The sequence below is a fragment of the Falco cherrug genome, chromosome 7, assembly GCF_023634085.1.
Source record: "Falco cherrug isolate bFalChe1 chromosome 7, bFalChe1.pri, whole genome shotgun sequence".
In the NCBI taxonomy this organism is placed as follows: domain Eukaryota; kingdom Metazoa; phylum Chordata; class Aves; order Falconiformes; family Falconidae; genus Falco; species Falco cherrug.
This window is the reverse complement of record NC_073703.1, coordinates 5286284-5551948: the sequence shown is the minus strand read 5'-3', so window position 1 is coordinate 5551948 and position 265665 is coordinate 5286284. Positions and strand designations below refer to the sequence as shown.

The window sequence follows — 265665 nt, the reverse complement described above, 5'->3', positions numbered from 1 at the left end:
GTAATTATTTTAGAAATGTTGTCTTTGTATACTTTTGCATCATTTTTTGGGAAAAAAAAGTCAGTATAAGTGGCCGGGCATAATCATTTTAATACATGGGGATGAGAGATGTGTATGTTCTTATGTTGATTAGATAGCGTATGTAACATTTTGGTGGTGTAATTCTAAACAATTACATAGTTCATTATATGCTGATGAAATAATTGGAGACAGATATGTTTTGTGTAAAAGAAACTATTCTTGATAAGAATAAGGAAAATGCCAATATTGGTGCTTTTAAAAAACTGTAAATTTATATAATTTCTGGTTTCTCGTCAGTGTATCTTATTTCTTATCCCTTTCCTAGTATTATATCTTAATATCAGTTTAGTAGTTAGCCTTTGAAGAGAAGCTAAGAACAAGTTCCTTTCTTGGATTTATGTGCTGCTGCTCTGCATTCAGTATATGCACATGCAGTGTGAAAATACAGTGCAAGCTAAATAGGAAACTTGGTGGTTTGCTTTAGAGAAATAATTGCAAGCACAACAGAAGGACAGATATAGCCAGATGACCATATTCTGGAATAATTTTTTTATAATCATGTACTTAACTTGTTCCTACCCGCAGCAGAAGTGAATTTGAGGGGACTATTACTTTTGGAAGGGCTTGGATTACATATAATACACTTCTGTCTGTAATATATTATAAAGTCATACGAGGTAAACCTAGTTCCCTCGAAACAAAACTAGAGAGACAGGAGTCATTAGTTCAAATTTGACTGAACAATTGTTGCCTTCAATTAATCACTTCAAATAGTTCTTTTCCACGCATAAATAGTAAGGTATATATTATCCTAGCTTTTAGACGTGCATGACAAACTAATGTTTGAACAGCGCTCTTGGAATATTTAAATGCTTTTCAATTTTAAAATTATGTGTCTGTCTTCAAATAGCAGTTACATGCTAATTAAAAGTATTGATGAACAGATTGAAATCAGAATTTGCAAGCGGCTTTTACTTGAAATTTCTACTTTCAGGATTTGAATCACTTTAATCTTAGTTAACTATTTTCCTAGTGAACAAAGTGTATAGTCGTTTAAAAAATAAGAAGAAACAAAATCTGCTACTAAAAATTAGTAGAAAGTAATGCAGAAAGAAAATGTACTTTAGGTTTTGGTTTTAACAAATTATATTTTTGAGAATTGAATAGAAAAAACTTAAATGGATAAGTGAAGTAGTATTTCTTCACAATGGTATAAAAAGGCATCTGTGGTAAACTAACATATAATCACAGTTGCATTTTATTTATTACGCAAAATGAAGATGTGTGTAGGCGTGCAATTTTAACTATGATTTCGAAGGTAGAATATTAGTAGGACAATACTGATGAGTATGCAGAGCATGGAAACTGTAGGAAGAACAATCTCTGTCACCATTTCCATGTGAGCAATCAGGGAATCTAAAATTTGAGAAATGAGTAATACATAAGAAGTTTAATCTTCTGGAGTATGCTAATTGTGAACTTAGAGTTTCCATAGATAAAGGATGTTTTTGAACGTTTATGGCAAAAATTCTTCTGTTAAACGTTGACATTGGCATAAACAGCAAACAAAACAAAGAAAATTCTGTAGGTCTGCAAAAGCTGGAGCAAATCCATGATAGTTCCCTCTCCCCCCGCACCCCCCCCTTTTTTTTATTTTATTTTTTTGAAGATATGTCAGTGCTCGAAGGGCTGCAGAAACTTTGCTTATTATGAATTGGCTTCAGTTCATTAGCAGTATTCTACTGTTCCTTTGATTTTTCTTCCTTCCACCCCAAGGGAAGGGTAGAAAGTAAAATTGTCAAAGAGAAATCCTTGGGAAGCACTTCAGACTTTTTATGATTGTCTTGTAGCTCTTTGAAAAACTAAATGGGTTTTATTTTGTAGAATTTTACTCCATAGATAAGCCTCAAACGGTTCAGTAAACACAATTAATTCACTTAGAACATGTAACTCGGCAGTTGAGGCCAAGTAGGATAAAATTAGGATGACTGTTTTGACGTTTTTCTACCATGTGGAATTTATCTCATCCTTCTCATGAGGCTTTATAATACCTCATCTTTCTTAAAAGTTTCAGAAAACCATTGTGGTAGACTATTCTTCTAGTTCAGGAATTAATGAAAAGTCCTGAATTACACTGGAGAGGTCTTAAGTGAGATGGATTAGCTTGGCACTGTGGAAACTGCAGGGAAAGTCTGCTGTATTAAGTATTCTTGAGCAGCTGCTCTAAGTCGTGCTAGTATTAGCTTTGTTACCAGGAGTATGAAAGAGCAGAAATGTGGCTTAACACTATCTTAGGCTAGTACTTAGTCCATTTTTTTTTATAGTTCTATCTTATATAGCAGTCAAACATTTAGAGATTTTGTTATCTGCATGGTTGTTTTGATTTGTCTGGGTTTGTTTTCTGTTTGGAAGAGCTATTAGCACTTTCATTATTTTAAGGAGAATGCTGCCTTCCCTAGTCTTAATCTTAAATAGTGACTCTTGGAGTTTGTGGATTTCATTAACATCCAAAGTTGATCTGTTTAGGTACAGTGATTTTAGTTGGAGAGAGTAAATAAAGAAATTTTGGTTAGAGGCTTGTTGTACTTGAAAACTGTTGTATTTTCAGGGAGAAAATACCTTTTAGGACCTGCTAATTTAGTATTCCAGAGAAATTTTAAATCTGAAAGTTACATAATACGCTTTTATAAAACAGAAGACACATCATTACCTGTACCAAGGAGTTGGTGTGCGATAGAGCAAGTGTCCATGGCCTTCCGATACCAATTTTCCACCTGAGAAGGTTGACATATAGCAGTTCTATTAAACTGTAACATTCTGTCTCGTTCACAGCAGCTGCTTCTTTGTCCTTGAACATTTATCCACTACAATTGCTGCAAAACTATTTTATTCCATTAACACATGATTTTCTGAAAGTTTCTCTGTATCTTTGTGATTTTTATTGCAATATATGTCTAATAGTTAATTGTTTAATAGAATTTTTCAAAGCACGTAATATATTCCATATAATTTTCCAGTAAGGTAGCACATATGCGTAACTTTCTGCCTAGAAATCTGGCAAAGCACTGGCAACTTATGTTTCAAAATTTTTGATTGCATCTCTTAAGTCCAGTTAGAGTTCATGAAATGTTTTAGAAACAGTGATTGAGGCTGTTTCCACTTTCTCTGTCTCTTCTCGGCCTGTGCATTTAACACATCCCTAATTCACAGAACCAAAGTGTCATTTCATGTACTGTATTCCTGCAAGTTGTTTCATGGAATTCAATGTGATATTTGCTCATATATCAAAGAAAAAAATTAGCAAATGACGTCACCTGTCTTGGATTTGGGAATCCATTTGCACTGATAATCTTTTTATAATACTCAACGGATGCCTTTGGGTATCGTGGTTTGTTCTTGTTTTCAAAATCAATGTGATAAAATCCAAATCTTTCAGAGAAGCCTTTGTTCCATTCAAATTTATCCAGCAGTGACCAGGCAGTATAGCCTTTGATATTAACACCATCCTTTAGAGCTGTAAACAGAACACAGATTATTCTGTTAAACTTGTTGCCTGTGTTCGTCATCCTTAAAATATGGTTCTGTAGGTGTTTTCTTTTATACCAGAAAGAGATGGGAGTGGGGGGGAATGGCAAGTATAAAGTAATTTAGATTATTTGAAAACGTTATCTTTAGCTTAGAGGCACTAGAGCTCTGTAAGAACTGTAATAAGGTGCAATTTCTCCATTCTGATAGTGGAAACCAATGATCTATTACAGTATTAAATCTCATGTAGGTTACTCTATTTATTAGCATCAGTATGTTTGGCTAGATTGTCATTTTTGTGAAAACTTATCAGTCTAGTTTGCCATCTTATTTGATCTGTGAATATTTCTCTATGATGTCAAATACAAGAGCAAAAAATAATCAGAAGGTGAAAATGCTCAAAAAGCTTATGCACTGAAAAGATGTTTTTAAAATTACCTTTCAGTATTTCATTAATATATCCTTTCAGATACTCCATCCGCCATTCATCGCACAGTTGCGTATGCTGTGCCTTCTCAGAAACTCCATTCTCTGTCACATAAATGAGAGGGTTCCCATACTGTGTCTGCAAGCAAAGATATGTTTAGACAGTGTCATATAAACAAAGTCGTCTTATTTTGACAGAACATGAGATTCTTAGTAAAATGCATTAAAAGCCATTTACTAGGCTTACTTACAGTTACCTGTAGTAAGAAGAATGTGTAACTAGGAATTTAAGTTAGCTATGGTTTTTATTTTAAAATTACTGAATTCTGTAGTTTTCTGAAGTGAAATTAGGGTGGGGTTTTTTGGCAAAGAAACTTCCCAGTATGACAAGACATAAATATAGGTAAAGCTGTTGAAAATCTAAAATGCTCCTGCAGCTTCTGTCTGTAACCAGGCATTATTTTGTTTGCTTTCTTTTAAAGATTTACTCTGTAATCACCTTAATGAAATTGAGTAATCTTCTGAATCCCCAAGGCACAGAATATAACCATTTAGATCCTGTAGCTGGCCATTTTGGGTCCACCAGTTCAGCCAAATCACGGTCAGTGTGGTAACTGGACACTTGTAGAAAGGGAAAGCTCTTCTGTAGAACATAACGAGTTGTAAAATGACCTATTCCCAGGAAATCCGATGTGCCTTTAATATAGGTTTTCTCTTGCACTGAGAAAGTTGGTAATCTTGATGTCCCCAGGCCCTGCTGGGCACTCTTCCTACCTATCAAAATAATTATAGGAAACATACTTCTGAGGAGCACAGAAATTTGTTTTCTTTACCTCACCAGCAATAAATACGTTTTTCCTGAGCTTAGTGTTAGTGTAGAGGGGCTGTTTAGTTTGATTGCTTTTTTTAAGATTAAATAATCTTTCGTCCTTTTGGTTTGGAGAAGTTGGGTGCAATACATGGAGAAGACAGTGAATTAAAGTGTGTTTTTTTCCAAAGAGCATGGTAAATGTCAACAGAATGATTGGAAATATAACATGACAAGAACACAGGCGCTTTGCTGCTGGGTACATTGCCTGTCTTCTTCATTCTGTGAAACAAAGATAGTGGAGCCCTGTAGAAAGGCAAGCTTTACAGATGAGAAACTGCTGGTTCCTTGTCCTTAGGTGAAAAATCCAGAAAAATATTTACCAACTCTCTCCCTGGCTTGGTTAGGCCACTAAAAACTGTGACTGAAAAGTGAGGTAGTTGCTTGCTTTGAAGTGTGGAGCGCTGAAATTTGCAACATTTGGGCTCAGCAGCAGCCTTGCTTTTCAGTTCTAGTGTGTCCCCCGGACTGGTCAGGAGCTGTGGCTGGCCCATGGGCTGCTTAGCCTTGTCTGACCGATGTCCGCGTACCTGACTAAACGACACGTTGGTCAAGGGGTATTGTGATATGCTGTGTGTAATTTATTCAAGTTCTAGTCGGTTACTGGGGCTTACCTACATAATTCTTCATAACTTCTGGATAGTCTCCTCTGTAAATTGGATTTGCAAACCATCCCAAATGAAACTGTATGTATCTTTCAGCAGCGTCTCTATCTGTTTGGCTATGTGGATCAACAGGTTCACCCCAACCACTAGTTAGGGAAATTCCAACCATACCTTAAAACACAAAGTGATAATTCTGCAGTTTATGCATAATCTTTAAGCCCTTAATAGAAGCATAATCACAGAATGAATCCTTATTACCTTGCTGCTCACTACGCCATGTGTTATTGTAAGAGTGCCATACCTTTGCGTGAGTCTGTAAGTTAAAAGAAAAAATAATCATATGCACATTTTACTCTGTTATGCCATGGTCAGCATAGAAAGCTAGTGAAAATCAAGAGCAGTTTTTACCCTAAGGTGTTCCTGAAAATATCACGTAATTTCTTTTATGTATATTGTGAAAAACTTATTTCATATAAGATGTCAAAAAAGCATTTAAGCAAGATTCCCTTCCTAAATTCCAGGAGGTCTCCATGAAGATAACACACAGCATTCAGTATAGTGTCCTGTCCAATGTCTCCAGTCTTTGGGTGTCTTTGCCTAATTTATTCGGGCAAATGAAAGTTTATTTTTATGAGAGCTAGCTTTACTGAAGTCACATAGAAAATTCAAGTCCTTTCAGCAGGTCAGTATTTTACTCCTTGTTTCTAGAGTAACCCAGATATTTTCTTATTCAACCAGTTTGAAACATACTGTAAAAGACACTTAAGTTGTAAAGAAAAATCTTAAGTTGTTGCAACAGTGTCGCATCAACTACCTTGAATATGCATGGGGGGCTTAAAGTCAGGTGGTAATTTCGATGTGCTATTTGGAAATTGCATCATTGCAAAACTGTATTTCCATTTAAAGAATCAAAATAACTATCAGTCTGCTAAAAATTCTTAATTTACACATACTTTAAAGCACAATTTTAGTTTTACTTTAATTATATGGTGTGCTGCTTTGTATGCTCCACATCCACCGAGCTTCAGTCCTGGTGCATGTTCTCCTGTTTCATAACCCTTTTCAGCAACTGCCTACAAATACACAGAGTCGTTATTCTCAGAACAGCTGAGGTAGTGAATTTGCTGTCATCCTATGGGCTTAGGTCCTGTGCTCTTCTGCACAGTCTGTCTGCGTCTCAATCTCTCTATCCTCTCCAATCCCCTTTTTCCTTTCCCTCCCTTTGGTTTGCATCTACTGCCCCACTGCTTGGTTGATAATATGCTGTGGCTTGTTGTTGACTAGTTAGTGGGCTGACTTGCCAGTTTGCTGTTCCCTGCACAAAGGGCAAGTTATAACTGCGCCTCTGATTTCTGTGCCTCTCTCCTCTCCAGCTACTGATTTTTCAACATTTCACTGGAATTTCATTGATTAAAACTCCGTCCATGTGCAGAATCTGGCCACTGAGACTTTTTGGGCACAAAGACTAATGGAATAAGTCTCTCCCTTCCCCCTTCCCTTTCCAATTTTTAACTTGCTTTTCTGTAGTGTCACACAGTCCTGTTCCCAATGTTCTGTGAAAGTAATGGGAGCGATTGGAAGGAAAGCATTGATGACTTACCCAAGGATTACTAAAAGTAATCCAATGTTTCACACGATCGCCAAACTTCTCAAAACACAGATTTGCGTAATCATTAAAATAATTTACCATGCTTATATTTTGCCAGCCACCATACTTGTCTTGGAGAACCTTCATAAATAAGAATTTCAAGAATCAATAATGTTATTTAAAAAATAACATTTCTTATTAACAAAGACTGTTATTTATACTTCAGTAGCTCAGAAGATTTTTTTCAAAACTTCAATGTATATGAACTACAGTATATATAAAATGCAAATGAATAAAAAATAAGTGCATTTAAAAGCATACAGACATCTTTAAACATTTTTCTAAAGTACGCATAGTCCTTAAACTTAGAAATAAACTTCCTTTCCTATCAGAAGCATTTGTATTAGAGATTTCACTCATTTAAATGTTGTCCAACCTGTGGAAGATCCCAGTGGTAGAGGCTCACGATAGGGATAATATTGTTTTCCAGAAGACTATTAATTATATCATTGTAGAACTGTATTCCTTTTTCATTCAGTTGCTCTGCTGATGAAATGCATAGACAAGAAGTTACCTAGGTTTTTCAAATAACTGGAAGAACAGAAATCTGAAAATTTTAGCCAAGGAATTTTACATTACAGTGATGGTTGTGCTGTAATGGATGTGTGATAGTTAAACTTTGGTCTGCAGACAACGAGAAATCTATTTAACAGTAACATTGAACAGCTATGGTATACTCATGAGTAAAATTACTTGCCTACTAATACCGGTAAGAATATGGTGAACTTGTTATGCTTACTTTTGATGCCAGTGGGCATAATCCGAGGCCATGAAATAGAGAATAGGTAGTGATTAACTTTCAGCTCCTTCAGTAACTGAATATCATCCTGTGAAAAGAAAATCCAATTAACATATCTGAAGTCTGAGCAGAATAAGGATTCCATCAGTTATTTTTTGCATTTGTGTTGAGATGATGGCTTTTTCTACCTGTGTTCTTCCTTTTTCTTGTATGTTTCTTCTTGACTCCGAAGAAATCCTGTAATATTTGTGTTAACAACTATGGAAGCTGAACATTTTCACCATCAAATAGAGGACAGAAAAATGCGTTGAGGTGTTCTGCAACACAATTACGTCAGAATTTGTGATGTGTATGTTTTAAAAATTATACAAACCTTTAAATCTTGACCTCAAACATTTCAGCTTAGGCACAAAAACATGATTATGCAGGCTATCGTTTACTGTCTCATACTGGAGTTAGCACAAACAAAAATATTCAGTGCAAATACATGTTCTTTTTCGAAGTAATAGTATATCTTCAATATTAAATTAAATTAGAAATTGATGGTATGAGCCAATGCAAAGAGAATTATGATGATGAAAGCAAAGAGAGGAGTGTTATTATATAAAAAGGATCATGTAACCGAACACACACAAGCAAATTTTAGAAAGTATCTCAAAATACAAGCCCACAGTAGCAAGTAAATGTTGAAATGTTGTCATTTATGTCTGAATCCTCTCTGAAAAATAGCCCCTGTGATCATTGTGTCAATCTCTTTTGATGCAACAGCCCAGTGAACGTCAGAGTTCCAGCCTCTCTGTGGGTTTTTATTAAGCTGTTCTTTCAAGCTTCTACTTGTTTGAGAGAGATCAAATGAAATCTCCCATTTTAGGATAGCAAGGCATAATTAGTTTCTTTCTTCTTGGTTCTTGCTGAGACCTCTGGTTCTCCCTGGGATTTCATTATGTGCAAAACCCTCAGTGGAATATGACTTTTATCAAGTTAGTTGAAATTCCAATTATGTAATATTGGCTTATCACAGTCATTTGGATTCCTCTTGCTGTGTATCTCTTTCCTCCAGGACAGTAATTCTGAAATTGTTTTTTACAGTTTTAATCTTAGAAACATATTGCTAATAGAGCTTTATTGATTATTTATTTGTTATCCATTCAGAAAAATGGAAAACATTCAGACCGAATTTTAAAGCCCCTAATGGTCTTACTATTCTTAAATATACATAGAAACCCTTTCAAGCTGCTCGAACACACACACACACACACAAATGTTAATTTTATTCAAAGCTCAGATGTGTTCATTGTTGTTCTAACTAAGCATTTGAACTTCCCACAAAATTTAGAATATTTCTTTGGACACAATAATCTGGAAAAACTGAGACATATTTGGGAAGTACTGTGGTATTATTGATTCTATAGGATTATTAGGAAAAAAAATTTACTAAACTAATTGAAAATATCATCCCTTGGCTTCCTAACTTAAATGAGCCTATAGAGCAACTGAAGTATTTCACCTTTGCTGTTATTTCAAAATGGGAAATCAGTATCATGAAATCATGAAAACAAATGAATGTTTCTAGAGGGATAGTTCCTCTTTAACAATACCTTAACTTTGTAGTAGCTATCACATGCTGAATCTCCTGTTTCGTTTCTAAATGTTTTCCCTTTCTTGTGAGTAAAAGCATCCCAGATACTTGGTCCTTTCCCATCCTTGTCCCAAGCCCCTTCAGTCTGGTATGCAGAACTTCCAACACCCCATAAAAAACCTAAAAGTAAAAATAAGTGAGTTATGATTTAAAGTTTCCTGCATTCGTACTAAATTTTCATATGAGAAAGTAATTGATAACACCTTTACAGCTGCATAGCTTGGTGTGAAATGAGCATGATTGAATACCTGCTGAACAAGAGGCCAATGTTTTCTATGTCAGACTGTATCGGTGTGTATAAAGGGACTGTCTGAAAATGTGGTCTAGGCTAAAGGTATCCTTTTCTGAGGCACTGAAAAAAAAGTCTAATTCTTTCATGTATTAAACCTTGTTACTATAATTTTGCAGTGAGGAGGCATGGACAGTGTGGCAGAAGTGTCTCACTGTAAGAAAAAAATAAGGTTCTGACATAATTTCTGCTTGCTAGTTTTTCTGGGGTTTTTAACATTTAAAAGTTTAGCTGTTATGTAAAATATATGGAAAGATTCTGGATTACTTCCCTAGTATTATACAAAAGGACACGATTAATACATTTCATAAGCCACTTAACTTGAGCATGAAAACAAATCAGTGCCTGTATCTTTTTAGTTTTGATTTTGGTTGAATGAAATGTGTGAGTATAAACATATGTTGAAGAAAGGACAGGGTTTCATAAAGCAGTACTGGAGGGTGAATTAGATAGTACTAAACAGCTTGAAACAAACCCAATGTGATTATTTCACTCATGTTCATTCTTAAGTTAGCTGCATCTGCATAACAAAGGATATTTTTAGTTTATAGTTCTTCAGTAGTGGTAGATAATGTATGAAAAAGGAGAAAGTTCTCAGCTGTGATTTTTGTTAAACCATGCATCTTAATCACAGACAGGAAAGGGAGATCTGGATTTGAAGTATTAATCTATTAGCATTTATTCTTGAGATTACTGTTTTAAGTGACTATATGAAATGCAGGGTTATGTGAATCCCTGTATTTCCAGAGCCAGGTGCAGAAGGTGATATTAAGTGTGTATTCTGCAAGAGTCTGAATCTTTGTTTCTGTCATTTCAGTGAAAGAACAAGGAAAACCTTTTGGTAGCTTGCTTGTGCACACACACACATAGGTCTAGAGCATTAGAAAACCCGCCATCAAGTGTAGTTCAAAAGTACCAGCTGGAAAAGTGCCATAATAGAAAGAGCCTGGATTATTCTTTGTCCACTGGAAATCCTCAGCTGAATTCAGCTGTATTATCGGCACAAGCATACACCATATTCTCAAAATGTAAGTCTTCATCGCTGTTAATTTCATCACTGCAAACTGTTCTCTGTAAGTTCCCACCTGATAAAATAGAAGAGCATTGTCAAGTATTGCAGCTCTACAAAGTAGGCTTAGGGTGATCAAAAGGGAAAAGCTTACTTTTTACACTGAATAGGTACAATTTTCATTGAAGGCTAAAAGCAGTGCTTGCGCAAAGTGGAAGATGCAGGTAAGCTTCTGGCAGGGTGATGAAAATGGATGAAATGCATGCTTACAACTATTAGATGTGCTCCCTGCATATTTTCCATAATGTTACTTATCTTTACTATATTCTAAACGTCTCTTTGTTGGTAGCTGTTTTGTTCTGGATTTCAGACTGTCCCACCAGTGTCAATAACTACAACCCTGCAAACAGTGGTTGTGAGTGGGAGCAAGAAATAAAAGTGCATATGCTGCTAGCATTTTGTCACCTAAATGTGTAATGGAAACAAACCTTGTGGAAGTTGAAAAAGAAAATTAGTACTTGCAGTTGTTGCAGTTTTAATAATTGCAACTTTTGATGATATCCCTTTTATCCAGTTACAGCATCAATTTAAGATTTTAACTGCTGAATCAGGTTGAACTATTGGTGGGATGACCAATTGCAACCATTTAAAATAAAGTTTCAGAAGGGCTTTGTAGAACTGCACTATTTTCCCAAAGGATGTATTTTACATTCCTAGCCTCTGTTGGTGAATTTGAAGATGGGGTTAAGGGTGAGGAGAAGTAGAACAAATAACATTAAAAATAATCATATTTTGCACTGGAGCATTGTAAGAAAGAAAAAATAGATCCAAAGCTTTTAAAAGGAAACTGGGATTACAGGATTGCACACGTACTCTAAGCCAGTGAGACACAGCATTTCATAGTCTTAGGGATCCCAAGAGCAGGTAAATGAAGGTCTGAAAACACCGCATCTGTGCCTGCCTCTATGAAACCAGCCTTGCTGCAGTCTTTGTGCAACATGCAAGAAGGGAACTGCTTTGTACACAGCATCTCTTCTCATCAGCTCCTCTTGCACAGCCCTGGGGCAAATGACAGAATGAGGGTGGAAAAACCACCTTTGGAATGAGGTGACCCATGGGTGAGCCTGCTGTGTGCTTCTTCACCTTCTCTGTTAGGAGATGTCAGTAAAGGGAGAGATTGGCTAAACAGAACTAAGCAGCAATTTATTTCTGACTTGCTTTTTACCATGACTTTGTAGCATCTGTCTCCTGCACATAAAAAGTTAGGATCTGCGCCAAAGCTTGATGGGAATCTTTGCCCTGACTTCCCTGGACTGTAGGTCAAGCCTCTAGTGATCTGTGATACCAGATCCAACCAGCCTGTGTAATACCTGTGTGGCTTGCAGATTGATTCATGATCAAAATGAAAAAACAAGTTTGGCTAAAACAAAAAGGCAAAGGAATCACTTTTCAGAGCATGTAATAAATGTATGACCTCACAGACCTCTTGTTTTTCTGCGCTTGTTAAAGAGCTTTCCATATCTCCTAATTAACACAGGAACTGCACAGCTGGTTTGGGAAAATGTATCTACTTCAACATCAAAAGCCTTTAGCCTTGGATTAAAAGAATCTTTACCTCTTTATTTCTAATGTGAACATTTAGATTGCAAGGGGCGAGGGGGAAGAGAGCAGACTACAACCATTTAAAAGATCCACAGGGTCTAAATAAGTTTGTATTTTGAATATAGAAGGTTGCAAATACATGTGATTTTAATTTAGGCATTGCCAGTCATATCTAGCTCTTCAGCATAGTCAATAAATTAGTTTATTTTTAGAGTTGCCCTTTGTATTCTTGTTAGCAATAACTGACAGTCATATGAAAAGAAGCAAGGAGCACAGAAATTTTTTTTGCGAGGTATATCGTTGGTTTCTATAGCAGAGGCATTAACCCTATGGGCATAGGAGGACTATGCTTTTGCAGGGGTGTTGATATTTCTGTTCCAAAGTTCGAGCATAGCTTTAATAACATTTTAGGGTGTTTATTATCATTTTAGACATTTGTAACTATCTGATTTTTATTTTGGGTAACTCACTTGGAGCTAGGAATAACAGTTGAATCAAAATCAGTATTTTTTTTCTCTTTAGCTTGATAACTGTATTAGAAATAGTTTCAGTACTTCAAGAATTGCTCAAGCACAAGAAACAAGTTTTTAAGCAAACAATTTTATACCTGTATTGAAGAACAGTATTATTTTATGCACCATTCTCTGTGGAATATTCTATCAATTACTTTTCAAATTAATACATACTTTTTGGAACTCTTTATTGCTCCATTTTTCTGGCACATACCTTTACAAATACAGTAGAAGACACAGCTATTCAAATAGTGCAAAAAGGTTCATCAAGTTTAGGCTGTAAGGCTGGTACTGTAAAGCACTCTTTTGACTCTCTTGTTCTCTAGCAGCTGTGTTACCTTCTACCCTGGTTATAGATTTATTTTCATTTTCCCCAATTTCTGACTTACCTGGTGTTCTTTGCAATGGATGTGTCCCAAATGGGAGATTCCTCTGAACTGCCAGAAATTTACTAGGGCGTTCAGAATAAATTTACTTTCACAGAATAATTGCACAGAATTAATCCAACTGTCACAAAAACTAGGAGAAACATCTAGTTGAAAACAGCATTTTGTTCACTTACAGCCAAAACAAAAAAGAACAATCCTTTTGTATTCACAGCAAATGCTGCAGGAAAAGGTTTAGCTTAACCGTACGAATCTTTTAGCAATGAGGTATTTTCCTTTGTAAGCAAAATTAGCTTTGTGAAAGATCTATACGTTCATACATAATTGCACTTGCTCTTGATTTGGGTATTTGTAGACCTTTTTCTCTCAGTGCAGTTATCCGTATCCTAGATGGTATTTGGCAGGGAGATCTCTGGGAGATTTTGTGAGGCCAAGCGTTTTGTTATTACATGGCATAATTTTGAATCAGATATTTAGGATGCAGTCTTGAAAAATAACATGCTTTTTCTTTTCTCTTGTTTCTGGAAGAATTCCTTATGGTGATGTCTTTGTGGAAAAAATAACTCGCCCAGTCCTGGAGGTCAGCTGTTCAGCTTGAGCTACAGCTGCTCATTCTTTAGTTCTGCGAGTTACCATGCAGTCCCCCCTCATAGACAGTGTGCATTGAAAATACTATCAAATGAGCACACCCATTCTAGGGCTTGCTGGGCTGAAAACGTGGTTTCAGACATTGCAGCTCACCTGATGACGGACAAAAAGGCTTTCTCTGCCGAGAGGCGGGGGCAAGCCTCCCAAGGGCAGCAGTGAAGGTGGCTGCTCCTGTGTGGGAGGCCTGCAGTAGGAGAGAGGTGCTGCAGGGGGAGGCTGTGGACAACACCGATACAAAAAGATGTGTGAACCTTCCGCCTATCCACCCTAAGGAAGGGGGTCTGTAAGCAAAGGGAGTCTTGCAGGGAAGCAGGAGAAGCACTAGCTCTGTTGGCTCTAGGTAGTTGAGTCATTTTCTCCCCACTGCAGTGCATTCGTGTAGCTGCCTGACACTTGGGCATTCTGTGAGTGGCGTGACTCGTGACCGTAGAACCTGCTATCCTATGCCTTTGAAGCTATACTGTTTGTAAGCGAATTCCCATTTATTTATTTAGCTACTCATTTTTTTCTTTTTTTTTTTTTCCCCTCCCCTCCTTTTATAATTTGGGGGGTTTTTTTTGAGCAGTACTGGTGCCCTCTCGTGGTCAATTTCATGAAAAAGCATTAACATTAAAAAGGTTGCCTGGTAGTGTAAAATAAGTAACAACATATTACCTCTGATCTCGGAAGTGAAAAAGTGCTTTGAAACTACAGAGGGAATATCATCAGGGGCTCTTCGGTCATCCGTGCCGGTCTCTTGGTGTGCTTGCTTGACTTCCTGCTTATCAGAATGGACCATTTTCAAGCATGGAGGAGGTGATCCTTGAAAATCAACGAGCTCATGTGCCTTGTGATTGATGATGCACGTAACGGCAGTATTGTATACATAGGTCAGCCTACTACAGAGGAGTTTGGTGTTTAAGGCACGTTTTTAAGTACTTGCTATACATTTGGCATGCTTTATCTCCTGCAGAAGTGAGTGGGGCAGTGTATAGAGTCACTGCAGTACTGTATGATGCTAGAGTTGTGAGGGCTGAGGGTGCGTGCACATTAGTCAGTCCTTGTTAAATCACAATAGCACCCAAACAACATACCAAAACCAAAGGCTTTGGTGTGCCAAGAGAGAGACTATGACTATTCAGAGAGCTGACAGTGGAAGCAGACAAAGACAGATCACCCCTCTTTACAGAGGAGAAGCTGAGGCCTGGGTGGATTGGACAGAAATCACACAGGGAGTTTGTATCAAGCTAGGAACGAACTCGGATCTCTTGGCTCTCTGCCCAGTGCCATACATACAAGCTGGTCTGCTGCTTTAGGGACTAGCTCATGCATCACTAAAGTTATTTGGTGAATTGTACTGACTTCAGTGGTCAGAAGGAGCAAGCCCTTGGTGTGCATGAAAACACGATTCTTTCAGGCTACTTTTAACATGGGCTGCTAGAAGCATGATACTGTTCCACTCTAAGTTGTGCTTACATGCGTTTTCTTCTCTGAACACAATCTTTTCCGTGATGCTGTTTCCCGGTTTCCTGCATAAAAGCCCAAATTTACAAAAATTAAAAAAAAAAATATCACGAGATATTTACATTGCTACAGCTTGGTCATTTTTTCCTCCCGTTTCATCTTGGAAAAGTTTTATTAGCAGCAGTTTTTAAAATATGCCAGAAACACATCAAGGCTATAAAATCTTTTATTTTGTTTTATTGGTAAAAAGAATGTTAAAAAAATGTACTCAGTGGCGTCCATCCAAAATTGCCCAACGACTGCAGTAAAATAACCTGGAAAGTAGATTATGTAACTGGTTTACTACCGTGGGCTGTGAAATCGGGGGAAACTTGGGATTGACTCTCAGTTTATGGTTTATCTGCTGTTCATTTGTCTACAGCCTGGAGTGGATCTTCATCCATAAATGATGTAGATATTTACATATTGTCTTGCTGAGGAATACTATGTGAGCATACCACAAAAAGTTTGGCAGAAAACCCACTATCTTAAGTGAATTGATACTTATCCTCCCACTTCATTTTCCATCTGTGCTACACTTCTTGTTGCAAAACTTATCTCCAGATAGACAAGCAGAGATGGCGTCACCCCTAATAACAGATACCATAAAAATGGAATTTATTTGATTTTTTGCTTTTAGCTCTTATGTTTTGCCTAGGCTGATGAAAAAGTTGAAGCTGTCTTTCCTAATTCCCTGGCAGCTGTTCAGACAACTAGACCAAATCCTCCTCCTACAATTATAACCTATCCCCCCAGCTTCCTGATTCTTCATTCTTCCAAGTTGCACTCCCTTTCCAACCTTGAATAGGCCTTTTCTGTCTCAGAGAGAAAAATCCTTTCTTATTATACAGTGACCAGAACACGTAATTTTTCCAGTGTGTGGTCTACTGCAGCTACCCTGAGATATTGGAGATTTTTCAAAATCAAAACAAAACCCACTTACAATTGTTCTTGGAACAAGAACACTTGTATAACTGTACTTGTATTTTTCTGTGTTATAAAATTACTTTTGTTGCATTATGTTAGCTTTTTTTGGAAACCTTTTGTCTAACACTCAACTGTACTAATGGCCTGGACTTGTTTTCAGAGAAAAATAGAAAATTGGAAGTAACTAGAATGAGGGTGCCTTGCTTTGCAATCAGTCGTGTTGCTTTGACTTGAAGCAGTTGGGGGAACATAGTAGTTGATAGAGATGATGTTCAAAACTGTTTCTTATGAGCAAGTGAATTCTAAAGGCAGAAAGGAGTGTTTGGAAATGTGGGAAATGCATTTTATTGCCTATAAAAAGAGATTAAGGACACTGAAGGCTCATTCTGCTCTAAAAAGCCTGGTTTTGAACTTGCACATATACACCAGGGTTGCTCAGTAACTTTAGAATAAAGATTGCCAAGTGTTCCGTGTTTAGAGCCATTTTTATTTCTTACATAAAAGCTTTTAGCCAGACTAATCTGGTCATGTTTGTGCAGCTCTACCCAATAAACTTTGGTGGACCTGACCTTGTTTATGCCTTTTCCCCAGCTCCTTATGCCATCAGCTGGCCTGGTCAGTTGACAAGCCTGCCTTTCCTTGGACTACCAGGAGGCTCAACACCCCTACCAGGGCACCTGGGATACAATGCATTGACAACACTGGCTGGTGCCATTCACAGAATTTTACTGTGCAACTGGTTGGTTCCCAGTTTGACCATTCTGTGGGGGATACCCATCCTCTTGTATCCTGGGAAATCTGTGGGCAGTTTCTGAAGACAGTCTCCATCTTAAGAAACCCTCCAGAAGTCTGGAAGATCTTGTGTTTTAACTGTGATCCCTGAGATGAGATCAAGATAGGTAACTTTGGATCTTACACCATATATACTTAGCAGTTTCTACACTATTGTGAAAGTTAATGCTATCATATTTTATTCCCATTGAGCGCACTGAATAGCTGTTATCACAAACTACTGGTTTTACTGGGGTAATTTTTGGACAAACTAAAATATTTGAGAATCTGCCACCTCTGTTTTGCAAAGAAAGCCTGTAAAGATTGACAAGGATAAAGTTAAACTGCAGAATCTATCCTAGTTATACTAAAAGTTGAAATTTTAAAGGTGTCATTTTCAAGTAAGGTCTTAAATTGTGTATTCTTAATAATGATTCTTGGTGCATGTAGAGAGGTGCAGACACTTCCCCCTTTTGTGGAATGCTCTTCTCCCAAGTGTTTGAAACTATTGGATTTTGAATGCCCAAGCTGAGTGGATGGTTGAAAATCCCAACCATGATATATAATAAATTACAGATGTTATAGATACTCCTGGGTGCAATGAAGAAAGTCATGGAAGTTTGCTTCTAAAAATCAATTTTAATTTATCTTTTCCTGCTGACAGCTTCATGCTAAGAGTTGGCCTCCATTTGATGTGAACACTGAGAAGCTGCTGCAGGCTACCACTGATTGGAATTTACTTCTATTAGTCTAATTGCATGCTCTACCATCATCTGTTTGCAATCACAAAAAGGAAGCTTCTGAAGCTTGGGAATGAGAGAAAATGAAGTGTCTTGACAACTACAAAACACTGAATGCTTTTGGAGGTTTTCCCATCACTGTGAGTACAAACAAAAAGGCACAGCTATATTTTTTTTCCATGTCCATCTTTACACTGCATCTATAACATAAATACATACAACAACTAGGAATAGTGATAATTAATGAAGGACCCCAAGCACTGTAAATTGATAATGAGTAAGAGTTCATGAATCTTTATGGAGGAGGTTGAGTTAGTTCATGATTGAATTAGTTGAATTAGGTCATTACTAAAATCATACAATTGTTCTTTCTATGGGTATTCAACTTAGCTTATGAAACATTCAAATTCAGTGCTTCTGGCTGTCCAGTTTAACTACTGGTTTTAAAACACACTCCTTGGGTATTTTTTCTCTACGCTAGAAGCTCTGATATTAGTCCTTTTCTCATGCAGAGGGCAGACACAAACTGTAAGGAAGTGAACAGACAAAGCACCTTAATAACTAAAGACGCCAAGACTAGTTTTGCGTCAAGTCTAGAGGTTTAGGCTGCAGAGAAAGGTTGAGAGCCTTGCAGAGCATTTAGCTGAACTCCACCAAGAGGCAGCATTGTACAGCTCTGGAGGAGCCGTGGAGAGCCAGGCTGACCCTGGGCTTGCTTCACTAGTCCCTTCACCTGTGAAATGGTTGCAATGCTGATCACCCACTCTGCAGACCACATTGAAAAATGCTAGTGAGTAGTACTGTGCTGGGTACCCTGGAGTTGGAAATCTGTTATTTATGGGTGAACTACTAATACTAATTCAGTGGCAGGAATCTGTCTCTGCCTGGCCAGTAGATGTGGAGAAGAGCAGCGAAGAATGCAAAAGGTACCCTGCAGCTGTTAGTGGGACAGGAGTGTCAGGTCTGCGAGGGAAAGGAAGACTTTACTCACATGAGCACAGCCTGTGAGAGCTGCTTTCTAAACTACCAGGCTCTTTATTTTCTAGGTAAACTTTTAAACTTCATGGGGAAAGTGTGAAGATGAACTAAGATAATCTCAATTCTTGTACAGCTGGGGTGAACTCCTGTAGTGACAGTTGTTCGGTGGTGTGGCATGTATTAAGCTTGTAGCTTATTTATTAGAACAAAAAAACAGTAAAAAAAAAAAAAAAAGCAGTGGCTTTTACTTTTGCATTTTCAGGAATAAATTTCAGAGATGAGACCTTACTAGTACTTATTAGCAACTTCTACTCAAGCAGAATGCCAAGTGATGCCAACGGAGATTTAATGTATTTTTAAAGTGAAATATCTGCCCCAATGCTTTGCTGTATCATAGCCCCCTTATTGGGGACTGATCCAAAACTAAGCTGGCAGAAAGTCTAGCTAATTACGGCATGGTTTAGATGAGGTTCTGAGAGTATTTGTCACTTTGTGATGTAAGGGGTTAAAAATCCAGGAGCCTTTATTCAATTTTAGGCAGCAAAAAGGGAATAATGGAAATAATTCACTGAAACATTGCAATGAATCAGAGAATGTATTTATTAATGTTTAAAAAAACCAAACCAACAACCCTGAGCTGAGATTTAATCCAAACTCAGAAAAGCGTGAGGAACTTTATAAGATTTCCATCTTAAACTTGACCAGATGTTGGCAGTAAGGTGATAATAATTTGTACTTTGTATCGTATCTGTGGCAACTGTTACATCACCATTATCCTGAGGCACGTAGGTGAAGCAACACTGACTTGTTTCCCTGTGTGTTAGTGAGCCTGTATGCATTCCTTCCACAGGCATTTTTGCACTGAGAGCAATTCAGTAAGCTCAGCTGAGAGCATCAGATGGCTAGTGGGTAGTCTCTCAATCAGGCTGAGGAGGTGGGTGCTCCTAAGCCGGGTTAAATACTGATTTCAGGCTTGTGAGTTTCTATGGATTCTGAGCTTCAGTGCTAATTTCTGCAAAAATGGAAAAATCAGCGAGCTTTCAGTCCAGCACCCTGAGTATGTCCAATTTCAGAGAGGAAACATAATTCATTGTGTCTTGCTACTGAACTCATTCCTCCTAAAGTTGCCCCTCTCTAAAACAGAACTGAAAATACAGTCTTCCTCAGAGACCTAACTGCAAAATGCCTCATGATCCTCGTGCTAGAACAACAAAACAATTGCATCAATGTCTTTGAGGAAGGACTAATTTTTTTTCCCCTGCTGTGTTTATACAATACTTAATTAAGTGAAGTCCATGTCTGCAATGGAAGATTCTTGGTGCTTTTACAACTGATTTCTATTGAGCTGTAGGACTAATACTATTTAAAGAATATTGTTGGGTGGGAGGATGGATTTACAATCTAGACAGTAGCATCAACTTCTGTATGCATAAATTAGAGGCCTTGCCTTAAACTAGGAGGTGTTACAATGGGGTAACTTGCATTGTGAATTAAGCATGTCCTTGAAAATCCAGAGGAGAAGATAGGCTGGACAGTAGTAGTTTCAGTTAGGGATGATTTGTTTGGTTTTCTTAATCTTTTTAAACCTTAAAATACCTGTGAATTAAAGAAAAAAGCTATTCTAATTCTCAAGACTGTACAACCAATCCATGCAGGTTGTAGCAGCACCAGTGTTTCAGATAGCTGCATCCTAGAATAATAATGGTGGTATTTTTAAAGATGCTGCTAAGTGATACTTGAGATAATGTTTTTAACTTTCTTTTTAACTACATCAAGTCAAAAAAGAATCTTGGTTACAGTCAGTGCTGAAGTACTTGAATTTGAAATAATCCAAGCTGATTTAACACATTTTAAAAAAGAAGAGCTACATTCTTGACAAGAATCTTCCAGTTATGCCAAAAATACAAATTCCAAAATATATTTGTAATATTAATAATAACAATGCTAAAGCCTCCAGACATGCCAAATCTCCAGTCTTGCGGATATAAACTGTAATTATTGTGCATTTTTCTTTCAGCTGTCAGATCCTCTCCTCTGAAGAGAGTATCATTGAGGAACAGTTTTAAGACAAGCAGTATGGACCAGAAGAATATAAAGAAATCCCTGATGGCTGTTGGAACAGTAAGTAATTTTTAAATTTTTATTTAATATTTCTAATATAAGCATTTTTTTCTTACGACTGTAATGTAAAACAAGCAGTATGACATAGAGAATCAACTTGATTTCTCTGAGAAGTTGTGCAGGTAGCATTGCAGACTTGGCATAAATGTGAAAATTGTATTTCTCAAATGGGTTTCATACTGGTGGAAGAACTTGAGATAACTTTTTTTCTACAGAGACAACATATCAAAACAAGAGTTACTTGGTTTGTACCTGAGATCCAAATCAAATGCATGGATATAAATTGTCTTGTTTGTGAGCAGAATGATTATGTAGTCTGTGAATTAGAGTTTATTTAAAACTCTGGTGGTGGTTGATTAACGGCTGAAAAAGAACATTAGTACTGTTGTGTTCCAACAAAAATCCTACGAACATAAAGTTGCTTCAGTTTTTTTGCAATCAGATGTAACTACTTCTTTGGTTTTAGGTGTATATACGTAATCACAAGCATATTTATTTCAAAATAAGGGCATACAAACAGAGGCAGGGAGTATCTTTTTTTCTTTTAATTGGGAAATTTCAGTGGGAATCTTCCAAAATCAAGTCAGCTAGAAATAATTTCATTCTAGCTTTACTCTGTTACATTGCTTGGCTCCACACTAGGCCTTGCTTGTTGTTTGCCCAGTGGTCTTAGAAGGAGATGCTTTAAACCACAGAAAACAAGGTTTGCAAATGCTGTGGATGATCCTGAAAGGAAACAGATGGTTCCTTAAACACAGAACTCATGGCAGTGGGTTTTAGAGCTCTCTCTCAGAGAAACGGGGTTTTGTTACCACTGGTTTGCTAAAAACAAGAATATATTATACACTATATTACATTCAGATGATCTCATACTAATCAAAGCAATCTTGTGGGACCTCTGATTCTGATTAAGCATTTGGGCTGAAGGGACTATGCTACCAACCTACCTCATTGGCAGGGGTTTTGTCATGAGACATTTGTTATGTTTTTGAAGCAAATATTTCTGTGATAAGTGTTATATTAAAACCCACAAGGATATGAATAATCCTGTTTTCAGTGAAGATTTTAAACTGCATGCTATAAATAAAACCAAGGCCACACATTGACTCAAAAAGGTAAAAAAGAAATACTGAATAGCTCTGTTCATCCTGCCCACTAAATGGGGTGAGGCCATGGGGGAAAATATCTTTTAATTGTATCACACAGGAGAAGTGAATTAGGACTACACAAGGCGACCTTAATTCGGGTGCTTCCAGCTCTTGATTCCTTGGCTTTTCAACCTTAGCATAGGTGGGTGGAGAGATTGTTATTATTTTTGTTTTGTCATCATGCAGCTAAGTTCCACTTCAAAGTACTTGGTGTTTTAAAATTTATTCTGCTGGAGCATTCCATTTACTTATTCTCAAATGCTAGTTTTTAAACTGAGCTGGGATGACAAATTCTCCCTTAGAAGGATTACTTTACTCATTGTGAAGTGAGGCTTCTAGCTGCCATCTTCATTTCTTTCTGGTCATAATACTCCAGCCATCAGACAAAGATCAGCAAGTCTCCTAAAATGAATAGGCGACGCAGGGAAAACTGAATAGCCTCCAAAGCAATTGTATCGAAGTGACATCAGCGCTCAGATATTTTCATCTTGGCTATTGCAACAACATTCAGTCAATAACGGGCAGTAGAGCCAGTACACGCTGACTCTCTTTATGGCTCACCCACTGGGAACATGTCTCTGTAAGAGACCCGCAGAAAGTGGTAGGTCCAAAAACTGAACAACTTTGTTCCATATTGAAGGACTTGCCTTCAAAGTCCACGCAGCGCACTGTTGTCCTTCAGCCAGAGCTTGCTCAGTGAGCAAAGCCATGCTGAAATTCAGCCTTATGATCCTGTAAGTTCTCTGAGCGCTAAGTTCTCTGACTGCTGGGCATCAGCCTGGACATCAGCCTTTATGGGTCTAACATACCTTTTAAGTGTTGTATGGCCAGCTACCACGTGAAAATCGTGCCTGACATTGCCACTGACCCGTTCTGAAAAGCTGAAGAATATGTTCTGTCTGCTGTATTCAGTTTCTCAGCGTGGGATATTGTGATGATAATGCTGGTAACCACTTTAAAGGGCTGCCAGAGTTAGAGATTAAAAATTACCTTTAGCATCTTAGTATTTTAGCTCTTAAGTATTACTGGTAGTCCTCTAAGATCATTCATTCCTTTCACACCACCTTAAAGAATTCTGGCACTATAATCCCTACTTTACAAGTGGGAAGTAGATGCACTGGGCAGGATAAGAACTTGTTTTGTGCTTTCTTAGTGTAGCAGAGGTGGGATAGGAACAGGGGAATACATTGATGTTCTTGAGCTGGGATGGTTTAGCTCTCCTCTCCTGTATTATACCTTTTGGGGAGCAAGTAATTTTCCCAACCTCCCCCCACCTCCTCACTAATGTCTTTCCATGTAGAAATAATATTTGGAATCTGAGATTGTGCCTTCTGAAGTGGTTTCCATCTTGCTGTCCTCCTAAGAGAACTTTAACCTTTTTTGAATGATCATGTTCAGCTACATATAATTTCCAATCCATAAAAAAACAAGTCCCCTTGTATTTATACACACTGCAGCAAAATGTACCTTTAAGGAGAAAACATTGCTTCACTGTGACTATCTGAATTTATTGGCTATTAGAAGTCTTATAGTGTGTGGCTCACATTTTAGAACTCTGATTTCAAGCTTAATGTGGTCAGGAAATATAAAAATACATTTATTTATGTCATCTACTAAAAATCTCAACCTATGTTACTGCTAGTCTAACCAAATCTGTGTTTATGTTGGAGATGAATGATTGGTTTGTAGCTGCCTGTGTTTCTAGCCAGGCTGAATGGAATGATTCTGCAGCAGAACTATGTGTGTATTTTTTTTTTTAAACTTCTTTTTATTTACTGCATGTGGCAGCTATTTCCTTCCTCCCAGAACCCACTGCCCAGTTCTCAAGGGCAGTGCAGCTGTCTGACTCCTATCAAGCTGTGTACGTGGAGTGATGTGATTTATTGAATTGTTCAAGGTCATCAAAATTCAGGCAAATATTTCATTCCTACTGATACCTGTTCACTGTTGCAAGCTTGGATTTGATTTGCTTTTCCAAGTCTTTGGAGCCTGCACATCAGCTACTACTTTAACTGATATTTGCACAGGCGTTCCTTGTTATTAATCTTTAGGAAAATATCTTTGAATATAGTTTCTTCTCAGACATTTGATAACTAGATGTTCACGCAGGATGTGAGATCCCAGTCTATCCCTCTGGTAATAACTGGTTAGGAAGAAGTCAGAATAGCTGCCAAAGGAGAATAATTATCAGGCTTGAGACATTTTCTTAAACAACCATAGAATTATAGAATATCTCAAGTTGGAGGGGACCCATAAGGATCATCGAGTCGCACGAGCTTTTTAGGGTGTAATGTTCAGTGATCCTGAACAGCCACATGTCAGTGAAATGATCCTCTATAAGGTGTTTTCCACCTTGAAGACTATTTTTTGGGGGGTCTTTTTCTATTTAAAATATATTTTCTATACAAAAGACTATTATTTCTTGGGTCTTTTCCCAAAGAGGTGAATGAATCTGTATTATTTTCTATGTTCAGGACTGAATGGGCTGGAAGGAGTTCACTGCTTTTACACAACACAAAGCACAGGAAAGAGCTACTTTAAATCTGAGCAGACAGCGAGTCTGCCTACACCAACATGCCTCGTAGCTTTTTGTTTTCAAGCACTGTATGTATCTTTTTGGTGCTCTGTTCAGTTCAATTATTTAAATATATTATTATAATAATCACATGAATTTATTATTATATTTATATATTAATATATTTATTTATTAATATTAATATATTTATAATAAGTATATTGTTATAAATATATAAAATATATTAATTTCTATCCCAATGGTAGGCTTACAGCATTTTGTTACCTGCCTGAGATGTGCTGAGCCATATGAAACCAAGCTGACAGAAGCTGCTTCTGCCAAGAAGCAGGAAAGGTATCTCTATACCTGTTGTGTTCCACCAGCTTTCCTAAGCCATCCAGCAATTAATTATAAGGACTTTGACAAAATTCACTTAAAATGCATCCACCCCTTGTTTATGCCTCAGATTACTTTTTAGAGCACATTTTTCAGAGGTTGCAGGCAGCATACATATACTGGAGAGCACACCGACTCTGGTAGGCTCTCCAGGACAGGAGGGCAGTAACTGGACAATCTCCAGAGATCCCTTCTAACCTTTACCATTATGTAAGCTCCCAGTTTTACTGGTCATGCTTAGCAGATTTACATGTGAGGATAAGATGCTGTTTATCATCAGAGATCCATCCAAAGAAAAAAAGTTTTGGAAACAGACGAGCTTTGTATTTTCAGGTTCTGCTCTAAACTGAAAGATGAAAAATGATTCAGTGAATATAAATTAAGCTAGTAAAAGACAGTGGGAAAGGACTCAGAGGAGCTCTGGGAAGCTTCCTGGAAAGAAAAATAGGGGTTAGAGTCTTTTACCACCACAGGTATAATATCTAATATCAGATCAAACGTTAAAGGAAGAAAGAAAAGTCATCTTCTCTAAAACATTTACAAAACTGACTTGCAATCTTTTTTGAACTGCAGGTGCCTAAAGCTTCCCAGTGGAGAGAGCTACATCTCGGTAGCAAATTGTAACCTTCTGACAATAGGCTTTTCTGTCTCAGCCATGTTTCACAGATCCTGCAGCAGCAGCCCTAGGCTCCAGCTGATTCTGTGAACCACAGGCTGGGAAGGACCGTCTTGCATGGTAAAGACCACAAACTTTTTTGCAACAGGCATAAAGAACTCTTGTATCATTTTTCCAGTCAAGGGTCCCTTGACAAACATTTTGCAGGAGGACATTTCTCTGTTGATCTAAAGTGACATATTGGAGTAAACCGCGACAGATGGGCTGCAGCAGCTTCCCTTCTGTTACCTTCTTTCACTTGAGCTTAATTTTTGGTTTTGATACACTTGGACTGTTCCTGGGATGAAATAATACACACAGCAATCTCAGCTGACCTTTTATGTACTGTAAGAAACAGGTCTGACTCCCCTGAGCCATGAATGCAGAGGTTTTTTGATGTAATTTCCTGGAACAGGTACAGCTGAGATGCTTTCATCGCTGAGACCGGCTCTGCAACGGGCAAGCCCTCTTGGCATCAGCACACTTAACCTTTTTGTTCAGCAAATTTCCCATCCTGTGTAGGTGGACAATGAATACTAATATGATGCAAATGATTTCCTTTCAAATGTGAAGGCTCCTTGATTAAAAACACACTGCCCAGGAACTCTAGGTCTGTTCTATTCCCATGGAACAGAACACCCTTGTTGCCTTTGACTTTGGTGATTGCAGGATCAAGCTGTTAGTTTCAAATAAGGTTGCAGGTAAAATTCTTTTCCTCTAAAACTGAGGATGAATTACCAACTCAGTAAAGAAGGTGTAAACAATACAGAGCAAAAAATGCCAGGAAGATCTGGGGAAAAAAATCAGAGAAGGAAAAAAATAGTGTTAAATGTCTTGCTTGAGAGTCCAGAAGTTTGTCAGAAAATCAGAAGCCGAGGTTGGTGGAAGGTATCGTGGGACTTCTTTTGATATAAGCAGGAGGAGAGTTGATGAAAAGCTAAATTACTACTATGCCTGAGAGAATGCTGGAATTTCCATGATATCTTCGGTTTGATAGACTCTGAAATGCAGTCTGGATCATGCAGCTACCTTCCTCATTACTGAGGAAGTTATACCTTGGGATTTTTCACCCAGTGAGGAAATGATGTTTTAAGTATCTTTATTTGGGTTTCCGTCTCTCATTGACATTGCTTCTCCCTTCATATATAAAGACTCTTAAAACAACATTAATATGTGTTACAGAACTGAAAATAATATGGATGTACAGAGTTGGGTAGTTCCTTCATGAGGCTATTTTTAATTCATGTTAGCACTAGTTTAGTTAAAAAAAACATACATATACATATACATATGTATCTATCTATCTCTACCAGATATCAGAACTCTGCTCATACTGCGGTTTTGGTATACTGTTCTCCTACTTTGTTTTTATTGAAAGATACTCTAAAATTATGGGAGAGCATTTCTCATTCTACTATTTTCTAATTAAGATTTTCTCATGAGTGCCATGACCCAGCAAGCAACCCTAACGCTCTAGTGGGCCCATAAATGCGTGTAAAGCTACCAGCCCATGCAGTCCTGTAGGCAGAGTTGGGGTCTAGGTGATTTTAAAGGAGCTGCTTTGTTTGCTGTAGGAATTAATCTATCTCTGGGGAAGAACTTCCAGTTTTTTTAACAGTGTGTATCAAGGTTAGTAGCTAAGTCTTTTATATTCTCAGCTCCTCATGCCAGCCCCTAAATGCATATCATGAAAAAAACCCACTCAAAAAACCAAACCAAAACCAGTTTGGATAGGCCTTGTTTATGGGTGTGCTTGAAAGAAAACCAGCCAGCAATAATGCCCACCAAGCAACTCCACATAGAAAAACGTGACAGTACTGTAATACAAGGCTTTAACACCAACAGAAATGGAGAGACTGTTGTTCTGAATGGGCTGTCTCTGGAGTATCCACTTTATGAAAGTTCTTTGACTTCTATAAGGATTTCTGTATAGGTTAGCTATAAAGTAGCCTAGGTCTCCTGGGCTCTTTTGCCTTGTCTTGCCACAGAAATCTCATCTAACAGCACTGGTTTGGGAAAGGAGCCATAAAGGAAAAAAAGAACAGGCTCCTTTTGTAGCTAATAACTTCCTTTAATTGGTAATTAAGCTGCCTGCTACTTATAAATGTCAATAAAGGTCAAAATATTTAGAAGCAGAATCATTTTAGTGGCTTCCCATTTCTCATTGCATAAGCTGCCTGCTCAGACCACACACACGCACATTTGAAGATGGTTAAGATTTCAGAGACCTAGTCTTCCCACCAAATTCTTATATAAAGTGGCCCAGAAGGGGACAGAGCAGCTTTAGTCAATAGGAGGGAGGATGTGAACCGAGTCTACTGGGTGAGCATTCCTCACATTTTGGAATACCACCGCAGGCGCTGGGGCTGAATCAGACAAGGGGCTGGCCAGATGGTGCACTCATTTACTCTTTAATTCAGGGAAAGGGGGTTGCATCTGATCCATGTGCAAAATGACTCAAGAAAAAACTGCCTGGTAACAGATTAAATACCAATTGCAGCTTGAAAATGAGCATTAGTGTAAATCCTGTTGTTTCTATTGAGCAGAGAAAAATAGAGGTTTCTCTTGGTTTTGCTTGCAGTCCCTGAGTTAACATGTACGAATAATTTTCACTGCATGAATTTGTTGATTTTGTGAGCAGATTCTTCACACTGAAATTAATCAGTTAACAAGGGGGCAAGCGAGGGGACATTTGGCTTTGAAGAGTGCAGAGAATGTATTCCCAGAGGGATCTTTAATCTTTTTATGGTGTTTTGTTTTTTAAAGTGTGTGTGTGTGTCTTGCAGGGGCTTGGCATTTTGGAAATTAGAGCAATAGACACTAGACTTTTACATTACACTTTTAGAATATGGACTCCTTTTAATGCTTTCCCAAAACATGTTCAAGAAACTCAACAGTCTAATTCACCATTCCATGAGCTTGCTGTAGAGGATGGAGCGTGGTTTTGTGTGTGCAAGTACGAATACATGTATATGTGAAAAAAACCTTACATTGATGTGAGGCACATCTAATTCCTGCCTCTTGCTATGCTGCATCTAGGACCATAGCTCAGTGACCCCCCTCTCCATGACCTCTGGTTCTGGTTGACATGAGACCTGTGTTCAGACAAGCCCAATCAGCAAACATGTTCCTCAGCAGTTGTAAAGGTTAGTTTCCCTTTCACAACAGATGTCCCAGTGTGGTCCCTTGCCCTCTCCTGTGATTGTGTGCCAAATGTCTTGCATGTGTCATGATCATCACCAGAGGGGAAGTGACAGTGTGAGTGGTTTAGTGAATGAGTTGTTGTCGTAGTCCCTGTGAAGATGTCAGCTGATTAACAGATCTCTGACCTTAGAAGAAAGCAAGAGATTTGAAGTCCTCTTTTGTATTTCAGTCCTTAGTGGCCAAGGACTTCATAAGGATTTTCCTTTTGCCTGCCTCTGACTAGTGGGAGGGCCATGCAGTGGTGCTTTGTGAATCTGGAGGTGGAGAAGTGACCAGATAGCTTGTCAAGTAGAGCTGGGAATGGGAAAGGGATGATCCTCTGGTCTTTCCTTCCTGCCAGACTGAATTGTGGATATTGGTGAGGGTGCAACATGCACCCATCTCAAGTTTACTCTTGGTAGCATCAGACTGGATAGGTGGAAGACTGACCTGAAAATTTTCTGATGTCCTGCTGGCACATTCACCCTGTCTGGGAACTTCACATTTGATCCACCCGCCCCAGCTCGGCATAGCTATAATTAGAAGCAAACATTCCATGCAGTCTTGCGTGTAAATAATAATGCCAGCCAAGTTGGATCTCTTATGTTTTCTTGGGGCAGATATGCTTACTGGCTGTGCTGTGTGATGTGTGTTACTGGATAACTCATAAAACATCGCTGTTTTTGCATATATATGTGCTTATGCCATAAAAACATCAAACCAGGGAAACACGAGGCAGTCATGCTATATGTGAATCTTGCTTCCTTGTTTGCTCTCTGTGTCAGTTGCAGATGTTTTCTGAAAAGATTTTAAGGAAATGGCTTTGAAGGGCAACATTACATATCCAAGTGCTAGCTTTCAAAAGTCAAAAATGCTTTCCGAAGTCATGAGATTTTCTTAAAGACCGTAAGCTCAAAGTGGATAAGTATGCCTTCAAAATTTGTTGTTTGCCTTCTGTTTTTGAGCCATTAGACTGCTTTTAACGATTTTCTTCCAAACTTTAATTCTCTAATTGTGATGGTGAGAAGCTTCTTATTAAAAAACCTGAAGAAAGAGCACTCTGAAAATCAATGTCATGACTTCAGAAGCTACTCATTTGCTAGTAATAACATATAATTATCCCAGAAGAGCAATATAACCGTCGGACCATCATACCAGAAAAATAATACATGTTTTTATATTGAAGACACAAACATGAATTAAATAGTATTTTGAGACTTTTATTCAACTGATACTTCATGTGTCATTTATATAGCTTTTCTACAGCAGGTCTAGATCCCAAGATCTCATGATGCAGTGTAGAGAGTCCTCCAAAAACATTTTTTTTCTTGGAACATCCTTCCACCCCTTTCCAGAGGTACAGTTTACAGTGTGGTCCCACAGACTGTTGCAGCAGCAAAAATGAAGGGGTGCTGAGCTTCAGCAGTGGAGTTAATGGTGCTTCCATCACCCCCAAAAATGCCTCCTGTAACTCTGCTGACAGGACGCAGAGATCTCAGCTGGCTGTTCTTCAGTTTCAGTTCATATTGCTTCACCTTTCATAAATTCACTCATAATTCGGGTGGGGGTGGTATTGTGTATGCATCCATCTTGTTAATAGCCAAATATATACAAAAGAAGACAAACAGTCAAGGAATTTAAACTTTCATTTTCATCTTACAGTTTCTATAATACAATTAGGGTTTTGTACTGAGCTTTCTCATAAAACTCTTCCACAGTAACAACACAGCTCTGCACCGAGCAGCCAGTGAGTGCCAGGCCACCAGACGCTACCAGGCAGTATTTCTGTCTGCGCCTCCCTGTCTGCCCCAATCCATCCCAGTGTCCCACATCATCTCAGCTAATAGAATTTGCAGATTATTGGAGGAGGACTAGAGGAACGGGAGCGGTGACTTATTTCTTCGATCATGATCCTGTGTATCTTCATTGAGGCTGAAGGAAAAAGCAAAAAGAGGGAGAGGAAAGGAATGCAGGCAGGATCGAAAAACAAGGTTAAAAAAACCAAAGCAGAAAGAGGACAAAAGAAGGTAATTCCTAAGTGTAATTTCAGTACTGATAATTATTGCTTAAATATCTATATATTTTCCTGGGACATATGTAAGAGGCAGTGAATGAGTAGGGAGGAAGGTCTGTATAAAACTCCCATATCTACTGGATTTGTTTCTCCTATGTCTGGGCCTTCTAAGGTGGAAATCTGCCCTGTGTGCCCCACTGGCACAGAGTATCTAGCCCATCATCTCCTGGGCGCACGTTATACAACTGATCTGCATCAGACATCTGCACACAGGCTGCAGAGCTCATCTGTGAACGTCAGCGGTCGTTTGTGCAGAGTAATTGCTGTAACCAGGCCGTTGGGTATTTGGAAGCCCCTGGCAGTGGGCTTGAGCTTTCACATTCTGTCCAGTCAAAATCTGTAGCCACAAAGGAGGTAGCCTCTGTATTTTTCAAGACCTGTGGAAGCCGCACACATGCCAGAGTCATGTCAGGATTGCTGCGTAATGACATGCAGAGATCATAATGCCTGTTGTGGTGTTTGTCGCGGTGCGTTTAAAGTAGTTCTTTTTTCTACTTAGTGCATCTACTCAATGCCTGTGCATCTTCTACCTGTACCAGGACAGTGAAGGATGATAAAAACCAAGTTAGATGAAGGTGGGAATCTCCTTCAGGTCTCGTCAGTGCTACTTGGCATCATACCTGTTATCTGTCCTTCTCCATTAAAGCAGTTTAGATGGGGACACCCCCAAAAGAGCTGGGATGCTCCAGGCTGCCCAGGAACCCCAGCAGTGGTAGCATGAGTTAGCCTCTTAGTCTGCCTGAGTCCATCTCCCTGTCTTGCTGCAAGTTTTTGTTTAGCTTAGGCTGTGGCAGGCGGTGTGGAAACACTTGTGATCACTCATTAGGAATTCTTTCCACAGTTCCTTTCTCTTCTAATTCACATAAATAGTAAATCACTGCTGTCAATTATGTAACCCTGCACATCAGCAGTGCAGCTGAGCTCTCGCATAACACTGAGCAGTGACAGCTACAGTCAACCAACAAATGGTGCCGCAGATTTTCCTATATGGTTTCCCAGCACTTGAGTGTATGATTTAGATTCCTTTGCCTCTAAAGTACTCCACTGGGTGTCCTTTAATATTGCATTATATTACTCGTGATGCATAGTCGATTCCATTGCTTCCATTTACTTTAGCAATGATAAATGTCAGAAACTGTATGAGAAGTTTATAAATTTTAAGTGCTTTGTAGGCAACTGTTACCCAGAGAAATTTTCAAACTGTTTGTTACTGGTGAAGTGTAAGGCTTGTGGAAAAATTGCTTCCAGAAGCTTGGTTAATGAGTTTCAAAATAGGGTAAAATGCATGAATTCTTTATGACTGAGAAGTACTTTAGTATCAGGATTTTCTCTTCTGTAGTAGTCCTCAATTATGCACAGTGAATATTTAAAAAGGGTTACAAGAATTTAGTAAAAAAACCCTGAACCCAAGAAACTTGCAACTCGGCTTTTCTCACTGTAATAGTCTCACAATGAGGTGTAAAGTTCCTAAACACTTTCTGTTCAGCTGCAGGAGCTAGGAGTGCTGCACTGGTGGGGTTTGAGCATCCTGGCCCAGACGATGTACGCGTATGGAAAGTAACCGTTTAGGCAGTTGGAGTGAAACCATGCTTTGGTCAGGCTGGTGTTAATACAAGTCTGCATCACCCCAGTTACTTGTGTTCATAGTATCACAGTGTGGAGCGGGTTGGAGGCTGTTCGTTGTGGTCTGGCAGTGCTTTCCTCACCAGGAATGATTTGGCCAGCCTGTGTATTACTGGTCCCTCTGGCTATTTGTTGGCCACAGATTAGCCACACTGTAGGATGTAAATAGGTCTCCTGGCCTGCTGTCTCTTCTGCTGGAAGTGGTAAACAACAGCTAGTAAAGCAGGAGGACAAAGAAAATTGGGAAGGAGTTAAGGGAACTTTACTGGATACTATTGTCTCCGTTTCCCACAAACAGTGAGGTAAAGCATTCAGTGAGAGGAATACGAGATGTTGGCTTTACTACACAGAAGTGCTGAACCTTAGGGGATGGAATATTCTCTGCCTAGAGATGTTCATTCTTATTTAATCATCACAGGAGGGCCCACTCACGTCCTGCCTGCCTCAGAGAGCTCGCTGTCTATGACATTAGTCCTGAGGAAGCAGGGTTTGCCCGAGCCCACGCGGTGCCTGTTGGAGGGGTTCAACACCTACACTCAGGCATGTAATTTGGGCAGTTGTGCTCATCTATCAGTGTGGCTTAATTGCCTTTGGACCGAACTACTAGTGTAGGGTTAATGAATTTATCAGTTGCTCTGAAGTACCAGATGCAATTCTGGCTTGTCCGCAAAATGTGGAAGAGCAAAATGTGGAAGAGCTCCTGCACGTTGCTTTCTGAAGGTCCTGTAGCTGGATCTCTGTTGCAGAGGTAGCTCAGGCTGTCGATGCCCCTGCTGAGGTCGCCCAACTGGCATGGGAGCGCTCAGCACATCGCTGCAGCAGCGCAGGCTGATCAGATGAGCCCCTGCCGAGCTCTGCCAGCCACTTCTCCCGACCTGACCCTTCCTGCTCCCTGAACCAGGCGCTGAATTTCAGGCAACAGCCACCGCAAAGGACCCCCCGAGCTGCAGAAACGGGCAGTGTGAATTATCATGCAGCTGCTGCTACAGCAAAGATGATTTCTGGGAAGTCCGAAAGTTTCTCTCTGCAAACTCGTTTTAAGGGGATGGTGGGTGGCCCGGGGGAGCAGCGGGGGGCTCTCTCCGATCTGCCTTTGGTGGGGGCCCCGCGGTAGGTGAGGCTGTGGGTTGATGCCGTTATTCCCCGCGGTCACTGCACTGTGGATGAGCAGCCGCCCTGCCCCGGGGAGGTGGGGGGAAGGTGCCCGGGGGCAGGCGCCCTGGTGGGGGGGAGGGTGCCCTGGAGGGGAGGAAGGTGCCCTGCGGGGGAAGAAGGTGCCCTGGGGGAGAGGAAGGTGCCCGGGGGCAGGTGCCCTGGGGGGGAGGAAGGTGCCCTGCGGGGGAAGAAGGTGCCCTGGAGGAAAGTGCCCGGGGACAGGTGCCCTGGGGGGGAGGAAGGTGCCCGGGGGAAGGTACCCCGGGGCAGGGGAGTGAAGGTGCCCCGGGGGGGGGGGGGGGGAAGGCGCCTTGCGGGGAAGGAAAGTGCCTGGGGACAGGTGCTGGGGGGGTGGGGCGGGAGGGGAGGAAGGGAAGGTGCCCCGGGGGGCTAAGGTGCCCGGGGGCTATAATGTACCCGGGGGCAGGTGCCCCGGCAGCCGCTGTCGCTGCCAGGAGCAGGCAGCGGCCGCACGATGGCAGCGCGGGGCCGCCGGGGGAAGCGGCTGCAGCCCCGGCACAGCACCGCCGGGCAGGGTAATCTTTAGCCTTGTGTTCTGCTGCTGCAAGCAGTCACTGCAGCAGGTCAGGGTTATTTTAAATTAGACTTTGACATTTTACTTTCCTGTGTTTTGTGGTTTCTTGTTTCCCTTCCCCCACAGCCCAGCCGACGTGGGGGTCTTGGGGGAGGTGGAAGCTTCCAAGTGGTAAAATATGACCTAACAAGAATATAACAGTTCGCAGAGACTCATTTGCTGCAAGACAAATTCAGATTGCAGGCTGGTAGGAATCCACACAGGGGCTGTGTGAGGCTCGAAAGTAAATACGCAATGAGGCGACAGGCTGCATTTGTTCTGGCCTTCAAAGCTGTGTCTGTGAAAGCATGTGGATGATAGGCAGTGTGGAAGACCTTTGGAAGTCTATAGCAAAAATAATGCATAACTGCTAATATCAGGTCCATATGGCATCTGGTATAGCTGCACAGAAATATTTATCTAGACTTTTTATTCCTTGCAAGCTATGCTTAGATTATATACATTGTCCCTATTGTGCATTGTAGGGGATGGTCTCTTTCATATGCCAGCGTCTTATGGCTTTCATTTGTTCACAGACCTCCCACTAAGTGACTGCTGATTGAAAACCTTTTTACTTTCTTGCCAGGTTTAGCAAAAAGGGCTTGGTGTACTTAGTGCCTTTGATCTATCTAGGATGAACATTTTCATTGAAAGAGGTAGATGAGTCATTCTATATTTGACACGGAGCTATCTTGGAATACCTCTGGGTTTGCCTTTTCAAGCTCTTTTATATTTTTTTGCATGTGGCTATAAATATTTTGCTCTGTGAGAAGCATGAACCTCCTTTTTGGAAATGAAAGAGCCCTATTCCAAATAGGAAAAACACACTTAGCTAAGGTTTGTGCAGTGCATATTTAGTGGTAGAAGGTGCTGTGTTGGCCCTGCCTTGCTTTTCAATACAATATCCTGCAGTGTGAAATGAATGGCTGTATTTAGAGGTATCTGGAAGTGATGACTGATGTTTGGAGAAGTTACAAGGCTTTTCCTTTTCCACATGAACTCTCCAACCTGGCATTTCCACAGCAGTGAAATACTTCTGGGGCTGAGATCATCTGATTATTATTTCCTGTATCATGTGCTGAATTTATTATTTTGTTGAATATTACAGATATATTCTTAAGTTGCCTGAGTTTCGGATTTTTCGGCAAAGTTCACTGGCATAACAAGGATATCGGACTTGCAAAAATAACTGTTTCTCCTTGGGGATTAGTTCATTGTGATTAGTGAATGAAAGTCCCAAATGAAAGGAAAAAAAAAAAAAGAAGAAGAAGAGAGGGAGAGGGAGGTGTAAATTCAGTAAAAATGCTGTTCTGATATTCTGCCAGCACATTATATAGCCAGTTCCGGAAAAACTGAAATTTGTATTTTTGTACTGAAAACTATTAAAAGCCAGGAATTTGTACATTTTATTTGCTTCGGTGTCCCACTTTTTTTCTCTTCTCTTGTTTGGAAAAGTGAACACATTCGTGCTAATCTAGGATTATTTCTGGTCACAGCAGAATCACAGTGTTGTTTGTTACTGGGAATTGCACAGGCCAATAATAGGTTCATTGCCTCAGAAATACTTTCATGGAGATTATTTTTTTTTTCATACCTCTAAAAACCAAAACAGAACAGAGACTAAAATTTAGTAAAAGCTCTTCATATAAGCATCTGTGTTCCCTGTTGACATTAAAATGTGTGCGTTCTTTGCAAGACCAGTAAGTATAAAATAAAGATATTGGAAATAGTGAGAGTCTTCTCCTGTTTAAATGTCATTGTTTAAAACTGTATATAATACTCTACAAAACTGACTCAAAGCCACATAGGTCTCTTGAACTCTTGAGCTGCTTTGTGTGTTGCTCAGAGCAAGGCCTGTTCAGGGCTTTTCTTTAGCTTACAAATGAGGGGAAGACAAAGCAGTGTTTAAAAAAAATTGAAATCTTGGTATCTGGATTCTTGTGATTAGTCTGTTTGTAACACTGACCATATTTCTTCCTCGCTTGTTTTGGAATATTGCATGGCAGGCAGGTCTTCATTAAAGGATATTTTGTCCTTTGGCTTTTTCTACACGTGATTACACAGTAGCCATCCGTTCCCAACATCTGTGTTTATTAAAACCTTTCCAATAAATCTGTGCAGAAAGGAACTGTCCACATTTCCTCCAAGTTCTGCAAAAGATACTGTTTTTCTTTGTGATGAATCGGTTAAAGATTAACCAGCTGAGATATTTGGTCTTTAGCAAGATCTTCAACATTACTACTCATTGCCCCAAAAGTTCATTAAAAATGGAGACTGGGTGGACAGGCGGCGCCTCCAAGCCTCTCTAGGACACTGAGTCCCTTCTGACTGAAATCCCATTAAAGAGGGAAGAGTTAATACGGCCGATATTTGTGCTTTACACCTTCGCTCTGCTGCCTGGAGGTGGCAAAAGCCAGCAAAGGCTGCGCTAGACGTATTCCGACCAGGGGCATTTTCCAAGGAGTGACTTAGAGAATAAGCTCTTCTATCTGTTGTGTCACATACCCCGGTGCAGCACACTCGTGCCATGTTCAGGAGTGGTAGTGGCTGGTGTGTGTCCACACTCCACACCAGCTAAGAAGAAATGTACTGGCACCGACGATCAGCACTGTATGCTGTGCAGGATTGCATACTGCGTAAGGCGAGGCTGTTCTCAAGGAGATTTTTGGCTGTGTGATTCTGATCACGTAAGGTTGAATGCTTCTGACGGTGGTCTTGGAACCAAAGCCTCGCTGACTCTGTCGGTGTTTTGGAGGGACCTTGTGAGAAGTTCTTCAGCAGTATATGAACCAGAGACAGCAGCTATATGTGGCTATTTTCTTGGTTGGGCAACTTCTCTTAACTGTCATGCTGAGCATGTTTTTAAGCATAGTTTCACCAACTGGCAATCAAATCCTCGCAGGTAACACTGGTCTGGGCAGAATTGTCAGTATTATATAGGTACAACCTGAAAATGTTAAGAGCTGATGAGCTTTTATCAGGGGCTTCTGTAGGACAGATGTGTCTTGGAAACTTATGTGGATGACTTAAATTTTGCATAGCTCACCTTATTCTGGATGCCTGTAAGGTCCAGCAGTTATGAAGACAACCTGAATATAAGTATGTGGATTTTGAAATACTTCACAGTCAGTTTTTGATCGGTAAGATAACACTATCTTTAACTCTTGTGGTGCTTCTGTGGCATGTTTATTATAGACTGAATTCTCAACTTGATAGGTCATACAACCTCAGAACTATATGTCTTCTACACAAGATTTTCAGAAGCAGAGGCTGGTGCCCTCCAGACTTCTAAATTCACAACTTATCTACTGTTTTTTTCTTTCAATAGCTTCCAGTAACATTGGCAAGGGGGCCAGCATTAATTTATATTGGGATTGGGAGTGTTGAACAGGTGTGAAGACATGGGGTTTCAGAGGTGGCTTTTTTTTTGCTCTCTGCATCTGTGCTGAGGGTGGCTTGGCAAGATGCAAGGATGTGACTCTTGTGCCGAAGAACTGGGACTGCTTTTGGACATGATAGTTACTTGACCTGAAAAGTTACACAAAGGCTTATGAATTAGGAACTGGTCACCATACAATTAAGCTTAGTCAGATGACGTTACATCATAAACCACGATTCTTTGGGGCTGAAAGCACTGCACCTCCAGTTTTTCCAGCTCATGCTCGCCATGGGAGGAAAGAGGCAAAATATAAACTGCAGATTTAAACATGTTCATATGCGTTGTCCATATGTCCATTACATGGTATTGTGACAGCACCGGTCTGCCTCTCTGTAGCCTTAAAAGCTATTATCATTTGTATTCAGAAAAATAGCAGTGGCCACTGAAAAGTGACAATTTACTGCCAGGTGACACTTTGTGAGAACGGCATGCTGTACTGGTCCAAGCACTACAGTGGTGGCTGAGTTGGTAACTTATTCAACCAGTACAACCAAGACTCTAGTAAAGCTTCAATTCAGATGTTCAAAGAGCAGAGGGAGTGTGAGGGTTTTTGGTGAAATCGGTAGAGAATGGACTTTGATACATGACTCTGAGTGAAAGAATCTTCTTGGGGTTAAGGCACTGAACTATACCTCAAGAGATCAAGATTCACTTTGTGGTTCTTGGGTAAAGGATTTAGTCTCTCTGGCAGTCAAGTCACTTCCCCATCAATAAAACTGTAGTTATTTTGTTTCTAATACTGGGGAGAGCCAGTTTTCCTGAAAATAAGGAAAGGTCTTGCTCTTCTCCATGATGTGAAAATCAGACTGTCAAGGGCAGTATATCATAATCTTCAAGTGCCTAAAGCTCCCATTTTGCTGTAGTCCTGAGTTGAAAGTTTCCTGACCATTGGCAAACATTTTGTTCAGTTTCTCCTCCAAAGTCTAAAGAAGTCAGTGGAAAAAACGCTCAGGCCCTGTTTCAAGGGGGTAGATTAGAGATGTTATCTATCAACTGTCTTTAAGCTCCATTGCTGGGATTTTTATAACATTGTTTTTCCTTTCTTCTCATTTGTGTTTTGCGTACAAGTCCTGGTATTTTGGTTTAGCCCACAAGCAACATGAAGCTGCTTTGAATGCCTTAATTTTTCCTGCCTACTGCAAACCAGACTTTTCCCCAGCATCAATTATCCTGAAGGGAACTGCGTATGTAAAACCACACCAAAAAGTCTGAAGGCCATATAAATGTATTTGCATTTCTTATAAAAGACTGCGTTCTTCTGTGTGTGTTGTCTTTGGGTGAACTTGTTTTTCACAATTGCTGATGACTAAGTTGGGGCAGAGGTACTGTCCATTATACCATACTCTTCCTTATGGTGGTCACTCTGGCAAACAGTAGGAGATCTAGCGGTTGCCACTGAGGACAAAAGAGCTGTCTAGAGCTTGTGTAGAGCTTCTCATTTTTTATTCATGCCATGGGAACCCAATCTAGACATGAGGTTATGACAAACTATTTGCATACAGCCCTCTCTTCCAATGACCAGTGCACTAATGCTTGGTTTCCAGGGAAAACATTTTTCTAAGAACACACTTTGTTTAGAGTGATAAAAAGTGTTTGTCTGACGTGTCTGAGCAGATTTAGCTGGGAAGGCTGATGGGGATAATAGCTTCTGTCTCAGTAGCAGGGACAGCTGTGGAAGGCACTTCTTAATTGCCCCAGTTTATAGCCCAATTTTTTAACCTGAGCTGCCGCTGGTTTCAGTTTATTATTACACAAGGTTGTAAAATGGGATAGGTGCAACCCATCAGCTATCTCTGCCAGGGCCTGGCAGCAGAATGAGAGCTACCTCAAGTGATGATATCTGCAGCGATGAGTTAGCACTTTACAGGACAAACTTTCTCTTGTTTGCCAAAGCTCCCTCTGAAAGAGGTAACCGTGAGAGTGTGGCAGCACAAACGTTAGGGGCTGAGACACCAAATTGTATTTAGATCTCAGTGTTATGCAGCCTTTCCCTACTGTCAATTTTTATTTCTTATTCTTTGTTTCCTACTAAGCTACTGGCTGCAGGAAGCAGGGAGAATATAGTCAGGAAGAAGTTCAGTCCACACATGCTCTGATGTTTGCATTTTCTCCCCCAAAGCATTTGCTACTGGGAGTCACTGGAGACAGGATGCTGTTCTATATGGACTTCTGATCTGATGCAGGTTGACTGTTTTCCTGGTTTAAAATATTGTAATACTGGATTTTGGCCAGATCTCCTAGGGCCTATATGAAGATAACAGATCAAAATGTCTTCCCTGAGGAGCAAACAATTTAAGCATAAGACAAGAAAGACACAGGAACAGAGACAGTCTGGGGAGTATTGAGAACAAGTTTAAAATTTCCAGCTATAAATGAGAAAAGGTCTTTCATTTTTCATCCAGCTCTGGGGAGGACATCTGAAGAGTTTGGATTTCAGTTTCATGGTCTGGGAAGCCATGCTGGCAGGATTGTTGTTTATCTCTCCTGAGAAACAGCATGTTTCAAGTTGATCCTCTATCGAATAAAGGTTTTAAAAAAATATTTTGTTTGCTGCTTTCTCAGCTGTGCACAGCATTTGTCTTCATCCTTTGCTGGTATAATATTATAATAGTTTCTTGTAAGTGCTGAGCCTTTACTGCTGACAGCTGCTGAGAAATGATGCTGTCATGAATCATGCTTGCAAACACAGTTCTGTGATGTGACCAGTTCTCAGCCCCCATAATTAACAGCCAATTACTTCCTCTCAGAGAAGCCAAAACTCAAACAGATGAAAGAAATAGTGTTGTGGAAGCAGTGGGAGCAGATGTGTTGTATCAGTTCCTGTGTTCTTTACAAACATACACAATACTGCGGACCAAACTGAGCATTTGTTTACATCAATGTGCAGCTCAGAAGCGTGGAAGTTCCTAACACCAAGCCTGGGTTTGGCCATCTATGCTCAAAGTGTACGAGGAAAGTGAAAGGGAGGAGGGAGGAAAGGTTCATTACAACTTCAAGATGCTATGGTTGCAGTAATAGTAGGTCACCACTTTAGAGTTTTTTGGCTATTCCCTCAAGGTAACAGTCCGTATTTATTAATGGGTGTGTGTGCACATGCATAAGCACATGTATGAGAGAGCTGTGTGCTACAGATGCCAAAAACCCAAACCAGAATGTTTACAGTCCCTAGGCTGCAGCCCTGCCTGCTCTTTTGTTTAACCAGGAGACCCAAAGCTGAGCCTTTTCCATCTGGAGTTGGTGTGGCAGAAACCAGTGTGGTTTAGAAGACAGGGCTGGGGAATAGGAGCCAGGAACTCCTGACCAGAGCCTGCAGTTAGTAATTTACTGAATTTTTCTCCTCTTTCTAGATTATTTTTTAACATAATTTAATTTTTGTTGGTTCACACATATATACTATGCAGAAATCATTTCCTGGGAACAGATTAGAGTCCATCAGATGTTCTTAAAATTTTTGCTTCCTATTTCTTTCATCATTTGGTATGTGCAGTATGCAGTAAACTGCATGATGATCCTGTTTCCTGAACAGCTAACTGGGAATTTGTAAGTAGGAAAAGGTAAATCAGGATTTCAAAAGGACTCTTTGCTTTGGATGTTTCATTACCAGTCCTCCACAGTGCTTGGTTTTGTTGACATAACATTCAGTGTCAACATTATTTCATATCATGAGATGTATGCAGAAATAATGAGCATCTAAAAATAAATACAGGTTTCTGTTTTATTTGCTTTATCATAGGTGGTGTAAAGGTGGTGGTGGTGGTGCCACCAATCTCTTTTCCACAAATATGTGATAGAATTTTTATTAAAAAAGTATAATAATCCTCAAACCATAAGAATAAAAGTGGAGGTTTAATTCCACAAGCTGAGGTTTTAAAAGCATGCACATTTTGTGAAGTGTGCATTTCATGGTAAAAGTTGTCAGCAGAGATGCAAAGACATGCGAGTATTTGAGACTTCTGCTTCTCTCTATTGAACAAAATAATGACTTGAACGGAAACCTGCTGACCCGGGTCAAAAAGCATGGTGAATGCTGTTGAAGTAAATCTACATGTGCTATGAAATGAGCATTCTTAATCTTCTGCAATACTTTTTAGCTCTGGATCTCTTCAAAACTGCTACTGACTGTCTGGCTTTGGAGCAAACTACTTTTCTAACTCTGCTGCTTCTATAAAATGTGTTCAGAACATTTACAGGGAGACTGTAGGAGTTAGTATTTCTATAATTTTCTAAACATTTGAAAATGTAAAATATTTGCAGATGTAGTACCATATGTAACTACATAGCAAATTTTTATTCCTTGTTTACTAAATTTCTGAAGAGTAAGAGTCTCTTGGCTGGCTGCTTCTCAGCTGTGAGACTTTTAAAGATCTTTTTGGGGAATGAGTCATACAGACTGTGCTCCCAAGTCACAGCTTTACCACCTCCTGCCCTGTTTTGTTGTTGCTTTCAGATCAATATCGGTGCAAAGTGAGAGTCTGCTCCTGTCTTTATCCTGATCCCGTGATCAAGCTGGTTCTGTGATTCATGCTCTGGGATCAACAGCAGTTCACAATAGATCAAGGAACAGGCTCTCTTGTAATTTTGCACCAACGCTTTCCCCTGCAGTTGCAAAATACCTGTGTGTATCTGAAAGGCATGTGAAAGCATTGCCCACCTGCTGATGCTGTCAGTCTGACCAAAACTGAGTTTCATAATGTGTCATTTGTATTATTTTCCCCAATACTTTCCTAAGGCTGATTCATTCCCTCCTTCTCTCCCCATCACCCCTTCTTTACAGGATTCTAAAAGTTTTATGGAGTTTAACATGGCCTCTCACCCTTTGTAGTTGCATAACACTAATGAAATAACTAACAGATCATCAAAATTATCGAAGTGGATTTACGGAGCACATGGCATTAAAATTCAGTCTTTCTGTTCAGCAGAAATCCCAATGTCTAATGAAAAAAATTAGAATATTTTTCAAAGAGAGAAATGCTTTGGATGAATGTGAGAGCTTGAGAAAAAGGAAAAATTCACTTCTCTAGTTAATGTGCCAGTAAGGAGCATAATTGCCTCAACTTCCTATCTCTGTAGGGCTCTACAGAAACACACTGTCCAGCATATGCTCTTGGGGCACTTCCAAGTGCCATCCCAAACCACTGCCTTTCTGGTTAGTATTTCTGCTAGTGTGCTTCCTTCCAATTTATCTTCATCTTCTCTGCCACTGGCAGCCCAGAAGAGAAAATAGTTTGTGCTGCTGACAGTGACTGGGAGGTGACGTTGGGTGGCAGAGCTGTATCTCTGAGCATAGCTCTGACCTGGCACGGGGTGGTTGTGATAAAGATTGGCCATTTCTCACCATCCCCAGCGTGCCTGTTCAGGGGAAGAGAAGAGGTTATCAGCCGTTGGTGTTCCCATCAATCTCCCACCCTGTAAGGCTGCCTGGATATCTCACAGTCTCACAGGAGGACAAACCTGGAAGTGCATTTCTGATTTTGGAGGTGGCTTTGGTTTTGTGTTTCTATTGATTCCTGGTTTACATGAACAGCTTTGTCAGTCTTCAGTGAGAACTGGCTCTTTAAATTCCATTTCTGAGCATCTTGTACCTGCAAGAGTCCCAGTGATTGCTCTGGGGCCCCCACTTGCTGCACTGCTGTCAAAAGGGGCTTGTAAAGCAGAACTGCTGCTTTAAACCTTCTGCCTACCTGGTCTTTTTAAAACCATTGTAATCAGTCTATTTTAGGACAAGCTGTCCAATGACATCCTGGTCATTTTTTAAAAAGTTCAACAGGAAATTCTGAATGTGAGTCATGCCTTTGTCTTAGTGTTTTTCAAGGATTTTTTGAATTTATTAAAAAAAGAAAAAGCAGAAATCCTTGGATGTTGACAGAAACAACCACACAAAGTCCATGTATTGACAAGTTACTCAGCAAAGAAGGAACATCTTTAAGCTGCAGATATTTACTCAATGTAAAGCATAATTAACAAAAAACCACAACCCCCCAAAACCCCAGAGTGAGACTGAGAGAGACCTGGTGGCCCTGCTATTGTTTCTTCTACCTGAGAAAGCTGAGCGTTATTATTTGGTGGTAGAAAAGGTCTGCATTGTGGGACGCTACAAAAATCCCAGATGTTTGTGAATATCAGGTGCTTTAGAAACCACGTACATGGATTAATCCTGTGCTCCCATCTGGAGTTTATAGACTCCTGATGAATGTGTTAACGGTAGCTGCCAGCTCGCTGTGCTCCAGGAACAGAAGTAAACTGCTGTAGAGAGGTACAGAAAACGGAAGCACGTTAAGAGGAACTGGGATTCTGCAAAGACTAGAGCATTCAAGAAGATGCTCATTCTATGAGTTCACAGTTTTTTCACCTTTAAACTGAACATTGTCTTTATTACAGAAATGTGAAAGCTTTTAAGTGGTTACTGGTCAACAGCTGTTAATTCATGATCACAAGTCTTTTATATTAATGATTTAAGACAGGAAATCATTCTTAATCACACAAGAAATACCCATGGTCTTTAACAAAAAAACTTGTATCAAAATAATATTTAAAATTTATTGTAGTAAACGTTGTCATTTTTCTTGTCCTCTTCATGCATTTCATCAAGAAACAAAAGAAATTATGGACTGGGAATGGAGACAAAATCATACAACCTATAAGCAGGTTGTCCCGAAAGACCTGAAGTCCTTTCCCAGGACTTTTTGGGAAAGTCCTTGTTCTTGGGAGGGGCAGGATACATTTTCTGTGTGAGATTGGACTGCTGAATGTTCATCCTTGAATTATGGCCTTTTAGCTGCTGAAATAAATTTCAAAATAAAAATGAAGCTGGATTCAGAATGATGTTGAACAATGCAGAAGCACTGTTATCAACAACACCGGTTCTGAAAAATCAAATCAGACTCTCTGATGTTGCAGTAACATTTTAAAAATAGCAAAAACCTAAAAGGGAAAATAACCTTGGGTTTTGTCAGGTTTGATTTCTGGCACTGAAACATTGCATCCTAGCTGTGGTTTTAGGTGTTTCTTTGTAACTTTGAGAACCAGATTTTTCTTTTCTTCTTGATAAAGTAAATGTTGAGGTTCTCATGAAACTGAAGACAATGTGAAATACAGCAAGACTGTTGGCATAACTGTGAGTGCAGGGAACTGTACTGCAGCATGCTACCTGTTAACTCCCAGCTGCACTTGGTGTAGGGGGGGCTGATTCCTCTCCAGCCTCAGGCTCTTTGAAAGGCGTCTTTGAAGCAAGGGATAAAAGCACTATCTGGCCAGAGATGAACAAAGGGTTAACTTCTGCTTTCTCTCCCTCTTTGCCTGGGTTTGTGGAGGAGACTGAGAAGAAGAAAGGAAAGAGGTTGTGACTGCAGAGGCAAAACTGCAGTTACATGCACTTTGCTGTTGGGCTGGTTACGGGGGCATGTGGGCACTAACTGCAGGCTGCTCAGCGCTGCCGGGCATGGGTTAGAGGGGGAGGTGAGGCTTTGCAAGCCCTCCTGCAGGCTGCGGGGCCCTGCTTACGCTCTTTGGGAAAGGTAATGTGGTTAAGCCAGTGGTGCTCTGCCTGTTCTTCCTGCTCCTCTGGCAGCCCAGGAGACAGCAGCTCCTGGGGTGGCCATCCCAGGCAGCATCCCCCAGTGCTCTGGGAAAACCTGTGAGCACAGAGGGGTCACACAGCGAAAGGGCAGAGGGATGCGTGACGGGGGGACTGCTGCTCAGGGCTGCCCACTGAGAACTAAAGCACAGTCAGTGGGGATGACCGGTGGATTCACTTCACAAAATCACTCTTGTAATCTGAATGAAAATGCCGTTACAGATACACCTAGAGTTACCTTATGACGGATGCTACCCCTGAGGAAAGGTCTGGCTTCATCACTTTGCTGTTCTTATTTATAAAGCACTACCTGATAGCTGTTGATACGTAAGGTGGCAGTTCAGTAGCTGTTGGGGAGAAGGTAGCCCTTGGCCTTCTCTCTGAAAGAGAAGCCTCAGGTGCTGGGCCCTGAAGTGCGGGTGGAGGTGGCTGTGTCGGTGTGTCCATGGCCAAGGTGCCAGCAGATGGTGCTCAAGAACATGAAATGTTCTCCCGAGGTTTTGAGGGCTGTTGAGCTTTTGAGGTTTTGCACTCCAAATGGCTGCTATCGTACAGCACTGTCACTCAGCAGCTTTGTCATCCTCCCCTCCAAAGGAGTGCAGATGCAGACTTGGCTATTCTGGAAGCATTCTGCATTATTTTCTATCAAGGATTTAAGAAAAAAAAAAACATGTGCCTTGGGTAAAGGCCCAAGTCAGAGTGCTGAGAAGGCCAGCAGTCTATAACCAGTTCTTTAAGCAAAATATGAGAAACTGAATGTTCAGGGATCACTCTTCTCCTGGTTGCCACCGTAAGTGGCCGTACACATGCAGAGCAGCGAGGAATGCAGCAGAGCCTTTGCATTGTGCTACTGACACATTTCTTCCAAAACACACAGATTACATTTACTTTTGTATCATTCCTGCCACTTCCTTTATGTTGCAAATCACTCTGACGTGGGATGAGGGGGACTGTTCAGTGTAACAGTGGGAAAATATGTTTGATCAGGTCTTGTTGCAGTCGCTTTGCAAATGGGCGTGTTTTTTCTTTAAACCCCCACTGTATACTTGAAAAAGGTATCCTATGCCCCAAGTCAAGTGAATTAATGTTTTGTAAAAGGAGGGTGTAATCATTTATTAGCATTGTGCTGGACAAAGTTCTTTGTCTTTGGAGATTTGGCCAACTGCCCAGATTCAGGCAGCCTCTGACTTTTGCTTTAGTCTCTGAGATAAACTCTCAATGAAACAACGCTGGAGTTGCACCAGCTGACATGGATCCAGGGAGCAAACCCTGTCAGGAGGAACAGTTTGGAGCAATGCCAAGCCCAGCAGAGGTGGCAGAACTTTTTATAGATGTTTGGGGTATTTGTAGGATGAGGGGAAGAAGGGATCTGTTTGCAATGCAAGTCCAGGTTCTGCTCAGGTTTTACTTAATTGAAGCTGATTTCCTCATCCCTGTGACCAGATGTTATTAGAAGAAGGGTCAGTTTCTCTCATCTGTCATTTTTTTTTCTATGGAGTATTGAATTTACTACTGTCTAAATATCAAAACGTTCCTGGCTTGTTTTCAGCATTTGGTTGCGTATTCTGTTTCCTATGGACATGTATTCTATGGCTGACTTAGGCTTTGTTTGAAAAACACCGCCAACTTCAAGGGTAAACCCTTTCCAGAATGAATGCAGTTAATTTAGTATGAATGTCACTTTGAGCGTTTTCCCAACATAATCTCTTTAAAGGTTAATCATAAAGTGAAAGAATGTGCTCTGGATTCTGACACAATGCCTGACAAATATTTTCAGCAGGCCACCGCTAAAGAAACACAGGTGTGGTCTCCCTCTTAATGTCTCTGAAATAGTGTTGTATCTTTGGAGAAACAAAGATAAATTGAGAGCTTAACCCATTGGCTTCTTGGCATTTAAAAAAAAATTATTTAACTTCCACTTGTTCTGGTTTTGCTCATCCATAATTCCCTGGGGGAGATCGTGTTTCAGAGAGATGAAATACTCTTGATGTCTTTATGAAAAATGCAAACAATGTGTTATTTTTAATGATGCCTTAGACTTTCTGCGCTGTTGAATTCAGCAGGATGCTGGGAAGCCCAGTATTTACACAGTGAGCTTTAAACTGTTTTGGACTTGAAAACAAACAGTTTAAGGAGATTAAATAATCTTATTGAAATATGTCAGTGATTTCTGGGATTAATCCTGATTATTTTTTTTTTCTCCAGACAAATCTATGATTCAGTATTCTTGTTTAAAAGTAAGCTGAAGAAAAAGGAGTAGTTCTAGAATTGTTTGAGTTTTGCTTCAGCACCAAAGGAGATACATGTGTCTGCTTCTAGTAATTGGGGACATCTTGGTTTTTTCTTTTTTAAAGTGCTACCCTGTTTTTCTTAATATAACTTGTAATTTCCTTCTTTAGTCTTAGAACCTAGAATTAATGGATTTTTTTTGGTGTTGTTTTGTTTTGTTTCCTGAGATAGGATTGTATAGAGGGAAATGGGATGTTTTATGGAAACATGGGAAATCTTTCCAGCTCCTGTCCTGGTCATGAAAACAGCTTCTACTAAATTATGTAATGTTACTGTCTGCTTTAGTAGTCTCTCTTGTATTCACAGAGTAACTGCATTTCGGGAATTGATATTCTAGCGTGGCAAAGCTGCCAGGGTGAGAAGTCTGCCTAGCTCCGATAATGCTTCTTGCACAAGTCATTAAAGAGGCGAAAGAAAGCTCAGTGCAAGGTGTAAATAGGTCTCTTGCACAGCAGCTGGTTTACTTGTGCAAACAATTTTTGGTTTATCCTTTTAATTATCACTTTAGGATGTTCTCAACCCAGGCATGTCCCTACCCTTTCCCTGAACCCTCCATTCAGGAGAGGGAAGGAGGGACAGAAGGCAGCAAAAAGAGCTGCCTTCCCTCCTTCCTCTCACCAGAGTCCACTCCCTCTGATGAGCCAAATGGTGAATGGACTGTATGTGTGGCTCTGAGGGAGGAGGCTTGAGGGGGGGAATTGATACCTGCCCCCTGTTTTTTCCTCCAACAAAATTATTCTTTGTATTTCTGAAGCAAAATGCTAGATAAAACCACTCAGTATTTTGAACTGTGGTCCCTCTACTGCATTTCTGAAAGCAAGTGTATTGTAGACAATACTGTCTGCAGGTTAGGGTCTTCTAGCCCTTTGGTCAATCACTGTTCTATATGAGGTCTAATTTTCCTAAGCTCTTCGATTTTTATCTTTTCCATGTCTCTGTGAGGTGATCCTGTTACCCCATTTCATAGGTATGAAAGTAAGCCACAAAAACATGGAGACTTGCCCTGTGCCTCATAGAAAATCTGTGGCAGGGCAAGAAATGAAATTCAGGTTGCTAAAATCCTAGGTGACAGCACTGACCTCTAGCCCTCCTTCCCCTAATTGCATTGGGAGGTCTCTGGCTAACGGAACATGCACACAAAACCCAACAGGAATGCGGTTTTTAATGCCATCGTTCAGCCCACTGGCTTTCACCGAGGAATTCCTTCACTGAGACACGCGGTCTGGGCTTGACATGAAAATCTGATTAAAGTATTTGAAAAAATAGAACAAGACTTTCCAGTTTCCTCAAATATTTTTTCCATTTTCCAGTGTTTGAAACCTGGTCAAATTAGAATTTAGCCTTCTGGAAGTCTGAGGGGGGAGAAAACCCTCCTACTGATAGATATTCATTCAAGTCATGCGGTAAACTGGCCATTATGATATTTCATTTGTCAGCATGTACTACAATCACTTCTTCTGGATCCCTTGGGCAGGCTGCCTTTCAAATCAATATTAATTATGTACCACTAGACAGTAGCTAATCTGAAAGAAAGAACAGGTTTCATTTAACAGATGACTGATGGTTAGTTGCTTCCCCATGAGTGTAGGTTTTGGTTTGTGTTCTGGTTTTGGTGGTTTTTTGTTTTTCCTTTTGAGAAATCTCCGATCACAGTATCGGAGAACTGACTCTTGTTTTGCTTTGTCTAATAAAATAGAATAAAATAAAATAAAAAGTATCACCTTGTTTTCCATAAATCTAACATTGAATTCAGATTTACTGGCATCCTCATAATTGAAATTCTGTAAGATCCATCAGCACAGAAGTTCAGCTCCAGCACCTAATGCCTTCAGAAAGCTCACCCCTGGGTAACATTTTTATTCTTTCTGGCAACTGTCCAGTGAACAACAGAGGAACCTGGCGAAAGTGGCTTTGAAATGTGTGTTTATTGCATTGTCATCATGCCAAAACTAGCCGTTCATCTGAAATTTGTAAAAACTGCTCCTAATAATCATCTGAGTTTCTGGAGAGTGATCTGTAATAACCATGAGCTAGATGCTCTGCTGGGATGTCTGAGGCTGACAGGTAATTTCTGTTAGGGTTAGATGTGTGTCTGCTTGCTTTCTTCACTGGGAGTGTAAACCGAAAGGTATCTGTTCTATAGATGATGTAGTAGCAAGACTGTTGGTAACTGGTGAAATTGAGGATGTTGGATATGTATTTGTTACTGTAAGATTCATTTAGGTAGGAGTAAAAATCCAATTAATATAGCTGATAATGTGAAAATGCTCACTGAATGGGAAGAGAGAGCTGGGAGGTTTCTCAGAAGATCTCCTGCTCTGTTCCCTTGATCACATACACCAACATCGCTCTTGACCGTTGTTTGTCCAATCTGTTCTCAAACCTTTTGTCATCGCAGCTCACGGCCTCCCCAGCTGAACCACCTAAGGCTTTTACCAAGTGTCTGAAGGGCTCCAGGAGCTCTTTGGCAGCCGGCAGAGCTGTGATTTGCTAGCTGCAGACAAAAAGGTTCCCTTTTTCTGTAGGAACTGAAACATTCAGGTTTGGAAGGAAAATGTGCTGTATGGACTTGCAGTGTGCCATATCATTAACAGGCAGATTTATTTTTTTTTTAATAGTTTAGCCCGGAAACTGTAGAACCAAAAAGATGAGAATCCTATCTAGTGCATCTATCTGCAAACGGGTGCAAGAAAAATAATAGAGAGCAATCAGATATTTTGGCGTATGCTTCTGGTCAGTACCTCACATCCATCACATGGCTGGCCAGGGGTGCAGTGTCCTCGCAGCCTTGTCTCTGTGCAGCTGGAAGTGCCGGTATTTAGAATTTTTCTAACATCAGTTGTTCCTGGATTTGCAAAGAACAAAGTGTTACTTGATCTGGGCAGTGTGTCACTGATGCCGCACATTGCTGCATCTCTGGTTGCCACTTTAGCCCTGCCCTCTTACTTTTCCTGATGGCTGGAATGGATATGAATTTTGGTCCTCCTTTTGTAGATTACAATATCTATTAATCAACATTCTTGGGTCTTCCTTCATCGCCATAACTCACTTGAGCCCCTTAGCTAGAAGAAAACTCTTGTCAACTCTCCATGTAAACTGAGACATCGCTGCTGTGAATAGTGCTGGAATTTTGTTTATTAAGTAAAGACTCTTGGATTTCTAACTTTTGCTTTGGAATGGCAGCCGCGAAATACTACCCTCCCCTGCCTGTCCCTAGAGAAAGGAAGCCTGTAGTATAGCAGGCAGTGCAGGGTCAGGGGTCAATCTCATGATATAGGTGGCCCAACCACAGCTGCGTATGGAAGGCACGCTTTTAAAAGGAAGGAGTATCTTCATGGGGCTTAGCACAAAGGCCTCCATGCCAGGGAAGAAACATCTGCTGAAGGAATCATAAGGGAGAGACAATCCCTGTTGCTGTCCTCCTGTCATCACTGTACGATGTCCCTTTAGCCTTATTCCATAGTTGTAGCTTTGCATCTGTTAAGTTTGAATCCTAAAGAAAATCCATTAGAAAATTATGTCAGTATTAGGAGAAGGTATGGCAGAAACTCACTTTAATTTGGGGCATTCCATTTCAGGTAGAAAACTGTAAATACTTTGAAAATCCTAATGCTTAGGACTGCAGTATGAACGAAGTCTTAGAGCACTGTGGTTTGTGGTTTTTTCTTTGCTTGTTTTGCCATCTATGTCAATGGGAACAAGTGTTCTCACTGAGATAGTGGCTTTTTCATTATCTTATATATTTCTTTGAAAACTGAGGGGGGAAACAAAACAATGCAGCAAACAGTGTGAACACCATCAAGGAACGCTTATCTTTTAATTCTCAGTGCATTAGGAAATATCCCTGGGGAAGCTGTGGGAGGGAGACTTTAAAGTCTCCAGACATTTAGATTAGGGAATTTAAGAATTTAGGGAAGTCTGATATTAAAAAAAAATTTGGAATGGGCATCATGTGCTTGTCGTAAGTAGGCGTATCTAAATATGGTTTGCAAGTTACTCATTAGTATATGTAAAAAACCCTTTAAAATGAATCTTTTTTATAATTTTGTGGTCTACTTTCTCATATCTTATGGTCCTTAGTTGAAAAACATCCACAATTCAGAGCACAAGTGACTTCCTTTTATGAAAGGTCTGTTTTAAAAATAAAGTTTTGTGCTTCCACTTGTACAAGCACAGAAATACATACAATTGAAACATAAAAGCAATAAACAAACATTCACAGTTTGGACTTTTTTTTGTTGTTAAAAAAGTATAAAACAAACTAGGCAACACTCCAGGAAATGATTCTTAATGTTTTAAATATATTGTTTTAAATTTAGGTGATCCTTCACGTTATTAAGTGGGTGGGGGGAATAAGAAACATTGTTGTAGGTTACCTGTTTATAAACTTTGCTTACTGTTATTCCAGAAATAACTGAATGGCACAATTCACATAAGCACTATCAGAAAACAAATCATCTAAATCAAAGCTTACAAGCTGAAATTCTTGTTTACCATTTTAACTTAACCTCATTTACTGTGTTTCTATTCAGATAAAGATGTAAATAAGATACAAAAAAGAAATTGTTATGCGCCGGATGTGAACCGAGATGCATAGAACTTTTCCAATGCAATACTTTGTGTCCCAGTTTTGACCTTAGTTTGTGCAAATGACTGCCTGGATTTGCAGGCACAGTCACTTCAAAATCCCTGGTCGTGTTGCATACAATGTATGCTTGGTTCTTCACGGTGGTTGAATATCTGCACCATGCCTGAAGGTGAGCCACCTACACAGTGGATGGTTACTATAGAGTAGTCTCAGAACCGATGGCTTTGAGGTACCCGGCTCAGCCTTCTGGTGAATTGTGGATTTGGTTGGCTTGAGTTAATGAAGTTGGGTTGCCAATACTGCCTGTCCTCCTGAGTTGGAAGGCTTTCCTTGCCTTCTCCTGCCTGTTTATATCCATAACTTTTCCTGTTCTGAACACAACCTTTGTAGCCAGAACTGTCATTTTGTAAAGCACATTTTCAGTGCCTGGTTTATGACCAGAAGTACTTTGTATTGTAATAATGAGCCTCAAGCCTCACAGTCTTGAATATGTTTGAGTATCTGGGTCTGTGAGAACCCAAATAGTGAGACATTATACTCACTGAGGGTGTCAGTAACATGAAAGTACAAATTACTCTTGGGTTTCTACACAGCCTTCCACGCACCAAGGCACTTGATTTACACACTTACTCATAGGCCATGCATCTGCAGACTTTGCAGGATATTTGTATTCTTTACATGTTAAAGCTTCGGCTTTTTCCTTGAATTCGTCCATTAGAAAAGCACTTTACATTCCTCCGACATCTGCAGTCTAATATATATTATATATAAATCTGGATTTATTGGAAATGTCTTTACTTATTTTTCAACTTCTTTCAGAACGTTTATTGGAGAAGATACATTTGGCATGATAGGCTGTAATGCAGTACAACTGTGTTTTATCTAGCAGTTTTCAAGAGAGTAGATTCTCTAGAGAAGCGTAGTTGTCTCCAGTAAAGATTTACTGTCTGTTTGGTACAGCTCGATACAAGCCTGCAAACCCTCCGAGATGGAGGCACTGTGAAACTGTAATACACAAGGCCACAATTTTCTCCCTCTCTGGGAGAATTTTTAATCTGGGCCAGCACTTCAGTTTGGGGTTTGGCTCAGTGGTGGAAGCAGAGCTGCTCTCTAATTTCTGAGTGTTAGATGGTGACCCGGTTATTGGATGTTTACTCTGTGGACATGTTGCTTTAGTTTAATAGGAGGCTGTCAGTAAAAACAAGCAACAAGGAAACAATGTCTTAGGGTGAACCACCCAAATGCCTGATGCTTTTATGGGACAATGGTAGAACCAGTGGCTTGAAGGGGTCTGGCTCAACCTCAGACTTGACGTGAGCAGGAATTCAAAGAACAAAGGAAGTCTGTCTAGGTTATAAGGGACTCCCTTTCTCCAGAAATTTGGAACTGTTTGAGAGAGCTAGGTTAACACAGGTGTCAACATGACTGTTTTGAAGAAACCAATACTGCCTAGTCTACAATAAAAGTGTGGTAGGACACACAAGTAAAACAGACTGCTGTTTAGTTTGTTTGGGTTTTTTTTTTTCTCTTTAAAGAAAGCCTTTCTTATAACCTTGTTACACCTGATTGAAAACCAAAGGCTGTGTCTCAGAATGAAGGATTACTCTTCCTGTCACCATGTGAAAACGGGAAGAATTGTAGGTACCAAATTTGGGTGTACCTTTGGGGAAAATAAGGTTTACATGCAGAGCACAGGGCTTCAGAATATGCTGTGATGCTAGGAAATTCACATAATTTCCAAAGAAGAGATTCCAGGAAAGACTTCTGAAAGGGAATATGAATGGAATAATTATGCAGTTAGTACAAAAGTGGACTGAAATCAACCAAGCAGTGACTGAGCCCTGGTAGAAAGAAGAATGATTTTTTCCTAAACTCACACTTCACACTGTTACAAGCAACTTCCTGGCTCTCCCAATACTGACTCTGTAATTTGGATCTACTTTTAAACGCTTCAAAAGTCCCACTGACTTCAGTGGAATTCCTTCAGGTGTTTCTATAAGCATATGCTTAAATTTTCAGTTTGTGGCCAAAGGTACTCAGCCTTTGATTGTTCACTAAGTTATAACCTCTAAATTAATTTTCTTTTAGCTGTGTCAAAGCTTTGTTGTAGCAAAAGATTTTAACAGAATGGGTAGCTTTTTAATTTTAACAAATTGGGTGCTATCTGTAGAGTACGGTTTCTTGAGACTCTTGTGCTTCATCCTACAGCTTTATTACCCTCTTGTGGCATGATGTGTTGCCCACGTGACAGATCTTAATTGTGAGGTTTGTTGTACAAACCAGCTTCTTACCAATAAGTTATGTGTACCAGGTTCTTAAACCCTTAATTTAACACAGTAAAGAACTTATGCTCTGAAAAGAAGCAAGCAGATGAGGTGTCTAATATCTAATGAGATCTTAGTCAAGTAGCTCTTCCCAAAAATTATTAGCTGTTTTTTTTGTAGGCACGTGCCGCTGCAACCCTTTAACTTGTTCCAGAGAATGCAAATGAAATGAAATTCTTTATAGGCCACTGAATGTTGCTGGATTTTTTGTTTTACAAATTAATTCCTAACAGTTCCAAACTGCCTCCTCATACTGAGCCTGCAGGACTGAGATAGTCGATGCAGTCTGATGTGAGAGAAGAATTGCCTTGTTTGTGTCCAGTCCACCTCCAGGTATCTTTTTCCTTCATGGGTCACCACCATCTAAATGTGTGAGTTAAAAATAGGTGCTGCAGAGCCTGTTACAGCCAAGGAAGCCTTCTGCTATGAGTATATGGTATCTGAGTGGCATGGGAACGTGAAAGACATTGATGTATGGTTTTCCTAAAAGCTGCCCAATAGAGCTGAAAAGCTTGGTACAGCGCCCTTTGGCAACTCTTTAGGTGGGAGCATGATTTACCCCCTTGCAGTGATACTAAAGCTGTAACCTATATCTACAAATTAAAGTCAAGGATTTATGAACCTTGGAATATTTTACCCATGCCTCTGAACTGCCAAGTGTAACTATTCTGGGCTGTAACCCAAAACATAGTTTACTGAAATTCCACTGCTTTAATGATGACTTTTTTTTTCCTATAGAAAACAATATGAAACATTCTGCCATCCAAACATAATTACATTCTGCATCTGGAATTTGTTGATGTTTCCTTTTGCTGCTCATATACATTCAAGTCAATGAAATGGTTAGGGAATGCCATCGTATCCTAGATTTTGGTTACTGTCGGTTGTTACAGCTCTTGCATTACAAAAGAGAACTTTTGGATGGTGAATTCCGGTGGTCACTGTGTGGAACACTGTCTTGTCCTTTCTCTCAAGATTTGAAGAAGTAGGTCAGTCAGGCTGAAATATGTCTTGGGAATGAAGATGAAACCATTTGGGTGTATATCACTCAGGATGGTCCATGTCCTGCATGCATAGGCAGCGAGCTTCCTGCAGCTCTCAGTGAACAGGGATGCTGGAATCAGAATGGAAAAGGCACCTAGATCTGCACTCGGCAGAGGTAGGAGTGTGGATCTCTTACAAAATATTTGGTGATGCTGTGGATACTGAAAGCGCAGGAAGACGCTATAGCCCCTTGCCTTCCCAGTGCCTGAAGGAGAACCCTAGGCCTTCCCTGCTCCCCTTGCTGCCCAGTACGTAAATAGGCTTTGACCCAGGGCTGAGAAAAGAGCTTGTTCTGCATGAGAATTAGCGTTCAGTCATCAGAGGTGAGCTGCTGCTTGTTCTTTGTTTCCAGATTTGAACATATGGTAGTGTATATCATGAGTTCTTTCATCCCAGGATGATCTGTGGCAACTGGGGAGGGTTAAAAGGAGGCATAGCTGTCAGGGACAGAGGCACCAAAGCATTCAACACGTCAGGAGTTGTGTTGTGAAAAGCTCTCTCGAGGCAATGGCAGGCTTTCAGGTAACCACAAAATGAGCTCTGAAACCAGCCCTTAGACAAGGGCAGAGGTAATCCACAAATGTGGCGCTAGTGGAGTACACAGACAATCTAATTTTCTCTGGTTCCTTCTATGGTGGGTGGAGCAAGTGGATGTTTTCCAGATGTTTGGAGAGATGTATTTCTGAAATCGTTTTGTAGGAAAACAAACTACCACATGAAAGGATGCCAGTGCCAGGAAAGTGAAGGAGAATGGCATGCATTAACAGTGTTTAATCCTTCCTTTTTTCGTTCTTGCATTCTGAGAAGTGGAAGCTTGTGCTGATCAGGAAAGCTCTTCTGTACTAAACCTGTAGCTTTACATGTCATCTTCTAGTGAATTTTCATCAGGTGGATTTAAGTAGGTTGTGCACAAGCAGTCCTAATACAGCCTCCAGGCATCTTCACTGTTGGGGATGCCACAGAGACAGCTGAATTGGGAATATGTATGTGTTTTATTTCTTTTTTAAAGCTTGATCCCCAGAGCATCTCCAGCAGAAGTCTCCCATGATGAGAATGATATGAAGCAGTGTGGGAGATGGAAGGCCATTAGACAGCCAGAGTTACAACAAGTCTGATGACAGCATTTTTGAGCAGCAGTTGTATTTAGACAGAAGAAAAAACAAGGGAGCAAAAGTGATTTGATGCAGTTCTGTGGAAAGAGACATTTTTGCTGCTTGCATAAATTTCAGGAGATCTAAGCTTCTTCCAGCTCTGAAGGACTCTACAGCCCATCTAGCTGTGGTGGAAATTAGGCTGGCCTTTGGGTCAGATTATGTGTGGATCGTATGTGAAGGGCATTTGCTCTGGAACACATTAAACCAATGTGGTCATCAGCTGAAAATGAGCAGTTCCGTGAGAGTCAGAAACCCCAGGCTGTTTCCTGCCTTTTGCCTGGGTAATTCAGCGGTTTCGGGGGTTTCCGTGTGTGTGTGTCTTTCAGCATTTTACAATGAAGATCCCTTTCAGTCAGGGCTTTTCTGAAAGTAATTTGGCAAAGTTTAGCTATGTGCTTCTTGCCTGAGAGCTCAGGTTCTGAGCACACGTGCTTAGCTCTGTCTGTCATCAGCAACCACTTTAACCTAAGGTGAGGATACAGGCTCTGAAAACCCCCCCAAGCTATATTTGTTAAAGCAAGATGGTGAAAGGTGAGGGAGGCAGATTACAATGCGTGGAATGAAACCCAAAGGAATAAATGCACCTTCAACTTCTGCTGTGGTTTTACGAAACCTTGAGAGTCGACTTCATAATTACCTGCTCAGCAATATATGCTGATATGCTGCCCTTTACTTCCGGTCACTGGGAGCTTAACCAGAGCTACCTGTCCAGGAGCAATCTCTTCAAGGAAGTACAGCAAGACTCACAGAAGCAATTCCAGAAATTATTTTGGTAGGGCAGTGCAGCGATGTTAGTCACTAGTCTGTTATCCCGGTAAACCATCCCTATTCCAGCAGCCCCTGCACTGGGTGAGGGTTATCACACCTTCCTTCTCAACAGCTGCCATGCTTTGCCAGGTAACACCTTCCCTTTGATCCACTGGTATCGGGGCATCTGTAATCTCAACCCAGCTCAGTTCAGAGTAGGCTGGTAAGCTTGGAGTGCTTCTCAACCTCTGTTGCTGTGACCTGCATTTAGGGCACCGTTACATGCAGAGCTTTGTTTGTAAATCTGTCTGGTGAGGTCTGGAAGATGGGCAGAAGGCCTGATGAGGAGCCTTATAGACATGGTAACCTGTTCACCTGCATCAGCAACGTCCACAACAGAACAATCAGCCCCATGTAAACACATCCAACTCCCTTTGCAATCATATCTTGCTCTCTGAAAATACTCCTACATAATCATTTTAGTGATACTCTTGCAGTTCATGAGCATTAAACAGATGCCAGAACATTACCCTGGCTGGAAAGGAAGGGTGTTTGGGGGAACATGAAGCATAAATCCAGGGTAAGAACTGAGAAAGTCCAGTCCCTGCAGTCACAGGTCACTATGTCCTCTCATCTGCTCTGTGAGTTTATAAACAAGCATTTTAAAACACAGTAACATTTTTGTGTGGTTTGTGTTTCTCCCATCCTGTTGGAAGGCTGTGCCAGAATCTTTCTGCACCTTTTTCTAATTTCTAGCAGAAATTTATTAATGACTGGCTTATGTCCACTGCTTGTTGTGCAAATGTTTTCCTTCAGATTAGATGGCTTTTCTTCCTGCTGTTTGCCCTTCTGATTTATTTACAGAGAGCCTTGTGTACCTCCTCTCAGCCTCACTTCTGCTGCCTCTTAAAAGGTGCATCTTTGCAGTGCCTGGGAGAGCAGTGCAGAGACTTCTGAGCTACTGATTCCAGATGATGTGGAATGGCCTTTGTGTGGGCTTTGCAGCCAGGTTCAAAAAAGCTGTCCATGCTGTGATGCTTCGTAGCTTGGGTTTGTGTCCAGAAGGATTACAGGTGTGTTCCCATCTGTCCCAGACCCAGCCAGCTTAAGTGAGTAGAAGATGAAAATGTTGAAGCCATATCCTGAATCTCCTCCTACGATATTACCTCTCTGACTTGGCCAGGGTGTCTCAAAGCTTTGAAGCAAATGATCACCAACCCCCTGCTGCCTTTCTGAGACTGCAGGCTGTTTAGCGACATGAAACAGTCATATGTGATCATACCGAAATTGTTCATTCATCTCCTAGACTTCAGCAAACTAGCAACTACTTGGTGTGATGTAAAACATGGAAGTTATTAAAGTGAAATAACATATCTTTCCATTCTGAAATTTACTAACCATATGGGAAGTTTCCAGGAATAACTCATACATATCAATTTAGTGCTTGCCAGGAAGACCGTTTCAGAAATTTGTAGGCCAGTACAGTGGTTACCCTGTCCTGTATCACATGGAAAGATTTTCCTTGTGTCCTTTATAAGCACTTGACACTGAGAACAGTGTGCTCACAGCAACAATTACATGTTAATGTAGGTTAATAGAAGTTCATGTGTTTGAGTCTTGAAATGCTTAGCACTCCTTTTCTGTGTTGCTTGACAGCTTTATTACTGCAAATTCTAGGAGAAGCCAGTTCAATATGCTGAACACTATCAAAAGATTTTTCTTTATGGTCTTAAGAGGGCTTATCTGTAATTCCAGGCTGCACAGTCTTTGAAAACTATAATGTTACAGACAGTGATTTTTTTTTTTTCATTTTTTTTAACACATGTTTTATTTTTAAAAAAAAATCATTCTGAGACAGAATGGGGTCACTGTTAACTCTTTTTTTTCCCTCTACGCTCTTTTAGGGAAGCTGCAGCTTTGACACAGTCGCTTTGTTTTGTCAGTCTCCAGCAATTTCATTCAATTATTTCATTTGAACAATTGCCTCAAGAGTGCAAAGAATTGAAATATTTAATTGTGAAATTTCTAAAATGAAACTGCAATTTGTGTTAGCAATTTGTTTTGAATTTTTTAACACTTCAAAACCAAAATGAAACACTTCAGAAGGACTCAAACCAAAACCAGCATAATGAAGACTGCTTTTTTCCTTCAAGTTTTACTTTTTGATGAATTAAAAATATTACTTTTACCTGAACTGACTATGCCCTTCTAATCCACAACAACCAATTAGTAAGAAAAATCTGCTGGTCACCTAGCACTGCTCCTGGGCTGTGGGTCTGAGCCAGCCAGGGCAGATTTGTCTGCAGCATGACCTGGCCCACAGGCTTGTGATCACCTACAAGCCTTTATCCCAGCTCATGTAAACTTGCTGGGATGCACGTTTCCCTTTGAGCTGCAGATTCACTGAGGGCAACAGCCATGTGCTGAGCTCTAAATACAGTTGACAGATCCTCAGCTGACATAAATTGTCATAAGTCTGTTCAAGCCAGTGACATGTGATCCACATTAGCTGTCAGCTAGGTAAGAGCTAAAGGCATCACTGAGATGTCATTGCTCCCTTTGGGAGGGCTGAGGGAGAACTGGAGAAGTTTGACTGTCATTCCTTCTGCCAAGCGCAGTTCCTAGCTGGCCAGTACTGCATCAATCTGAAGATGGCTCAGTCACCTTTTATTGTTACTTTTGTAATTTGCTAGTTCTAACTGAGGATTTGCAGTAACGCTGCTATCATGAAACACTTCATTTTAATTTCTTATCCTCTTCCAGTCTGTCCATCCTGCTTCCATCGTGCTCCCCTCTGGAGCTGGAAATAAATGGGATGCATTTGCACTCCTTTGATAGGAAGGAGAACCCATGTCAGGGATGGGACTCTGCTCTGGAACATGCTGTCTGGCTGGCAGGAAAGGAGTGATCCCTGCCCAAAGGCCATCCCTTCCCTTAAACCATCCACTTAGGAAAGGTGTGAAGTGGACTGAACCCAGTGGGGCTTAAGCATATGCCCATATTTTACTCTGCCCTCTGAATAGCCACCAACTTAAGCATCTGCTCAGCTCACTTGTTAGGACATGGTAAGGTGACCACGCATCGAAGCACTCTGCAGGAACACACATTTCAATTGCCACTTTGAGAAAAAACTGTCTGCGGCATTGTCGACAATCAAAGGGATGCCTGATGCAGCATCAAGCTGCAAATTATGAGTCAGGCTGTGTGTGAGCAATAAAACACCCTTCCCTGGTGCACAGGAGTTGTCAAAAATTCCCAGTAGCAAAGAGGAGCTGCAGGAAAGTCTGGCATGCCAGACCCAGTCTTTGATCTGGCCTGAGCTATAACAAGGGCTAGACCTGCGTGTTATTTGTCTAATGCTTTTGCCTTCATCTGCAAGGCTTGAAACCTGTTTTTGAGAATGATGCTGTCATTACAAAATGTGAGCACATGTTGCAAAGGAGATTTTTGATCTCTGAATTTTTTTGAAAGCTTCTTCCTCTTTTTTCTTTGAAAAACTGAAGTGCTCAGCTTTTCACTTGAATTTCTCTTCTTTCCCATCCTTCTTTTTGTCCTCTTCAGTTTTACCCATCAATATCTAACAGATAAATTTAGTGCACAGTGATGCCTAACAGGCAGATCGGCAACTCCACACTACGTGTCCCCACCGCAGGGTCCTGCCGCTGCTGCTCAGCAGGTCTCAGGGGAGCTCACTGAATGAGTCACGTCAACAGGTTGTGCTGAAACATTTCTCCATCTCAGTGACTTTTTCACTCATAAGACAAGGCAACTGCTAGAGGGGATCAATCCACATTAGATGTTAACAACTCATTGTATGTACACAAGCTTTTTTAAAATGTAAGGTATATTTGCCCTTGCTGCAATATTAGGACTGCTCATCCCTGTTCTATGGCCACAGCTCGCTCTATGCTGAAGCACAGATATGTCACCAATTACCTGCAGCACTATTTGGCACTTGAACTGCATCATGAATCTCAGCATTGCTTTTTTATGCTTTTAAAGTTCTACTCAGATTTCATCCCTAGAAGAACAAAGACTGTATGTTATGTATAGCTGCAAAAATCTCTTAAGTAGAATAGGAAAACCATTCAATTGAATACTGATACAACTGGGATGTATAAAGAAGCTATAGTTGTAAATGTATTTATAGGTAACCATGTTTCTCTTAACAGGCACTGGAAATGTTTGGAGATTACTGTGGGCAACTTGATTCAGGGCTGTCTGGAAAAAGGTAACTTGGAAGCTCTGTGTTCTCACCATCTGAAAATTTAAAAAATCTCCAAGTATCCAAGCTGAGCACTTGGTAACTGAAACATTAGAAATCAAGTAGTTGCTGTAAAAATGTAGGGTTTGGTTTTACAAAATGGCTGTGCTGAGCTCAGAGTGGCTGCTCAAAAGCGTGAGATAAGCAGGAGAAATAAAAGGTTGCAAAACTGACTGTAAATTTTAATGCTTAATCTAGTTTCAAGGAATACTTTAGATTATTGTAATGTTAATGGGGGAAAATGCATTTCTGCTTTACATGTAGTACATATGGAGTCCAGCTCATAGGCAGGGAAGGAGGAACTGTTTGAGCCAGGAAATCTATAGAAACTTTTTTTTTATTTCTGTTCACACACAGTTAAAACTGTCTGTAAGGCAGTGGCTCCCGCTGGGAGATTCACGCTGTGGAGAGGGGGGCAGTGGGAGGAAGATGGTGGGGAGAACGTACTGTTCTTTCTACTAGTGCTTTGTTTCTGTAGTCCAAAAAAGTGCAACATGACCTTAAGTATATGAACGGGCAGTTTCTACATCTTTTGTAAATTACAGAACTGAGAGTATGAAATCCTTTGTGTATTCATCTCTTTTTTTAGATTTGGTGAACTAAGAAGCTCTTTGCAGAGAGGTGCTGAGTGCATTGTCCCCTCCCAAGTCCAGGGTCTGCATGTGTCTCAGCTATATTCCAAATCCATCATAGCCTTGGAATACATGTAAATCTTTTAAAAATAACTCTCTGAGCTTCTTATTTTCTTCCTCTTCCAAAAGCACAGGCATCAGTACTTACTGAGATCAGAGTTGTAGCCAAATAGGTATGGTCTATACCATGAGCAAGCTATGCTTTTGAGATATGATGTTCCCAGAAATGGTAGTAGACTTTTCAAAATTAAAAACCTCTGGTCATTTTCTTTTTATTTATGCTCCTCTGTTAACAAATGCCTTATTTGATTACTTTAAAATGTTATGTTTCTGGAACAAAAATAGAATACCAGCTTTTAATTCTGCCTTTTAATTCTGTGTGCCTTATTATTTCAGCTTATGAGAAGGCTGAGAGGGGTTATTTTTCTACAAAGACTGGATTGTTTTAAGATCATTGTAAAGCCAAATGTTTAAATACTGACCATTTTAACTTCTAGTGCTCTGCAGTAATTGGTAGAAAGCTTGAATCTTTTTCTACGACTTCTTGAAAAGTCCTTAGTTGCTGGAAAAGTTTTATGTCAAAATCGTGGCTAACTGTTGGAACAGTGTACAAGACCCTGGTGGAAACATCTTGCATTCTAGGATTTCTCTGACTTGGGGTGTTGCTTTTTAGCTAGACTGACTTTCCTGATAATTAAATGAAAATGAAAGCTATAGACAATTGACTTGCCATGAAGCCACACAGAAGTAGGATTCAGGATCTGGATATATTTTGGCTAACAGCTGTTTTACATGGCTAATACAAAGGATAGGAAGAAGGGGAATAGACGTCAAGCATTTGTACAGAATGGCCTGAAGAGTGCCTTAGATCTGAATATGTCTATGAATTTGGGGAAAAGGTAATTCTCCACCTGAAGTTCATGGCTGGCATTTTCTTTAAATACAGGAGGTTCTGCCCATGCTTTGCATGTGATCAATTGTCATGTTGTTGGTTAACTGGGACCCTAATCTGGCACCAAAATTTTCTCTTAACCAAAAAATTGCTCTGAGCTCTTCTATGGATCTGGAGTTGTCTAAAAGGAACTTTATCACAAGGGTCAGGTCTAACAGTTTTTTCCGTTTACCCATTTCTGAACTGTACTATGGAGTAAAATCAGATTCTCTGTGAAGTCTAGTTATTAGTATACGCTGCATTCTAGTTTTGCATGCTGCTTCCAGATCTTCAGCTTGTCCTGAAAATTAAGGAGCTGTTTTGTTTGTTTGTTTTTATTATTAAGTATTTTTATAGTTAATTGAAAAGCATGAAACAAGGAATGAATTGCAAGTATACATCAGAGGGGACAGGAGTGGTAATTTTTTCTGTGTGCTGAAAACAGTTAGAAACCTTTGAAAATTTTTGTCCAGAGCTTTTAATTGGTATTTAAATGTTTATCACTACTTTAGTGATAATTACTGTCTAAATTTGTCAGCTCATATGGTGTAGCTGCAGCTTCTTAGATCAGAAATACGTTCTGTTTTCTATCCAGCTGGTTTCCTGTAAAGTGCTGAATTATTCTAGCTTTTATGGGTCATTGTTAAAAATGGCAGGAAGGGTCATTGTTAAAAATGTTTTCAGAACTTTGATAACCATTTTATCAACTGATTCACATGTTTAATCAGTTAATAGGTTTTCCTTTTCAGTGCATGGGAATTTCTTTGTTTATCTTAACTGAGTAACTGTTTCTACAGTGGAAAGAACTGTAGTTGACTGATAATCTTTTCAAATATGTGGAGTTTGCTCTTGTGTTGCAATTTACATGGCCATATCTTGTACTCTTACTCGTAAGTCTGTATTTATAGGGAATAGTCCCTATTGCGAGGGTTTGCATGTGAATGAAACCCCCAGATGATCCAGTGTTCTGAGTGTGCAGAGCATGGAGCCATAGTTATTAGGCAGTTTATTATAAGGCTTTTAAAGGCATTTGGGTATTTTAGAAAGATGGACAGGTGATTTTGAGAATTCTACTGGGTGGTGAAGTGCCGCAGTTTCTCTAATACATGGTCAAGAGTTTCTTAACAGGATATTTTATCAGTAGAAATGGCAATGTGTCAAAAAGTACATGTTTAGCATGAAACATCTCCAAAGGCTGAAATCCCCTGCCTCTCTGGTGACCTGTTCTAGGGCTGCACCACGTTTCTTCTGTAAAAGTTTTTCATAATTTCTGATCTGAACCTGCCAAGATGCAGTTTTTGATATTGCCCCTCGTTACATCATCTGTCTCAGATGTTTAGCTTTCTTGTCAGTGTGATTTCCATTTAAGTAAGGGAATTCAGTGTAGGCTGCTTCCCTGCAGGCTACTGTTAGATAGCCTGTCACTAGATCTCCATCTTTTCATCAGACCAAACGGGCCAGGGCCGTGCTACAGATGAAGCCCAGTACGCACTTTGCCTTCCTTGCTGAAAGCACACTGTTGGCTCATACTCAACTTGAAGATAGGGTTGTTCTTTTTCTGCCATTCCCGTTGTAATAAGGCCAGTCTGCTTACTGTGTTTATAAACAAACTTCATGCCAAGCAGAACTGTAAACTTTATTTTGCTTTTTTTGAAATAAATTCAGTGATGTTTGCTTTCTATGTAAAGAGCGACTTGGCATGAAATAATACACAATAATAAAGTTGCAAAATTTGAGTTTACATAACATTTATCTGCCTTGAAATTGCAGATACTTACAGAGCGCTGCAACACTCAGTTGGGTTTGTAAAAGAACCATATTCGTGCAATCACAACAGCTTCTGCGAATTGGCATCGTGTTTCCACATGTGAGAAACAGTTAGCAGCTTGTTTTATGTGATCTGGTTTCTTTCTAGATATGTTCATTCTAGTTGCTGCATGAAGGAAATGTGTTTAGATGAATGCAACTTGTAAGTAAAAACCCAGGTTACACTGGAAACCCAGAGATGGGAGTTTCTTTGGTATGCCTTGGACTGGGAAAGGCACAGGCATGTTAGTAGAAGGTCAGCCCAGCTTGACGGACCTGATTTCACACATTGTGGCTCACGTCTCAACTATAAAGACATTTCTCACTTTCTCCTATGACTGGCACAGAGGTGAAATGGAGCACATTCTGTCTTCTTGAGAGAGCACTGGGGACTATTGATGGAGAGGCATGGTTCAAAAACGCAACTGGGCTTGGTTATGCACCATGAAAAAAGTGTACCTGGAGCCTGCCATTTCAGGTTTGTATTAAGCCAGGGCAGGAGTGTATTACTACCTGAAATGATCCACTGCTTTGCCAGCTGGTGTGACAGAGAATGAGCAGGGAGGGGGCTGCAGGGATTAATTTTTTCCTCTGGCCACCAAAAAAGCAGGAGGTGATGGGAGAGGAGCAATAGGATCTTATGGATGTAGGTGAGAAGAAAGCAGAAGATTGGGTTAAGCCACTTGTAAAACTTGTGTTGAGTCAGACACTTTCATATGGAGCATTAATTCAGTGTTTCACTTGATAAAGCAGAACTTTCTAACTTCTTGAGACTTGAGCAGGTGCTAGCCTTTGAGAAGCATTGCTCCATATTTGCCTGTGGGTATTGAAAAACAGTGATACCAGTCCTGCTCACAGTGTTGGAGTATTTCCCTGTTTTAAAAAATATCTTATCAACAAAGATGCTTGTTTTAAAAATACTGCTGTGAAATACAGTGAAGATGAAGGTAGTGGGGGTTTTTGTTGTCAATTTTCTGTTCTAGTCTACTAAAAAGGCCTCTTTGTTGGAGAGTCAGAAGAAAATAAGATCTTTCAGTTTGTTGCTGAAGCTTTCTGAAGTTTAAAACCAATTCATTAGGTACAACGTAGGTGTAGAGTGTAGGCAGTTATTAGGATTTCAACAGCAAATAATGCAGCCCATGAAACATTAGACTTATTTCCTTCTCATTTAAAACATTGTAATGCGTTTTACCCCAGCTAAATGTGCTCTTGAGCTTTTATGTCAAAGTGAATCATGATCTAATGCTCACCAGATTAAATCTAAACGTTGCAGTATTTCCTTTCTAATTCTGGCTCTTCCCACTATGATAATATTATTTATCTAGTCAGTTATGTGCAAGTGTGAATGAGAAGATGTAATTTTTATATGTATGCAAACACCCATAGAAGTGTTGCCGAAGGAAACGGCGCTCCAGTTGTGCTCTGCAGAGCTTGCCTTTAACTGCCACCCGTCTTTTTTAGATGCATAAAGAAAAAAGCTAAGTTGATAATTAGGTAAAAAGCATAATGAGATCCATGTCTATAAGGCCAGCGTGGCCCGAAAGACTTTCATTTGTGTGAATTTCTGGTACAAATGTTAAAGATCCCGGCTACTTAATTGGTTGCTAAGCTACACGGGGAGAACATTTGGGTTAATGACCGCTGGGCCCAAAGCCGCCTGCTCAGCCGAGCGGGCCCTGAGTGGAAGGGACAGGCCTGGCCGGGCTGTCAGGAGCCGGCTCACACTGGCGGCCACCTGCGCTGCGGGGTTATTAGAACATTTCATGTCAAAGTGTTTGTGGCGTTGGAGCAAACAGGCCCAATTAACAGGCCTGAAAGCCCCTCTCCAGCCAGCCATCACTAACACTCCAGATAAAATTTGACATCTTCCCCCTGCCTCCCCCTGCCCCAAACTCCAATTAATTTAAATGGTTTTACTGAGGGACCGTGGCACTGCTGAAAAGGCAGAGGACTTTGCTTGGGTAATCAGCTTAAATACCCGTCCGTTTCCTGCCCTTGCTGCTCCAAACTTCCCATTTGGGAGACATAAATACTGTTTTTATTTTAAAATAATTTTTATCTCCAATTTCCTCCAGTTTTTCTGATGTGCCTTGTACAAGACTCCATTTCAAAGAGCAGGATGGTAAAGCCTGTAAACTGGATGCAGACAGGAACCTTTAAGTTCAATGTTGATTGCCTTTATTTGAAGGAAGGGGTAATGAGGGGTTTCCCTTGGAAAAAGTACATCTTCTCTGACAGTCAGAAACTGGTGATAATTAGGAATAAATCTGCAGTTTCATTTATTTTTATACTTCTTGTCTAAATAATCATTTTGCATCTCCAGCTGCAGCAGCAGATCAATTTAATTTTTTTTAAGTTTAAAAAAAGGTAACAGCTTTTTGTGTACATTTTGTTAAGTATATTCATTTGAAGACATGCCAAGGTCTGTGCCATTTGTAAGATAAGCTCCAAAATACCAGTATTACAAGACCATGTATAGGTAGAAGTTGTTACAGAAGTATCTGTGAATTCAGTTGGAATACGTACCTCAGCTTCGGCTGGTATTGAATTCTTCACTGTCATTACTCGAGGGAATTGCTATCAAGTGGGAGAGTGCTTCATGGGGTCAGGGTCTTTAGTCAGGTGAAAGACTTGAGTGAATTTTAGGAGGGTGAGTAATCTGTGGAAACATTCCTATGCTTCAGATTATGCATGCACACAATTTTATTCCTGTATTCACCAAGAATTTCTTGTCCATCATACCCCCCTTCTTAAACTGGTGGGAAAATTCTGTTTTCTAGCAGGAGAGCTTGGGATCAAAGAAATATCCTACTCTTGAGAATGTTTGTTTCTTTTAGATGACCAGTATTTCTCTAACTTAACATTCTCTCTTTTTCTTAACAAGCAGTAGTGGTTGGCCTAGAAGACAAACTGCCTTCCAACCGCAATCCCTTACCATGGCTGATGCAGTGTGCTTGGTAAGCGGGTGCATGGTGACCTCCGGAGATAGCAGCCAGCAGCAAAACCACAGCTGGACCTGCAGTGATCCAGCACAACAAAAGTGAGTATATCATCCTCTTCCCAGCTGACACGCCGTTCTCAGAAATTCCCTCCCAACCATTTTAGGGGTCTGTATAAAACTGTAACATATTTTTATACTAAAGGCTGTAAGTGACACTATGCAGTAGTGAGAAAATTGTTCTTGGACACTGTGCAGATTTCTGGAGGCAGGTACATGTCACACACTAGAAGAGGTTCATCCTCTCCTTAGAGCTGAAGTTAGGAACTGTGTGGTTGGTTGGGGATTTGCATGCTTACATGTGAAGTTTGCAGATGTAAGTGTGCACCTGCACACAGTGTGTGTTTGGCAATCTGTGTTCAAGATCTAACTGAAATCTCCTAAGACGTATTCAGAAGCTACTCTGATATTAAGGAGAGGTGGCCTATAGGAAAACCAAGCTTTTTATCCCCATTGTAATGGATCAATCTTTGTTTCAAAAGGAAGGGGCTGGGTGGTCTTGCTATTAATCATACTACTTGATTGGAAATATTGGGTTCCACATCCAGAGTTTTCCTATGTGTTTTGGAATCACAGCGTCTGGACTCAGCTCAGCTCCTACAAGGGCACTAAAATAAATTGGCAGACATTTGCAAGACTATTGCATACAGCACTTCCAAAACTAAGCTTAGGCAGCTAAATGGCAGTCAAGCTTTCTTAAACATTAACATGTTAACAGTAGTGGTCCGAGCGTGATTTTCTCTGGGGGAGAAGATACTGTATTCTTCACCTCATGCCAGCAAAGCCAGTATTCACTTCCATCTACCCCAACCAGAAATGGATAATATCTTTTCCTGACCGGATTTAATGGTAGAGACATACTCTGTTCCCAAGTGTTTGATAATTGGAACAATTACTTTTTTTATATTTTATTGATGTCAGTTTACACATTTGCTAGCATTTCTTTTTTTAAATGTTATCCTACTGTGCTGCTATTTCTCCAGTGCTGTTTTTCTAGCGTTGTTTAATGATGAATCATGAACATTAACTTTATATATGTGTAATGCTTTATATATATACATGTATATTTATATAAAAATCTGGGTGGTGGCAGGGAGAGACTTATTCTGTCTGCTCCATCTTTTGTTTTGATCTAGTTGCTATAGAAATACTAAGATCAATTTTGACAGAATAAAATACTACAAATTACATTGTCGGATTACCTCATTACAGAGGGCTGGCACTTTGGATTGCAACATTACTGAAACGAAAAGCGTGAACGCTACAGGAATTTCTGCTCTCTGGAAAAATGTTATTTTTGGATTCTTCAGGAAGGCGTGCATATAAAACCACTGGTTCCCTGGTGAGTGACTGGTCCCTGAGACCGGCAGAACTTTCATCTTAATTTTTGGTTGTGGTAGGTGATGTCATATTTGGCCATACATGTACTATAAGCTGCAACTGGCATCTCACTGACAAAGACCCTCATGTTTTTTCTGTTAAACACTTAGGTAACTGAGTTCTTATAGCAAGACTGATGGAATGAGTCTTTTTTCGTCCTTTTTTGGTGTCATCTCCTACCTGTGTGCCTTTGTATTGATACTACTAACCTTGGTTTAGTGATTTTCCCTCCCTGATCAAGTAGAAGTACTGCACTATGCTTTATGGTCTCAAAACTGGCTAATGTTAGAAACAACTGCCCTTTAGTTCATTAGCAGTGAAGGGCGTGCTTTCAGAACGAGCAGCTTTGGGATGTCGTCTCCCTTGCAGTGAGAGGTCTCTGTGCTGCATGAAGATGGTCGTGAAACCTCAAGTTGCTGTGGGTTTCTTTTTCATGCTGATGTAGCTTACATACGTTTACATGTGGATACGGGCCTTGCTTGAAGAAGTTATGCAGTTTGAGTCAGGGAATTGTCTTGTGCTCTAACTACTGGTAGAACTTTATTGCTGTGTTAGTGAAAGACACGTTTAGTACTACATTTTATTTAGGAAACCATTTATACGTTGGTATTATTTGTATACAGGGAGACAGATCTGTGTGATTTGGCAAATGGTTTAGTCATTCTGTTTTTCTTCTAGTCAAGAATATTACTCTTGCTATATCTAATCTAGAGCTGTAAATTGCAGCGGAGGTACAAATCCAAAACAAACATTTTGAAGAATTTGAATGGAGTAGAGCCCCAATTTCCATTTCAGTACTCTCTCTGTTGTCCAATTTGTTAAACTCAAGTGGTCCCATGTGCGAGTAGCATGACTGCCAGAAGCGCTCTCCAGCCATCTGCTTTTTTGGTAACTCTTTGATTATTTCTTTGTCCGTTTTTCTATCCAAAATTAGAACTGGCAACTCGATTGGTTGATTAATACTGTATTTTTTGTAATTTAACATTTGCAGCTTATGGCTAGGAAATGGCAGCAAGGTAATAAAAAGCACAAGAAATAAACTCTCCTGCTGAAGTCCAACTGCACTATGGTGGAGCTTTTCTACCACGTTGTTTCAGCCTTTCAAGAGTAGCAAGAGAATTGAATAGGGAAAGTTTTACTGTTTGTAGGTAATGACAAACTGGAAGGAAGAGACATAGCAGCCTGCACTGACTTGACGAGCTGTCTTGGAAATGTGAAGAGCTGCCAGGCACTGATAGAAGCATTTGCGATAGACCCGAACTGAGAAGCTAGCACTGCATTTCAATCTGAACCAAACCATACAGTAGAGGAACAAAAGTTAATGAACCAGAAAGCTGGTTCAGAGCCCTGTAGGAGAGGTTCTGATCTGTGTCCTGCAAGTGAATGGGGCGTGTGTTCTGATGGCTTCAACTGAAGCTTAACTAGAGGTCCTGGGATTCTTCACCAAGAAGGGGTGAAGCCTTGTCCTGTAGTGGTATCTAGAGACAGGAGAGGGAGTCAGGGCTGAAGTGGATGCTGTGAGATGCTCTAGTACACCTAGGTGTACCAGCCTCTGACTGGCTATTCCTCCTGGTTCAGGTTATCAGAAGGAACCACTAGATCTTTTAGAGGCTGTGATTCATTTGGGCTGACTTGTAGAGTTTAATACATTGGTGGTGAAGGGAAAGCTGACTTTAAAGGAGGCAGCCTAGAGGACCCCTGCACTTCAGTGCATGTTGTGGGCAGAATCCTGGTATGTTTGTATGGCCTTAAGTTTTCAGCTTCAGTTCACAAGTGGCATCAGTTGACAGAAACTGAAAGGTTTTAGACACTTAAATGAAGAAATTCACCTGGACAAATGAATGCTGAAAGACAAGCAGAAGGTAAATGAGAACTCTAGATCATTGCCCTAGTATTTGCTGCATTTAACTACCTAATCCATGACATGGTGTTTCTGGATCTGAGCATGCTGGGTCTGTTCTGGATGGAAGCCAGAGAAGGTAGTAATGGATCTGCCCTGTAATGCAGACTTGGCCAGAGAGATTGCATGATAAATGAATAATAAGTTATTGTTTGGTGGTGGGTTTCTTCCCCCTTTTTAAATACATTGGTTCGGAATTTTGGTCTGATCAGCAGTGAAAGTGCAACAGGTTTGCAGGATAATGATTGAAGTCTCATGTGCCACATGCAGAGGTTTGGTATTTCCAGCAGCCACTTTGAACTGCAGTGCTGACAGGGGAGGAGAAAGAGAAGGGCTTGCTCTTTGGTGCAGGCTCACATTGTAAAATGTGCCATGTTCAGATATTACTGTGGGGGAGAACGTTGGTCTCCAAACACAACCTCAGTCCATGTGTTCATCCTTGTCATTTCTCTTACTGTGAAGACAAAGGGAAAGCGTTTCTTTCAGATCATAAAGGGCTCTGGAAACTTAACTGCCTTTGTGTTTCAAGAATTTCCCTGTGATTGTTTAGGAGACATTGGTTTTCATGGCAGTATCATGCAGAAAATCAGAAGTTCACAGAAGACTGGTGGTTTCAGGGATGCTGTGGAGGGTGGGCTGCTGTGACTTGGTATATCTGGCTGGTCTGCATCTCTTGACTTGCAGGCTGCTAATGGCTAGCAGTGCTCAGAGCTGTCAGAATGGAGAAAAGGCAGGCACTGTTTCCGAATATACAAATGTTCAACACATTAAAAATATTTTTGTTTTAAATTATACTGAAGGGGGGAGGGGGAGGGAAGAGGAAAAGGGAGTAATTTAGCAAGTGGAGATGTGGTGGGAGCCAGCCAGGCTAGGATTTGCTAATATCTGAACTAGGCTGTTGAAAAATGTTCTAAATCTGTCAGAAGGTCCTGAAGGCTTAACTCTGCCCAGTTTAAGTTAGTGGCGACAGGATTGGGCCCTCTATTACTTTTTTATGTGGTGTTATAAATTACTTTCCCATATTTCCAAAAACATTAATGAAGCTTTTCAAAGCACATTGTGAAATCATTGTATGTGTTACTGAAACTACTTATCCATATGCACAATACAAGGTTAATACAATATATGAGCTTTCTCCTTTTCTTTTGCTTTTGCAAACTAAAAATCTTTCCTCCTCTCCCCACTTTGATTTTTTCCAGGTAAAATGATGGCAGATGTACTCAGCTCAGTTTCATATAACATATTGCTTACTGGAAGAACAAATTTAGCTCTCTGCCTTTTTACTGTAAACTTAGTTTTGGTTTTTATGTATTTGTAATTTCCTTTAAACCATTTATAAACAGGTTAGAAATACCATTTCATGCCATCTGACTATTAATAATCAGAGCTTTTTATATGGGTTCTCTAGGAATCTGTCAAGCAGGAACACACTGTATGGTAAACAAACATCTCCAAACTCTTCCTGCTGCACAAATATTCATTGCATTGTTTTGTTATTCCTTAGAGCATTCTGCCTTTACTTGGGATGTTACAGTCAGGGGTTTAACTGCTAATTGTTATTTCCAGAATTTTATACCTTTAGGGTACAAAAAGAAGTAATTTTTGAAACAATTTTCATGTTGCATTAAAAAAAATAAAAATGCCATTGGAAAATTGTGAGAGTTGGGTTTTTGATGACAGAGCCAGGAGGCTGCTGACTGGTTTCCTGCTCATTTTAATGATTCACCATCACCGGACTTGATGACCTCCAGAGGTCCCTTTACACCTAAATAATTTTGTGATCCCACAAAACTGGAAGGTTCCCCTCGCTTTCTTCCTCATGTCCGACTGCACACCCCCACCACTTCCCTTGTGCTGTTCTGGCATTTGTACTCCTGTCTGAGCATATTCAACTCACTACACCTGCAGAAAACTAACCTTGGGGAAAAAAAAGAGGATTTCCTGTGTGGTTAGCAGGTCAAGTGTGCTCAGTGAAGGTCCTGTAAATGCTGAGACCAGCATAAAGGAGTGGGCAGGATGGTGTGATGGGGAGTGGTGTTGGAAAAGAGAAGGGAGAGAAGATTGTGGGACAGACCTTTTGACAGCATTGAGCTGTTGGACCATCTCAGCTGTGTTACTGTACTTACCTCCAAATGGGTTTGCTTATATCAGTGGTGGCTCACATCTCTTACTGTTCCCGCATAGGGATGTATGGACACAGAGACAGTCCTTTTCCAGGTCATGGTCTCCTCCCCAATTTCATTATTCAGTTCTAGCCTGATGTGAACATACCCATATATGACCTTGTTATCACAACAATAGAAAATGTGAACTTGTCTAGATTGGCTTGATCTGGCACAAGGAAGCAAGCAGCTATGCAAGGTGCTGTTCTGTGGTTTCTGTGGTTTCTGTGGTGAAGTTGGTTTAAGAAGTTTGTGGCTACTCATTCCCATCCTCGAGAACACTGCAATTTGCTGCTTGCTCGGGCTGCACCTTATCCCCTCCCTCTCATCAGTTCTGGTGCTGAAAAGACCCTGTGAACTGATTTACTTAGTCCTCCTAGTTAGTTTTTAGTCAGTGTAGTGAGTTGAATCAGTTCACTGCAGGGTCAGACAAGTACTGGAGCCAGCAGCACCGGAGGGATGGATGAGACCATGACTGAGGTGGCAACTGGCTGCTTGTTCAGCCTGTCTGGTTCAACTGCACCATCAGGTGTTTCACTGCCATTACTTGGAAACTGTTGTGTAGATAGATCACTAGATGCTCCCTGCTAAAAATAATTCCCTGCTCTCTTCTGAATACTTGTTTTAAACTGAGAGATTGGTAACTTTTGCAGTGCACTCTTTTACACCATTGCATGGTTGATAAATTGTAGTGAAAAGGCAGCCAAGGGCTGGTAATTTCTGGAAGTAGTGTGTTATAGGACTCTGCCACTGAAGTGATCCAGTCTGCCTCTGCATTTGCTGGTGATGGTACTGCTTCTTTCTGTATCTGTAAGAGTACAAGAGACTGTAAGAATACAAGGGAGGTTTTTTCTGAACCATTGCCTATAGACTTGACCATCCTCCAGTGGCTAAAAATGAAAAATTACCCACAGCATTAAGAAGATGAAAATTTGATGAATGCTAGTCCTGGCTGAAAACAGCCCCGTCATGTCCTTCTGTCTTTCCCGAGATGGACTGACTCTTATATTGTAAGGTGATGGAATAACCTAGAGAGATTTTTGCTGCATGGGTGGTAAGAAAGGGCAACTGGAGAAATAATGAAAAACACAGAGTTTTCTGTGTGGAGAGGCAGACCTTGGGAGGATTTGTGTGTACAAGTTACAGACTGTGAATTACTTTTCATTTTGGTGAGCAGTTGCTCACATGAGTATTCAATTAATTTCCAGTGGGATCTCATGGGGGTAGCCACTGACCACTAAAACTTAATGGCTTGCTATGTAGAGTGGACGCTTTCTGCTTTGAATTTGAATGTGGTAGTTTACTGGCAAAGTAGACTTCTCTTGTAAAGAAGAAATAGAGTTAACTTTTACAAATGTTCTACATAAATTCTGGTTTCTAATACTTTCTGCACGTATATAACAATTCAGAAACTAAACGTGAATCAAGAGACCCCTAACATCATTTTTGAGCTGTAATGTTGGTAATAGTGTATTTTCTGAACTCTAGCTTTGCCTGTTGAGAAGTAAGGTGGATTTCAGGCAGACAGCTGGCTGTTCCTTGTCTTAACACCTCGTGCTCTCTTTGCATTCTGATGTAAACCACTACCAGATCTCCACCTCAGGAAAGCTGCAGTTACTACTTGTGTATCAGTTGGTAAAAAGCACTTTGAGCTCCAGTAGGATGAGAGCTGTAGAAAGAAAGAAGCAAGAAATCATTGATAAACTTGTTTCTGTGAACAATGATAAACTTTGTTATTCACTTGCAAGATAAATAAATTGGGTTAAAGGTTTAAAATGTGCAGTTAATGGGTGACTGAGAGTAAGGGATGATCGTGGTATTTAAGACCTTAATGTTTTTATTATCTGTGTTTGCTTTGGGCCATAAGCAACAGATAACTTAAAGAAAGGGAGAAAAAAAATGAATTAATATCTTCATTTATACATAACTCTGGATATCTCCTTGGACAGAAAGATTGAAAGTTCCTGAATACTGTTGCAACATATGACTGCCTTGTGTCACAAAATAAATGAGATCACCAAGAAATGAAGGGTTTCAGCAGTGCAGCAACTGAACAATTAGAACATGCTTCTAATGCTTTCTTACCTCTACATGTAAAATTCAGGCACCCACTTTTCTACTCGGTTATGTGCTGATCACTGATAACCTTTTTCTGAACTGTTCTGGGTCTTCTGCTTTCACCTGTTAAAATAAATGACATTTATTAAAAGAACAGTAACAATAACACCAAAACCATATTGTTTTAGGGCATAAATCTACCACTTCAATTGCATGAGCCTGTCAGTGAATTTCTGACACCAAGTTATGTTATTTAATGAGTGCTATTAGGTAGTTCTGTCACTTAATAGGATTGAGGGTTTGAAATGCCATGTAATATCACTTCACTGGAGAAAAAATCAACAAACAGCCCTCACTAAAAACCTCACATCCCCTTTGATGTCGGTAAGACCTGCTGTCACTTCAGAAAGGAACCCGCCGGGCCTGTTTTCACAGGGCTACAGCTGCCATTTTAGGAGAGGCAACAGTTATTCTTGGCAATTTTACACTCAGGGGCAACCAAAAAAAAAAAATCTCTCACCATCTGACTGAGAGTGAAGAAACATAGAATAGTTATGGCAAAAGGCACTTTGCAGGCCATAAAATGTCATCTAGTTCAAGGAAATGGGAATATAGACTCTGCATATCAGAAAGATGCTAATGGCCATTATTGTCATGTGTTGTCATTTACACTGGGGTATCATCTAAAATCTTTGGATAAGTTCTGGGCTACTTTGTGTATCATACAATTAGTGAGAGCCAGTTTTTCTCCTGAAGAATTGTTGATGGTTGTGCAGTCATCTGTATCTCCAGGTGTTCATCTGGTTGCCCTTGACACGACCTGAGACTGCATCTTTATAGGAAGAAGTGTCAGTGTGTTGTGAAGGAAGTGGCAACAGCCTGCAGAAGGAAGGATGGAGATTGGTAGCAGAAATTCTGTTTCAGATCTTAGTTTGCAGGTTCATGGCACTGGGCAGCTTAAACCCACCAGGGTTTTATCTTTTGGTGTTTTCCTGTGTAAGGAAAAAGTCTCTTTTCTCCTGAGAAAATTTCCCACCTCACTGGGAGAGCAAACATCAACTACAAGTACTACTGAAAAGTGCAGAAAGAGGAAATAATGCTCCACTTATGGTCCGTAATGAACACTCTGAGACTGAGCGTGGTTGGTGACACTGTTCTGTTTTGATCCAGAAAGTCAAATTCTCACTTTAATGCTGGTGTCCAAAGGTAGCAAAGGAGCTAATTTCCCTCTGCAGTGGCTGAGCAACTGAAGTGGGGTTAAAACCAGAAAAGTTAGGTCCCTTTGGAAAATTCAGTAGAAAAATGTGTTATGCCTTTCCCATTAGTTTTGCTTCCTGTGAATGTTCTGGGCATAGACATGCTTGCTGTTGGTACCATCATGAGGAGTCCCATATGTCTTTAGATCTTTCCTTAACAGGAGCTGAGTTTGCTCCTGAACTGTTCAGAAGCCTTTTCTTTAAATTGCAGTTGCACTTTTTCTGATCAGAATATTTTGGCCGTATGAGATTCCTCTGGGACTCTGTCCTGTGTTGTCTGAGCACGTGTAGAAGACAAACTAGCAGACTGATCTCAGAAAAGGAGTGCTCAGCAGCCACACGTCTTTTGCTGGGCTGCATGTATTTACAGGCTGTGGACTGGTGGCTGGTGCAGAGGATGAATCTGTGTTCCTTAAACTTAATTTTCTATGGATACAGCACACAGGATGCAGTCAGTACTTTGTGGCACCTGTGTGCAATGGCAAATAAACTCCCAATCATTTAGAATAAGGGGAGCTATAACATTATATCCAAATCAGTTGTACTGGTTTGCTTCTCCTAAATCTACCAAAGTAGTGGGTAAAATGAAAAATTCTGGATAAATGCTGAAATATATGTAATAAAATACTAATTAAAGACATCAAAACCTTTTAAGAACATCGCTGTTGAGAGCTAGCTAGGTAGATTGCATGTGAGCATATTTTTAAGTGCTCTGCGTATGTACCTAAAGACAAGGTAAATTGCAGAAGTGAAATACAGCTCCCCTGAAGTCCCTGACAGAAGCCTCTCTCACTTCGGAGCGGTCAGGATTTCATCACAAATCCCATTGAGCCCATTTCAGGCTAGGTAGGCCGTATACAGTGGAAACAAAAAAGTCTTGTGCAGTGTATTCAGTTTTTAGAAAGAGATCTGGAAGCTTGGTGGTAGATGTTCTTCAGTGCTAAGGTGTACTTATGGGGTTAAGATAAGCTCAGATTTTTTCTGTGACAAATCAGATTTGCCATTACTTGAGCAAATGCTGATAGAGACCTAGGGAGAAGTTAAATCCTCTACATAACTTCATGAAATAATACCAATGACAATGCTGAACGAGTCAATTAGACTGCAGTATCCTCATTTCTTCCCACATGATTTCCAAATCCTGTGGCAGATTTTGGCAGTAAAACTGGATCTAGGGATGGAGGGTCTTCCTGAGACTGGACTTTTTGCATTTCATTTTAGGTGCTTCAGTTTTGCAGATCTTCAGGTGTGTTTTTTATTCAGATTGTTGTGTGGTTGTTAATTAGTATGTGTCTAATTCAGTGTTTCTAACTGGAATTTGTGACTTCAGAAGAAAGTGTGTTATGCAAAAAATTACTTTGGCTTTGTCAAGAATACTGAAAAGCTCCATTGCAGCTGAAGAGACTCAAGCCGTGTAAAAATTGTGCTGTGGGTCAAAATGATATATACATGTAGAGAAAGAAAGTGAAGTCCCAGAGTCTGAATCCTTAGTATAAAGAAGGTTTATTAAGTGCAGATCTTTTTTGGGACCTTGAAAGTAGGATCTAAATAGGAAGTGCCCAGCTAAGCTTAGTGAAGCCTTGCAGGAATAGATCATCTTTGGAATAATCCAGACATGACTTGGGCCAACTTTTTTTGTCTAGAAAGTTGCATAGGTCCCTGGTTTAAAACAGACCACTTTTTAAGGGATTTTCTGTGGAAAGATGTGCAATGTCTAATCTCAGTATGAAATTGTTGCTGTGTTTATGCATAAATGGCTCCACTAAAGGGATATCCAGATGAAACATTCACCCATTCCCTTTATTTCATTTATTTTTGCATTCATGGACCCTTGAATTCTTGAGGGCAAAGAGTTTCCCATTGGTTAGATGCTTAGACACAGAATAAGATGCAGAAATAAGAGTGGTGTTTGCATTTGTCTCAGAAAGCTGTTCAGCTGGACTGACAGTTAATACTTCACTGCATCACCTAACCGTGCTTACCCAAGAAATGCCAGCAGAAAAACTTCTGCTTCCTTAGACGGTGCCATTAATATTTTGACACTTGTTTTCATTCTTTCACAGGCAAAAGCGTTTGATGTGTTCAGTAAAACAATAATACTGCCATGCAAGACCTCATCCTGATGGGACCACCTTGATAAACCCACTCTTAATATGATTTCAGTTATGAAATACATTTTAATAAGGAGCTGAGATTTCAGTGTCCTCTGTTAAATGCCATCCTTGTATATCAGAGACTTTGAACGCTGTATCGGTGCCTGCACAGCGAGTGCACAGGGCTGCGTTTGAGGCGGTCTCACCTCCCGGGCAGGGATTGTCTGTGTGGGAAAGGCACGAGAGGGAGCCGTCCATCAGTGAGTGCCAGCGTCACTGAACCATGCCTGTGCCTGGTCTGAACACTGCCAAGGCTTCATTCCCTACCTTGTCCCGAAAACAATTTGTAAGATTTAAATGGGATTTTTAAAAGCGTGGCATGATCTGATGTAGCAGAGGGGACCAGTGAGAATTTGGGAGAAGTGAATATAGAGATACTCTATTTCTTAAGTGAATAAACAAAAGCTGTAGAACCAAGTGCTCCTGAACACTAATAATTATTTTCTTTTGAATCTCCAAATTTCCTATGTTAGGCCATTTTCCTTTTGAAGTCTTCTATTTCTTAAAAAGACATACTGCTTTGGACAAGCAGTAAAATGCCCAGAGTATAACCTATACTTCTGTTCCCTCTCTTCCACTGGTACCTCTATGAAAACTCAGTGATCACATATTGCACCGAGGAGAGCCTCAATACCTGGACAGAGTCTGGCTGGCGTTCAGGCTGCAGACCCGCTGATAGCCAGCACGTGGGTGGGCACGGGGGGAACATGCTCTGCTCAGGCAGATGCATTCAAAAGCCATTTTGAAGCTGCATGGGAGATACTTCACAGATACTGTGAAATAGGATAGTTTCGCAAGCAATGGAATAGATGTAGTTTGTGGTGGCGTGTCAAGAAGGCGTTCACAAAAGCATGTGAGGAAGCTGTTGTATGGTCACTTCATCCTGAAATCAAGTGTCTACTGTCAGCAAAAGGGAAATCCCATCCCACTCTTTTCTAGCCCCAGATGTTTGCTCCTGCTGCCTCCCTTACTCCAACATTAGTCTTCAGGGCAATGACCTGGATCAGGAAAATGATCCAGCTAAAAACTAGCCAGACTATTAAAAAACAAATAAATAAAAAATCACCAACTTGGACTTAGGCCAGGCTGAAGTGCCTCTGCAGCTTGCAGCTTGTAGGAGTAAAAGTCAGGACAGAACCATTAAAACGCGCCCATAAGGATCTAGGAGGGAGCCATGCTAAGAAATGGGTCATGTGAAGTTCAAAAGCTGACTTCTTTTCCCCAATAAACTACTCCCTGCATCAGTAACTTTGCCAAGACCAACCTCTGAGGTCTCTGTGTGCAGCCATTCACCGGTGCAGTTTCTTCTATGTGGGAGCTTCTCCCTGCTCCAGTGCATTAGCATTTTTTTCCATGGGCACAGGCTAGGAGAGACAGGTTTCTTCACATTCTACTGTATCTGCATGAGAACAGCCTTCAGGAAGAACGGCGAGACACCACAGACTTCATATGTAACAACTTCGGTGTGGGAACTGTGATCAACTGCTCTTTAAGGTTTTGGCTGGCATCCCAGTTTTCTGGTGTTTCAGTTCTGGGGATGTCCTTGCACAGAAGTTGGAGTTGATTTATAGCTTGTGTGTTGAGAAACAGCATTTGTGTAAATGTTTTTTCCCAGATAATGGGGAAATTTGGAGTCTTCTGGGACTTTCAGGTGGAAAGACTTTAGATATTTATTTATTTGTCCTTTTGAAGCAACAAGGCAATGCTCCCACTACTTGTATCCTAAGTAGGAAGCATTTATGTTTTGGAAGACTTTTGTTTTGTACAGTCTGTATAAAAGAAACAAAACAAAAAACCATAATTTGAACCTCCATCTCCTCACAAACATCCCTGACTGAGTGTATTAATGAAATGGTTTTGATTTTAAAAGACACATGACTGATATTTTTAGTTGTACTGTTAAGAGTGAGATTATGGCTACTAAAATGCAGTGCTGCTTCCAGATGCTGACGTGCAGTATTGACGACTGGTAGTGAGAGACCCCGAGCAGAGGAGAATTTTTTGTAAGACCAGAGCTGTTAGCGTGAGACTCCTGGGCCCATTCCAGTCAGCCTGCGTGATATTTCCTCTGGAGTTTCAATCGGATTAGATATTCATCTTCTCTTCCTGTTCCAAACTGTTGTTTAGTGTTGATGTGTCCTCTTAAACCGTTGCCAAGTTCCAGCACAGTGGTAGTGAAGCCAGTCCTACATCTATGCTGGGATTTTTAAACTTTTGGAGAAGTTTAACCCTTTGTCTCCATTGAAATCCAGGGGATGTATGCACCTAAATCTCTTAAACAGCTTTGAGAATTCCAGCACTGCCGTGACCAAAAGGCCAAGCTCAGGAGCTCGCAGCAGCTTGGAACCTGCTTCCAGCCTGTTCCCCTCTGCAAGGTGCAGAGTGAGTATTTATAATCTCTTTGGGAATGCCTGCGATAAGCAAATTTACTCCAATGTTTATGAGGTAGTTCCAAGTGAGATGCAAGAAACAAAAGTCTGCCTTCGCTGCTTTTGCTGCAGGGTGGATGAGGAGGGGGTCTCTCCAGGCCCTGCCTGCCCAGCTTAGAGTCATGCCTGGGGGTAGACTCACACCAACCTGAACCCATGCAGGAGCTGTCAGAGGTGTGGAAGCTAGCACGGTTTCTCTATCTGAAGAAACTAAATCTTGGTGATACCCGTAGTTAACTTTGCTAGGGAGGGTAACTGAGTCTGCCCTCAGTTCCCTGGTGGTCCCCGGCAGCCTGGACCTCTGCCTTCCAAAATGGGCTGTGCCCTGTAATTTTCTGCGTTGTTGGCCAGCCTTTACACCGGAATGGCTGCTCCAGCTCTTCTTTTGGCTCCCTTTTGAAGGGAGCATGACTGGAGCAAAATGACTGGCACACTGATGAGTGAGTGAAGAGCACTGTGGAGAAATTGTAATACTGTAGTATTTGAAGATAAAGTGAGCAAAAGAACATGAGGATGGCTGTCCTGGGTCGGACCAGAGGTCTGTCTAGTCCAGCAGTCTGTGTCTGAAAGGAACTAAAGACAGGCACAGACTCGCTGCTTTTGCAATGTACATAAATTCTCACTTCTCAGAGACAATCCTATGGCAAACATTCTGAATATTTAGCAAATTCTGGATATTGTTCAGATATTCTTGAGAAGGTCAATTATATCAGCAAGACTGCGCCTCTGCAAGCCAAGTATCCTTTATCCTAAATACACTAGGAAAAGATTAGGCATGTGACACAGCTCTGGTTATTCAAACGCTTCTTACTTGCAGTCTTTGTGAACTGTTCTTCTGACTGCCACAAGGTATTTCACCAAGACTTTGTACTAATTTCTGAGAAATTTAGAAAGTGCAAAGAGAGGCAAAAATCTAAACACTGTATTAACAAAAATTAGTATTAAATGTTCTAATGCATAAGTATTTAGCATATATGCTTTTGATAGGTCACCATATACCTGACTGGGTATGCAATGACTAACTAAAAGCTTAGAGCATATGGGCTGGGGGTTAATTTTTCCACTGGAAATATAAGTGGCAAAAATGTTTCATAAATGGCTATTGTTTTCTAAAATGACCAGATTTATTGTGGTGCTTTGTTTTTTTTTTTTAAAACCTTGGAGCTATAATATATACATATACCACCCTTGGTTATCCACATACATTTCATTTATTTGTGTTTGCCCGCTTAGTGCAAATTCATTACTTGCCAGCAAAGTCCTCTGTTGACACAAAAAGACACTAGGGAAATATATTTTTTTTTACAATAAAGTCCTGTGTTCATATAAAATGTTTCTCAATGGTAAAACAAAATAAAGAACTCAGAAACACTAGCGTGTGGAAGTTCATAGCTTCTTACACAGTACATGTGCCATAGCACAAAGGATCATGTAGCCACATAATGAGGAACCTAACACTCTGAAAAACTTTTAAAACTCACTGTCTGAGAGTGCAAGAAAGAATAACCCTAATAAGCTGTGAGATGTATTTACCTTTAGAACAATATGCTTTGTTCCTTGAAGTTCAAGCCTTTGATTCATTGAAAGGGCTCTGATGATTTCTAAGGCAGAGAGTTAGAGGAGTCAAAATGGAATTCAAACTTTAAACTTGGTAAAGGACCTGTATCTACAAAAGCATTTTGCAATAAAAAAAAACCAAATTGAAAATGCAAATAAACATCAAAACCCTCCCCCAAATCCTCAACCCTTTGCACAGAAGAGATGGCAGCTTTTGTTGTAGCATTATTGTGACATTTTAATTCCAAATACAACTGCAGCCTTCTGTCACTGGTGCTTGGGATATAGCAATGTGGATATATTCGGGGGGGGGGGGGGGGGGGGAATAATTGTGCTGATATACTTCTGGTGTCAGTGTGCAAAATGTGAGTTGTAGATGAAGCTGCTTTATTCCCTTTCTTCTGGTCCTCAGAAAGATTAGACTCTTGTGCTTGTTTCTGCATGGCTGTGTGAAGAAATGACCGTGGAAGAACATATGTGAGTGAGTTTTGCACAGAAATCACATCCAGGGTCATTTTCTTCTCTGGCAGGTCTGTGGTTTGGGGCCAGCTTTGAAGAAAGACACTTTTCTGCATGTGAGTGTAAGTCGCAAAGGGTAGCATTTTGTCAGGAGACAGCGGCATTTTTTCCACTGGAGTAAATGAAAGCATAAATTAAAGCAGCCTCAAGGTGCAGCTGTGTGCTAAGTAACACCTCAGAAAGGCTCAGTGATCATAAACTCATAGAAGACCTGCTTTTGGAAAGATCTCTCTAGGCCTCGAGGTGAACCATCTGCTCAGAGCTAACTTCCAAACTAGATGAAGTCGTGCAGAGTATTACTGACTTTTGAAAAGCCAAAGTTGAAGATTATTTTATAACCTCTCTGGTCACTGTTCCAGCGCTGAGCTACTGTCATTGTAAGAAACTTTTTCCTTATGTCCAGGCAGGATTTCTTGTGCTGTGCCTTCTTGCCTCCTGTCCTTTCACTGAGCACCCATGAGAACTGTCTGGTTCCATCACCTCTCTCAGCCTCTCAGGCAAGTGAAGAGTGCAGTACGGTGTCATCTCGTCCCTCTCTTCCTCAGGCTTCCTTCAGGCTGAAGCAACCCTCAGCTTTTCCTTGTCAGCCCCAACCATTTTAGTGGCTCTCTGCTAGACTTTTCCCAGTTTGTTGATGTACAAATATATCCGTATCGTATGCTGGATATTCTTATATCTGGTGATATCATATGCCATATTCTTTCTGCATATTGTCATCCTCTCAATGCCTGTGTGCTTGCTGTGATTTTGTTTCCCTTCTGCCACAGCCGTGCAGCTTCCGCTCAATGGCTGCTACAGATTGTCGAGCTGTGTTGTGAGATCTGTACTTGAGGGTGCTTTTGATTTGCAGATTGAAGTGCTCTGTTCATGTCACATGCGTGGGGTAAGTCAGAGAGCTCCTGGGTATGCAGAGAGCTCAGGGTGATTATGGTTTGTTTCGAGGCAGGGGAGTCCCTTAACCTTGGTGGGAGTTAAGTAAACACGCCAGGGTGAGAGCAGCCCTGTTGCAGGCAGAGCTGTACTGACTTGAGCATTCACTTTTGCAGGCTGTAAGACCTGAAAAAAAGCTGTTCAGAAGGAAGTCCTCTCCATCTGAGAGGATTTTTCTAGCTATTGGACTGTTGTCGCTTGTATATGAGCAGTGACTAGCCTGAAGATACAGCATTAATACAGCTGCTGCCTCAAAAGCTGCCTCTAATAACTCAGAAGAATTTTGAAATAGAAAAAAAAGACTGGTCTTTTCCTCCCTCCTCTTCTCCCTTGAGCCTGCGGCCAATAGCTTAAATGATTCTTCCTGTCCTTGAACATCCTTTTCCAGCTCTCCTCAAAGCCAGAATAAATGCCGTACTTTTAGCATCATTTGGGAAACGCAGCCCTAACAGAGAGTTGAGATTCTGGCCGCAAACAAACATCGTTCTAGTTGAAATCCTTTCTTTGAGTGTGAACCAGTAATTCCAACTCAGATGGGAATAGCAGAGTGCTGAGGAGGACATGAGGGGTATTTGATGACCGATGCCCAAGTTCATAGCCCCTTTCCCCTGACAGAGGCTCTGCCTGTAATGCAGTAAGCTGAGTTAGGAGGATCCACGTGTAATACAGTGCACGCACTGTTGTGGAGCAAAACGTGCTACTCACTGCTAAATTTACAGAAAAGCAAAGCACTGCATGCCAAAATTACATAAATTCTGCTGGTTTCCTATAGACTAAACCTCATATTCAGTAGGTGTGATTACCTCATGCTCACCTCTGCACCTGGGGAGTATACAAGGCCAACAAACAGACAGGCCGAGCCAGAAGAAAGCTTCCTGGTTCCTGAAATCACTTTGCTTATTCAGTGAAATAATGTATGCACAGTGCACAGGTTCAGGGTGGGGGCACACGTGATTTGGAGGTCTGTGTTTGTTTATTGTGCAGGTCAGCCTCTCTAGCACTGACTAATACAAGGTCTGCCTGCTGAAAGGGACCGAGGTGTGCTGCAGAGCGTGGCTCTGAGCGAAGGGGAGAGAGCCATAGCATATGTCCCAGCTTCTCCAGGACAAACACACACAGTGGAAACCTCCTGTTTGGCTATCATGACTCTGTTATACACTGCTGTGGTGGTGCACAAGCTCTGTGTCCTGCTGACATCTCCATCTGCACATGTCCTGTTCACAGGGGGAGATGAGATGGGAAGTTTTCTTCACTGAAGGGCAGCAGGTGCTAGTAGACAATAACTACCAAGTCAGGCAAACCTCACTAGTTACAAGAAATGCCCTTCTGGCCCAAACAGGGTTTTTCACAGTCATTTTTTATTTGTGTTAAAATTTGTTTTGCAAATGAAAGCTTGATGAATTTTCTTTTTAAATCACAATAACTTTTCAAGAAAAACAAGAACTCATTTACCCTCCATTAAATAAAACTTAGTGTCTTCCTCTGCTGTCCTGAGCATTTAAAGCAAAGACGTGACTACTCTTCATATGGAACAGAATGATCTGTAATAAGGACCACTATGTTTTCATTGTTATCTGCTCCATTTTTGCAAGACGTTTTGAGCTGAGTGATGTCAGAGGTAGTGGGAAATCAGGTCAGGATACAAGATTTGCTGTCTTTAGAGGAAGTGCTGCAGGACTGCCTCTGAAAAGCAGCAAAACACCCCAAGTGTATCCATAGGGCCCTAAAACCAGGTGGCATGTCTCCAGATCCTTGCAGCCTGTCCAGCCACTCTGGTGGTGACTGGGCAATGCACAGGCCCTTCACATTCATGACACCTGTTCTCTGATGCTCTGCGTGTTTGGAAGCTGGTTTCCCAAGGAAAAGTTGTTTTTCATGGTCTCATGTGTTTGTGTATCTGTCTCCCTCCTCTTAAATGCTGAGGCTGTTCCCCGAAGAGAATTTAACTCTCTCCAAGTTTTGTGATACAAACAAGCTGCACTGGTGAGGGAGATGCCATAAATGTTTTGGCTATGATGTGGTCTCACACCTTGCTAGACACCTGAGAACCCACATGTGAGTGAGGCGTTGTAATGTCTCGACCACAGGCTGTGTCATAAAACAAAATCCATCCAAGTTTTCTTAATTCCAGTGTTCGTGAACTACTGGTTTTACTTTCACCCGGCTACCTTCCCTGGTTATTGCTCCTAAACATTTTTGCCACACCTTCCTTCTCTATACTCTTTTCAATCCTTCCTGGAAATGTATCTAAGTCATTAATTAAATCACTTAATGGGAGCATCAAGATAGTTACAGGATATAACAAGTGATCCTATTACTGTGACCGTTGTCCTGCCTTCCCCGGTTCCCACCCACCTCTTTCATTTTTGCTCCTCTGGCCTGTTGTATCATGTCTCCATGGAAGATTACCATTTCAAGGCAAAGACTGTGCCATTGTTTTCTGAGAACCACCCAGGATAGCTAGGGGAGCTCAAGGAATAATAACTATTATTAATAGTGTGGTAGAAGTGGAATTTGGCTGTTGGATCCTTTTTGTGTGGAGGGCTTTTTTGCTGAGATACGTTGCTATGCTTCAGCATGTACTTGCCCTTGGAAAACACAGAGCATATAGACTTTTCCTCAGTTTTTAATGTTCCTGATACTGAAAATACTTTTGTGTCAATGTAGCTTGAAAATCTCATTTAAAATGAACTTCTGTCTCTGTGGCAAGTGTGTTTGTCCCTAACTGGATCTGTCACTAGGTTAACTCAAGCCAGTGTTTGGATGAGCAGCAACATTGGAAGTCCTGGCCCTAGAACTGCTACATGATGACCGTTCAGAACAAGGGGGTTCTCTTGCTCGTAAGCTGCTTGAGGAGAAGTGAGAGAGAGACTGAGTGAGGTGAGACATACAGGTACAGAGGTATGTGGGAATGTACCACTGTTCCTCGAGTCTTATCTACCCTGGCAAGCAAGAATATTTTTACATAATTGACTTAATTAGCCCAATCGAACTAGTGATTGCACAATAAACTGAATATACAAGCTTTCTTCTAGAAGAATGAATATGTTAACTTGGTTAACAGCTTTTCTTTAGTCACCTGCCAAACACTTGACTTGGTTTATATTGTGACTTGATAAAGAAATGACCTCATTAATACGATAATAACAAATAATTTCTATGTAAATCAGTGGACCTTCTACCTGGATCATTTTAGTGATTGCCCTCCAGCTCACTTTTTCTTTCAAAGAGCATCTTCACTTCAGTCATAATTATTCATTAATTTATTTCTGATTGTTTTGGATTTGATAAAGGAAACAAAAAAGGCCAGAACCCTTCAGAAGCTTCCAGGACCCAAACAAATAAATTATTTTATTGCCTTTTATCAGGTTCTTGTAATTTTGTTTAATGTTTACCAATTTATTGTTTTTTTCCCCTGAGTTTTTAAGGTTTGGAATACAAAGTATTCTTTTATCATTTTTACCATTTTGCAATACCCAAAATATTTTATGCTTTCTATAGAAAAGCAACATCTCACAGTTCAAGTCAACTCTTCATTACAATACGAGGTTTGCGGTATCATCTGAAGTCAAGATGAAATTTGACTTGAGTTAGTACATCTAGTGGGGAGAGTTTCCTATCAATGGGGACTGGAACTGTCTTTCGACCTCTTTTCCTGACTATGCCTTTAAGTCACTGTCTGGTTTAGCATTTGCCTGCAAAACAGGGATCCTTATTTTATCCTCACAAAGGAGTTAAGAAGCTTAATTAAGCTGTGCCTTTAAAGTACTTTCCTTAATACACTACAAAAGATTAGTGTGGTAATGTATATCACATGCATTACCTATAAGTAGCTTTATACCAAGAACATTAAGTGAATGTATACTTTGGAAAAGGCCTTTGTGTTCATCTCCACTCATGGCAGTGTTTTATGTCAATTCACTTCTTTGAGTCAGAAACTTAAATGTAGTAATTAAGATCTTTTTGTGCCTGAAAGCCAAAGCTCCACAATTAACAAGAATGTGCATGTGATAATTAAGCTTGTTCTATATCCTGTGTCTAGCAGCTGATAATAGGCACAATCTGAGCTGCCTGGTCATAGCTGATATTTCAGGGAAGGGCAGTGAGGAAGCTAAGATTATTTTAAAAAAAAAGATGATGTAACCATGCAGGAATGCAGTCATCTGAAAAGTACCTATGATAGATGAGGAAAAAATGCTTCAGTCTTCCATAACTAGGTCTCTCTAATGGTTCCCTATGATCAACATAACACATGTCAAAAACTGAGTTTACGTGGACCAAGACTTGGCAGGTTTTACTGCCAAAGCATCAGCCATCTAGTGATGTGAAGAGCTGGCAAGGTGCTCAAGCTAGCAAGGCAGCCCACACTTAGGTGATAATTTATGGCTACCTGTAATCTCCTCTAAATAGAAACCATTCATATTCTCACTAGGGAAGCTAGAAATGACCAGACAATGTGAGTTCAGCCAAACCAAGACTTCATATAACTTTACAAAAGACAAATGCTCTCTGGTACTGACATTAACAACGGTGCAGGCTCTTAGAAAGTGTTCACTTTTAGGTTTTATTTATTTTAGTATTGTTTGCTTGTGTAATTTCAGAAACTGGCAGTTTATAAGAGCTGAAATAGAGTTTTAACTCTTGGACTTTGATTCTGTTTGTTTAAAGCATAAAAAAGACTGGGGACCAGCCCAAGTCAGTGCTATGCTGTGCAGTGTTGTTTGTGCACTCCCAACAGGTGACTTGCTGATAATTCCAAATGTGCGCGATGCTGAAATCATTAGTCACTGATGCTATCTATCATGGTGCCGCAGAATTCGTGCAGACACTCTTCTTGCCCCACCCTGTGGTTTGGCATTGCTCTGCCCTTCCCTGGTGAGCTTCTGCCGCCGCTTTGGGAGGTAAGGTGGGTGTTGGCCGGGTAGGCATGGGCCACATCCACCAGGCTGGGGATGCTCTTCTCTCTCCTCAGCACACGGTCACAGCCGATTAGAGCTGGTGTGTGCAGGAGGCAGTGGATCTTGGGAAGATCGTGTGCTTTGGGAAAAAGTGTGGTAATCTTAAGCAAGAGGCAGTGGTTGATCTAAGTCCTTCTGATGCTGGGATGCGCCACCTTGCATGTATGAAGTCTTCCAGGAACAGGTCTGAAGCCTTCAGTGAGATCAGATAAGATCACCAGGAGACAAGCTGTTAGAAAGGAGTAAGGGAAATTTCTCCATTCACAGGTCCTGGTGTCCTCCTTCAAAGAATTAATATTCCCATAGCTGGTGGTGTAATAATTTGAATATTATGGCCTGCCTGTAGTCACACTGAAGTTAACAGATCTAGGTTGAGAATCTCAGTTTAAATCTACCTTTTCTTTGAACCTGATTTATTCATGTGCCAAGATCAAGGATTCCACTTGAAATTCGCTTAATTCTGTGGGCACTGATGTCTGATTTTGGTCCGAGCTGTTCTCTGCACTGCCTGTCAGTCTGTATGTGCTGTTTATCGTTGCACACATACATAGCTGTACATTATTTTTTATGAATGTTCTTCGTTACTCTCCTGAAGAGAGTGTAATACTGCAAGGGAACAGGGGCTCATTATATACAGTAATACAATACAGCCTTTAGGTATCACTGAAACTCAGATCATTAATTCCATTAAGTTTAAGCAGTGAGGAAAACTGTACTTGTTTCATAGTTCTTTGTGTTTTATTAACTTCTCTTATGTGGACCAGCAGGTTCAAGTCTTCTCTCTCTTTTTTTTTAAGTTTTCTTTTTTTGTAACTGTTAAGCAATTCCACCTGGAGATGTGAAAACTTCGCAGGCTATAAAGCTTACATCCTGCAAATCTCCCTATACAATATTAAAAACATCTAAAGGAAGGGAGGGACCGTTGAAATATTTTGAGTTATGTTTAGGAATGAACACAGGGATTGGATTTGTTCAATAAAATAGTCTTTGTGGTTTTAGGAATGGCCCAATGGATGAATCTCAATGCAATGGAAGTATGGAAAATACCTTTTACCAGATTGTGGGCTGAAACAACTTCTTTAACGCTGTTAGCAGAGTTAAAGCCATGTGAAAAAGATCTTAAAAGCAGAAGGGACAGTGGCAGCTACCACTGCCTTTTGTCAGTTGTGGAAGTCCTTCTCTCCCACTGGTGATCTTTGAAAAAGATGCTTTTCCTTGCAAAGGGGAAACATCTGTTTCTCATGTAAGTTAATACTTGATCTAAGATACACAGGAGAAACACCTTATCAAAAATAGGATAGAGGCAAAGACTGGAAGGATTGGTTTATGCATCCATAGTGGAAGCAAGGTGATACTTTCAAATCAAGCAGAAGAACATTGATCTTGGGTTGAAAAATAGCATATAAGAAGCATGGGATCATTTGTGTGTGCGTGTGTATATTTATGCTTATATAGCTATATCTATCTATCTATCTCTAATTAGTAACTGTTTCTAATAGGTTATGTTTTTGGAGATGCTAGCCTTTGCATTATTAGTCTCACCCTCATGTTTATTTAAGATGCTTGTGAGGATAGCCATGTTACATTGAATTTAGTACTTGTTTCTTGTTAACTTGTGGAAAAATGTCCTAATTACCTTCCAAACTCTTTTGTACTACACCTGCCATCATACCACCTGTATAGTGTGGTGCTCCTGTGGTTCTTTTTAAAGATAAAGATGGAATGCTAAAACTATCTGAAGCAAATCTACAGAATATCCTGATCTATATAGTAGGCTTATCTATCTGCTTGATAAGCAATGAAAACTGAAGTCTGATGTCATATGAGCATTGTCAGAGGAGTGAAAAAGAGCATGTGAGTGTGCAGTCATGTTATTGAAATATCACAGGTATTTGCTTAAATGCAGGCAGCAGTATGTGGAGTTTTGTAGTTCTTTGTGCCTTAAAGGCAAACCTTATAACTTGTTTTTCTTCATGTTGCCATAACACTTTGTATCTTAGCAATAAATATTGGGTAAATTTGGTGTTATCTCAAGAAATTTGTGCTCCAGAGATTTATTGTTCCACTCCCACAGTACCTTTAAACCCCACATCAGTAGTAGGACAGCAATTCCTGGCCTGTGTTAGGACCAATCTACCTCATTTCCTCTGCTTCAGCAAAGTGAGATTGAAGAGGTTAGAAAAATAACAAACATGAAAAACAGGGGGAAAGCTATTGCCAACCTCTGTATGAAACGCTCCCCAAGTCACCCTGCAGAACAAGCCCAAAGCGTTCTGCTCAGCAAAGGTGAGGGGAAATCATTCTTTCGTAGCGCTAAGCAGGACCCTGTTTAAATCCATGCTTGTCACTGTTGTCATGTCTCATCTGGGTGTCTTTAACATGAAATAAAATACTGCTGTGTTTAAGACCAAAAAGAAGTGGAAAATGCACTCATCTGTGTCCCTCACTTGTGCCAAAGAATTTTTCATTCCCACCTCAGCTCTAATTTGAAATGTGTTAAATAAAAATCTCCAGGAGAGTATCCAGAATAGATAGGCATGTTTAGGTCAGCGTACTACTTGGCATTGCCATGGACCTCATCTCTAATTACTAAAGAAATAGTGAGTTAGTGAGTTAAAATACACAGCAACTGTGACCTAAATAATTTCCATTCTGGATACTGGCCTGAAATAAAGAGGGCTTTTCATTAGCATGGCACAGATTTAGTGTCGTGGGACATAGAGTTTGTGCTTCGGAGGAAGTGCGGTCAATGGGCCATTAAGTTTTGAAACAGGAGGCAGGCATCTTCTAATCTCAGTGCTGTTGACAATAAATATTAGGGAATAGCTTAATATAGATTCACGATAGCCATGCCAAAGTCATTCAAGTAAACTCAGATTTGTAATACTATGAATGTGCATGCACTGCATTCACATAATGGAGGGATCGTTTGCAGGTCCCAAAGGAAATCTTGCCTTTCAGCCCTGGAAGATGAGAAACCGACTGGGAAATCTAACCCAGTGTATAGATTGAATGGCAATTACTTGTATTGTGGGGATTTGCTTTTCCCCTGTTGAAAATAAAATGTTAAAATTAGAAAACAGTTCCTGAATTTTGGCAGTTTCCCATTTAAAACAAGTAAACAAACAAACCTCCAAACCAAGATTTACACCTTCTGAAACCCTTCAAGGTATGCATGTAAGGGGAAGCCTTAATAGCTGGGGAAGGCAGCAAGGCAAGGGGATGGAGCACAGGGGTCCCTGGGAGCACGGCTTTCGGGGAGGGACAGGAGCAAGCTCAGTTTAATGTAGTAGGGTCTCTGACTCACACTGGAGTGCTTTAGATTGCCACTTTTCGGGCTGTCATTTTAAGTGGTTATAACTCCACAAGGCCGTATCTAAGCAGCTTGTCTGTGTGTGTCAGGGTCCTGCCTGTCTTTTCAGGTGTGCATCCTGGCTAAGGTAAGCCAAATGTAAAAGAACTGCTCATTTAAATGGATGTGTGTTTTCTGCAGCATTAGGATGCTCAAATTTGCAGAGGACATTTCGGTGTCCACATCCAAGGGTTAATCTTGGAAAGCCTTAGCCTTCGCAGCTGAAAACCCACTTCTATAAAAAAGTGGACAACAGTTGGCCTCACTGGGCTCCTGGAGCCAGACCATCCTATGAGCAGGTCCTATGGAAAGACAGCATACTGTCCACTAATTAGACTGTGTCCTAACATACACACCCAGAGAGATCAAACAGAGGTTGAGAAGGCAAAAGCAAGCTTATTTCTGTCTTTTCCTTGGTTTTGACTTTGCAGCCTTAATAAATACTTTTTTCTCCGTTTCTACGTGCATCTGCATCAGGCGGGTTCCTTCTTTTCCATGCTACCCAAGCGCTGGCTCCAGTGTTGGTGAGCTTGTGGGAGTGAGCTGCAGAGGCACTGCCTGCGCCCCAGGCTGGCGGGCAATGCCTGTCTGTGGGCCCCAGCTTTGGGCTGGAAGGACCGTACACATTTGCTGCTTTGACAAATGAGAGAAAGGAGTCACTGGAGATTTTAGCTATTAGAGGCCACTGTCTCTACAATGTAGATACATGTACCTTGCTATATAAATTTGGGCAGACTTATTTAGGAATAGGAAAAAGTGTGCCCCTGCCACAAAACCCTGCCTATCTCATCCCCAGGGAAATGTCAGTTCCTATAATGCAGCACAGAGGTGCAAAGCCTTCTTGGAGGAAATGCGACCATTTTGACATAAGGACAAAGCAGGTTTTTTTTCCCTGTACTCCTCTTCAGAGACAATTTGGGTTTAAATTACTGTAAACAATTCAACTAGAGGCAGACACTTTCTTGGAAGATCACAACCCAAATGTTGAAAATATTCAAATAATAATTAGTCAGAAATAGTATTTTACAAGTCAAGCAATGCTAGTAGTAGGTGTAGGCATAGCCCTGTCTATCGGTATTCTGAGCGGATTAAACAGTTCACTGAAACAATCAGAAGTGTGTTTAGTGGATGTACTTTGAAAAAGTTTGATCTAGTAGTTGTATGAAAATGCTGAATGGAGTTGAAATGGGCTCTTGTACTCTGTTGACTGAGAGTCTCATGACAGTATTTACCAAAAGAATAGGTAAGGAAAACCAAGCAGCAATGAGGGCTGGTAGCACTTGGAAGTGAGTGCTAAAATGTCTCTGACTTGAAGGAACTAAAAATGCTATTTTATGGGCTGTTCATCCAGCCTTCACCTTGTAGAAACCACAGCTTGTCTCAAAGGCTGGACCCTCACCGAACCTGTCCCTTGTAGCATGTGGCCTGGCCAGCAGTGCTGTGCCAGCTCCAGGGTGCCCTGCCATTCCCCCGGCTCCACTGCTCGTTACTCTGTAAGCAACACTGCAAGGGGAGCATAAAGCTTTATATACATACATATATGTGTGTATGTATATATATAGACACACACACATATGGATATGTGTGGATATATATATGGACATAAAAAGAAAAAAGAAAGCTACAGTCTGATCAATTTATGATTATTCCTACTGGTTATTTAACTCTCAAAGAATGCGAAACTGCCACTCTGTTAAATTAAAGTCTGGTTTTCTTCAGTCCTGCTTTTGCCCGGCAGCTGTCCCTCATGTAGGTAGGCCCCATGGGAGGAATGTGCTTGTTACATGTACGTCGGGGGGAAGCGGCCAGCCACGCTGCTTGAGTCTTTGGTTTTTATTTTAAACCCTCTTAAGTGGATGAAATTTTCTGACAAACTTAAGCCAAATGAGGAAGGAGAGTACTGTGTACAGGTTGAGCTTATCTGTGATCCAGCGGGCTTGCAGAAACTTGTGTATAGCTCAGGTAGGAGCTTGGGGTGCAGCTTGGACTGTGGGTCGGTGAGCACCCTCCAGCTGCTTTTTGCTTGAGAGCCTGAATGCCGTGAGTGCATCCAGCTGTTTGAGAAGCTTCTGGCTTACTGCTTGTAGTAGCAAATAATGGCAACAACTAGCTTTTATCTGGACCTGATTCATGCAGTGTGCTCAGAAATGTGTGACTTGGGGGAGGTTGGCACATCTGATTTGGAGGTATTTACTGCTTTAGTTCATTTGTAGCTGGGCTACTCTAGGCCTTGTATGGCAGAGTTGCTCTCTGCTTCCAGTGCAGCACAGGGATTCAAGGCCAATGTTTACCAGATGCTGGATGAACAAAAGTTACCATAAAAATGAAGTTCTGCAGTGTTGGAGGAATTATTTTATGGGGCCAGAGAAATACCATGGCTACCTCAGCATACCACAAGCAGAAGTTCTTGTTTCTAACTAATAAGTAAACCTGAAGACAGAGGGGGAAAGCGCCTACAACGCAGACAGGGTGCCACCTGTATTAGCAGCTTCTGGGGTTGAGTTTACTGAGAGGAGCTAGGAGATTGTAGCATCCCATCTACCTCCAAACTATTGAAGCATGTGCCCAGATAAAGTGACAGAAAAGCAGCTGTGGGAATGGTCCGCCTCTTTGGTGACTGTCCTTGCTCTCACAGTTGCAACCAGCCTGGCCTTTTCTAGTACCTTTGCTATACACTCTAGCTGCCGCCTTCATGCTGCAAAGTATGTCAAGGTTATTTTTTGTATATGTGAGCTTCTCAGATTGTGCCACACTGTTGAAAAATTCTGAAAATAGAGCTGTAAGACATTAGCTGTGCAGCTGTTCTAACAAAGTCTCCTGGACTTTGCCCATTTAAGAAAGTTTTTACTCAGGCAAACACTGATGCTAATGGGAACTAAAAAACTGAAGTCAGGGGAGTTTGTCTAAGTAAGGGCTAAGTTGGATGGAAAAGCCAGAATTTGCAAGCCAAAATTTTGCTTGGCTACAGCACCGTGTAATGGCATCATCTGGGGATGTGGTACCTGGAATCCTGTTCTAAGAGAAAAATACATAACATCGGCTCCCCCAGCCAGGCCTGCAGAATTACTTTGATAGTGGAAGGCACAACACAGCACATGGAGCATGGGAGAGCTGCTGCTCAGTTCCAACCTTGAGTTTTGGAAGTGGATTCACCTTAAAAATGTTTCCATGCTCAGGAGTCAATCACAAGATTTTGGTTTGGTACCGGCTGAAAAGATGAGGTAAATGTTTTTGAGGCAGCTCTTGAACTAGAAACCAAGACAAGGACAAAACTTGCACTTCAAAAGGGAAGGCTGATGATGTAAAGCTTCTCATGTGTACCCATTTTCAGTCTTGTGTCTGTGAGTGAAGATTGTTGGTGCTGAAGGCAGTGGGCTGTGGCAGGGTAGGAGCTGTACCCGGTCACTGGAGGGGTCTGGCAGACGAGGCTCTGTGCAGGCAGCCTTGATGGGGGAGCTGTAAAGCTGCACCCTCCTCACGTGCTAGTGGGAAACCTGACGCTACCCTTTGTGGGACAGCACAGGTTGTGTGATGCAGACCTGTCACCTGCATGGGCCATGGGCTAGAGGTGGGCTTGTGGTCAAGGAGGGACATCCGCTCCATGGCAGGTAGACAGCTGTAGTCTCTTTCCCCTTCCAGAAACTCAGGGACCACTTACATCTGCCTGGCAGGAGGGTGAGCTCTGCCTGGTGTCCTGGTTCCCAAATTTGGAGACAAGAATGTTGAGGGTGCCATGATGGGGAGCCATGAGAACAGCTGCAGACTCTTTTGCATCTTTCAGGGTGTCCATACCTGGCACGTGACCTGGGAAAAGATAAACTTGGAGAGCATCCTTGGCAGAACTGGCCAGGGAGAAAACTTACAGTGCCTGCGTGGGAGCTGCCTGGGAGCTGCCTGGGAGCTGCCTGCTGATCTTTCAGGTTTTGGAAAAACAAATTCACCTTCAAAATTTGAAAATTGAGAGTATGTTTCAACCCAGGGTGTTTCAATGCTTCTATGGAAAATAATGTTATGCTCACAGTATTGATATGTTTGGAGCTCTGTGCAAAGAGTTAAGTTATTGTATATTTTAGTTTTTTAATTGACTCCATATCTGCTGGCAGCAGAATAGACATTGATCTGTTTTTTTCCTTTGCTTTATTTAGGAAAATACAGCACATAGTGTTTACTCTGCCTCCATACAGCATTACTTTGTAGGGTGAAAGTGAGGGCGAGACCACAGTGAAGAATTCCCTCATTGTCAATTTTAAAGGCTTCATAATAAATGGTAGGCTTTTTTGGATGGGAATCAGAAATGCTTTCATGACAGTGTTTTGCTTAACTTTTTGTATTCAGATGGGATTTTAGAAACTCTTTTAAATTTGCTGGTTTGATCATTTAAACATCTCCTTCTGGGCGCCAACTACTTGATCAAATTACCGGAGTGACACTGTACCTGACATCTATTAAGAAAGGATTTGAAAAATCAGATTGGTGACCGTAAACTAAAATTTATCTTTAGTGGCAATGGCATCATTCCCCCTGGAGATAGCGTCCAGACTGCCTTTCAGTGGGAGAGGATGAAGAGCTGGACCCATAATTCCATATGGGGAGAAGCAGAACAGTCTCTACTGTAAAGTTTTGACTGAGAAAGGACTAGAGCATTAAGACCAACCTCAGAAGGAAACGAAAAGGAATGGATGCCCAGAGTTGATCTATTCCATATATACCAGCTGAAGTATCTACTGAAGCTGATTTGCACTGGGCCAGGACAAAAATGTTAGGAAGTGGCACTCGGCTCCTTGTGACTTTCCCTTTTGAATTCAATTTCTGTAATTGTGAAGCTGCGCTCCTCCAGGATCCTTAGCAAGAGCTTACTGGTTTCTGTAAAGGCATACTGTTTTGTGCTTCATATAGACTCCTAGCAGAACAGTATTATATTGATTATTTTTTTTTCCATATTCCCCTAGGCTTGAGAAAATATTGGTTTATTGGTCTCTTCACAACTACAGAGTTGCCAGCAGTCATGCAGTCCTTTTAAGGGTTACTCTTGGTTTCCTCTGAAAACTGTCCAGGACGTTTGTTTGTTTTTCATCTTGCTTTTTTTCATAGTGCTTTGTTCTTGGAGGTCTCTATGCCTATCGCAGCCTTCCCTGTGAACATTGTATTCAAACAACTTCTGCGATATTGCTCATAAAATGTGCTTTGGCGCAGGTCCGTCTCACTCCACACAGTACCGCTGCTCGGTACTTGCCCGCTGAAGAATGTCCTGAGGAGTGAAAAGCTTTGAGTAGAGGAGCCCCTTCGGAAGGCGTTTGTATTTTCCTCAACTTTAATAGCACAAAGCACGAGTGTGTGATCTTTGTGATTGATGAGCAGCTGAGGTGTTGATGCCTTTTTCTGTAAAGTCAGTACCAAGTTCAGGCATCTCCTAGAATGGCCACTTACTGTAATGCATATTTCTTTCACTTCTTTTTAAATGGCAAAACTTCCTTTGGAAAAAAAAAACTTGTTACCCTTAATGCTATGCAAACCACCCACAGAGCCTCTTGGTACAATCTGAGGATTGCTGGGGTCCATTTGTTTATTTTTACCAGGATCACTAACAGTTGCAGCACTATTTTGCATGTGCTGCTGAAAGATGTCCTGGAGATCTGTTTTACCATTTTAGCACCATAAAGTGCTTTCATTCTTTTAATCCTCTTGCACAATATCACATCAGTGGCAGGACGTGTCCTGGATAGGGGAATTTTTATTAGGCAGAAATGTACTCGGGAGGTTTAACGCACTCCCAGTGTTACTGGTCGAGTCACACTGTCATGCTCCCAGTTCTGTGCTGGACCGAGCTCATCACTCATTTATTGCATTTAATCATTAGCTTGGACTACACTTCTGTGAAGATCGTTTTTGCTGTTTCTCCATGTGCCTGGTGGTTTGGAAGTTCTGCTTCACTGTTGTGTTTTCAGTTTAAACTGTGGACCAGTGCAGGCAAATCTTGAGTTGTTAAAAAGCTTACTAGGAACTTCCCTGATCACAGTGTGTTTGTGTCAATCTGCTGATCATCGTCCTCCAAATTCCTGTGATTTTGTGGCAGAAGAATCCCATGGGGTTACCCAGCTACTTCAGAACCTAAAATATAGGTTAAATAATGCAAATGCTTAAGACTCCTTCCCCCCTCTTCCCCTTCCTCATGGCTATGGGTTTGGTGTTTGCTTTCCTTCTTAAGAAGTTTTGGGGAAGAAGGTGGTCAGCAGTAATGCAAATCACCAAAGTTTGTATTGTTTATGCTTCCTTTGCTATGAGATAGTATTCTTTGCTTTGTATCTTTTCCTCACCCCATGAGATATGTTTTTCTCTTCTCCGTGAGTGAGGCTCTTTTCCCTTCCCTGGCATAGAAATAATATACTCAAACATGCTTCAGTACAGGAAATCCTATATCCAGTGTGGGGAGGAAAGGCCTTAATCAGTAAAAATTCCATTGTGTTTATATCAATCCTGACCCTTGGTGTCATTTCGACAAAGCTTTTTAGTCTGGGCCCCAGGCACTGGTTGGTGCTGCTGGTTCACAGCTACGTCGCTGCAAGTCCACAAGGCCCTTATATGCCGGATTTCTGCTCTGTAAGTTATTCTTTATGGAGATTGCCTGGCCTTTCCATGGGAGGGGCTGAGATAAGAGGCAAGTACGCAGGGAGCTCCTCTTAATTGCAAGCTTTTCCCTTTTTTGGAGAATAGGTTAATCCCCCGGTATTTCCTGAGCATGAAAGCCTTTCATAAGAGAGAAGACGATTATTTAGGAGAATTTGTGATCTGTTTCACAATCCCTATCCCTGTTTTCTAGCTCATGCTACAAGCTGGCTGCATCATGATCTTACAGTGATGGTCTGGTCCAGAGGGAAAAAGCCTGGTGAGATACTGGTCCCGTCTAAGCTGTCAAAGGGATGACAAGGTTCTGCTGTGTGCCAAGAGCAGAGGTCCATAGTGTGGCCCTCAACATTTAAATCAGGAGGAAAATTTCCAACCTGCCTGGCCCATTAGTGAAAGCTTTAAATAGAGGATTGACTCTCTGTAGAAAGAGCCCTGCACAAATAAACATTCCAACAGCACCCTTCCTTCGGCTTTCAATGTGTTTTTTATCAGGCTTTGAATTAAACCACTGTCCAATTATTTGAAGGCATGATTTTCAGGAGTAATCCAAAATATAATTAATGGCAACTCAACGCATTCTCTGGGAATGGAAGGAGAGAGTCTTGCTGCTTTATCTTAAAGAGGCAGCTCTGTGTAACTCACTCATGGGTGTCCAAGCAGCACATGTGTAACAAGCTGCTGAGCAGAGCATCCTGGCTGAGCAGGTGGGCCAGCCTGGGCAGGGGTCCCGGCGTCCTGTGTCTGGTCCTTCTGGCTCAATGTGAGATGGGAAAGGTGACTGAGGGACATGACTGAGGTGCAGAATGAGTGCTGGCTGTACACTGTCTCCTAGCCTGATGCTGGGATTGAGGTTGAAGCAAATCCCTGTGGTGTCTGTGGGCAGTGAGCAGAGTCCTCTGCCTTATTTTCCCCTCCTTCCTCCCTCCAGCACTCTTTCTTCAGACCAGCAGCTCCCCAGGGCTCCTTTCTGGCTGCAGGAGAAGCAGGCTTAGCCTAACACAGCACGCTGCTCCTCACTGCGCTCCCTCCTTCCCTAGCTGCTGCCCATTCCTCTCCCCGACCCTGCTATGGCTTTGGCTGAAATGGTTTCTGCAAGCTCCTTACACTGCTGCTTTTCGCTAGAGAGAAGGCTGGGCTGGTCTCGTTGGGATTGTCTCATTGCTTACCCCAGGATCTGCCGGTAGCTTTTCTTCTGGGAGGCAGCCATGTCCCTTTCCTGAGCATTCAAGGCATTCCCACACATGGCATCTGAGGACACTCTCCTTGTTGAATGTTTTCATCTTGTAGGTAACAAATGAAAATAAGTCATCTCACCGGCACTTTTCTGAGTGTTTAATTAAGGCTGTGCATTTATGACAGGAAATGAGAGCCAATATTTGACCTCTGAAATGTTTATACAATTGATATATAGCTTTTTCTTACCTCATCTCATGTTTACATATAAGATACAGTGACAGTACATTCCCAACACGATGCAATGCTTTGTTATGTGATAGACATTTAAAAGAACAAACTATTTTTTTAATAGTTAGGGGTATCTGCTGTAATTCTTGGATTGGGAAATGGGCTGGCTGGAATCTTTTAGATGCAGATGGCAATAGTTCAGGTACTAGTATTATTGTTATTTTTTGCCAAATAACCAAATTAACATTGAGTAGTTTGGCTTGATGCTGAAAAATTCACTTTTGGAAGTGAATTAGATTTTTTTTTTCCTTCCAGGTCCTGGCACTAGTTGCAAGGGCCTCAACATTGGAAGGAATAGATTTGGATGGTCTTCAAAGAACACTGCTGTGGTTCTGCCGTTTTTAACTTTTTACCTTGCTGTTCTTTCTCCCCACCTCTTCCCTGGGGAATTGAAGGTAAATGATTGATACTCTGTCTCTTCTGCTCGCTTTCTTTTTTTCAATCTCTTTTTGGCTAGACTTCTCCAATGTAGAAATATTTACCAAAAGGAAAATCACAAGGGCGGGGGAATGGAGAGAAAAAAGGGAATTGAGAAATAAAATATAAACATTCAGCAGTCCAGGATGGTGACTTTGTTGGGGAAAGAGGCTGAATTGTTTGTAGAACCTAATGAGATTTAGGATTAGATTTCCTGTATCAGTGGGCAGCCGCTGGGGAAAAGTAAATTCACTGCACTTAATACACTTTTCAAGAGAGGCATTTATCTTATGTTGTTTGCATATGACTATACCTAAGGGATCCCGGCCTTGGTAGGTGCCCGCCCCCAAAGAAATTCCAAACTAAAACAGACAAAGAAGAAAAAAGACTGGTAAAGGACACAGGAGCATGGAGAAAGGTGGACACTTGCGCAAACCTGTCTGGCAAACAGAGCTGAGATGGCCATTCCTGTAGTGCCGTGAGCCCAGCACTTGCCACACTGCTTTTGCAAGGAAGGCAAAGAAAATGATGACCAGGCTACTGAAGTAGCATGATGCAAAGTACAGCTAAATGTGTTTGCTGGCAAGTGCTTGTAGGTGGGGTGAAATAATGGCGTGAAGTTTCTATCTGTTTTGTGCTAACCTTTCCATCAGTCTAAGAGCCAAATACTTTGTCTGGTTTACTGTTGTATGGGTCCAATTTTATGTGCCAAAGAGACTGAATGTAATGGGAATTTTTTGCAGTGCCTGGAAGGTGACTTTGCAGGTACGCAATTAGATTTTGCTGCTTTTTTTTTTTTTTTTTTTAAATTATTTGACAGGTGTCTATTTTTCAGCTCAGATAAAATATCCAGATTTATACCTGTTGTCCTAGATCTTACTTATAAGGACCAAAGCGTTTGTGTCCAGGAACTGACAGGACATCTCATCTAGTCCAGTTTTCACTTGAAGTTTCCTTGTACCACATCCTGACCCCAGGTAGATTCAATCCCCAGGAAAAAGTCTTTTCCTAGCCAAAAAACTTCAATGCTTACATTTGGTAGGAGCTTTGGGTGAAAATTTTTGCAGTTTCCTGTTTCTGTGGTTTGTATTGATCACTAGGTTCCAAGGCTCTTCTAGAAATTAATCCATGGGATAGAATTTGGGTCTGCAAGAGGAGGATATGTATCCCCACGCAGTGGGCATGGCATTAGTAATTCTTCGGAGACTGTAGGTCTGGGGAAAGACCGAAGGCTGTGACCCATAGTCTGGCCTTCTCCCCCTCTGAAATCCAGCCAAGATGCCTCTGTGTGATGCTGTGCTGGGACCCTGCTTTAGAGGAGCTCTCCAAGTATGTGTGTGGGCTGCATCCCCACAAACTTCCACCTAACCTCAGGCCAAGTTGAGTTTCTCAGGAGATTCCCTGCAAGGCTGAGCAAGGACAATACCCTACAGGATGAAGCTGCAAGTTTTAATTCTTCAAAACTAGGCTGAATTTTTTTCTATCCAGGCAGATGGCTTTGGAAGCTTACTGGAGGCAGCCTGACCTAGCAGGCTGAGCACTGCTGTGGAAACCAGGTAGCTGGGATTTCTGATTCCCTCACCGGCTCCCTGAAAGTTTGTAGACAGATCACGAATCACTCTGATTTGTTTTTTTGTAGTTGTACCAGTATATGTATTTTTTCCTTTTCTTCTTCTAAGCCACATATCACACCCTTGCGTCTTGGCGTCAGTGAAGGTTCTGTTTTTCACATCAGTGTATGAAAAAAATCTTGCCAGATCAACTCTGGCAGCTGTCAGCAGCCTAAGGTGCAGGCAGTTCTTCCTTTCAGGAGACCTGGCTCAATGAAATGTCATCTCTGACGTTAAGGTAGATACACAGAAGTTCAATATAAGGAGGGCAAACTTTTGAGACTGTGCTTATTCTTCATTGCCAGCTGAAGGTATGACTCTTGCTAAGTGCATAGTTGAAGAGTTTAGACCTCTGGCTGGAAAGGAGGATGGGACAGTGACTGATGTTTGATTCTTCGGGTGAAAGTTTCTTCCCCTCTGCCTGGGTCTTTTGGCCAGCCTCTATCAGAGGGAACTCCCGTGCTTTCACTTGAAAGAGTAAGTGGAGCCATGTCTCTTTTTGCCATATGCAACAATTGGAGTCAGTTGGTTTGGGAAAGGATCTACCTTGCACTGGCCAGCAGGCTAAGAAGGCATATATTCATCCTCCATCCCTGAGGTAAAAGGAGCTTTGACAGCAGGGAGGTGTATCTAAGGCATAGCTTCTTCCAGGCTGAAGGAGCGATACCCCACATTTAACACAGACCTTGCTAAAAACTTGCACATATTTTAATCCTCAGCAAAGTTGTACCAGGCCATTGGATTCCACTGTACTAAAAACGTCCTCAGTGTAGTGTCTTGTTTGTTTTTCTTAAGCTAACCTCTGTTTCCCTTTGTGATACAGATCCCTTTTCAAACAATCCTCCCCCCTCTCCCCAAATAAAATCTTGCTGAGACTTAATAACATTTTTTAATACATACGCATAAAACAAATTTCCTTCCCCAATCATTTGTGTGGTTTTTCAAATCATTAAGAGAGTTTCCTTGTTCTGTGATGTCAAGAGTCACCCAGATCAAAGCCTTTACTGATACTACAATTAAGCACTCTGCACCATTAAATTCACTTTCCACACTGTAATTTTTATAATAGGTCGGGAAGGAGCTTCATGGTTTGATTTCATTCCAGCCATGACGCCAGATTCTGATTTCTCATTAGCTCTTACACCATGGTTTGTGAAATACTGAAGTTAACAAGGAGTCTGAATTAATATTGAACTGGCATCTGTCCAGCTGAATTGTGTTCAGTGGACTTGCATGCATATGAAATGACAGGGAAATATGGTATGTTATAGTCAAGAGAAAGTAACAGCTTCAAGATAAGAACGAGGTAATCCCTCTTGCTCCCCCCAAAATACATTCCTGGGTAAACCAAGGTAGGGCTTAGCAGATTCAAGCAGCTGCTTCAGTTCTTCATCTTTGTGTTAGAAGTATAACATAGAGAAGCTCAACTTAAGGGAAGAGAAAGGCCAAAACGAAAATGGATCTTGCAGCAAAAGCAGAGAGGAAAAGGAAAGATGGACATCTTCACTGAGTGATAATGGGAGAGTTTCCCATTGCCTGCCTTCCCGGTATCTGGAGGGAGTGCTAAGCGCTCTCAAAATGGAAGGGTCACTGGACTGCCTTAGATACATTTAAAAAATAAAAGTAGTAGGTGTTTGCTTTTCTTTCTATGTGGGGAAGAATGAAAGGGCAAAAGCATACATGTGTGCATGCATGTGCTCACTGTTCCTTTTGCTGTTAATGGGAATTGCATGAATGCAAGCATCTGGATTCTGAGTTCATTGATGCTCTTGTGAACCTGTAAGGATGTGGAGTTTTGCTGACAATTGATACCAGCCTCGCTGAGAATCACTGTCCGGCCCTCCAAGAGGAGAATATATTGCTGGAGAGTTCATAATCTGGAATGTTAGCCTGCATGACTTTCTCTGCATAGCACAGTAACTAACACTGGGTGGGTGTTTCTTGAAAACTATTCAAGCAAATGTCAGAAAAACTGATCCAAAGAGAGCGTTTTCAGGCAAATATTTGGAGATACATAAGCTACACTTCTGCCTCAAGCCATAGAGAACGGAGCGCTGCAGTCCTGCCAGCGCTGAGGCACTCGGGTGGGAGTCATGCTGTGTAATTTCTAACAGATGACGTTTATTACCTGAGTTTCTGTGGAGAGTCAGATCTGGGAGGAAAAGGGGGAAATACTTGACCAAATTGGGAGCCAGTGATAAATTTATACAAACTTGTCCTAAACTTGCAGCACATGCCACCACCTAATCTAATACATTCTGCTGAGCCAGGGCAAGGACTTGGTTCTGCACCAACAAGACTTACTGTCTGAGCATTTTGGGTTGCAGCTGCAAACTTTGTGCTGACCTATGAATCCTGCATGTATGTTTTTTTAAAGAAGTGTTGTCTAATGTGTTTTTCCTGGAAGATCCCTCCATAAGCATCCCCATTCCAGATGCAATTTCAAACTACAGCCAGACAGCTTTGAGATCTGCTACTGAATTGGGGTCATGACAGATGATGGCTGTGACAGAGCATCACTCCAGTACATGTCATGTCTTTCCCCACCCCAGTTCTGACAGACCTGTCTCTGAGCAGCCAGGGTATAAAAAGGGCTGTGCTGAGATGAGGATGTAGCTGCAGTGACTAGAATTCATCACACTGGCAGCCTGCTAATGGGCACTTTGCATTATCACAAAGGGGACAAAACAGTCATCTACCAGTTTTGCAGATTTTTTGGACTAGGATGCAGACTCAGGAGCCTTTATAATGAAAACACAGTGACACCTCCCAGAAACTCAGACTTTGGGGAATCATCTACCCTGGTGGGCCAGGTCTGTTCTCTGCACGCCTGGTCCATGAAACAAGGATCTGGGGGTGGGGGCTTGGCTCAGAGCTGAGATTCATTTCCTCGGTGGTCAGAGCCAGGCCCCAGATCTATACAACATCTCCTTTGGCACTGGAAATCTGGTCCCTGCTTTGAAGGAGTTTGAAGCCACCTCTGCTGCTAGGAGCTTCAGGCGGTCCAGTTCATGATAGTGCAAATAAAATCAGGTCTCTTTTTACACATTCTGAGTTTATAAACCAAAAAAGGAGATAGAGCCATACGTTAGATGAATTACCTTCAGCAGACATAACATGGATAATAGTCTTAATTCAGTTTTGATGATACTCTTGAAGTCTTAATAATCCAAGCCTAATTTAGTGTGAGCAGCTACTGAGCACAAGATGCAGCTTGTTGGTGGATCCAAGTCATGCTGACCGGCTGCATCAGGCGTGTAGGATGCGGGTGTGAGTAACAGCTACTGCTGTGCCCCAGGAGCACTCAGCCTCCAGGTGCTGCGGTGGGGGAATGTGAGGCAGGGGGCAAGAGAACTTGTCTCATGCAGAATGCACAGGCCTGGACATGTGGCCACATTTACTGCTTTCTTTACAACCCTGTCTCTCTGCAAGTAAACCTCGTTGGAGAGGAGAGAAAATGTTGAATACCTATACAGTCTTGTGAACTCCACGGTAAACCTGCAGTACTGCTGAAACACATCACTTGGTGCAGCACTTTCTCAGGGGTTGCTCAGTCAGGGCTTCCTGCCTCCTCCCTTGTTTACCTTGTCCCTAAAGTGTGGGGCTCCTCCAAGCACGTGCTGGGGCTCTCCCCTGTTTCTGAGAAAGAGCAAGTCTTCAAAGCGAGAGCCCAGCAATAAATTTTCCCTCTAGTGTCCAAATTTCTGTTTGGCCAGAGGCCAGAAGCCAAGGTGTGGCATTGCTAGTTTTGGTCTTCAGCAGCAGCAGATTTTTCTCAAATGCTACTGAGAAATCTGGGCAGGTTAATTCCAAGATAATGTTCCTGGGAATGAAAGCAGAAGTGGTGGTTCCTTGAGCTGTCTAGGAAGAAGAGGTTTTTGCTGGCATACCTCTGTGTCAGACTTTGCTGCTGCTGTATGCTTTTTCTTGGGGCTCATTTGGCATCTGGCTTAAATTAGAGGCATCACACAGCAAATGGGGACCGGAGATGCAGTCGTCACAGGACAGAGCCTGTCACTGTACAGCCACCTCTGTACAGCCGTTAGTGATTGCTCTCGGTAGTGCAGCCGCCCCCCAGGATCAGTCCCCAGTTGCACTTCGGGAGGTGGGGGTGATGTTAGAGGGAACGTGTACCTGTTTCCCCTGCTGAGTTTCAGTTTAAAGACTGAGAGTTTTGGACTGGGGTGCTGTGCCTCAGGAATGAGCTCAAAAAGGTGAAGCAGGATGGTTCAGGCTGTTACATTTGTGGTACCTATGAGGAACTGTAATGCCTTGCAGGCTTGATAGCAACACACTAGCAGTTTCAAACAAAAATGTCTTTTTTTCCTATCCTTTAACAGAAATCCCCTGGAATCTGCAGAACTGCCTTCTATCTTTGCCCCCACCCCCTGCACATTCCTGCAAAAAGTAGGATGAAACTCCCTCTGTTTTAGGCAAAATATTTTGCAATTTTCCAATGACCTTGCCAATAAGAAAATTATTACCCATATATCATGGGAAATGCCTGCTTTCTCACAAGGCTGTAATGTTAAACTATCACCAGTAAAAGGCTGTGCTGGCTGCAAGTTTGGCAGGAACACGAAGATCTTCTGGTATGGTACATTACATGAACTATTGACTTGAGAATGCCAAAAACTTCACCCCATTTTAAATGAGCTCCATTTTTAAAAATAAATCAGCGATGAATTGAATGTGTTTATTCCAGAAAATAAGAGTATCAGCCCCTGTACTGAGTTTACATCATTACCATTTTTATAAGAGGAATCAATCTTAACGGTTGAATTGCTTAATCATCTCATCAAACAGTTTTGTTGAATTCTGCAGTCCAAGGGACGGTGCAGTGACCGTTTTGCAACTAAGTGTTAATATTGTCTTGACTAAAAGTGTCCCTTTCCCTGGCTAGTTAGTGGTATGTGCGTGCCAGGAGCTATTCATTATGGATGAAGAATGGTTTTGTGGTTAAAGTACTGGACTGTGTTGTGGGAGATCTGAGTTCAATCCCAGATTCTTCTTCAATTTCCCTGTGTGACTATGAGCAAGTCGTTTAATCTTTCAGTGCCTCAATTCTCTTCTGGTAAAATGGGAATAATCCTATTTCCTTTCTTCCACCCTTCACTTGTACGGTATGTGTTTTCACTGTTGCCTGTTCATCTGTAGGACATAGAAAACAGACCAGTAACGGGAGTGTTAAAACATTATAAAAACATGAATAATAATTTATTGTTTCACTTAATTTTTCATATTCCTATTTTAAATTGAGGAAGATAATGAAAGCTTGATGGCAGTGCTGTCTGTTTATATGCAATGACCTACTTGTCCCAGAAAGCAGTATGGCCAAGAAATTGAAACAAGATCTTGTGAAGTGCCATTGCAAATAAATCTGTTCAACTTCCCTTCTGTCAAGGCATCTCACGCTAGGGAAGGCCACTGGGAGTCATTAATTGTATAATGGATATACTTGATTCTTTAAAAGGGCTGTTTTCCCAAAGATTAAAGCGATTATGAGCAAAGTGGTTTGAAAAGAAAAAAACCCACCCTAAACCAAACAGTGTGAATGATAATTGGGAATGGTTTAAGAAAACTTCAGCAGATGCTATAAAAGTCACAGTTCTGCAGTTGTGGAAGAGGGCTTTGTCAGTGTGAACCAAACACACCCTTCCCCTCCTTCAGCCCAGCCTAAAAGGGAGATGAAAGCTAGCATATACATATGAAAATATGCACTTCTATATATATAAATGAAAATAAAATGAAAATAGGCAACTGATAATGATGCTGGAAATTATTGGTATTTATGAAATAAGGGTTGCAGATGAAGGAAAATAAGGAAAATCATTAAAGTTGTTAATGGGGGCGGTAGAATTGGTCACATCAACACAGAAAAGACAGGAGAATTTCCCTAATTAGCCATTTCTATATTAAGGGAAAACTTAACTGATATTTTTAGAAGTTACAGGAGTACTGAAATAGTTTATATTCCTACACCCAAGATGTTGAACAGCAACTGCTACAGCTCCAGCACTTAGATCCAGAAGCTCTGCAAGGTTAGCTGATGAGGTGCTTGAGCCAACATTGACAATTAAATAATCTTCAAGTATTGGGTGGGTCCCAGGCGCTCAGGAGGTAACACAAATGTTGGGTCAGCGTTTACAAAGGCTAAGTAGGATGAAATCAGCAGCAGCGCCCTGTTTAGCTGGCTATTAATTCAGTATAAAATCATGTGAACTTATAAATGACATCCTCAGTAAATGTTATAGGATAGGAGCAGAATTATTGTTGGATCAACAGGATTTTTAAGGAAGTGGATATTGTCAAAGAAATTTGATACTGGTTTTCAATAGTTTGTTGAAAGTAGGTTTTCCATAATGTGATTTGTGCAAGGTTTAGATTTTATATGAAGCTATTTGTTTATGAAATCTAAATTGTATAAAATGAAGATAGTAATTACTCAACATGATAAAAACTGGTTAACTGATATTTCTCAGACAGGTCCTTGAAAATGGAGAAACCTTATCAAGTACTAAAGGTTTCTGGGAGAATGTCTCAAAAAGCAGGTTTTTTAGTGCTGCTCTTCCCTCCCTGCTTCTATTCAGTATCTTGATTTTGTCATAATGAAAAACCGGTGGTAGCATCTGGTAGTGTTAACTGCAAAAATTAGTGGGTAATAAAATAATAATGAAAATCAAACAGTCCCACAAGATGATAAATTTTAATCTCAGGTGAGTTAAATAATATAGGTCACATGTAGTGGGCCTTTATTCAGGTAAAGGCCCAAGTGATTAACCAACCTTATTAATAATTACCATCTGCGCAGTTATTTTAGGGAGTTAATACAACTTGTGTGTGAATGCCAGTGGATATACGGAGATGAGGTTTTCACCACCAATGTCGTACAGATGCATGCTGAAATACTAGTTTCGTTTTTGATTAGTGATTACAAAAGAATCGACAAACTGATGTGAGTTCAGAAATGAGTTATGGAAAACCTGTCTCGGAGTGAGGAATCAAGAAGGTTGAGACTATTTAATTTCTCAGACAGATTGTGTGAAAAGGACCCAGTTTGGTGTATGTCAGGCACGTTGTTTACTAGGAAGAAGAGAAAATGATCTGGAGGCTTGAAATTGGGTATATTCAGCTAGCAGTATGGTGCCTTTTATTGTATTTTGTATTTCTTAATCCCTGAAGATAAGATAACCATTGAAACATCTTACATAGGTAGGTGGTTGATTCTCTGTTGTTCAAATGCACTGTTTAAAGTTCAACTTCTAGCTTGAAAGAAATTCTTGTGCAGTTACAGGGCTAGAGATTGTGGTCTTAATTTACCAATCGCTTGAGGAAATCCTAATTTTTGCATATGTGGGAGGTCACAGTAGATTATCACAATGATTCCTTTTACCTTAAAATCTTACCAGTCAGTGTGGTGGCCTGTATGCTGTGGCAAGAGATGTTGTAAGTATTTGTAGACACCAAAAGCTGTGCAAGAACAACAAAACCCCCCTGTGAACTTCCTCTGTGAACACTGCTCCCCAGCAACCTCCCCAGACTTAACCTGTGAAATTAATTTACCAGGAGTCTGCCCTTCCCCAAGTGCAAACGTCCTCCTGAAGCTCAGGTTGGATGTCACAGTCAAAACATGATGGGACTGGGATGAAGACGTATTTTCCTGATTTCACTAGGAAACTTCGGAGGTGACAGGATTAACACTGTGAGCTGATTATACAGTCTAATACATTTCCCTGCCCAGCCTGGTTAGGAAGGTTAAATCACAGTATCATCTCTGCCGTGGTGACCGTGCTGGGAGTGCTTCTTCCTTCCATGCCCAATGCCTGGATTTATAGTTTAGATAGTGTCTGAATAGGCAAGACTTTTAATTCCCATGCTGTGATGCAAGAAGTCACACCTGGGCTCCAGTGACAGCCTGCAGAGTGCAAACAAGGCTTCCTCCTCAAGCTTGCAGTCCTTTAGGTGTCAGCCCTGCATCACCCACATGCCACCCTTCCCACCCCTCTGGGACTGAAGCAGCCGTTGGGCGGGGTGTGTTATTTCTTACTTTTTCCCATTCTCTCCACATCTGAAAGCGGGTGGGGGTGTGTGGGTCATACCCTCAGATAAGTGGTGAAATGACAGGTCATGCAGCCCCCTGCCCAGTGAGTGCCTTCAGGGTTCAATGGCGTTGCTCTTCCCAGGGCTGAGTGGACGAGGCTGTCCTTCACTCATCAGCTGAGCAGCTGTTTCTCTCCTATTTGGGTGGCTCAACGCTGACTGCTATTTAGGTGCTTGTAAGTAGAGGGATTACTTTGCAACAGCTCTTCCAAGTGAAGAGTGACACAGGCAGGCAATTTTCAAGCAAAAGTATTTCAGGCTAGGAGCTTAACTTTTAACGACCAGTTCTTTGCCCCCATCCAGTCTCCAGAAACATCAAAGAGTAAGGGAATTGTAACTTGTGTGCTTGTACGGTCTCCTTGCAAGTGTAATTGGCATTTTGATGAAGGTACTGACACTTGAGAGATGCCATTAACCTATCTAAAATTGTAACTTGACAGACAGCACAGCTTCACAAGAAGTACCAGCTAAGCTTCAGTTAATACTAAAGCAGATCTAATTTTTGTCTGGAAAATGAATTAAAATCAAAATAACATCATCATCTCAGTTCAAGGAAAAAATTTAGCTTGGCAGCTCAGTAACAGACAGTCCCCTGTGCTTGCATGTGTTCACCTGCACATCAGTTCAATTTGACAGTTTGGTTTGCATAAGTAATTTCTTAAGTTAAATTCATCTTCATATCTTTTATTTAAGGATGTGGCTTCTGAATCCCCTATCTGTGAATGGCAGAGCCCGGGTTCCTGCCTTAAGTTCCTGCCATAAACAAGTGGATACTCCCTTTAGAAGTATAACAGCATGAAATGCATTTTCTTGAAAGCAAGATCCTGTCCCCTGATAGTGTAGGGATATAGAAATGACTCTTTACCTGAAGAACCTGTGCCTCTGTACATGATCTTGTTAGCTCTTTTTTGAAAGATGACACATAAGCTAGCTTTTGCAAAATGTTTTGAATGAGCAAATTCTTTCATCCTGTCTGAATGCCTTTAGAGGCACAGCAGCAACGCGAAGGAACTCATGTGATGGACCTGCAAAGCAAATCTGAGTGTATGTAAAGGAACTCATTACAGCAGCTTGGAGTGATTTAACAAGTCTTAAATTGTATTTATATGGTTACTTGAATCTGCCGTTATGTCTGCTGTATTGCAGAAAAGGATGATTCCATCCTCCCAGCCACTGCCTGCTGTTGCTATTCATCCCCGTTCCTCTCGTGCTGACATGACCGTTTTATCGGTTCAGTTATTTTTCAGCTGGATCGGTTCTCTGATCTGGATCACAACCCAGCCGCAGACCTGTAGTGCTGGCACAGGGCAGATAGCGAGGGCGAGCAGTTATGGAGGAGGACACATTGCCAGCAGTGACTTATGCCGGATTTAATGACCCTATAATTGCATCGTGGTGTTTTCTACAGCTTTTCTCCACCCCTCTGTAAAAGTTGGAAATGGGGTAGAAGACAGAAGTTAGAGAGCAAAAAGGTTGTCGACAGAAGTTAGAGAGCAAAAAGGTTGTCTACAGAATTTCGTCTGGGTACTATATTTACAAAACCCAGTGATAAATAACATTTGATGCATAGAGATAAGCACTAGCACGCTATGGCCAGGTTAGGGTTGGGGCAGCCCAAATCACGCAGAAAGAACTTTGCTCTCTTTTGTTCTTTTGCTCCTGCCTGTTGAATTTGAAAAAGCCATCACGGACATGAAATTTTTGTCTTGAGGACTTTTCATAACTTCCAAACCCTAGCTGCAGCCAGCCTTTCAGGGGTGCCAAACTACCTCTCTCAGCAGAGCTGCTGTTACCTGTCTGCTGCTGGCACCGGTTCCTAGTGTACCCTCTGTCATTTGAGGACTCCCAGAGTAGAGTGCCATCATATTTTACACCTTTACGCAGAATCCATCAAGAAAGGAAAATACTTTAAGGTATAAAGTGCACATCAGTTGATAATACATCAACCTCAGCTGGCTGCTTCTTTTTATCTTGTTTCCATATGCAGTGTCTGCATCTCAAAGCAAGCTGCTCCATGCTTGTGTGTGCAAAAGTTGTATGTTTGCATTTTGGTGGATTTCATTTATTCTTGTATCAATTACAGCTGGGTGTGAGTGTGTGCAAACGAATGCTCAGCACTTAGGCACATGCTTATTTTTTGTTAAATACAAACATGAGCTTCCTTAAAAGGAGATGGTTATTTTTCTGCAAAGTCAAGTGCTTGGATGTTCAGAAATGTCACAGTTAACCTACAGCTGACCCCTTGGCACATGTATTGTGTTATCTGTCTTTAATGACAGGTTGCTAGGGTTTTTTATTCCTTTGTTTTAACCCTTTTCTTCTGAAGTTGCTGAACCATTTGGTTAGGAAAAAAAAAATCAGTACACAGCATGGAAAGCTTCATTAGAAATGGTTCAAGTTTGGCAGGGTTACAGGCAATAGTAGAAAGGGTTTCTTTTTGGCAGACTTGAACAATCTTGATAAAAAGAAGGGTTGCAACCTGTGTGTGAGCTAATAGCTCCTACGCAATTGTTCATACCCAAATGAAAGCAAGGCTGAGACCACTATTTATTCAATAAACAGGATACATTTGATTAACCAGAGAAACAATTTGGCAGTACCATGATTTATGTAAAAAGTTATTGAAAGTACAACTAAATTTAAATTAAAAAGAATACATCATCACCACGTTTAATATTTTTCTGTAGCCTAGTTTTGAAAACCATTAGTAGTAATAAACTTTCCTCCCATAAAAGTTCTGCCATTTTAATTTCCAATTAGAACTTGCAAAAGATATATACATGGCAGTAAAAGTAAAGAAATTAAGTTTCAGACCATGCTGCAGCCTGACACAATGATGCCCCAATGCTCATAAATCAGTTTCTGTTTGTTGTGAACCTCTTAAATCCACACTGGTAAGAGGTGTAGAGGTATTTGTCTCCCATGAAAACATTCTCCCACACCCTTTGTAATTAAAAGTAATCTTAAATTTCATCTAGTTCCATGAGAAAGAGCTTTCATACAGTAATTTGAGTTGGACTCCAGAACGATGGAATGTGAGTTGAAAGCTTAATGAATTTACTCTATAAATCTTTTTCTCTGTTTTTCTTGTCAGTTATATCAAGGCATTACACATATTTTTCCTTACATTGCTAGCTGGGGAATTTTTTAAGAGAACCTCAGTGCATGTTTTTCTGTGGAACTGTGTCTGCTGAAGTTCATTTTATTAATACTGTAGCATGATTGCTGCTCTTTGGGATCAGAGTTGAATGCCATTCTTCTAATGAAACAAGACTGGGAAAGCTCTTCTTGGTTAAGTGATTTCATGAGTGTTGTTTTAGTTTATTGGCTCTGTAGCATGATAGCACAACAGAGCTTTGGTTATGCTTTCAGCAGGATTATTTATGCAGTGGGATTTACTGAACACAGGCCTTGAGCACTGCTCTTCCAGCTTCTAGAAAAAGCTTAAGAATGGAAACCTGCTAAGAAGGAATTGGTGTATATTCTTACTTTTTGAGGTGCCGCTGCTCCTGGAAATTGTGATCTGAACCCCGTTGTGCTAATAGGTAAGAAAAGGTCTTCTGTTCAGGACAAAATGCACACTGAGCTACAAGCAGGGCTTCTTTAGCGCTCAGACTTGCCACGTGCGTTTCTTTAAGGTCTTCATTATTGCTATTTCAAGTTGCCATCATGCGTGTTTCCTTCCAGGTGCACTGAAATTAGTATTAAAATGAATAAAGGAACAACAGGAATGATGACAGAATGGAGTGGGGAAGGGGAGCAGTGGGGTGAGGACAAGGAGAAGGTGGGAAAGATTGCCAAAGGAGTTTGGCAATTAGGACTTTAGAGTGACCTCACCATTCTCCCACGCAGAACAATTTTCTGAAGCTAGACAGACTTATAAGGATTATGGGAAAGTTTATTTTGCGCTACTACTGCATTTAGTTATATATATATATATAAACAAAACTGAGGTTTCCTTAAACATTTTTACAAACCGTAATTCAGCAGTGTCCAGAAAGATTAAAAAAATCAGGAGGAATTTGCGTAAATAAGATAAAATGTTAAAAAAAGGGGAGATTAGCAGGGAAAGCTGAGGTAGTTACTGGTTTGGAGGGGAAGGAAGGAGTGCTTTTCCCTGTTACCCCCGCAGTGTTACAGGGAACACGTGCAAGTTCAGATGCTCTCTGTGGGAGAACAGCAAAGTGAACGAAGGACAGGTTGGAGGTTTTCTGTTACCAGCGCCTGTCCCTTTTCTGGTAGTATCTGCAGGCATGTGAAGCGAGGGTGGAAATCCACCATTCTGATCTGGCAGGAACATGAACCATTTGTGCCAGCACAGCTACCTAATATTAAGTTGAAGAGAGAAGCTGAGGTTGAGCTTTCCATAACCTCAGATGCTTCTTGGGTTTTTTAGCATCAAAATATGAAACGTTAACTAATAATACATTAAATTCCTATGTGCTGCTGGCTTAAGCAAATAGAAATGCTTCTTTTATGTTGACAGCTTACATGACTAACTCGGAGCTTTGCATTTTTTAATAATAAAAAAATGATTGTAAATGTTCAAAAAGAAATCTCAAAACAGGCAATCATAAAGAGCAATTGTGTGTTTAAACAGAGAGACTCCCTGTTTTGTGCTGGCCTTTTGTGTGAGCGCTCTTGCTCCTTTAGCTTTGTTGCTCTGGAGGAGATGCAGCATGGATTGACATCATTATTTTCTTCGTTCATCTTTCAGTATGGAAGACTGCAGTCTGTCACCTGTCAACGCTGTCTTTATTATTTTGGAGAAGCCCAGGGGAAAAAAAGTGCCTTGGGGTGTTTCCATATCGGTGGATGTTGCAGTGTGGTCTCTGTAGCCAAATAATGTTGAAATATCACAGGTTTTTCTTACCGCTACTTTCCATATTTCGTCTACAGCAACCTGTCTTTCAGATGGTAGGCAATGAGACAGTGCATATTTTTCTTTCATAGCAGACACTGGCCAGGATGAGCTCTCTGTGCTGCAGATCCTGGCCATGCCTCTGCCTGACTTCACAGGCTCGGTTTAGGACTTGTGATAGCACTATTGCGTTGGTGACAGTTTTTCTTCACATTTAGACTGCTGCAGAGTAGCCCCACACAAATAACACAGCAGAAGCCCCAGCCAGCTCTGCTAGGCAAGTACTAGAAAGTGGACTCTTGGGAACAGACCTGCTTTGGCAGAAAGTTCTTTGAGGTGTTTTTGCCATGTCTAGTCTATCCGTGTTAGCTGAATCTGGTTATGTGGTAACCCAGATTGCTATCACTGGGAAAACTGGGGTGCACTTTTAGTTTGTAGGCAGGAACTTTTCCAAATAACTGGTTCTTTTGAACCTTAAAACCCCTCTACCCCAACCGTATGAAGATGGAACTGAGACGAAATGCAGCCATTGAGATACCAGCCAGGAGAGCTGCTCCTCCATGCAGAAGTGACTGTCAGAAATACTCTATTGCTTTTCCCAGGCATTTTGCCCTGTCAAGGTAAATTCTCCTCCGCTTTCATCTGAAAAGGGTGGCAAACTGCATTAAGGTACTGGTGAGACAATTCATTTCACAGATTACAGTCAAGTTCAAGTCTACTCAGATGGCCAGCAGTTCAGTCTATCAGGGCACCCATAAATAACTTCAACAGCACTCAGTCCAAACCCAGTATTTAGGTTTCTTTGTGTGTGTATGGGGGGGTGGTGGTGGTGGTGGTGGTGCAGGGAAGGTAAATTGTGATGATTAATGTAGATGTCATGGAAAGCAATGGGTATAAAGGCCTCTTCATTTTTGACAGGTGCATTGTGCATTCTGGGCTCCCAGCCAAGACACATTGTCATCAAATGTTAATAAAATCTGCAAATAATATACAAAGTATTTAATTGTGCTTATTCTTAGAGTAATTTGAGATGTAAATTTATCAAACCATGCTATACATTAAGATTCCTTAAAATGAAGAAAATTAGAAATATGAAGCAGATAAAAAGATTGTGACAACAAAGGGCATTCAGTGAGCCATTACCCTGTTTGAGAAGAATTAAGCATTTAAAACTCCTTAGTATTTTTGTTCAGAAGTTGTAAACAATTAAATCCAAAAATAAAGCGAAGGAGGCTGGGATGAGAACATAAGAAATTTCCCTACAGCTGCACGCTTAAGGAAATAGTAATTTTTCAGTCTTCTGCATGTGGCTGTGCCCTTACTCATAAGGACTAAGGCTGCAGGCCCCTACCTCCCAGCCATTTACATCTGCACCTGAGAAAAGCACGTGTATTATAACAAGAAACTCTGTTTTCGGGCAGGAGGGCTTTCTGCAGCTGTCCTTTTTGTGCATTCGGCTGCTCACCCTGCTTACTGCTGGGATCCTTCCTGGCAGCTCTGGTGCAGTGCTTTGGTATCCTCCTAATGCTTCCATTTGAAAATGAGATCCATAGTGTCCTGAATGTTTGTGTCTGAGCAAGGGTATTCAGAACGGTACTGAATCTTTTGACTTTTGGTATGCTTAGTAATGGGAGACTCTCCTTTAATAAGTATTCTTTAAATTAAATGTCTTTTAAGAAGTGTTAAATGCACGTAAGAAATATTCAAAATTAAATATATTTGAAAAATTAAATACAGAGTGTGAAGATGCTATAGAAGCAGCCTGCCTACCACAGGAGTCCTTTATACTCGATTCTCATAAATGATGACTGTGCTAGGAAAACATTTTGAATCCTGAACAGCCATGTCAGCGTAAAGAGAGCACCTCTGAGTGGCTCAGTGCCCCACTTAGCCTCTTTTAACACTAAAGCTTTCCTTCCCATCCTGCTTTACGGTGATCTAAAAGAAGTGAAGCTGTTCCCGGTCTCCAGAGTACTGGCTGGTCTCTGCTGTGGATGGAGCTAATTTAGAAATGTGTCAAACACAGGACCCATCTTACATTTTAGTCTGGGGCAGGAGATGTTTGCTGACAGGATGCATTCACAGGATGCAAAGGGACAACTATCAAATTCATATGGAGCAACTCTGGGTTATCCATGTTAGGTTGAGGAAGAAAGATGATGGTGCATTGCACCGATGCCATAATGCTGATATGCCTTAAAACCCTGGCTAACAGGTTGCACAGATCTACCAGCATGTGTGGCTTGAAGGTGTGGCCACAAACATTAAGCCCCAAACACAGCTGCTCCCAAGGCAGAGAACATCCCACAAGCATGTTTCTCAAGCTGGACCCACACGGCATGGTATTCCCAGATCCAGAGGGGATCCTCCCTGCCCAGATCCCAGAGGGGAGCTGCATGAGGAAGAGTGAGTCAGCAGAGCCTCACAGAAGGTATGACACCATGCAGTCCTCCCAGGTCAGGAACACTTGCCCTGTGGTTTGGGAGGTAGGAAGGGCTTATCGGTGTGAGCCTGGCCTCACTTCACCAACACCAGGCACTCCTGGGGAGGCTGGGAGGTGCAGAATGTCAGAAGCAACCCCATTCTGCACCTCTGAGACACCTTCCTCTTCCTCCTGCAGCTCACTCTGGTGCCAGGGGCTGGGCACACCTCTGCCCGCTGCAGTGGCTCCCTGGGGGTAAAGCTGCCTTGGGATAGTGCTGTGTTCAGGCCTGGAAACACAGTGGGTGAGCGGGGAGCAGGAGCTGGCTAATAAAACTACAAAGCTTTGGGGCTTGCATTGCATTATGCAATGGAAGGAGGTTTTTTGCATGCTTGCAACGCTTGCTGCTGCCTCCCACGGGGCTGTGCCCTCAGACACATGCAGCTACTGCTGAGGTCTGTACTGCGCTTCCCAAGCCTCCCAGCATGAGGATTTTCAATTGTATTTTCTTTCCCTGGCAAAGTGCTTCCCAGTTCTTTGCTCTAAGCCTACCCAGACAGGATTTTCATTGAAATACCTTTCTGGATAAGCTTCTTAACCACTTGTGCTGGTGGGATGGATGGATACCACAGAAAAGTGTGACTGTGTAAATGCAGGTGAGAACAAAACTCTCACACTGAAGCTCTGGGGTGAGGCTCTCTAATGAGTCCTTCGTTTTCTTTAGTGGGTTTTGGAGAGTGGAGTTGTTGTCATATTTATATCAAGCAGGAAAATAAAGAGGGGCTGGCAAAGACCTGAGCCTGGATCCTGCCTCTGCTGTTGTCCACCCTGCCACCTTCCCTGCTCTGCTAGCATCTACTGCCACTTTAAACACAGGGCAGCTCTCTCCCAGCCTTGTCTGTACCTCTCAAGAATGTAATTGCTTTACTCTCTATCCCCTTAGCAAAGCAGAAATATAGCAACCAAAACTGTTCCTCCTCAAGAATGTGCCTTGCCAATGGCCTTTGTCAGGGCCAGGTTGTTATCAGTATAATGCCTGATGTTTACTTTTCAGTGCCAGTAAATAAATCTCAGTCCTGCTTGACCCTTCACTCTCCAGCCTCCCCCAAGCTGAAAACAAAAATGCTGTTCTGGATACAATCAACCAGTTTGGTTCAAGTCCTGCTTTTCAGGATCTGAGTCTGAAACTGGTGGTCTCAGAGTCTCTTAATGCCATTAAAGCTCAGATTTCAAAGATGTGTGCCTTGGAGCTTTTGGGTTTGATTTAAAGATAAGCCACTCAAGCTATGTTGATCAAGGGAGTGTCTTTATGTGAATTTTCCTTTTCAAATAAATCCAGGCCAAGATTTATCGGGTCCTTCTAAAGGCATGTGTTACTGGAAGACATTCCTGCCTGCTTCCAGCTCTTCTTTTTTATTCCTTTAAGGAAGGATCCTGAACTGGCCTTTTTCTTTTCCAAGATCAGAAGCTGTAACTGGATTGTGGGGAGTTTGTAAAACGATGACATGCCCTCATATGCTGGGGGCTTTGTGTGATTTGTGAAGCCTCCATGACCATTCCTCACTTTTCTGCTTCTTTTTTCCTTCATTAAAATTTATGAGAGTCTTTCTACATCCAGCAAAGCGATGAAAATAGCCAGGAAAGTGAGAAGTGGTGGTAATTAAGGGCTTCTCACCTACCAGTGTAATCAGTGGAGCTGGCTCACCAAAATGCCACTAGCAATGCTCCTCCTCCACCTGCAGATATAAAGGTGTCACCTCCAAGCACATGGGAGCCATCTCTAACTGGACTGGTTTGAGCAGCAGCAAGATTGAAAAATTTTGCAGTAATGATTCGATTATCTGATTGTGTTAAACATTTCAGACGTTTATTTTCTTTCTTTTTTTTTATGACATGTACTGTTTACACTGACTAGTTGTTTTGACTCTTCTCCACAAATTTCTACAAAATCAAATTCAGGCCTTCAGAATAGGAGCAGATGCTGTTATTTTGATAGAAATAGTGCTTAAATGTAAATATTTTGGAGATTGTCTTTGTATTTGTTTGTAAAAGAAGTTCCAGGTATAGGCGGTAACAAGGGGCAGTGGAAGGAGCTCTGACTAATTGCTAGACCTCAAGGCAGAGATGCTGTTGCTGGGCTGTTGTCACATGGACAGGCCTGAATCCATTTCCTTTTCTCATTATTCACCCTAGACTTTTTTTTTTTCTTTTTCCTTGTTTTTGCCCTTAGTTGGTTTTATGCTGCTGGTTTGCATTCTTTCATATTTAAAACACTTCATAAATCCATGTAAGGGTAATTTCCTTTGCAGAGAATTCCAAGTGTTTTATATATTTTGTATACATTTAATAGTTACAAATTGGAAAAACAAACCACCACCTTATGCGTTTTTCCTCACTTTGCATGTTGGCTGAAAGAACTGGTGCAAACCCCAGATATGGGCAGTTTGGGCTGAATTGTGGGGATTGCCTGGAGGGTGGCTGGTGTCCACATGGATGTACTGCAGCTCCTGTGCAGGGCAGTCACTTGTGGAAGGGGCAGAGCGGTGGAGTCCAGGTCTTCCCAGGTAGAGTCACTAGCTCTCTGCTACCCCTTTTCCAGCTGCACTGCATCCCCAGCATGGTTATCCTTACAGTCGTCCAGACATCCCCGATCTCTCACAGGAGGGCGGCGTGTGTGAGACAAATCTTATGTTAAAAACCAGCAGAGCGAAAGCTGCAGCATCTGTCTAGGACAGACCAAACCATAAGGGCCTCTTTTCTCTAGAAATACCTTCTGAAGTATACAAGCAAGTACCATTTCCCTCCCTATCCCATTATGTTTTCAGATCTTAAGTCTGTTTATTAAAGCTGTCCCATTTGGGTTTTATCCTTTCCTGCCTTTTGTGCTCACTTTGGTTTAGCTCTGCCCCTACGGAAGTCCTGGTGATAGGAATCCCACCCAAAATCATTCCGTTTGCACGGCTGTAGCTGGTAAAAAACCACCACCACCACCAAAAATAAATTTATTTTAGCATTTTAAATATCTGAAAGATGTGCAGAGTCCTAGAGTCCTAAAGCCAGCTGGAGATGTCAGGAGGGTGAAGGAGCATCTGCATCCAGGAGGGAAACACAAGAGGCCAGGGTCTGGGGGAGGGTGGGTGTATGTGAAAGCAGCCTGGAGAGATCGTGTAACCTGAGCCTGGGCCATTTAGGTAGTTTAATGCGGCAGTTCTTTTCGGTAACTGCTAAAATGAGTCCAACACATGGCATGTGTGTACCCTGGGGTACCAGCTACCTCCATAAGAAAGCGTGTTCCCTGCTAGATAATACAAAAACTGCGATTCCTGAGGGTATTTTAAAAAGAATAACGTGTTTCTGATCAGCAGGGATATTTTTACCCCCTCCTGTTTTGATTCCTTCCTGACACTAACGTGTATATATGTATATACACACACTAATGTGTGGCTTAGTGAAACAGAACCGTCGCTGGTGCTGTGTGCCCGCACGTGTGTGCCCATCGGGTGGCAGTTACATGGGCCCGTGCTGCTGCACAGGGACTACACGGAGCCCCCACTGTGTGTGTGCGGTGTGTTCTCTGCCTCTAGCAAATTTTTTGCCATTCCACCCCCACTCCCTTGACTGATTATCAGGGGGTGAGATTAGGTGGTTACTGAAGACCTGTGCAGCACCTTTGTCCATGTCTGGGTGACATTTGCATATGGAGGAGATAGAGTCAGAGGAGTGTTTTTGCACTGACATAATCTGTCAGCTTTGGTGCTTCCAGCAGGCACACAGGGGAGGAGCAGACTCCTGATGCTCTATCCCTGCTTGAGCAGAGCACAGCTCTTCTCTCCTAGGCATCTTGCCCTCGTAACTGCTATTTAGCAGCCACTGCTCCTGGATCCAGAGAAGTCAGCGAGCAGGGTTTTGTCTTCTCTGAGCATTCCCGCTGGCCCATACCCAACACACTGGGTCCTGCTTCAAAATCAGTGTTATGTCAGCACCCTCTGTACAGTCCCCTGGGTATCCCTGGCTCCAGGCCTGGGTATCCCAAGAGCAGGATTCCCATTTCAGTGACCAGGACCTGTCCTCTGGGCTCATGCAAAGAAGTAAATGGAGGTCAGCTCAACATCTCATCAACCGTTATGACGAGTTGCCTCTTTGTGTGTCGTGCTGGAAACCTCGCCCCTGTATCTTTCCTGAGCAGCAGGGTGCTGGATCTCTCTGTGGCCCTTAGCAGCAGCCTCAGGGCTGGCTGAACAGCGTTGCTGCTGACTACCATTTTTGTTAATTATCCTAACACTATGTGCAGGAAATGCACATTTTTCTTCTACCCATGTGAAGCGAATACAGGGCTGCAGGAAGGTGTGATCCTGGACACAGCAGGATCAGAGTGAACACTGAAAGACTGAGATAGGGGAAAGTGACAGAGAGGGTGGTGGCTTCCCACCTGCTCACCTACTCTTCTGCCTTTCTCATGGCCCTCTCTGATATGGCAGCTTCCATCACAGACCGCTGTACTGTGTCTCCATCCCTGTAAGCCCCGGATGGGCAAATCCTGCACAGTGCGTTCGGCCAGTGACAGATCTGCAGAGGTTTCCTGGAGGGGAACAAAGGGGTTTCTCTGTCCTGGACAAGAAACACTTGGGTGCAGTGGCTCCATGTATGACTGCATGCTTACTGAGCTGAGCTGCTTGGGTTCCACACTGGAGCTTTGCAAGGAAAACCTCCCGAGGAAGTGAAAGAGTAGGAGGGCACAGGTCTGGCCCTGTTCCATCTCAGCTCCGAGCCCTGTTGTAGTCCCTGGTGCTTCCAAGGGAGACAGATTTCACTGGGAATACCTGAGGAGGCCTCCTCTGCAAATGCAGAGCAGATGCATTGCCAGGACAGCTAAACAAGAGACACAGAAGGAATTCTGGATTTGGGGGTCCAAAGAGATTTTGCTCACAGCCAGTAAATAAGGGGCACTCATGTCAGATGTTCCCAGGAGTCCCGTCTCCCCGCACCTCCCATCAGAGGAAATGCTGCTTTATTCCTCTTGCCGAAGCTGTGGGAGCATGGGATGGGGTTGCAGAGCACCAAGAACAACGTGGGCAGTCGTCTTCTCCTTGAGGCCAGGGAAGGACAGCGATATATGGAGTGATACAGATTGCCCAGCCCTAAACCCCAGATAAACATCCAGCTTGATCTCATCCCCTTTCCCTTCCATCTGCTTCCAGCCCCTAGACCTTCACCCAGACCCAAATTAGATACTGTTTTCTAGAATGATATCTGATTTCACTGTAACATTTCTGAGCAATAGTGAGGCTACCTTTCATGAGAAATTGTTCCAGTATGTCATTATCCTCACAGCTAGAAGATTACATCTTAATTTAAGGTCGAATATGTCTAGTTGCAAGTTCCAGTCATTAGATCTCATTAAGCAAGGTTGAAAAGTCCCCCACTATCAGATCCCTTTTTGATGTTCCTCTGTGCAGTAATAAAATTGTCTCTTAATTTTTTGGGAGACAGTCTTTGGAGAGAGGCCTAAACATAGCACTGAGCATAATAAAAAGAAGTTTAAATTGGCAGAGAAGCCAAAAAAAAAAAAAAAATCAACTCCAAAGCCCATCCCTTCCCTCCAAGAACTTTAAGGAACTGAATTAAAAATGAAAGCTGGGAAATTTCATGTTTGTGGTTGCATCCACCCACCTCGGCTGTCTGTGCTGCAGCTGCAAGAGATACTGAGAGGTCGCCCAAGAGGTGGTTTTTAAATTTACCAAATAAAAAGTGCAGCATTCTTATCTTGCATGCAATGTGCATTGACTTATGTTGGGGAGAGCAGCTTTGGAGCATTTCCTTGGTTTTGTGGGTTTAAGCTAGATCACTAATGTTAATTTAAAATAGATCTTTGTGGTTTAATAGTTCTCCATCTGCGGTGTGGTTATCTGAAGAACACAATTCTTTCTCTTCAGGAAGACAGAGAATGGGAAAACAAAGCCTGTTCTGAAAATACTGTACTGAAAGAGCTGCTGCCTTCTCAGACAACACAAGGAGCTCAAGACTCGCTCCGCTGTGGGTTTAACACTCCTGTGATCCTTCACAGCCGTAGTAGGGGTTCTTCGCTCCAGTCCCTTGGTTGGATTCCAGCTCAGATAATTACCCTCTGCCCACTTAAGTTTCTTCCTGCAGTTTCAACTGAATGTTATTTTTTGCTTCCGCCTTTGAAAAGAAACCGATAGTTAGCATAATTGGCACAGAGGTGGCAGCAGTGGTAGAGAAAGCGATCTGTGTATCTACTGGAAGGTATTATTTAATATAATTAACTGGAGTGTGGATCTGCTGCCTCCCTCTATGGATTCAGCTCCCAGCTCAGACCCAGGCTCTGTGCTCCTCATTTTAAAGCTGGTTCTTCAGGTACTGTAGCAGTTTTCGACTGCACAGGTCTGATCCTGTATTCTGCTAAGCAGCCTCAGCTCCCCTTGGAACAAATGAGAACTGAGATAGTTCAGCATCTCCCAGAAGGAAGGATTTGAATGTGAAATGAGTTGAGGATATGGTTTTTGGATCAGTATTTGGTTCGTGACTGTGGGGTTAAGGGCTTAAAATAATTCTGCTATGAACAGGCTTAGAGTTTAGCTACCTTAGAGCTAAACATCTGAAAACATGCCTTACAGCAGGAATCAAAGCCTTCATCAAAGTCTGTCTGTCTACGGGCTTGACCACAAGTGGAAGTTGTCTGGAATAACCTCTCAATGACAGCTCTCACGCAGTCCCTTCTAGCACGGACAATAACTCTGAAACGAGTCACGCTGGACCAGCAGCAGCACTTCTGTTCACACCGTGCTTATTTCCAGAAGGCGGCCCTGTGTGGCTAGTTAGTCCATCTGGGGGGTGTTTCTCTTTCCATCTTGCCTGATGCCACTGTGGCTGTATTTCACCTGCAGTTCGCAACAGAACAACCAGAGCGACAGAGTCCTACTAGTATTTATACAAATGATGCTAGACCTTCAGAAGGACTATTCTGGTTAGCATCATTTCCGCTTAATAACTTAGACCACTGATATTAGTTAAAGCCCCTGATATATCAGAGTCTGAGAGTGGCTGTTTCTAAATTGATTTGTCTATCTGGAGTAACGTTTATTGGTAAACCAGTGGAATGTTCCTCCTAATGACCAGGCTCACATAAGAGTCAGTGAGAGAGATATGAGCAATAGCATTAATATTCCGACGTGAACAGCAAGCTAAAAATACGCAGCCCGGCATTGGCAGTATTGCTAGCAGGACCTGCAGAGAACAATCGTCAGGAGATGCCACCCACAGATCTGCATAGGGTGAGCAAACCCCAGAGGGGGAGGAGGTTCTGTTTTGATATACATCCAAGAGTTGCTCTAGAAACAAGGCTAATAACAGTCTTCTGGGGATGGGCTTTTACTTGTGATGTCTTTGGTTCTCCCTGGCATTTCATGCAGAACCAGGAAATGGAGAAAGGTGCACTCAACATCAAAAAGCTTTCAACTAGGCATTTTTGCCTAATATCCTAAGGAAATGAGTCTTGTATGATCACACTGCCTCTGGGGGTGTATGTGTGTGTCTAATAGCTTTTGAATTCGCTGGCCAATTTCAACCAGATTTAGCAAAAGGGTGAAGATCTCAAAGAGGGATACGTTCCTACAAGTTTGGGGAAAACAGGTGGCAGGGGAATGAATGGGAGAGCCCCTGTTAGCACCACGCTGAGGGAGGAGGCCAAGGAGCTCACCTTTTATTAAACATCAGAGATTCACATGGGGAGAAGGGAGTGGAGAAAGATTGGGAGTCAGACAAGTGGAAAATGAGCCTTTATTAGTTTTGCTTATCACGGATGTGCTTCATGAAATCCCAGAATTGGTGAGTTAGTTACATTTGCTGCACCGTGCGCTTTCCAGACGATAGGAGCTCTGTGGAGCTGGGTCACAGGACTTCTCTTTTGGTCAACACCTCTGTCTGTGGGAACAGGTTGGCTGCTTTGAGAGGGCTGCACTCCCTGTGGGGAGCCTACCGATACCCACAGTCCTGCTCCAGGCCCTCCTAGACTAATGGTACAGGATGATGCACGTGCGTAAGGACAGCAGAGAACTGTCTTGCCTTTCCAGAGAAGAAGTGGAGGGGAGCAGCGTGATGCCAGAAGTACTTGCAGTCATTAGGGGTATTATGTCTAACTCTGTGCCCTCGGCAAATGTCAGTGCACTGAGTTGCACTATTTTTTTCTGCTGTTCCAAGCAGTGGTTGTATCCTTCCTCACCTCCCGGCCTGAAAACCTGTATTTATTGTTGTATGCTGCTAAAGAACTGCTGCTTACCTGGAGGTTTAGCACCTATTCAGTAGCATCTAGTCCCTTATCTGCATAGCTTGACAGAAGCATGGCATGGTTTAAATAATGATTGGAAATGAATTCCTGTATCAGTCCATACTGTTATTGTTATTGTTCAAAGCAGTCTCCTGCACCGCTAAGCTGTGCAAGAATGAGTTTCATATGAGATTCCCCAAATAACCTTCTGGGACAGCAAAGTTGGTTGTCAAAGGCTTTAAGTAGTAAGATCAATTTTTAGGCCTTGCTATGCTGCCTCCAGGGAGATGCAACCCTTTAATGGTAGACGAGCATATGGAATTTTAAAGGGCCCAAAGGCTTTTTGAATTATATTTGTAGAGACTGAACTCTTTGAGCACAAACATTTGATTCTAATGATCTGTCTGGCTGTATTGCTAATAACGCTTTACATGCAGAATTTAGCAGGGACACCTAAGCTAACATTCTTCCTGCAGGGAAAATCCTCTGGAACGTTTATGGACCCTCACAAGTTTGCTTAGGCTCCCAGCTTCCATAAATCTTGCTGGACTAAAACTGAGGGGTACTTGCTGCTGGGATTTACCATCCAACGGAAGGTGGTCATGGAAACTCTGTACTACTGTCTGGGTGACTGCCTGCTCTCTGGCTTCCTCTGCTAAGTCTAGAGAGCAATTCATTTTGTAGATAGAAGGCCACCACCAGTTTCAAGCAAGTCTCTTGCCGTTGACGTAAGGAAGGAAGGAAACCTATAGCAACACTTGTGGCCACAGCAAGTATTTTATTTCATGCTGAGCCTGCAGAAGGACTGCGTGAGCCTGTTCCTGGGGACACTTTCCTCTTTTTCATGTGTGGTTCAGGAGTCTGGGAATGCTTTGCTTTAAAACTCCCCGTTGCCTCTTGGGATGGTCAGGTGCTGCTTGCTGCAGGCAGCCCAGCAGCTCCACAGCAGTGAGCCAGGGACAGGGGCTGTTCAGCCATTCCTGGGCTGGCGTGGCAAACCCGGGGACAGCTGGGGTAAGAACCACATCTGAACCTGCACCCAAGCAAGCACCTACCCAGTGCACAGCTATGAAATGACTTGGTTTGAGTGGATATTTTTTCAATTTCAGGGTTTTGCAGGCTTGGATGCTTTGATTGGTTTTACCTACCTAGGTTGCTTCACAGACCCAGTTAGTGTGAGGCCACATGGGCAGCTGAATCACCCCGCTGAGGCAGCCTGTAACTCCCGTGGTGGAGAGGGAGAGTGGGAGTGAGAGGAAGAGCTGCGGAGAGCAGAGGGATCACTCAAGCCAGCTTTTCCATAGTAACACACAGCTGAGCACTCAGCAGACAACTGGGATTGGCTTGGAGGGTGTATTTGAAATGGGTAGGAAATCCTACTTTTAGCCGTACCTGTTCTTGGAAGTACTCGGGTATTTCCTGGTTGGCTCTGCATCCTCTTAGCGCAGAGATCTTTCACACAGGCTCAGCATGAAATAAAATCATACAATGATAACATATACCCACTCTCAGTCTGCTTGGTCATGTTGGGAAGAGCAGTTTCAATCAGTAGCGTAGCGGTGCAATATTTCGGTTAAAGGGCTTTGGACACCTAAGTGTAAAGCCCTAGGTTAAAAATATAATAGTGTTGGCAAAGTGACTGGCAAATGTAGTTTGCATTTTACTGGCTTGACTAATCCAGCAGCTCTCCTGAGAACTGCTTTAATGAGCTTCCCTGACTTACTGCTACAATGGGCAGATTTCAGAACCTGCCATTTCCTTAGAGGAACAATGTTTGTTGCAGAACATTAGATTGGCCCATTTTGATTCAACTTTCACAAGGTCCCGTGCTGAAATCAGATGTGCTTCAGCTGTAGAGCTCACTTCTTAGTGGTTCTGTGGATACACACGGGGACACATTGAGGTCCATTCATTTCTGTGGCAGCCACTATTTTTTATTTTTTTTAAATGAGAAGCTAAATACTGAAAACGATGGTTGTGACATAGTGGGTGGGATTCCCTCAGGGAAAATGTAGTAGGCAGGTTGGATTTCTCCTCTGAGTCCTAACAGATATGGCATTCACACTTGTTAGTGTTTGAAAATTAGTAATGAATAATGTTAATGTGGCTGAACAATCCACTGTCAGTGTTGTTGGCCACATGCAAGGAAGGAGTTTTGAAAAGCACGGGTGGCTCAGAGCCTGCGGTCTCAAACCTTCAAGCTGCAAAACAGTTTGGCCTTGATATGCAAAGCACTTTGGTGCATAATTAATGCTAATTATCTTGTATAGTCACATTTATATCAATGAAACTACTCGCTAGCTTAAAGTTAAGTGTATACTTAAATTCTTCCCTGGATTAAGCAGTGATGTGCAGACCCTGGAGCTGATGCCTCGTTGTCTTTAGTAGCTCATGCTGTCAGACTCGTCACGTTTTATAATTACTGAGCCTCAGTAGTGTTAATTCACACAGGTGGGGTAAAGTTCTTGTTTCATTCAAGTCAAAATCCAGGATTTTACTTCACTCTAAGAAAAGATAACCAGGGGAATAGTAGTTGACAGGGTATGCTTTTCTCAGGAATGCCTGCAGTGTGCTGAGAAATAGAATAGCAAGCCTCAAAGGAAAAAGAGTGCAAAGTTGCCTCTATTCTGCTTTCCACATTTCTAAAAATAAAAGCTACGACTGTTTTCTGCTGAAAGTAGTGAACAGCTATGGAAAGGATTGAGGGCAATTTTCATGTATTGGCCTCTTCTGTTTTCAGCAATCAAATAATTCCAGTAAGGTAGACAGTTGCAAAAAAAAAACCAAACAAGAAACCCAGAAAAATAGTCATAGGAAGTGATGAAGCTGGCAGCTAGGTATAATAGAAACAATATTACTTATTTTTATTAAATGCCTTTTCAATAAGAAAACTTTTTGGGGGTGTTTCAGCTGTCTGTAATAGCCCACAGTAATCTCTCACCACACAGACTCATTTGAAAACAATTCATACCTCTGTATAAAATAGTTTATTCCCTCTCATCCAGGAAACAAGGGTGGAGTGTACAGAAAAAGAGCATCTATAAATCATGTCTTTGATGCCAGATTAATGAGATATGCGTTATGAATCATGTATTACCATGAGAAGGCTATGACTTCCATTATCACAACTGACCAATATCTTTGTTTGCGTTAACTATTCTCATTCCATTAACACATTTTAAATTAAAAAGTTGTACATCTGAAAATATTGCACTTTGAGGTTTCTTTGAAATACGTGCTATAACAGGCATTTGAGGAAGAACTGAGAGGCTTAGCATGCATTGCCTTTTGTGTAAAGGTGTTGATGTTAGTAGAAGATTTAGTCTGTTGGGGTCTAGACTATTTCTTGGTTGAGAATGAGTGGTTGAGGGAAGGGTAAAGTAAGTAAATATTTCATCTCTTTCATTTTTCATACAGGCATGCTTGGAATCCTTCCTCATCAATAGAGGTTTTGCTGGATGTTGGCAATGTCCCTCAGGCAATGCATAAGATTAATACTACTCCCTATCTAATTACAGGTTTACTGACGGATATTACTAAGGTCCTAGCAATGCAAGTTCCTTACTTTGCACTTTTCCCCCTGTGGAGAGCTTACAGAAAGAAAAAGACAGACAAAGTAAGCGTAGTAAGGTATAAAGGCATGACGCAAATTCTATTTCTGCAGTAATACTTAGAAGCGAATATTTTGCTCCTAAAGTGGCACAAGTTTAGAGGGAACGTGTTTTTAAACAAACCATCTATGTTTATGTGAGAACTAGATGTTTTGTAGTCTGGAGGTAATATCAGGGAGTAACAAAAGGAGTTTTCTTCATCAGTTTGTGCTCAGTGGCAAATAGCTTTTATCAGATAATGTCTATTCAGGAATGCTTATAGGCAGAATTTTACCCTTGCTCTAGCTGGACCTTTCCTTATTTTGCTTAAGAATGGATAAGTGAATTCAGGAATTAAACTTATCCATAAACAAAAGCAAACAGCCCCTTCCCCTATTTAGATATCAAAACTAGGGTTAGGAAAATGCCATTTCTTTTCAGATCTGTAGCCATGGCAGATTCTAGTGATTAAAGCATGAGCTTTAATGTGATTTTGAGCCGTGGGACTTCTTAAATCCAAAGAGTGTCAGACCACAGTGAATAACCAGGGGAAAACCAGAAGACAGAGGTTTATTATGATTTGACTTTTCCACCCTTAATTATTGTGATCACAAAATGTCTTTCTGATCTATTACCTCCTTTATTTCAAAGACTCTATACAGCCCCGTGTACAGGCAGTTTTAATATGGCCATTGTTGTGGTGGCTTGTGAGTATTTCCCTTCTAGGTGCATGTTGGTTGGAAATTTAAATACTTTCATTCAACAATCAAGTCTCTGTAGGTGGTTTTCTTTCTAGGAAACAGCTTTTTTCTGACAATGTGACATGAAACAGTGACTCAAGACTCCTTCCCACATTAAAAAGGTCCTAGAGGAACTTCTAATTGTTGCGGAAATGCTGATTTAAGGTTCCAGGATAATTTTCATGGACTGGTTTCATGGAATTAATTTTCATCTTACATATTTTCTTGCATAATTAATTGGGTTGAGGCAATTAGTGGAATATACTGCTGTCTTTTATAAGTAGTAGCATGGTAACAGAAGTTTCAGTTTAGGACAGTGTTTTATTGGACATGGTTGTGCTTTGTGGAGGGCTGCACAAAGAAATGGTGTTTGTACCTTCGGGACGGCTGTGCTGGGGTGTTCTGTTAGAGGGATTTTCAAGAGCTTTCCCTGCAAATAGACACAACAGAAGGTGAAAAACATGTGTTGTGAGCCAGTGTCACCCAATGAAAGCTTAGCCTTCAGCACCCAGCCCTGCAACAGCCACGTTGCATCCCAGCATGGTAAGCAGGTCCATCCCTCACATCCTGAGCGCCTTTCCTGACCTGGGGCTTCCTGGGGTACAGAAGGGTGCAGCCCCCCACCGCTTGCCCTAGCAGGTACTACAGGGCTGCCGGACTTCCCAAATGCCCGTCTTGTGCCTTCACACCACGGCTCGTCTGCACAGCGGGGGAGGGAGGCGCGGGGCAGGCATTTGACAGAGAAGTTCTGTACCCCCAGGGAGGGAGATGCGCCAGGGCCAAGAAAGCGGCTGCCTTGGCCCCCTCTTCTGAGAGCTTGAAGTGCGTTTCTATGCATGTTCCTTCTAATTCTGAACGTGGCTCCTGCTGCGCTGGGTCCCCATGAGGCCCTGTGCTCCTTGCTGTGACGGGGACCCTGCCCTAGGACCCTCCCAGCTCAGGGCTGTGTGTGGCTCCTGGCTCTGCTTCTCCCATCACCATCTCGGAGGAGAGCTGGGAGCGCAGCAAAGCCTCGCTCCGCTGGACTTCTCACTTACTTTTTTCCTCCCCTTTATGTGTGTTGTCTTCTAATAATACCTTCTCTATGAATTCATTGCCTACAGCACAGACATTAGATAAATAAAGCTAGCATGGGCCCAGAGCCAGACTGGATTGCATAAATATACTGAAACCTTGAGTAGTTAGGCTTTACTTGCTGAGACAGTTTAAGTACTGCTTGTTACTGGTGCAGGGTTTCCTGACAACTGGAGGAGACTGAAACAGGGAGGGCAGGAGGAAGGAGGGGGTGTGATGGACAGTGTGGTGCCGCTCAGGGGTGTTCCTGTTTGACTCCATGTCAGTCTTTTCAACAGCTAAGCGGTAGTTTCCTTCTCCCCAGTTACATCTGTGCTTTGCTGAGATGGATGCAGAGTGGCACTGAATTTTCAGTTTCTAAAAATACAGAGATGGAAGGTAACAGGAGGTAATCCACAGCCAGAAAGCTCTGTCCTCTCCTTTCTATGGATAATCATGCCACTTCTTTTGGAGATGCATCAGCAGCTGTAGGATTTAAACAGGGGACAGGGATGAAAGAGTGTGAGGGAAAGAATTAAACTGCCTGACACCACAGCCTGTAGCTGTCTGGGCTGAAGATGGGGAAACCTGTTTGTCTGGCTTTGGCTGCACGAGGAGGAAGGTAAGGAGGTTCAGAGATGGCCTCTTCTTTTAGTAAAACCCGCACACACGTCAGGCGTACCTAGGGCACTACCTGGGGTGAGGGGGGAGTGCTGCTTGCTGCAATGCATGTTGCCTTCTTCCCCTCCCACCAAGGACTGCAGGTGAGTTCTCTTCCCATTTTTTTTCGGTCACTTCACCAACTTGTGAATGATTGAGAAATATGAAATACACTGCTCCAGATTTTCCTGGACTTTCCCTGAGTTAGCACCATGAGTATTTTTTTTTCATTTCAGATGTCTGCCATCATTGAAGTTACTGTGTTCTCAGATGTTATTACATTAATACATCACCCAAGTTCCAAAGCTTTTGATGAGATATATGATATATTTGTGTCTGACTTCAGAAACCCTGCTGCTCCAGTGACACATCAATCAGCAACATGCAACCAGTTCAGACCAAATACTGGTGGGCTCAGTTACTGTGGGCCAGCCCTTCTTTTGGTGTAAGCTGGCAAAGCTCCTTTGTGAGGCGATGCAGTGATTTACTCACCTTCCCAGGTGAGGATGTGGCCCTAACAGTCCTTCGTGTTCTGAAATGTGAGAACCTGATTCAAAAGAAAACAAACCTACCTCCCTATCTTGCACCACTGGGCAGCCTGAAGCCATTAGCCCGGCAGGCCGGGTTTGCTGGGGCCAGTGCTATTCTGGGCAGCTCACTTGTGTGCCTTGTAACTCGCAGCTGAAATGCACGTCAAGGAACTCAGATCTGACTGGGCTCACTTGGCTGCAGGCTCCTTTTCAGCCTGTTTTCAGCTCCTATATATTTGAGCAGAAAGCACCGTTGTTTGGAAACATTTGAATTGTGCCGAATGCAAGTGTCCTCCATGAGAAGGATATTGATGAACTGGCACCTTTATAAAGAGCTTTTTGCTGTGTTACTTCACTCTCCGCTGACTCCCTGCGTTCCTGTAACAAGGCTCTCTGTTGCCAGTGGACCATGGTTCTGTAAAACATTTTGAAATGCCAATAAATTCAGAGACACGGTTTGGAAGCTGTCAGCTGGAATTTGCTAGTTGAGCTTGAACAAGCTGGGCATATCTGCTTACTCCTATTTTATTTGCCTAGGTGTAGTGAGAGCGGTGCAGTTAGCATGGCTGTGGGTTTTATTGGAAAAGTTTGGGGAAGGTAAATCTATAAGGAGCCATGCTAAGTTTGTCTCCTCATCCTCACTGCTAATACATTCAGGCCATTTTATGTCATGTTGTAGGTAGATTATAGGTGGCCCTAAGGACACTTCCATGTTGCTTGTTGGAAATATAATTCTTAAGATTCACACAAAAGCGGCTATTTTGCTCTTTTTAGTTGTTGATCGGCTTCCAGCTGAAACATAAACCTGAGCTTGTGAGCTCTGGAGGGCATTAAGGATCTCCGACAGCTTTTTGCAAATGTAGGGGTATTAAACCCAAAGGCTTGGCTAAATTCCAAATGAAGGAGTCTTATTCTGAAACCTTTAGGTTTCTTCTATACTTAAGGGAGTTTAAGATATTTTGCAATTAGATCTCACATGGTTATAAGCGACTTGCCCAGGTCACACAGCAAATCTGTTGGGGAAAAGACTTACATCTCAGTTTTCCTGACTTCCCGGAGAGCTCCTGGCCAAATTGAGAGATGTGCTGTGTGAGGATGAGCTGGGGTTCATAACAAGTAATTCCCAAAGCACCCCTGAGCTCTGGGGTCCTCAGGGGAGCAGCTGTGAGCTCTCCAGTGGTGGAAGAGGTGTGAGTCCATGCTCAGCCTCCCTTCCTTCCAAAAGGGAAACAAACCCCCCTGCCCTCTTTAGTCTGTTTTCATGGAACTTGAAGAACTGAGTATATCTCTGAGGCCTCTGTTAGTACCACGGAGACTGGCCGTTAACAGTGATGTGAGCCTGGGAACGCAAGCAGGTTAAATGGGAAGCCGTGGTGCAGTGGGCACGGTGACAGAGTTGTCCCGCTGCTGCACCCACCAAGTTAAGCAAGGGTTAGACCAGTGACAAGGGTGATTCTGCTTTGTGGTAAGCCAGTCCTAAAGAGAAGATACAGTGCTGTCTGTGGTGGGGACTGTCACCTGCTTGCAGATATTGGGAGAACTGGTGGGACCTTCTTGAAGGCCCTGATGCTACTTGAGAAGAGAGCCACTGGTTATGGTGCCGTGGATTTTCATACCGGCATCTGGCTTGCCTTGTGTAAAGAAATGCATGGTTTGGCTAAGGACAAAATCCTTAAAGGCCTAAAATCAAGCTGTGCTGCCTCTGACATGTCTGCTTAGCTGGGCCAAATCATACTGCTGCTGTGTTTGAATCTGCAAGCTTTAACAGGCAGGCGTCTGGTGCATTTCTTGGCCCCAGAGCAGGGAAGCAGATACGTTTAGGAAAGACTGGCCAGAAAGCTCCCTGTGGTGTGGGAGTTTGCATGCAATGTCAGGGAGCATCCGTGGGTATTGTAGTGCCTATGAGCTTTGTGCCTTTGCAAGCTTTGTTAGCAGCCTTGCTAATTGCTTTTGATTTGTAAAGTGAGGGGCTCAGTAAAGCACCTAGCAGGAGAAGAAACATAGATGAAAAACAGACCTTGATGAAGTGTCTCATTAACTAAAAAGGCAGCAACTTCTGGCATTAACCTGCACTCCCCCCCCCCCCCCCCCCCCCCCCCCCCCATAAGGCTGGTTATAATGTCTTGGCAAATACACAATAAACAGATGATCAGAGCACACCTTGGAGCAGATTCAGGCTTGTGCTGCTTGTGCTTTATAGGGGTGTAATTCCACTGACATCAAGCTGGGACAGTGCAGTAGGGGATCAGGGCTCTGGCTCTTCTCCCCTGCCTCTCTGAACTTTGTGCCTTTTTTTTCCCATGTGCTGAGCTCACGATGAAGAAAATAGAAATAGGATCAACTTGAACCGGTGCAAAAAAAGTAGCCCTTTCCAAGGGTAGCAGAGCTCAGGGAGGCGGGATCGATCATCATGCAGGCAATGAGCATTGCCACATAAATCTTTGCTTCCAACTTAACTTCAGTCCTTTGGTAGATACAAATTCAACGTGATTAAAACTGACCTGTTCGAGTTCTGCAGTGGCAAGGGTGGCTGGAGCTGACACCTAATGAAAGACACTGGGATTCTCTTTGTTTTTGCTAACAGAAAGGAAAACAGAACAGCCACATATCATCCATCTGAAAAAGACTGTAATTACCACTCCCAGAAATTATTTCTTATTTAATGAAATGTCTCTTTAGACCGAACAAAGGAATTTTCAGAGAGGAGAGCACTGAAGGGCGGGACAGAGAACACAGGCAAGAACACAGTTCAATTACAGGGAGTAAAATCCTCTTGACATTATGACGCACTTTGTGGGAGATCTTATTAAAAACCTTGCCAGGCCAGTGCAATGTGTGCTTTTTTATACAGATATTCTGTATCTATTTATACTGACCCTACCCGCTGTGAACCACTATCTATAGTTCGCCAAGAGGCATGAGGGACATGCAGCTCATTCCTGCATGCAAGTTTTGAAAGGGATCTGCTTTCTTTTCTACCAGTGAAATGCCAGATAAATTCTCGAAGCAGGGATGCTGCCAAGTTTGGGAACACCCTCTTCTGCATCGGAAGGAGAAACGTCTGTGGATGAGTTGCTTTGGCATTGGGAAGGAGGGTGGAAGTAGGGAGCGGTCAGTCCTTTAGAGGTGTCTTCCTCCCCCTGGCACCCTGTGATTGCAGGGATGGGTGCTGTTAGCCCAAGAGGAGACACCCCATGGGTCAGATAGAGGGAAGAAAGATCTACCTTCCCTTTGGTGGTGGCTGCAGAAGGTGGGCAGGAACCACAGGGTGCTGCAGGAGGTGGTACCCATAGCAGGGTCCACTGGCCTTGTTGCATGATGGAGGTTTGTTGCCCCCCCATCATGGTGAGGGAGAAGCTTAACCCAACTTGAAGCAAAGCTCATAGTCTCTCAAGTCTCCTGGCTGTACTGAGAACGAAGCCTTTTGATTATTCTCCAAGCACTTGAAGGTCTGTGACCCATTTGGCAGTGGGAAAACTGCGAGAACTTCACGGCCCACCTATTTAATGATGGATTTGGATGGCTTGCAAAGAAGTGAGGATGCTGCCAGGTCAGCTACTGCATCCCTGGGACTTCATCTCCCATAGCATCACCTGGCTGGACACATACAGACTTGCCAGTCTCTGCAGCTGGAGTTGTACGATTGGGTTTGGCCCAGTGCTTAAGGGCATGGGCAGCTTTAGGGGTACTGAGGCAGTCAGCTGAGTTCTTCTTGTTGAACACTTGATCAGAGTTCACCTCAGTTGAACAGGGTGGTTATTAATTTTAGAGCAATGCCCCAAATCAGGAGGATGGCATTTTTAGTAGTTTACATAATATTTTTCTACTGATTGCCTTTTGAAAAATGAGGCAAATGTGATTCTCCTTCCAGGCACAACTTACTGGATTAAAAAAAAATAAATTATTTTTTCCCTTTTTCTTTGTCTGTCTTTGCTTTTTAAAATTATTTATTTATTGTTTTTATTTAAGTTCCTCTTTTGGAAAACAGTGCTGCTGGTATATCTTTTTATTGCTTGGATTAAATGAATACTATGTACTGTAAGGTACAGTAAAGTCAGGCCATGTAGGAAATAACAGTGGATTTAACCTCTAGCACTGCTATAAAAGCAGCCTTAGTAAAATCTGAGGTAAATAATGCAGCTGTGGAAATTGCCTTTCTCCAGTTTATGCTGGTGGAAAAAAAAAATCTCCTGTAATTAAGTAAGACCCTTAGTCTTTGGTGTTAAGTTTCATGGGCAGGTTCAGGGACGGAACATGGGATCATTCTAAATGCCTAACAAAAAGGGCTTACGTTCTGCACAGGCAGTCGGAACAAGAACACATAATTTGCAAGTCTGCCTGTAGCAGAGATCATCAGATCAGGTCATAACCAGCTCAGTGAGGAAAGAGCAAGAAAAGGGACAAATCTGGAACCCAATTAAAATACACAGTAAGACATCAGAGACCAAGTCCTGGTGACTTAGAGCCAGGCACAACTGCATGCATGCCACATCTTCTGCAGAGGTGAATGCTGTAGAAATGTAGTGCTTGGTGGAGACAGAACATCTCCTGATGTTCCTGCAGGACCAGATGGCTCCTCTAGCACTCCCTTTCCAGCTGGTTTGCTCTCCACAGAGCCTCAGCTTCAGTTTGGGCTCCACATCTCATTGAAGTAGGACAATTTGGTGGCCCTCGGGCTTGGGCCAGTATTCTGTGGTGCTTTGGGGATTGTTGCTAATATCAAAAGGCAAGTTGCAATGAAAGAGACACAGTGCTAAACTGACAGTCAAAAGGCAAGAGCCCTTTAGAGCTGTCTCAGCAGAAATGGCAGCTCTAGACCCATGTCATCAAAGCTCATCAACATAGGCAGGAAAACAGGCAGCCCGTTGGAATATCATATACTTAATGAGGTTCAGGAAACTTCTGAAATGTATAGTTAAAACAGCAAATGTTAAACTGCCACTACCCTCGGGCCAATTTGAGAACCTCTTTGCTCCTAGGATTGTTGCATGCTGGCAATCACCCTAACATAATTAAGTAGTTTATTCTGTCATGTTTTGATAAATTCCAACCTTCACCCACTGGCTTACGCTGTGAAGCCTCGGTCCGTATGCTGTCTAATGTTTGTGGTATACAGGGATTTGTTTCTGCTGTTCATTAATTCTTTCAAATTAAATGTTCTTGGGAAGGAAAAATATTGATGGAAAAGTAAAGAGCAACTTTCTCACAGAGGGCTGCAGTGCGTTCTGCTTTGAATCCTGATTCACACTAAGCCAAGTTTTTCTAGTTTTGTGAAATCATAGGTTTTCCTGTGACAAATTGATAAAACATACCTGTTTGCATTTTAAAACTGATATCCAGGTGCAGCACATTGCTGTGAAAAAAGCGTAACATGACCTCAGCAGGATTCAGCTTTGGTTTTGGTAATGTCTCTTTGGCATTTGTTAGCCAAAGCAAATGCAAATAACATGCTGGAATGATTAAAGTATTCAGTCTTTGCCTTAGCTAATGTTTTGACTCCGCAATGTAGGTATAACTTGCACTTGATTCTCAGTTAAAAACAGTTTATAGCAGCAATTCTGGCTAGAAGAGTGCCAAAAATGAGTGGGAACTGAATATCCTGTTGCTTACAGGCTGCAGAGTTAGTGGGAGCCGGGCCTTGGGGTGCAGTCCTGGAGATGACCGAGGGGGATATTTACTCAACTGTAATTAACTTAATCAGCCACTGGGTATCAGTATTGTCTCACATCAATATATAAAAAAAGGTATTTTTATGGAGCTGAACAACTTGACACTTAAAGAGGCATTGCAGAGGTCTAAAGCCGGACCTGCTTCACAGGTGTGTGGGCATGAAGGTCAGAGGGTGAATTGCCTTCAGCTTGTAGATACCTCTAGAATAAACCTGCCTTCTGAAGCGCTGCTCCACAAAGCCTTGTGCCCATGCAGCTGAAGGAGGGGTGGGCGACAGCATGGGAGCAGGGTGCAGGGGGTTTGCCAGCACCTTGCCACCCAGGGAAATGCTCTGTTAATGCTCGTGCCTGACTGTGGACCCTGGAAAGCTGGGCATGCTGCAGGTTGGGGTGAGCTCTACCTCTCAGGGAAAGAGCTATGTACATGAACTCCGTAATCGGTGTCAGATGGGATGTGGAGATGTTAAGCCAAGGCATGGCCTGTGCTGGGGGTGTGAGGGAGCATGTCTGTTTGCATAGGTGCCCTGCAATGTTGCAATGACCTTAGTGCTACCTCCTGGTATGAGCAGATGGAGGAAGAGAGAGATGTGACCGTTTACCCAGCTGCGTTCCTTTTGTGTGGTGCCACTCTCCTTGCCTGCCTGCCAAAGCAGGCGGTCGGGTTTGGGTTTAATGGGGTGCTCCGGTCAGGATGCACAAAAGGCAAAAGGTGCGGCCCAGCTGCTCCATGAACATACCTGGGACCAGCTTGCTGTGTGATGGACGCCTGAGGCAAGAGCTGCTGCCCTGCGCAGGAGAAGCCCACCCAAGCTAGGTGTGTTGGCAGAGTGCTGTGTGCAAGGGCAGTCCCACCACATGTGCTTCAGCAGCAGGGGATGCTGACAAAGGCTTGCGCAGGTTTTTCTCTTGGGCCCCTTGCCTTCTTCACTAGGGATGGGACTCCAACACTGGTGGGATTTCTGCCTGAGTTTCCATTCAGTTTTGGCTCCAGGTAACAGTTGCTTCCCTTTGTGCTGCCTTACAGGCTTGCCTCCTTTGCCAAAATGCTAATTTAGCCCTTCAGCTATGTTTAAAAATAAAAAATCCTCCACTTCTCAGGGTAATAAAAGGCCAAAAGGAATATAAAAAGTTCACCAGACTGGTCAGTTCACTCCCTGCTGTGTCTTCCCGGGGCGTTGCAGCAAAAACACAGGCACAAAATCCAAAGCAAACAGCTTCCTCCTCGGTCTCCCCTGGAGCCGCTGGCTCCCCGCTGCAGTCTGTGCCAAGGTGCCCAGCTCCCTCCTCCACCCCCTGGCTCTCCGCTCCGCCTTGGGCAGCACCAGCATCTTTCCAGGCTATAGCGGCATCTTCTGCAGCTCTTCAGCCAGACTTGGAGGCTGCTTTTCCAACACCTGATTCATTCCTTTTCTTGCTTTCTCTTGACCTGAAATTTCCCCACCGATTTCTGGGTTGTTTGGGCACAGACCCAACAAAAAGCCCCAGCAACAAGGATTTTTTCCCTCTAATTCCTTCTGGAGTGAGATAATGTATCCACATCCTCCCTGCTGTTCCTGCCATTCCCAGGCTACCCCACAAAGAGACCCTGCTAGGCAGCGAGACTGAAGTCCTCTGCTTCACTTTATTTCTGCTTTAGTACCAGATGTGGCATCGTTGGAAGCTGTAGAGGGATTTATATAAAAATACAAACAGGATTATGGCAATGCATTGGATTTCTAGAAGCTCTGTGTGGTTGGTAAAACCTGTAGGATCACAAGATTTGTGTTTGTTCCTACTTGGTCGAGGTCTTATGTTGTAATACAGGAAACAGATAACTAGAGCAGAAAAAAGGTTATTTGAAAGGTTGAAAGTTTCAGTGTTTATTGATCTAGCGTGAAGTTAAGGTCTCATTTCAAGCCCAAATAAGAAAAACAAGAAGTGCTCACCACACAACTTCCCTGTTCTGATTTCTTTCAACCTGTGCTGAGAACAGCTAGCAAGGGATACAGATCTCCCCTCCACATCGCTTTTTTTGTTGTGCCTTATGAAAGTAGGGGAAAATGCCTCCTAACATGTTAGAAATGAAAGAACATCCTGAGTGATTTTCCTGTAGTCTGAGAAACCTTCCGAGAACATATCAGTTAAGGCCTCTGAAATGTTTACTGGGAGCAGGTAAACTTTTGTAACCATAACTGGCTCTGGAGTCACTGAGTTTTGAAAGGCAAACCCACAAATACTGGAAATGGCACAGCTCTGCTCATGGTTTCCCAGCACTGCATGCTGGGTCCGTGAGTGACTCCGGATCTGCAAGACTTGGCAGTGTGGCAGCCTATGGGAATATGCTGTTTGATGGCTTGTTTTGAAATATTTTAAAAGTACAGGACTTTTTTGAGTGGTAGATTGCAGAAAAGCTTTTCTTCTTTTATTGTAATAATGCCTGTGAGCTTGTTTCCTGACTTCAGTACTGGTTGTGACTTGGAGTACAGGGGATGCTCTGCTTTAAATCGTGCTGTGGATAGGGATTGGAGTTCCTGAGTTAGATCCTTTTCTTCATGAGGTTTTTCATTTTTCACTAAGCACGGCTGTATCTCTCCTAAAAAGGTGCCACTTTGAAGCTGCCATGGAGGAGCAACCTCTCTTTAAAGGTCTTGTTTGGATTACGTTCTATGTTTGGGGCAGTGCTTGTTTCATTTTAGAGCTGTTCACTGTATGGAGAAAGAGGTGATTTATTTTCCTCAAAATGAATTGTCATTTCACAGAACTGATGAATCGCTAGGAAATACAAGCCTTGCAGTGCTTGTATCAATGTGTAGCTTCAAAAGGCTGAGTCAGCAAAACACAGTGCACGGACACTGTCTCATTCCTGGGATTAACCCGTGTCTCAGATTTAAGCATACGCTGCAGTTCCTTGCTGTCAGCCTGATATAGTCTTTAAGAATTTAGCAAAAGTCATTTCATTGAATCAGGACCAGGGAGAATCAAAAGCAGACCACCACACAGATGTCAAGGAGCATGCCAGCTGGTGCTCAGTGTTTCAGCAGCATGAACCCAACAACATGATAGGAAGTAAAACTGGAATGGAATAAAATGCAGTGGGGACATGGAAAGAAGAAAGGGGCAGATGTAACTCCCAACACCTGAGCAAACGGCATGCAACTAAATTAACCCGACAAAACATGCCCAGTAACCATTATTCTGCAAAGACATACTTTTAAAAGTAACTAATGTTGAGGCATTGGGTTCAACCTTTTTTCACTGCAACACATGCCTTTTCTCCTTTAACTTTTATCCTGTTCGCATCAGTTTTGCTTTCTTTTCCATCAAAGATCCTTTTTTTCCTGAACAAGAAAGACCCTAATCATTTCAGGGTGCTTGCCACCTACTATCAGTGGTTATTTTGGGGATAGCTCAGCAAAGCTTTAAAATATCTGAACTGCATTAAAATGAATTGTTGGCATTCCAGCCCAAACCTCAGGAGGCAGGAATCTGCCATGAGAGCATGGAGGGAAGCACAGTTATAATAAAGCATACATGTAATGAGGTTTGATGTGCTTGAAATTCAAAGTCTGGTCCACATTACACAACATTCACTGGTTTAACTAAATCAGTTTCAAACTGATCTAATTAAACTCCTAGACAGTCTCAGTGTAAACATCTTCATGTTGGTTTTATCCATTCTTAAACCAGTTTAGCTGAGGTGCGTTAGGAAAAAAAATGTTCAGGAAAGCCTCAGAGGGGGTTGCCACTTGCAGATCTGAGCTAGGTTGCCATTTCACACTTGTTCTCACCTATCTTGTGTCTTCAGCTTCTTGCAAATCTCCTGTTTGTTCACCTCTAACTCTGAGCTCTTCTTGCCTTTGGACACGGTTAACTGGCCCTGAATCAGAGCGCACTGCTCTACGGAGGAAGAGGAGTACAGCCGTCCTTATACTGTGATGTACAGTAAGCAGCAAACCAGGAGTGCAAGTGGCATGCTGTGAAACCTTTATCATGATAGATATAAATTTTGATCTCATGGGGCTTGAAATTGACCTCAAGGCTGAACATTCAGTGTCTGGGTTCAGGCATGTGGTTCTGGTGGGGTCTCCAGGCAAGGATCCACAATAGAGTTGGATCCGCGACAGATTCACAACACGTGAAGAACTGCAGATCCACGAGCAGCACGAGACTGGTAAAATGTACATACAGAAGCAGTTGTCTTCTGTGCTGCTGTGCCAAGAACATCAATATCTTACTGGTCTATCTAGGGAGACTGTGTGCTCCCTGAGTGAAGGGCAGCAGTTCATGTCTCAGTCCCAGGAGCTGTTGGTGGCCTTCGGGGAGGCAGCCCTCCCACCTGGCATAATGCAGTGGCAGCCTTCAAATTGCCACTGTGTTGCCGAGCTGTACCAAGGGATGCAACTGAAAGAATCCCTTCTAGTGGGAAAGAGAGGCTCAGTGTTGAGCTTGCTTGATTTTTCTTTGCAGGAGAAGGAGTGATGATGCCAATTCTGCACTGAGGCATGGACTTTGCAGAGGTTAATGTACCCCTGGAGACTGTGGAACAAAACTGTCTGTCAAACAAAACTGTTTTTTGGGGCAGGGAGGTGGAGTGCATAGAAGTACATTATATTCTGTTGACCATTAATTGTATAAATAGAACACCACTAAGAATGTTTTTATATGCCACTCTGTTTTCTTATAAAATACAGGGATTCTTGAAGCTGTGTAGAAATTCCATAGTAAACACAAAATCCAGCAAATTATATCCATCCCGTGGAACATGGACAGATATTTGCAGCTCTCTGGGGAGCAGCATCATCATGCGAGCAGGAGAGGCTGTAGGTCTTTCCACAAATGACAGGGACAGAAAAGCAGAAAAGAAAACTGCAACTCTGACCCCACGTGTTCTTCCTGGGAAAAGGAGCTGTCATTCCCGGGGGGCTAGGGAATCCCTCCTCCCTTTCTGACACAGAGCAGGTGATACTTTGTGAGGATTAGTGATTTGAACATGACGTTCTGGTCTTAAAACCCTTCTAGAGGGCAGGAGCGGTTGCAATTGTTCCTGAACACAGTATGGAGAAAACAGTGCTTTGTCTCCAGTATTGCCTGGTGCACAGCAACTAGGAGGCATCAGTATGATTTTTAGAAAACTTCTAGGGCACGTCTGAGTGTTTCTGATACCAGCTGCCTGACTGCGGCTAATGAAAGGTTTTCACATTCCTTTCCATATGCTTTGAAATGCCAGAGGAAATGTCCCAGTGACTCAAATTATAGGTGTTACTTGGGAGTAACTGCTGCATTATTGTTGAACACCTGGAACTGGCAGCAGGCAGGCTGCATGCTGGAAAATGAAGGAATTGGACGCTCTTAGCTGCCCCTTCCTACCTCCAACAACAGGTCGTTAGGCAGCCCTCACCTTGGGCTTTGGTCAGCGGGAATAGGTACGGAGGGGCTGCAAATGGTCAGTCAGATGAACCTTGTCCCATTGCCACCCTCTGGTCTGGTTCTGTCTCTTGAATCTTCCTGTTCCCTGCTAAAGCACAAGAGAATTTAGTTTCAGTGTCAAAGATTCATTCCATGAAGTTAAGCCATGGTTGGATTTGGATAGGTATCTTCACAGATATTACTAGATGTTCACAGAGGATAAAGCATATCTGCGTTCCATGGTGAAGGACAGCTGAGGGGATGTTCTGCAGCCCCCTGCTATTTATTTAATTTATATAACATCTTGACAGTAACCCACTGGAACCAAACCCAAAGCCAAAGATACTTCTTTTTCCTCCAACTTATCATCTCCTCTCAACCTGTCTAAGAAAAGCATTCTTGGCATGGCAGAGGCATCCCTTTATCCCACTGCTTTGCCTTTGAAGTTGGGTTCTCCAACACGATTGGTATACAGCCAGGAAAGAAAAAACAAAGTCTGGTACTGCCAGTTGGCTGCACGCTCATTGCGCAAAGGTGGTATTGAAGGAAAAAAACTTGCATTTCACAGTAGAAATAGTGGGAGGACAGTATTATTGTTTCTGTTTACATTACCTGATGCAACACGGAAGCTGCATTCAAGATGAAGGCCCAGGTGTGCTCCATGCAAACTCATATTGGCAGTCAGCTCCTGCGCTGATGGATTTGATACAACAAACAAGTCCGTACCACAGTCAGAGTTCTGCATCTCTTACCGCAAGGTGAGATCTACCATGAGCTTACTCTGGCAGTGTTGGCTTCATCATAGAAACTACCTGCATCTTGTTTCTTGTCTTGTCGACCTGGTGAAAAAAATCCCCTGACAGTGATAACATAGTTTGTACATGTCAACTTGCAAAGTACATGTAGTTTGGAGCTCTTTGCTAGTATTTATATACCTACAGTTGCCTTATCTACATTGGTTCACTCAGAGTATATTAACATCTGGTAAACATAGAGTTTGAAATGGTACTTCAGAATACCAACGTGGTCGTTTGGAAGTACAGGAAAGAGAAAGTACCTATGAGCTGAGGTCCAGAACCACTTACCCTGGCAAGAACTTTGAAAAATCCGTCTGTGGTGCCAGTATTGATCCATCTCAGTGATGGGGTAGACATAACACTGGGTGAGGTCCTAGCAGAAAAACCCGAGGAGAACTGTAGGCAGGAAGCAACCAGGGGAATGGCTGAAAAATGGAAATTAAAATAAAGCAGGTCTTTCATGTATAACCTCTTTGAGATATTGATGGTACCAGCATAGCCTTGTCACTGTAGGGAAATTGTGAAGATCTAACTGGTGTTGATTCGACTGGTGTCCTGCTGCTGGGTGGGTGCGATGAGGATGAGGGTCTGGGGTGTATTCTCTTTCCATTCGGTGGTGCGGGAAGGATCTCTTCTGTCTAGGTGCCTTATAAAGTGATCTAGTTAGGCTGGCATAAATCTGTTTTGTAGATAAGGCTAAAAATTCCCAATGTTCAGTTAATACAATCTTCAACAGCCCCTCTGTGTTTGGTCTAGGACAAATTCTGGTGAGGGTGTTTTCAGCCACAGGGCTCAAATACTAATAAGATCAAATGGCATCTTTGTTGTAACCATGGCAGCCTTTTTGTTCCTTCTGATTTATGACAAGGATTCCTATGGGCTTCCACAGTTTGATCCAGAGAAGTCAGAAGTAGTCTGTAAGCCAGCGTGTAGTTAAGCTTTGCTCAGTTCTTGACTGGAGTTGTCAGAGTTTTACTTAAGCTTTGTTTTCTAAATGTTATCTTTACTAATTACTTCACCAAAGTGGTTTAGTTGCATTACTTATATATATTTAGTTGCAGTATTAGCAGGCTGTGAATCTGTGGTGTCCTAAAGCTACCACCAAAAATTTGTCTTTTGGGGCTTATGATAAAGTTGCTGCAGGTTTCTGGGTTGGGTTTTTTTGTTTGGGTTTTTTTTTTTTTTTTGGCTTTGATGGCCTTTTTTGTTTCTCTCTGGCTTGAGTAGGAGGTACCAAAGTGAATAACCTAGTAGTACCTGTATTAAGGTACCTCTGCCCTGTGAGATGTTATAGTTGTTTACTTCATGCAAAGACACTGTGTAAGTCAGGTGAAATATTATAGCTAAAACACAGGCCTTGAGGTCCTGTACATTGTTATTATTGTTGAGGGAACACTTCATATTGAGCTGAACGTCAAGCTGGTCCTTCACGTAGCCAAGTCTGCCAATTAGCCAATATAGCCAATATTGGAGGAAGAACTTAATTTTCTGCAAGCAAAAAGGACTGTGCTCACTGACACTGAGCTTGCAATATGTGCAAGCCTTTTTCCATGGGTATGAAAGTGAGCACTCAGAAAATAGGGAAAAACTTGTCAAAAGTAATTACTTGGGTTTGTTGGCCGTAGAAGTCTGGAGCTAAGATGGAGTTCAGCCTGCCAGAGCTGGGGAGCTGAAAGGTGGGCTATGTGGATACGTTCACCCGTTGTGTTTCAGTCTTGGTTGTCGAGCTTGGCTGCCAAACTCCTCCTTCCAGCTATGATTTGTCATCAGGCTCCTGAGAACAGGGAACCCAAACAGTGTTACCCTCAAACATTTTGCAATCTCCTCATTGTCTGTGTCACAACCCACCCCTCGGGAAGCCAGTATCCCCTGCTGCTGAGGTTTATTCTCATCTCCTGACATGGAGGTCTGTTCCTTTGGTGCTGGAGCCCCGTGAAAGCATCTGCCTTGCTTTCAGGGGGAGGAGGGCTGGCTCTGGATGAGTGTGCTGCCAGCATCTTGAGTTTCAACCTTTTTTGTTGCCTTGTTGCACCCTTATGGTGGTGCTCTATAGAAATCAGAGATCCGTGCTTGAGAGAAGTAGGTCTGCCCATGTGTGGTGTTACTTAGTGTGCTGAAGACTGCATGATAAAGGAAGTTCACAGACACAGCAGTGTTGTGGTGCTTCAAAACCCATCTGGGATAAATGCTGCTTTGGATCTGTTGTGAATTCAGACTTCCAGCCCAAAATGAAAAATAAAGCCTTGGGGAGAAGTGTCTGGGTGACATTTTGGATTGTGCTTATGAACTAGTGGGGGCAGAAAATCTGTTAAAGACCCAGGAGGCTTTAATAGCTTGGATGATGATTTACAGCTGTTTTATTCAGTGATTTATAGACTGCCTCTTATCACAGAGGCAGGATACCAATACTGAATTTAATAAAAGCACACAATTCTTGTTTCTTTCTCAGAAACTTATAGACAGAATGGACAATCCACAGTAAACAGCAGTCTCTTCCCATCATCTAACCACCCCCTCACACAAAGACTTGAGACTACAGAGCACAGCCAGCACTGCCTGGGCATATCTCTTCCCATATAATTTCTGTAATACAGCCCTTTCCTCTGACTGTAATGCAGACTCCCTAAATATACAGTCTGTTACCATAATGCTACATTCTCACTCCCCCGTCTGCGATAGGCACCTCAAAATAACATACAAAGAGTTAGCTCTAAGGAGTCCCAAAGGAAAGGATTGGGGTTTTTGCTGGCAGTGGGCGCTGCAGCTCATCATGCACACTCCAGCTGGCTGGAGCAGGCCATGATGGATCATCTCCTTGTGGCCTCCAAGAGCACTGAGGAACTGATATCTAACCAGGGCTGCCCAGGTGTTGTACTCAGAGTCCATGGCCCAAACAGCTAGCAATTGCCTCAACAAACTTATAAATGGGTGAGGAAAGTGAGCTCTAGATAAGAAGGAGGACATAGCTGAGGTCACCCTGACCTCATGCTCTGCCTGCTAGGCTGTGCTGCTTCCTCACAGCTGACAAAACCGCTCCTTGGAAACCTTCCTCCCTACCCTGGGAACCATAAGAGAAAATCTGGTGTCTCCCAGTTGTGGTGACCAATGCTACCTCCAAGCATGAGCTTGGTTTCTGTGTGCAGGTCCCTCACTGTATCTCCAATGGTGGTGGTGATTAGCTCAAGCACAAGTCATGCAGGCATCAGCACCATCTGCTAATAGAAAAAAAAAAGATGCAATTCCACATAGTATCTCTCTGCTGGGAAGCTGAAAACAGTGTGTAAACAGGAATTAAGCTTGGATCATCCCAGTGTAATGAGTCATTTTTCTTAACCCTATTTTCAAACTAATACGTTTAGCTTCAGAAATGTCAGACGACTTCTCCAAATGAAACCATGAGAGGGCCAGGAAGAGATCCCCAGGATCCTGGTGCTCCTGTCCCTGCTAGAAGGTGTCGCTGCCTTGGCTCCTGCTTCTGCTATGATACAGTAGCTGTGCTGGGGTAGCCAAGAAGAGGTGGAGGGATAATGCTATTCCTTTCCTAAATATCATTGTTGCTAAGTATTTCCCAAGTGCTCTAATCTTTCCAGCTATATTGTGATTCTTTGATTTCTCCTCCTGTCCTCAGTAATTGTTTTTTGCAAGTAGAAATAGCCTGAGGCAGAACTGGAAAGCAAAACAGGATCACACTGAATAAATCCATCTTCACAGTTCTTTTTTTGTATACGCCTTCATATCAATTAGGTTCAAAGAAAGTACCTCCTTACTCCGCCTGGACTGTTTAGCATTTTTTATTAACAAAGTCTTCTTTTAGCCTGTAGCCCATTGAAGTTCATTAATCAACAATTGCCATGAAGTGAAAAATTCTCAAACTTCCAAAAATCTTTTTCTTGGAGTAAGTTAATACTAACAATGAAGTTTTCCTTGGCTAACTGTCCCTTGCTTTGATGTGTCTGGGTGAGAAGCTCAAAGCCACAAAGGTGTTATAAACTGGGCACCAATCACAGATTTAGACAGGCTGGTATGTGCTTTTAATCAATAAATATATATAGTATTGCCAGAATTAGTATTTGTTTTGCATGAGAGAGAATTTTTGGCATTTCAATGATTTTCTTATCAGTTTTTCATTAGTTGAACTATTTTATTTTTTTTTTAAGAACAGCAAATTCCCTTCAGTGTCCTGAAAATGGCACTGAAACTGGTCACCCAAACCCCATTCCTAGAGTAACATTAGTTTACGTTATTTCTGGCAGGAGCGATAATACAGCTCTTCTTAATTTTGGGAGCAGGCTGTTATTCAAACATGTGCCTCTGCAGTTTTGAAAGCTTTTGAGTACCTCTGGAAGCCCTGGCACGGTGAGCTGTATTGGCAACCAGGAGATGTGACCTTGTTCAAAGGTCCATTCCTGGGGCCAGAGAATCCACTGCTGCCCTTCAAATGGGGGCAGAGCTGCTGTGCAGAGCTTTGTCACTGTTCTTCCTCAGAGTAGGTGATTTTTTTACAAAAACAGGCAAAGAAAAAGCTTGGGGATTACTTTTGAGAGTGTGAAGTCCCTAGACCTGCTCGAGGTTGCCTCCCCAAATAAAGCCTTGCTCCTGAGGCCAGTAAGATAAATAGAAAGACTCCCATGGCATCCTATGGGCCAGTGAATGGGGACGAAGGACCAAATAGCTCCTGAGAGCCGTCAGCTGCTTAAGTGCTGTTTCAGACTGGCCAGATCCATGCTCCGAAGGTCAGGAGGAGGCAGAGCATTCCACAAAACCAAGATTGCAGAAGTATGAGTGCTGCCCCTCCAGTGCCTACAAACCACAGACTCCAGCAGTCCTCTGCCCTCCAACCAAAGAGAGTGAGAAGTTTTGTTCTTCACCGACATGTTCCTCGGGTTTGCCTTGACTGCTGCAGTTGTTCTGACAACATGAAGTTATTGCTTGCATCATCTTTGCACGGCAATATTGTTATATTTTAACCTACTATAAAAAGCGAGCAGAAATAAGAGGCGCTGCTCTGTCCTGCATAAATAAGATGTAGTGTTTACCATTGATAATAGTTACCAGGATGCTTCTTCCTCCAGTGAGTCTGAAGTGGATAAAATCATCCATCTTTGTTTCTGTTTTTGTGTGCGTCTATTTTTGTTGCTTACATTTCAAATTACTGTATTTTTCTAACAGTTAAAGACTGCATTTTGCATGCATAGCACATTCTATAAAACCCCTGGAAAAAAATTGGCAGTGTGAATTCTCTCTCCAGTGGGGTTGGAAGGATTTTAAAGTCTCATGAAAGAAAGACCATGCCAGCTTTCTGCATACAAATTCTGAAATAAGTAGTACTGATCAAACAGCTAATGTGCAAGTTCCATATGCACACTCACACAGAGGGAGTACCAGCCGTCGGAGAAAAGCAAAGCTTATGAACAAGAGCTTGTTTCTTATCTCACATCAGCTCATATTCAAACAGAGTAAATATTTCATTGCAGTAACAGAGGTCTAAAACTTGCAGGGCTACATGGGTGAGGTTCATACATTCAGCGTAGTGGAGGGGGGTGCATAGGCTGCATCGGTGGGACGTGGGTTCTCCCTCCAGCTCTGCTGATTCGTTATTGCATGGAGGTGAGTGAATCTCCATGGGCCTGGTGGTGTCCCCTTGGAGATCCATGGGAATCTTTTGGGGAAACATATGGTGCTTGTTCCTTTTAGTGTTACGTGCTTTGGTGGGGCCAGTTTGGGCAAAAACAAGTAAAAATGTATGGAAGTGCCACTGCCTAGTGTCCTGTCACTTGAAAACTTATTGCTGAGGTATAAGTAATGGTTGATTAGTGATTTGTACCGATTTAATAATTTCAATTTAGTAATATTTTAAATAAACCTAATAGAAAATAGATGGGAATTTTTCCATAGTTGGCAGGGTAGCTCCAGCATTGTCCAGCATTATTTTTATATCATTTTAATGAGGCTGTTTTTCCACCCTGTTTCCACTCTGTGGGTTTGCTTTCCCCGAAGAGAGTAAACAACTCTATGCAGGAAGGTGATCCGATTTCCACTGTTAATAATTTGAGGCTTGAATAAGTGAGAAGTGCTGTTTACAAAGAAAAAAACCCAGATAAATATAAAAATCAGAAGCTCTGTTTGGCTTTGCAAACAAAAGTAGCCCAAAAATAAACAGGCCTACCCAGCAGAAAAGAGGCTGAGGGGAAGTGGATGCCAACTGAAGAGGCAGATGTAAAGAGCGTTTCCTATTTGGTTTAGCAACTGCAGACTTTTGTCTCCAGTCTGCATGCATTTCCTCCAATGATTCATCATAAATGTGCATTTATAAATAAACTTCACCTTGGCCTGGCACATTGATTGCAGGCTGGTTACTTAGGGGGAAAAAAATGTCATACTCCCCATTTTTGAATGATACCTGTCTGGCAATATGTTTTTATAGAACTGTTTCCAGGCTGTTTATTTTATTTATGTTGAGGGGTTATGACTCTGAGAGATGGGACCTGTGGTTTTCTCATTTCATCTGAGTAACAATACATTAAAGAGCTTATTTAAGCCAACCCCCGTGTTACCGCTCTCCGTGTTGTAACGTCCAGGGACTTGGGTTTGGAAGCCTCTCCCAAGCCTTGGGCTGAGATGGCGGGAGGCTGGGAGCGGCGCAGCTGGGTGACTTTGGGAGCTGGAGAAAGGTGTCATTTAGAAGACTGTCACTTTAGCGGCTTCCCCTGGGATGTGGAGTGCGACAGTGGCTGTCAGGAAGGCAGGGTGCGCGAGGCTGAGCAAACCCACAGTGTTTATCGCTGCATTTTTTATGTTTGTCCAAAGCAGCAGCCCAGGAAGATTCCCATAGCGGTGTCTGAGAGAGACCCCAGTGCAAGGCAGCTTGTAGCAAAGCCAAGTTGTAAGTTATTTCTCCCTCTTTTGAACTCTGGCCTTGAACCTGGCCTTGCAGCCTTACCTGCATGGGAAGCTGCCACAGAATCACCTAGAAAAATTGTAACAACCATGCTATGTCGCTGTGGTTCGTTAGCACTCTAGAAAGCCAGTGCAATTGCATTTGGGCTGTGCCCTTGATGGTTAGGGACCAGATGCCTGGCAACCCGGCGCAGCTATCTATACCATAGACCCCTCAGACTTGGCTCCTTACCATCTTCGCCCCCTCAGAGCTCTGCAGAGCTCCTGCCCTGGAGGCTCTTCCCATCTCTGCTGCCTTCCCAGCCCCACACCACGCTGGGAACCAACCCAGCTTGCTGGCATCAGTCCTGGAGGGCCACCAGCAATCCCACAGTTTTCTTTCCCTGCCTTGCTCCTATAGTACCTATTGTACTCCCATAGTACTCATCCTATGGCACAAGTTTTGCAGACTGAATACTGAGGGGGTCAATTTGCCTGTAGTAATTGTAGCTGAACTGTCTTTGAGGAGAGGAGCAAGGCTTGATACAGCTGGGAGGACACCACATCAGGTGGTTTAGGCTGAGGGAAGCCAATCTTATGATCAAGTCTTCATATAGACACATACCCTCATGCTCTGTTGTCATGTGCTTGGAGTAAGGTCTAGTCTTTCCCAAGGAACGTGCCATCCTTTTACATCAGGTGCTATACTGAAGGCTTCTGCACTGAGTGTATCTCACTGCCAGATATGTGAGCGGCATTCAGGAAAGGGGGAACCCTAGAATTGTTGTGATGGTAATACCAGCATGGGCATCATTCACACAAAGCTATGGCTTCGCCGTTTTGCTATTTGAATCTCTCTCCATTGGAATGAAGGTGGAGGAGCAGTTAAATAAATTGAAATCTTTTTTAAGAGCAAGAGCTAGTCAATAGTAAATATTCCTAACTTTTTTTACAGGTCTAATCCTGAGCACGTTCAGAGCACTCCTGAACTCTCACTGACTCGTGGAGCTGAGGCAAAAATCTGCAAACCAAAGGGCTGCTTTCTCTGCAGACAGTGTAAAGGTGCAATGCAGAGAAAACAAAGGCAAGGCAGTCTCAGACTCCACACAGCACATGATTCTCTAATAAAAAATGTTTGGCCTCTTCTCAGGAATAACATGGCCATGCTTGTAGCTCCAAAAGAAGCCCTGAATGATATTAATACATTCATTAGAACAAGTTCAAAGAAAATCATCTTAATTAGCTTGCCTGGCTGAAACTGAGGTTCATTAATCTAAAGTAGATTAACCTGATGGTAATGCCATTAAAGCTGGCTGGGATATTAATGAAATATATGCAGTTGCAGAGAGCCCAAATGTCCTCCTGCCAGTCGCCGACTGATAAAAATGCTGGTGTTTTCTGCGGTTCAGGCTATTTTAAGGAAGACCTGCCTATTGTACAGTCACCACCCTAGTTCTGTAACTCAGCCATGGCATTGCTTTTGAGACACGTTAAAAAGGGGCAGAGCATCCCACAGAAACTCAGGAAAACAGCTCACTTTAGCCTTTTGTGCAAAAAACTTGCTAGAGCAGAGCGTGCACGTGCACGTTTGGAACAGGTAGGGATTTGCCCATGCAGGCTTTTTACAAGGCAAACTGTAGTGCAGGACTTCAAAAATTTGACCTGCTTTTCAGATATATGTTGGTGCACAGTACTCAGTAAGGATCTAAAAACTTCCAGAAAGCCAGGGAAGACCTAGAGGGCTTAAAATGGCCTTCTCCTTCTCCCCAGGCTCCAGTATTCTTAATCTCAACTCTTTTTAGTCTTTGACACATCATTAAAGTGACAGTTCAAGAACAGCTCTGAGATCAAAGGCCTGCAGAGCTTCTATCGTGTTGCAATGCTTTCGGCAACTCTTTCTCCAGGCCTGCTTCTGAACTCCCTGCCTCCAGCCAGGAGGTTGAATCTGTCTTGCTGAAGGCCAGCAGCATCTGGCAGCGCTGCCTACGTCCCTTCCCTGCCCCTTGGCCTTCCTGGGGCTCTGCCTCTCCGCTGGGTCACTCCGGGTTTCACAGGACCAAGGCTCGGTCCCATCACTAAATGTGGTGTATTCACTAATTTAGGTGTGTGTGCACTGCTGGAACAACTTCAGGTTTGGGCATGGCTGTATACAAATATATACAAATCCAAAATGCAAATAAGGAGGATTTGCAAAATCAACTCTGATCCAGAGTGCCAAAAGAAGACGCCGGATGGAGTATGAGATGGGGAAGTGGGGAGATCGGGGTTCCTCTCCCAGCTCTTCCCTTGGCATGTCATGCTGCTGCAGGGAAAGCTGCTAATATCCTGGAGAGGCTCCTGGGTTTTGCCACATGTACCTTCGCGGTGCCTACACAAGTGCATGAGAACTGCTGATTTCGTGCTGTAATGTGCCCAGTGCCCGGCACGGGGTACCGGTGGTGCTAAGCAACAGAAGCCTAGGCATCACTGATCTTCTGTTTACATATACCCCCACCTACCTAAGGGTTGAATATTTTGCAGCTTCACCGATATATATTTGTAGAAAACTTTGTGAACCAAATGCGAAAGGAAATATATATGCACACAGTATTGTTCTTAGGACAACATCTAAGCACCTTCCTTCCTCTGCAGTGGCTCAGACGTGGGTTTTCAGATGTGGAGGACCGAGCTTTGCCAACCTCACTGCATTGCCTCTCCCTAATGCTGAGTATTCGGTGACTAAGTGTCTTTCTCTTGTTGCACTGCAAAATCCTTGGTTGGCGCACAGCTTATTTACAAGGTAACATGGTGTGATGCATCATAAAGACACTTTTGAAGAATTTCTGTTATTAAAAACTGCCCATGGAAAGAATTAGGTCAGGTGTTTACAAGTCAAAGCTTTTCGGATAATTAGGTGGAAGGCAGCAACTTTAGAAAAGAGGGTTATTTTCCAGCCCTCCAAGAAGCATGTAGTAATGTGTATGTTAGCAGCAACCTCTCATCAGTGAGTTTCCCACCTCCTTACTGTAGGTTCTGTTACAGCCATTGCTTTGGGGATGGGGAAGAAAGCGCGGCTTAGAAAAGTCTCCAAAAATACAGAAACCCATGAGCAAACCTGTTGATGTCCGGGCCAAAAATACAGAACCCCATGAGCAAACCTGTTGATGTCCGGGCTTTCTATAAACAGCCATCGAAGTCCTCTTAAGGGGGCTTCTTGTAAATACAAGCTCTAGCTTGCTACTGCTGTGCAGTGAGGGTGAATTCTATACTACCTTTGAGGAAAGAAAGTTGTTTTCTTTTTTTTTTTTTTTTTTTTTTTAAAAAAAAAAAAGGCCACTTGTTCCTGATGGCAGAGTGTGTGTGTGGAGAGGAGGGACGGGACAGGGCGCTGGCTGTTTGTGCACTTCAAGCAGAGCGACCTCCTTGAACCCCACCGTGCACAATGATGCTTTCCATGGAAAGTCTGGCTGTATTACCTTTGGCAAGGGCTGAGGGAATATTTTTGGAAGCTTTAAAATCCTCTGTGGAACATGCTTCATTTTTGTTCATATACAGTATCTTTATACTTATTCAGTAAAAAAAAAAAGGTTTCTGTTTTGCTGCAATTGGCTGCCTGACCCTTCCCCTTCAGCTCTTCTCCAGCAGTGCCCAGGGTGTCGGAAAGTCTGGTCCTCCTGGGACGAGAAAAAGATCAGGCCTAGAACATCAGCCCCTACCATATTGTACTGGTTAAAACCCAGTTGCCCCCCTCTCCTAAAAGTTTGTTTAAAGTGGTAAGAATATAACCTGTTCAAAGTGAGACCTCCAAGGGCCTGGTTCCCATTTGCATTTAAGCCTTTATGCGGTGCTGCAGCAGGGTAAAGGGGCCCTCTGTCCTAAATGGGAATCAGACTCCACATCTGCGTTTTTCAAAGTGTCCTTCCTTTCTGCAAGCAAAGCCAGGAAACGTCTCTGGAGTGGGAAAGGGACAATTAAAAAAAAATAATAATAAATTGCCTATCAGGGTTTGCAGAGCGGTAACGTGCAGTGTTACCTGGCAGGGGATAACTGTCCCGGCTGGGTCCCCAGGTTCTCACCCTGGGCTGCCTTGCAGAGAGGTTGGGGTGTAACACACAGGAGGTGTTAAACCCAGTTTTAGCTTTGGGGTTGCATTTTGTAGCTGGAAGGAACAGGGTATGAGCAGGAATGTGGGAAGGCAAATCATTAGGGCATCCTAAGAGGAGGTTTTATAATTTTTAATTTTATTAGATTTAGGAAATAAATGTGATCTGCTGGCTTTTCTTCTCTTGGGTCAGCTATGATGGCTAAACTAGAGCGGTGCCGAAAGGAGAAGGTACCCAGATGCCACCAACCTGAGCATCCTGAAGCAGGATGGGGATGGAGCAGGACAGGCAGGGAGGCCATACGCCAGCCAGGCTCCGACCTCGCTCACACTGCTCTGCACCAGCGACTTTTTTCCATATGTTTTGATGACAGCAGATGCAGGCGAAGACAGGACTTCTAGCAGCTGCTTTACAATTAGCTATTCTTTTATGTTTTAAGTATATTTGGCAGTGCTTTAGGAAGCAAGGGAAGCATTTGTATCCCTGCGATACAGATAGCAACAGCGGGATGGGATTGCAGAGCCGGCTGAGTCACCGTTGGGGCCAGACACAGAACCCGTTGTTCCTGGCTCCTGGGCTGGCAGGGTGTGTGTACCTGCATGCTTCCCTTTTCCCGAGGGGTGGGAATTGACCAAATCACACCCTGTGCGACAGCCACCAACCCTCTGAGCTCAGAGAGGGGTCAGGAGGAGGTTCCTGCCTGCTGAGCCTGCGACCCATGTGCTTTGCAGCCACGCTGCTGGCTGAGATGGGCTGGAGCTGGGGCTGCCTGCCTTTCCCTGAGCTGCAGCACGCCTTGCACCGCTCTGCCTGATTTGTCTAGACTGAGTGAGAACTTGGCCTTGTGCAGAGAGTTTACAACCTGGATGATGGGCGAGTCTGGTCTTGACTGTGGCTTGCAACTGTACAAGCAAAGGAGACTGGATGTCTCTTTTGCAGAGGCCTGTAATCTTCAGCGGGCTGGTAATCACCCTTTGCAGATGATACCTGGGACAGATTTGTGATGGGGGATCGTTGGCATACAGGTGATGTGGCTGTGATGCTGTCCTCAGGGCAGCATCGCAGAGTAAGTGGGTTAAAAGGTACCTTGGAAAGTCAACTTGTCCACCCCCGTCACGGGGCAGAATCATTGTCTGGCTGGTTTAGGTCGGATATTTTCTTGCAGACATCCCACAATGGAAATTCTACCTAACCTTTATAATCCTTTTTATAATTATCCCATTTATCCTGAATCTTCTTTGCTGTAGCTTTCTTTGTCCTGCCTGTCCTGGACACGGAGGAGGGAGTACCCAAATATGATGAGTACAAGCATCTACTCTTGCTATGCCAGTTTTGAGTTTGCAGGTTAAAATCCCCAGAGTGATGCCTTCATAAAATTTGGATATAATGGCAGAAATCTCTTCTACTTCACCACATTTCGGCCCAAAAAGTATGTGTGAGGATGAGTTAAACACCAGAGAATTGGGATCTCTAGCAAAAACAAACGCAAACAGCCTCTTAGCTATTGCAACTCAGCTATCAAAACCCCTTTTCAGAAAATGTTTAGTTAAAGATTTAGTTTGGAACAAACATTGTTAAAGCATGACCATCGGGCTGCTTATTGGAGCCAGATGTTGATTTTAAAGACTTTTGGGTCCATTCAGTGATTTTGCATGCCCTGATAGGCTGGGGTGAGCAGAAGGATTTGGAAAGCTCTGACTCAGATCCTCAACTTGCCCAAAAATGCACAACCCCACTGAAAGTGCCTCACCCTGTGCCATCACAGGGAGATACTCCATAATGGCCAACATCCTTTTTATCTGTCTGTCTGCTTTTTTAAAGAATTTAGGGGGTTTTTAGGAATGACTGGCCTCTCTTGAGTTGTTGTTCTTGATTTTTTCTGTTAATCCTGCATACTTCTTGAACAGTCTTTCAGGAATACTTCTCCCTGAGGGCTGATTTTCTTAACAATTAAAAAATGAGTATTGTTGACCTAATCCTGCAAGCTGTCTGGGTGTGACCATCCCGTGTTAGCCAGTGGAATGGTGCCCTCAGAAGACGTGCAGAAATCTGACCCTTATTTCTAAACCAAAGGCCAGCAGAGCCAAACGCCTTGCAAGTTGTGTGCAGGTTTGGCCAAATCCATGTGCTGAAAAAAAATCGAAACCAACAAAAGCTTTGCAAGGCTGATTTTATTACTTTTTTTTGAACAGCTTCTTCGATTTTTACTGCTTGGATATTGATTACTGGCTACTTTGTGGATGGGAAGCTGGATGGAGAAGCTCAGCAGGAGAAAAACAAACATGAGAATGGGCCAAGAGTGTGCATCATTTCCTCTGGACCAAGCTCACCTGTGCTTTTGGGGCCTGATCCTTGAAGGAAATGAGGTTTGGAGCAGGTCAGGTCACTGCAGGCTTGGCTGAGGTGTGGGCTGGGAAGTAGCCACTAGATGGCCGTGTGGCTTGTCCCGACCTGTCCCGCCCTGCTCCCGTGCAGGACAGGAATGTGCCAGCCTCCAGCCCCGCACTGCAAGCTCAAGGGGCTGCAAGCAGGCTGAAGCCCACCCAGGGCTGTTGGACCTTCCCTGGGAACAGATCATTGTGGGGGGGGGAGTGCTTGTGTGGAGGGGAAGAGCAGCCCCCACAGCTGAGGACATGTATGACACAGGGGGGACCCTAGTGCTTTCAAGGCTGAAGGATCTGCATCTCTGGGGAGGTGGCCTGACTCTGGCAGGGCTGAGCTGTGCTGAGCTTCTCGGTGTTCCGCAGGGGAGGAGGGGGGTGCCAGCAGGCAGTAGGGGTAGGACCAGGCTTCACTGGAGCTGGGTTGCAGGACTCAGCTGCAGTTTGCTGTGGGAAGGCAAAACCATGTATTTTTTTCCATCCTGGACTTCCTTGAGATTAGAAGATGAGAGAAGTTGGGGGTGGGGGGGAAGTAGAGAATAGCAGGGCAGATCCTCAAAACCTCTTCTCCCCAAGTGATGTAGCATTTGGGACTTGCACCCATTCAGACTTGGAGCACATCTTCTGCAGACTGCCCTGAGAGGCAAACCAGACATGGCAATGGGAAAGAATTGGGGGATTTGCTTCACAAGTGCACTCTGTAAATAAAACACCATTGCAGGAGTTCCCTGCTCTTTCTTCTGTCCTGCCTCAGAGGGCACAGGGTGGAGGCTGGTGTGTCCCCAGAGCCCATAGCTACATGCTGCAGGCAGGTCTTGGGCTTAGCATTGCTGGAAAACACAAAAGCATTTGCAGAAAAGATCATAGAATCGCCATGGTGAAAAAATTAACTTTGTGATGTGAAAAGGGAGTTTACATTATCAGAAAAACATGAGTTTCCTTCTAGTAGCACTACTGAAATGTTGCTTTCACTCTTTTACGTGTCCTCTTTGCCTGTGAGCAGGAGTGTTTTACAGAGGTGTGTAGCTCCAACTCATCCAGCAGAGAGTCACTAGCGTCCACCCAGTGCTTGAATGACTGATGCTGTTTACTGGAAGGTTTGGTTCCTTAGAGCTGAGCTTGACAACACAGCATGCCTGGACAACACGGCAAACTTTGCTCAGTGGGACAATTGTCCAAGGCTTATAAGACTTTCCACTGCCTTGAGATTCTGTGACGTGACTCAGAGTTGTAAACATTGGCACCAGCTGGTCTTCTCACTGAAACCGTAAACCCATTAAGGGAAATTTGTTTTCTAAAAATAATCTGATCAATGAAAGGACTCTCTCAGCGTCCCCAGCCCCTCTTCCCCGCCTCCCTCATAATGACTTCCTCGTAAATACGTTTGGTTAGAGGAGTATGATGCCTCTTACCAGCCTCCCCATTGACCAGCTTCAGTCCTCCAAGAGAAGATATTTAGGGGGTAGTGTAGGGCCTTATTAAAAGACATTTAGCTCTTTGGGGTGTAACAGGGAGAATGGAAGGGAAAGGCATGACTGCAGCACAGTTCTTGTAGGGAGAGGTGAACTTGGGCCTGGTGCATGAGAAGGTTTATAATTTCTGTGTTGTATTTATAATATCAATGTCTACAGATGATCAGCACTGTGCAGCTGGTGAAGCCAGGCTGGAGGTTTGGCAGGTGCTTTTAAATGAATCCTGTGGCATTACTACCTGGATCAACTCAGCTTTTCTTTTACTGTGTCACAAAAGGGAGTCTCAAATCATCCTTCATGGTTTAAGGGAATCAAAGGATTGTCTCTATATTGTTTCAGATGTCAGCGCAATCTGGATGAAGGCGCGTTGAGCTGGGAGTCAGGCGTCTCTATTTTCTAATCCAGGCTCTTCACTTTGTACTCTGGTCCTCTGCTCTCTAGCTGTCAAGTGAGGATCAGGCTAATGCAAGGCCATCTGGCAGGCAAAGGCGGATTGGTTGGCTAATACTGTGGAATGCCAAACATCACTGAGTGCATGCTAGTCATTTTGGAAAGCCAGCAATAGTCAATCTATAATTTGCTCTTTGCTTAAGTAATACTCCACTCTATCCATGTAGTGTTGCAGAAGGCTCTGTTCAGAATCTGTGTTCTGTTGTGATTGGATTGTGCATGAATCTACTAGAAAAAAGTAATGCTGAATTCTGCACCAAGGTGAGTGGCATGAACAGCTACAATTGGTGTTGGATGTGACTCTGAACATCCCTCAGCATGGTCGCTGGTCTCAGATGCCTCCACCTTCATGACAGCTGATGGGGTGATGGTCTGGAAGAGGAGAACATTTCTGATCTAGAAAGGCTGTGACTTTGTACATCTGGTGTGAGCAGAAATGGACTAGAGCCCTCAATGTCCATGAAAACCGTCATGGACCACCCAGACCACCTAGCTCCACAGCCCTTCTCAGGCTTGCAGCTGTGCTCTTCCCAAGCAACTGTATTACCCCTTCAATGACTGGCCACACTCCTCGGGTTCTGGGTCGCAAATCTTATCTCTTACCTTTCAAATCCATTGATATTGTTTCAGAGTAATACATTTATGGTCCAATCCACTGCAGGCAGAAGGAAAGGGCAAGGTGCATTTGGCAGCAGTGAGGCTGGCTATAGCCGTGCGTTTTGTGTTCAGAACTCATGTAAAGGTGACCTGAACTGCTGACCTAACACCTGTCCAAGGGGCAACACTCAGACATCCCACTGTCCCCTGGATGTCAGCTAGACACGGTCATGCTACTACTTGTGCAGCCCTGATCTGTCTCAACAGCATCTTAGTGGCCCGTCACAGAGAAAAACTAAGGAAAAAAATTGAAGACAAGCTGGTATGAGCCTCTATGCCTTCCCTCGTGCTCCTCCTAATGCCATTTCATCTCTCTGCCCCTAACCTCTGCTGAAGGATCAATATCCTCTTAAATAAATGGAAAGTGATCACCTTGAGCCAGAATCCATGCAGTCATCTGTTGCTGGCTGCAAAGCAGTGCCATACCATCACTGTTTTCTCCATCATAGTGTACCATCACATAACAGTCACTTGGTGCTTTCATTCAGAAAGAACTGAATTTCATTACTTTTGCTGCTGACCATGTTATTTGCAAAGTGCAAGTGTGAACCTGTTTAATCTGGCTATTAAATGGAGATTTTGAAATAACACAGAACAAAACTGCCGGCTGAGACGAGAGGTGCCAGCAGTGCATTTGTGACCACAATAGAAAGAAGCCTATCACGGGATTAATTCCTGGTGCCATGGGCTGATCTTTTCATAGGGAGGCTTGCAAGAAGGCTCTGAGACTTCATTTGGTTTGGCACACACGCCTAGTAACTGGTCAGATCTTCTCACCTTTTATCTGATCACGCTGCCCTGTACTTTGCTACTTGGGACACGGGGGGTTTATTATTTTAATAAACCTGCTCGGTTTTGCCAAAGGCTAGCTTTGAAGCAAGCCCTACCCCTGTAATTGGGGTCTGTGGTGGTTTTTCGTGTTGTGCTGTTGTTTGACGAATGCCTGCGGCTCGCTCACATTATGCTGAAGACCTCAGTTGAACTGAGGCGCAGTGTTGCTCCTCCCGTGCTGGGTCAGGTGAGCCTACCTCCAGGCCAGGGGGGTGCCCACACCTGGGGCGTCACTGCATGCTCCCTTGGGTCCCATCAGTGACCCATGGGTGCCATCTCCCAGGTCAGCACCCTGGGAGCTGCCACATGGGTGCTATCCTCTTCAAAACACATCCCAGTGTGACTGGGAGAGGGGGGAGGTTAGTGGGCGAGTGAGGGGGACTGTCCAGGATGCGATGGGGTGGGGAGGAAGAGAGCATCTATCATTGCAGCGTGGTGGCTGTGCTCCCCCCATATCCTGCCCCACAGATAAAGGACTGACGCTTTGGGGAAGAGAAACAGTGTCTGCAGCTAAGCAGGAAGGAAGGGAAGAGGAAATATGGAAAGAACAGGGGAGTTTCCAAGAGAGAGATGGGAAAGGAAGGGATGTCTTCAGCAGGGATGAGGAGGAACTGGAAGATAGGAGTGTTTTGGAGCAGGGTGGCCTTAGGGCAGTGGAGATAACCCAGCCTTGGACATGAAGGGATGAAAGGAGGAGTACGGGACCCCTGAAGTGGTTGGATGGGTGGAGAGGCCCCAAAGCAGCATCAATGAGGTGCCCTCAAATCCCTGTTTATCTTCCTGGAGGTTTCTGTTGAAAGTCCTGGCAAGGTCCTTCCATGCCATCCTTTTGCAGTGGGACAAGCATTGTGGGGGGGTGACCTTCGCTGTCCCCAAATCCATCTCTTGGGCGAGGCGGGGGGCAGGGTAAATCCTGAAAGCCAGGCACCCAGGCAGTTAGGAATGTGGGTGCAGTCCTGACATATAAAGGGATCATTTCCATATGAGTTTTACTACTGTGGCACTGTCACTGTCCCAAGTCTCACCATAGATAATTAGTTTATTTTTAATGAGTGCTGAGATTCTTGCACAATCAAATCAAAGGGAGTTTAAGATAAAGTAAAAAAGTTACTAAATTAAGAAACTAGGGCTTGTGATCAGTGGAGACCTTTGGAAAGCTGACATAAACGCATGCTGGGGGTTTAAAAACAGAAGAGGAATTAAATAAAATCATTTTTTATTCTGCTGCTGCTGTTAATGATAGTAGAAATCATAGTATGTGCATTTTAACTCATGCTTTTTAACACATCCCATGGTTTGGGAACAGCCTGAAGAGTGATCTTTAAACTCCAGGAGCTGGCAGCGCTGCCCGTGCCAGGCACCTCCTGCTCCAGCGGGCAGGGTGCAGCTCCCCGGCCGTGCCTCTGCCTCCTGTTTGATGCTACTGCGAGATTTCAGTCGGGCTTCGCCATGAACAGCCGCAGCCCTTTCTTTTCTAAACATGTGTGCTTTGAAAGGGAAAAGGTTGTTGCCAGCATGTCTGACTCCTTCGTCCTGACAACATCCGACCATCCATGTTATCAAGCCTTACTGGGACCTATCAAGAGACATAGTTAAACAAGCTCATGTTTATCTGAGGGAAGCTGTATTAATTGCGCAGTGGGATAAAGAACTGGCCGGCACCAGGCAAATCTCTCGCTGGCATGGGAAAGGGACAGCAGGCCTCCGCTTAACAATGGGCTGCAGCAAAAGAAAGTCGCTTAGTGCTGTAGCTTTTTTTACTTTGCAGACTTCAGTGTTGTTTTTTTTTAATAGCTCTTACTCCTATGTTTTGTTTGCCCATTTTAAAAATAAGAAAACAGTAACAGCTCTGCCGGCTTTCGGCTGAGCGGCTCCCTTAAAAGCGCCGTTGCAGGAAATGCTGTTGCTCTGGAGCAGGGCTGTGGAGCCAGGCGGGGGCTCAGGTGCTGCGACCCCTCCATCCTGTGCCCCGCGCCTGGCGTCTCCCGTTCGCCGCCTCTGCTGCCGTCGACACAGCGGCAACGTCTCACCGCACCCCAGGGTTGCTTTGGGCAGCAAGCTGCTGTGTTTCCACCCAGGCAAAGCTGTGGCTTGGTTCTGCTCGGCAAGCCCCTGAAAAGATGTTTGGGGCTTGCTCAGTGCCAGGGAGCTTGAGGATGGTGCTGGGTCTCGGGTTTCCCATGGGAGTGCCAAACGGGCTGGGGAGCAGTGGTTGCTGCTGGCTGGGGGAAAGGCTCAGTGGTCCAAGGGGAACTTCTCAGCAGGGAGTCCTCAAGAAGATGCTGAGTTTCCCAAGAGAACAAGACCTGACAGCACGGTTGTTACCCCCGTCTTGAAGCAGGTATAAAAGGAGGCTTTGCTGCTAAATCCCATCAAATAGTCACACAGTGAGAAGAGAACAAGAAAGCTGCTCCTGCTGTTCATCAGGTACCTAGAAAAATGGGATGGAAATATTTCCAAATCTCCTTGTTTCGCAGGTTTAAACTTGAAAATTAGTACTGAAAATATGTGGTTTCCTGTTTTTTTTAAAAAAAAACACTAAACCCTCAGCCAGTTGGAGAAGCACAGCAGCACCGGGTGAGCTCCGTGGGCAGCCCTGCCGCACGCGAGCCATACCGCAAGCTGGGAGCTATTGATTAATACTCCAAACAAGCCTCTCGCAGATGGCCAGGAGGCATGGAGATGACCCGCCTCACACAGCCAAAGGGAGAAGTTCTGCCTGATGGCAGAAACTGGTTCAGTTTGGGCACGATTCACTTATCAGATAAAGGGAGCTCCGTTGGCCTGCAGGGCCCAGCTGGGCTGCCGGAGCGGGGGGCACATGCTGTGCCACAGAGGCAGGCAAGTACCGATGGGCACCGGAAAGCAGAACAGCCCTGGATCGTGTCCTCTTGTGAAGGAGCAGGCTATCATCAATTGCCAGCTTTTGTCTGATGATGCTTCACTCAAAGCAAGATCTAAGAAAGGGGAAACTACCAAATGAATCACATCCCTTTTCTAATCTTATTTTCTCTTGGGGGTGGATTTGGGCATGCTCCAAAGCCACAGCCTAATTTAAATCAGGAGAAAGGTGGCTGTGAAGAGCAGAGGAGCAAGAAAGCTGGGAAAAAAGGACAGAAATATTTGTCCTTCCATGAATGAATATCTGTCCTGATGGGAAACGACCACATCTGGTGATAGAAAACAGAGGTTTCTTCTAGACGCTAATCGCTTGCTTTTTATCTGAGATTCACAAGCCATTTTAAATACGGTGTTGTGATGTGACTGGAGGCTTAAGAGGGGGAATGGTTCCTGGCTTCCCCACGTCTGCTGCCCTTCCTAGGGGATGCTGACAAATGTCTTGGGGAGATAGCGAGCAGCTTGCAGGAAGGAGCCTCTTCAAAGTCTTCTCTCCCTTATCTCCCCGCTGGAGTTGTTTTGACAGCGGCTAGTTAGAGACAGGAGCCCTTGCTGGGATGAAGTCAAGATTGCAAGAAAAAAAACAAACCCAAGAGACTGCATCGGCAGCACATGCTATAACTCTAATTTGGAGTGGGCAGATGGAGACTGTGATTGCTGCTAGGCCAGGGAAGCTCAGCCAGTCTAAATAGTACTAGAGGTAACATGAAAGGTCACTCCTGGTGTAGTTCAGCAGTACTGTGCTGCTAGTGCTCAAATTCACGTTTCAGCTCTGAACGGGCAGATTCTAGGTTCATGGTGGGTTTTGCGATAGGGACAACATCAGCCCCCTGGTTTTCTTTGCCCTGCTGGCTCAGAGATCTCATTTGGTTTCATTGCTCCGTGCCATTTGCAGCCATGTGTTAGCCAGCCCCCGTGCATGCCCCTGGCTCACCTCTCCGCACCATTGAGCTCACTCTGAGGGCTCACACTGGCTTCTTTCCTCACCTCCTCTGGCAAGTGCAATGTGCCTGACCCTCCCAGCTTGCTACTGAAATCACTGACAGTAAGGTCCCATGGATGGAGGCTGTCTCAGGGGCAGAGGGGGTCTGTGCTTTAAACAGGCTGCATGGCACTCACCCACGGCCCATCAGTCCCAGAGATAGATGCTGAGGCACGTAGCTGCTCAGTCATCCTTGCAGCCCATGGAGATGCCCCCCACTTGGCTGTGCAAAGGGCTTGCAGCCATGTAAACATGCCCCCAAATTCTTACTCTGGCTTTCCAATCAAGTTTGCTGACCAAAGCCATGCTCGCGAGCAAAGCCGGTGCATGCTATGCCTAAGGGAATCCAGTTTTGATAAACAGTGGCCAAAAGAAGTTAGCTCTGATGGCTTTGCTGCATCTCCCAGCACCATCTCTGCCAGGTCTTCAACATGCAGGTGAAAGGCACCCTGGCAAAAAGGACCTATGTCAGGCAGGAATGGAGCTTCATCCAGATTTGCTGTAACCACCTGGGCCTTGCCCCGACATCCATCTGTCCAGTCATTTCCATTTATCAGTGCAGTTGAAAAAATAGAACTATGCCTCTCTTTTTAAAGATTTTGGCAATATTTTTAGCTCCTCAAGCTATGCAATCACAGCTCCATGACACAGAGAGATAAGCAAAGTATTTAGGAACACAGACGGGATCTGGGATGTGGCCCAGCTAGTTCTGTACCCTCTCTCTGACAGTAGCCAGCAGGAAATTAATCAGAAATTTTTGCAAAAACGGCTGGAAAGATGATAAGCCTCTCTCCTCAGATGCTGTCTCATGGACTATTTTGCTGTGTGTCCGAGTGCAGCTCCCACCCCTTGCCTCTTCATAACACAGCAGTCCTGGCTCCTATGGAGCTCTGATCCTATCCAAGAAGTCTTGCCTTTTTATGTTGACTTGTGGAGGCAGCCAGTTCATCCACCTTGCCAGATCAGCCAAGCCCAGCAGGCTGGTAGCTGTGCAAGCCCCAGCTGTTTGTACCTGGGAAGCTACCGTGGCTCTCACATTGCTACTGCTCACTAAGCTCCATCCCGAGAAGTTTCAAGTACAAAGCTATCAGTGGAAATAAATCTGTTCTGCAGTCGTGGTTGAAGACCCTTTGTAATAGATAAAAAACACACCGTTTCCAAAATCCCTGTGATTTTTCACTAGGTCCCAAAATGTTGGCTGATGGCACTGAATTTGTTGTTGCTGCTGGAGTATTTTGTATCTATTCATACTTCCATGCAAACCCCCCTATCAGATGCAATTACAGAGCTCTTCCTCATGCCTTCTTTTCCTGATTGATTCGGCCTAAGAAATTCTCCAAATAATGTAAATTCTACTTTTTTCAGTAAGAGCTACACCTGGCAGGGCCCCCATTTCAGAGCCCTCATCACCCGCTGCCAGGTGAACACCTTGCCTGCCCTCTCCCCTTTGCCATGGGGGCGGTGGGATTGGGCAAAGCTGCTGAGGGCCAGGGGGCTTTGATGGTCTGCTGAAAGCCTGGACCTTCGGGTTCAGTGCCTCCAGAGTGACTTTCAGCAATTAGCATGCATCAGAAAACCAAGCGTGCAAACATAAAGTTTGCATTCAAAAAGGAAAAGGCTATTCAATTTTTGGCTGGTTTAAAGTAGCATTGGAGCATCCTTGATGTGTCTATAAATAACGAATTATTATTTAAGGGACCCTTTGCATTAGTGGTTACTATGGCAATGAATCATTCGGTCTCTGCTGGTGCCAGATTGAACATTATTGTCTAACGTTCATCCAAACAATATTCAGTCATGGTGCAGTTAGTTAAAGACTTAGCAGATGTTCAAAAGTAAATTCTATTCAGAGCTGTGCACGCTGGCAAAATGCCATTTTCTAATATCTATGCTGAGTATGTAAAGACTACTGAATTTCTCTGTTTAAAAAAAATGTTTGTTAATTGTCTGTACCAAGCCTGTCTAATTAATTGCACATGGATCCACCCTAATGTGCAGGGAGAAATGTAAGTGAATCCATTCTGCCACTATTTCCAAAAGTATAATAAGTGCATGTAAAAGCTGTAATCACTGGCTGTAATGGCTTCCTAGTTGCAGGCTGTTTCGTAGACTATGAAAATATGCTGTGTGGAAATAAACCATTTGTGCATTGGACTGAATTAAAACCAAATGCTTGAACTTCTAATTAAAATTTTTCTTCAAGTCGGGGAAAGGAAAGACTTAATTACCACCAAAATGCTCTCCTTTTCTTTCTTTCTTTTCTTCTAATTTTTTTTTTAATGTTGTTGTTCATAATTTAGCTGCGTCCAATAGTATTTGGTACATTTTGCGTTATTGCCCGAGCAGTCCCTGAAAGCCAGGTTAGCTTTCCAGGATACCTGCCCATGTGGTCCTCATTGGGTCTGCTTTCAAAGTTTACTGCAAACACATGGTTTGCTGCCTACACGTTCCAGATGCTAAGTAAGCTTTAGGAAAATGAAAAAAAAAAAAAAGAGGGAGAAATGCGTGTGGGGTGGAGGGGGAATAAGCAGAGTTAAAGAGAGACACCATGCCTGGCAGAGACAAAGATGCTAACTTCCCTCTTGCATAAATGGCAGCACTGGAATCAGTCGGTTTTGTTATTTCTCCCTATCTTGTATGCTGTATAATAGAGGGCTTTTTTTGAACTTTAACATTTGGGCTTCTTAACAGACTGTTCTTTAGTGTGGTTTGGGAAGGACAAAAGAAGACTTTTGTTGATTTGGCAGAAATTATACAGTGGGTATTTTTGGCATAAATGTTGGAGTTTGATGCTTTTTGTTGGTTTGGCAAAATATACCTTGAAATCACAAAAATATGCTTCTAATTACAGAATGTATGTTGCAGTGATGTGGGACAGTGAAGTAAGGAACCTTTCAGTATTTATATTAACTGAATCAAAAAATTAACCTCTTCCTGTTGAATGTTTACAGCTGGAACCCAGTCAAAGAATCTGAGGCTGGAGCTAGTAATGCCTAATACGTTTCTGCCTCAACAGCAAAGATAAGTAATTCATTATTCAGATGCTAAGCATTCAGCAGGCCAGTCCCAGCAATTAGGGTTTAGACTTGCTTGAAAGGAGAACTGGCAGGTACCGTGGGCCCCAAGTTTAAGCTGTGCGGTGATGTTTTATGAAACCCTACGTGAATAGAAACCTTGCAGGGAAATAAAAGGGTGAAAACGCAATGAAAACGGGTTCTTGTTTAGACTGAAACCTCCTCCTGCCACGTTTGTCACTCAAGCATTTCAGCAGCCTGCTAGAGCTTGACAGGCAGAAAGCAAAGCTGTTTTCACTGCCCAGGTAGAGCAGAAAGCAAACAAACAGCTTTCACAGTTCAAGCAAAGCCTGGTTTGGTCAAAGATCTTCTCAGCGCCTGCAGTCCTTCAGCAATAAAAAGCAGGAAAAAATGTTTTACCAACTTGAACAGGATCCGGTTCTCCATCCAGCATCGCCCAGCCCAGCTGGGTCTCCCTCTGCAAGCCATCCCGCGCCTGTCCTCTCCTGCGCTCTTCCTCTGAGCAGAGGAGCTGAGTGCTGACTCTGCCTTGCTGTCCTTGATAAGGATCGTTCCGCAGAGAAGTCAATGACCCTAATTAACAGCGTATGTAATGTTTTGCCTGAAGAGCTTCCTGTGAGTGGCTCTCCCAACATGTCTGTCTTGTTCAGAGATGCTCTTTCTGGAATTACCATTAAATTGCAGTGCTGCGTAATTGCTCCGAACGGTTGTAAATCTCATTTAACCCTTCTCGCTGCTTAGGTTATGGAATGTGAGTGCTGCAGAGCATTTCCAAGGTATTGGATCTGAGTGCACTGTTTATATAGCAAGAAAGACTTTTCTGGGGGCTTTTTTTAAATGTATATATATATATTTCTCCTGAAGGACTTTTTATTAAGCCAGGCAGAAAGTACTGAGTAGAAGTGCAAGAACAGCTAACTAATTTAGTGCACCCTAGACAACTCTGAAGGAGATTGCAGAGGTTTACTTGACAAAACAGGCACCAAGCATGTCAACATTTGGGAATGTTACAGAGAAACTATTATGGTTTCAGGCCCTTCAAACACCAGCAGTAGGAAACTACCTCGCCCTGCAGCGTATAGGCAGCAAAATGCAAAAACAATGAGTGTGGAACCTACTCTGGCTGTATATGTGCAACCTCAACTTCAGCAAATCATATCATCTCTCACGTCATAAAATATAGAAAGGAATAAATGCTTTCCCCTTCCCGTTTCTTTAGGAATGGTTATACAATTCCTGTGGTAAAATCTGCTTTGCTGTGCTGGTTGCTAAGATAATACGATCATGTTTTGAACAGGGGGGGAAGCAGTCTTTTTATTACTGTATATAATGGCTTTTCCTGTTTCTTCGTCGTTATAGTTATTCTTTTCCTTTTTTTTTCCCACGTTTCTCAGTCCTTCTGAGAGACATCAAGGAAAGACTTAAGTTTTCTAAGGTACTTGATGGCAGTAAGAACAGGGGTCTGTGGAAAATCAGCGGGATACATGCAGGTAAATTATTGCCACTCTGGAAAATTTGTCCCCAAGAAACACCTGAGAAGTTGGTGGTAGTGCTAGTTTTTCTGTTATTGTTGTTCAAAAAAGGGGTGCCATAAGGAGCTGTCATATGTGGGCCAAAAAGGCCAGTTTTGCCCATGATGTTCACTGGTGATGGTTCAGTTGGAGAGAGGTTGGTTTCTCCCCAAACCACTGGTTCCCCAGTCTCGAGAAGCTTTTTGTATGATGGTGGGCAGAGGCTGGATCTCTCCAGGCCTCTCTTTCCCTACCTACAGTATGGAGATAAGGAAATTACCTGATACCGAAATGACTTGATGAGCTGGTGTTATGTATATATATATGGGGCAGGGACTATTTATTCCTAATAATCAACTAGCGCCTTTTTGAAATCCCATTTCATTTTCCCCTTATGGTTCTTCCTACATATTCTTAATTTTTTCTCAAATTGTTATGAGGAACAGTCTTGCAGGGAAGGCAAACCTATGAAATGGAGAACGTGGCCAGCTGTCAGAGGACCGGGGAGCAGAGGTTTCTGAGGACACCATTGCTCAGCTACCATCCGCCAGGCTTTTGCCACACCAAGAATAGGTTGACCACCGCTCTCTGTCCCGGTGCCCGGTGTGGCAGCCTGCTTTGCTGGTGTGGGATCTCTCCAGGCACACGGCAGCAGCTCTCGGGCATGGGGCATGGGGTTCTTGTGTTTGACAGCTGAAATGTCAGGCTTTGGCTTCGTACAATGGCCATCAGTGTGAGCGATCGATGGCGACTGTCCGAGCCCCTTGTACACAAGAGAGGGACCTTAGCTTTACACTGATTTTTCCATTTGGGATCATTTCTCATGGAGATCTGAAGAGAAAAAAAAGTGATACATTTCCCATTCTTTGAAGAAAGACCTTTAACTTCCGTGGATAAAATAATGTGTAAAACAATGTTTGGGAAAACTTCCAGGGGGCTCGTTTGGGCTTTACAAAGGAACCCTCCACACTGGAATCCTGATGGAAAGATAAGATAATTCTCCAGCACTGTTTAGTTATCGCATGCAGTATAAACAGCCATCCTCTCTTCATCTCCTGAGAATGCAGTGCTATTTGGGAAATAGTGTTATGAACAATTAGAGTAACTGGAATAAACTCTGCATTCCCCAGGAGATCATGGACTCTGTCCTCATCTCTGCTTGGTGGCTGTCAGTAGGGCTGTGGATCTAAAGGTTGCTGTTCGTATCTTCAGGGTGATTTGCTGAGGTCTCTAGATGATTTTAGTCTTTTAAAGTAACCCAAACTTTAATTACATGAGCAGTCATTACCATTAGATCTTTTCTTGGCTTCTGTTAGTTCCCCAGAATACTGAGAGTGCTATTGCTGCGCTGTGCTGGGAGAAGTGCTGGGAGGTCTGTTTAACATGCCAGGGTAATTCATCGCCTGCCGGGATGGGGGAGAAGGAGCACTTAACAGGCAGGAAGAGCCTTAGGGGAGACGGACCCCACGCTTGCTCTCAGTCCGTAGCAGCGATATAGCTGGGACAGCCCCCTCGGCAAAAGCAGTTTAAGCCTGGGCATGGCTCAGCACCTGCAGCGTGTGCTGTCTCAGAAGCTGCTGGTAGGGCGGCACGGCCTGGAAAACGAGAGGAGCAGGGACATGGCTGTGGCAGCTCTCCCTCGTGGGGTTTGGGGTTTCTGGCCTGTGCAGCAGGGTTGGGAGGGGATGGAGCACTGCTGGCCCTCAGAGCTACACAGCTTTCCGGGAGCACCAAGCCTGGCAGGAATCGATCATCTCACTTGCTCGCGTCACATTTTGGATGTGATTTTAAAGGGAAAACCTTGCTCCATGGAAGCAGCCGCAGTCAGCGGTAACAGTGATATGTCCAACCGCTTATCTAGAACTTTTTGCTAATAACTTTTAAAGTACTTCACAGAGAGGTCAGAGGTATTACCCTCATTTAATGAGAGGGGAACCATTACTCGTTTTGCTCTTGACATTTCTCTCTCATTGCTCTTTTGTTACCAGGCCCCTATAACAGCAAAGAGATCCCTTCCACTCAAATTTATCTGCAGGGAAGGATGCTGGAGCAGTGACAAAATGACAGCGTTGGTTGGAGACCTGTGACTGTAACAGAGCAGTGGTTAAGTCAGCCAGAAGAATGTTTTGCCAGTTTGTCTCTGTTATTTTTTGTTTGTTTGTGTGTTCAGCAGAGCACTCTGTTATCTTCCGCCCGTCCCGACGCCATGCTTTTCCTGTTTAAAATTCCTACTTCTGATTTTCCCTTCAGGTTTTTTTTGTTGGTTTTTTTTTTTTTCTTTTTTGCTTCCCCAATTGTTCTAGTTTTATGTTCCCAGCACCAATCACCAAACTATATCTAATGAAAGCGTTTAAGGACGTAAGCATGCAGTGTGCCTGCCTCCTTCTAACATGTATCCCTGTGCAATTCTTGTTTCACCTCTCTTGCTTGCAAGACCAGCTGAATATTTCTATATGTCATTAACTAAATGTTACCTGGTAATCCCTCTTTGCAAATGGAGCTCATAATGCAAGCACACTGAGAGCAAATTGGTGTCACAAAGGATATCTTATGGTTGACATAAAACTGGGGAGGAGAAACTCAAGTCCCTTTCTGTAGTGCCTCAGGTGACAGACACTTGTCACGTCGTGGAGCGGTGCAGCGCGCTGCGTGGTGCTTCAGGCAGGCTTGGCTCCAGCGGGGGTTGTGCATCAGACCGTGCATTTCTGGGGGGATGGACCACCGTGCCTCAGAGCGGTCAGGAGGCTCTTCTGATACAGACTGACTCTAAATTAGGAGGAAACTTGCTTCTGGTACATCACTGCATGCTGGCTCAAGGTGATGTGACCGTCTGCATAGCCTGATAGAGCAAGGACCAGAGTGGGGCAGCACTTGGTGGCTGGGTTGAGATGAAGAATTCCTTAGCGGACACTTGTTGCTGTGGAGTGCATTGAACGGTTTGGAAGGTGCTTTCAAGCGTGCTTTCAAACCCCGCTAGTGAAACAAAGGAGGCATTGAGACTTGGTGCTGTGCAGGTATTGGTTATACCGTTGGTGCTTTTCAGGATGAATCATTGTGCCAGTTGTTGCACAGAAAAGTGGAAACTCTGTAAAGGGCCAAAACATCCACAAACATCCAATGCTGAAGGCTTTGCAGAACCCTGAGACCAGGAGGACATCATGTAGAAGGTACATGAGAGACAAGGGCAGGGCAGAGAGCTTCTGGGTTGGTGTCACACATATCTCCAGAACAACTCACAGAAGCTGTGTGCCAGGATACTGGGTCCTGTCTCCATCAGTGCTCGGACACTGCAGTCTGCAGAGACTGAGCAAAAAGAGCCGGTACCTGAGTTTCCAGCCTGCCCTTCGGCACAGAACACGGGGAAGGACTTTAGAGAAGCTGCTGTGATTATGGCACTGTGGATGTTCACTGCAGCCCAGCATGAGAAGGATGTTACCGTGTATGGTGTCTGCATAGTTTGTGCAGAGGGAAAGGATGGGCCCTTTCAATATTTTCGTAGTTGATAAATCCTTATTTTTTAATAATCAGGTTATGGCTCATTTCACACATCATTTTTGTTTTGTATAGAATAAGGTTTCAAAAGGGAAATGTTCAGTAAATTCATTTTTGAGTGTAGAGAGGTCAAATTTAGAGGGTTTCTCAGAATCTGCAATACCACCTGTGGGTACAAAGTTACAGTACTCAGAGGTTTTATAGATATGCCCGGCTGTCAGAGGCAGTAATGATGCACCTTTTTTGTAGTTGTGATGATACCTATGACAAATTTGGGCTATTTTCTCAGGAATAGTACAACAGATTTACAAGATGGTGTGAAAGAATAAAAAAAATCAACTGTCTGCACATGAGACAAAATAGAAGCAGTATAGCTTTATTGAGGACAGAAGTAATCTAGGTTCATCAAAAAGACAAGCTGCCGTGGTTTGGATCTCTGTGCTATGAATACCAGCAGGAATGCTAAGGAAGCAGTTCTGTGCCCCCCTCTCTCACACACACACAAATACGCTCAGTATTTCGTAAAGATGTTCTTTTGTCCCTCTCTGCATGGGAAAATGTGCTTTCCACCCAAACATAAATTACTGTGCAAACTGCAGCTTACAATTCAGAAGTCTGCATTTTTAGTGGCACACTGTGCAGATCATTTTGGCACAGCTCTGAGCAAACACACCAGAAGAAAGCACTGGGTGAGTGACGAAGAAGCAAACAACCTGAATTCACTGTAATAAACTTTTTTGGAAGTCCTGAAGAACATTTTCACGGCAGGGACTATTTTAAAATACATTCTGGGAATACAGGACTTGAAGAAACAAACAAACAAAAAAACCCCAGCAAAACCCAACCCCAAACCCCTAGACAACAGCAGAAATCCAGGAGCTAGCTACTCATGTTGTTCCCAGATCATGAATTAATGCCAGGAGTTACAGCCCAAAGGAATCGTGATCCCCTCACCCAGACAATCCCAGATTTTTCAGGTTCCCTTAAAGTCTCTCATTCCAGTATAGTCCCTGATTTGTGGCGTTAAGCTTTTTATAGTTTTGCTTATCCTAGCATTTAAGGTATTTTCAAACTTTCATACACTTTAATTTGTTACATTTGGAATGAGATGCTGGGTTTAGCACATAAAAAGGGTATTTTCATTGGAGATGTGATGAAGAGTTCAATGAGGAGGAACTTCTGACCGTGGCGACCTGCCATCCCACAGGTAGAGCAAAGCACAGCAATGCCCGTGGCGCAGCAGTCCCACCAAAAGGCTCACGTGGACAGGGAATGTCTGGGACCGTTGATGGAGCCGAGCCCTTCACTGCCAAACAGCCCTGATCTGCCTAGTCCCTGGGAGCCACCAAGCTGGGAAGGGTTTCCAGCCGTGTTCAGGAGAGATCACCACTCAGCTGGATCTCATCCATTCTTTGCTGAACTGCACAGAATGGAGGAGGAAGCCCAAAGATCTTCTTGCAGGATAAATCTAGCAAAAGATCAAGTTCAGAGCGCATTTTCTTAGGTGAATAGCTGACCTCAGCCAAGGATGGACCAGCTGAACCAGCAATGATTGGTAACAAGGGAGAGTGCAGCTGAAATGGTGCCAGGGAAGGTGGGAATGGTGCTTGATGCACCCATCACAGGAGGATCTGGCACCCACGGGCACCAGAACATGGAGTTTGCAGAAAACTGACTTCTCCCTGTTTCTACTGCATTCTGGGGCAGCTCAGACCCTGTGCCAGGGAACTGTGTTTGAATTTCCCTGTCTGTATCATCCCAGTACACCTAATGTTGTCTGTGATGGAAAGATTAAATCTGCTGTTTTGGAACAACAGAACTATTTCAGAGGGATAAATCCCAAGTGAATTTGGGAGGTGTTGTGAAGGAGCACTGTTCTACCCGCTTGGCCATGGGCTGTGGAGTGTTTCAGTGTTACTCTTCTGCTGAGAGAATTGCCATAGAAAGTTCAACAGTGAGAAGATCATTCGCTGCAGGGAAGGAGTCCACACTTGGGCAATAAACAAAATTCATTGCACAGTTCTGCACTTCTGTGGATTCATCCCACACTTACCTAGGCATTTCATGGCATGGGATGCCTGAAGTAGAGCTTGGCTCCCTCTGTTGTGGAGGAATGCAGGTGAACACCTCCAGGGATTAATTAAGATCTTAGGGAGTAATTAAGGTCTTAGGCAGTGCCCACTGGAGATGCATACAGCTCTCCACTTACTGTGGAGGGAGCCTAAGGTGACCAGACGCTTAGACTTGTGAGATGTCTGTGTAAGGTGGGTTGAATCTTGGCTTGGGACGCACTCACATACCCTTTGGGAGTTGTGCATCATCATAAAAAAGAAAATGCAAGCCTGTGGTTTGTGTATTTCTCCCACTTTGTAGGTTACTGTATAATTCTCCTTTTCAAGCGGATCACAGCAAATACACAAATAAATCACTACATTAGAGAACAAGACCTTTTAATGCTCTTTCAAGCATTATTCTACAATGACTGTTTTTCCCTTGCACTAAAGAAAACTGCACGTTAAGGTGTAACAGCCAACTTTGAGGAGGCTCTTTGCCTGTGACTCATCAGCCATTGCGGTGATGCCACAGGGGTTTGCCACCAGCAGAGAAGACAGGCCAGGGCTTCCTGGACAGGTTTCTGGATCTTCTGTAAGGTGACAAGGTGACATCTTCAGCCTGCACTGGAATTGAAGTTGGCCTGCCTACAGGATGGGATGGAACAGAGCTGCTAGGTGTCGGGGTGGTCCTGAGCTCCAGGACACCTCCAGCACCTCAATCAAGAAGTCAGCATAAGTGTTTGAATCCTCTGGGGGATGATTCCTGCAAAAGATCTAGTGCTTGAAACCAAACAGAAGCTAAGCCACGTGATGGTGCCAACGCTGAAGCTGTAATGCTTGGGTGCGTGTTGTCCATTTAGCCGAGTGTGCTTGCTTGGAGACTTGAGACTGTACAAGTCAGCAAGATGTGATTTGAAAAAACCTTTGCCTGTACCACATTGCTCCTAGTCACCAACAAGTCAAACATATGGAAAATAATATGAAAGGTTACACGTGCAATGTGCAATGATCTAGCGGTACCCTCACTGCCTGGAAGGGGACGGCACCACCAGCACCATGCCAACCTATTACTCTTACAAAATTTTGATATAGTGCAAATGTACAGCACATATTGTGCAGCTGTTGCAATACTCTCAAGAGATTGCCAGAGTGTCAGTATGATCTTTTTGTTGGTTGAAGCAGCCTGCAGAGATCCGGAGCCAGCCAGTGGTTTGCTTCTTGCCTCATGACTCTCCAAGATTCAATTAATGTGAGCTCTTTTCAGGAGAGATCCTGCCATATCTGCATCAGGACCATCACACCTTTCCAGTAAAGCATTCATTATCGTGCTTGGTGAACACAATGACAGAGATTGCAAAAACAAACAAACAAGAAAACAAACCTTTGAAGTGGGACGGGGAGTGGCCAGCTCTTGAGGAATGATCTTTCATAAGATTAAGAGGTTGCTGAATAAAAAAGCAGCCTTCTCTATAACACCATTAAAATGCAATGCACCTCAGGCAAAAACCCCAATCTGTGCAGCTATTTTTAGGAAGCATGTTGGTTTGGGAAAGTCTCAGAGGAATTCCCTTGCTCTCTGTCCCATCTAGAAAAAAAAAAAAGATAATAAAAATTGCGGGTCCAAATTCCAGTTCTGTACAAGTATAGAATTGGGGCTGAGGTCAAAATAAGTCATTTCTTGTTTCTTGATTTGCATTTTCCAGCTAAAACCCATCTAAATAAATACAAGTATGTATGAGGCGACCTATAGTCATGAAAATTCCTTCTGAAGATTTTGTGGAAGATCAGCCCATAGGCACACAAGGATTTTGGGTGAGGATTTGGATGAGGATCTTGCTGAGTAAGCACAGAGCAAGGGGCCACCTCTACCTGTGGTGGAACTTGTTCACTCTCAGTTACAAGGTTTTGGGGACAGGACGGGGAGCAGTTCAGCCCTGTTTGTATTAGTGAAAGTTTTACCACAGGTTAGACGTAATGTTTAATGTTGAAGTTTGGTCTTTAAAAAGAATTTCTACTTGAGGAAGAGCTGGCTCCCAAATAGTACCAGGGACCATATCTTTTGTCCAGGCTCTACAAGACTATCCCATTCTGGATCCCTTTGGCAAGTGTAAAAACAGGAAACATTACACACCAGTGAATTTCCACGCACTTAGTTCCCTCTATCTGCAGAATGTTAGCTAGTGCTTATGGTATCATTTTGGATGAAAAGTTCTCCTTGAAATTTAATTATTATCAGAACTAGTCATTAGTACTGTCGTCATCACAAGGAGTTTTGCCACTGATGTAGTAGGACCAGACCTTGGAGCCAGAGTTAGGTCGGCACTTCTCATGTGTTTGTAGGCAGGTGGCTGCGTTTGGGATGTAGCATGTGAAAAATATTGTGAGGAACAGTTTGAACTAAGTAAATTTATCAATCCTCAATTGTCTTCTAAGTTCTGTTCATATAATCTGTTGACCTTACAGAGTGTCCAAGAGCCCACTTTTAGTGAAGGACTAGAGATGATAGACCCAGGATCCAGTCTTTATGCTTGCTGAGCAATTAGAACGGGACTTTGTTGCCCAGCTCCTGGTTGGGAGACATGAAATCCAGAAAAAGCACTCATCTTCAAAGGAATGCTGAAAAAAGTGCAATTTCCCATATTTCCCACATTTCCACAAGTGCTTACTGGCATGTGATTTCTCCCTTATGAATTTAGGTGTGTTATCATATGAATAACACACAGAGGAGCATCTTAGCCCATGGTTGTGCTCAACTGGCTGGTTGCAGTAGTGTCCTGTGCTGGTGGGTTTGATGCTGAGCACTGTAGAGCCTCTTTTCCTGCAGTGATTGCTGCTTCGCACAGCGACTTGGGGGCAGCGGCCCTTGCTGAACTTGCAGAGGGCCTCACACAGTGGCACGATGTGCAGCCAACCCTCGTCCATACTGGCTGCACCCAGCAGCTCCTCTAGTCCTGCCAGCCCTGGGGCTCATCAGGTGGTGATGCCCCATGCCAAGGCAAGCATCCAGCATGTCCCTTTGGGAACTGGGTGCTCCTGCCTCTCCCTCCCCCCCATCTCTTTCCGCTGCCCCAAGGCACTGACTTTCTCTGACTGAGATACCAGAGATTGGATGGATTATCTACTGGCTGTTTCCAGACTGCTCTTTGTTTGGAGAAATCATATTGGAGATAAGATGTTAAAATACAGAGAATTAAGTTTCCTTGATATGAGTGTAATTCTGAATTGAGATTTAAATAGCCTGCTTTGAATTATGCCTTACGTGCCTTTCCATGGCTTTGCTTTGGGTCTCTGCTGAAGGAGACGAGGAGGAGAGTCCTGCATTGTTGACATTTGCTCTACAAAAAATTTGCAGCTCTTCTCAGGGCTGTTTCAGAGAAAGAAACTAGTTCAACTACTTCCTCATGAACATTATGTGCATTACACAGCCGAGGAGCAGACTGTACTGCTGGGCTGGGGCTGGCTGTGATTCATTCCTTTGCGTTTCTCTCATTAACACCTCTTCGTCTCACACCGGGGAAATTTGGGAAGTTTCATCTCGAACAGAGGGCAAATTGAACTGCAAGGAGACCCTCCTTAACAATGTGCAAAGCCCTTACACACGAATGTAAAAGAAAATAGAAAAGCCTTTCAAACCTGAGGGCCCTGCTGTCAATTACGGCAGCCGTGAAATGTAATAAACCTTTTAAACAGCATTGATTGATGTGGGATTCTGTTTACTCGGTTGCTCCAGCAATAAACGCTCTGTCACGCCAGCCCCTCCATCGTGTGGTTGGGGGGTAACACACAGAGATGCAGAGTTTGTGAGCAGAGGGAGGTGCTGATACTTCAGGATCTGCTCCCTCCCTGTCCAAAATGTGCCGTGTTGTAAGCAGGAGACACAGTTCGGGGAAAATGAATAAGCAACTGAAAAGTAAGTTCAAAACAGTGAAGTTTGGGCGACCAACCAGTAGCAATTATCCTCAGTCTGCCGGAAACCGAGCTGTCTCAGACTAATTTGAGCTTTCTGAAGATATTAGTCTTCTGGTTTACATCATATTTCCAAAGCTGGGTAAGAGGCAGCTGAACAGTGGGTAATTTTTAAACCCAGGGCAAATTAACATTGCAGCCTCCGATGGTCTGTGCTGAACAGCTCTGCCTGGTTATGGGCTGACCCTCACACGAGCTGGAGACCAGGGCAAAGGACTTGCCATCTTCCTAACCTTGGTGCCCACGTGTGGTTGGCATCAGTGCAGAGGGCTGGGGCTGCCTGCAGTCTCTGAACATGCCAGGGACGATGATGACAGTCAGCGAACGTCTTCGTCTGCTTAGAAGGGCACCAGGTCAGGGAGATTTTTCATAGGGGAAGACGTTGTCACCCCATGTTCTGTTGTCTGCCTCCATTTCAGGCTGTCCAGCTGATTACAGAGAGATTACTGGAGAAGAGGCAGACCACTGCTTATCGACTCTCTTTTATTGTTAGGCAGAAGCTTTCTTTTCATTGTCATTAAAAACGTGTGTGTGTGTGCGCGCGCGCACGCATGTGCAAAGTGCTGTGTGAGGCTGATGGACTGTGCCGTGTAGCTTTGAAATTCGAGTGGGCTCCTCTAGGCTATGTTTACACTACAGCATAATTTGTGTGTGTGAAAGAGCCTCTACTTCTGTTTCAGCAACATTACAAGGATGGAAGTAATACCCTGTGACAGCCTCTCCCTCTGCTCTGCAGACACGTTTCTGGAGTGTTTGTTCAAGAGAGACTCCTGGCTAAGCAACACGGCGCAAGCGTGTCCTGAGCAGATGGGGAAACCATCCAAAAAAGCAGCTCCTGCCCCAAACTCACATGCAAAACTCTTTTTGTGGTCATCGCCCTGCCAGAGCCTTAGGTGGCTGAAGGCTCCAGATCCCTTTCTACTTATTTCTCTCCAAAAAGTGTCATTGTGTCACTTGGCTACTTACACATTGGTCATACTGCCCCATCACAGACATTGGGGGATTTTGGGGTAGGAACGTCACGGCAATTCCAGGCACCTGCCTGCTTCCCTGCAATATCTTAACCGGGGGAAGAGGGTTTACTTGATAAAAATGACCTATTATCTTAAACAGAGCTTTATAGCACTATAAAGCAATTTCTACACTTTCAAAACAGACAGGTCAGTTGTGAAATGGAAGTACTGTAATAGTGTGAGGGAGACCTGAAAGCGCGGGTATAACCATCCTGACGCCACCAACAATTTTGCTAATGGTCAGTTGTGCAAGCTTCTGCAGAGAGACAAAATTGCTTCTGTCTCCAAATTGGAGCTATCTGAAAATCTCTGCCTCCCCCACCTCCCTGCCAGAGCATGGCTGAATGTGCATTTAAATATATTTAAAATTAATTAATTTAAATTATTTGAACTTGTTTGAAAAAAATCACCATGTGAGAGCTCTGGATCCCATTGAAATGTTATCCTTTAGAAAGAAAAAGAACAGAAATTCCATGGATGCCATTAAAGGTTTGGGCATTGCAAACTGTTTGATTTGGGGAAGGGATTTGGGCACCACAGCGATGGGCAATGGTGTAAAAACCTACGATGGACGGACACCTTGAAATCCTTTTAAATTTGGGAGCAAACATGGAAGCCAGTTCACATTCAACAGTGACTGCCTTCCCGGTCTTCTTACATTTACAGGAATGGATTTGAGGGCTTCCAAGTTGCCTGCACTACTGGCTGGAGATTTTAATGATCTTTAAATTACCAAAGGGTTTCGTGGATCAGGTGCCTTCGGTAGAGGAATTGTTCATATGCACTGGAACTGGGGTTCAAAAGCTGCTCTTGAAGCCACACAAGCAGAACGCTTGAGTCTCCAGCTGCCAAGTGCCCGAGTGCCCTTGCCTTGCCCTACTTATCTGAAGAGGCTGTCAGCATGTTCTATAACTAGTGGAAACCACTTTAGAGCTGGAGCCAGACACCGAGGTGCCGGGGTCCACATTTCATTTCTGTGCATGGGAAAGTTCGGAAGCAGATAAAACCAGATCCTTCTCCCAGCAACATTTTTTTCTGCCTATCTAGTTCTCAGCCCTGAGCTGGCATGTCTGAAGATTGACATAGGCCCTGCTGTTTGTAGATATTAGTTTTTTTGTTCTAGGAAAGAGAAAAATGTGGCCATCAAAAATTGTTGCAAAAGGTTAAGCTGCAGCAGTTTTTAGTGCAATCTGAGCATTTTAATTGTACGTTTGCAAAGAATTTAAGCTCCACTGTGGGAAATGTGTCCCAGAGCACTCTATAACCCCAAATCTAGCTAAACTTCAGCTGTAGGGTGTTTGAAATTCCTCCCATTAACAGACCTATTTGGGTGTAATGACATCCAAGCAGCATATTGGAAAGTTGCTCTAAACTGGTTCCTTTTCAACTGGGTAATTAAACAAGTTGTTCATTAAGAAGTGGCACTAACAAAGCTTGGTTTCGTTGGGATTTGTAGTCTCTGTCCCTTGCATACTTCCCTGTGACAATCCTATCTTGGCTGGATGATTTTCTGTGGTCTGCCCACCTGAGTCCCTGCCGCCGCCTTGCCACGTTCCCATGGGAGCAGGCAGCGGAAGGTGCTGGTCACTGCCCGTGTGCTCCCAGCCACCCTCTGGGGACACAAAGCTGCCCCTTGTGTTGCGCAGCGGGGCAGATGCTGTGGGACTTGAGGTCTCAAGGTCTCAGTTACTGGAATTGGGTTCAGGAGGTGTGTGAGGAGGGGCCAGGAGCCTTGCAAATGGACATGCAGGATGGTGGCTGCTTTAGCAGGCAAGGTGAAAGCTTGCTCACTTGCAGGTATGCCCAGTTACGCTGTGGGCTCTGTGGGAAGAGCTTTCCCTTCCCTCCCTGTGCTAAACTGAGAGCGCTTTGCTCCCTGAGAGCCGGGCAAAGCCAACCTCCTCCTGCTGCCCCAGGCTGCAAGCAGGCCAGTGAAGGTGCCGGTTTTATGGCAGGGACACGTTCCCAGATGGAGTGCTGTGTAATTTCTCACATCCTCTGAGCCCTCTTGTCTCAGCGCCCCAAGGTTTCCATGCCAAGGGCAGTTTGTCATTGGCAGCACAACAAACCAACCTTGGTCCGTGGGCTCAGTGCGACACGTTATGCTGCCACTTGAAGTAACCAAGATGTTCCATCAAAATGGATGCCCTCCATTAAGGAATCAGAAATGTAGCAGTGTTAGCATCCTAACTCCTCTTTCTGGATTCATGTGTAGGATAAACCCATCCTATTCTCACTCCAGATAATTCTTAACTCCACTGATGTTCAGTTTCTTCCTCCGTTTCCTTAAAACTTTTCTTTCATCACGACCTTGGGCAAGTCAGTTATTTTTGCTTTGTCTTCCCAAGTGTAAGTGAGACCGGCAGCACTTGGGAGGTGCTGCGGAGGTGGGTGCAGCAGGGCTTTGGGGGCACAGGGGTGGTGCGGTAGTGGGGGACCCCCAGGAATGTTGTGCGAGCAAGTGGTCCTACACACAAGTGATCACAAGATCTCACCTAAAGATGGAATAAAAGAGCTTTGAGTCACGAATGCTTTACAAGTGCAGACATTTAGAGTTTCTTTGTCAGGCGAAGCGGTATTATTTTAAGGGAAGGAGAATGTTTTCCTAGGGACAGGTTATGCTCCTTAAGAAACACTTCAGATATTATTACTTTACACAGATTCCTGGTTGGGGAAAAACAGAGTTTAAAACCAGCCAGAACTGTTAAAATTTATGGTTTCAAAATATATTCTGTCAAAATATTTGTACCATAAACTAGCATCGTTAACTGTCCCCTCATACTGCTCTTGGGAAAGGAGGGAGAGGAATCCAAGATGTCTGATGTGTAAATTCCTTCATTTATCGCTGGTTTATTGCCTGGCATAGCAACAAAAAGTGGCTTTAGAGTTTGAATGAACATAGATCTGAAGGAATTCCTGTTGTTGAACAGTGCTTCTGTGGGCTAAAGGGGTGTTTTCTAAGTGACATATTTCCAGAGGCACCTACTCACATACTTAACGTCCCAACCCACATGCCAGCACATGTTATTAGCCTACAATTACTCCCCAGGAGTTGAGCAAGCAGATTCTGCTCCCATCAAATCGTATGGCAGCAGAAAGGGACCTGGGAGTTTTGCGTGTGAAAATACAAGGCTGAGACCCTAACGCCTTCATCTTCATGGTGTTGGCTTGCCTTTGATGTAAAGTAGTGCAAAGTTTGTGTAAAGCCTGATACAGATCCTCGATACCAGCTTCCAGCACACCCCTGTGAAATTGCCTCTCCATCTTTTTTGTCCTACACCATTAATTAGAAGGTTCCAGGGATATGCCCATTATTTTAGAGGCACTCACCGTGTGATGCTGTCTGTCCAACGTGAATGGAGTTGCACTGATGGAGGAACAGGCACCCAGCACCCTGCACCCTTCCTGTGGGCTGCAACAGGGTGACCAATGACCTTTAAAATTCCCACCGCCGTCCACTCCCCCCGCAGCAGCAGCAATGAACTTTTTGCTACCAGATCACTCTATGGAAGGCCAACAGTACCGCTGTCTTTCATAAAAATGAATTGTTCTGCTTCCTGGAATTATTACTTTCTGTCTTATCACTTATCTATTAATTACCAGTGCTTTTGGATGGAAAGCAGCAGATAGACAGGAGTGCATTAAACATGTGATTTAAGAAGCAGGGTTACAGCGTCACTTTCTTTTATTATTTCACAGAAGTTTGGGTCTAACGTAGCAATTGTTAATATTTGCGTTTATTTGACTGTGAATGCCTGGAAAAAAAGGCATCTATGAGTTTATTTATCTTGGCAAAGGCAGTCCGATACATACAATGCATCTTTAGTTTTTGTAACAAGTTGAAAAACAGCCTAGAAATGGTGATGTCTGGAGACTGTGGTGAAGTACTTCCCAGGCTAAGAACCCCAGTGGGGGGTGGGTGTTGTGCTGGACCCTGTTTCCAAAGGAGGTGCTGGAGCAGGGTCCCAGGCTGTGTTCCCAAACCTCTGCCAACCCCAGCTCATGAGATACCCTTAAAAATCCAGCAAATGCATATCCTTTTAAATCGTAACAAGGGAGTTCATTTTCTCTGCCTTTTACTTTTTGCATTATTGGGGTTCCTGAGTTTTATGCTCTCCTCTGTAACCATGAAGGCTAGAAAATTACTTCTGAAAAAAATGAAAGTCAAGATTCTGGTATATTCACAACTCTCCCAGGACCAAGGCCTTACAAAAACCATCAACTATGAGGATACATTTGTAAGAGTTGGCAATGGCAAGGTTTTTAAGTCCAAGTGTTTGTGCAAGTGAAAGCCCAGATTTTCATTTGTCTGAAAATTATATGGTGTGATAAGGAAACAAAGTGCATGAAAAATATGGCCAAGAAAAAGCAGCCTGCAGTTTCAGAGATGGGGTGAAGGCCCTGTAAAAATGTGTTCCATTAAGTAAATGAAACAATGGTCTTCCATGTAATGCAGGGGGTGATTCAGCCCTTTCTGTTTTCTGGGACATAAGCATGTGAGGAGACACCTTTTCTAGCATGGGGATGGACAGTGAGGGTGTGCAAGAGGTACCCATCAAAGTAAAATAAAACTTCCCTAAATATCTCAGATCAGTGCCTGCACAAGTAAGCGGTCAAGGCAAGTTCGTCCATGTTATTAAATGAAAGAAGAAAAAAAAAATCTGCAGTTTCTTTAAAGGGCATATGAAATCCTGCAGGTTTTAAGGGATTATTGAGCATTTAGGGCTGCAATCCCAGTTGCCAGGAGCGTGCAGGGACTGTGCCAGCACAGACACCGTGCCGCAGCACCGCTGTGCTCCTGCGGGTCGGAGCAAGCCTGTAGCTCATCAGGGGTGACAGCAACGACTACGTGTCTCACCAGAAAATGCCATCACCAGGGTGATTAACCTCTGAAATACTTGGAGACGACCTTTTTGTCAAAGGATAGAGGTAGTTCCAGCTCTGGGGAGAGACAACTCATAAATAGAGCTGATGGAAAAATGCACTGATCGTTGCTCTCCGGGCTCCAGGCCAAGAGGCGGTGGGCCTGGCTCTCTGCTGTCTTGTTTGACCATTTACACCAGTCCTGTGGGGATAAATGAAGCCACTGAGGTTTGATAGTGTGCTGCAAACATTTTGTTCTTATTTTGCAACGTGTCAGCCTTTAAAGACACCAGTGTGCAGAGTGCGGGGCAGTGGAAATACATCCTCACAACATGCAGAGCTGTAGTTCCCAAATGGCAGCCACCGGTGACCCCAGAGGCCATGGGAAGGAGCCTGCAGCTTATCTGCAAACTGCTGTCAACCATAAAAGTCACCTCTCCATCCCACTGGTCTCCTTTAGGGGCTGGCCAGGGCGTGTGGTTGTCTGCAAGAGGCTCCTGATGCTCCACAGCGCAGGAGGTTTGGAAGCCATCGGGCAAGGCATTGGGCAGGGGGGTTGGGAACCATTGGGAACGAGTTGTTCCCTTGGGGTGGCAGCACCCGTGCTGTGAATAGTCCCCAGTGCAGGACTGGGCAAGGGAGACGTTCGGAGGAGTCTCTGCTGCTCCTTTTACAGCACACTTATTCACCCTGTGGGCATCTCCTTCACACTGTGATGCCCCTGCCTACTCCCTTACGATTAGGATAAGCCTGGGACACACTAGGAACAAGCCTAGGGATGAGCCTAGGATAAGCCTTTGCTGTGACAGCATGTGAAGGTGGGGGCTCACCAAGCTGCTGCCTGCAATATCTGTGCCTGCCTCTGCCTTCGCACGGTGCTCCCATCGCTCGTCTGATACTGGGGGAGAAAATCCCAATGTTCACTGAGGCAGGAGCCCAAGACAGGCTCCAAAACCCGGCTCAGCGGCTTGCACCAAGCCTGGCCCTACACCCAGCCAGCGAGACAGTCACCCAAACACAATCGTCCGCTGGCAGTCATCACTGCCAGATCCCGGAGCCCCCTTGCAGAGGTGTGCAGGAGCAGGTTTGGCTGGCACGGAGGAAAGGAGAGGCGTGCCGTGCCAGGATTTCGCTGTTACTGATAAGCAAGGCCAATCTTTTATTTTCTTCCCCCACCCCACCCCACCCCCCAAAAAAAAAGAAAAGTATATAATGGTTTACGCAGACAGGGTTTGAATGTCCTCAGGCAGCAGATGTGTCAGTAGTTAGTGATGGCTTGTTACTTTCTGGCACTGTAACAGGAGTGGTGCCAAAGCTTTGGTTGGGAAATCTAAGCCACGTGAGCCAAGTGTCACCGATGTGAGAAAGAGGTCAGGTTCAGGAAACCTGCAGAGCACAGGGGCTCGAACCCAGCGGTGTCTCGGCCAGCCCCAAGCCGTTCAAGACTAGGTTTCAACTTGCCCACATTTCCGAACTATTTCTGCTTTCAGTGTTTGATATAAGCCTGGGTTTTTTCAGCTGAGACTAAGCCTAGGTTTTAAGAGGAATCAAAAAAAATGTCAAGCATGTGTAAAACAGGGGGTCCCAGAGAAGTTGTCTCAGATAACAGGAGTGCTCCAGGCAGGAGATAAACTGACCTTGCAGAGCATGGCTAGGGCCGTGCTGGGCGTGCAGCATCACCTCTCTGTGACCACATGTAGGACCCAACCCTCAGAGGCGAGCTGCTAGGACCCCTCCCAAATGCGTGGGCAGGTTCCTTTCAGGGTGGATGCAACTAGGATTTTTGTCCCTCTGTGCTTGTGGCATGTTGGTGTTGAGAGGAAAGCAAATCTCCTTGAAAAGCTCTGGGTGTGGGCTGAGCTCCCATTTTTCTTATGAAGAGGCTTAGTGGTACCAAGACAGCCCTTTGCAGGCTGATATATTTTCTGAAAGGATGTTCAAGCATAGATAAGAGTGTTTCCAAAGCTATTTGTGTCCCAGCCAAAGGGCCCTGGAATGGGAGCAGACCTGCATTTTATCTCCCAGTGGGAAATGACTAAAATTAGTTTTCTGGAGGGACAGGGTGAGACTGGATGTTTAATAGCCCAACCCCCTGAGTTACTGATCGAGCTAGCTGAAAGTTGGACTTCACTGGCCAGGCTTTGTGTTCCCCCTCTCCTAAACTGTCCCAAAAATGAATCAATGAAGAAAGTTTCAAATACAATTGAAGCACAAGTCATAGATCACGGTTTGAACAGCTTAGTGTGGTGCTGGGATGCAGCTTGTGTAAACCAATGCACTGTAATATAAAAAATCCTCTGAACATTCACCCAGGGTTTTCACTGGATTAAAATCAGATTTTTATGGAGGATTCATCTTCTTTTTCTGTTTTTTCCTTCTCGGTGCAAGAGGAATCGGGAAACTTGTGTAGCAGTGCAGGACACTGGCAGGGTTTCTAGCTCACCTGCAGAAGAAGAGAGGTGCAGGAGGAAAAATAACCTTTATAATATATAAGTAGGATGAACCAACCGACTTCCAAAGGAAAACTTTTATTTTCAGAAGCCATTAAGTCAATTGTGTGTCCAGATCTCCGGTCAGGGGGATTTGAATAGGGGGATTGAAGCTTGGAGAGCTGGGTCATGTGAAGGCTGCAAATCTGATTCTCCATCTGTGACCAGACTTCTAGGCTTCAGTGGCAGGTAGGATTTGGCCTTACCCAGTCATCCAAAATACATCTGCTTGTCTCAAGTGAAATCTAATTTGGCACTTTTTTGAGATTTGGCCATCGTTAATTATTCCTGCAATTAGTGGCATAATGTAGGTTCCAAGAGCTGATGAACTTGAGTCTGCTGCAAAGTCAGGGCTTGGCTTTGAAAAATGTTTTGAGATGCCATTCTTATGGAAGATGTTTTACCAGGCTCTTTGTTTAGGACAAGTCCTAATGGGTGTTTGGTTCAGGAAAGAACTAATAGTTATACAGGCTATTTAAACACTACCTGAGAGATTATAGGTTGGCAATGTGTGTTAAACAAAACTATATACTTCTGCAAAATCGAAATGAGATTTAATCATGCAGCCAAACCAATGCACCGAGAAGCAGTGAAGCATCAAGCTAGCAGAAAGCTGGTAGCAGTTGTTTGCTGTCCTGTTATTAACTCTGATTTGTTACTTAAAAAAGCTGTCTCTTACTTGATTTTTCTAGTGTGATCTTACAAAGCATAGCCCTCCTACTCCTCTTGGAAAAGCAGGAAAGCATATTAAGAGCACTGATAAAAGGTAAACAAACCAGGAGACACAAAGTTTCTTGATATGCTCTAATTGAGCTAGTTTCCTTACTTCAGCTTTGAAAAGGAACAGCCATAAGGCATTCTTGAGAGAGCCAAGTGAACTGTTGTTATCTCAAAAAGGTCTCCTTAATGTCTCGCTCGTGGGGGCTCCAAGTCTGCTCTGGCCATTGCCTGGAAGTCTAAGAAAAGAAGTCTACTGGCCTCTGTGATAAAGCACCCATTTTTAGGCCTTGGGAAGGATGGGATTGTTGACAGTTCATTCCTGTGAAAATTCAGTGCAGTCCAGTCTCCTGATTGTAAATGGAAGGAATATATGGCAGCACTAATGCAAAAGGTATGTGATTAGATAGTCCTGTCTGCTATCTGCCCCAGCTTTCTGCTGATAGGCAGCTCTCGCTGGTGCTAAATGGGAGCCATCAGAGTTGCCAGACTGACGCCAGGCCCTTCATCAACTGCCTCGCAGATAAGGGGAGAAGGCTGCAATCTTCACGTAACATAATGTTTCCCCAGTGGGTGAACTTGAGTATTCCTGGCTGCATCTTTCACAGACATCTTGCGGAGCCAGTGAGGGTATAATATATAGTTTCATACTGTAAGGAGTCCAAAAGTTCAGTGTAAGAGATCCTGTCGCAGCCACATGCAGCTCACGGTGATCTGCCCAGGCTTTAACCTTCTCTTGAACACGACTAGCTGCGCTGCCAGCAGATGTACTCCCTTGGACAGTGCCGGTGCTCCAGGCTCTGAGCTGCCCCGCGTTCCTCAGCCGGCGGGAGCAGCACACCCCATGGGATAACTCGCCTGAAACCCTGGGCTTGCAGTAGAGGCAAAAATAGAAAAAAATGATCTGCTGTAAAAGGACCCATTTAGGCTCTGTGGGGTTGCTCTGAGAAAGTGTTGACAGGGTCCCCGTCGGCAGCCTGGCGCTGGCTCTGCCCGTGCAGGTAAGCAGCCTCCGGTCACTAATGGTCTGAGCCCTGTGAGGCTGCGGTAGGGCAGAGTGAAGGTGGCTTCAGCACATATATGATGAAATCTCCAGGTTGTGTGTTGCTCCAGCTTGCTCTCTGAACTCTGCGTATCAGTATATGGTCGGAGAGGAGCAGTTTCTTGCTTATCTGAGACTTTGTGTAGTGGTGGTAGGGTTTGGTCCACAAACTTGTCATGCAGACCAAAAGAGATGCTCTTCTATGGGCCTCCCACCCACGTACTATCCAAGTCTTGGGAGATGTAAGCCAGCAAAATCTGCTGTCTCAACCTGTGTGCCCACCTCTGGTTTCTGCTGCTGCTTGGGACCTGGAATAAGGGTCATAGCCTGTCTCTGCCCTTTCCTTGAGGCGTGGAGCAAGTACAGGTAGATACTCCTGGCGCCACAGTTGTTTCTGCAGATTTCCAGGGATCTAGGTTGGCACAGCGAAGTTTCTTCCACCATTAACTTCACTGCATGCGGACAGCTCCAGTGAATAACCCTTCCAAGGCTTTTCCATGTGGCTGTTAGGTGGTACGTGAAGATCTCTGTAAAACCTGTGAACGCTCCGCAGTGAAATGTATTGCTATTAGGATCTCAGGTACACTACTTCCAGTTAGACAGTCCAGAAAATGATTTGAAGGCACCTGTATGTTATATGATCAAATGCCAGCTGTTTCTAGGAATGTGCTGGAAGCACTAGGTAGACCTGAAAGCTACACAGACAACTGCATTTCCTCCTTAAGCCTTATCTTTTTCCACACCCCAGAAAAATCTTAGAGCTTATTCATTCATTAAAACAGAAGGGAACTTTCCTCTAATCTTTTCCCGGTGACTCATACGCTCTGTCAGAGCTGCCATCGGAGGCGTGACCAGAGCATGTGTATGTTGACCCGAGTCTTCTCTGGTCTTTTCAGCTTGCGTGCCCCGAACAGTGTTTTCATAGCAGAGCGGATTTCCTTGCTGGCTACCTGGCCACGTCCATGCCAAGCAGTGGGGCGACTCTTGCAGCCCGTCCTGGGGCTAGAATATGAGCGAGTTAGGTTTAAACAAGCATGTGCATGCCTCCCTTTGGTACAAACCAACTTTCAAACACAAGGCAGCCATCCCCATAGCCAAACGTGGTGTGACACAGCCAGCCGGGCAGATCGGGAGGGATGGTGAGCGCAGTGGTGTGCTTGATCAGAGCAATGTGTGGGCTCATGCTAGTCATTGTTTGCAAGTATTTGAGTGATGGCCAGGACTGATATAAATGTCTACAGAGCCTTAAAGATTTGTAACTGTCGGCACAGAAGAGCCTCCTACTGAAAATCCTTAACCTTAAATCCCTAAATCCAGGAGTCAGGACTTTATCGGCACCCGTTTGCTGCAGGCACCCAGGGCAGGGCTGTGAGCAGCTCCCCAGCGGTCTGCCAGGAGGTCCCGCTGCAGCCCAGCCTCGTGGCTGGAAGTTCAGACAAGCCACGTAGTCAGACATTACAAGTAGTAGGTGTGAAACTCAGTTTAACTGAACTGATCTGCGGGCAGTAAAAGAACAGGGGTGACATTTGCAGCAAACATTGCACTCGGTAAATAACGTGCCTCGGCTCATTGCAATGCATTTACTTGGTGCTTGTTTTGTTCTTCTTTTGCTATGTGCTCTTCTTCCTCTGTCTCTTTTAAAAACTGTTTTGTACTTGGTTTTATAGTATTTTCCATAGAGTAACTGTATGCCAGTAATTTTGCAGCAAGATAACTGTGAGATTTCATATTGAGTTTGTTTCTGGTTTCTTTTAGCTTGCCAGTTTAACAAGCTATGTGAAGCTGGAGATAAGTTTGAGCGGTTTCTTAAAATGTACAACTCTGGTGCAATGCATTGCTTAATATAAAAAAGAAACAAACATCATTTGAGGGGGGTGATGGATGGCACTAGCTCTAACATCCAATGGATGGCTGTCTGGGTCTGATGCATCACCTCCTGCAGCCAGAGGAGAGAAGTCAAAAGAGTGTCCCTAAAGGAAAAATAAATGAAAATGGACTTCTTGCATGCCTGTATTTCTGCATGTCCGGTTTTAGAAGCACCTTTAGGATTTCAACCTTCATTTTCATGCCTGAAAGAAGCAGGGTGACACATGCTTACCAGAGAAAGCTGTCCCGTCGGACATTGCAGCCACCTGTATGTTATGGATATCCTGTCCGATGCTGATGCACTGGAGTGTGGGCCATTCATTTCTGGGAGCAAATCTGAAAGCCAAGTTTAAACACGCAGACCACTGTTTATTTCAGTGAATCATGCATGCTTCGGACCTGATCCTGCTAGCTCCAGAACATCTCCTGGGAGATCTTGAGAGCTCTCACTGATAATGCAATTACCCTTTTTCAATTGGAAGACTAAGGCAGCAGCTCTGTTGCTTGGAGGATTGCAAGAGAGGGCTCAGTGGTTTGGGTTCTGCTTATGAAAACCCATTAGGGGCTAGCTCACCCCGTTAATCACCCAGGTAGCATCTTGCAATGTGCATAGATGTGCACAAACAAGCGGTTACATGAACAACAGATGCAGTTAAACACATACATAGGTGCACAGCCATGGGTTGTTTCTGCTTGTTTGCGTGCTGCTTACAGCACAGGAAGAGTGTAAGGAGCTGACTTCGAGACCATCACTATTAGCAGCAGCAGAACCCATCCATGTGGGAGATGACCACAGCCACAGCATCACATTTTCTCCCATCCCATTGTCCATTTCTAGCCTGGAGGGAAGCTCAGAACTGCCAGTGGCAGGACTCTCAGGGATTTCTATGGGTTTTGAATCCAGCCTGGTTTACTGTAAATCATTCATCACCTTTTTCTTTTTATTCAGACAGAGAAGATCTTGGTGCTAACTATTCATTGGGTGAGATCTGATAAACCCAGCATGAGCAGGGTCCCTTATGAAGCGAATGAAGTGCGTACCTGTGTTCAGGAGGTTTTATCTCTTTCTTTCACAGTACCTCCTGTTAGTTGCTTGGCAACTAGGATAATATTATTGCACACACACACATTTTATATTAGGTATTACCTGCAGTTAGAATTTATTTATCATTTTCATTTAGCAGATTCAAACCCTGCCATTTTGAATACTGCACTAGTAGCCGTACAGAACAGCTGCCAAAAAGGGGGGAGTTCACAGCATTAAAGGAGTGAGTCACATTCTTACACACTCGACAGGATTAGACATTTCACTCCTTAATGCTTAAATGGAAGGTCATTAAAACAACCCTGTGGTTTGGGGAGGATAGCAATTCCATAATATGCTTATTTTGGTGGCAAGTGAAAAGCTTGGTTTGAATCTAAATCGGTTCACCCTGTATCATCGCAGAGCAGAGCAGCACTGGCTCTGTTTTGTATTGGAGGATGCAGTCCGTCTTTGCTCACTCAGTTCTTGCTGCATTGTGGCCAGCCATGTGTCAGAAAAGCAGGGACTTCACTGAGACGATGTATATTTAGACCATGGTCCTGGCAGGGTCCTCCTGGAGCTCAGAAGCTGGTAGTGCCGCAGGCAGTCACATGAGAGCCCCTGCTCCGAGGGCACGCGGTCCGGGGGTCAGACAAAACAAGGGATATGCGAAACACTGGGGAGGGGTCAAGGCTTGAGGGAGACTGTTATGTTTTACATAGGGTCAGTGGTCACCACCTTTTCCAGAGAGAGGTTTTAGAAAGCCATTGGTACTCCCCCACACCTCTGGAGGTAGAGTCTTTTTCTGTTTATTATGATAATAAAAATCTGCTCTGTGAGCAGCAGAAATAATGAAGCTCTGATTTCCTCCATATTTTTGCCTTGGGATTGGATTTCTGGTAACAAAGAAAGTGCAGCCTCTGATTCAAGCTTTTTCTGACATAGTATTTCCATGCAGCTGGTGTCGCATCTTCTGAGCTCGTAGTTTGGTCTTTCTCCAGCAGCAGTGCTCAGAGGCGGTGCTCCTCCCGGCTGCAGTGTTCACAGAGCCCCTTCCATGCGGTACAGCTGAGCCTGCTGGGCTGCTGCTAAATTAGATGGTGAGTGACCCATGACTTTAAAAGTCCTTGCCATGGTTGTGAGGAACATGTGCACGTAGACACGCGACCACTGAGAATGACTATGTAAGCATTTGTTTTCTTGGAAGGCCAGGTTAAAACATGAAAAGTGTTGTATACTGGATAAGGCCATGTAAAATACTATTTCCCAGTCTCCCAAACTGAACCTGGAGGAGGACTTGGGAGGAGGCTGGAGCGGCAGTGGTGGGTCTGGCTGAGCAGGACATGGAAAGCAAGTGTTGAAAACAGCAGTTGCTTAGGGCTGAGCGCTGTTACAGGGTACGAAGCATCTGCAGCAGTTTGAGGAAAAGCACCGTGCAAATTGTTTTCACAGCTAAACATCCCCGTATATCTGAAATATGTCAGCCTGTGCCTCTATCACAGACGCCGACTATTGCTTCAGTCTGATGAAGCTATGAGCAATCCATAAAACCAAATGCCTTTCGCCTTCTAATGGAGTGGTTGAAGCTGAGGGATAGATGATGAAATGTGTTTCTCTTTAATCTGCTTGGATTAGGTACGTTTCATTGCTCACTGGGAAGAAACTTCAACAGGGTAAGTGATGTTAACACCAACTAATCTGATGGTGCCAAAGCAAGTTCCTACAGATCAGTCACATGAAGCTGGTAGAAGAGGCAAAGCCTTGCTCTGCGGTGAGCAAGGGGAACGCTTTCCCAGTCTGTCAGCTAAAGTACATGAACAATATGTTCTGAAAGCCAAGGGCAAGCACAAATGATCATGGTGAAGGTACCAGCCCTGATACATGGGCAAATAGTGATTTCATTTAAGAATCGGGAAGAGAATAGAGGTGACCTACCACAGTGTCGGTTGTGGCGGGGGTAGTGCCAAGGAGAGGCAGTTAGTTATTCTATCAAAAGGCAGCTGCTATGCTTTCTTGATGGTGACGATACTAGAATAAAGTGAAACCTGTTGTTACTTGGGGATTTTGAGTGAAAGAGATGTTGTTTTTAAAATTATTGATTTTTAGGGTCAGGTCTATTTTGGGAGGTGGGAAGGGGGGCAGGCGCTGTTCTATGGTTTGTGAACGCTGGGCACTGAACACTTGGCTTGCGCCATTTCTTGTTTCACCAAGCTGTCTATTAATTTTAAAAGTTTTAAAAAGGAAAAGGACTAAAGCCCTCTGTTCCTTCAGAGATCCATACCAGAACGGCACTTGTACTCAGTGTTCAAACTTTTCTGTTGGTCTTAAAACTGTGTGTCGCTTTTTCATCCATCTCATTCCAAAATTGGTGCTATATTCTGGTTTTGCCTTCTCTAGCACAGATCCAGAGCAACTCCATTGGCTTCGGGTATCACTTGGAGCAAGATGGAGCGCACAGCCTTCTTCCTTTTCTGTTTCCTTGGGACCTCTGGTCCTGCCTGCAAGTTGGATGTTGTACTTGCCTTCATATAGTCTAAATATCATCTCACCCACTATCAAAGTAGCACTTAGCCTCTTCCTGTGATCCCTGTATGTTGCCGGCTGCTGGACACTCTTGGTCATATCAGAAGTGACTTCAGCCTGGGAGTCTGATCCTGTGCCTGGAGTAGGATTTAAAGGTGAATGGGCAGCACAGGGTACAACTGTGCTTTCATCCATGTTGGCTACTCGGATTGGATCTTAGACTCCCAAAAAACTGAATTATTCTTCTCTTTAAAACCTAAAGCTTATGTTCTGCAGAATCTGCTGGAGCCAGCAAAGAAAATGTTGATACCAAAGGACTGTCTCAACCTCCTGCTGAGACTCCTGACTTCCAGCTCTGTGCCTTAACCACAGGGCCACCCCTTGTCCCCTTGGATATGACCATTTATTTGTAGACTAAAAGCAAGCTGATGAAAGCCCCCAAACAGCATCCAACTTAGAGAAAGCATCTGCTGTGCATACAGACCTCCACCCAAGCGCCAGGGCGGGCAGACTGGCCTGTTGTGTTAAACAGCTCCTCTGTGCCACCGCAGAGGTGGTGGCATTTCGGTGGTGGATAATCACCACATGTGCTTTGGAAGGCTGTCAGTGACAAAAAGGCTCTATGCAATTGTAGGGTTTTTTTCCCTCCTCTAAAGCCAGCATTTGGCTTGGACTCTCCAAAGCAGTTAAGTTTATTAATAGTCTGTTTCTGGAGCCGAAGTGACTCCATAGAGGGGAGTTACTCCGTGTAAAACAAAACAGGAAAAGAAAACAATGTCCAACTCCTCTGTTCTGGAGGGGTGCTCAGAAAGCAGTGTTGTTCCACCTTCTCACATGAAGCAGAGGAGATCTAAGTCAGAGCAGCCACTGCAGGAGGAGTGTGATGTGGTCCAGCACAGAGACGCTCCGCGGTGGGAGGGACGTAGAGAGAGCACTTCGGGATGAAATGTGACTGCCTCTTTTGAAAATTAGTCTGTTCCTGGCCAAGTCACTGGCTTAAGCACTCAGCAAGAGAATCAAAGGGGAGAACTTCACAGGCAGCAGCACAGTCTGTTATTTGGTAGGATCCAAGTTCTTGTACCCTTGGAAGGCAGCAGGATATGTGAATTCCCATTATGGTCTGCAAGGTGTATGCCAGACAGTGGGACTTGCTTCATCTACAGAGCGAAGTGCAGCTTTTAAGTGTCTCTTAAACCTGAGGTGTTGTGTGGCTCTTCTATTTAGGAACCAGTTCACTCTTTTATCAGCCCTGTGCTGTTGGTTTCCATCCTTAATCAGCATGGCTGGTTTCTCACACACAGCTAGCAGCCGGGTGCTTGCAGACGTAGGGAGAAAGTGCATCAGGACAGCAGAGGAGATACAGAAGACCCAGGTAAAGACAACAGCTGAGGAACAAGCATGCAGATGGCTGTTCTTCCAGGGATGGTGAAGATTAAAGGAAGCCTCTCAGCACAGGAGAGCCCAGGAGGAGGATGTTGTTTCTTTTTGCAACTGATGTGTTTTTGTCATTATTACTTCCAAGCCTTCTTCCCATCCTGGCTAATAAAGCTATGTGGGCTGAAAAGGACATGGAGAGAGAAAGTAGGTTTGCTCCAGCTCTCATAGTAAGCAACCTGGTCTTGTGAAACACTGGAGACAGTTGTTCATTAGAAAAATAAAGTGTGGAACTTTTCCCATGGCAGGGAAATCTCCCTAGAAATGTTCTTCATCATGAAAAACCCAACATCATCCGGCTCCTGCCTTTCCCCTCCTCTGACTAAATATAAAATATTCTTCACATGTCTCATTCCACTGGGATTCTGCAGTGGTTTGAGCTTTGCTGGCTTTTTTCATTGCCATATTTCAACATATGCCACTTATGACAGACAGCAATGTGCCTTTCATCAGTTTTAGCTCTTGGGTTAATTTTGCCTAAGGAGGAAGAATAAGCTGTAAACATCCCTTGGACAGGGGTGCTGAAGCCTGAGACAAGTTTGGGGAATTACAGGATTACAAAATGGCATGAATTTTAGTGACAGTGCAAGGTATCCGCTTAATGACAACTTCAAGTTCCAGCAGTTCCAGTAAAGAAGTTTTATAACAACATTAAATCTGGGATAAAAATGGATTATTGGCAGTTGCAAAGTTTTGGGGAAAAGGTTTGTTCTAGTTCTGAATAAAACAAATGGGCTACAATTTTTTCTGGGAAATGAGGATTTGAACAAAAATGTTGGTTTGGTTGAATGCATGGTTGGATTTGCTCTCAAAACTTTGTAGCATTGTAAAAATAGAATGAAATGTCATTTAGAAATGGAGGCGATTTCTGCTCAGCGTCAAAATGCTTCATTCTGAAATGCTTTGAATTTTCTTCTAATAGAAATTCAGCATCCATATTATAAGGAAGTGACCAGCTTTGCGCTGGGGCATGTCTGAGACAGCTAATTTTGAATCTTTTAACTTAAAATCACTCATCTGGGTGGAGGAGCACATGACCCATCACCAGCAACGTCTGAGGGAGGGCAGGCTGCCGCTGGGCACCAGGTAGGCTGCAAGGCAAATTAACTCATTATACCACAGGCTCGTCAGCTTATTTTGCTCCCTTTGAACACCACAAAATTCCTACTTGTTAGTCACTATTTATACAGTTGCACACAGATTCTTTCTTAAGCATTCACATATTTTATGAAGTTAGTGAAGACTTTTAAGATGCAAAAACCCTGATGTTTTTAATGATTTTAACAATAAACAGGCAGAGACTGAAGTGTGCATAGTCCTCGGGTCAAACCCACACCGAATTTCCACTGGCCTCTGCACAGAGTAGCTTCAAGCCCATGCTTTCGCTTCCAAATCACGCTGGGCTGGTGAAAACAGAGTTTTTACTGATGCTTCACACATAAATGAAGAATTTTGGACTGGGGGTCACTCAGAGCTTGCTAACAGCTCATCGGCGTGTGCTGGGCGCTGCTTTGGTTTGTTTTATGCAGAGGAACTCTTTTGTTTGATGCGTCCTGCTGGTGTCCAGCGTGGCCCGGTGCAGAACTCGCAGCAGAAAACTTTCTTCACATGCCTTTACATTTAACTGAGGCAGCTTAATCGTTACTCAATGAAAGCACACATCTGCAGCAGGGGCATCGCACCCCCTCCAGGGAGAGGAGCTCACATTAAAGCCCTGGCAGGGAAAGACCCTTATGCAAGGGTAGAAAGATCATTCAGAAATATTCATAAAATGCAAGGCGAATCTTTAAATATTTATTAAAAACAAAGTGTGAATGTTAATTCCCCCTCACACATCACCCGTGAAAGAGATTCTAGAGATGAGGAAATGCAACCACAAAGCCAGTAAGTGATTTGCCTGAGGCCTCAGCTGTAAATCAGGCTCTAAACTTGAGATCAGCTCCTCCTGCCTCCCTCTGTCGCCTTCCCTGGCTCCGTCGCCCCTCCGCAATAAGGCAAAGGGCCGAGCTTGTGCCCACGTTCCCCAGGTACCACCCGGCAGTGATGCTTATCAAGGTTTCAGACCTCGGTTCTGCAGGGAGAGATGAACCCTGCAGCCACGTGAGGAGCACCAGGGAGCAGCTGGGATCCTTCTCCAGAGGGTTATCATGCTGAGATGAAATGACTTGCCTTCTGCAGTTTGTGAGTGTTTTCATGGCTTTATCAATGAAAACACACCTGAATTGAGTTTGGTAGAGTATTCTGTGTACTTAGCGGGAAAAATGATTAGTGTTGGCTGTTTTGTGCTGAAAGAGTTTTTAAGTCTTTTTTAAGAGCCTTTCTGATTTTGCCCAACTGTTTCGTGATTAATAACTTGGGTGGCCCAAGTCCTACATGTGCAACCATGAGGCCACCGATGGACCAGGAGCCCCAGCCCTCCTCCCAGAGACAAACCCAGCTATCTCGATTCCCTTTTGCAAGTTGGTGGAGCCTTCACCCTGGCCCTGGTGAGCACCCATGAGCAGCTGGGCTCCCCCAAACCATCTGGGTGCCAGAGCTGGGTCACCGTCCCCACACTGCGCTGTGCCACACAGCGCAGATGTGCCTGCAGAGCCTTGCACCAGATACGCTTCCTCCTGGGGGACTTCCCAGATAACCAGCTTGTGTATCAAAAGTTGTTTACCCCATGCTTAAAGCAGGATGCTTTCCTTATCTGCAAGCAGAGTAAATTTCCCCCAGTGCCTCGACACCATTATTCCTGGCCTGCTCCTGACTCCTGAGCTTGCTGAGCGCTGGTGGTGGCTCTGCATTATCTCCCGTCTGCAGCGCAGACAGACCCCGCCTGGAGCAGCCTCCGGGCTCTGCAATACCAAGACCAATGTCTTCAAAGACTGAAAATTACTCTGTAATTTGAATCTTTAACAACACATGGAAAAATCTACAGGAACTGGCCTGTATCATGTCTCCGAATGGCTTCATAAATATAACACTGAGGAATTTGGATACTCTCGTGTGTGTCCATGATGGATGTTTGTATTCTAAGAAATGCATTTTCTGCTTTTCCCTATCTCTGCAAAGCTGCTCAGATCCACTGTGCAGCTCCTTTTCCCGTCCCTTCCTTACTTTCAACCCCTGTCCCATGTCACCGGCAATTGCACCCATACCAGAGGGCAGGGTTTAGCCCCTGTCACTGGTTCCTGAGCCAGTCGGCTTCGGTGGCTCTTCCTGGGCCACCAGTGTTTTTGTCAAACCCCCATTCCCATCAGCCTGAAATGCAGAAGCCACATGCAGAAAGTTCAGATACAAAAAAGCTCAATGGAATGTATTTATCTGAAAACAATAGTTTTTCTGGATGGAAAATCAGTGTTTTACACCAATCATGTGGTTGTTATTAATGTTTTCCATAACACCCAGAGGTACCTTATGTGTTAAGTAAGAGTGGCCTGGCCTGTTTTGCTTAAAAAGCAAAATGCGCATCTCTGCACCTAAAACTGCTCTTGTATTTCAGCCCTGTATTGACGCCCAGATGGCTGCCAGAGGAATTTCCCGTTCCCCCAAATCTGCAGTCACGGGGCTTGGTTTCAGCCCAAGATGCTGCAGCAAATATTTATGGTTGTGTTTCAATGCTTCTTTTCCATTCCCTTCCTTAAAGCGGGAGAGCATCCTGGCGTGCAGATCATGCCTGAACTGTGGCCCTCACAGCCCTGCTGTGCTTTCTGCTGCCCTGCCTGGGCCGAGGTGCCATCCCCAGAGCCGGGCGCCGCCGTGGCAGTGCCAGCGGTACACGGCGGGGATGCTGGTGGGGTCCATGCTCGCAGGCAGCGCAGGGCGGTACCCTGGGCTTCGGCCGGGTTTTACACCCAGGGCTTTAACCAGGCAAAGGAGCAAACCCAGCAGAGAGCTGCTGGAAGGAGGAATTGTTTAAAGCAGCTCTGGCAGCAAAGGCTGAGCTGGAGGGTTCATTTCCTCGGCCGTAACGCTGCTGCAGCCCCAGAAACCCAAGATCCACTGATAGCCATTGAGCAAGGATTTCCATTTTTGGTGTGAGCTCAGCCTTAAAATAGACAGGCTTGAGCGAGGAAGAAACTCTGTTGACAGAACATAGGGAACATTCCTCCAGTGTACTTTTGCAAAGGACTATCTCTGTCTTTAATCTCCGCGTTTCCTGCAGGTCTCCTGGGCCCAGCTTCCCTCTCATTGTTAGTGGAGCTTTTGGAAATGACCTCAGGCAGTTTGCAGTGACTGGCGACCCACGGTCAGAATGACTAACCCAGTCTGTCTCCATCCCTTGGACAAGTCCCATTGACTAAATAAATGACAGGCACTGACATGTGAATAGAAACAAAAACAGACTGACAAGTGAAATCTTAACTCTTTGGAGCAAAGAAACGTCCGGACGCGTGTTCAGCCTGCTGGCAGGGTGGAGGGGAATCGCTGTGAACAGCCCTGTTGATGGTCAGAATACAGCAAACCTCCCCGAGCGGCTCAGGACACATGCAGATTGGGTAGACAAACACCTCTAATATTATTTTTAATTGTTTAAAATTGCTTTCTGAAGCTTTTTATCTCGGCACATCTTTAATTAAAAGTGCGGCCATGTGTTTATATGGCCATTTGTGTGTCTGGGTTCAGTGTGAATAATTCCCCTGAACGTTACAAGTGAGGGTTAACGACAAGAGTGCCTGTCACAGGATGGTGGCCTTATGTTGTACCCTTAACAGTAGCTCTGTAAGTCACCATAAGTAAGCCTATAGATGCTTCCCACCAAGTGCACATAACACCTGTCGGAGAGGTGATCCTGGTTCTCCCAAGCCTGTACAGAGCCTGCCAGCATCCCCGAGCTCAGGTTTAGGGGGGATGTAAGCTGTAAGGGGGGTGTGTGTATCTATGCCTTTCCTAAAGGCCACCGGCGCAGGGTGCTGTCAGCTTCAAGGGCTGAATTCCTCATCCTGGTCCCCGCTAACACATTTTGCCAAGCTCCCTCCAGCCCCCACCCCAGCTAAGTGACACCAGAGTTTGAGAACATGCCACGCCGTCCCAGCGTGATACATTTTTGTAGGGCCCAGACTAGCCGCCTTTGAAATCTAACAATAGTTTTACCAATAAGAATAGAATTAGTGTTAATAAGCTACATTTGTGGATTTTTTTGGTTGGAAAAGTAGGAAAGTATTCTCTTTAATATAATCAAAATATATTTTAAATGCTGTAATTAAAATAATTAATAATGCTGCTTAGCAGTTATTAGCACTCGGCGCATTGTTAGGATGTCTGCATTAGCTAAGGTTTAATAATGAGGTTCATATAAATCCAAAAGAAAAAAATAATGATATGGGGAGCGGTTGTAGTCCTGTGGTCTGATGGCTTCTTGCTTTAATGTAAGTAACAAATAATTCCCTCTGGCTCTCAGCATTTGTGGATAAGGCCATAAAAAAGGAGAAAAAAAAAAAAGGAGGAAACCTCAGCTAATAAAAATGCCACCCTTGCTTTACGACTCGGAGAGAAACGTTTGTTGTTTGGCTAATGACGATATTAATAAGTTGTGTTGGGATGGTTGATGTCATTCTTTTGTCCTGCGCATTTAACATCTGCATCGAGAGTATGGGACCACAGGCTGGCAGTTGGCAGCGAGCTGGTCCTTGGCCGAGGCACTGGCGATCCGGTGGGTCACTGGTGTCACAGCGGGGGCATGTGGGAGCAGTGGTGGGCGGCAGCTCGCAGCTGGAGGTGGCTTTGGGAGATGCTGGCAGGTCTTGCAGCTGAGATGAAAATTATGTTCTAACCTGGCTTTGGGGATTAATTTTTAATGCGACACAATTTATTGTCTTTCCTCCCAAATGACTCTTGTCTTTAGCTGTTGTTGACAAGCTGCTGTCCCCTGCCATGGAGCTGGGTGAAGCTCAATGAAGAGTGAACTGGTCTCATGAAAAGTGGGACAAGAATTTCTGGGACTCAGTTCCCGCAGATCTTGTGCCTGAGCCCTCAGCCAAGCTCTTCTGCACTCGCACACACTCCTCTCTCTCTCTCAATGCTGCTTTGGTCTCAGTTCACCCCATCTGACCACCGTGCATTAATTGTTACTTACTCACTAGCTGAATATAAAGAGGCTGAGAGCTAAAAAACACTCACCTGATATAAAATTTGTTTTCTATCAGGTATTGTCACCAGGTATCTGCTGCAGTCAATGCTCCACCAGTCTCGTTCTCATCTTGATTTACGCTGGGATAGCCTGATGGGCCGTGGGAAGCCTTCTGCCGTTTCCAGACAACAGGACAGCTTTGCATCCCTGTGCCAGGTCAGCTCTAGCACGGGCTGGACTTTGGGTAGGGTGGGTAAGAGCCAGCGGGCAGGGTCAGGCTGTGCGGTCAGGCATCATCCCAGGTAATCGCCTGCGTAAGAAGGTAAATAAATGGTCAGATTTTGGCTGGGACCTGTCCACCGAAGACGATAGGCACCACGCCAGTTTACACCCTCGGAGGGCTTGGCTGCTAGGGATGGCTGGCACCAAAATACCAGTGAAAGGTTTAGTGTCATAAATGCATGCCAAACTATGGAGAGCCCCAGACGTGGCTCTAAAAGGTTGATACGGGGTCTGCAGAGGAGACCTGCACCTCCAGAGCTGCCTGGAGGTGTTTCATCCAGGCACAAACCAACAGGTCTGTGCCCACGAGCAGCTGTGCTGGTGGCCAGGGCGGCTGCCCAGCGGGAAGACGCGCTGCTGGCACCCAGGGTGCCTCAGGGCAGAAGCTGCTACTTCTGATCATCTCGCAACAGCCTGAGATGTGGAGCCAGCAGTTTCCTGGACAGAGGCGGCTTTTCAGCACAGTTCAGGGTACAAGGGTACAGTAGGACTGTCCCCATGGGGTGCCTGCTCAGAGAGGGGTTTTCTCATTCCATGGTGTGGCAATGGGATGGAGAAGATCCCCTGGAGACTCGACTGGATTCCAGCCACCATCTCCTTTCTCAGCAAAGCACGCTCCGCAAGCTGGGTGTCTAAGAAGCAACTGTGCTACTGCTGGTCAGACCGTGTACTTCTGTGTCCTGCTGCATACGTAAGGGTGATCTGCTCTCAGTAACACCCAGCAGTGCCAATGACTTTAGGGCTAGCTCCTTTCTTCCCTAATCCTGCTTTCTATTTTCACACACTTCTGCATGAGCAAGCCCTGGAGATCCTGCTGCCAGCAGAGATACTCAAAATACAGTTTCAACACAAAAAGAGATGTAGTTTTGGGACTTTAGCAATGATTGCCTCTGGCTACCTTTGGTCCAGGCTCAAAACAGAGAAGACAATATTCTCATTCCCACAATGACTTTCATATCCCCATTTTGAGGCTGCAAGAAATTTGGGGAAGCAGCAGACCAGTGCGTGCTGGCCCCACAGACTTGTCCTGGGACCAGCTTTTGAAGCCTGCCTTTTTTTTTTTTCACTTTCTGCACTCAGTCTCTCCAGCCAATGACTCAGTCACTATTTCTATTCTCTCCCCACTTCTGTTCCTGCTTCTCTAAAGTTTTGGTCAGTGGCAGCAGCTTTAGTTAATGTCTTGTGGCTGCTTCTCTCTGAGTTATTATTGGAGATGCCTACGAAATAACAGTGCTGCTCTTTAAGATGCTACTGCACCACTGCAGAAAATATTTACCAAAGATGTGGTAAGCAGCTCTTTACTGGAGTGACTGGCGTCTGCTCTGAATCGGACCAGACGCCAGTCACTTCAGCAAAGAGCTGCTGCAACAGAACAAATTGCCCAGGGCAGCAGATCTTGGGAAGGGAGAAAAGCCAGCAGCCCAGTCTGTCTGTCTTTGTGTTTTCTAAGGGAGAAAAATTATCTTTTTACAAGCCTGCCCTAGTTGGCTCTGACCAGCTCTTCCCAGAAAATACCATCATAAATAGAAGAGCAAACCATTGCATAAATGGACAGGTTGCCATTTATATCTGACCTTTCTCAGATCTGCTTTGATGTCTTCGTCAACCTATGCTTCCTTCTCGTCCAGCCTCACCGTGTTTTTAGTTCCTGCGTCTAGGAGAGCACCACTGGACACAACAAACCTCAATTAAAATCCATTTTTGACATATACATATACTCCCTCTGCTCTCTGGACCAGCTCCAAATAGAATAATCCTTTTTTTAATCCTGCCCTCCCAGGGAACTTCCAGTTTTGTATTTGCAAATTGTATGGGTAAATAAGGATAAGGATAATTTTTTTTTTTTTTTTTTTTTTTAAGACACCGGGCTTGGCATATTACGCAGTCTGTTGCTAGATCAGCGTGGTGGCAGCATGCAGCGCTGGACTGTTTTTCTTACTTGGATAGACCCTTTCCAGCTCAAAAATGAGAATTCACCAAAGCCAAGCCAAAAAAAAAAAAAAAAAAAAGTAAAGGGCAGTTTCAAAACTAGGTGTTATCTGCCTGGAAAAGGCTCCAGAAAGGCAGACTGTCTCCACAGGCTGCTGAATAAATGCTGATAAAAAGGACAAACTCCTGTGTGTTTGTTATGGGTGGTGTGGTTTTTAGACGTATCCTCTGGTGGACGCGGGCGGTTGTAATTCCCTTCCTATTTGAACAGAGCATCTGTTTTATGTGATATTACTTGACTCGTATAGCCAGACCAGGGCAGCAGGAGTTTAATGGCTAGCCTGCTGTTCTGCCTGCAACTGGGGAAGTAGAGAACCAGGCTGACATAGATGCTATGAGTTTCTGTGAGCCTAGAAATCCCCAAACTGTTCTCATGCAGGCGGATGGCTGGACTCAGCATGTCCCTCTCTCTCCCACAGGAGTCTCAGAGGCTGCACCATCCCTGGACTGGCTGAATGTGACTTCTCCTCCCCATCTACTTCTCCATCTTGCACTGATAACCTCCGCATGCAAGTCCAGGAGCCAATCACTGTGCTCCCACTGCTGCAGGATCTGTTGGAGGGGGGTCGTTCATACTTGACCATGAGGTAGGATGTCCCGGATAAAGCCCTAGATTAAGGCTTAGGAGTCAATGTCTTCGTCCTCTCTACCCACATGCCTAATTTTATTAGATCATCAGTTCAAAAAGACATAAAAAATCACTATGAGTGGCATCAGGAAAGGTTTGCTGGCAGGTAGATCTTCCCCTGGATCAGCAGCTTCATCCCAGAGCACAGAGAGTAGTGCTGCCTGTCGTACATTCCTGTGCCACCCTGATGGCTGGGAGAATCACGTTCTGCAGCCATCTAGTGAATCTGTAAAGTGGGGGTAGGCCCACAAGATCCTGTTGCTTTGAGGAATTGTAGCTTTGCTTTCCAACCCCACGAAGTCCTCAGAAACCCATGTTCTGAGGAGCAGTGGCCCGATGCCCTCCATGTTCTCTGCAGCACTCGTTGGGTGTGAACAGAAGTTAAGGAACTTCTGTCTCCGTTCTCCTGGACAGAAGGACAGGGTCAGAGCAGTTTTGGGGGATGATAACTGGGGAACATTCTCAGGGGACAGTTGTGTCCCTGTGGGCCATTTGGCCTTTCCTAGATGCTGAGACCAGGTTCTAAGCTGGAACTATCAGCTCTGTTTCACTGAGCACCCAACCAACAAAACGTTGCGAGCAGCAACGTGCACCCACCAGCCAGGGAGCCCCTGCCCAAACCCATTCCTTTCTTTTCCATTTTTCCCCAGCTGAGCACACGGGATTCAGACCGACAACTGCCTGGCACTGCTGCTCACCCAGGAGGTTGGTATCAGGCAAGGGAACACCACTCCCAGGTTTCAGCAGGCTTGCCAGTCCTGTGCCCAGTAGCTATGAGTTGGTTTTGTTGGTTGGGTGCTCAGTGAAACAGAGCTGATAGTTCCAGCTTAGAACCTGGTCTCAGCATCTAGGAAAGGCCAAATGGCCCACAGGGACACAACTGTCCCCTGAGAATGTTCCCCAGTTATCATCCCCCAAAACTGCTCTGACCCTGTCCTTCTGTCCAGGAGAACGGAGACAGAAGTTCCTTAACTTCTGTTCACACCCAACGAGTGCTGCAGAGAACATGGAGGGCATCGGGCCACTGCTCCTCAGAACATGGGTTTCTGAGGACTTCGTGGGGTTGGAAAGCAAAGCTACAATTCCTCAAAGCAACAGGATCTTGTGGGCCTACCCCCACTTTACAGATTCACTAGACGGCTGCAGAACGTGATTCTCCCAGCCATCAGGGTGGCACAGGAATGTACGACAGGCAGCACTACTCTCTGTGCTCTGGGATGAAGCTGCTGATCCAGGGGAAGATCTACCTGCCAGCAAACCTTTCCTGATGCCACTGATAGTGATTTTTTATGTCTTTTTGAACTGATGATCTAATAAAATTAGGCATGTGGGTAGAGAGGACGAAGACATTGACACCTAAGCCTTAATCTAGGTGAGGACCCAGGGCAGCTCCTGTGGCCCAGCACAGTCCCATTCAGGTAGAGAAGCTTTTCAGTCCTGGACTTTCACATGCGCTCTGTTCCCTTCTCTAGCATAGACGCTGCCCATTACCTCGGGCAAACCACTTTCCCCTGGACCAGCAAAGGTAATTAGATCTCTGTGTCCCACTGGACTCTGTGGGAGCCGGGCACTGATGTGCCTCTGAGAGCCTTCCCCATGGCAGCCCTTCCAGACAAGTGCACGGGGATGTTAACAAGTTAATGAACATTGCATGGGATCGAGGGGGAGAGCCTGAGGAGGTGGTACAGGGACGCTCTGGAGGTCTGAGAGCTGGGTTTGATTAGGCAGCAGGAACCGGCTGATAAAGCAGATCTCATCCAATTTGAGACTCTGCCTGGCTGGCCAGGGGACGGGCTCGTGTGGGAGACAGCGGTGCGCATTGCTGATGCTGCCCACGCTCAGGAAATGTATTGGCTGCTGGAGGAGGAATAAAAGTTATTGACATGAAATTTGCTGAACCTCAGAAGAAGTTTGGCTTGGGTTTGGTTCAAGTCCGACGGCTTCTCCTTTTTCCCTGGCTGGTTTGTGCCTGCCTGGTTGGACCTGCTGCACGCCTGAGCCGCAGCCACGCGCGGGCGGCCAGCAGAAAGCTGGATGGGCTGCCGGCAGCACGCACTTGCCGATTGCCTTCCCCAGAACGCCGGTGAAGGGAAACCCACCACGCTTCATGGAGCTCTTCATCCTTTGCGGTGTCCAGATTGCTGAGGTTACGCTGGATTTGTTGAAGGTGTCTGTCTGAGGCTGCTCGGAGAGAAGTGGTCTTCTCAGCTGGGATTTTCAGCACCATTCTCCTGTCTTTACAGGAGAAGATGTTCCTCCTGCTCCGTGTTTCACCATGTGCCCTATGGCTGACACAAGACCCAAGGTGTCCCTTTGGCTTGTTCTCCCATTGGAAGAATTGCATTTCAGCCTAGAGGAAACAGCAGGTGCTTATGGTTTGGAAATCATAAGAGGTCTGTGTTCGTTGCTGCGTTATTTGCTACTGTGTCTTCTCTGTGGATTGGATCCCGTGGGAAGCTGCACCCCACAGCTCTTTCTGCTTCAGCATCCTTTGCTCTCGCTGAGGCTGGCAGCAAGTGACTTCAGGCTGTGAAGCCACCACCGGTCCAGCCCAGCCAGCTTCTCCCTGGGAGCAAGACGCACCTTCTGCAATACTCCCAAAAATTTCTCTTTTCACTTCTCGCTGCCTGGTATATGTAATAACGAACTTCATGGCAAGGATACATTTCTTGTTGTTCTGTATTTTTCAGATGAAGAAAGTGTGTGAATATTGTCTCTGGCTGAATGTGAAATGACACCGCAGGGCAGTGGGACTGAATAAGGTCCCCCGGCTGTGTTCGGAGAGAGAGGCAGCACACAACAGATGGAAACACAGCTTTTATTAAGGGGAAAAATCCACCTTTCTCTGCTGTGGAAGTTGGCATTAGGTTTGGATGAAGGCAGCCTTTCTGTCCTGCAAACCCAGGACACCAGTGCTTTACTTGGATTGCAGCAGGACTTTACTGGGATGGCTTGAATTTGTTTTCTTACAAAATGCGAGCAGCAGCACAGGGGGATAATCTGCACTCATGGCACTGGCCTGACTTGTGGTTCTGTCCTTGTTCGTCCTAACCCAAACCAGAGAACCTAATACCCCGTATCTTACATGGGTCCTTGCATCTCCAGTGTTAAAGTTGGACTCTTTCTCCCTGAATAACTGCTTGATTATTTATACAAATTGGCCGAGATCCATCCGGAAGAGATTTAAAGAAATTGGGCTGCAATTGCCCATAGAGCTGAGTCTCCTCCTGGGATGCAAGAGTCCATGTCCCTACTCCAAGCAAGGAGCTTCTCCTGGCGTGGTGGTCCACCACAGATGGGTGCCATCGCCCACCGGTGAGGATCTTCTGGGAGATGATTTTACTTCTGTGGGTTTGACTAGAAATCCAGGCTTGAGCCCAGGTAACCTTTCCAAGCAGCACTTTGTGGAAACCGGTAGTTTGCTACCAAAAAGGAAAAAAAAAAAAGTTTTGGTTTTGCCCAACTGACGTTTTCTGACACAAGAAATCATGTTGTCAAAAAACTTCCCAACCACTCTGCTGGGAATGTGCTCTTTGCCATCAGTCCCCAAGGCTGGAGTGCCGGGGTGTTGAAATGTTACTACAGCCCTGGAAACTGTGAGTCAGCTTGTCCCCACCCACAGCAGATACTCGTGGGAAGGGCCTTGAAAAGCCTGGAAACTCAGCAGCTCTTGCCTTGTGGAGTTTCCATTAACCCATTAACATTAATTTCAGGTCCAGTGAAATTCGGTATTTGGCGAATTTCTGTTGGATTTTGTCCCTTTTTTCCCCCGCCCCCTTCCTGATTCTGATAAATTTTGGAGGTTATTTGATTTCAACTCATCCCTAAGCAATTTGGCTGCCGTGGCCCCGGTTCACCGCTGGGGCCCCGTGGGACAGGCTGGCCCTGGGCAGCAAACACAGCACCCACCGTGGTGCCACCGGATCTGGTGGGAACTTGGATGGGGTCACTGGATGATGAAACTTTGATCCTACTTGCAGGAAGGATGCTAGTGAAAACTTCCCTAGTGCAAAACCCTCCTGGCTGTACTGCTGTGTCGGGATGTAAATGCACTGACTTGGGCATCTCCTGGCAGGGATGAGGGTTGTGCAGTGATGTCCCAGCTTTTCTGGGAGAAGACATGCCTTGTTCCCCGTGGGGATGCAGGCAAGGAAGCCGTGTGGGTGCCTGCCACCCCTGCCAGCTGGGCAACCTGCCTGCCCACACCGGCGGTGGCCACAGCGCAGTGACACACACAGCAGAGTTGCCTCAAGCAGGTCAGGGACTGGGTGCGATGAGGCTGTGAGTGTGCAGGCTCCGCCTGCAAGCCCTGCTGCAGTGGGACATGCAAACCCACTTTCGGGGCGCGAGGTTGGCGGGATGGGAGCTGTGCTTCCCGCCGGTGAATCCACCGCACCCAGGCTCAGCTCTACCTTCACACGCGCACAGTTCGGAGCAGTCTGTGCAAACCACTGACCTCAGGCTATCTCAGAGCCATCTGCAAACTGCATTTACTGCCGACTGGAAAACATGTGAAGGTAGCAAATCCCAGGTCTTAACTCAGCGGACGATGATGTGAAAGAACCCTTGCATTCCCCTGACGCATGCCCTCGCCTGTGTCCCAGGAGCGGTGGCAAAGGGTCGCTACGACGTGAGCCTGGAGGAGCCGGGATGGGCTTTGCCATGGCTGTAGCCTACATGGGATGGGGGCACGCACCCAGATGGGGGTGGGGTCACATCCTCGGCATGAAGAGTTTCAAGACGCCAAAGTCTGGGAGCGTGGAGTCCAACGGCTGTGAAATTCTCCATAAAGGAAAATTTTTCAAACATAATTTTTTTTTAACTTTGGATTTATCAAAATGCCTTGTTCTGATTTAACTTTTCCATTTTGAAGACAGTCCAAAGTCCTATCACAGTGTGTTACTGCACAGAATATAACATTTGCAAGAGTAAAATGAAAAGTCGGTTTGAACTGGAAAATCACGGCCATGTCATTAAAACAAAGGAAACGGGACATTCTGATGTTGTCAAAACTTTTTTTTCTCTGGTTCCTTTCAAAATCAGCTTCCAGCAAAACCAGCCTGGTTTTATGAGGCATTTTAGTTCTTGGCAGAGCCCCTCTCCCTGGCGCAGCAGTTTTGTCATGGTTTCTCTGGCGAGGCTCACGCGCTCTGTGCCCCCGTTCCCAGGCGGTGAAAGGGGGGTGCAGTGTTCACTGCCCCTCAGCATTGAGTCAGAGCCGTCCCTGTCTCAACTCCATTTTCGAGGCATTAGAATAACCTACAAATTGAGCTGTTAAAACATTGTTTCAATGGCAATTACTCATTTTCTATTTTAACCTCCGCATCCTTCTCTTTGACCGGAAACGTATAAGATACTAGAGATAAAAAAAAAGCAGAAAATCATGAAACATATAAAAAGACAGAGATACAAAAAAGCAGAATAATCATGAGATTTATTTTTCCTTACCAAAACCTTAGAGCTCAGTGGTCTGTGTCTGCAGGTTTGGGCTCTGCTGATACCTTCGACCATGCTGGCACGGACACAACGGCAGTGCTGGCCCCTGTCCCCCCACCCTAGCTGCAGTTTGGCTTGGGGAAGAGGTTGGTGCCGGTGCCCTCCTGGCCACCCACGGTCCTCCTGGGCCCAAGAGGATTTGGCTTTATATACTACCTGGGAGATCCATGTCAGATAAGACTGGCAGGCTTTCAAAAGCTTCTCTTCAGCTTTTGTGCCAAGATCTATAGGATGTGTTCCAGAGCATCTCCCAGGAATGTTTGTTGTTATGACAGGCAAAAAAAAAGAAGAAAAAAAAAAAAGAGGGGGGGAAAAAAGGCAGTGAAAGAGCACATTGCTGTTAATTACTAGAAATCCTTTAATAACCAACATTACTATAAATTATATGTGCATTATGACAAGTACAATTGAGCGCTCTGTTTGTCTTGCCCATGTTAACAGCATGGAACAATGTGCTGTTGTTGCAAGAGCTGACATGGATGGCACTGGGTGAAACCAGGACTTCTCCATCGCATACCTGTGCCCACAGAGACCGGCGGCCACCCCGCGTCCCATGAAAGCTCCATTGTTCTTTCTGCCATATAGCACGCACCATGATTGTATAGCGTTGGATAAGCAGTAATACGTTGCTTGCTGAAATAACCTATCCTTAGTTTAAACAGTGCTATATTTAAGATTTATATATATTTAAATGTTGGTAATTGCACATTGGTGACTTACTATAATTTGGATGACAGTTTGTAAATACGATATTGGGAAGAAAAGCATCAGCTGCATTTAGGGAGGTAAATTTTGGGGTCATGCAGGACAGGCCGGTTGATGTGGATTTTAAACAAGCGTTGGAACCTCTCTGGAGCAGCCAGGGGATGGGCAGGGATCCTACCTGGGTCCAACATCCAGGAAATCCCGATTTCTGCTTCCACATCTGAAGCTGAATCTTTTTTGTAGCCTTTCCATGCCTTTTAACTTCTCTTTATTCCCTAACGTGAAGAAAGGCTAATAGCATTTACCTACCACAGTGGGATGTTGGCTGACTGTTGTAAATAGCTCTAAACCGTGAGATAGGTGTAAAATGTCGCAGCTGTGCAGGTTGGTAAGAGCGCTGGGCTTTAGCCCAGAGGTCATGGGACATTATTTCCACACGAAGCGAGTTGGTACCCCAATACCATCATCTGGTTTTATGCCCGGTTTGGTTTCGACATAGGGAGGGAGCTGGTGGGAGGGCAGTGCTGCACGGGACCATCAAGCCCCCATCCGCAGCAGTTAGGAAACCCGATGGCAGAGGCAGCAGGTCCCTTAAAGGATTTGTATCATTTTTCACATTGCATTTTTAACAAGGCAAAGCGCACATTTCCTAAAACCACCCCCAAAAAGGTGGGTTTGTTGTTGTTTTTTTAGGTGGGCAGGGGACAAGGAGCTTTGCCCTTGCTCCTGCAGGTCAGTAGGGGCAGAAGGCACCTGGAAGGCAAAACCCTCATTTACGTATTGTAATGATGTTGGTGCAAACCTCAGTGGCACACACGTATCGATTTTAAATGGAGCATTTTTTTTAATCCCTTACGTTAAGCTGATGCACGCAAGTTGTATTTGCCATAAAAAGCTGGACTGACTTAACCAAATGGATTTGTATTTAATTTCTTAGGTGCGTTAGTGCCGGTCTGGGGAAATGTGAATGTAAGCCTTCCGTGATGGCAAGAGCTAACCAAAGATGCCAAGAGAAAAGGTATGGACATTCAGGTTGGCTGCGATTTGCAGGTTGAAATATTTTTATGGTGGTGGTTTTGGTGTTGGGGTTTTTTGGTGTTTGGTTTTCCCTTTTTTTCCCTTTTCCCTAGCTGGTCAGCTGCTGGGAAATCAATTGCCACGGTGTGGTTTCGCTCGCCAGAGCTTAAGTTCCACGGCCGGTTCGCAGCGGATGCCCCCGGCAGCAGGTTCCCGGCACTGGATGCGCTGAGGCCGGGCCCCCCGCGGCCCGCGGTGCCTGCGCGGGGCGGAGCGAAGCCCGGAGCCCCCATAACGGGGCCGGCCGCAGTAGCCGCTTCGTGCCGAGCGTGTCCCTGCCACGGGCAGCGGCTGGTGCGCCCGGGGACCGGCCGCGCGGGGGAGCGGGGTCAGCGGGAATCGCCATTTTAGCCGGTTTTAGTTATTTTTTAGTATTTTTTCGAGGCGGGAGGGGTGTCCCTGTCCCTACACGCAGCCCCCAGCAGCACCCTCCCTCCGCCGCCGTGCCAACCGGGCCGTGCGGGGCGGGACACGGCGCCGCGCCGCCTCCACGCACCCCCCCGCACCTCCCACGGGGCCGCCGCTCCCCGCCGGCCTGGGCCCCCGCGGCGGCGGGCGCAGAGACCCAGTGGAACGCGGCCGCCGGCGCCCGCGGAATGTCTTTCATTCACGGGCACGCCGCGCCGCGCTGAGGAGAGGGGGGGCGGTGCCGGCGCCGTGCCCGGACCAATGAGCGGCGTCGAGGCAGGGCGTCACGCGGAGGCGGACCAATGGGCGCCCGCCGGGCCTGAACTTTTGCCACGGCGGACAAGTTGATACATCGCGGGGGTGTGTCCCGCCGCCGCGGCTCCGGCGGGGGGAGCGGCCTTAACCCCTGCGCTGCCGCCGCGCCGCCATGACCTACTTTCCCGCGGGGCGGCCGCGGCGGGGCGGGGGTCCCCCCCCGGCCCTTCCCTTTCCCCTTCCCGGTCCCCGCGGGGCCACCCGCCCGCTGGAAGCCTGGGGAGGAGGATGGCGGGGCGGCGGCGGGGGGGGGGGGGGGTCCGGGTCCGCGTGTGTGTTTGTGTGCGTGTGTGTGGCGGCGGCGGCGGGGTGCGTGTCCCTTTAAGGGTTGGGAAACTTGAGCCGGTGTTTGCGCAACGCCCGGTGCCGCGCGGAGCCGCCAAAGTGTCTAGACTGGCACATGATGGGCGGCAGCCAATCGCGCCGCCGCTCGCGAGGGGCCCTGCGCGCGCGCCCCGGCCACACAAAAGCCAGCGAGGGCGGGCGGGCGCGGAGGCGGCGGCGGCCCCGGCAGCCGCGCGCAGGGCAGCGCGGGGACCCGGCGGCGGCGGGAGCGGAGCAGCGGAGCGGAGCGCCCCGACCGCGGGACGGGCCGCGCCCCGGGGATGCGCACCGCGCACGTGCCGGCACCGGCCTGCGCTGCGCTGCGGGCGTCCTGCCCTGCCGCCGCTCGCCGGCTTCTCTCTCCGTCTCTTCGTTTTTCTTAATTTTTATTTCCTTCTTTTCCACTCCCTCGCTCTTCAAATTTGGATTTTTTCCCCCGGTTTTTCAATTTTAATTTCTTTTTTTAAACTATTTTTGGCCGAAAGGAATCGCCTTACCTCCGCCCGCGGCCCCGGCGCCGCTTGCCCGCCGGGCGGCACCCCCCGCCCCTCTCCGCGTACGGTGGAGCCGCCGAGGGGCGCAGCCGAGCGCTGCCCCGGGCCCCCCCCGCACCGCGCCTCCGCCGCTCCCCTCCCGGCCCCGCGTTGGCAGCCGATGTAGGGCCCGGCGCGGCGCGCCCGAGCCCCAGCGCCGCCACGGGAGCGGCCCCGCACCGCCGCGGGCGTCGGCGCAGCCCTCGCGGCCCCGTCTATGCCCGCGCCGCGCCGCCTGCCCGGTGCGGCCCCGCCGCGGGCCGTCGGCGAGTGGCTGGGCAGGGCGGCGGGGAAGCGGGCGAGCGGCGGCGGGCGTGAGATGAGATAAAGCCGGCGGCGGAGCGAGGAGCCCCGCGGAGGAGGGCGCGGGGGGGCGGCGGCGGAGAGCGACGCGACCCCCGGCCGCCCGCGTGTCGTATGTTCAGGTCCAAACGCTCAGGGCTGGTGCGGCGACTTTGGAGGAGCCGCGTCATTCCGGACCGGGACGGCGGAGATGGGAGCGCCAGGAGCGGCCACGACCTCGGAGCCACCGGCAGCTGCAAAATCCCGGAGAAGAACCCCTCGGCGGAGATCCGCGCGGTAGCGCGCAGCCTGCTGCGGGAGGCGGAGGAGCGGCGCGGCGGGGCGGCGGGCGAGGCGGCGCCCGGCGGGGACCCCATGGCGGAGCGGCGCGGGGCCCGGCTCCGCGCTCCGCCGCGGCGGGACGGCGCCGAGGGGGCGACCCCGCGGCGGGCGCGGGAGAGCGACGGCCGGACGGTGACCTGCTGCCTCTTCAAGGAGCGGGAGCCGGGCGGCCCCCAGCCCGCCGCCGCCGCCCTGGCCGCCCGTGGCCCCGACGGCGCGACCGACGGCGGCTCCCCGGAGCGGCGGGGCCGGGAGGCGCGGTCGCGGCTGGTGCTGCTGGAGCAGGAGCTGAAGGCCGTCACCTACTCGCTGCTGAAGCGGCTGAAGGAGCGCTCGCTGGACAGCCTGCTGGAGGCGGTGGAGTCCCGCGGGGGCATGCCCAGCGGCTGCGTGCTGGTGGCCCGCACCGAGCTGCGCCTGGGGGGCCAGGCGGCCCCCCCACACCTGCTCCTGGGCAAACTCTTCCGCTGGCCCGACCTGCAGCATCCCGCCGAGCTGAAGCCCCTCTGCGAGTGCCAGAGCTTCGGCGTCGCCGACGGACCCACTGTCTGCTGCAACCCCTACCACTTCAGCCGCCTCTGTGGGCCAGGTGAGGAGCTGGGCGGTGGGGGCTTTCCACCCCACCCCCACCCCCGTCCCAATTCGGGACATCGAGGCTTCAAGGCTCAGCCCATCCGCACCCCCGAGGGCAGGCGGGATGCCCGGCCGGGATGCGCCTTGGCGTTGGTGTGGGGTCCCCGGCCTGGCATCCCCACCGGCACCGGCTCCCCCTTGTGCTTAAAAACCCCTTTGCCCCCCTGCCCGCGCGGGTCCTCCCAGCCTCGGGGTGCCGGGGGCGGTTTGCGGCTGCCAGCCTGGCCGGCTGCGCTGGGCAACCGGGCATGGCCACCGGGGCTGCGGGGATGCTCGCCGAGCGCCGGACCAGCCGGGCAGCCCAGGCATTTCTGGGTGATGGCTCATGGGTTTTTATACCGTGGCCAGAGGGATCCCGGAGGACACCAGCCTCCTGCTGACGGTCCCTTTCCTGACAAGAGCTTCGGTTATTTTATGGTTTTTTGCAATCCGGGAGCCTGCCATGCGTTGCAGTACTTATTTGAGAGAAACTTGTAGGCTGGGCGTGCTTCCCCTGAAGGTAGCTAGAGGCTAGCAGCAGGTTTTTTGCTTCAGTCGGAGGTGATGTGCATTTGTTGGGACTGCGCATTTATTTTAGAAACTGGCGAAGCCTCCGTGTCGCTTTCCCGCAGTGGTGGCTGTTTTCCCAGCGGTGAGTGGCCACCAGCCCTGTGCGGGCATTGCGGAGAGCAGCACTTTGATCGAGGGGCTCCTTAGCGTTTGCGTAGCAGGTGACTGTGCCCGGACCCCACCAGGCACTGGGGACGGTGGCAGGAGCCCGAGGAGAGGGCCTTGATGCCCTTTTCCGCAAGGGTTTGCCAGGCTCCCTGCAGAGACCATGCACATTCAGCTCTGCCACCCAGTTCACAGTGGGGTGACGCGGCCGAGCCCAGTGAAAACGCCTCTCGCTGCCTGGGAGGCGTCCCCTGCGGCGGCAGGTCTGGCTCTGGCATGGGACCAGCCAGACATCCCGAGACATCGGCGCTGTTAAGTTTTTATTTTCAGACTCTTAAGCGCCCTGCAAGGAGAGCATCTTGTTGCTTGGCAGCTTGCTTGGTTAGGGGAGATGAGCAACCTTTTCTTAGCAGCAGTAAGTGACCCAAGGCCATCCCAGGGCAGGCACACAGGGGATGCTGAGGTTGTTCTTCAGGAGCTAACCCAAGCGGGGATGGAGTCGGTGGGCCCAGTACCTTGTGTTCGGATCTGTGTGGGAACCGAGGAGCACACCCTTGTTTCGGTAGCGTGGGGTCAACGTGATGCCGTTTGTTTTCAGTGCGGTCTCTCACTGGAGTGGGTGCCCCGTGCTGGATGCTGTGATAGAGCCCAGCTGGCTGGGTGCCTCTCAATTTTAGCAAGTTATAATTCAAGAAACGCATCACTACTGTAATTTAGAAGGAACTCCCCCCCTTCCCCTTTGAACAGCGCACAGAGGTGATGGCAGACCTCTGTCAGCCTTTCGTGTGGTCTGGGCTCTTCCAAGGACAGCCAGAGCTAGTTAGCTGACCTGATTTAGTAAGGACTTGCTTCACTTTCAGTGCATGACTGCTGATGTGCTGCTGCTCGCAGCCCAGCGCTTGGGGAGCTTTGCTGAGCGAAGGTCGGGGGAGCGGGATCAGCCGCTCCTGCACCCAGGGGCTTCTTGGGATGGACCAGGGTTACTTTGGTGGCTGAGGCCAACCTGGCCGCTGGCAGCAGGCTGCATGTGCCGAGAGAGGAGTGTCCTTTTCAGCACCTGACACCCTTTTGCAGTCCTTGTAATGTAGTCGTGTGTGTTTGAGCCATGGTTGGACGGTTGTCTCCCAGCGCGGATGAGGAAAGCATCGCTCTTTGGGAGCCGTGCTCCAGTTTGTGTGCTTCAGGGTGGTGGGTGCGGGGCAGGGGGGGACGGGGAGAACTGCAGCCTTTCCTGTGGTGAAGCCCACTTTGAAAGACCAGGGTGGAACCCCCAGTCTTGAAAGAGTAGGAAAACTCTTGGTCTTGAGTTGCTTCCAAGCGGGTTTTCTTCCATTGGGCGTTTGTAACCTTGGGAGGTTCCTACCCAGAAAGCGAAAGCATGAGGGTTGGGTTGATAAGCCAAACACAGCACTAACGTAAAGTTTTGTTTTTCCAGAGTCTCCACCGCCTCCCTACTCTCGGCTGTCTCCTAATGATGAGCAAAAGCCACTGGGTACGTGTTTTCTCTCTTTTGATCTCCTGGCAGCTCTTTCATGGCGCAGTCCTGGTGTTGGTTCTAAGACAACCCTACGTGGCATGTCAGGCAAAAGCCAACAAGTCGGGATTTTATGGCTGCTCATTATTTCTGAGCAAGCATCAGCTGATGGGTTTTAAGAAGTAAATGGATGTCAGTTTATCATACCAAATTACCATGTAGGCACATGCATATTTTCCAAAATAATATGAAGCGCTATTTTTAATGAAGGCATAATGAAAGGTTACCAGACGTCATGTTTTGTCTGTGTGTGTAATCTGCGGGATGATGGAGTGGAGGGGGAGTGGGAGCTCCTGGGTGCCATTTCCATAAAGCCCTGCCTGTGCTGCGCCACGGGGGAACCGGCTATTACCCTTCCTCTGCGTATTAAAATGAGATGTAAACTCTTTGAACGTCGGCACTATATAATTTCAGAGTGATGTTTTGCTTTTCCTGGTGAATTATAAAAGCTTTTTTAAGAAAAGCCTAGCAAAAGCGGCTTGGGTGGGTAGGCTGGGTGTGAAGCAAAAGCCGCTGGAGAGCCTGGAAAATGCAGCCTGGGGTCTTGGTCCTGCGTGGTGCGCACTGCCTTGGGGACCTTTTGAATTGGCATCGCTGCATCCTGAGCGTCCTTTCTCAGTGCCCGCTGCTTGCTCAAGTAAATGGGGAGCAAAGATGTGGGAGGGAAGGGAGGAATCCCGTGTCCCTTTTGGGTTTCTTGCTGGGACCGGTGCAGCTGTGGCCGCATCTGGAGCGTGGGATTTCTCTCTTCGTCCCATAGTCGGTGGCTGTGATTCACTGGGCGGGTAGTGACGGAGGCGAGCCGCTCTTGCTCCCCGTCGGGCAGCGACAGGGAGGAGGCTGGCGGGGTTTGCCAGGGCGATAGGAGCAGGACAGTGTGCCTGCCTGTCCCACCCAGCCCCGAGGGACGGCGGGAGCTGCCCCGTGCCAAAGGTGAGTCCCTGCCCTGCCAGGCCTGGGAGCTGCCGGTGACCTGCCCACAACCTGCCATTTTTTTCCCATTTTTTGGGTGTTTGTTTTTTGGGGTTTTTTTTGTTTGGTGTGGAGGCAGAAAAAAGGAGTTGTCCCTCCCTGTGCTCCCCCTTCTGAGTTAATTCCCTTCAGAAACTGCTTGTGTTGCAGGGAGAGATGATAGTGGGTGACACGTGACTTTATTAAAACAACAGCCAGGGATTGAAATTTGCTTCACTGGCTTGTTTGATTGGAAAAATAATAGTTAATCTGTGAGCAAACAGTTGAGCACTTAATTAGAGGCGTGTAAGCAAGAGAGAATAACAAAGACTCTTAACTTGTTAAAACAAAGTTTCCTTCGCTTCAGCAAAGAGGAAGGAAGGAAGGAAGCAAGAATAAACAGCTTCAAGAATTTTAATGGTGATAATTAAGTATAGTAACTGTGAGTTGTTTAGAGGCTTAATGTAACTTTATCCAGTAAGCACCAAGTTCCTACTTGTTTGATCAACTTAACTGCAGTTATTTTTGTGGTCGAAGCAATTCAAACTTTGCATTTGCGTGGTAGAGGTACAAAGTTAATCGTTGCTTTCTGGCCCAGTGGAGAGTTTCTCTTGGGGAGATGATGGGGAAACTGAAGAGCCACAGATGCTCACATAGTGCTTGCAAATGCAGGAAAACTAAAAATGCTCTTTTTTTTTTCTTTTTCCTTTCTTTCCCCCCCAGATCTATCAGATTCCACGTTGTCTTACACTGAAACAGAGGCTACAAACTCGCCCAATGTCACGCCTGGAGACTTCTCAGGTTGGCAGATGTTTGTGCCTTCGTGCACGCGTGGTCTGTGCTGGGGAGCTTGTGTGGGGCAGGACAGCAGGAGGAGATGGCGGCGGCTGCTGCTGCTGGTGGTTTATATTCTTGGTGGAAAAAGAAGGGGGCGGGGGGGGTGGGGGAAGCGCAATTTTGAGTTGATTGTTCCGAGGCGCATGTGTTCCACGTGTCGTGATAAGATGGTGTTTATGGGATGAGTGTGCTGGGACAAGTGGAAAGGTTTGGGAGGTGGCCACGGGGCCACACGTGTCCCCTGTGGAAGCCACCTAGACCTCTCCCGAGCCCCAGGGCTGTGGGCTGGCACGAGGTTGGGCTCTGTGCCGTCACTGTTTTCATGGCAGGAGCAGTGAGGCCATGTCGAACGATGACTGCTTTGTGGTGGTTCTTGCTGAGTCTGTCTGGCTTGTGTTACCTGTTGGGTCCTGGCCCTACAGTGCAAACCCTGCTTTCATGAGTAGGGCTCCCAGCTACGATGCCATTGAAGCTCCTGAACAAAGCTTTGCTTAATTAGGTCCTGGTTTTTGCACTGCCCCACCCCTGCAGCCTTTCATTCATTTAATGGTGCTGTGTAAGGCCCTGGGTGGTTTTACCCACGAGCAGGTGGAGAGTTGGGGCTTCCATTTGCTCTGGCTGCCGTGATGGTTTCTCATCTTTCTCCTCTGATGCTGCATCCCAGGCTGGGGGCTGAATGGTGTGTCGGGCAGGAGGGACCTGTCTGTGGGACCAGGTTTAATTTCCATATAAGAAATGACATGGTTAACGGTGTGAGAGCCAAGATGAAGACAGATAAACCTTCGTCCTGCTGAAGCCCCGTGTGCCTCCTTGGGTGGTTGGGCTGGGCTCTGTGGTAGAGCAGGACTCTGGCACCTCTGTGCCCAGGTGCTGGATTGCTGAGCATGTGGATGGGCTTTGCTGCTCTCTGGGGGATGCTGCAAGGTGACAGCAGTGGAGGGGACCCTTAGGGTGCTGGTCCTCCGGGTCCTAAACCAGTCCCAACCCCACAGCATTTTAAGGGGCATTTAAACAGCACGGCACCACAGTGTCAAGGGATGCTGGCATGTTTCCCTTCGGGGATTTTTTCCTACTTCTCCTTTAAGGTTCTCCTGCTGTGGCTGGTTTTGCCACGGTGCTGCCGCGTGCCGAATGCAGCGTGCCGGCCCGCCTTGCTTTTGTTGTGCTGCCAAGTGTCCATAGCAGGGGAACAATTGATAGCCAGGAGTTGGATCATTCAGGGTTGTGCTCTAATAAATATGTGTTCAGTTCCTAACAAACATTCCTCAGGCTGGATATGCGTCCGTAAAGCTCCCCATGCCCATGGCTTTTATCGTAACTTGATAATTGCCGTTAATTATGGCAGCCGAGTTTGAAAACCACGGTTCCTGAGGATGTAGTGGTTCAGCTCCTCTCGCAGCGGAGCCCTTTATGGGACATCTGGTAGATTTTCTGGACTAGAAGAGATTTTTAACTTTTACTTGAACAATATAACAATAACATGTGACCGAGATTGTACTGAAATCGGATACCTCCTCTCCCCCTGCGTAGTTTCCAACGGTGTAACTTTTAATAAGAGTCTGGGGCTGTGTGATTTATTTTTCCCCAGTGCTCACGATAGCTGAAAGAGGATAAGAGCTTCACTGAAGTTAACCCATACTTGTCATCACAGGGAAGTAAAAGGAGAAAAAGCACTTAGACTCTAGTCTATCTGCCATATTTCAGTTTGTTTATTCTCCATTTCAACTTATTTAATAGGTCTGCTTGAAATGTAGGCCTGTGTAAAGGATACACAAAGCACGTGGGCTTCCCTGCCTTCCCTTGTGCGTACCGGAGGAGCTCAGTGTGCATTTAACTCCTGTTCCAAAAATAAGTACATTTTGGATCTAGCATCAAGCCACTACTATTTATTGCTTCAGCTTTGATCATCAAAAAGGCTTTTCCTACTAAACCCACGAAATTCAATTTTGGATAACAAAGAGAACCATTCTTCTACTGTTACTCTTTACTTGATGAGCTTCTAAACAGGAAGTTTTAGCATGAAGTCAGAAGATAATCTCTGTTGTACGTATACATCTAAAAAAACCCACAGCCACCCTCTTTTTGAAGTGTAGACCTTCTCATGGCTATAGTACTGCTCTTAAAAATAGCAAGAAGTCTTCAATGAACTAGCAGGCTTGCTATAAAATTTGGAGGAACAGTCAATGCTAACTGGAAGCACAAGTTGTGCATAGTTGTGCAGATGAGACCTTCTGTGGGAACTGGATCGATGGATGGTGCTGCAGAGTCCTCTTCAGCTGAGGTTCAGAGCGTTTGGGTCACGAAAGGAAGCTCACTGTCCAAGGATTGGTGTCCAGCCACAGTGTTTCCCTCGGACTGGGGATGCCTCCGATGTCTCGGTGAGGTACAGTGGCTTGGGAAGATCTGGGTTGGTGGCAAAGGCACCTGGAGGTGTTTGATCCCGAAGTTTCCATCTTCTGAGTTGAAGCAGTGTCACATTCAGGCTCGCAGGAGTACGAGTTCCTCGTTGGGGTTTTTTTCTGCAGCTGTGCACACTTGGGGAGCAGAGGTGAAGAAAACCTGCCATTTCGGGAGTTGTATCTTGAGCCCTGTTGCTTCCCCTGGCTGGAGTTGTGCCAGAGCCTTGGCCAGTGTTGGCGTCCCCACGGCTCCCCCGGCCGGAGCTGGGGAAATACCAGGGAAAGGGCAAAATCCAGCAAGGCAGAAACAAAAGCTCAGCCCCGTGACTCATAATTGGTGGAACATTTGTAGTAATTTTTTTTTTTTTTCCCTTCCCCTCAGACTTGGCTCCTCTACCACATGCCAAGAAGCTGCTGTACCCGTTAGACTTGCCAGGCTTGTAGAGGGCCACGCTGCTGCTGCGGGAACTGGTTCAGTACGGTGGGGACGTGCTGGAGCAGACGCTGTGGGCTTTGGGATCACCTGCCTTCCCCTGAATCCCACAAGGATATCCCTCGCCTTCCCAAGGAAGGACCTTCTCTTAAAGACCGTGAAATAGCCCTGCTCCCCTGGCACAGCGTGCCACATCGGTCTGTCTTTTTGGCTAAAAAAGCCCCATGAAATCGTACAGTTAGTGACCAGAGTTCTTGTTAGTGGTGGCAATACGTTCTGGAGGTCCTAGGGACCATGCAGGAGGGGAGGAGTTGAGCACAGGTAGGGAGGGAAGAAGGTGGTGTTGCTGCTCGGGAGCCTTCTGTAGGTCTCTGCGCTGACTTGGCCATCACTCGTGGCTGCGGCTGCTGCTGCTGTAGGTCTTGTCTTCTAGAGAGTGCAAAAATGCATCAGTTTTCTTTGGAGCAGTAGTAAGGGTGAGTCATTAGCTGTAGGAGCAGACAGGTAGTGATGGGTACAACTCACTGTTGCCTCACCGCAAAATCCCTGGCTACCATGCTGAGGTCCTGCACCGGCTGCATGTCTCTGCTGAAGATACCAAACAAAAACTGCCTGCAGCAGTCAGTGCCAGGCTCTTGATAGCTATTTTTTTCTCAAAAGGAGCCACTCGTCACTGGAGCCTGTGTCCCTACATGCCTGCTCGTTGCTCCTCGCTTCATCGGGCATTGTACCAGTGTTTGCATGGAAAATCTTGTCGCTCGTATAGAAATGCCTTTGTGAACTGGTGGGGCCTGTGAGGCTCGAGCCCAGTGCATGGCAGGGTTTTCCAGAGGGAAAGGGCTCCTTGCCAAGTGTGGGTGTCTGTGTCCAACCCACCTCCCTTCAGTTCTGCAGCATGCCAGGGGACCCTGTCCCGCACCCGGTCCTTCTGCCACGGACTGGCCAAGCCGGTGCTGGAGCCAGGGGATGCTCGGCACCGGGTGGTTTCAGAGAGGAGAAAGGAGGGTGGCTTGGGGCTGGGTATCACACCTGAGCGGGGAGAAGTGCTGCCAGAGCAGTGAGAGCTGAGGAGAGTGGGGACAGCAGGGGCTGGTGAGGGGAGGTTGCACCAGCAACAAGAGGCTTTGCAGGAGGCAGTGGAAGATGCTGGTTTAGATTTTTCCAAAAATACTGTTTGTTTATTTTTTTGGACTTTGAAATCGGTTCACTTCCCATGTGCTGTTACTTCAAGATTCCAGCTCTGGTGAACCCACTTGGTAGCTGGGAATGTGCATCCAAAAGAAGAAATAGTGAGCTGGTGGTCTGTTGGAGGAGTGATTAATTCCTCTCTGCACTCTGGAGTAGTGGGGAGCCGGCCCCAAAAGTGGAAGCACAGATGTGAGCCTGCTCCAGGCAGCTCTGCCGAAGTCTGGAAGAGGACAGACTCCATGTAGAAATGAGCTCTGCTCAGTCACTTGCTCACTGTTCCCTTCTCCGAAGTTGGTGGAGGATAATTGTGAATTAACAGAGAGAGGAGAAACAGAGACTGAAGGGCCTGGAGATTATTTAAAGTTTTGGGGGTTTTCGTATTTTTTTTTTTTTTCCCAAGACCTGGGAAGGTAGAGACATTGCTTGCAGGGCACTGGTGGAACTGGGGGTGTTGGATTTGGGGAGCGGGGTCCCCGTATCCCTGCAGGGAGGAGGAAGGTGGGAGCGTGCCTGTCCATCCCGGCTGATGACTCAGCGCTGCTGAAGCGATGCCATGGCTCCAATGCGAGAGCCGGAGGGTTTTTTCTGCTTCCAGCAATATTTAGGATGAACTTAAGGAAGCATTTTTTTAAAACCCACTGAATGGAGAAAGTGAACATTTCTCTTCCTCTCCCCCCAGAAATAACAGACTGCAAGGATTTATGCTAACAAGGAAATTTATGAAGATCCTGTGTGTTAGAAGTAGGGGGAAAAAAAAAAGCGCCTATTAAATATGTAAGGCGGATATGTGTGGAAACTGGGCAAACATTGCCTTTTCCAGAGTGGGGGAGAGATTGTGAAATTACCTGTTAACAGAAACAGGAAAAAAAAAAAAGACATTTTCTCATTAATAGGGTGGCAGTTTCTTCTGGGGGTGAAATGTTGGCTTTGCAACTTTCTGATGGCCACCTCTGGCTTCGGCATGCCTGGGTGCCAGGCTCGCACTGCAGCCCTGGGTGCGGGTGCTGGCTCCGGCTGGGGGCAGCAGGTTGGGTCTGACCCAGCAGCACTGTGGAGCCTTTTCATCCTTTTTTGCCCCCATCCTATTGCAGAAACATAAATCTATTTTAAAAAAAAAAAAAAAAAAGGTGGAGCATATCTGCACATCCAGTTTAATCACAGACAGATGTTTATTTGGGCCAGTAATGGTTTTGGTTTCCTTTTTCTTTCATATTTAACTTTAAGTTTGCTGGCGTGTCTTACCCTGCGCAGTCTATAACAATCAGGGTTTGGCTAAAAACTTTTCTTGTTGGAGGAGCGAGCCTGTTGCCAAGAGCTACTTCTCTGATGCAAAAAAACACATCCTGGAGGTGCTTTGTCAGATGTTTTTATATTAAACAGTTTTCCTCCATAATTTTAGTTTGCCAGTGGGAAATAAAGTGCATCTATTTTCTAATGTGCTTCAGAGAGGAATTCTTTGCTTGGTGTGAAGGTTTTCCCCACACGGCTGTGGATGGCTGTGAATGTTGGAATCCCCATCAGAGAGTGTGACCGCACAGCAGCATCCTTCCCCATGCTTGGGAGAACTTCCAAACAATAACCTACCTTCACTTCGGGTTTGTTCTTGTGCAGCTTCTGGCCCTACCTGAGGTTTACATCAAAGGCAACTGTGCAAACTACAGAGTGAATCATGGAACTAATCCCTGAAAGGGAATGTGGGCAAGCTCTCGGAGACAGCATCCCTGGGCTTTCAGTGCCTGTCCCTTTCAGAGAGCTGCAGGTGTGCTGTTTTATTCTACAACGAGCATCTTTCTGGGCTGATGATAAATCCACCGGAGCCTGTAGCTTTACAGGAGGATTGCAGGTCTTTTTGCATTACATTTGTGCTTGCCACAGTTGGGTGACTCAAGTGGCAGCTGCTGGAATTCAAACATTTTTGTCTTTGGAGCAGAAGGGAAACGGAAACCATCGTTGATTCTGCAGCCAGATGGGCTCCTCGTTGTGTCCAAAGCCTGTTGATGGCAGTGCTTCATCCATGAGCAGTATAACCCAGCAGAGAGCACTCCGGGTTGTTAATGTGCAGCTGAAGATGCTGTCCAGAGCATTGAGATGGAGCAAATAAACCCCTACTTAACAATTGAAGCTGAAGCACCTTAGATCAAGGCTGGGGAAGATAACAGCATCACAGACTGGTCATGTTAGGAAGGGGCCTCTGGAGATGTAGTTCAACCCCTGCTGCTGCAGGCTTTCCTACAGCAGGCTGGACAGGGTTGTGTCCAGGTGGGTTCTGAATGTCTCCAGGGAAGGAGACTGCAAGCCTGTCTGGGCAGCCTGTCCCAGTGTTTGGTCTCCTTCAAGGCAAAGAAGTTCTTCCTTGTATTCAGATGGAACTCCCTGGGGGGCAGTTTGTTATCGTGGCCCCTTGTCCTGCCTGTGGGCACCACTGAGAAGAACCTGGCCCAGTCCTCGTGGCACTTGCCCTTAAGGTATTTGTAGACATTGATAAGATCCCATCTCAGTCTTCCATTCTTCAGTCTTCTCTCCTCCCTGTGCACGGTTGTTTCTCCCTTAAAACCGTGCAGGGCAACTCCTGCTGCCCACCAGACCCAACAGCTGTAGCGCTGAGGTCTGCTGGAGCTTGCTCATGTAGAGCTTGTGGATGACCACGCTTGGGTGACAGTACACCTTCATGTTGCCACCGGTACCCAACGGCCTGTCTGGAGAAGCAGGAGAGGTGCCAGTGACCCCGTCCGTGCAGAGTGCGGGCTTCTGGAAGGAGGATGAAATTTCTGCAGTGGCTGTGCAGCTGTGGAAGGGTTTCTAAAGCAAGCGACACCTGTTCGTAAAAAAAAAAAAAAAAAAAAAAAATATCCTACAGGTTATGAGCTCACAATACAAGACTTTCAGTCTTGAAATTAATTTGGAGCTGAGCCAGGTTTAGTACCATGGGGAGGGGAAATTAATTTCATGAAGGGTGAGGGACCTCTGGGGAACTCGCTGGAGATGGGAAAAGAGGTGATTTGTGCTGAAGGTCTCCTGAGAAGGGAAGTAAAGGTTGTTCTGAGGCTTTGTGTCCCGTGCAGCATGAGAGCATCGTCACCAGCCTCCAAAAATACTGTCTTCCAAGAGGGAAGGTGTCTTCTGGACTGGGAGGTGGAGAAATGTCCTTTCGTTATCAGCAGCACAAATGGTTTGCGAGAGCAACGCGGTTCTCCAGCGCATTGATGGTGCTGAGCGGGGAAGATGGGAGGGACCTCCCACAGCATCCTGCGTTCGGCCAGGGCTGCTGCATCCCAGGGACCTGCCTGCTCCAAGGAGCATCTTCAGTTGATGCAGCTCCGGTGACATTCATCTGAACTGGTAGAACAGTGGTGGACTCCCTTCTCCCATGTGTTTTCTCCTGCAAGGATCCAGGGTAGATGGGGCAGCTGTTGCAGAGATGTGAATCGAGCCGAAATCCCTCCCATCACTGTCCATTGCTTGTGTTGCTTCACGTGCGAGAAGATCTTTCCTCTTCGATGATGATGATGGCTGATCCTCCTGCTTTAACCCTCCAACACAGGCAACACTTCCTAAAACGAGGACAAAAAGAGCTGTCCCTGGTCCAGAAGACAGAGAGAAAAAAATGCAAAACTAGCTGCCAGAGCTTAGGATCATTTGCCTGTCGTCACACAGGCTGCCCGTTGCAGGAGGGGTGGAAGAAGGTTGGTCTTACCAATACCTGGCCCCGTGCCTAATGCAGGGAATAAAGCTGCTTTGCGGATGATAGCTCTGCGTTTGTTCGTGTGAACGCTGCTCCGCGGCTCTGAAGGAGAGTTTGCGGTGACAGAGCCAGGCAGGATGATGCCCTGAAACGAGCGTATCATGGGCAGCGTTGAGGAGCGCTGTTTCTGTGCAGGCAATACGCTGGATTTCTCAGTCTGTTTCTGCAGAAGAGGAAGGGACAGTTGCCCTTTTTCTCCTTCCCTTACCTGGAGCCGGGATGGCTTTTCACAGCTAGCTGGGATGTTTTCAGCCTAGAAGTTCTTGGAGTAAGTACAACACCTCGATAAAATGTTTTTGTCTGTGGTTCATTGAGTAGTTATGATGCTTGGCCTTGAATCACAGAATAATCACATCCCTCACTTCTCCCAGCACCTAAGCATCACACTTAAAAAAAGAAACATCAGGAAGTAAGCAAGTTACTTAAAAGTAAATTAGGTTAAGCTTTGTAGCCAAAACATAACATTCTTGCACTCTATTAAGAGTTGGATATAGCTTTCTAGGTAGTAAAAGTTCTTTTGATGTAACTCCGGTTGTGTCTTTTAAACAGTGCATATCTGATGGTATGTCTTTGTTTGAACTTTACTTTTTCTCTGTGCCTGTGTTTTGCTTTTTAAACAGATTTCCTGAATGCTGGACATAATGTATTTATGACCTTTGAAAATGGTGAACGTTCTGAAGGAGGAATGTTGGCTTCTTACAGGGACCTGTAGAGAGAGGCTTGTATTCACAGTTACAGTAATAGATATTTTTTTTTTTGTGGCACTTTGATGAGTGAGAGGTGTTTATAGGCTTGATTCATAACTGAGTTACTAAGGTTTTCCACGGAAATAACTTATTAAATCTGTGGCGCTCACCAAAACGATTGAAGTCTGTAAACTTGCTGTTCATCAAAGGCACCTCCTTTCCCGGACTCCAGTACCTAACTCAGCATTTTATCTCTGGAGGATGCTCAAGACCCAAAAGGGGTGTGCAGTGTGGGAGCTTGAGACGTGTTTTAATAAGAAATTAAAAAAAAAAAAACCCAACCAAAACCCCAAAACCTCAAGACAAACTGGAAAGGAGGAGGAAGAAAAAAAAACCCTTCAGGAAAAACATCCCTCGTCGTTCGGAGCTGCTGATGGTTAAACCTGGTTTTCTGGAACACTGCTTATTTGTGTGGGTTTTACTTTGCTGCTCGACAGCCGAAAAGTACATCCCTTTGCTGCTGGCCGGGCTGCTGCAGGCTTTGAAGTGCCTTGAGTCCCTGGAACCGCAGGTTCAATTTACTGGCAAAGGAGACTCGGCTCTTTGTCCTTCCAAAGTGCTTGGAATCGGAGGGGATTAGGCACGCGGCTGCTGTGGTTCCCAGCCCTGCCATGCATCCTACCGTGGGCTGCAGGAGGGAGGAGAGGGGCGTGCTGCCTCCCGGTCCTGCGTGGGGATCAAAGTGTTTGGTGGTGATCGAGGATGAGGAGGGACATCTGCTCATTGAGGTCGCACCTTGCTCGTGGGGATTGGGTTTGGATGATGGTTGTCCCAGCAGTGGGCTGGACTCGTTCTCCCTCCTCTCCCTTGGTTGATTCCCCCAGAAAGCGGGTGTTCAGCCTGGAAAAAAGCATTGCGGCAGGGGCTGAGTGCTGGGAGAGGGGAGGTTGATATGAAGTTGTGCAAAGCACCGCCAGCACTGGGGTCTGGCCTTCGGATGCTGAGAACTGTTGAATTCCTGTTTGTTTTTTGGTTTTTTGTTGTTTTTTTTTTTATTGTAAGAACAAAAACATTTCACATGGAAACGCCTGTTTTGGCTGACCTCTTCTAGAGTTGCTGAATGCTGACTTGTAATGGTCTTTGCAGCTCCTGGGGCTGGAGCAGGGATTAAACGGACTCCAGCGTTGAAGTGCTGGAGCATGTTGCTGCCCCGCTGCCTGCTTCCCGGAGGTGCTTTTCCTTTGGTGAGAAGCTGAGCATCGTTTTGGTTTGTCATCCTGGGCTTTGGTTATGGGAAAATACCGGCAGCGTCAGAAGACATAGTTTTAATTGTATTTATCTCCTTAATCAGCCTTTTTTCAGCCGTTTCAAGGCAAGCACTGGGGTTGAGCCCGTGTTGGGGTTCAGGGTTGTGCCTCGTGGCAGCACAGGGGGGCTGATCCGTGGCCAGGTGCTGAGTCGCACTGATCCAGCATTGTGCCCAGGGTACATGATAAAGCCACCCTGCAGTGGTGATGGGCCAGTGCTCTGGCTTGTGCCCCTGCGCTGGGATGCAGCTGAGTCTCTTGGCTGTGCCCAGTCACAGCCGTGTCAGCCCAGCCAGCCACCCTGACACTGCCGTGCAGAGCTCTGGCCGCAGCCTGGGCTCCTTCGCCTGGGAGTGGGCTGCGATGCCTCTCTGTGTCTCAGCATTTTGCATTTCAGGTTATAAAATCCCAAGTATGAAACCTGCCAAAAAGTCAAATTCCCAACAGTGCAAGAGAAGAGGGATCAGTATAGAATTTGTTTTTTAATTCGCAGCAGTTTTCTGTTCCCTGGGGGAGCAGGAGCCCTTTCCTGAAGGCACAAGGGCTGCTTGCAGCAGAGCCCACATAGTCCTCCCTTACAGCATCCCTCAGCCCTCCCCACCCTGCTCCAAGCACAGTTCCCAGAGGAAACCTTGGACCAAAGCCCTCCTTTCCTCCCCAAATGGCAATTCATGCAAGTGCCCTCGTGTCACATTTGCTCTCCCAGCTGGATGCCGACACTCAGCTGGACCCAGTGCAGCTTGGCCATCTCCCTGCCTGGGCTTTGAAGAGCTGGTTGCTGCCCTCCCCTTCCTCCGCCTGTGTTCGGGTTTTATGGATTTGGAGATGTTACTCCTCCTAAGTGCTCTTTGGTGGCTGGGAGGATCAGGCTGCCCTTTCCTTGTGTTGGCTGTGTTTTAGAGGCTGGAGGAGGAGCTGGAGGCTTCATCCTGCTGCAGGGGCATCTTTTGCTGCAAGGAGGACCACGCCAGGGATGCCTGGGCAGGATTTCTTGCAGCAGCAGCACTGCAGAAGGGGTTGAGACACAACTGTGTCAGGTTTATCTAGGTATTCGATTAGCAGGAGTGAAATGTGCCAGCAGGAAGGCTATTTTTCAGTACTTTCCATTTATTAAGGTCTGATTTGCTAAGATTTTTCCGTTTTAGGAGCCAGAGAATGTTAAAGACTTGTAAAAAAATGCCAGCTGCTTTATGCTTTCACACATAATGATGCAAACCACTGTTGTCTATTTAATAAAAAAAGCAGTGACTGAAGGGTTTGCAAAAAAGCCCCATAGTTACCTGCATGGCGGTGTAGCACTTGGGTGCCTGGTTGGTGGGTGATGATAACACTGCATTTTCTTCAGATTTATTCCACCTGTCTCCGGAGGGATGGATGTGCTGTTCAGAGCATGTCACTTTTCCTTATTTCCTCTTTTTTTTTTTCCATTTTTCTTCTGGCTGTTAAAAAGCATGGCCTATTCTGGGGGCGAGTGCCTGGCGCTGTGCTCAGACAACGGTCCATTTGTGAGATCCTGCGCCGGCAAAATGCAAGTTTGTCCACTTGGAAGAATGAGGCAGTTGATTCGTCTCCCCCTGCGGAAGGGCTGTGGGATCTCAGAGCATCCCTGCTCTATCCCACAGAGGCGGCAGTGAAGACAAACACGGACAGTCGTGGCTGGGAACTCCCCTGGCTCTGCTTTCCCTCACTTCTGAATAAATGATGTCGGTGTTGCTGGTCCCTGGCAATGCCTTTGGGAGCACCATTGCATCTTCCCCCGAGCTCTGTAGCACACACGGTCATTGTGCCCTGAGCCCTTCCTGTGGCTTTTATATTTGTTGCTCTTTGAGCCCTAAAGTGAGAGCTGTTTGTGAAAAAGACCTATATGTATTTTTATTTTTGCCCCATTCTTCTTAAGATCCAAAGGAGCCACAGTATAAGCCGGCTGTGCAGGGAGGGAACTGTGGAATTACACTGAGTAGACCCTCGTCTTGTGCTTAGTGCTGCAGGTTTCTTTAGGGTCCAGCACTTGGAAGAGGGAAGCAAATATGTAGAGAAGGTTCTTTACATTAGTTAAGTGTCAGCAATTAGCAAAGCTTACAGGAAGTGCCGTACTAAAGCATTAAAGACACTTTGAAATACCACACAGACGTAAGTGATGCTGGGGGAGGCGATGCTGCATGGGCTTGGTCCCGTAGCATCTTTCTCCTGGGCTTGGCTTGGCTGACGGTGCTCTCAGCTCATGGCCAGGGGTCCAGCTCGGTGCTAAGTGCGTGTGTGTTGCACAGTCTCTGTGTTGGGGTTTTTGGTGGAGTAAAACTGTTGTGGCCCTCCTGGCGTTGGCAGGGTGTATCACTTTGGCTGTCCTTGCCCATCCCAAAGGAGGAGCTCTCATCCATGCAGGCGTTGCAATCAGTGACCAAAGCTGTGCTGAGTCTCGCAGCTAATAGTTGCTGGTACTTCTAAAAGGTTCAGGTTGCAAGATTAGATCTGGTTGGTTTTGTCTAGTGCGACAACCTGGTGCACCCAGCTGTGGAGAGGGGGAGCAGATGGGAAAACGGGGACTTTAATGTCTTGGACCCAAACTGTTCCTGTAAAATGTGTGTCTGCAGCTGCCATTGAAGTCTCGAGCATTTCTGCGCAGGGCTGATAATAGCAAAACCGAATCCATGAGGTTTTGATTTTGGCCTATTCAAAACTAGAGCACTCTTTCTACTAAGATTTTATTGAAGCCCTGAAAACAAGACGACGTAGTTCTGCGGGGGATGGAGCCGCCTGTGCCAGGGTGCAGGAGCAGCCCTTCGTGGGGAGGCCAGGGCTTGTTTTTCCCCAAGTGTCTCAGGAATTGCTTTCCGAGATTCGCAAAAAAAACCAACCGAACAAAAAAAAAAAAAAACCAACAAAACTTTATGAATCAACCGGGAAGCCAGTAAAAATTAGTAGTAACAACCTCATTTCAATAGAAATAGGTTTGCTGCTCTGCCGGCTGCCAACCATTTATGAGACTGGCTGGGTGCCGGCGAGCAGGGTCCAGCACGCTGCATCCTTCCACCCTCCTGCTGCTGGAAATAATTTGTGACTTAAAAAAAATAAATAACACTATTGTGGAGCTTGTTTTATGGTTGGGGCCTGAGTTGGGCAAGGGTGACAGCTCTAGCTAGCGCTGGAGTTTGTAAAACGTGGCTGGGGGCTTTTTCCTCCATCTCTGGTGGGTTTCTGCAGGGTCTGGGCAGCGCAGGTGAGGACACTGGGTGAGTGTTGCATCCACGGCGTGTTCGCTCTGCTCACCGGATCCCACGCAAGGGGCAAGAGCTGGGGGGGTGGCCATGCCGATGCGGGGCTGTTGCAGGGAGCATTGGATGCCATTAGGTGCCACGTGTTGAGTAGCTCAACAGCCCTTTGCAAAAGCCTTGCCTGGAGCTTTGACATTGATGCCCCAGACACATCTGCTCATGTCATTTTTACATCGATGCCCCAGACACGTCTGCTTGTGTCATGTTTTCTGCCCATTTTGTTAAATTTTCCTGCAAGGAGTCTAGAGAAATGCTGCGTGCAAGGGAGTGAGTAGGTCGGTCAGTCCGAGTTACTGCTATAACTAACTCACTGACCTGCTGCAGTCTGTAACCATCAGTGGAGGTCGATGAACGTGGGATGAAAGAGCCCATCGCACCCCTGCGGTGGGACGGCCGTGGGGTGGTGGGCTCTGCGGAGGTGGCCTTTCCTGCAGGCAAATACAGGGTTTGGGCAGCCCCACCGGGATCCAAGCCACAGGGCTGCCCCGGTTCTGGGTGCCTGTCACAGGACGGGACTGGGCTGGCTCTTACTCCATCACTCAGTCCTCCCCCCTCCCCCGCTTAGCCAAGCCATCGGTGTTCCTGTGGTGTGAGCTCTGGTCCTCACAGGATGGGGTTATCCTAGGACGAGGGATGGGCGAGGGGAGACTCTTGGGCTACGTTGTGCACTCAGTGGGCTGGTGATACGCCATGTGCTTTGCTTCCCGAGCCCACATCTCTGGTGGGGATATCCTGGCCCCACCAAAACCCAAAGCTGTTTCCCAGTGAGCCAGGTGACAGTTTGTTTGGAGGACCAGACTCCAGAACAAGCCCTTTCTTTGATTTGACCCATCTTTCAGTACTGCGGGAGGTTCCCAGCATGGGAATCCATCCGACTTTCTCCAGTTGCACGAGGTTTTATTTCCACACTTGCACAGAGGGGTGGTCTGTGCTGAAAACTGGTGTCTGTGGCGCCTGTCGGCAAAGCCTCTGTCCGTCCCTGGCAGACAGAGTCACCTGAAGCCGTGCCGAGCGCTGGGGACGGCTGTTGGTCCGCAAGGCAGCCGCAGTGCCCGTCGGGGTGAGTGCGGAGGGGTGGCCATTTGCACCCTGTTGGCAGCACGTCGCATCTGTCTTCGCTTAGTCCAGCTGATTTATACCTGGCTTGCAAAGATTTACAGCCGTCTCATGGAAAAAGGGAGAAAACCAGTTTCTGGGATGCCACGGGACTCTCTGCTAAAGTCACTCGCGTGTGACAGTGGAAACTTCCACCCCAGAGGAGAGCAAGGAAATTCCTTTGTGAGTACAAAGTAAGGTAAAGATCCTATGTGCGTGGTGAGTTGCTCTTCCCCCCATTGTTGAGCTATTTTAATGAAAGGGAAATGTCAGCAAAAGTATGTTTAAAAAAAAAAAGTCACTTGCATATCACTGGGTTTAGAATAGGAGCACTCTGGGCAGCTGCTTTGCTGCTGAAACAAGAAAATTAGAGTCTTCTTTTATTTCCAGGTAATAATGATCGCATATTTTGAAATATCCATGGTCTTTTCCACTTTGAATCATCAGTGTGGACCTTTAGATTTGTATCAAATTCAGCTGTGCTTGAACAGCTCGGTCACTTGAGACTTTTTAACATTGAAGATACTTGTAAATTAGTTTTGTTCTTGCCATACTGAATTTGTTTGTAAAAAAACTCGGTGGATTTGGTATGCATCTGTCTTTGAAGGGCTTCGCTTCAAAGACTGCTCGCACTTGGTGTTTTATACGCTGAGCTCCACTGTCCGTGAAGCTCTGCTGCTGCACACGGAAGTGTCAGCTAATGACTTCGTTAAAACCTGCAGGAAGGAAAAGCCGAGTGTAGCTTTTCAGAGCCATCAAGGGAACTGGATGCCCAAGGCTCATTCCTGATAGGAAACTAGTGCCGGAGCCCTGTCGGGGACTCGTGTGTGCTGGTGTGCAATCCGCCCTCCCCATCCCGTAGCACACCCCTGGGGATGCACTTAAGCCTTCCATGCACTGGCTGCATGGAGGCAAGCACGTATATATATATATGTAGGGGCATCGGGGGGTATAGCTGGCTTTTTAATTATCTTAAATGAGGCTTGCGTACAAACCCAGACATGCAGAACTAGGGCAGGTTGGCCACCCCCAGCCAGCGAGGTGTTTGGGGGTGGGGAGATGGGCAGATGGGCATTACGGTGCCGGGCGGCTTGGAGGCATCACAGCAGCTTGCGTGGCTGCAGTCACCTTGGGTTTGGTCTCTGTGAACGATACAGTCCTAACCGGGGTTTGGCTTGCTTTGGCTGTGGATGAAGGGAGCCTGTGGGCGACCTGCATGGCATTCAGAGATTTAGGGATAGTTGGTCCCAGAAAATTCGACCAGGATCTTTGCAGTCAGCAGCCAACCCCAAGAGATGCAGTTGGACTGTAGCTATTGTTTTTAAAAAGGTAAACAGTAAAAATAATATTGCAGAGTTTCCCAATTCTTGGCTCGAAATCTGATTTTTTTGCAAAAGTAATTTAATCTCAAAGGCAAAAATGCAAGAACCTGTCTTAACATTGTGGCATTTTGCATGTTTGTGTCAGATCTGTCACCAAACAGGTTTTGTTCAAGGTGGGGCAGGAAGCCCTTTCCCGCCCAGCCTGATGTATGCCTGCACATCCCAGCATGCTGCAAACTGGGATTGTTCATTTTAAAATACATAAGCAGCAGGGGGGGGGAAAAAAAGGTGCTAATGGAAGGGCTGTCACCTCCCAAACTCTTGAGCTGATAAAGAGAGTTGCTTTCAGAGCCCACCACAAAAGTGATTAAGGTTTATGTGAGCGGAGAACGTGTTGTCCACATTAAATGCAGAGGCTCGTTCCCAGTGATGCTTTTGGGCTGCTTTATCTCACCGATGGGAAGGGGCTGCCCTGGCTGGATGTATGCGATGCGATCAATCAGGGTTTAAATGAGGACAAACTAACCAACACCAGAACGTTTCTGAGAGCCAGAAGATAATCCCAGATCAGCCACAGCTCAAATCACTGCCGCTCCATCCCTGCCTTGCAGAAAACATTTCTCTCCTCTCCCCCTTTTCTCCCTCTCATTGAGATTTCTACACAATATTATTTTAATCCCAGTACTCCCACCCCTCCTTTTCCCTCTCCCCTTCCCTGCAGGCTCTCTTCCCCCCATGCAGGCTGCGAGAGGCACACAATGAGAAACAGCTGGCTCGAAAAGCGCATTTCCCCTCGGAGCAAGCTGCGCGCGGGGGCCGGGCGAGGGCGAAGCTGGCACCGCGTGGAGCTGGGGCGTGCTCAGCCCCTACTTCACGCTGCTGCCCAGCTCTCCAAAACGCTGCTTCTCCTGGCTCTGTCCTCTCTGGAACACACGGTGGTTTTACGCCTGGGGTCTTGGGCTGGCTTTTGAGCATCGCCTGGATGCCTGTACAGGCGGTGCGGAGGGAGGACCGGGATGCGGGATGTGCTGCACAGCTTTACGACTCGCTGCCATGGCTCGGCCGCCTCCGGCCATCGCAGCACAAGCTTGCTTTGATTAGAGGTTTGTTAAGACATGGCGCTTACTTGTTTCTGCGGGTCAGGCTTTCTCAGTGCAGATCCCTGGGTTTGAGTGCTTGTGGCGTGTTGAGCACGGAAGGCATCCGCTGGGATTTTGAGCCATGTTTTTCCACCCTGTTCAAACACTCATGAAGGTCTTGAGCATCCAGAGGATGCTTGCAAGGCTGGCAAGCAAGCTGGGGATTTAACTCGAAGTGAAATTGGTTAAAGCATTAACAGCTCACACTTGTCTGCTTCATGAAGTACCAACACGCCTGCTCGCATCCATCCTTAAGTGCCCCAGAGTTGTGCAGGCAGCACAGACTGGGGAACTGGGGGCTGCAGCTGAAACACCCATCAGGGTTAATGGTTTGGCTGGGGCTGTCGCCCAGGCAGGCATCTCTGCCAGCTCTGGTCGAGCCCTGTGGATGGCAAAGGGAGCTGCAAACAGGAGCTGGCGTTTCCCTGCAGGATTGAGCATCCGCATGCTAGTGCCGTGCAGTGCCTCTCCCAGTGGGGTGCTCTGCTACCCCCGAGCTGTGAGGGCGAGCAGGATCAGGCCACTGTGATGGGTGCAGCCGTGTGCCCTGGCTGCGGGGGGGTCAGGCAGCGCTGGCACTTGGTGGGAAAATAAATGTCTGCAGTCAGGTCTGATGAAAAAAAAAAGAAATGCAGCTGCAGTAGGTGAGCGTGAGCACAGTTACCTGTGGTGGTTTATTTCCTTAACGGGGGAAAGAGCATTTCTTTGGCACCTGGGTGAGTGCATTCACCTGAAGGAAACAGCATGGGCTTACCTGGGAGCTTTTATTACTTACTTCTCCTTTAAAGTTGCATTTAATGCTTCTGTCAAGTGAATAAGCTGAAACAATGTGTAAGGCGTATAATGTGCAGGCAGCAGAAATGGTTTTCCACGGTGCTGGATCTTAATCCCGTCTTAACTGACGGTAGCGGGATGTGACCGTGTCTCCTGGGCGCAATGCTCTGTGCCACGGCTGTGAGTGGTGCAGGGTCGTACATGCTTGGAGACTTTTGTGGTCTCCAAACTGACTTGGACCGGTGCTTCAAAGGCAACAGCAAGTGTTAAACACAGATACGCTCCCAGACTTGAAGCATCAGGTCACCCTGGTACTTTAAATTCTCTTCCTCTGGTGTGATGAAGCGAACTGTGATGCAGGGAGAAATTCTCCAGAATTCAACATTTCAGAGCTTCAGAAACACAGTTTTTCTGGCTGGCTCAACCTAGCAGCTCTCTGCAAAAGGGGTGATGAGAAAATGCTAGATATGCGTGCCAGGCTGGCTGTGTGCCCCGTGGAGTGCTCCAGCCATCGCTCCCTTCCCGAGGTACCGGCCAGCCCAGCGGCGTTGCTGCAGCAAAAGGCACAGGTTTTTGGGAACACAGTGACTCGAGTGCTCCCAGAGTGGTGCCTCTCTGTTTTGAGTAAGACTGTGGGTGTTTATTTGAGGGAAGAGCAGCTCAGCCAAACATCCTGCTTTTAAACTTGACTTTGCAGCAGTCGGAAAGATGCCTGCAGCTATATTTGTGTGCAGCCGCTGACTGCCGCCGTTGCAAGCGCTCGTCTCTGGGCACGAATGGGATTTGCAGCAGGGGCTTAGGAACGGGCTCCCATCGTTCAGGGGTTCCTGCTGCATTAAAAGCTGTGATTGCCTTGTCTTTGCGCTGGAGAAGTGCGGGCTGGTGTAGCACACGTCCATCCAGATGCCCAACCTCAGGCAGGCAGCTGGGTGTCTCGCAGGCCTCTGAAAATCCCACCCCTTCCCAAAGGAGGGTGTTCGAGCCCTGAGTTTTGAGGCAAAATAAAAAGCAGTGGAAACTGCCAAGTTCTGGGGCTGAGATCTTGCTTTTGGGTCAAAAATGCTGTGGGTTTTTTCCCTCCTTGTTTCAGTCCCAAACACAGCCCTGTCAGGAACTTGGCTCAGTGTCACCAGCAGAATTGGGGACATACTGATGTTTTGGGGTTTGTAAAGAAACCTGGAGTCCAGGTGGGTTTGGCCAGGGCCAGGGGCTGAGCACCGCTCACCCCATCCTCTGCTGTGTCTCTCTGCTGAGGGGGTGCAGCAAGGGTGTGCCTGGGGGAGGGGGCAAGCAGGATTTATTTTTGTAGGTGTCTTTCTTAGCAACAGGGCTAAAAAAGAAAGGATGCTCTGCCTGCTACGTTGCACATAAGAGGAAACCCTTTTTCTACTGATGCAGAGACCCTTTTGTGGCTGGGATGGGTCTGTGTTCAGCAGCAGCCTTCCTCTGGCCATCATGGGGTCCTTCAAGCTGCAAGAGAAATCAGTGGTAGCTTTTATTTTTAAAAACGGATTCTGAGATAGGGGATGCATGAATATGAGTTGTAACTTTACCATTTCCTGCACACCACAGTGTCGTGCTTTTTCAGCCCTTGGCTCCTCCAGATAGTCCATTTAATCTTCTGTCAGCCTCTTTGGTTTTTGCAAAGCTGGGGCATGCAGATTGTAGCTGTTAAGAGACCATCGGGTGATCTCATTTACCCTCTGCAAAGCCTGGGGTGTATGTGTGCTTTGTTTTTAGCAGCACTGAATAATACTGAAGACATCCTTCAGTTACGTAGGTGTAGCTAAAGGCCACCAATTACACATCAGTTTTGTGTCTGCAGGTAGAAGGATCCACTCATGTATTTATATTCACAGTCCATTTCCAGCTTGATTTCGTATCCAGAGTAATCCAGGAGGATGACACATTACCCTTAAGATTTGAATTCTCTTAGTGAGATGTTGCTTTTGCGTGTCATTACAGAGCTGATAATTTTTGGGGCCATTTTGATGCTGCCTGGGTAGCAGACCTCACACTTAATCACAGATTAATACAGATGCCCACGTCTGTGCTGTTCTTCTAGATACTTAACTGCAGTCATCAGGGAGAAAGAGACACTTGTGGGACACAATTAATCTTCTCTCTGAGGAAGAGGTCTAAAATAGGTCAGATGAGTTGTGCCCCAAAGTTTGCATCACTCACTGGTGGGGAGTGCAGCCACGAAGGTCAGGGCTTACTGGCACAGACCCGGGATGCTGTGATTTATCCTTGGGTCAGCTGAGCCAGCGGAGGGTATTTGGGTGGTTGCATGTGAAAAAATAATAAAAAAATCCCGTTTCTGAAAGAGGGAAACGTACTGCAGTGGCCACTGAAGCAAACACTAAAGTTCTCTGCAACTTCAACTAGCCCTGGACTATCTCTCTTGTTTAATAGTGGTTGGGAGCATGATGTCATGGGCAGAAAATAGCGCCTGTTGTTATCAGAGTAAAAGTTTAATTTCTTGTAATCTTTTCCTGGGCTGCCGCCCCTTCCAGCCTTCCTCACGGGAACCTGTGAGCACATCTCCAGTCCCTTCCTAATTGTTTTTCCAGCTCCATTACACAACGCGCGTTTGTTTGGTTTTGCAAATTGGTCATGAGCAGTGTCAATAGCTGGAGATACACAGAAAGGGGAATGGACTTTATTTGAGTTTTAGGGCCTTCTAAAGGAACAATGCCAGAATAAATACAGAGTTTTATACTGGGACGCCCTAACTAAACAGCCCTGCGAGCTCGTGGAGAGAGGTTCAGTGGAGTACAGCGGGGATGAAACCATCAGGGTACCCTGAGCATTGAGCGGGACTCGGGATTCACGGGTTGGTTTTTTTCTTTAACGATGGATTTACAAGGAAGTAAGAACATCAGGGCTGGGTAACAGCACGCTGGGTGACTTAGCCCAGTTACCTTCCGTCTTTGGAAACTGTGTTACGTTTATCAAACTCTTGTCTTAAACTCAGATTTCCATTCCCCTGCTACTGCTGTGTTGTCCTCTGATAAAAACCTTTCCTGTGTGTCTACTCCAGATGGACTTGGGGCAAGTTTGTTCCCATTTATTCTTTATCTCTTTATAGTTACTCCTTCCTCGAAGCTTTGTCGCGCAGGCTGAGGGAGGGCGGGTTAGCGCATCATTGCATAGTGAGGCTTGAGCGTTGTGCTGCGTGGTTGCATGAGTTGTACCTTCTCAACAAACTCCAGGACTTCAGATGGGCGCCTCAGTGAATGAGACATCCCAGGTCTGCATGGTCTGAGCACGTCTCTGGAGTGACACAGGTGTTTTAAAGCTTTCCCAGCATAGAATCCTAGAACCGTTTAGGTCGGAAGAGAGCTTTGAGATCATCCAGTCCAGCTGCACACCATCTCGCATCACAGTGGCAGCAAGGCAGTGGTTTCTTCGCCATCGCTGTTGTCTGTGAGCATTGAAATGACATCGGTGAGGTCCTATCGCTGGGAAGCATGGGATGGCCGGACCCTTCCATTGGATACAATTGCATCATTAGAAGCAAGAATCACACTCAGATTTTAAGCTTATTGGAGCTGTTTCATGGTGGTGATGGCAGAGCCATACCCTGTGTTCGGATGAGTAAGGCTGACTTCATCACTGACGGGAGACTGGAACAGCCCAAGCGTTTCTAAAAAAGACAATTTGAACACCCAGGCCAATTTCTGCTCTGAGTTACAGCTGTCTAAATACAACCACAGTGAAGTCAGTTGAGTTACTTTGAATTTCTGGTCAATATTTGGAGCAGAACCGGGCTGTCCCCACGTGCAGTGTGGAAGAATTTATTTGTAAGAAAAAGAGGAAATTATGATGGTGGCTGGAGAGTAAGTAGGGGTTGGAGAATAAGAGTCAGGCTACCCTGCTCATCATGGATTTTTACTGTCCTGCAAGAACTTTCCCTTTAGAAAACAGGTTGCCTCAAATAGTCGTGGTAGCTTGCTGAGGGTACTGGGTTACAACAATAAATAAAAGTGAACAGCACTTCTAGAAATGTGAGGAATGTGAAAATGTTTAAATGATTTAGTATGAGAAAACTTTATTTAAATATTTAATCAAAGAGCATGCTTTCATCTTTAAAACATCGATGTTGAACTCCCATCCAAGTTTCTTCTAGACTTTCTGTGCACTTCATCATACACAACAGAAAGCTGTGATTTGCGAAGCCAGTAAACTTCCAGTTCCCTGCTCCCATTTGCTGCTGCTGTTGCCTCAGACACACCTGAATTACAGTAGAGAAGCTGTTCCGGGGAAAAACTTGTTATTTCCTGCGTTAGATAAGAAGATTTGTATTTATTTGAAGAATTCGAGCTGCAAAACACTGTGTCCAAGCAAATCTCATAAAGCTGGATGGCTTTCCATATGGAAACCGCCCTGAATACAGCTGTGTCAGTCAGCGCAGCATCTCTTTATTTCTGCTGCAGGGAATGTTCACCTCTGCGAAGTGCGTCTCTCCCAGCTGCACCCAGGGGAGCGGCCGTGGCGGGTGGCTGGTGCTAGTTGGGTTCCAGTCATCTGTACCGGTGAGGGGTGCAGAAGTCGGCTGTAACGCATTAGGCTTTGTTTCAAATCTGCCACATGGCATTTAAAAAGAAACCTCTTAATTCCTGAAATGGATGCGTATTAGTGGATGATGTTGGACTTACATAATTTTTGCCTGTATGACATTAAATCTGGTGCTGCATTTCAAAGAGAAAAATCTCAGGACTTCTATCTCTTATGCCGCCCGCTACGCAGTAACTGTAAATCATTTTTTTTAAAAAAAAAGTGACACTGGAGTTACACTTAGTGCAGTGACTGGTTGCACATAACTACGCTCCGTTTTGGGGTGAGTGAAGGGGATCAGCTTAGTAATGATTTCCATAAGATTGTGACCTTAGGGCCCCTTGGGTCCAGCATTAGCATTAGAAATGTCCCTGTTTGTGTTCTTAAAACCGTCTAAGCGTGCTCCGCTGCGATGGCCTGCTGTGCTCTGATGGGGAGATTTATGCTTCCTAAGTACATTGTAAAAGTTTTATAAAGTAGCTTAAATATTTACACAATAAGCATTTAAGGGAACGGTTATGTTTCTAAGGGAGCTGCTGATCCTTTGGGCCCATCCCACCATGGACATGGGGGTTTTTTAACTGTCGGACCTCCAGGAATTTCTTTTTTTCACCTAACTGTTTTTAAGCAGACAAACAAATGGAAACTCATACACAGGAACCTATAAATAATGTTAATGACCTGGCTTGTATCCTCAAAAGCCAGGAAATTTAGGAATATGACAGTGAGCTGGCCCTTCGCTCACCGAAGGGTGGAAAGCATAGCTGGGAGGAGGTGGTGGCACAGGTCCTGGGGGTGACACGTGGCTCTCCCCAAACAGGGGGACATGATGGCCACAGCCACCAAGCCTGGGCAGGAGGCACCCTGCTGGAGGTGCGGCCATTGCATGTGCCGGATCTTGTCTCCATGCAGGGTTTGATCGGTGACTTGCAGCCTGGGGAGCTCCGCTGGGGGTTCAGGTGGTGCTGGTGCTGTGGTCTGTAGGTGGCTTGGTATGACACGGGTGGTCTTTATGTTGCTTGGTGATTGTCAAGGATGCATGAGCATCCCCAGTGCTTTCACCCTGCCCTTGAAATGACTTTGGTTGCCCAGTCCTGCCCCTCCACAGCATCCCGCTGGCTGCCAAGCTGGCTGGAGCTGTGCAGCTGGACATGACTTGGGAGCAAGTGCTGGTGGCCGGCAGGCGTTTGCCTGCTTTGCCTTGCACTTGCCCCAGGGCAACCACCTTTCTTTTGCTCCTAAATGTGATTTTGCAAGGCTCCAGCCATGCTGTGTCTCCGGCATGCCTACAAGGTGCCCGTGTAGCTTTTACTTCTTGCTTCATCCGGCACGAGGCTGCAGGAGTGCCTGTCCTTCAGCCTGGGGAGATGCTCAGTAAGACAGTGCAGCTGCTGGTGGTGAGGAGCTGGGCAGCCTTTGCCATCATGGACATGTTAAGGAAGATGCGAGGGTCTGCCCAGGGGTCCTTCGCTTGGTTTGCTTCAAGGAGAGCAGCCCAGACCCTTGGGGGCAGCCATTCCGCTTCATTTAGGGCCAGCACGGGATGGATGCCCCCTTGGATGGCAATAAATGAAGAGGCGGCGGAGGGGGGAGCAGCAGCGGGGTGGGTGCCTGCCCACTCTCCTCCCCACTGGTACCCACCACCCCTTCCTTCGTGCTTCCTCAGATGCACGGGGGTTTGGGTGGTGGTTTTTTTTCCTCCCGCTCGCACGACAAACGGATGTTTAGATCAGAAAGGAAATAGGAACACTGTTTTCTCGGCTCCTCATGAAGCAAACAGCCCTTCAAAATAACTCCGGTGTCGTGAGTGCCAGGAAAAATAGCGAAGCCAAAATGTTGTAAGCAAATAATTGGTCTTTTTGTTAAAAGTCTCTTCTTCAGCTCCGAGTTTGCATATTGGAACAGTTGTTTTTAGGTTTTGTTTTGAGGTTTTGCAATTATTTTCAAAGCAAACAGATTCAGTATGTGCCGGATGAGAGATTTTACTGATCCCAGAGTGCTGCTTCCAGGTGATTTCCCTGGGACAGCAGAGCTTTTGGGTGGGAAATTGTAAATACTGTAATTTTGAAGCAAGTATTTGGACCCCATGTGCCCAGTGCTGGGGGGGTCCACCCTGGAGGAGGTGGCCCCAGAGGATGGTGCCCTCTGGGATGTCCCCCCCAGCCAGGCAGTGCCTGTCCCTGTCCCCCATCCCCTGCAGGGACGACTCCTGCAGAGGCTTTTGGCCGGCGCGGTGGGAAGAGTCCAGCCTCCCCACGCAGCCCAGCCCAGCCCGCCTGAGTCACCCCCGAGCAGGAAGGGCGCTCGGCATGCTTGGAAAACGGGCTGGAAGGGCAGGCGATGCCCTGCCTGCTCCCTGCCTGCTCCCTGCCTGCTCCCTGCCTGCTCCCTGCCTGCCCCAGGTGATGCCGGCAGCAGCTGCTTCTCCAGGCAGAGGTTCGCTCTGGGGCTGGGGGTGGGTGACATTGCAGCCTGAGCGTGTGCGCATGGTGCCATGACCCCCCCGAAACGCTGGTCACAAAGGAGACCTCAAAAGCAGCTCCCTGTGGGAGAGCACCACTGTCCTGCTCGGTAGCAGGACACGTGTCCTGTCGCTTCGGGGACTTTGTTGGGATACCCAAGTGAGAAGCCCAGTTGCTGCCACCCAGCCCCCATGGGCACCTGCACAGGACCACGCTGCCCGCCCGGGCACTGGCCTCTGGCTGGCTCCTGGTCTTGTGCAGGGGAGCAGGATGTGTTTAAGATGTAGAAAGTGATGAAGTGTTGCCTGGACGGAGCTGTTTCTCAGACCTGCAGCCATCTAATCCCAGCTTTCGGCGGCTCAGACTGCAGGCAAAGGGCTGGCTCCGTGCTGGCTCCACGCTGGCTTGGAACCGCAGGCTGCAGACCCGCAGGGGTGTACCCGAGCCCACTTGGCTCCAGGGGCTCCACAGACATTGTCACCCGTAACCCCCACCACCGCATAGGCATCTGGGTGCTCCCGCGGTGGAAAATCCTGCATTTTGCAGAATTGGTGGGTTTGCTACCCTAGGATGCGGGGCTGAGAGTGGGTCCTGCTCCCTCTTCATCTGCCTGGGGAAGAGCTCGTTAGCGTAATGATTGCAGACACTGTGGTGCGCTGAGCAGGGGGAACAGGTACTTTTGTTTAAACTTTATTTTTTCGTTTGGAAATGCAGCCTCTTGCAGTCATACTGTCACTGTTAAAATAAGGTTTAAATTACAGGGCTGGCTGTGGCTTTTTCCCTTTCTTTCAGAGTTTTTGCCAACTTGCAATTTACTTAATGAAATCCTGCTATTTCGTTTAACAGGGATATTTTTTGCAGATGTTGATTTAACCCAGCTTTATAAAATATGTGAACTGTGCAGTTTCTTTCCTATTTTTAACAATTTAAGGATACTAGTGCAGGAACTTTACAGAGTTTATAACATTGATAGCGTTAGTTTATTTGTACCGTGCAAATACTGGGGTTGAACGGTGAGGCATCCCCATCATCCGCAGCCCCGACGGAAATAGTCCGAATTGTTGCAATAATGAGCAAAAGTTCTCCAGAGTGGGAACTTGTGTTGCTTGTTGGAGCTTTGTGGATGTATTTCTGCAAAATATCCGACCCTGATTTTACACTCAGTTATTCTTCAGGTTTTGTACAGGGGGGTTCTTTGCATCCATGTGGATATTTTATATATATGATACATACAGAGTGGAGAAGAGAAACGGGTCTGGTTTAGGCTTCTGACAGGCTGCCTTTTTAATGTATAATCCCAGGTGTATTTCCCCCCAATACACCTTTATTTTTTAAAAACAATTTCCCTTGAGGGGAGGGGAAGAATTTGCTCTTTCTCCTTCAGCGCTCAGCTGTGTGGAGGGTGTGCAGTGCTGAACTCGTTAGCCATAACGAAGTGTTCACATGTTCCCTTAATCTCCCTGCCCTTGATTTACAAAGAGCCCGACCCGATCTCCTTCCCCTTCCCCTCTCGATGGGAAGGTCGTTTACCTGGGTACTGAATTTGCAGAGTTTATAACTGCAGCCCGTGCGTTTCCCCCCAAAACATCTCGTGGAGGAGTTGCAACCTCGAACCCTGCATAGGCTGGGCCTGAAAAGGTTATTTTTAACTTTAAATTTCAGCTGCCCTCCAAGAAAGGTGAGAGCTTGTCCAAGAAAGGTGAGAGGGGTTTTAATCTGAACGAAGGACCCTTCCTGAGCTCCGCTCATACGCGCACAAATTATTTTAGCTGGGTTGTGTTGAAGGAGTGTTACTGGAAATCAGGAGACCTGGAGGTAACGCTGGCAGCGTCTCTGCCGTGTGCCTCTGGCTGTGTCCGTGCTATAACTTATTAATCCCTTTCTCTTTGAACATCCTGAGCAAAGCTGGAGTTTTGGGGTGTCTGGGATTCGTATTAGCGCAGCAGGACAGGATGTAGCCCATGGAGTTCTGTGTGTATTTTGGTATTTTCCTATTTCTTCCCCCTTTTTTTGAAAGAAACTGTGGTTTTTAGAAATGAAAACAAGTCCTCCTTGGCCAGGAAGGGTAATTAGCATGAGTCACCTCCACTCTCCATGGCAAATACAGTGTTAGGAATTCTGTCATCTGGGAGATGACTGTGAAGATGCTTTCAGAGGCCACACATTGCTGCCTCGCTGGGCTGCAGCGATGCTTGCGAACATTGTGGATTTCATGCAAATACATCCCCCACTTCACCCCGGCGCAAATCTTCTTACTGTTTATCTGCACTTTAATAGATTTACAGCACCATCGCAAAGAGTATAAAAACAAGGTGAGGCATGTTTGGTCTTTGGGGGTGATCTTAGCCCAGGCTAGCAGGAGTGCATCTGGGCTGCTAATTTGTGGATTTTACAGAAAAAAAAGGCCAGGAGACCCCTCCCAGTGCATCCACCGAGGCACCCCAATGGCACAAGGGTTATTCATGGCATTCACAGTGATGCAGGTCCTCCTGCAAAGCAGAAGCCACCAGCGCGGCATCCTTGCTGCTTTGACTGTGAATGTGAGGGACCAGCTATGGGGCTTAAATCCTGAAATGCTTAAGTCATTGTTTAGTCTTTGCTTTAAGTGGGAGTAAGAGCCCATGGATGCTGGCCACGAGTAGTTGTCAGTGGAACGAGCTCCTTGCTTGGAATAAGGGCTGGAATGGACTCAGAAAATGTTTACACGTAAATACATGAAGTAGCTATCAGAAAATCTGGCGTGTGGGTGCACACGCATGCACGCATCCCTCTGCACGTTCCTCCCAGCCCGGCTGTGGCTGTGCAGACGTGCGTGCGTGTGCGAGCAGCAGGGCAGGAGCCATCCCCGTACTCCCTTCCAGTGCCGCAGGACCCGAGCCCGGCCTCTGCCTCGCCGGCTGCCTGCCGCTGGGCTCTTCCCATGGCTGCTCACACCGCCTATGGACTCCATCCCCATCGCTTTTAAATTTTCCAAGAGATAAGAACCCTGAGACCTCCCCATACAGGTTTATCCTTTCAGCATGACCAAATTGGCTTGCACACCAGAGCGATTGTTTCCTTGCAAAGGCCATGCTGGCACCCAAAATCCTTTAATTCCCTCCGAAACTTTGGCAAATCCATCATGAGCGAGGACTTGAAGCAGCCACGGGAGGCATGACATGTGGTGGCAGCCGTGGAGCCGTGGCTCCCGTCTTGTGGTGCTTGCTCAGACAGCAGACAGCGAGGCTCGGGGAGGGCTTTATCAGGAGAAGGATCTTGGGCTTTGGCCACCGAGAACAAAGCCTGAATTTCCATTTCACTCTCAACCCTGCCTGCTTCCCATGTATGTGAGGGCACTGATACCGTGCTGGGAAAAAAAAGCATTTTTAAAGGGTGCTGGGGGAGAATTGTCAGGTGAGGGGGAGTATCAGCTGGAGCCCTTCTTGGGGGGCAGAGCATGGGTTGGGATGGGGGACCCACAGCTGGTCTGGATACTAGCAGGGATCTGGGACAAAAGCCTGAGCTTTTTGTTGTCCCAGAGGTCCCAGACTGGGGTCTCATGGCTGCCCAGCACCAGCCTCTGCACTCAGCCGGCCAGGGAGCAGCAGAGCAGCTCATTCCCAGCCCATACGGAGCAAAACATTTGGTGGGTACCTGCTCGTGGCCACCGGGGAGCCTCCCCAGCCCAGCACTCCTCCATCACAGCTGGTTTTCCATGTTGGTGATAGTTCCCTCAAGATTTTACAGTCCTTCATTTTTGCACTGGTATTGGCATCAAGTTGACAGACATTTGCCTCCAGCACCTTGGTCTTCTCCCGAAGGTGCTGCTTCAAGGAAATCAGGGTGGCCTTGGGTTTTTTCACCCTGCTCGATGCTTCTCACGTCATCTTCCTCAACTTTGAAACCCTGTGGTTTATTCTCAGGGGTAAATCCAATAGAGGTGCAATAGCAGAGTAAAGCTGACTTTGGTCTTGCTCCGGACAGAACAGCTCGGCATGGAGCGCAATTGCAGGTTCTCAAAATATGTCTGATGGGGGCATTTTATTGGGTATTGGCTTTGATTTTCCTCCCATGAAAGCATCTCCGCTCATTTTCTGGGTGGTAACAATATAAAAGTGCGGCAGAGCTGCCACAGTCGCAGCCTTTTCGTTTTCCATGTCCTGTGTGAGCTCTTAAGCCTGAAGTTTCCAGTTTTGCTGGTGTTTTGGGGAGTGGGTTTTGCATGACCAGTCAGGGACATCTGAAGGAGGCCTCATGTAGGGGAACCACCAAGCATTTGCCTTCTGGAAATGGCAAATTTTGGTTGTTATAGAAGGGAGCTGAGCTGTAATTTGGGGTTGGGGCTGTGCTGGGAGCAGTGTGGGTGGGTGCTGGTGTGCTGCCTGGCTGCCAGCCCTCTTTGTTTGGAGGAGCTCAGGGTTTCCTGAGCATTAACCTAACCACCAGAGGGAAGAAAAGGCTTGTTTTGTTTTGTTTTGTTTTGTTTTGTTTTGTTTTGTTTTGTTTTGTTTTGTTTAATCTGCTGCTTTTCTCTGGAGCAGGTGTCAGTGTCAGGCACCCTATGCTGGATTAGTGATCCTGCTGCCACCACGGATGCTCCAGTGCTCTTAGCAAACATGGCAGCGTGGGGAGGCTGAAGTGAAGCATCTTTAGGAGCATCTCTGCAGCCACCTTAGCAATGTCCTCACCAACTCGGCATCTGGCTTCCCAAAACAGCTCGGTCACCTCCGTGCCCCCTCCACCCTGGCAGAAACCCCATCATTTAGTGCCAGTGTGAACCAGGCAGGGGTTTGGTTCAGGTACAGCCCGAGCCTCGTGCCTCTGGACCGTCACCCTCCAGTAAGATGATTCCCAGGCTGAGCTGGGAGCCAAGCCCGGCACCCAACGTGCTCTGCCTGAGAGGCGTGATGGAGGCGGAAAGTGGTGTTATTCTTATTTCTCTTCAGAGGGACCTACTAATTAGTTTCTGCTTTTAAAATGCTTTGAAGTGCTCAGCCGAAACTTCTCTATGAGCAAAAACCATTATTATTCATTTATACCATTTTCCAGAGTCCCTGCTCCACCGCGGGATGTTCCAATTTGCTGCAGCTCTGGTCATTGAGCAGATTATTTCCCTCCCCAAGGGCATCAGTCAGGATTTCTAAGAGCACCTAAAATTGCACTGCAAGGCCAAAATGGGTTTGAAAGGCAGAGGAGAGCTCAGGAGGTCCCGCGGGATATAGGGCCAGCCCAACTTCTGCCCACCAGCCCAGCCCAAGTCGGATGCGGTTGGCGTAGCCGGGATTGCAGCAGGCGGCCCCTGGATTAATTAATAGCGAGTGCTGGCGCAGCTCCAGGTGGGAGCGGCGCTGGGAAGGGAGCTTTGGACATTGCGGCGGCGGCTAAAAGGGAATTCTGCCATCGGGTGATTTATGGGGTGATTTCTCTTGGATTCTCAGCGTTTTTCAGGCTCTGGGAGAAAAAAAAGAAAAAAAAAAAGGATTGCATATACAGTTGTTTGGAAGAGAAAAAAAAAGGGGTATTTCCCCCCATTTTTTTGTCCCAGTGTCCCCCACCCTCGCAGTCCTGCCTTGCGGAGGGCAGTTGGGGAATGAGCCTTCTCCCCTCCAAGGGTAGTCTGTGCCTTGCCCAGCTGGCAGGAGGCGGCAACCCCAACTAGATGGTACTCGGAAGATTTTCAGCGAAACTCCTGATTTTACAGAAAATGAACAGGGAGACATTCCCCCCGCCTCATCCCCTGTGTCTTTCACCAGCTCGTTCCTCTCCCCATTTTTGTGGCTGGCTGGGGTGCAGGGTGGGGGCACCCAGGGGCAGGCAGCGGGGACGCTGCGGATGCTCACGGAGGTGCCGCGCACGACCCGACCCTGGGATTTTGCTGGGCTTGGACTTACCCAGGGCTGGTTTCCAACAGGGGAGAAGTCTCAGCCAAATTCTGGCTGATGACAGGTCTGGTGCTTTCATAATTGGCAGCCAACATAGGTGATTACGTTTTGGGCTCCTTTTGAAGATGTATTTACATTGTTGTGTTAACTTTTACATGCCAGGTATAAAGCGGTTACATGCACAGCCCAGGAACTTTAAAGCGATGAATGTGCCTGTGAAAGCTGTGAGCAAGGGAAGCTGAGATTATATGGAGACTGTTCGACTCAAAAAAAAAAAAAAAAAAAAAAAAAATCACCTAAATCTCTGAAAACACTGGCCTTCAGAAGTAACACATAAAAATGTCAGTGAAAAATACCTGCGTTGGGCTTTTCCAGTTTTCTTACTTTCTAGGACTTTTCACCCTTGGCTGAAAAGACCTTTGTAAACCATGCAGGGGAGCTGGAAAAAAACCCTGCTGAAATACCTTAAAATCATGTTCTGGAGTACATATATTAATGGCCAGAGAAGGTACATTTAGAAACAACTCCTTGAATTTAACTTGAGAATAAGCTAACTGACGATGACTTACAAATTTCCGGGCAGAACTAAACGTGGCATGTGTTTTTCTTTGAAGGATATAAAAAAATTAGCATGAGCTGATGATTTTGCAGAGTGGTTTCTTTTATGCAGAGAAAATTGTTTTCATTCTAATTCTTGGCATTGGCTCCTGTCCTGTGTTGCTTTTGTTTCTTGGGCTGCCATGGAAATGTCCCCCTTTCTCCCCAGGCCTCTCCACGCACCTCTTCCACCGGCTCTGTTGCCTGTCAGACCCTTTTTTGAACTAATTTAATTAATTAACCCAGCACAAGTGTTCTTTTGAGTTAATCATCTACTGGGTTAACAAATTAAATTGGCTCACGGAGGAGGCTGGGGAGCACCAGAGCTCTGATCCAAGGTGGAGGCTGGAGGAGGAGGAGGAAGGTGGCTCCTCCACGGCGGGTGCGGCGGCAGTAAGGGCGCTTTTCGGCGGCCGGTGGCACTTGCTTTGGTGTTGGGTTTTGCCAGATGGGTGAGCTGAACTGCTCTTCACAGTTGCACAACAGCCACATCCAAACGTGAGGAACACACCAGAGCCATGCTGGGGTTGGAGGAGATGGGACCCCACCACAACAGTGTTGACGCCAGATTAATCGTAGTATGAAATCAGTGTCTTATTTTATAATTGGGGTATGAGGTGGGCTGAACCTTTATGTCTCAGCAGAGCAAAACAGAAGTCTGGGGGAGAGCTTGATGCTCTGCAGCATGGAGAAGGTCAGAGTCATGGAATGGTTTGGGTTGGAAGAGACCTTAAAGACCACCCAGTTCCACACCCCTCTGCCATGGGCAGGGACACCTTCCACCGGACCAGGATGCTCCAAGCCCTGTCCCGCCTGGCCTTGGGCACTGCCAGGGACGGGGCAGCCACAGCTGCTCTGGGCAGCCTGTGCCAGCGCCGTGCCCCCCTTACAGCAAAGAATTTCTTCCTAATATCTACCCTAAACCCATCCTCTTTTAGTTTAAAACCATCACCCCTGGTCCCGTTGCTACAGACCCTGCTAGGTCCGCACTAGGTCTAGGCTGCTGTCCCTGTGGCTGACCTCGGTCATCGGCTGGGGAGCTGGTGACAGTTGTTCAGGGCCTCTGTGAATCAGGGAGCAAGGGTTTCTTGGTGAGAGCTGGGACATGAAAGGATCCTCAGTTGATTCTGAGCCTTAAGGAAAAGTTTTGGGAAGAAGCTTAGGGGGCTGTCCAGCCCCCTGCTTGCACCCAGCTGCCATCTCCTTGCCCAGACCTGTTGTCCTGCCATAACAGACAGCTTCTTGCTTCATCGGCGAGACCTGGAAGTAATTGGAAAAGGGAACTAAACTGTCCTTGTCCTCGTCAGGGCTTTCCCTGACTTTTCACTGGGGGACAGCATGGAGACCCTCCTGCTGCCTTTGCTCTTCCAGTGTCTCCGGGGCCACCGAGGATGGCAACTCTGGTCCTGCCCAGCCTCCCGCGTTCAGCTGGTGGGCAGGGGACATTCCCTTAAATATATCTGGTGGATCCAACATCGGAGTGCTCCAGCAGGCTGGCCAAGCTGCTGGCCAAGCCACAGCTCACCAAGGGCTGCAGCTCCTTCGAGGGTGGGAAGGTGCCTCCAAAGTCCCACCCCACGGCTCCCGATGAGGAGGGGCAGACAGATGGTGGCCGCTTTGTGGCCCTGTATCCCCAGGGCATCTGCACGGGGGTGCCCTGTGTGTGGGGCAAGATCAGCTTCCCCCCCCCGGCCCGGGAGGGGCTGGTGCTGGGGTGGATGCTGTGGTGCTGGCTGCAGCGCGGGGGCTCTCAGGGGGGCCGCAGTGATGCATTCCAGCTGAAACTTGTAAGGCAGAGGTATTTTAAGTATATTGGCTTAACAAAAATGGTTGTGAGCTTTGCTGGGGCAGATTGACAATTAATTTTTTTTTTTTTTTCAGGGCCATAAAAATTCCATTTCTGCTGTGGAAAGTTTTAACCCCTTCCTTACCCTGGAGCTTGTTTCAAAGGGTATTAATGGGGGATTCTTTTAACCAGTTGCTCCCCAGTGAACTGTTAAAAATATTTTTGGGAAACATACGTGTTCTTTGTGCTGGGCCTTTTATCTGGACTTTGTTTACAGTGACCTGTGTATGGCTGTAACCATCCTGCTTCCACGCTCTGGCGTGTTGGGTAGTATAAGCATGCATCTGTGCTGTGGCAGAGGTGAGAAAAAAGTCTGAGCGTGTATCTAATAGAAGCTGAAGTGGGATAAAACTGGATGGAAAGATGGTGGCAGTTGAGAAAGGATGTAACTGAGCTCTGTGGCTAGAGAAGCCTCAAGCTGCCCCGTGGTGCAGGAGTATGGGAGGGTGGGACGTGAAACTGGGCTGTGAGCTGAGTTGTGGGGACACCTGAATATCTCACTTCATCTCTTCACGTGCCCAGATGTTCACTCGAGTCCTCGTCACATCTGGAGAGAGCAGTGATGTTTGGGTTTTACGTGCATGGTCTTCCCTGTGGGCGCCTCTTAAATGTGTTTTGAAAACCCATGAGTGTGGTTTGGGGTTAGGTGGGAAAGGTGGGGCTGGCATCACCCATTCCTCGTGGAATGCTTGGATAAACAACACAGTGCCACGTGTGACTGTTTCCTCAGGAGTCTGTGTGAAAATGGGAATATTCCTCAAAGCACTGCGGCAGACTTCCCTTCTCACCCCTGTTTCCCTACACAGCAAGGTCTTACTTGCAGCCAAATATCGTGGGGGCCATTTGACCTGCTGAGAAGAGGTTTGGTGGCTTTGGAAGAGCCCAAGCATGAATCAGAGATGTTTCATGAGTTCTGTGATCTGCCCATGTTTTCCATCCTGCTCTGAAGTGCAACATCAAGCAGTGGGACTGTGCAGCATTTTGTTTTGGAAAAAAAGCATCTTTCTTTTCCCTTTCAGTGCGCTGCTTTGAACTTCACTGGCATAAAATGCTGTCAAAGCACAAATAATAGAAAACCTCGAGTTATTTTCTTTACCTCCACACTCTGCAGGGAGCAAAAGCAGCAGTGCTGCTAACACTGTGAGGATTTACAGTATTTGCTCTTTGCATTTATTCCCGTACCCGGATTTCTTTTGCCTGAGCTGCGCATTAAGTTCTGGTTTTGATTCCCTGACTTGCTTCCTATCTTGTTTTTTTATCTTAAATTGTTTGAGTTTCCTTTTGGATGTGTCTGCTGCGAGGCATCGCTGCAGCGTAGGAAACGGCAACTCAGAGGAAGGAGTAAACAAGAGCCAGGGTTTCAGCCCATCCATCTGATCGATAAAGGTGGCTTTGATGGAGGAGATAGCCCTGACGCCAGCCTAAATGTAGCTGTTAGAAGTTGTAGCTGCCTGCAATGATAGTTGTTAAAAATGCATCGTATACCATCGAGGGAGGCACTGCAGGACTAAAATATTTTTCTTTCTTCAAAAAGGAAGCTAACAGGCCTGCCTCTGTTCCAGCAGAAAGGGGGTGGGTAGGAGGACAGAAAAAAGAAGTGGGTTTTCTTGTCTGTGCATAAAGGGCAGTGTGGAAAAAGAGGAGGAAAAAATTGAATATTTATTTAAAAGGCAGAGGACATGCTTTTCTGCCGGCCGCCCCTGCTGTCTGCTGAGTGGTAGTGGCTAATAGCTGGAGGCGAAACTAATACTTGGCAGGGGATAAGACACAGCGCAGGCCCCCTTGTATCAGGGGCTTGCTAAAGTGCTTGCTTTATGTCAGGGCTGCGAGAGGAGTTCATCTTTTCAGGATTTGGTTGAGCGCGCTGGGAGATAAAAAAGGCAAAGGACCCCAGCGTGGCATGGGGGGAGCGAGGCAGCTGGCAAGGGCGGCGCTGGATGGGGCTGGGGGGGAAGAGGGACCCTGCCGAAAGCCTTCTGGAGGGAGAGGCTCTTTGGGTGAGCCTTTTAACAGTCTCCGTTTGGGATGTTTTATTTGCCTGCACGCCACAGACAGGTTGCTTTGCGGCTGGTGCATGGCTTCTAAAGCCTTTCTTTCTAAAGCTCCATAGAAGGAGGGGTGGAGAGGAAACTTCAGCTGCTTGATGTGTAGTTACCTAAAACTCAAATGTCCTCACCCATTTGAAGGAGCACAGGACACCTCTGGGAGCACTTTGAGCTGGCAGAGCTGGCCCTGCCAGGCAGGAGCCGTGACAGAGAAGAGGAGCACGTTGGCGGGGGGTGTTTCACCCTGCGAGACGCGTGCATGTACGGGTAGACTGAAGCTCATGCCATAAATTGCATGGAAGTTATTTTAATAAGGCTGTTTCAGATGAGTGGAAGCAGGAGGTGTAAAAAAAAACTTCCCCTCTTCTCAGTGTGTGTGTAGATTGATGATTTTGCCAAAATATTTGCCAGTTCCTGGAAAGCAGAGATGGCATGGGGGTGGTGGCACCTACGGCGAGATGTTCGTGTAGAATAGACACTGGTTTCCTCCTGCTTTGCTTTCCCCCACTAGGTATGTTAATTTGCAATAAACCCTAGGAAACACCTATTTAAATATTTATTGTTGACTGTTCCCCTGATTAATTCAGCTGATGGGGAAACCTGAGTTTTGAAGTTATCCCATACTTAGTCTGTAAGGGAAATACGGGGGCTGAGTGGTAGTTTCTAAAAAATGTAATAACAAAACCAACTTACCTAATGGGCATGCAGGGCTTTGTGGAGGTCGGGAGGTTAAACAGATGCAGAGCTCAGTAATTGCTACCAGCCTCTGGGCCTGGCAGATGAAAAGCTCTGAGCTTGTCTCTAGCCCCCCAGCATCACTTGAGTGGGATGACAGCAAAATTCGGTGTTTGAGAGGAGTTCTGGAAAGGTGTTGGGAGTGTCTTGACTATATTTTGTCCCAAGGGAAAGATGACTGTGGGAACTGGATGCTGTGGAAGAGGCACCTGCAGACGAAGCTCAGTTACTCAGTGCCTCTTCCTTCTGCTGTCGTGTCATTTATGAACTACATCTTGTGTCACCTCTTAAAGAAAATCTGGAACTATTTGCTGTAGTGTATTTTAAAGAGCAGAACACACTCACAATCTGCATGGTGGTAGACCAAGAGGTGTTATCAGAGAAAGTCAGAAGGTTTTCATCCATGCCAAGCTCTTGATTTCAGGGGGTTGTACAGATGTAGCCAAGGATGGTCTTGCTTCAGTAACGTTCAGTTAGGTAAGACTGTTTGGGTCAGATCTGTGTTAATGCCATTAACATTGTTAACGTAATTTTTGCAACTGCTGCAGAAATACTGCAGAGACGTTCTGAAACCTTTTGTCAAATTTTATCAGTTTCTGTTCGTGGTGTAGATGTTAGTGCGTGCATCATATTGGCACTGGGCAGCTGTGGAGGGTTTCTAACCCAGAATTACATTTGAATCTTCTCTTCCTTCTTTAAAACTCCTTGTATCGTCTGGCTGGTGCTTTGCAAGGCATCATGAGGTACTTCAGGAAGGGTCAAGTCCAGTCATCAGTATTTAATGATGTGCTTGGGTACAACATATTCATCATGCACTTGCCGATGAAGTCATTACTATTTCAGAGCAAGTTGGGTTGTTCGTTTAACTCCTGGCGATCCGGATGCAGGATGGTCATTTGAAATGGCAAAAAAAGTACTGTTATTGGCCAAAGAGTAAGAATGGTGAAGAACTTTAGGTTTTGCTGATACTTGTTGGTAGCAGAGTATGGCATTAGGATGAGCTTACTACAGAGTGACTCTGGGTGGTTTCCTTCGAGGATGGCTCAGAAGCAAAGAGACACAAAGACCCATTGTTGCCACTGTGATGTGGTGCAGTGGCCCACGCCACCACAGGGGCTGTGGCTGGGGGACAGGACCTTGTCCCTGGGGAAGGAAACCCAGGTTTGCTTCACCTGGCTCTGGGATGCTGCCATTGCCCTCACCAAGAGTCTTCACCCATTTCCCTGCTGTGCAGAGCCACTAACTCTGACTCCAAGGGGAATATCTCACCCACTCGTGCTCAGCAGGGCTTTTCCCATGCCTTGGGTGGCCCAGGACATCTCCTCCAGTGTTAGTGGGCGCAAAGCTGTTGGCTCGCTCTTCCATAAAGGTTTGCCATAAATGCAGGGAAATGGTGTTGCTTTTCCCAGTGGGGTTGAAGTGTCTTGATTGCTGTGGGGTTTCCTTCCCGGTTGTGGATAAAATATGCATCAGTCTGAAAGGGGGCTGTTGGTGGCCATGCTGGGTCCTAAAAATAATGTAAACAGATGACGGGGGAGAAGGGGGCCAATCTGGCATTTCTGGGGTGGTTTAGACCTGTAGCAGGTGAAGGGGTCGGTGCAAGACGACGAGCATCACCCATGGCAAAGGGCATCCCGCTGCCTCCCCGTCTGCCTGATTACCCTCCCCCCCACAATCCCTCCATCTCCCTCCCCTTAAATTTGTATGGTTACAACTCAAGTTAAACTCTAACAAAGCCGCTTAATTCAAAGATTGTTAATGGGGAGGAGAGCTCGTTCCCCTCCGGGGTAATTTGAGCCTGAAAAGAAAGGGGGCTGCGGGGCTGCGCTTGAAATCCGGTGCGTCAATAGGGTCTCTGAAGCAAAATAATGGCATCACCTCGCGTGCGAGTTAATCGGACATGATGGCACGAAGGCAGAGGGGTCAGCAGGCCGCGGGCGCGTGATATATTGTCAGGGAGCTTAATGCCAGGCACGGAGCGAGGCTGACTTGATGGAGAGCTCCTGGCCTGAGATTTCAGGGTGGATTTCTTTTAACTGGTGTGGTAGGAGCAGGAATGATGTTCAGCAAGAGGTTTGTTTCCCCTCTTCGGGGCTTTTTTAGGGCTGAGAGTTTCCATCTTCCTTCTGGAGGCATCATAAATCAAGCAGCTTTCTGGCAGTCTGCGTCCCTCCTGTCTTTCCTGAATGTAATTCCTAGAAAGAAGAGACATTTCTCATTGTCCTGGAGTGAGTTCCAGTGGCTTTGTAGGAGAACGTGTATAGTTCATAGCAGCTACTCCCCCTTGGCATGAAACGCTTCCTCAGATTTCATGTTCCCCATGGGAACATCGGCATCACTGTCAAAGAATAATCCATGGCAGAGAGAACTGTCGGGTCAGTCATCCAGGCACTCCGTGGACATCCCTGCGTTCCAGCTCAACACAGGTTGGCCTTCGGCAGTGGGGTGCAGCACCGCGGCGGAGCTTGGGGACCTGCCGCGCTGCAGGGTGGCTGAGCTGCAGCGGTGCAGTATCCATGCTGGCTCCTGGTGGCAGAAACCCACAGGGTCCCAGCTGCTGGGTGCAGGGCTGAACATTGAATTAGAGAAGAGAAACAGGCATCGAGCTTCATGGGAGCTGGCGGGTGGCCCGTTGGGTCACTAACCTTTGCTTGAGCCTTCTTTCTTGGTGGCGTTTGACATAACTGAGGACGGGCTTTGGGTGGGACACAAGTTTTGGGTTGAACCAAGTTAATTTCCCACATAAGCAAAGCCAGCGGGTGGGGAGAGCCGTTAGCTTACCCTCCATCCCTGTCTTTTCCCAGGCGATCACAGCAAACCCTGACTCTTCCCTGCTTTTCCCCACAGATGCCAGTACGTCGCCCGATGCCGTGAAGAGGAGCCATTGGTGCAACGTGGCCTACTGGGAGCACCGGACACGCGTCGGCCGCCTCTACACAGTGTACGAACAGTCTGTCAGTATATTTTATGACCTACCTCAAGGAAACGGCTTCTGCCTCGGACAGCTAAACCTGGAAAACAGGAGCGAGACTGTGAGAAGGACTCGAAGTAAAATCGGCTATGGGATCTTACTTAGCAAAGAACCGGACGGTGTGTGGGCTTACAACCGCAGTGAGCATCCCATCTTCGTCAACTCCCCGACACTGGACATCCCCAACTGTAGGACTCTGATAGTGCGCAAGGTGATGCCGGGCTATTCCATCAAGGTGTTTGACTACGAGAAGTCCTGCCTCTTGCAGCACACGGCCGATCTGGATTACGCGGACGGGCCCTACGACCCGAACAGCGTGCGGATTAGCTTTGCCAAAGGCTGGGGGCCGTGTTACTCGAGACAGTTTATCACGTCGTGTCCTTGTTGGCTGGAGATTTTACTCAGTAACAATCGATAACGGTCAGCCTCTGACGTAAGGAAAAAAAAAAAAGACACAGACTATCCCAAATATCATCTACCTAGATTTAATATAAAGTTTTATATATTATATGAAAATATATATTATACTTGTAATTATGGAGTCATTTTTACAATGTAATTATTTATGTATGGTGCAATGTGTATATGGACAAAAAACAGAAAATGCACTTTGGCTTATATAATTCTTTCAATACAGATTTTTTTAAAAAAGAAAAATTATACAGCAAAAATAGGAGAAAGCCCTAATTTTGATGTATGGTTTTTTGAAATATTATTAATACCCAGACAAAAAGCTAATACCAGTCACTCATTGATAATAAAGTATTCACATTATAGGGGGGGGGTTTAATTGTCTTTTTGTTTCCCCCCCTCCCCGACTGAAGTCTGCAGCAGTATCTGCTTGAGCACTCTTCAGTCAGGGGGTATTTCCAGAGGGGTGACCACTGTCTCCCATCTCAGCCAGGACCCTTAGAAAAGCAGCGAATGAGTTGCTGGAAGGCTGCAGCTGTCTCCAAGAGGGTAAATGAGGACAGTTTGGGAGCCGGGGAGCAAGCGGAGAAGGTGAGAGGAAAATCTCCCCTCGCTGTTCTTGCTCAGGGTTCTCTGGTCTCTCTGATGACCCAAACATGATGGAGACATCCTGAAGGTGAGCGTGCATGTTCATATTTGTGCAAATTGATGGTTGTCATTGCAAATCAATGGGTACCGGTGCTGGTAGAAAGAGCAGAACAGACCGTGGCCCTAAAAGCTGCCCAGTAGGACCAGTTTGCATTATCGACCTCGCACAGGGGTTGGCTGTGAGTCCGGTATCTCCTGGACGTGTTTGTTGGTTGAGAAACAAATGGTGGTTTTGGACAACTCGCAGTTGGGCGGATCCTCAGTTGGAGACACTGTAGCATGGCCCGAGTTTTGGGAACCTCTCCAGTAATTTGAAATCAGGCGGCGGTGAGCTGGGTGAGGTCTGTGCAGCTTTGTCCTGTAGATCTCCCAGTCTGTCGTCTGGGCAATAAACTGATACGGGGTTGCTTGGGAAGAACATGTTTGCTCTGAGGAGCAGTTGCAGCCAGAAGAAGTCCTGGTGAAATGAGCTTGACTTGGCTGATTTACTTTCTCTGGAAATCCTGGATAAAATCAGGCATTTTGCTGACTTCTGCATGAGCTTGGCTGCTGTCAGCGCTCTAGCACCCATGCGCTTGCATGGGCAGGTTGGACATTGCCTGGCTTTGTTTGGTTAGTAAAGTTATTTATTGCCAGTGCCTAGTGTTGCCAAGTCTTAAGAGTTGTATTGCAAATCTGTGTACGTTGGATTTTCATAAAGTCCCGGCCTCTGGAGTCCGGTGACTGCAGAAGCACCTCGGCTTTTATGCAACAAGACCTCCTCAATGGTTCAAAACGCAGAGAGTAAAATAGGATGTAAAGTTATTATTAAAGAACCCTCCTGATGCATGTCGGGGTCGTGCATTTTGGCAGCTGGACTTGGTGTTTCTACAGCAGCCCCGAGCAAGGGTGGGGAAGGTGGGGACGCATCCCGTCAGGGAGATGTGCGGGCCTGGGGGGTGTCGGGGGGAGACAGGCAGGGAATGTCGCAATGACGTTTCCGCTGTCATTTTTCAAATTATAACCACGCTTGATATTTAATTGGGACCACATTGGCTGAATTCATGCAGCATCAGTATTAATACTTGACATCATTAATTTTTGTTCGTGTTACAGCCATTGTTGTCAGGGAACGCTGTCAAAACATGTCATTATCGTTTAAAGCCAGATTTTTTTCATCCCCTTTGGCTTAGATCTGGTGTGTCCTGCCATACCACCTACATCACTCACTGTATCACTCACGCCATTGGTCAAGGGGCCGTTGTTATGTTTGGGTTTTTTTTAAGAGATCTCTGTTAATACCATCCTCATTTTAACGGGGAAGGATCAGCCAAAAGCCGAATTGTTTCTCCCCATTTCCTTTTCCCTGGCATTTCCCACCACCAAACCCAGAAGGTTTGGCCTTTGCAGCCTGAGCCGGCTGCTGCCTCCCTCCCTGTCCTCGTGTGCACGCACAGGGATGCAGCAGTGCTGTCATCTTCCACCTTCTGCCCTCTTCTTCCATGTTTTGGGCAAAATGGCACCAAGAACGGACATTGTTGTTTGCTTTTATACCACCCACAAGAGACCTCACCCCAGTGCCCCAGAAGCGGCTGTTCATGGGCTGTTGGTTTTCCCTGACTTCACGCAGTGCATTTGCAGCGCAGCTGGGCTGGTCGGGCAACTTGCTGCTATTCCAGGTTCGCATCAGCGAAAGGATTTTTGTGGATTGAAATTTGAGGGTTAACTATGGGGTTTCCCTTGTGCAATCCACTGATTGTACTTAATTTTTTTCTTTTTTTATTATTACTCATGCGCTTCCCCAGAAATAAATCTGGAGTTTTATTTCAGTTGACAGCAAGGTTTTAAAGGGAATAGAAAAGGATTTTATGGTGAGGGAATGAAATAAGACATCAAGTATTCTTTCCTGTCCTGTTTCTCCCCTTTCGTACCTTACTGTAATCATTCAAACTTGGGACCCTTTAAAGATGCTTTAAGACTTCCAGGCTGTTGGAACTCCAGGCTGGACTGTTGCAAAGCTCAGCTGAAGCCACCCCGGTGTGATTACCCCGCACTGGGTTTGAACCTGGGGGCTGTTGGGTGACTGTAAGTGGGCAGTTGGAGCAGCCTTTGGGGTGGGGGTAGCTATGGGTGGAGGGCACTGGCATCAGGGCAACAACAATTATTTCCCTGCCAGGTTTGTGGGTGCAGCTGAGCATCGTTAGGTTTTGCTGACGACCCAATGGGTCACTCCTGTGCCCAACAGCTGTTGCCATTTGCTCATCAGCCACAGCCCCTACAAAAACAAGATGGCCACAACCCTCTGGGCAGCTTTTGGGTGTCCTCTGTGAGGTTTTCCAGGTCCTTCTTTTTTTTGTCTTCTGGAACAGTTGTGCTTTTCCAGCACCTGAGGTAAGTGCCATGTTCTTGTTCTTTTAAGGTCTGTGTGGGGTTATGCTGGTTTAAAGGCAGGTGTGAAAGCGGTCTGCTAGTCCGCTGGGCTGCTTCTGCGTGGGCTGAGCTCCTGCTCTGGGTGCCGCAGGGTTTTGTGCGATAGCTGTGGAGCTGGGACTGGCTTAGCTTTGTCCTGGGAAGGTTATTGGGCTGCCTGTGTGGCTGTGGTATTACAGAGTGCTTCTTATTTTTCAGAAGGATGCACTAGCAGTGCAGTAGGGAAATGCTTTTTTTTTTTTTTTTTTTTTTCCTCCCCCCTGTAGTAGTGCTGGGACACACATAGTGTTGCTATCGAGGGTTGAGCTAAGCTGAAGGAGCTGGGTGTGCTACCAGTGAGTAGCATGGCAGGATCCCTGTAGCACCTTCCAGGCCGGCGTGGGCAGATGAGACACAGGAGCAGCAAATCCCTGAGCAAACACACCTTCCCCCCTGTGCTGAAGGGCTTCGGCAACGCACTGACCTTGGAGCAAACTCCAGCTCAGCAGTTACTTGTATGGAGACACTGCGGTTTTGTTGTAGGATGGGGGTGTTGCATGGGTTTGGTGCTTCAGCTGATCTTAAGCTGGTGAGTGTCACCCCTCCAAGGCAGTGACTCCTCAGGTGGAGCTTCCCCACACCACAGCCCTCAAATTCCCTTGTCAGCGAGGAGTAAGAGCTTGATCCTCCAGAAGAGCTGGAGGTGAATGGTCTGACTCACGCTGGCTGCTTTATGGGTCATCTGTGGAGGTGGTGGGACACAGAGATGTATTAAGGTGTTATTTGGGCAGTGAAACTTGCTGGACGCTTCTATCTGTGAGTGCCGGAGCACTGGCAGAGGCATTAGGTGGTTTCTCACGGTGTTACGGGTGCAACCAGGAGGCTGAAGGCTGCATGGTCTGTTTCTGGCTTCCCTGTGCCAAATATGCTCAAAATCTATCTGGGTGGAAGTCCTGAATTAGTAATTCTCCTAGTATTGGACCTGAGTCCTTGTGGGCTTTGTTTTGTGGAGTGTGCTTATTTGACAAGATCCTCTTAATCTGAGTAATGCTGCATTGTTAAACTGTGATGGGCTGATGAGCAGCCAGTTGCTGCTGGTAGGTCCCAGAGGCTTCTCCTGCGAGAAGGAATTTGTCATCCTTGTCCTTGACATTCATTGCTACTGTGACTGAGAAATACCTTTTACTCCCCAGAACAGAAAAGAAATGAATGCTAAAAGGAATCGCATTCAGTTCCTCTTAAAAAGAGGGGCTGAGATCCCTTTGTCACAGGTTTTGCCATGGTTCTGCAGGGTCTGTCGGTCTCTAGACCGTAATCCTCCTCAGGATTTTAATTCTGCAGGAAAAGGGGGGCTTGTTGTATGCATAATTAAAAGCTGAATATTGCCCCCCTGCCATGTATGGACTAGCAAGGGAAAAAGAAAAATCCCTGTTGGTGCAGGGGAAGGAGCAAGAGCTCTGACAGCTGCCCGGGGCTGGCGTGGTCCTGGGTCAGAGGGTGAAGCAGCTGCCTGCTCGGAGCTGCTGCTCTCCTGGAGCCTCTGAGCAGTGTGACACGAGCCTCAGTAGCCAGAGTGGATTTTTTCTTTTCTGACAAATGCCAGGAGCAAAACCCAAATGTCTCATCCAGGTGAATGGCCCTGTGGAGGGAGCCAGCTGTGGGGACGGGGCTGTGCATGGCCTTGGGTTTGAGCTGTTGAGTTTGAGTGGGGCTGGTGGTGAAGCTGCTGCTACCTGGTTGCCCTGGCTGGTTTTTAAGCTCAGTTTTCAGAGAAGCTGGGAGTGAGAGATCCTGGTGCCTTCACCCTATTGTGTCCCTCCTGTCCCTTGTCTGAGCTGTTTGGGAGGAGAAGCTGCCCTGTGGGTGAACATGGATCTGGTCTGATGGATGGCCAGTGTGGACCATAAATTTCCTAGAAAGTAAGAATAAAGATTCATCTCCACTTCCCCTCACTTGAGGAGGGCTGGGTTGCCGAATCTGGCAAAGCCCCAGGAAGGGAGGTGTGCTGGGGGTGACGTGGCATTGCAGTGAGGTCCACAGCATCACTTGGTGCTGGGTGGCATCCTGGGCCTGGTCCCTGCAGCCGCTGTGCCAGCACCAGCACCCCACGACTGGGTCCAGGAGTCTGAGGTGCAGTGGTTAACTGGAGCATCCAGAGTTATTTCCTGTAAATAACTTCTTTTGCTTTCCTCAAAGGTCTTATTTTCCATTTGGTGCATGATGAAGCATTGCTTGCTGCTTTGTGGATTATCCTTTCTATATTCCTGATTTATGCATGTGCTGGTGTGATGCACAAAGTAGCATCTGTACTATATGCACTGTGGGAACAACCCAAAATTGCTCTGAAACTCGACTGGCTTACAATTATATTGGATTCTATTAAATTAAAACACATAGCACATATATTACACAATAAACCACAGCTATTTCATGGATCAAATTAAGTTTTATTTGGGCAAATTACAACCTTTCTTACAGTTGGGCCTTTGTGAAACCATTCCTTTTTAATAAAAGCAGGCATTTTTGGCAAATGCTCTTAAAGTGTGCATTCCCAATAATTGCATATACTGTTGCTATTCTTTCTGGGATATATGTGGCTAATTATCTTCTCCTATTTAGGATAGGTTCAAATGAGTGGTATCTTCCCTTTCCACCTCCCTTCTGCTGGAATTTCTTATTGCTTTCCATTTTTATTAGCTTGGCTATGGAAGTCGGCAAAAAAAATCTTCTCCTCATTAAAAGCAGGAGTGCCTTTCCCGGAATTTCTTGGGGAAATGTGACTCTTGCAGCTGCCCTCGAGCCCCAGCTTGGGGGACAAAGCTGAAAACAAGCCTCTGAGAAGTAGGGTGCGTGATGGAGCTCTTGGAGGGTGGTGGAGAGGCAAAGCTTTGGGGGAAGTAAAGTAGAGGTGTTTCTTGAGGAGGGGGCTCCAGCTGCTGTGGGGCTGGGGGTTGGATTTTCCTTCTTGTCTGAGAAGATGCAGACTCTGGTTGTAGGTGTTAAGGCTGGAACATCTCTTGTAGCTCCTTATAAAATCGGAATTTTGTTTCTGCTCCAGCCTTTTTCTGTGCAGGGACAGCAAGGGGTGTGAGATGGCATGCCAGGCCCCATGAAATGTCTTTTGCAATTGCTTATCCTCGCATAGCTTTTGTTAAAATCCAATAAATGGTTCGTAAATTGTGGGGATGGACAGACAGGGTGGCTCGCTCCCATGTTTCCTTAGGAAACTTGGTTAAAAAAAATAAACCCCATCAGCTACTCTTCAGTTATGAGGAGTGCCACTCGGCGCTCTCCTGCTGCTGGCTTTCTGCTTGCTGGCTTGGAGCTACCAGTTTTTTTTCTGGGAATAATTTTTCCCACAGTATTTTCAGCCTGGACCAGGAGACAGAAGAAATGCCCTCGGTGCAGTCTTGCTTGGGTAATGTCAGTGTGATTTCTAGACCACCAAGCCAGAGATGAGCAGCATCCAAGCTTCCCAATTCCTGAACACACAGCACAAGCCCCACGTAAACTTTTGGCTCTTATTTCCTGACATGGCTGCACCTCTGGGTGTGGGAAGGGTGCTCAGCCCCTTAGCTGGGTGGGGTGGGGGTGATGGAGCTGTTGCTGTAGAAATCCTAAGCTTATTACATAAAACTTCAAAGCTTTTTGTCAGTTTTCCAAATCCTTCTGGGCACTATTGTCAGAAGATCAAGAACTATTATTTAGCCTCCCAAACCACATCTGGATGCTGTTTATGGGATTGTGTTCAGCCTGTTTGCATCTATGGGAAGGGGTTAGCACTGGCAGTGGGAACTGGTTTTGGGGATGCCAGGCTGTCTGCTGCCAGGGCCATGGACTGGTGGCATCTCCCCATCCTGCTCTGAGCCTGCCATCCCAATAAAGGATCCGTGGAGCTAATGGTTTCTGTGTTGCTTTACAACTGCTGCCAAGTGTTTGCTCAGAAATTCCTCATCTGCCTGTTGGTGTTTCCCAGCTCCTTCCCTCCGCAGCTTCCTGGGGGTGCAGGCAACCTCAGCACCCTTCAGCTGCCACTTTGAGTTGGGTGACAAGCTGGTGGCCCCGTGGCATATGTGATGGGACTGTCTGCATCTTCCACAGCTCCTGCAGAGAGTAAACGTCAAAGCGATGCAGGGGAAAGAGAAAATGGGATTATCCCTATAAAAAAAAAAA

The 265665-nt window shown here is 45.0% G+C and overlaps 2 protein-coding genes and 1 long non-coding RNA gene across 3 annotated transcripts; 2 read left to right on the top strand and 1 right to left on the bottom strand.

The window, feature by feature from the left end:
- Positions 1 to 1731: 1731 nt before the first annotated feature.
- LCTL (lactase like) lies at positions 1732 to 10800 on the bottom strand. Its single transcript, XM_055715872.1, has 12 exons — positions 10677 to 10800; positions 9431 to 9591; positions 7833 to 7920; positions 7470 to 7579; positions 7046 to 7174; positions 6423 to 6518; positions 5704 to 5758; positions 5455 to 5616; positions 4472 to 4746; positions 3985 to 4111; positions 3336 to 3535; positions 1732 to 2795 (listed from the first exon to the last, which is right to left on the bottom strand). Exons 1-12 carry the CDS (start codon positions 10798 to 10800, stop codon positions 2706 to 2708), a joined length of 1617 nt encoding a protein of 538 aa, XP_055571847.1. The 3' UTR covers positions 1732 to 2705.
- A 50785-nt stretch (positions 10801 to 61585) lies between these two features.
- LOC129736545 (uncharacterized) lies at positions 61586 to 205475 on the top strand. Its single transcript, XR_008733300.1, has 5 exons — positions 61586 to 61648; positions 67938 to 68090; positions 69261 to 69390; positions 202698 to 202837; positions 205312 to 205475. It is a non-coding gene; the product is annotated as an uncharacterized LOC129736545 (long non-coding RNA).
- Positions 205476 to 213770: 8295 nt separating this feature from the next.
- On the top strand, positions 213771 to 258821 carry SMAD6 (SMAD family member 6). Its single transcript, XM_055716588.1, has 4 exons — positions 213771 to 215591; positions 217725 to 217781; positions 219498 to 219575; positions 257922 to 258821. The coding sequence occupies exons 1-4, from the start codon at positions 214796 to 214798 to the stop codon at positions 258461 to 258463; spliced, it is 1473 nt and encodes a 490-aa protein (XP_055572563.1). The 5' UTR covers positions 213771 to 214795; the 3' UTR covers positions 258464 to 258821.
- The last annotated feature ends 6844 nt before the right edge of the window (positions 258822 to 265665 follow it).

Coding starts and splice junctions, on each gene's coding strand:
- LCTL (XM_055715872.1), bottom strand. CDS start 10,800: ATGAAGACTTACATTTTGAGAATATGGTGTATGCTTGTGCCGATAATA. Junction 6,519..7,045: donor TTACTTTTAGTAATCCTTGG/GTAAGTCATCAA, acceptor GTGTATTTGTAG/GCAGTTGCTGAAAAGGGTTA. Junction 3,536..3,984: donor TATTAATGAAATACTGAAAG/GTAATTTTAAAA, acceptor TTCTGTTTACAG/CTCTAAAGGATGGTGTTAAT.
- SMAD6 (XM_055716588.1), top strand. CDS start 214,796: ATGTTCAGGTCCAAACGCTCAGGGCTGGTGCGGCGACTTTGGAGGAGC. Junction 215,592..217,724: donor CAGCCGCCTCTGTGGGCCAG/GTGAGGAGCTGG, acceptor TTGTTTTTCCAG/AGTCTCCACCGCCTCCCTAC. Junction 217,782..219,497: donor TGATGAGCAAAAGCCACTGG/GTACGTGTTTTC, acceptor TTTCCCCCCCAG/ATCTATCAGATTCCACGTTG.